Source organism: Mesoplodon bidens (assembly GCF_964165515.1).
Source record: "Mesoplodon bidens genome assembly, chromosome: 11".
NCBI classification, from domain to species: domain Eukaryota; kingdom Metazoa; phylum Chordata; class Mammalia; order Artiodactyla; family Ziphiidae; genus Mesoplodon; species Mesoplodon bidens.
The window spans coordinates 5,808,423-6,038,999 of NC_138167.1; the positions used below are offsets into that span (position 1 = coordinate 5,808,423).

Genomic DNA, 230,577 nt, shown 5'->3' on the forward strand with positions numbered 1-230,577 from the left:
GAAATCCTGAGCAATCATGCACCTGTGGTAAAGTACCTGACAACAGTGGCCCAGGTGACCTTCCAACCCGGCAGCCAGAATTGCTTTTGACTTTCCATGTACAGAACACTGGGGATGGAGACAAGAAACGAGAGAGAAAAAGAAAAGGTAGTTTAGGGCCAATGTCTGAAGTGGTGCTGCCCAGTATGGTAGCCACTAGGGCTATTTAAATTGAATTAAAATTGGGAATTCCCTGGCAGTCCAGCGGTTAGGACTCAGCATTCTCACTGCTGTGGCCTGTTCAATCCCTGGTCAGGGAACTGAGATCCCACAGGCCGTGCAACGTGACGGAAAAAATAAATAAATAAATAAAATAAAAAAGAGTGAGGTAGACTTCTATTTAAAATAAATAAATAAGGGATTCCCTGGTGGCACAGAATCCACTTGCCAATGCAGGGGACACGGGTTCGATCCCTGGTCCTGGAAGATCCCACATGCCGCGAGCTACTGAGCCCATGCACCACAACTACTGAAGCCCGCGTGCCTAGAGCCCATACTCTACAACAAGAGAAGCCACCGCAATAAGAAGCCCACGCACCGTAAGGAAGAGTAGCCTGCGCCCAGCAACGAAGACCCAACGCAGCCAAAAAATAAATAAATAAATAAATTTAATTAAAATTAAAGTAAAACATGCAGTTCCTCAGTTGCACTAGCCGCATTTCAAGTATTCAGTAACTACACGTGGCTTGTGGCCACTGTATTGGAAACTGCACATATAGAACATTCCCGTCATCACAGAAAATTTTATTGGACAGAGTCCAGCCTAACTAAATCTAGGAATCCATCTCCTCTCAACTCTCTACTGTCTTGAGTTTTGAAAGGATTTTTCTTTTAAAGCAAAGGAAAAATGAGGAATAGCAAACGAGGTCATTGGGAGTGGAATGGGATGAAGAGTATAGTGAGGAGTGGAGAGGCCCAACTTTCAGGTTTCTGTCCTCCCATCCTTGAATGATAGCTAACAACGCCTTCCTTAGCACTTAACCTATCAGATAAAGAGGCAAACTGAAAAAAACCCAGGAAGCTGAAGAGGGGGAAGAATTCACTTAAGAATGAGATGGAAATAGTTATAGAGTTGAACACCTTCTACAGAGTAGTGAGGGAACTGCTGGGATGTCAGAAGTCATAGTTTCCAGGGGGCTCAGGCCTCCCCTATTCTCACCTGGCCTTCCTTTTCCCACCTCCAGAAAATGTGTAAGAAGGCACAGGTTTCCCCATTCAACCAGTGGAAAATTCTCCGTTGAATTGTGGACTAAAAGAACTCTAGGAATAGGCAAGCTTCCACAAGGCCTCAGAAATCATTCTTTGGAAAGCAGTAAACACAGGCTGGCATCATTTAACACTCTTGGCCCCAGAGGCCCAGAGACCAACCCCAAGGAATAGGGGGTGGGCTTTCAGCATCCCACCCATTCCAAATTCATCCTAAGTGTGTAGCTTTCTTCTTAGGAAGCCAAGACTTCAGGAGACATGTGTTGTCCAACCAGAGAGCGAGGGCTAAGGGGTGCTTCTCCCATGCAGGAAGGAATTAGATCCAGGCCTCCTGCTTCCTACTTTTTCCTTTGGTCCCTGCGGACCCTAGTGTCCAAACTCTTAGATTCTCAAGGCTCTCCCTTGGGCCTTGGGGCAGGATTCCCATTCTCTGCCTCTCCATCTCCCTGGAATTTTCCACTGCAGCTGCCTCCGCTCCCAGACACCCCTCCCTGGGCAAAATTCCCGGCTCCCTCCGCCTCCCCTTCCCTAATCACACCTCATTCCCACCCCCGGCCCTCAGGCCCAGCCCACAGTCCAACCCACAGCCCACACTAACCCCGGTGGTCCCAGTTAGGGAAATAGGAAGCCAGACCCTTATAAAAGGGTGAGAGGGAGGGTCCTAGGCTCTCTTCAGGGCGGGGATAAAGGACAGTGGAGGGGCTGGTCCCCTGTGGGGCTGGAGTGGGGGGAGTGGCCCTCCTCAAATCCCCATATAAGGCAGGGCAAGCAGTTAGGCTCCTGGATTGGCTGATTCAAATGAGCATTCCACCTGGCAACAGAGTTTCTATTGGCTCTCAGGAAAAATAGGAGGAAGGTGGATGGAGGTTGTTGGTGGCGGTGATTGGAGTGGGGGAGGGGAGTGGAGATGACCGGAGTGGGGGGCGGTTACCAGGGCAACAGGGTAAGAGCCCAGCAGGGTGTCCGAGACACCAGGCGGGGCTGCTAGGTGGAGAAGGGGGGAAGAGGAAAGGAGGGTGGGAGGGAGAGGAAAGAGACTGACGGGGAGGGAGCGAGACAGGGAGACTGGGCGCGGGGGGGGGGAGGGGGGAGAGGGAGATAAATGAAGCAAGAGAGTACAGAGATGCAGAGGGTCAGAGATCGCTAAAGACATCAGCGAGTATGTCAGGAAGAACAGAGACAGAGATGGAGAGATCTCAGAGAAAGATGGACAGAAGTCGGCAAGGAGAAACCTGGGTGGGGCTCCAAGATTTCTGAGGAGACAGAGACCGAGAAACTGATAGAAGAGTCGAAAGAGAAATTAGGAGATGTGGACACCAAGGGACCAAAAGATGGGGTATTTAAGCACTCAAAGACTAAATGGTGATGATTGGTCCGTTATGTCTTTTTTTATTAAGAAAATGAAAATGATAAAAAGATGAAGACTAATGATAGACAAATACAGGAGTGCACATACACCAAAGATATCTTTTTCCAAACCCTAGCCCTCCATTCCATCCACCTTCCTGACCTTTGCTACACACCCCAGGTCTCCTGTCCCCTCCTGAAACCCCAAGCTTCTCAAAATAACCCAAAGATACTGAGACTGAGGGAGAGGAGCTGAGGGTGTGTGGAACAGTGTGGGCTGGAACCCCCTGCAAAGGAAGCAGATATCATCCAGAAAGGCTGGGGAAGATGGCAGCAGAGGAAAGAGAAAGACCAAGAGAGGGAAAATGTGGGAAATGAGGACATGAAGAGGAGTTGAGGAAAATCAGCTAAGGATATAGGGCCGGGTGACAGACTCAGGTGAGACAAGAACAGTGCTGTCTGGAGAGAGAGGGAAGGCAGAAGTGGAAGGTAGAAGAGGGCAAGTGAGAAGTGGAGAAGGGGTGACAGAAGAAGAGAGATGTGAGACAGAAATGGATGAGGAGGGATGAAGATAGAAGGACCAGGCAAAGAAAAGTGAGGTGGGATGGGCAAAGAAGAAAGGTCGAAGATGGAAAAGGGGAAAGGAGATTGGAGGGCCTCTGACTCCCCGCAGATCACAAGCGAGAGCCCGGAAGGGAGGAACCCAGCAGGGGTCACAAAAGTCAGCCTAGGGCAGGACGGAGGGTGGCCGGCCCTTTCTGTTCTCTCAACCCCTCCCAAGGCCACCCAGGGAACGTAGATGCCGCAGGAGAGGGGAAATCCAGCGAGAATGTGGAAGTAGCTTCCGCCCTCTTCCTTCTCTTTAAGCTTTTGGTTTCTCAAATACCTGCCCGGCCTTTCCATCTGCTTCCCCCCCACCCCACCCCTTGGCAAAAATCTCGAGGCTATTGGTGGGGTGTCTGTAGGATCCAGGCCATCCCTCCTCCAGCCCGCCCCCAAAAGACACACTCCACATTCGCCGGCAGTAGGTCGGGATTCGGAGAGGTCCCTCCCCACAGGAACCCCACCCCTTCCCACCTCCTCGCCCCACTCCTTTCGCCGCGACCGTAGTCTCTCCATTTCCCCCTCCTGGTGTAGTCCTCCCTCCCGCCTCTCGCGCGCTCCCTCCCCTCGCTTTCATCCTCCTATCCCCACCTCTCCAACCTCCGCTTTCATCCTCCTCCCCTCTCCTCTCCTCCCCGCTCCCGCCTGCCCCACCCCTGGGAAGCCCCTCCCGTCGGGCAGCGCCGCTTTATAAGCGGGTTCCCTGGCCGGGGGCGGCAGCGGCTGGTCGGCGGCAGCTCTGCGGGTGCGGGGGCGGCGAGCCGAGGACCGAGCGACCGCGGCCGGAGCGCGCCGGCCACCGCCTGCACCGCCCTTCCGCCCGCCCTCCGGACGGCCGCAGCCCTGCGGGTCTCCGCTCCAGACTCACCCCCGCCCCACCCCGCGCGCCTCTGCCGCCTCTTCCTGAGCCCCAGCTTGCCGAGCGGCCGCCGCTGCCGCTGTCGCCGCCGCCGCCGCCACCGCGCCAGGTTCCGGCCGCGGCCACCCTCCGCCGTCCAGGGCCCTTCCGTCCCGGCCCCGGGACCCCGACTCCCCGCCAGCCCCGGCCCCGGCCCCGGCACCATGTCGGAGAAGAGCGTGGAGGCAGCGGCCGAGTTGAGCGCCAAGGTACGGGCGGGGCCGGCGGTGGCCCGGCCCCCGCACGCCCCCCGGGCTCCGCGCAGTCGTGCGCCCCAGGCCGCCCCCGACGGCCCCAAGCTGCTACCCGGGTGCGGGGTCCCGGCGGACCCCGCTCCGCCCTCCCCCCGCGCCCCAGCCTGGCGCTGCCTGCCCCGCTCCGCGCGGCTCGCGCCAGCGCCCTCTAGCTTCCCGAGCGCCGTGCGCCCGGCTCCCGGCCTGGCCGCTCCGGCCCCGCGCCGTCCCCACCCCTCTCCGGGCCCGGCTCGCGCGCCTCCACCCCGGCCGGTGACCGTCGGAGCTCTGCGCGTCTCATCTACCCTGCCCCCTCCCCCGAGCCCCTCTCCGGCGCCCCGTCCCCTGTCTTCCCTTCCAGTCTGACCTCACCTTTCCTCCGCTAAGCGGTTTGAGAGCCTCCGGTGTAAACAGGACTCTCCAGGGAGGCTGCTCCTCTCGGCCCCTCCCCTCGAGGCCCAACCGACTCCTGCTTCTCTCTCCTCCGACAGCTACTGCCTCTGTCTATTTTCTCCTTCCCTCCTTTCCTTCCATCTGAATCCACTCCTTCGTCCACTGGCCTTCAGCTCTCTTAGTCTGCATAGCCCTCCTCCAGCGTCTCCCCCCACGCTTAAAGAATCTTGAATTCCTAAAAACCAGAAGGGGGCCGGGAACAGCCTTCGAAAAAGCTGGGGCCCGGCATTGCATGGCATTGCATCGCGCCGCCCTTGCTCCCGTCAGCTCTCTCCCTGGCCCCATCCCTTCGGCCTTGCCTCTCTTCCAGCCTTTCTCTAATTTCCCTAGGGAACCTGCTGAGTGTCGCTTGGGGAAATTAATTCGGCCAGGGTTTGGGGGCTGGGAGCCCGACCTTGGGTGGGGGGTGATTGCTGAGGAGGTCACAGAGGTCTCCTGCAGGCCGGTGAAGTGAAAGGGGGAACCAATGGGATTCGAGGCAGTGGGAGACGGGGGCTCCGTGTGAGATCTGACAAGGTGTGCTGAACGGCCCTCCGGTGGGCTGTGCGGTGGCATGTGACTTCACTGAGTAGGTGTCTTTGTATGTCTGAAATCCAGCGAGTGTGTGGGACTGCCCGTGTCAGTTACATGTGTGCGTGTGGAGACGTAGCTGTTCTGGAACCGTGTTGCTGCTTTGTGAGTGCCGAGTGGCTCCACTGTGCTCTTGTGCCGTCTCAAGAGTGTGTGCCAGAATGCCCAAACACCGGGCCATGTGTCTCCGGATCGCGGGGGTGCCCCTCTGTAGCTGTGTGTGTGAATCAGTGTCAGCCTGTGTCAGTGTGTGTGCCCGTGTTGAGTAAATGAGGCCAGAGAGCTGCCTAGCACAAGACCTAGGTCACATACCCTCCTGGAAAAGGGATCATGGAAGGACAGTGACCAGAAGGACAGGACCAGACAGGGGAGGAGAGGGCCCAGCCCCTTGGACTTCGGCCTCTGGTAGACTCCCTCCCTCCCTGGCACTCACTCTCCTTCCCTCCATCAGCCCCGATGAGAAACTCAGGCCAGGGCCGTGCAGACCTGGTGCTGGGGCCCCCAGAGAGAAGCTGACGATCCCCTGGCTCTCCAGGCCCAGGATGTAGGGGAAAGCCCGCCAGGTAGTAGAAATGCCATACCGACCATGTGGCGGAGAAATGAGGACAGCAGTGGCATGAAGAAACCTAGCTGGAGTGAGAGGGGCAAGCGTTTGGCGCTCCCCATAAAGGGAGAAGGGAATTGAGCGTCCCTCCAGGCCAACCACCCAGCACCAAACCTCTCTCCTGTCCCAACCCTGTTCCAGAAAGGACACACCCTCCCCGGGCGATCTACTCACCCAGAAAACTTCCATCCCCGTGGAATCGGATACACAGTTGCACACCAACACCAGATCCGATCCGATCACAGAGACACCACAGTGCCTGCCAAGGGGTGGGGTAGAGAGAGGACTGGAGTCTCAGTTGGAAGGGCCGGTGTGGTGTCCCGAGAGAGGGGACTCTTGTGAGCCCCTCCCCGGGCCACATCATATCAGGACAAGACATCAAAGGTGTGCCTGCTGGGGTCTTGGGAAGGAGAGAGGGGCCGTGTGGAGGGAGGGGACTCTACGCAGGGACCTTCCCCTCTACTTTCCCATCCCGCCCACACAGACCTTGTCAGTCTACTAGGTCCCAGAGTCTTTCCCTTCCACGTTTCCCTTATCCCACTTCCCCTACATCCCCCCCGCCCCCCGCAACGGTGACTCCTACCCTTCTGCCACACCAGTGCACACACCACACCAGGGCCCACACCGTGCTGGTGCACGCACCATGGGTGGTCGGGAGGAGGAAGCCAGCTGCACTGCCTGGGGGGCAGGAGTGGGCGGAAGTGAGAGGGGGCACCCGGAGTCGTGCTAAGGGGCGCTTCCTATTCCTGTAGCGTTGGGCCAGGTACGAGCCTGAGGATTAGGGGGGCACAAAGGCAGAAACAAAGGCTTTCGCAGCTGAGAGGGAAGCTGGGAGGGATGCCCAGGAGAGAGTACTCAGGAAAAGGCCCCAGAGGTAGACAAAAGGCCGAGCTGGGCCGGCAGAGGGAGGGGGCAGGCGAAGGAGGGACCTCCAGAGGGGGTGGGGCGTCAGGGCTGCGAGCAGATGGAGGGGATTGGCTTTGCTGAGCTGAACTCTTCAGCCGGTGAGGTTGGCGGTGATGAGCTTACCTTGGCTGCCTGTTCCCGGGCTTCATCACTTTGCTCCTCCCTCGAGTCTTGGGGAAGGTGTCTGGTCTCAGCCCCTCTGTGGCTGTGAGGGCCCTGGGACCTCTGTTCAGTCTCCAAGCCGCACTGCCCACTTTCTCCCTCTCCCACTCCTCTAAAGTCACTGCAGAGGGAGAACCGGGCCTGGAGGGACTTAAGGGCTGCGGATCGTTTGTGGTGAGAGGAAGGTGACCTCTCTCTCTCTTGCAGGACCTAAAGGAGAAGAAAGAGAAGGTGGAGGAGAAGGCAAGCCGGAAAGAGCGGAAGAAAGAAGTGGTGGAGGTGAGGAGGGGTCACCTGCCCACGTGCCCCCAGCCCCCTTCCTGGGGGCCTGCCTTGCCCTGACCCCTCCCATCCTCGCCGCCCCGCCCTCAGGCCCCTTACCCTTGGCGCTGACGGTGGGTGGAGGCACAGGGCCATCCTGACGCCTCCCTCTCCCTCTCCCCTCCGCAGGAGGAGGAGAACGGGGCTGAGGAGGAAGAAGAGACCGCCGAGGACGGCGAGGAGGAGGATGAAGGAGACGAGGAAGGTGGGGAGGGGCAGGGAAGGCTGGGCTCAGGCACCGTCAGGGCGGGTCTGAAAAGCTGGAGCAGGGCTGAGGGCCGCCACAGGGGGTCTCTGCTGGAGCTTCCAGCCCTTCCCCAATGACCCATTTCTGGCTCCTCAGATGAGGAAGAAGAAGAAGATGAGGACGAAGGGCCCGCGCTGAAGAGAGCTGCTGAAGAGGAGGTTTGGGCTGGGTTGTGGGCTGAGGGGCTGTCAGGGATGCAGCAGGGCCGGGAGCCCTTTGGATTTGGACCTAGATCCCGGTGGTGCAGGGCGGGGGCTGGAGCAGCACAGAGGGCGGTCCCTCTCCAGGTGACAGCTACCGCAGCTCTCTCCCTCTCCACAGGATGAAGCGGATCCCAAGCGGCAGAAGACAGAAAATGGGGCGTCGGCATGAGCCCCCTGCCAGTGGGCTGGGGGTGGGAGGCCCCTCGGGGGGCCTGGAGGTGAGGGTAGGGACAGCCGAGCACAGCCGCTCTTCACCTGGCTCCCTGCTCTGGGCCCCGCGCCAGAGCTGCCGCCCTCTCTCTCCCCAGCCTTCTCATGCCGCCCCTCCACACACTGCCCCCTCCATCCGCACTGCCATCTTCCACCTCCTGACCTGCTCCATCTGAGCTCCCCAGCTGGTCCCCAGTGGCCCCTCCCTCCCCCTCCTCTCTTCCTCCATCCCCGCAGCCAACCCCCCCCTCCTCCGGGAGCCTCTCCCTCCTAACCTCTGCATCCCAGCCTCACGTCCTGCCCATCCCTACTCTGCCTGATCCCTGGGTCTCCCTCAGATCCCCTTCTCTCAGACAGCGCCAGGCCGGGGTGGGAACAGGGTTGGGGCCGAGCCCCACAGCTGCCCCCCTCCCCTCCCCTTTTTGTATAATTTAATAAAGAAACGGTCGCGCTTCTGTTTTTAACCTGTCTCCTGCTTGCCCGCGCAGAGCGAGGAGGAGGGTGGCCGATGGCACATTCTATCAGGACCCCTCCCCTCTATAAAAAATCAGCGGCACCCTCCTACCACCCACCCCGCGAGAAGACGAGCAGCAGCGCTCCGGGTGGATGGGGGGTGGGGCGGGGGTGGGGCGGTGTCTCTGAGAGCTGACTCGCGCGTCCTGGTTTTGGATTCTTGGGGATGTTCCTCCCAGCCATACACACACCCTTCCCTGCTAACCCACACCAGGCTAGACAGTGCTGAGCCCAGTGGAAAGCTACCAGCCCTATTGTGCTGAACCAGGCAAAGAAACAGCCTCAGAGACAGGAAGTCCCGCCCCTGAAGTGGGAGAGGGCAGGAGACCTGGGTCTCAGCCTCTTTGGATGGAGTGAGAGTTGCCTGGCCCTGAGCAGTGAGCTCCTTCCTGGTCAAGCAGGGAGAACTCCAGGACCTCTTGCGGTTCCAGGCCTGCTGCAAGCTCTGGCTCCGCAGGCTGGGTGGCGTGGGGAGGAGTTCCCCTCCGGCCTTCTCAGGCTTCCTTCCCCAGTTCTGCCTCAGGTTTTCCCGAGGCAGGATCCCTGCTGCAAGATTTCTGCGTTTTTCCGTATCACCCTTGCCCTCTTAGTTCAGAGCCTCTGGATTGGGAGAGCCTGCTGATTACACAGAGGTCTGAGCTGTAGAGGGGTGTGTGTGATTCATTGATACCATTCATCCCCAAAGATGAGAAGACACCTGTAACTCACCCGGGGTCAGGGTCTCACACACACACAGCTTTTGTCTTCACACTCCCTACCTCACCTTTAATCTCTGAGCCTGCCTCAGTTTCCTCATGTGTACAATGGGGGATAATATTAGATTTCATGAGTTATTGTACACAAAGTGCCCACTACAATGCCCAGCACATAATGAAGGCACAGTACAGTGTAGCTATTCTTTTCCCTGTGTGTGGGGTGCCCCTCTTCAGACCTACCATCTCTTAGGGTACAGTAGAGCTTCTAGGAGTCATTGGATGGGTAGGGAGACAGGTAGACGAGGGTAATGAAGTTCTGGGAAGGTAAGGGAATAAGGGAGGGGATGAGTACCAAGGAAAGGACTTGCCAAGAAAGCGTGACTGGGGCCTGGGGAGGCAGCTCAGAGATGGGCAAGTGAGTAGTTCAAGGCAGAAGATAGGGGCAGAAGTTCCTCGGGGAAAGAGAACAGTCGGGAGGGTGGGGGAGGAGGGGAGAGGGCGGTGGGGACACCCAGGACTGAGGAAATAAACAAGGGGAGCGCCACCACAGGGGTGGAGGTAATGCTGCTGGGAATCAGCCCCCTCAGACTTTCCACTGCGAAGCGAAACCGTGAGCCCTGGGGTGCTGGGGTGGGGGGGGCAACGGGGAGGGGAAGTGCGGAAGGTGGAGGGAAGACGGACAGGGGCCAGGGCCCTGGGAGCAGCAGAAGGGCCTCTAGCTCAAGACAGCCACCTTACCTCCACTCTGCTCTCTGCCAGCGCCCTGCCCCGTCCTCCGGGACCCCCACCCCATCCCTGACTGCACCCTCCAGCTGCCGGATCTGCCAGGCTTTCCTCTGAGATTCCAGCCCCTGGTCGTTGGTTCCTCCCTCTCTCTCCAGGCCTCCATTCCTTTTTCTAGACTCTCTTTCTCCAACACCCTCTTTGCAGAACCTCTCTTTTGAACATCAGTCCTTCCCCGCTTTCTGACCTCTTCCCTTTGGAGGGCTGCGTGGCCCAGGGCTCAGAGGAGATGTGGGAGGCTCGGTTCTCGGTCTGGCTGCTTCTGCAACTGCTGTGGGCAGCTGCAGGTAAGGTGGGGACCATCCTCTGGGAGGGTTGACCTCCAGACCCACAGCAGGGGGTGAGGAGGGATTTCTCGTTGACCACACAGATGCCAAGGTCCTTAGATTGGGTGGATTCTTCTAACGCCTTTCTTGGGGCGGTCCTTCAGCCCCCAAAGCCTCTCTTAGGTCTTCCCCTTGGCAGGGAACGGGCAGAAACCCAAGGTCTCCCTCAGCCCTGTTTCTCCCTCAGAAAACACTGAGGCTCCTTCTCTGCTTTGAAGTCTCTTGGCTCATGGCCCCTCCCCTTGGCCTCTCTTTTCCTCCCCAGTGGAGGCTCCAGACCCTGGGGCAGAGGTCCCAGAGGTGTGGGCCCAGGACGGGGCTCCTGCCCAGCTCCCCTGCAGCCCCACAATCCCCCTCCAGGATCTCAGCCTTCTGCGAACAAGACAAGTCACTTGGCAGCATCTACCAGACAGGTATGCACCCCAAACTGCAGCAACAAGACCCCCAGATCCAGCAGTAAAGGCATGCAGACTTCCAGTCCCAGGCCCAAGCCAGCCCTCTGTTCTCCCCAGAGCTGTCAGTCCCTCTGAAGCCAGTGGCTCAGCCTCCCCTGCCGCCCACCGGCCCCCTCCCCGCCCTTCCTCCGCAGCCTGCCCCGCTCACACCTGCATCCCCCAGCACGCCTGCCTCTCTCCGGTAGTGGATGGTGCTGGCCAACTGGAGCGGGGGACGGGGCGGTTAGCAGTCCAGAGATCTTCCCTTTGGGTGGGCTTCCTCATCCTCGGAGTGTGGTTGGACGGCCTCTTCCCCGGGGTTTCTTCCCCTCGGATTTCTCAGTCCCATCTCTCTCCCGCCCAGTGAGCCCGCGGCGCTCTCCCCCCAGGGCCCGGGGCCCCGCCGCTACACGGTGCTTAGGCTGGCTCCCGGGGGCCTGCGCGTCGGGAGGCCGCCCCTGCAGCCCCGCGTGCAGCTGGATGAGCGCGGCCTCCAGCGCGGGGACTTCTCGCTGTGGCTGCGCCCGGCCCGACGCGCCGACGCCGGCGAGTACCATGCCGCTGTGCGCCTCGGAGACCGCGCTCTCGCCTGCCGCCTCCGTCTGCGCGTGGGCCAGGCGGCGGGTAGGTGTCGGGGCGGGGGATGGAGGGGGGGAACGGGGCTAGGAGGAGGGCGCCCCATATCCCGCCGCCCCGGAGGCAGGAAGGGCTGGGCAGAGGCTGGCTGTGCTTCTAAGGATGCGCCCCAGGCCCTGCCGGAGAGCCCCGAGCAGAGGGGCGGAAGGGGCCGGCGAGCCTGCCTGCGGGGTGGAAGGTGACCCCGGAGAAGCACGTGTGTCGGGGGAGGGCCCGGTGGAGAGATCGTATCACCCCTTGAGCTCCGCTTCCCCGACCCACAGCGGGAGTGCCAGGGTGGAGGAGGGGAGGCACCCCTTTGAGGGGAGAGTGCGGGGCTGGAGTGACTCCGTTGAGACATCTGTAGTCTTGTAGCTCAGGGTGGGCTTAGTGCGGATCCTCAAGCAAGGCCTGGAGAAGGGGAAGCATAGACCAAGCCCAGTGAACTGGAGGCAGGGGGCAGGGGAAGTAGGCAGGGGACCCCTGGGCATGCATCTTAAGCACCTCCAGGGGCCAGGCCCTGGGCTGGGTGGGTGGGAGGAGGGTTGGGAGAGAGAAGACAAAGAGATCTACAGCCGGCTGCCTGTTTCCAGGAGCTTCCAGCTTAGTTGGCCTGATGTGTCGGGAAAGTGGGCCTGATCAACCTTCTCTGTCCTTGCGCAGTGACTGCCAGCCCCCTCGGGTCTCTGTGGACCTCCAGTTCCGTCATTCTGAACTGTTCCTTCAGCCGCCCTGATCTCCCAGCCTCTGTGCACTGGTTCCAGGACCCAGGCAGAGTCCCCGTTCAGGAGTCCCCCCATCACCTCTTAGCGGGAAACTTCCTCTTCCTGCCCCATGTCAGCCCCTTGGACTCTGGGACCTGGGGCTGCACCCTCACCTACAGAGATGGCTTCAATGTCTCCACCACGTACAGTCTCACTGTTCTGGGTAACTCCTCCAGTCTGCCTTCACACCTGACCGCAACCCCTTCCTGCCCCCCTGCCCCCCGTCACCTCCCCCGGACTAATGAGCCCCCAAACCAAGCTGATGGCACCTGTGATTGCTCTGGGCCTCACTGTCCCACTCCTTTCTCTTTCTCTTTGCAGCCTTTCAGCGGCTTCTCCCTTGTAGCTTTTCCCTTGGTCATCCAGCCCCTCTTGCCAGTCTTTGGTCTCCTGCTGGCCCCTGCACATTGGGGGTTCTGAGCTTCCGCAGTTCACCCACCTTATTCAGCTCCTTAGCACTCTCCAGAGCCGGACCACCTCCTTCACCCTTCCTCCTCCCTTCCCTGCAGACCTAGCGCTCCAGCTCCTTTGTAACTTGGGGTTCCCTTTTCTTTGCAGGCCTGGAGCCCCCAGTCCCTCTGACAGTATACGCTGGAGCGGGTTCCAGGGTGGAGCTGCCCTGCCACCTGCCTCCGGGTGTGGACACCCAGTCTTCCCTCACTGCCACATGGGCCCCTCCTGGGGGAGGCCCCGACCTCCTGGTGGCTGGAGACCATGGCAACTTTACCCTTCTACTAGAGGCTGTGGGCCAGGCCCAGGCTGGGACCTACACCTGCGGCGTCCACCTGCAGGGGCAGCAGCTCAGTGCCACTGTTACTTTGGCAGTCATCACAGGTCAGCCCCAGGTGGGGAAGCTCAGGAAGGGAAGGCTAGCTGGGCAAAGACTGGGCAAGTCCGCCTCATGATGCCAGGCCACTGGGCACAAGTTGCAGGGGGATGCCCCTTGTGGCCTCCTCTTTTCTCGCCCCCATATAAAGAAAAGAAACTGAAAATCTCCCCTGAGTCACTGGATGAGTGTTCCACTCTTCCGTAAGGGACTCCCCTGCTCTGAATTGGGGGGAGGGTCAGAGAAGTTAGAAGGAGAGGTGGCAAAAGTTTGAATGGTTCAAGAGAAGTGGAATATAGTTCAAGAATCCGTGCCCACTTTGGAGCCAGGGCCTGGGTTAAAGTTGCAGGAAGTGGCCTGGATTGGGGAGGAATTAATAAATCCATCCCTTAGTCAGCAAATATTTACTGAGCGAGGGCTTTTTCAAGACAGTATAAAACAAACAGAGAAGAAAAAACCAAACAAACTCAGAAAGTATGTGTTGATTGATCGGTAACTATCACCGCTTGGTTGTGTCTGCCGTACTCAGCTATGCCACTAAATAGTAGCACCACAAAGTAGGCACTTAATAATGTATATTGGTTGAATGAATAAATGAATCTGCCAACAACACATCTCCTGAAGACCAGAGCTGGATTTCCACTTGCTTCCCACGTATCTCTACATAGATATGGTACCCACACCTCAGCCTCTCTCTGAGCCTCATCTTTTCCTCGCACCCAATCCTCTTGCTAAGTCACCTTCCCGTCAGCCACTCGTGTCCTACTCATCCTCAACTTCCCCCTTCCCAGTCAGTTACCACAGCCTACCAATTCTTTCTGTCCAAGGTCTTCTTGAGGGTCAACTGTCTTGAGTCAGTTTTCCAAGCTATCTGCATGACAGCTCAATGGGAGAGAGATTGTTGTCCCTGTTTTACAGAGAAGGAACTTTTCCAAAGTCACAGAGCTGGGAAGTGCCAGACTTGGGGCTAAACTCAGGTGTCTGTGGCAGCAAACCTTCAGGGGCCTGTACACCATGCTCAGCTCCAGGCCATTCATCAATTTTCTCCTCCTGCCCATCCCCACCGCACAGCTTCGAGATGCTCTGTCCTTAGATCGGTTGATCTGTTCTCTAGACATTCAGAAATAGGGATAGAATTTATTTGGGGGACACAGATGTGAGCCACAGCATGGAAGCAGGAAAAGTGCAAGGTCTCCGGGAGGCCAACTCACCGGAACGATGGGGGTTCTGAGCGTTTGAGTAGAAAGTCGTGGAAACGAACCTGAAATATTTGTCATGTGATCCTTCGGGCCAGTTTGAGTTTGAACAGTCCCCCGAAGGCAGTAGGGAGCCTGGAAAGTTTGGGGGCAGCAGAGTGATCTGACCAGAGCTTTGTCTTGATAAGATTAATTTGGCCATGACCCTGATCTCCTCCCCTCAACCTCACCCAGTCAGAGCCCAGGTGAGTCAAGTCAATTGAGACTTGGGAGTTGAGCCTATGCTTTCATGTAAGGGGGTCGGGGCCCCAAAAGATCTCTTCCCTCTAATTTTTTCAGTGACTCCCAAATCCCATGGATTACCTGGCAACCTGAGAAAACTGCTTTGTGAGGTGACTCCGGCATCTGGACAAGAACACTTTGTGTGGAGCCCCCTGGACGAGCGGTCTCGCAGGACCTCTGCAGGCCCCTGGCTGCTGATGCCAGAGGCCAGGCTCCTGTCTCAGCCCTGGCAGTGCCGTCTGTACCAGGGGCAGAGGCTTCTCGGGACTGCGGTGTATCTCACCGAGCTGTCCCGCCCAGGTCCGAGACCCCACAGCGCCATAGCCCCGACTCCAGACCAGTCACCTCCATCCCACTTCCAGACCTCCTCCCCACACCACGGCCCGTCCCCGCTCTTTCTCTCCAGCCAGGGAGCTGACCTCCAGCCCTTGTCTAGGCCTGACCCACTTCTGCCAATAATTAGCTGAGTGACCCTGGACAAGTCCCTTAAACTCTCTGGGTCTCATTGGTGGTAACATGTGGGGGTATGGCAAGGTGTCCTTCCAGCCACGACCCTAGGGCTGTTGCAATCCTGACCTCTCTCCGTAGGTGCCCAATATTCCGGGAGAGCCCTGGGGGCCCAGAAGACAGGCCACCTCCCGCTCCTCATCCTTGGGATCCTCTTCCTCCTCGTGTTGGTGACTGGAGCCTTTAGCTTTCACCTTTGGAGAAGATGGGTGAACCGGGAGCCCCCTCCCCAGTCCTCGGTGTGCTGTCTGGCACCCCTTCCTCAGGTAGATGAGCAAGGTTGACCCCTGAACTTGCCCTCCGAGCCCCCTCTCCATGAACCTCTGCGCTCCAGGGACCCCTTGTGCCTGAAGGAACCAAAGGAGGCTCGGAGGGGTTGAGAGGAGGCCTGGGACCATATGGGCAGAGAGGGGCCTGGGAAGGAATAGCTTATTCCCTTTCCCTTCCCCCTCCTCTTCCTCCTACCCTCCGTGTCTGTCTTCCCACAGTGGCGACCAAGAAGATTCTCTGCCTTAGAGCATGGGACTCACCCACCTCAGCCTCAGAGCAAGATAGAGGATCCGGAGCCGCAGCCGCAGCTGAAGCAGCCCTGAGCTGGAGCCGGGCAGCCCCTGCATCTCCGCACTTCAGTGCAAATAAACTCCCCGTCAGCAGCAAGCCTGAGTCTGGCCCCTTCTTGCCCAGGGAAGGTTCTGTCTCTCCCCAGCCTCTGGGGCTCCCTTCTCACACCCTGGCCTTCTGACCTACTTTCCCCAGACAGTCTTGCATCTTCCCCTTTTCCGTTCCTGGTTTCTTCGTGATTCTTTCTTCCTGGTCTCCGTCTTGCTCTTTCCTTCTCCTGGGGAGTCGTTTTCCTGAAGGTCCGAGCAGCCCTCACCCCTCCAGCCCTCTCCTCCGTCCTTCTGCTCACGTTGCTTTGGCTGCCCGGTTTCCTTTATATTTTGCCCCTCAGGCCCACCCCACGCACGCCATACCTCAGCACTGTCCTTGGCCCTCTGGCGGCAGCGCGCGCGCACACACACACACACACACACACACACACACACTCAGCCCTGCCGGGTCGAGTCCTCCCGGAGATGGGGTCTCGCAACCTTTCTGGGTGGCAGCCTCTGCCTCACCCCTACATTCCGCAGCCCTAGGCGACCTGTCTGGTCCCAGGCACGAGAGCACACTGCCACCCAGTGGTCTCTGTTTGTCACACACCACTGGAGGTCCCAGGGCAGGCTGAGGCAGATTAGCAGCGTGGGGACCGGGGACCAGGCAGCTCCCATGCCCCGTGGGCTGGCTCTACCTTTGTGACTGCGCTCTCCGTGGTCCGCGCACGAGCGCGCACCCAGCAACTGTCTCCCACCCTGTACACCCTCAGGACAGATCACCCTGGCCCTGGCACAAAGTTATGATCCAAATCTGACACAGGGGAGTCCTGGGGACAAAGTCCCCCACGTGGGGAAGAGAACAGACAACCAGACTCTGGCTGCTGCTAAAGCCTCAGGAGTCCGGAACCCTGGCTTCTGATCCTGGCTGTGCTGATGTGACCAGAGCTAGTCTCCTTCAGCCTCAGTTTCCTCATCTATTAAATGGGACAAGGGTGATAATGTACCCAAAGGGGTTGTGCAGATATTGGATAATACAAGGGCTTTGAAAACTGTGATTGCGCTTGGCATCCATTCGCGAAGGAGGAGAAGACCCATGAGCCTGACTGCCTCCTTGCTCTGTCTGTCTGTCTCTCTAGGAGGGAACATTTCTCTGGGCGGGGCAGATGGTGCTTTAGCAGAGCGCACACACACACACACACACACTCACACGCGCGCACACACACACACACACACACACACACACGAGGGACCCAGCCCTCCGCCTGCAGTGTTTGCAGGGCTCTGGACTTGGGCTGAGGGAGCTGTCACCCTGGACTGGAGGGAGAACACACTGCAAGCGGGTGGGAGCTGGTCTACAGGCACCAAGGGAGGGTGCACAGACACAGGATGTGGCAAAGGCCCTGCCACTGTCCCCCGAGCCTGTGTGCTGTGTGCAGTGACACAGACACGAACCATGGAGCTGAAAACCTGCCCCGTGGAGACACAATGGCCACAGACTTGGGGACACAATGAGGAGAGGGGCACCTTCGTTCCGTGCAGAGCCCCGGTGGGGAGGGGCCTGAATAAAGACCCATGTGAGGCCATCTGAGGTTCCCAGCCTTAGGATGGTGGTGACCCTTGTCTCATCACAGGCAGGGACACAGGGGCGCAGAAAGGAGGCTCTGGGGCTCGCCAGGGACGGTCGTACTGTAAGGTCGTACTGTAAGGTCGTACTCTAGCACCATCAGTGTGGGCTAGGGGCGCTGCCAAGGAGACTCCTTAGCTCTGCCCACGGCCCTGGTGAAAGCCACCAGGCTTTAATGGAGCAGGGGTTTCCTGGAAAGTTCTGTGGGTGACATTCTTCCTCTCTACGAGGTGACACCCTCTGCCCTTTGGGCTTCTGAGAGGAGTCACTGAGGATTCACAGGCTCTGTGCAGGGACGTCCCCGCGCTCCTGCACAAAGGGGACAGGGAGGGGACAGAGGCCACCTGTTCCTCCACCCACTGAGGAAGAGAGGAGCAGAGAGCGGAAGGAAGTGGGGGCAGGGGGCTTGTGTACACAGTGCTCCTTTGATTAATTCTCGGCCCATCTCTGTGGGATCTCTCCTGGGGGCAGGGTCACTTTCCTGCTCCTGCCCCTCTGGCCCTGAGCCCCACTCCCCATCCAGCAAGACAACCTCCAGCCCTTTCCATGTCCTCTTAGGGTCCAGGGAGTGAGGTTAATCCATCCTGTTTCACCAAGTTTATCTGCAAACTGACATTCCAGGTTGGAGTTCTGGAGGGGAAAGGGCGGTAAGGCGGCAGGGAGCTCATGGGGGGTGTGGGGAGGGGGAATCGCCTTAGGTCCTCGTTAAAAAGGAAGGGAGAGGAGCTCCCTGGTGGCCTAGTGGTTAGGATTCTGGGTTTTCCCCTCTGTAGCCTGGGTTCAAGTCCTGGTTGGGGAACTCAGATCCCGTAAGCCGCGCGGTACAGCCAAAAAAAAGGGAAGGGGGTGTGTTAGTTGTTTACTGCCACATAACAAATCACCCCCAAACTCAGTAATTTAAGACAGTAAAGATATTATCTCACAAGTTCAGGAATCCGGAAGCAGCCTGGCTGAGTAGTTCTGGTGCGGGTCTATTACGGGGGTTTCTGCCACGATTTGGGCCAGGGCTGTAGGCATCTGAAGGCTGGGCTGGGCTGGAGGATCTGGAGGTGAAAAGGTTCCCTCAGGTGGCTGCCGGCCAGGGGTGTTGGTCTCTCCCCACGTGGGCCTCTTCACAGGGCTGCTCATGACCTAGCAAGACAAACGCTACCATGTCTTTACAACCTAATCTGGAGAGTGACATGCCATCCCTTCTGCTGTTTTCTGTTGGCCACAGAGCCCATGCTCGTACAGTGTCGGGGACAGCATGAGGGTGTGAGATGAAGGAAGCAGGAATCGCGGGGTCCGTGTTGCACCCCGCTATCATGGTGGGGAACAGTGCCCGAAAGAGACATAAGCCAAGAGAGGGAAGAGGCCTCTCTGAGGACCTCCACCCCCAGCCCTGCCAGGGACCTGACGGCCTCCTCCAGAAGTTCTGGAGGCCAAACGGGGTCCAGAGCTTTGCCCAGTCCAGCGTGTCAGGCAAGAGGCCATACTGTGCGCCTTCAGGCCTGTGGTCACCGTTGCCGGTGTGTCCCCCATCCCTGATCTGATCTTCTCATCTCCACAGGGCAGCCCCGCAAAGGTCCCTGACTCACCTCCCCCAGCAGCCAGATGTACTAGGCCTGGGCCCCTGCTGTTACCCCTCCCCCAAAGGAGGTGAGCTTTGCTTTCCCTGCTCGGGCCCACCCCAAGGTGGGGTTCACCCTTTGAAGGGAATGAGATTCGGGTGGGGATGGGTTCTATCTGCTCCACTCTGTGGCTGACAGTTTCCCCAGGGCCTGCAGGTGCCAGCTGGCTGAGCCCAGGCTGGGCTCTGAAATTTGCCTGCTCATACCTCCCATGGGGCGGGAGGCCTTGGAACCACCCTCTGAGAGTTGTAGAAAGTGGTCGTGGAACGGGGGCGGGGGGGTGGTGTGGAATGTGGCCTGGGTGGAGGTGACTCAGCCCTGCAGAACTCTGCTTCCCAGAGGACAGCCTCTGTGCCCCCCTCCCCCTCTCCCCCGTCCCCAAGCCCCGCCCGCACCCTCTTTGCCAGGCTGTGGAGGGTGCCACTGCAGCTGTTCTGGTGAGGAGGCCACCACAGGACTGCACCTGGGGCTTCCAACCTCCCTGCTCCACAGGCGGCCCCCCCCTCCTCCCACAGCCTGGTCCCCAACATTCTGTCAGCAGCCTGGGTGCTGGCTACCCTCTGCCTCCATCTCTTGCTCCCCCCTTGGTCTACCCCCGCACCTCCAGCCTGGAGACAAAATACACGCGGCAAAAATAGCTTTGTTTCAGGAACCAGGAGACTTCTGGAAACCCCCATGCTCCGTGCCTACCGTCACAGAATGGGGTAGAGAGCTTAACTTCAGTTTCTTCTGTAAAATGAGGATCGTAATCCTTGCTGAAAAGGTCTGGCACGTGCTAATGTATGTGACAGTGCCTTGAAACTGGAAAATCTCTCTATAGATGTGAGGGATGCTGCTGATGCCCAGCCTCAGAAGCCCCAGATGAGGTCACGGGCCTCCTACCCCCTCCACTGCTGTGGGAGAAGACTTCCCGCCACCTCAGCCTCATCCTGGCCTTTCTTTTTTTTTCTTTAAATTGAAGTATAGGGGCTTCCCTGGTGGCGCAGTGGTTGAAAGTCCGCCTGCCGATGCAGGGGACACGGGTTCGTGCCCCGGTCCGGGAAGATCCCACATGCCACGGAGCGGCTGGGCCCGTGAGCCACGGCCGCTGAGCCTGCGCGTCTGGAGCCTGTGCTCCGCAACGGGAGAGGCCGCAGCAGTGAGAGGCCCGCGAACCGCTAAAATAAATAAATAAATAGAATAAAATAAAATAAAATAAAGTTGAAGTATAAGTTGATTTACAATATTATATTAGTCTCAGGTGTACAGCATAGTGATTCAATATTTTTATAGATTATACTCCATTTAAAGTTATTACTAAATGATGGCTATATTTCCCTGTGCTGTACAATAGGTTCCTGCTGCTTATTTATTTTATACATAGTAGTTTGTATCTCTTAACCACCTACCCCTATCTTGCCCTTCCCCCTTCATCCTGGCCTTTCTTTTTTTTTTTTTTAATTTAATTAATTAATTTATTTTTGGCTGAGTTGGGTCTTCATTGCTGCGTGCCGGCTTTCTCTAATGGCTGTGAGCGGGGGCTACTCTTTGTTGCGGTGTGCGGGCTTCTCACTGTGGTGGCTTCTCTTGTTGTGGAGCACGGGCTCTAGGCACACAGCTTCAGTAGTTGTGGCACACGGGCTCAGTAGTTGTGTCTCTTGGGCTCTAGAGCACAGGCTCAGTCGTTGTGGCACACGGGCTTAGTTGCTCTGCGGCATGTGGGATCTTCCCGGACCAGGGCTCCAACTCGTGTCCCCTGCCTTGGCAGGCGGATTCTTAACCACTGTGCCACCAGGGAAGCCCTCCTGGCCTTTCTTAATGAAGAGGAGAGGTAGTAGAGTGAGGGGGACCATCCAGGGATTAGGGGCCAAGCAGGTAAGTTCAAATCTTAGTGCCATCAGGTGTAGTTACTAGCTTTGTGACTGTTAGTGATTCTCTTAAACCTTTTGAGCCTCAGTTTCCTCATCCGTATGGTCTGGAAAATAATACTTATGCCCGATCATTGCTGTAAGGATTAAATAAAATACACAGCCATATAAAGCACAGCGCAGTTCTAAATGTCCAGTATAAACTTGCCGTCTCTTCCCCTTTTCTTTTCCTGCTTGAAAACCCCAGAGGGAGGCATTGGTTCCTGGGAACACATCTTCACAGGCCACAGACCCAAGAGTTGGGTGGCACCACACCGTCCATCTGGTACATCGGTTGCAAACTGGTGGGCCCTGAGCTAGATCCAGCCCTTGGAATGCTTTGTGTGATTTATTCAGTGTTAGAACAAAACACCAAATTAGTTGCCAACATTAAAATTAGGAGATATTACATAAATGTCTGGTTTTCCACCTTCTGCTGAAATTTTGGCAGAGCTGGCGACTCTGGGTTCACGTTCTGGTACAACCTGTACTGTTAGCTCAGCTGGAGCTGTGTGGTTAGTAGCTGCCCTCATGAGCGGAGGCAGTGCCTCTGTTTACCTCAGTCCTCACCCCTCCCTATTGTTTACTACCAGCTTTTCTCAGTTATGGTGACTAGCAGGCTCCTATAGGCATTTAAGTCTGTGAGCCTTTCTATAGCCCCTCTGCATTCATTCATTCATTCAGAAAGTATTCAACAGCCAGGGGCTGGGGGGAGGGGGAACAGAGAGTTTGCATTTCAGAGGGACAGAGCTTCAGTGGGGGAAGATGACAAAGTTCTGGAGATGGATGGTGGTGAAGGTTGTACAATAACATGAACGTGCTTAATGGCATAGAACTGAACACTTAAAAATGGTTAAAATGGTAAATTTTACCACCATATATTTAAAATCAATCAATATCAATACAACTTAATATTTGAAAAAGTATTCGACAAGGCTTCCCTGGTGGTGCAGTGGTTGAGAGTCCGCCTGCCAATGCAGGGGACATGGGTTCGTGCCCCGGTCCGGAAGGGTCCCACATGCCGCGGAGCGGCTGGGCCCGTGAGCCATGGCCGCTGAGCCTGTGCGTCCGGAGCCTGTGCTCCGCAATGGGAGAGGCCACAACAGTGAGAGGCCTGCGTACCGCAAAAAATATATATATATTCGACAAGTATTAAGAGTCTACCAGGCCCCAGGCTCTCTGCTGGGTGCTAAGTAAGACAGACGTGGTCACCACTGTAGCCCGTGAGACAGACACTAAACAATAATTTCATAATTGTTTCACTTGGATAAGTGCTTCCAAGGGAGAAGCCGCACAGGGTACTGGGAGGTCTTACCACAAGGGAACCTTCATTCAACTTGGGGCGCCTGAGCAGCCTTCTCAGACTAGGAGGAGAGGTCATGCGCAGGATGAGGGTGTGGAGCAAGATACAAAGAGCCAGTCTTGCCACTGGGGTAGGTGTGCTGTTCCTCACCCCACAACCCTCACCTCTGGACCACCCGCCTCCAGGCTTCTTTCAGGGGAGAAATCAACCTCAGTCTCATTCCAGCCTCTGTTATGTTGAATTTTCTTTCACTGAGAGCAGAGCCCAGGGGTTACTGATCTACGCTTCCTGTGGAGGCCCTTCTCAACCTCCCAGTTGCAATAAGGTTCCCTATGATAAGCTGTCCCAAAATTCTGTGCTTCTCCCTTTGTAGCACTTATCCAGTTGTGATGGAATTATTAAATGTTTAGTGTCCGTGTCACCATGTCTAGCTTACTTAACATCACACCCCCGGGTCCCAGCAGAGTGCCTTGGGCTGGTAAACACTGCACACTTGTTGAATATACCAGTGAATGGAGAGAACTGGGCCGGGTCAGGGGTTATAATCTTAAATGCCTACAGGAGCCTGCTCAGTCATGTAAATGAGAAAAGCTGGCAGGCGGTACACAGGAAGGATGTTTGCATTCCTGCCTGAAGGAGGACACACCCTCTCCCTTGAAGGACATGCCTTAGAGGTTGCACCTAACACTTGCTTTTATTTCCATTAACCAAACCCGAGTCATTTAGCCATACCCAGCTGCAAGGGAGACTGGGAAATATAACTTAAATCTGGGCAACAATGAGCTCAGCTCAAATTCGAGGGTTCTATTACTAAGGAAGAAGGAGAAAACAGATTTGGGGGACAACTAAAGGTCTGTGCAGAGAGAGAGCTAAGATCTGAAGAGTGGATACAAGTTTTCCAGTTTGGTTATTCTCAACGTGTGGCCCATGGGAGTCCCTGAGACCCTTTTGGGGAGGGGGGGGGTTGCCAGGTCAAACCATTTTCATAAAAATAATAGGACATTATTTACCATTGTCACTATGTTGACATTACAGTGATGTTGCAAAATCTGGGTTAGACTGCTGCCTTAGCACAAATCAAGGTCACGGTGTCAAACCATGCTATGGTCATCGTGCTCTCCACCGCCAGGCACTTGCAGTAAAAAAAGAAGAAAAAATTAATGCCAGTTTCACTTTAGAATGCACTTGATGAAGCAGTAAATAAATATTAATTGTATTAACTCAACCCTTGGGTACACTGTGTTATGAAATGAGAAGGAGCAGAAAATGCTTTGGCTGCAAATAAAGCACAATGGTTGTATCAATAGAAACACTTGTATTAATAGCTGGAGTTGCAAGCTGAACTAGCCACTTTTGTTCATAGTAAGGGAAGGCCGTGATGACACGCGCATACTGGAAGGACCACTCAGGCTGCTGTGCAGAGGATGGCCTGGAGGAAGGTAGAATGGAGAGGCCAGGAGCCCAGTGAGGAGGCAGGGGCTGTGGTCCAGGTGAAGGATGCTGATGGCACCGTGGACTGGAGTGGTGGTGGTGGGCAGAGTGACCTGGACAGACTTCAGAGCTGCTTAGAAGGTAATGTCCAGGGGAATTGGTAAATAAATACATGGGAGGGGGCGGGTGAGGAAGGAGTCAGAGATTACACCCAGTTCCTTGGGCTTGAGCAGCTTGGTGGATGGTGGAGCCCTCACTGAGTGGGAAACTTGAACAAGAAGTAGGTTTGGGGGCTTCCCTGGTGGTGCAGTGGTTGAGAGTCCGCCTGCCGATGCAGGGGACACGGGTTCGTGCCCCGGTCCGGGAAGATCCCACATGCCGCGGAGCGGCTGGGCCCGTGAGCCATGGCCGCTGAGCCTGCATGTCCGGAGCCTGTGCTCCGCAACGGCAGAGGCCACAACAGTGAGAGGCCCGCGTACCGCAAAAAAAAAAAAAGGAGGTTTGGAGGGTAGTAGTATTCAGGGGATGAATTTGGTTTGGGATGCGTTGAGTTTGCTATGTCTGATGAGCATCCAAACAGAGAAACCCAATGGGCAGACGGATACCCCCATTTGGTGCTCATGAGAGATCTGGGCCAGAGAGAAACATTTGAGGGTTGGCCAGAGACGAAGGCCCAGAGGAAAGGAGCCTGGTCCATGGTCACTCTGGGTGTCTGAAATGCCTCAGCCCAGGCCCTTTCTGCTACATGGGCCCAACTATAATGCCCCTGGGGAGGGAGCCCCAGAAGCGCCCCCCTGAACAAATGTCCTCAGGGCCCTGGAGCCAGGGGCTGCGTGGGGCTGACCACAACGGCTATCGTAGACCCTCTGTCTCCCTCCCTCCCACGTCTGCTTTCCCTGAAGCCCAGGCCAGACTGTAATATCACTGATACAATGTTTTTCTTGTCATCCAACGAAAAGCACAGTGACCCTTTTTCTCGCCACTCAGTGAGAAGTGCGGTGACACTCTGGGCTCCGGCCAGGTTCTGCTGATGTTTTTCGCTTGACTTTGCCATTTTCATTTTGACAACTTCCCCAAGAGGCAGGGGGTGGGGACCCCAGCCCCAGGTGGTGACGCTGGGGGCTGGCCCAGGCCTGGGGCGTGGAGGAGCCTCACTACCAGGCTTCCTGTCTCTCCGTTTGAGCACATCTCTGCAGAAGCAACAGGCGCTCTCTCCCGTGGGCTCTTGCTCCAACGCTCACATAGACACACCTGTGCAAGAAGCAGAGGGGAAGAGAGATCCAGGCCCAGAGGTAAGAGGGACAGACAGGGCTTTGTTCCTGCCCGAGGGTCCGGGAAGGGGAGAGGAATGTCGCAGAAGATGTGTTGGATTTCCAGGTCTCTGCCCACAGCTCTGACCACCTTCTCTTGTATTTCATGAGCATTGATCTCCTCTTGGAAATGGGAGCTTGCAGAGGCCGGGGATTAGGCCACACTTCTCTCTGCAGTCCCGCGGCGCACAGCTCAGTTCCCGGAGCGGAAGGGTGTTGACTCGGAAGGGTGACTCCGAGAGCAGAGAAGGAATGGGTGCTCAAGTGCCCCGGGCTGAGAAAGGCCACTAGTCATGGGGAGTGGAGGAGATAAAGACAGGGAGAGGGGAAAAGAAGAAGACAAGAGGGAAGGAGGGACGGGAAAGACATAAAAATAATCAACAAATGTGAAGGAGGGAGGAGGCCTAGAAAAAAGAAAGGAAAAGAGAAAACAAAATAAAAGCAAGAAAAAGAGAAAGAGAAGTAGAATCTGGTCTAGAGACAGCTCTCCCCCCAGATTAATTTTCCCAATGACCCAATCACCAAAAACTCACACCAGAACTCATACTTGCAGCATTTCGTAAGCTGTGGGATTGATGTAGCCTCCATCGACTCCCTGTTTATGTGTTTCTATGCTTTTGTTTACTTTTGGTGCATTTTTAGGATTTTTGAACAATATGTCTAAAGGCACTTCCACTTTAATTAGCTTTAAAATGATGAATGAAGCAGTTGAAAGGTAAAATTCCCAGAAAGGGTTGAAACCGAGCTCTTCGGTATGACACGCTGTAAAAGTGACAGATATGTATTTTTAGGCCACGACATCGTTAGAAAAATTGGTTCTAAGGAATTGGTTTTAGGTGTCTCAGCTGCTCTGGAAAAGGAGGCTAGTGGGGATTAGAAAAGGATTTGCAGACCCTCCCCGGGCTTGGGGGGCGTGTGTGTGTGTGGGGGGGCATGCAGGAGGTGATACCCCTCAAGTGGGATGCCCTGAGGACCCCAGCCTTCCGCTTCCATGTCCTGCGTCCTTTCCTCTTTCCTGAGGCCTCCCTGGCCTCCAGCCCTGTTCCCTGGGTGTCCGCTGTCCTCCCTTCCTGGCTGGATTCTGGGCGAACGGCCTCCCTCCCCACGGTCAGATCCCTCAAAATAGAAAGGCCGCATTCTCGCTAAGTCAAAGATTGCACTCTGGGTGGGATAGCTCTTCCTGAACGTCCTGCTCTTGTGGCGCGACTTTTTCGGGGTGCGAGGCTGAGGGTAGAACCTGATGGGGGAGGTCACCGCACCTCATGTTCTGACAAACAATTTCTTGCGCTGTGTAGGCTCTGGGCTCGAACAAAATGGCCGCCCTCCTCATCTCAGATGAAAGGGCTCCCAGAGGACCGGGTCGGAGAGAACCCCGGGCTGTTTCCCTTAGGGAGAAGAGGCCCCCCTGGGATAAAAACTCCCCCCACCGACCGGTTTGGGGCAGAAGCCCCTCAGCCCTTGGGCCCTGATCGTGGCCACGGTGATGTCCGCCACGCCGTTGGCGACCCACAGGTCCCGGCGTGCTGTCTGTAGACCCTCAGTGAGCGCTGGTTGAATGAACTACCTCTGATGAGGGTGGGTGTCAGCGAGGGGCAGGCGGGGGCCTGGGTCTGTGGGCTCCGAGGCCGAGGACCCGTCTGCACCTTTCGGGGGATTGTGGTAGGAGGGGGGCTCCGCTCTCCCCACGTGGGCGGCAGAGGCAAAGGAGAGGATGGCGGAGGTTGCCGCCAGGGAACCACAAGGGTCCCTTAGAGGGACCACGTCTCTAGGAAGTTAGTTCCCGTGAAGCCGGGGAGCAGCAGCCGGGCGCGCGCGCTGGAGGCCGCATCCTGCGGCGGCGCTGGAGGGGGCTGATGGGGGCCGTGGGGGGCCTTGGGGGCCGTGGGGAGGAGATGAAAGCGCCTGCGGGACCACAGGCTGTGGCTGCGGTGGGGATGCGCCCTCCTCCTCCCCCCCAGCCTCGCTCCTCAGCCCAGCGCGGGGCGGGGAGGCTCGGGGCGCCAAGGGTGTGCGGTGCCTTGCCACTTGGGCCTCTCCTCGCCTCTCTCTGGGTGTCCTGCTCCCGGCGTGGGTCTGGCCTCTCAGAATTTCCTTCGCTTTCCCTCTGCCTCTACCTTGTTTGCACGACCCTGGGCTTTGGGTGTGATCGTGGACTGGGTGAAGTGCAGCTGCTGCTTTAATGAGCTGCTCTGGGTCTCTCCCTGCCGCCCACTTTCCTAACCATCCTCCCGTCATCCCCCCTTGGGGCTTCTGTGTGTTTCTCTGAATCTGTCCTTTCCCTTTTCTTAATATTTATTAATTAACTTAATTTATTTATTTTGGCTGCACTGGATCTTCGTTGTGGCATGCGCGTGGGATCTAGTCCCTGACCAGGGATCGAACCCAGACCCCCTGCGTTGGGAATGCGGAGTCTTACCCACTGGACCGCCAGGGAAGTCCCTGTCCTTTTCCCTTTGTCCAGGCTGCAGCCATCTCCCTGACATCCGCCCCTGGGCTCCAGGCTGTGTTCTTCAGGCTCCCTTCACATGGAGGCTTGTGGAAGCCTGCATCCCTGCCAGAGGTCTGGATGCCGGTTTCCAGGCCAGAAGGGCCTAGAGAGTAGTGACAGCTGGAGAGAGGAGGGATGCCAAAGGAGAAGAGGCAAAGGGCTCTCAAGGTGAGCCCAGGAGAGCCAGACACGCCTCCTGGTGTCTGAGGCACAGAGGAAGGGGGACACAGATGCAGGGAGTTGAAGGTGGAGGCATCAGCGTGGGGAAGCATGGTGCAGGAATGCACAGATGTGAGCAGAGAAACGGGGGGAGAGAGGAGCCAGGGCCTCGGGGACCAGCGGGCCCTCCCAGCCGCTCTCAGGGGCTGTGGTGTACAGGATGCTACTGTACCGGGGCAGAGTGCCTCTGGGGAGGCTGAGGATGTGGAAATCAAAGGCCAGCTCTCTGAGGCAGCAACGGAGGCCCCAGGCACCAAAGCAGCAGCTGGAAACCCAGAACCTCCCCCAACAAGCTGAGCCCTGCGGTGGTTTGGGGCAGCGCAGGGAGCTGGTGGCGAGAGGTGGCCCTTGCGCAGACCCCGGGATCACCGAGTGGGGAAGAAAGAATGACCACCACTTGGGGAGAGGCAAGAATGTCCCCAACCTTGCTCAGGCATCTAGGCTGGCTTTGGACCCCAGGGAAGGGCTATCCCACGTGCAGGCTCCTTCACTCTCCGCTCACCAAGGACACGGTAAGTCTGGGGTGGCGGCAGTGGGACCCGCTCTCAGATGTCAGCGTGCCCTGGCCTACGCTTTCACCCCAGCCTTCCCCTCTGTGCCTCCACCGCCTAGGCCAACTTGCAAAACAACTTCGCCCGTGATGAGCCTCCCTCTTCCTTTCCCGGAAACCTTCCTGCTGACCTCTTCTCTTCCTATTTCCCTGGTTTAAAAGAATTCTGTCAAGTTCCCACCATGAGTTAGGCCCTGGATAGTTCCTCTTTCAGGCAGATGGAGCAACAGGAGGGGGCTTTCCCCCTGCCCCCCAAACCTCATGAGGAGGACCAAGCCCTCAGCACCCATCTGAGTGCTACATCCTTATCATGGATCAGTGCCCAACAGGAAACAGAATGCATCTCAGATGGGTCAAGACCATCTGCAGAAAGAGGTGTGGACAGGGGCCCAACCAGCATGGTGAGGAACCAGATGCCAGTAGGAAGAGGCGGAGTCTTGAAGGAGAAAGGGCCAACCTGTTGTTTCTAGAACCCAGTGAGGGTTCTAGGGGGCCACCTGACAGGAGCTGCAGTCGCCAGGGGAGGGAGCGGGGAGAGAGGGAATCCAGCCATTGCCAGAAAATATGCCCAGAGCTGGGAGAGAGTAAGGATAAAATACCCCAACCTCTCTCCTCAGCCCTCCCATCTCTTGTGGGTGCTTCCCAGTGGCCAACCCCAACCAGGAGTTGGAGCGTAAGGGAGCCGGGGTGACACGCTGTGTAGGGTGTGTAGCAGTCAGCCTCCTTGTGGAAAGCAGGGCAGAGAGGATGGAGCATGCCTGGGGGGATGCTCACAGAATAGGCAGCGTGGATGTGGATGATTGGGCTTCATCCAGGCCAGGCTTGGGTGGGTACAGACCCTTCAGTGACCCATTTTAGTAACAGAATTAACATGTTGGGTACAGAAAAAAATAATCAGCGATTTCCCCTCTTCTGTTCAATTCAATTTGGTTTAAGTTACCCAAACACATCCCGAGACCTTACTCTGTGCTCCAGCTGGTGTCAGTGGCAGTATTGCTGGCTGGACCATCACCTCTAACCCAGAGATCAAGGTGGTGGAGGAGAGGTGGGAACCCAAGTCATTGTACCCGGAGGTAGAAGGTGGGACGTGCCCAAGGGGGTGTCAAGTTCAGAGTGGGAGGCTGTGGGAGTTCAGAGGGGGCAGATCATTGCAAAGGTGGTCTCGGGGGAGAGAAAGACCAGGCAGGGGGGAGAGAAAAGTAGGTCTGGATGCACAAACTCTGGGCCAGGTGCATGCTGACACTGCCCCCAAGGCCGGCTATGCTCTGAGGCCCGCTTACAGCCTGGGCCTGGAGTTCAAAGACACTTTTCTTTAAACTGCAGTATAGTTGATTTACAACGTTGTGTTAGCTTCTGCTGTACAGCAAAGTGATTCAGATACATGTATATATATATACATATACATTCTTTTTCATATTCTTTTCCATCATGGTTAATTACAGGAGATTGAATATAGTTCCCTGTGTTACACTATAGGACCTTGTTGTTTATCCATTCTGTATATAATAGTTTGCATATGCTAATCCAAACTCCCAGTCCAACCCTCCTCCACCCTGCTCTCTCGAAGACACTCGAGCCTGCCCCTGCCTGTCTTCGAGGCACTGTCTGGTGGCCTTCCTTTAGTCTCTACTTCCTCCATGTCATCTATCTGGTCCCGTTACCACATCAAGCTTCCTAAAGCTCTACAAAGACCACTCACACCTCTGCTCAAAAAAACAGCAGCGACTCCCAGTGGCCTGCAGAGCCCAGCCCTAATTCTCTAGCCTGCCTCTGAAGATTCAAGGTCAGGTTCCATGCGCCTTCCCATGTCACCCCCCCACTACTTCCCTCCACAGCCCCCTGACCTTGCACATGGCAGTGGGATGCCCCTCCCCTTTCTTTTCCAGCTAGCTCAGGGTTTTCAGACTTGAGCAGCATCCATCAGTCGCCCAGAGGTTTGGGAAAACACAGATGGCTGGACACACCCCCAGCTTCTGATTCAGCAGGTCTGGGGTGGACCTGAGAGTTTGCCTTTCTCACATGTTCTCAGGTATCAGCCGCTGCTGATGACCTGTGACCACACGCTGAGAGTCACTGCTCCAACCCAGTGCCGCCCATTCCTTGAGGCCTGTTCAGAGCCTCTCTGCGACCCCCTCCTCCACAGCCTTGTCTGTCTTCCAAGCCCACAGAAACTCAAACATCATCTTTCTCCTTGTCCCACTCAGAGGCCTCATAGGGTCGTTCTGACAGTGAGCAGGAATTGCCCTCTGCTCTTTCTCTGACCGCATCATTCACACTGAATCAGGCCCCAAGTCCTGGCAGTTTTATTTTATTTTTTAAATATTTATTTATTTATTTATTTTGGCTGTGCCTGGTCTTTCTTAGTTGCGGCATGCGGGATCTTTAGTTGCGGCATGCAGACTTCTTAGTTATGGCATGCATGCGGGATCTAGTTACCAGACCAGGGATCAAACCTGGGCCCCCTGCATTGGGAGCGTGGAGTCTTACCCACTGGACCACGAGGGAAGTCCCAGTCCTGGGAGTTTTAATTCAGAACTCCTCCTTCAAGTCCGTCTCTCTGAGTTCAGACCTCATCTTCTCTCACCAGGATTCTTTTTTTTTTTTAACATCTTTATTGGAGTATAATTGCTTTACAATGATGTGTTAGTTTCTGTTTTATAACAAAGTGAATCAGCTATACATATACATATGTTCCCATATCTCCTCCCTCTTTCGTCTCCCTCCCTCCCACCCTCCCTATCCCACCCCTCTAGGTGGTCACAAAGCACCGAGCTGATCTCCCTGTGCTATGTGGCTGCTTCCCACTAGCTAACTATTTTATGTTTGGTAGTGTATATATGTCCATGCCAGTCTCTCACTTTGTCACAGCTTACCCTTCCCCCTCCCCATATCCTCAAGTCCATTCTCTAGTAGGTCTGTGTCTTTATTCCCATCTTACCCCTAAGTTCTTCATGACCTTTTTTTTTTCTTAGATTCCATATATATGTGTTAGCATATGGTATTTGTCTTTCTCTTTCTGACTTACTTCACTCTGTATGAAAGACTCTAGGTCCATCCACCTCACTACAAGTAACTCATTTCGTCCCTTTTTATGGCCGAGTAATATTCCATTGTATATATGTGCCACATCTTCTTTATCCATTCATCCGATGATGGACACTTAGGTTGCTTCCATCTCCTGGCTATTGTAAATAGAACTGCAATGAACATTTTGGTACATGACTCTTTTTGGTTTATGGTTTTCTCAGGGTATATGCCAGTAGTGGGATTGCTGGGTCGTATCATAGTTCTATTTGTAGTTTGGAGGTTTCTCACCAGGATTCTTGAAATCCTGCCTCTGGCGCTTGACCTCCTCCAGCTCATTGTTTGCTCAGCAGCTGAAGACATCTATCTTGTAAATCTACTCCTGTCCTTCTCTAGGTAAAGCTCCCTAGCGCCCAGGGTCAAGTCCCAGCCTCCCAGTATGGCACTCAAGGACCTTCATGACCTGGCTTGGTTCCCTGGTCCTAGTCCCAATTTACCACCTTCTCCGAGAATCCGTTTCTGGTCCCACCTGGCAGAGAACCCACCCCTGGCCTGGGCACAGCATGTATGGCGCGTCCAGTGGGTGTCTTGTTTAGAGATCTGCACGTCTAGGTCCTGGCCTGGCTGTCCAGGTCCTGAAGGGGTCCCAGGACAGGTGAATGCCTGCTGACTGATGACTGGTGTCTCCCCCAGGCCCTGCCTTTTCTTTGGGGGAAGGCCCAGGTCCCTGCCTGCCTCAGCAAAGCCACAATGGACCCCGGAACCTCTCTTAGGCACCTGTTCCTAGTGCTGCAACTGGGTGAGTGCTCAGACTTGGAGCCTGGGTGCAGGTGGCCTGGGAGGAGGGGCTGATTGGGAAATGCAATGGTGGGGGGGGGATAAGGCGGAGGCAGCGCAGCCACACCCTTGAGGCCTGACCCCCTGTTTTTCCACCTAGTGATGCTCCCAGCCGGCACTCAGGGGAAAAAAGTGGTGCTGGGTAAGGCAGGAGACCTCGCAGAGCTGCCCTGCAAAGCTTCCCAGAATAAGAGGCTGGTCTTCAGCTGGAAAAATTCTTACCAGACCAAGATTCTGGGGAATCATGGCTACTTCTGGCACAAAGGTAGGCTGGCCCCACTCCCTGTTCAGAGAGGAAAACCCCAGGGATTGAACACCCCTGGTGTCAGAGCCCAGCTCCTAGGAAACTCTGGGATCCTGGAGGTTCCAGCTGAGAGTCTCAGGGACTCTCCAAGTCCAGAGCCTCCCTCTGTCAGCTGCTGGTGGGCTGGGGAATGGCTTCTGGTGGTCTATTATAATTTCATTATATTAATGGATATTAGAAAAATAACTATCATATAAAACCCATGATTTCATGAATATTGTTGCTACAGATCCATGACCATACTTTGTTTACTTCCATTAAAAGCAGTAGAATGGGGGCTTCCCTGGTGGCGCAGTGTTTGAGAGTCCGCCTGCCGATGCAGGGGACACGGGTTCGTGCCCCGGTCCAGGAAGATTCCACATGCTGTGGAGCGGCTGGGCCGGTGAGCCATGGCCACTGGGCCTGCACATCCGGAGCCTGTGCTCCGCAACGGGAGAGGCCACAACAGTGAGAGGCCCGCGTACCGCAAAAAAAAAAAAAAAAAAAAAAAAAAAAAGCAATAGAATGATTTATTTCTAGCTTTTAAAGTGGAAAGAATTAAGATTTCAATACTTCTTAGGAACGTTATTTTGCAGTAAAGGAGGTTATTTTCTCACATAAATTTTACCCTCATGCTTCTCTTTTTTTGAATTTTGGGGGAACACAATTCAGTCCCTAGTAACATACTTTTCACACTTCCTCTCATGAAATACAAATGAAAACCTAGACATTGCATATAGAACTAACATAAGAAGATTCTGAAAGGCGTTGAGAAGAGAGCAGACTGGTAGGGACCTCAGGGCCTGAAGAACAACAGGTTGGCGAGTTTTCTTTTTGCCTCGAATACCCCAGTCTTGGAGCTGAAGAAGCCAGCAACCTGGAAGCTCTGACGGGCACAGACGAAAATAAGCCTCACAGAAGCCTGTTCTCTTTAGTCAAAGGACCAGGAAAGGAGCAACCCAGCAAGACAAAAAACTTCAATATAACGACCGCTCTACTTCAGCCAAACACCAGAGGAAAACCGTGACCCCACACCCTCCCATGCCAACAAAGGCTGAATGGGAGCTTAAACTTCCACACACCCCCACCCAGGCTGTATAAGGCACCCAACACCTCCACTGAGATGGGATCAGAGAATGCAAAGTAGAGAATGGCGCTGTGCATCCCCACCAGCCAGTGAGAAGGCTCCTCCACCCCCTGTAAAGTCAGTGGAGATCATCGGAAGATCCTGGACTTCCACCCCACCCAGCAGTCAGAAGGCACCCCCCCCGACTGGGGTGGTGTCAGAAGAGGTCTAGTGGAGAGTCAAGACCTTTACCATCACCCTGCAGTAACCAGGATCTATGGAGGCCACATGGGGAACTGGAACTTCCCCACGTGGGGAACTGGAACTTCCATCCCTGACCAGTTATGAGGAGCATCCCCCTCTAGCACAGTGGAGGGTGAGAGGAGAACCTAGATTTCTTCCTCTACCTGGCAGTAATAAGAACAGTATAAAAGAAAGCCAGTTAAAAAAGAAGGTTTAAATAAGATCCAGAATCTCATAACATAACACTCAAATGTTCAGGTTCCAAGTGAAAATCACTCTTGATACTAAGAACCAGAAACATCTCAAACTGGCTGAAAAAAAGAACCAACAGATGCCCACATGGAGATGAAAGAGAGGTTAGAATTATCTGACAAATACTTTAAAGCAGCCATGATAAAATGTCCTTCAGCAAACAGTTACAAACATGCTTGAAACAAATGAAAACCAGAAAGCCTCAGCAAAGAAACAGAGGATGTTGGAAATTTCCTGGTGGTCCAGTGGTTAGGACTTGGTGCTTTCACTGCTGGGGCCCAGGTTTGATCCCTAGTTGGGGAACTAAAATTCCACAAGCTGCACAGCCTGGCCAAAAAAAAAAAAAAAACTCTATTAAGAAGAGGAAAATTGTCTTAACTTATAAAATGTGAGAAAATATATTCAAACTACATATCCAACAAAGGACTAGTATCTAGAATGTGTAAACAACTCTCAAAATTCCATACAAAAAAACCCAAAAAAAATTCAATTGGAAAATAGGCAAAAGACATGAACAGACATTTCACCAAAGAAGACATAGAGATGGCAAATAAGCACATGAAAATGTGTTCAGCATCATTAGTCATCAGGGAAATGAAAATTAAAACCACAATGAGATATCACCACACACCTATCAGAATGGCCAAAATAAAAAATAGTGACAACACCAAGTGCTAGTGAGGATGCAAAGGCACTGGTTTACTCTTACATTGTTGGTGGGAGTATAAAACGGTGCAGGTGCTCTGGAAAGCAGTTTGGCAATTTCTTTAAAAAACTAAACATGCAACAACCCAGCAATTGTACTCGGAGACATTTACCCCAGAGAAATAAAGATTTATGATGACATGGAAATCTGTATAAAATTGTTGACAGCAGCCTTATTAGTCATAGCCAACAACTAGAAACGACCCAGATGTCCTTTAATGGGTAAATGGTTATATCCATGCTATGGACTATTTTTCAGCAGTAAAAAGAATGAACTATAGATTCAGACAACAACCAAGATGAATTTCCAGAGAATTATGCTGTGTGGAAAAAAAAAAAAAAGCCAATCCCAAAAGGTAACATACTGTATAATTTCATTTATATAACATTCTTAAAATGACAAATTATAGAAATGGAGAACAGATTAGTAATTGCCAGGAGTGGGGGCAGGGGTCTGGAAGGGAAAGGGGTTTGGCTAAAACAGGGAAAAGGGTAACATCTTTATGCTGCTGGAAATGTTCTGCATCTTGATTTGTATCAATGCCAATATCCTGGCTGCGATATCGTGCTATAGTCTTGCAAGCTGTTACCTTTGGGGTTACCTGGATCAAGGGTACTCCAGATCTCTCTGCATTATTTCTTACAATTGCATGGGAATCTACGGTTTTCTCAGAATAAAAAGTTTAATTTAAAAAATCAGGGACTTCCCTGGTGGTGCGGTGGTTAAGAATCCCCCTGCTAATGCAGGCAACATGAGTTAGATCCCTGGTCTGAGAAGATCCCACATGCCGCGGAGCAACTAAGCCCACCTACTAAGCCTGCGCTCTAGAGCCTGCAAGCCACAACTACTGGAGCCCGCGCACCTACAGCCTGTGCTCCGCAACAAGGGAAGCCACCGCAATGAGAAGGCCATGCACCGCAACGAAGAGTAACCCCTGCTAGCTGCAACTAGAGAAAGCCCGCGCAACAACAAAGACCCAACACAGCCAAAAAAATTAAAATATAAAAATAAAAAATCATCAGAGTAAAAAGATTAGCTTTCATAGTTTCAAAACAAACAGAATGAAGAAGCTCCACATACACATGCTTAGAAGGATGTCAAGCACATTTTGTTAAGTGGAAAGTAAGCTATGGGCTTCCCTGGTGGCGCAGTGGTTAAGAATCCGCCTGCCAATGCAGGGGACATGGGTTCAAGCCCTAGTCGGGGAAGATCCCACATGCCATAGAGCAACTAAGCCCGTGCGCCACAACTACTGAGCCTGTGCTCTAGAGCCCGTGCTCTGCAACAAGAGAAGCCACCGCAATGAGAAGCCCGCGCACCACAATGAAGAGTAGCCCCTGCTCGCCGCAGCTAGAGAAAGCCTGTGCGCAGCAACGAAGACCCAACGCAGCCAAAAGTAAAATAAATAAATCTTTAAGAAAAGACAGTAAGCTATGTATGTATCAATAATATACTCCCATTTTAATTAAAAAATTCAATATGTGTGAATATATGTCTGCATGAGCAAAGAAAAAATCATGGAGGAATCCACACCAAGTTGTAGTATTAAGAGGGTGGGCATGGGCGAAGTGTTGAGTCTGTATAATTTTTGTAGTTCAAATAACTAACGGGAAAAGTAAAGATGATCTTAACACAACTTTAAATATGTATATTATGAATATTTCCATTTCATTAAATATTATTTATAAATATCATTTTTGGTGCCAACCTAATAGTCCATCGAGTTTATATGCTCTAGTGTTCAGCCATTACCCTTTCATCTGATCTTGTACCCTATTAACAACACTGTAATTATTGTTTTTGTACCTACGTTTTGGCTTGCATTTAAAAAAAATTTATTGGGATATAGTTGCTTTACAATATTGTGTTAGTTTCTACTGTACAGCAAAGTGAATCAGCTATATGTATACATATATCCCCTCTTTTTTGGAATTCTTTCTCGTTTAGGTCACCACGGCTTGCATTTTAAAATTATCATTTTAAGGATAAAGTTCTAGAAATGAAACTAAGGGTATGAGCTTTTAAAAATAGTTGGTAGGGGCTTCCCTGGTGGCGCAGTGGTTGAGAGTCTGCCTGCCGATGCAGGGGACATGGGTTTGTGCCCCGGTCCGGGAAGATCCCACATGCCGCGGAGCGGCTGGGCCCGTGAGCCATGGCCGCTGAGCCTGCGCATCCGGAGCCTGTGCTCTGCAACGGGAGAGGCCACAGCAGTGAGAGGCCCGTGTACCGCAAAAAAAAAAAAAAAAAAAAAAAAAGTTGGTATATACTGCAAGATCATTTCCAGAAAGGTTCTAGCCATTTACAGTAAGTCTAGATAATAATGTCACTGTGTGCTTATCTCACCAGCACCCTTGCTGACTCTGAATAGTAATACTTAAAACTTTTTTTTTTTTTGCTAATTTGATAGTGGAAAAATATATCATTGTTGGTTTAATTTGCATTTCTATGATCGCCTGTGAGATTGAAACATATGTGCTCCCTTCTAAACATTCTTACCTCTTTTGTGTCGACGTTTTTGTACTGTTCCCATGATTTGAATTTCCTTCAGAACAGCTCCCCTTCCCGGCTTCCTGATCTCTGACCATGGCAGTATCACTCTCCTGACTCCCCCAGTTTCTGAACCATAGAGCCAATTTTTTTTTTTCCCTACTTCAGTCCCGATTTGCCATCAGTCACTGCTTATGGCCATTCCTTCCCGTGGAAATGTTTTTCTGTTTCATCTTCTTTGTTCTCATGGGAACTCCACCCTCATTAGCCAAGGCCACATACCCCTCCCCTGGATTACAGTGGAAGCTTCCTGGCAAGTCTCTCTGCTACCAGTCTCTCCTACTTCAATTCTCTTCCTCCTGCAGCAGTACCGGCTCCCAAAGCAATGCTTTGCGTGTGTCACTCCCTAGTCCATTAGGCTAAGCCTGGAAGCCTCTGCCTGACATTCTCCCCCTCAGTATCGCTTGCTGCAGCTCCCCAGCCAGAAACCTCACACCCAGGTGTTTTCCTCACTGCTTTGAGGTGGTTGCCTGTGCAGCTTTCCTGGAGCTTTTCCCCCTTCCTAGATGTCCTTGCTGCAACCCTTTCCTCTAGCTCACCGCCTGTACTTCTTTTAAGGCTTGGTTCAGTACTGGTTTCCTCCATGAATTGATCCCAGACGCATTGATAATCTTTGACCTTTCACAAAGTAGAATCACTTTTACAAAGTATGGAACAGTCTGGACAAGGGGGTCATGATGAGGCTCGGAAGACGTTTTAAAAGGGAAGCAAGGAGGAAGTTATTTTAGGGAAAGGGTGTTACATTTCATTTGGAACCAATTGAGTTTTGGGTGATGGCAGGACATCCAGCTAAAGTCATCCCTTGGGCCACTGGAAATGTGGGCCCAGGATGTAGGCGAGAGGCTGGGGCTGGGGGTCATCTGCAGAGTCGACAGGGGATGCAGTGGAATTGAGAATGTCTACAGAAATGGGGAAGAGGATCCAGGAGAGAGTCCGGAGTAGCACCTAAATGTAGATAGCAGAATCGGAGTCCAAGATGAAGCAAAGGGAAGGGTGCTGAGATGTGGAGGAGAGAATTGAAAGAAGTGACACGGGGGCAGAACCAGAGGAGGCTACGCCTTCAAGAAGTTTGGTAGACTGTAAAAGGAATGTAGTAGGATTTCAGAAAAACTGGGGAGCTAACCAGCACACGGATCCAGGGGAGAGAGCAGGTAGGGTAGGGACTCCTGCAGGACAAATGAAAGGGGAGGTGGGCAGAGCTGGAGGAAAATCTGGGGTGGGTATGAGCCCAGGGCTACAGGTTATCTGGAAAGGCCTCCTGGAGAGGGTGGCCCTGAGCAGCGGGAAGGGGCTGTGAGGTCTGGAAGAGGCAAGAAGGGAGAATGACAGCCGACTTGACAGTAAGTCTCGCGCACCAAGGCCAAAATGGGGAGAGGGCCAGGGGGTTGAGGGTGGGAGCTTTATCTCAGCCGCCTTCACCCCCTCCCTCCAAATATGCGTTCTAAATAAAAGCCTGTGTGTTCACTGTGCAAATTTAGCTTCTAAAGCCCTTCATTGTAATGAAGTTCTGGGGCTGCTGCTACACCCAGAAAATGGTTAGCTAAAGAGAAGAGCTCCCTCTGGGTGCTGGTTGTTAGTTCTGATGAGGAGACTGGAGGAGGCCGCATGTCCGTGCTTGCAGAACTTTCCAGAGACAGTATTGCATGACGTACCCAACAGCCTGAATCTTAATCCTGGCTCCACCACTTACTGATGTCAAAATTCAAAAGGTAGAAAAGGAAATAAAGTGAAAAGCCCTCCCACACCTGTCTCATGGGGATGCACTTCCTCTCCCTAGGGACTACCAAGGCGACCATTTCCTTACGTTCACCTCTAGAAATATTTGTTCATATACCAGGCAGGATAGATAGAGAGACAGATAGATAGATGGATAGATAGATAGATAGATGATAGATAGATAGATATAGATAGATAGATGTTAACTAACTTTCCCCCTCCTTTTCAAGCAATGGTAACCTGCTTAATATCTTGCTTTATTCAGTTGATGATGTTTCTTAGATATTATTCCATCTCAGAATAGAAAGAGCCTTCTCATTCTTCTCTTAATGCATTCCACTGAATGGGTGAACTCTAATTTATTTAATCTCTCCTTTCTTGGTGAACATTGAGTTCTGCATGTGCATTTGTAATTCTGGTAGATATTACAAATTACCTTCCAGGGGAAGGGATAAATTGGGAGATTAAGACTAACATACACATACTACTATATATAAAATAGCTAACTAATAAGGACCTACTGTATAGCACAGGGAACTCTGCTCAATACTCTGTAATGACCTATATGGAATAAGAATTTTAAAAGAGTGGATGTATGTATATTTAGAACTGATTCACGTTGCTGTACTGCAGAAACTATCACGACATTTAAAATCAACTATACTCCAGTAAAAATTTTAAAAATGAAAACGAAAACAAATTACCTTCCAAAGAAAGTGTACTGGTTTATGTTTCTGCCGATAATGTGTAAGCAAGAGTTTGGGCAACTATTTAATTTCTCTGAGCCTCACTTTCCTTATTTGCAAGATAAGCAAAACAGTACCTATGTCTCAGAACTGTTGTGAAGATTACTTGAGATGATGCATGTAAAGTGTTTGGCATGTAGGAGTTGGTGCTCTCTAAATGAGGGTAAGATTTTATATTTTGGGTTAGTGAGATGTTGTCCTGGCCTGGTAAAAGAATGTGTTGGGACCTCCTCACCAGTCTGGGGTTCTCGGATTAGGACCTGAGGCAGATTCTGCTGGAAATGAGCAACTCAGATCAGCAGAGTTGTGGGCACCGCCCTCGCCAGGGGGTGCCGTGCCTCCAGGGTACCCCAACCTCCTCAATACGGTGGCATTCTACTCCCAGGTGCCTCCAAGCTGAACTCTCGAGTCGAATCAAAAACAAACCTGTGGGACCGAGGATCCTTTCCTCTGGTCATCAAGGATCTTGAAGTATCTGACTCGGGGACTTACATCTGCGAAGTGGAGGACAAGAGGATCGAGGTGGAACTGCAGGTGTTCAGATGTGAGTGGGGCGGCCTGGGATGAGGACACCTCCAGCCAATCTCCCTTCCTCCTTGACTTCCATCCCCATATACCCAAACCAGGGCCTGAGCTGGTGGCATTTCAACAGTCCAGAGACTGATCAGAGAGGCCGCCGCGGCTCCTCAGCCCCTCCTCAGGCCTTGGGTCAGGCAGGGGGGAGTCGAAGAGACCTAGGGGTGGGGGTGAGGGGGATGGAAAGGCAGGAGACAGAGGGAGGACTGAGACAGATGAGGAGAGGGGGAGGGGAGAGGGAAACGCTGCCTTGGGCGGGGGATAGGCAGAAGGGAGATGCTGGGATGGGGGTAACGAGAGACATGCCTGGTCTCCTGGCTCCTTCCCCTCTCCTTGGAGATGGTGCGTGTGTGTGTGACACAACTGACCTGCTGCCCCCACAGTGACTGCCAGCTCGGACACCCACTTGCTGCTGGGACAGAGCCTGACCCTGACCTTGGAAGGCCCCTCTGGTAGTAACCCTTCAGTGCAATGGAGAGGTCCAGGCAATAAAAGGAAGGATGAGGCCAGGAGTCTGTCACTGCCCCAGGTGGGGTTGAAGGACAGTGGTACCTGGACATGCACCGTCTCCCAGGACCAGCAGACGCTGGTGCTCAGCAAGCACATCCTGGTGCTGGGTGAGAGGCGCTCCCCTCCTCCACAGGCCCCCCGGCCTGACGGACGGTCCCTCTTCTCTCTCTGCTGCTCCACTTCCGGGTCTGGTGTGGGGTGGGGGTGGACGGAGACCAGCGTCAGGGCCCCCTGGAGTGGAAGTCTGCCCTGGGGGACATACTGGGCCCTCTCTTCCTCAAGATGCTGATTTACAGCCACGCCTCAGGGTAGTGGACATGGAGGAAGGAAGGGACAGGGGATATGAGGATGTGAGGGACCCCAGAGACCCAGGAGGAAGCCCCGAAGGAGGGCTGTCAAGGGCGTCTATGTTCTTCGTTGCCTCAGCTCCCCCCTCCCACCAAGTTGGCAAAGCCACTAATTCAGGGACACTCACAGCAGCAAGCCAGCATCGGGAGGGAAAAAAAGAGCCCAGAAGGCAGGCACTACCTCAGATCCTGTGCTCCAGGTGCTTATGGGACACACGGTAGGGTAGTGTGGTGGTGAAGTGTGTGGACTCTGGTTGAAATCCTGGCTCTGACTTAACCGTGTGGCCTTGGGCAAGTTACTGAACCTCTCTGTGCCTTGGTTTCTGCATCTGTAAAACAGGGATGGTCTAGCCTACCTTGTCGTGTTATGGGCAGAAGTAACGTACGGAATGCACTTAGAACAGCACCTGGCACGTAGTCAGCCAGTATCCGCTCTTATCTTGTGAAGGGTGATATAACTTGTGTACCCAAGTGGTGCAGGCCAAATGGCCTCTGTGCTCCAGGATCCTGAGGGAGAGGCCCCTTGTGTCTGGGCTGTTCTAGGAGGGCTTCTAGGGGGAGGGGGTGTTGCCGTGGGACCCCCCTGGGGTGCAGAGCTGAGAGAGGAGAGGAGAGGTAGATGGGAATTTAAGCGCCCGAATGGCAGCCTAGGTGTTTGGACTCAGCTGGTCTCCTCCCGTCTCCCCCACCACGTGCCTACCCACCGCGTGCCTGCGTATGGACCCGGGTTCTCTCCCGTCCCCCTCCAGCCTTCCAGGAGGTCTCCAGCACAGTCTATGCAAAGGAGGGGGAGCAGGTGAACTTCTCCTTCCCACTCACATTCAGAGATGAAGATCTGAGCGGGGAGCTGAGTTGGCTGCAGGCAAAGGGGAATTCCTCCCCCCAGTCCTGGATCACCTTCACCTTGAAGAACGGAAAGGTGACTGTGGGAAAGGCTCGCAAGGACCTCAAGCTCCACATGAGGAAGGCGCTCCCCCTCCACCTGACTCTGCCCCAGGCTTTGCCTCAGTACGCAGGTTCTGGAAACCTGACCCTGGATCTCACCAAGGGGAAGTTGTATCAGGAAGTGAACCTCGTGGTGATGAGAGGTGAGAAGCTAGGCTGAGAAGGTGAGGGCGGGGCGGGGCTGGAGGGACCTGGCCCTGGGACCCTCCAAGGCAGGACAGGCCCCCAGAGGGATGCCTAGGCCCTGGCTGCCTGATGGAGCCAATCGAGAGCTGGTTTTGAACTGAGGTTGCAATCCTCTGTTCTTCCCTGACATCCAAGAGCCGGCCTAGGGTGGCCCCCACTAGAATCTCCAAGGGGCCTCCCTGAGAACCAGGCTCTAGTGCTGCCTCTGCCCGACCCTCTGTGACTCCGGCTAAGCCCCTCCCCTCTGTGGTCGGGGTTTCTCCTCAGGAGGATAACGGTATGACAGTGATGGTGACAGTGTCAGGCGCCACACTGAGTTCTCCCCATCCTTATCTCCTTAACCATCATAACAAGTTCATAAATAATAACGGCTAATATTTGATGCTTTGTACCTGCCAGGCCCCATTCAAGCGCTCTACATGTATTTATCCATTTAATTTTTGTCTGGGGCTCAGGTGGGTAAGTAACTTGCTCAGGGACTCACAGAGAGTAAGCAGTGGGGCTGGGCTTCAAATCTAAGACTGTTGGGCCTCAAAAACCCTGTTTCCGGGGCTTCCCTGGTGGCACAGTGGTTGAGAGTCCGCCTGCCGATGCAGGAGACATGGGTTCGTGCCCCGGTCCGGGAAGATCCCACAGGCCACGGAGCGGCTGGGCCCGTGAGCCATGGCCGCTGAGCCTGCGCGTCCGGAGCCTGTGCTCCGCAACGGCAGAGGCCACAACAGTGAGAGGCCCGTGTACCGCCAAAAAAAAAAAAAAAAAAAAAAGCCCTGTTTCCTCCATTATAACTGCAGGAAAATGTGCTCTGAGAGGCTAAAAGAGGGATGCCAATGTAAAGTATCATTTTCATTGTCCTATGAATCCCCTTAGAGCACGGAGGTGCTGGGAACCCAGAGGTCCAGGCTCCCAGTCTCAGGCTCTTGTCCCTCTGCAGTGACTAAGTCCCCAAACAGTTTGACCTGTGAGGTGCTGGGACCCACCTCCCCCAGGCTGACACTGAGCTTGAAGATGGAGAACCAGAGTATGAGGGTCTCAGGTCAGCAGGAGCTGGTGACGGTGCTGGGCCCTGAAGCAGGGATGTGGCGGTGTCTGCTGAGCGACAAGGGCAAAGTCCTGCTGGAATCCAAGGTCAAGAGTGAGTGAGAGTCCAGATTCCGTGGCCCAACCCCGAGCCCCGACCTCCTCCACTGCGGGACCCTCCCAAGGCTGGTGGAGACCACACAGCCTCCCAGTTGCTCTGAGATGGGTGGGTTATAGGTATGGTGCCTGGACACAGGGGTGATGAGGTGAGGTGGGGTGTGGTCCTGGGTTCTTGTAGTCCTACAAGTTCCCATCTCCCTAAGGTCTACAGCCCAGAAATGGGGTCCACCTGAGCAAGAGCCCCCCTCCCTGGCTCCTCTTCAAACCCAGACAGACAGACAGACACACACATACACACATTCATGCGCACGGCACATGGCGGGGACCGCCGCTTCTAGCTCCCCAGGGTACAGTGCAGTGTCTAAACCTTAAAACCCCTTCCCCAGCCTTTCCCTGACAGCCCTGGGGGCCCCTGAGGGCCCCGTGCACCCTGCCCCGCTCTCCCAGACCAAGGACCAGACCCAAGTGTGGCTGGGCAATGGGGCCCTCCCTCCTCAGGCCCCCCGCTGCGTGCCCTGTGCCTGACTGCAGCGGGCAGGGAGCTGAGCACAGCTCTCTCTCTTGCAGTTTTGCCCCCAGTGCTCACCCACGCCTGGCCGAAGCTTCTGGCTGTGGTGCTGGGGGGGATCACCATTCTTCTGCTTCTCACTGGATTTTGCATCTTCTCTGCTAAATGCTGGCACCGCAGGGTGAGTGAGCCTCCCCAGACGCCCTCGTTCCCCCGCAGGGCACTCGAGCACCTGAGGCCTGTACGGCAACACGGATACCCTGTGTCGGTGACCTGCTTCTGCTCTGGCTCCCTCGGCCCACTGCTCAGCAGCCTCACTGCCAGCTGGGCCCCGTCCCAGATCCCACGCGGAGGGAGAGACAGGAAGGCACAGAGTTAATTCTGGGACAGATGGCCTCAGCCACAGTCACCGTCTCTCCCCTCCCACGCCCCCCTCCAAGGGGCAGCTCCCTTTCAGAGGCCTGGGACCCTCACGACTCCTCTCTTTCTCCCTGGACAGCGCCAGGCAGAGCGGACGTCTCAGATCAAGAGACTCCTCAGTGAGAAGAAGACCTGCCAGTGCTCGCAGTAACTAGGGGACAGAGAGGGAAGGGGGGAGAAGAGAGGGAAGGGAGGGGAGGAAGAGAGGAGGAGATGGGGGCTAGAGGGAGGTGGTGGAGAGGAGAGAAGCGGGCAGGGATGGCCCAGGAGGTAGGTAGCTGGCGGGGGGTGGAGGACGGCGAGGTGAGGGGCAGGGGGCCTGCGATGTGTCCAGAGGCCATCACTGAGCTGGAAGAGAAAAGCAGGGTCTGGGAGCCAGGGAGGGCCTGGAAAGCAAGGAGTTGGGGAGGAACAGACGTGCTCCTCTTATTCTTTGTCCCTCCAGCCGGCTCCAGAAGACGTGTAATCTCACCTGAGGCCCCAGCCAGGAGGAGCTTCCCACCTGCAGCCTCCCCAGCTGGCTACCCCTGCATTTCCTGTTGGTCTCCTGGGCCTGCGGACCAGATGAATGTAGCCGGAATAGCGCCTCTGTCCGCCTCCTGCCCTCCCCGTCCAGTGGGCCTTGGGTCCGCTCTTCCAGAGGCTCACTCACACCCCCTCTTCCCACTTCCTTTTCACTCAAACCCTAGCCCTTCTTTGATGATTTCTTCTCGACCCTCTCCCTCACTGCTCACTTGCATCTCAGGGGAGCACGTGGGACCAGCCCTGCCTGGCCTGGAGGGTGAGGCTGGGTGTCTGAAGCACGAAGCACAGGGCTGTCACTGTACGGGAGAGGACCCTGGGACCAGAGAAGGCAGGGACTAGCCCAAGGTCACACAGCCAGTCAAGGATGGATCCAGATCCAAAGGCTCCTGACTGCCAGCCTGTGCTGCTCCATTCTCCCTGCGTCTTACCCTGTGTTAGCAGAACCACAGACTTACAGCGTGGCGCTGTCTACAAATCAGTTTCACATCCTTAGTCTATTTGAACCTCATGAAAATCCTACAAGACTGGTAGTGACAGGACCAAGATTATCATCTCCAGTTTATAGACCAGAAATGGAATGCAGAGAGGTCAGATGGTGGCCTAGGTTCACACGGCTAGTACGTGGACTAGCCCAGGTCTCTTGACCTCTAGGTCCACTGCTATCTCTTGAACACAGGGACAAATACCACACAGATTTCTGCAGTTGGCTGGTCATAGATGCCCGGTACGTACCTTGGATTCCCTTCACCGCAGGGAGGTTGCCTCAGAGAGTTCAGGGCCTCCCTGCCTAGGGTCCCTCCTTCATCACCTGCTGGCAGAGGACAAAACCTGCCGTTCTCCTAATCAGGGCACAGGCTTCGAGCACAGGCCCTGTGGGAGGGTGTCCAGTGACCCGCCACTCACCCTATCAGAACCTTCTAGAAGGTGAGCTTTGCCAGGGTGACAGGGTGGGGAGCTGGCTAGAGAGTGAACCCTCTGAGGGTACCTCTGGGCCTCAGAGATACCCCCTGGGCCTCAGTCTCCCTGCCCCATACCCCCCTCCATCCCTCCCCCAAATGACTCAGGAGACAAGAAAATTGGGTTTACAAGTTTTCTTCTTCCTCCTCTTCTTGATCCATTTCTCTCAGGATCCCCAGCCTCCTCTGCCTCTCTCTCCTCCCTTCCCTTTCTCACCACCTCCTGCAGTCCCTACCTTTTTCCCCTTTTCCTTTCCTTCCAGCTTGCCTCTTCCAGGAAGAACACCCGGTTGTCTCCAGGGCTCCCCATGGCTTGCTTTGTATTCCTGCCCACTCCCCACCCCTGCCTCCCTGAGCTGACAGAAAAATCCAAGAGACTGACTTTAAGGAAGATGCTCTTCTTCATTTGTGTGTGTGTGTGTGTGTGTGTGTGTGTGTGTGAGAGAGAGAGAGAGAGAGAGAGAGAGAGAGAGGGAGAGAGAGAGAGAGAGAAATGGCTCTTTTCTGGGGACCTGGAATCTTCTGATCTGTGGGGTCAGACCCAGAGGAGAGGTTGCCAGGCTTGCCCCAGGAAGGAGACGAAGTTTCCCTGGGGAGGGAAAAATCCTCTGGACGCCGATTACCCACCTCCCCACCCCAGAGGGCCCTGAGTGTGCGGGTGTGTGATACACTGAAGGGGAGAGACTGCAGGGGCTGTGTGTGACTGTGATGTGTGCAGAATTGTGTGTGTCGCCCACACAAGTGTGAATTTGTGCTCCAGGAGGGGGAAGCGGTGTGTATTGGTGGGGTGCTTTCTTTCAGCCTGTGTACCCCGCATCCCGCAAGCAGCCCCAGCGTCCTCACCAGCGCCCCTCACTCGGCAGCCTCCAGCACATGCCCGCGTGAGCTACACCCGGGCACAGCCCTTACAGATACACACAGTGACACTCGGTGACACACGTGTCCAACTCCCCGAGCAACGCCAGCTGCCTCATCGAGCTTGAGTTCGTGTTGAAAACCGGGTGGGGTGGGGGCAGGACACGATCCAGTTCTCCAATGAAGCCGGTTCCCCGCCGCCCTCCTCGCTCCCTCCCTCCTGGCGCCTTCTTCGCCCCTCCCCCTCCAAGTCCCCACCGGCCGGTCCCCCGCCCCGCGCTCGCCCCCGCCCCTCAAGCCTCGCCTCCGTCCCGACCCGGGGCTGCGGCGGCAGGACCCCGGGAGAGAGGGGCTCGGAGGGACGTAGGGGGCCGAACGGAGAGGCTGGGACGGGCGGGAGGAGGGAGGCCCGGAGGGAGGAGGGAGGAGGGAGGAGGGCGGCGAGCTGGAGCCGGCAGGCGGCGGGAGCCGGGGAGAGCCGCGTCGGGAGTGCTGTCTCCATGGCAGTGCTGGGCGCAGCCCGAGGTAAGGCGACCCCGGCCCTGTCCCCCGTGGTCCCCTCCCCCCCCCACCGCCGCCTCCTCTCCCCTCGGGCCGGCCCCTCCTCCCCAGCCACCTGCTGTTTCTGCCCTGGAGACCGCGGTGGGTGGCCCGCAGGAGGGAGGAGCCGCCTGACCTTTTACCCCTTTACCCCGAAGGGCGAGGGACCCCCTCCCGCCCTGGGGTCCCTCGGACCCCCTCCTGCCTTCCTCTGATCGCTCTCCGTCCTTCACCTCCTCCCTCTGTCCTTCACATCCCTCCTGCCGCCCTCCCTCTCCGAGTCCCCAGCTCTTTCCTCCTGAGCCCACCCTCTGGGCCTGGGTGGGTGTGGATGGGAAGGGGTCCAAGGCTGGAGGGGAGGTGGGGGGCGCTCCTGACCGATTCCCTCCATCTCCCTCTAGCTGGCCATTGCCATGGCAACTAGGGTGTACTGGGCTCCGAGGGAAGACAAAGGTGGGGGATGGACCAGGACCTCTGGGGAGGGCAAGGATCTAAGGGTCTGCTACAGGAAACAGACGCTACCACCGATGCGTCCCATTTTTACCTCGCTTACCCCAAAGCCTTTACGCCCATCCTTCCTGCCTCCACTCTCTTCAGGCTTTCAGCCGAGTTCCTCTGAACCCCCTCGCCAGGGCTCGATGAAGCTCAGAGTCACCAAATTCAGAACATCCTCCTTCCCATCAGAGGGAAACTGAGGCTCAGGGCAGGGGAGGAGAGAGCGGGGCTCTATGAGCTGGAGGGAGTCCGAACCTTATTGAGCACCGGGCTTTTCTTCTCAGCCTCCCTGCTCCCCGCTCCCTCCCTCCATCCCCCCCTCACCTCCCCCCAAAGCCTCCTCTCCAGGGGTCTCTTGGCTTTTCCTTCTATTTTCAAATACTATCACTTTGCCCCCTCTTTCCTTCTCTTCTGTTCAAACTCTCCTCCTTCCCCCTAGTTCCCCCTCTTTCCTTTTCTGGATGCTTCTGATGTCAGTGGTTCCCCTGCCTTCGGGTTCCCTGCCACCCCCCCACCCCACCCCACCCCCGCCTCGGTCCCAGCCTCCTTTCTCCCATCTTCCCAGATACCCGGTGAGTGGGCGGGTGATCATGCAGGCTTGGGGAGATGGAACTGAGCACCTGGACCCCTGGACCCAGGAGCCTGGAAGGTTGGGGAATGGCTGTAATACCATATCCCAGTTTCCAGTGAGCCCTCAAGAAGAAACAAGCCTTGCCTCTGCCATGGTAGCTCTGAGGAGAGATTCAGGGATGTGAAGATAGCGGTTGGGGAGTGCTGAGCAGGGGACAGAAAGAGGGACCCGGGAGCGCCAGAAGCAGGAAAAATGGCTGACGAAGGATGGGAGACAGGAGGTCAGAATACCTTCTTTCCTGGAGGTCTGGAAAGCAGGGCTCTCATCCGTGGGGGGTGTTAGAGTGACCATCTGCTTTAAGGCAGCAGAATGTTCTGAATGACCCCATGACCCCTAGTAACCAGTCATTTCTATCATTTCAAGAGAAGGGAGCCTTGGGTGCCAGCTGGAGACCAGCCTGGACCCCACCTTTGCTCCGCCCCTTCCACACCTCATCTCTCCCTTGCAGTGTGTCCAGGCGGCTGAGCCCCGCCCCCATGCCCCTTGAGGCATCCAGAAGACCCCTGACTGGCCAAGCACCAGAGGCAGAAGACAGCTGGAAGTCCTGACATGGGGACCAGGGCTTCCCAGCCAGCCTCCTAGTTGGGAAAGCGGTCAGCTTGCCTCCGCCATCAACTACAGGGATACTTCTGGAAGGGCCCCACCCAGCATGGAGGCGGAGGACCACCTCCGCTGACCCGCAGTCTCCTCCCCTGCCCTCCACGCCTGACCTTAGCGGGGTCAGTCGTGCAATGCTGAGCACTAGGGTAGGCCTAGGGGCGGCCTTCCTCACTCCAGGGCAAGGACTGTGGGCATCATGGGGGTGTGTGTGAGTGGGGCTCCTGGGTGAGACCTAGCCCCCACCCCCAAGAGTTCAAGGGGGGTGGGGGGACCGACGAAGGATGGCTCGGGGTGGGGCGGGGGCAGAGGAGGCCTCCCTCCGCTCAAACGCGTTGTCCTGGCTGGCCTGCGGGCTCCTGGCACTGCTGGCCAACGCCTGGATCATCCTCAGCATCTCGGCCAAGCAGCAGAAGCACAAGCCGCTGGAGCTGCTGCTCTGCTTCCTGGCAGGCACGCACATCCTCATGGCGGCCGTGCCCCTCACCACCTTCGCTGTGGTGCAGCTCCGGCGCCAGGCCTCCTCCGACTATGACTGGAACGAGAGCATCTGCAAGGTCTTCGTGTCCACCTACTACACGCTGGCCCTGGCCACCTGCTTCACCGTCGCCTCGCTCTCCTACCACCGCATGTGGATGGTGCGTTGGCCCGTCAACTACCGCCTCAGCAACGCCAAGAAGCAGGCACTGCACGCCGTCGTGGGCATCTGGATGGTCAGCTTCATCCTCTCCACACTGCCCTCCATTGGCTGGCACAACAACGGCGAGCGCTACTACGCCCGCGGCTGCCAATTCATAGTCTCCAAGATTGGCCTCGGCTTTGGCGTCTGCTTCAGCCTCTTGCTACTTGGGGGCATTGTCATGGGGCTGGTCTGTGTGGCCATCACCTTCTACCAGACGCTGTGGGCCCGGCCCCGGAGGGCTCAACAAGCCCGGAGAGCAGGGGCTGGGGGCGGGGCCAAGGGGGGTGGGCCAGGGGGGTTGGGCACCCGGCCAGCCTTTGAGGTGCCGGCCATTGTGGTGGAGGATGCCCGAGGGAAGCGGCGGTCCTCGCTGGATGGGTCCGAGTCGGCCAAGACATCCCTGCAGGTCACCAACTTGGTCAGCGCCATCGTCTTTCTCTATGACTCACTCACAGGGGTGCCCATCTTGGTGAGATTGGGGCTCCCCCCCGACCTGCTCTCTTCAATATCCAGACCCCAGCATGATCACCTGACCTCTAACTCCATCATCCATCTTCCTCTCTCCTCTACCCAGCCCCACTTGTGAACCCCCATCTCCATCATCCATCTCCTAGCTCCCACTAGCCCAGCTCCGTAGCCTGTTCGCCAGTGACCAGTACTCAACTCCATCATCCATCCTCCTGTCCCACTCCCTGTCCTCTGGCTCCATCATCTTTCCTGCAGCTCCACGATTCAGCCCCCCAGACCTATCACCCAGCTGCTAAGCTCCACACTCCACTCCCGAACTCCCTCTGGATACAACAGGGTCTTGAGCACCCCTGGGTGGCAACCCCAGAGAGCTCACCCCCCCCCCCCGCCCCCAGCTTTCTGCATCCCCATCTAGTCCCTCTGTCTGAATTTCAGTCTGTCTTCAAGTTTACTGTACCGCGTCTGCTCCTCTCCCTCTGGACCTCTGGGCTCTCTCTCCAGTATTCTCTCTCCTGATCTTCCTCTGAGTCAATCCCTTCCCCTCTGTTCAACCTTCTTCACCTCCAACTTTGCCTCTGTCCTGATCCTATGTGATCCGGACCATCCGCTCCTGACTTCTTGCCCCGCCCCCGTCTGCACTAGGATGTCGGATCTGGGGTCGAGTGGGCCCCCTCGGCTCTGGGCCCTGACCCGGGGCCACTCTCCATCCTCCTGCCAGGTGGTGAGCTTCTTCTCCCTGAAGTCGGACTCGGCTCCCCCCTGGATGGTGCTGGCTGTGCTGTGGTGCTCCATGGCACAGACGCTGCTGTTGCCTTCCTTCATCTGGTCCTGCGAGCGCTACCGCGCCGACGTGCGCACCGTGTGGGAGCAGTGCGTGGCTCTCATGTCCGAGGAGGACGGCGACGACGGTCAGAGGAGGGACTGGGCTTTCGCTTTCCTAGGCGTCGGCTCCCTTTCCTGCCCTCTTCTACCAGCCCTTTTCCTTGTGGGGACGGGCTGCCCTGGAGTGCCCCCTGCTGGACAGAACCTGCAGCGCCCCTGGGTTGACTCGTGGCTCCCCTCTCCCCAGTCATCACCCCGATGCACACCCACTGCTTCCTCCTCTCGGTGTCCCTCGAAGGCCACACTAGCCAGCTCTGCCTCCGCCGAGCCTACGAAACAGTCCAGAGAACTCCCACAACCATAAAGGAAGGCTGTGGAACCAAGGGAAAGCTAAGCTTCCTGAGAGAGACTCCCCAGCTACAGGGACAGCTCCTGGCGTGGGATTGGGGGGCCAGGGGTAACTGTTTCAGACGAGTGTGTCTGTATGTATGAATCGCTAGGGATTCAGCACCGAATGCAACAGACGCTGGCCACTCTTGTTTTCCTCTTGGAGCTTACAGACTAATGGAAACAGGATTCTCTGGGGAGCTTATAAGGGGGTGGGAGCTTTTAAAGGGGGTGGGGAGGTGGGTATTCCCTGCCTGTAACCACTCTGCCCCTTTTTTCTCCTAGATGGGGGCTGTGATGATTATGCAGATGGCCGAGTGTGCAAAGTTCGCTTTGATGCCAACGGGGCCACAGGACCAGGGGGCAGGGACCCTACCCAAGTGAAGCTGCTGCCTGGAAGGCACATGCTCTTTCCCCCTCTTGAGACGGTCCACTACTTACAGGTATGGGACTAGGCAGTACACCTCCTATTCTGGGTATCCCCTCACTACTTTTCTCCAGTCTCTGTTATCCATCCTGACCCCCGATTCCCTAGCCCCAGCCTGCAGGGCACATGAGGAGTAGGTGAAAGGAAGGCACGGCAAGGGAGGCTCCCCTTCAGACCGCTCAGAACCAGGTTTGCCCATCAGAGGATGTTTTGCAGAAGTGTAAGGGGTGGAGCCACCTTGCAGAGTCCCCGCTTTGGTTCCTGCCTCTACCCCCTTTGTCCCGGCAGCACCCCTGGGTCTACTTGCTCCTCTCCCCAGGTCCCTCTGTCCCGCCGTCTGTCCCACGATGAGACCAACATCTTCTCTACTCCTCGGGCACCTGGCTCCTTCCTGCACAAGTGGCCGTCCTCTGATGATATCCGGGTCCTCCCAGCCCAGAGCCGGGCCCTAGGGGGCCCTCCTGAGTACCTGGGACAAAGACAAGGGCTGGAGGAGGAGGAGGCTGAAGGTGGGGGGCTGGCCAGTCTTCGCCAATTCCTGGAGGGCGGAGTTCTGGGGTCAGGTGGGGGACCCCCACGGGGTCCAGGCTTCTTCCGAGAGGAGATCACCACCTTCATTGACGAGACACCTTTGCCTTCTCCGACGGCCTCGCCAGGGCCCTCTCCTCGCCGGCCCAGGCCGCTGGGAGTCTCACCCCGCCGACTCTCCCTTGGGTCCCCTGATAGCAGAGTCGTTGGACTTCCTTTGGGGCTAAGTGCAGGGCGACGCGGCTCCCTGACAGGAGGTGAGGGGAGTGCAAGAGCTTGGGGAGGACCTTGGGACCCAGGTAACCCCATCTTCCCCCAGCTGACCCTGTGAGCCCAAGTGGGCCTGCTGGACTGGGGGTGGGGGGGCCTGGGTGCGTAACACCTCGTTCTGTCTCTGAGCCTGAGTCAGCTGCCCCCAGACTCTGGGGAGATGGAACCTCTGCTGTCTCCCATCCAAGTGACCAGATGCCTGACTCACCTTCCATCATCCCTAGCAAAATGTATTAAAGTCTGAAGTGTCACCATGGAAACCACTGTGTCCAGTGTGCTGTGGTGGCAAAGGGGATGGTCAGAGGCTTGGGGGGTGGAATGGCTCATAGAGGACAAACTAGAGCAGGCACACTGGACAGAGGCACAGAAATATACACGGAGAACGACAAACATGGAGACATTCACAGAGACGGCCTTATGAGAGCACCTCGGGCTGGGCTGGGCTGGGCTGGGCGGGAGGGGGGTGTGGAGGGGGGAGGACATAGGGAGACACCTGAGTTAGCTGGCTTGGGGTTTGAAGGATCTTCGTTGAGATCTGTGGAGGTGGTTTTAGAGGATGTCTCTATCTCCCATGCCTCAGCGCTCCTCCTTTTCCCAAATCTGTATGCGCGCACTTTCTGGGCAGGAAAGGGTTTGAGCAGACTTGGTGTCACAGACCTGGAGTTTACCCCCCTCCCTGCTGCATTCGAAAGTTCCTTTGTCCAAAAGCGCGTGTGTGCGGGTTTGTGGGAGGCATCCACGCTCCTTTTCCTGGACCCCAAGAGTGGAGGAGAACGCAGCCGCAGTAGCTCTTCCCACCCGCTGGGCCTCGGCGCCTGGAGTCCGGGGTCCTACGAGGCTCCTCAGGCTGTCTTCAGAGCACCAGGCCTGCTCCACCGTCGGCCGCCTGCCCTGCTCTCCCCGCGGTCTGTTTCTTGGTCCACACCACCCCGCTGGTCCTAAAGCCCGCGTTCTCCCCCTTCTGCCAGGCGTCCTCTCCCAGGGCTGGGGCTCGGCCCCATCAGCTCCCGTCGGCGCCGCTCATTCCTCCCCTCTTCCTCTCCTCCCTCCTCTCTCTCTCGCCTTCCTTTCCCCTCCCTCTTCCTTCCCCGTTTCCTCCCTCTTCCTCGCGGCTCCCGCAGTTCCCTCCTGCAGCCGGCCGGCGGCTCAAGCACGATGTTCCGCCTCCTCCGGTGGCTGCCGCTCTTGCTGCTGCTGCCTCCCCCGGGGTCCCCCGAGCCCCCCGGCCTGGCCCCGCTGTCCGCGGGGGCGCCCCCCCAGGCCCCCGACTTGCTCTACGCCGACGGGCTGCGCGCCTACGCGGCGGGGGCCTGGGCGCCGGCGGTGGCCCTGCTGCGGGAGGCGCTGCGGAGCCGGGCGGCGCTGGGCCGCGCGCGGCGGGACTGCGCGGCGCGCTGCGCGGCCGAGCCGGGGGCCGCGTTCCCCGCCCTGCTCCCCGCCTCTCCGGGGCCCGACTCCGGGCCGGGAGCGGCGCGGGGCGCTTGGGAACCGCTGCTCCTCCGCGCCGCGCTCCGGCGCGCCGAGTGCCTGACCCAGTGCGGGGCGCGGAGGCTGGGTCCGGGGGGCGCGGCGCGGCTCCGAGTGGGGAGCGCTCTCCAGGACGCCTTCCGCCGCCGGGAGCCCTACAACTACCTGCAGAGGGCCTACTACCAGGTGCGCGGCGGCCCGGGCCCCGGGGGTCCTCCGGGGCCCCGCCGCCGTCCTCCTCCAGCTCCTGGGAGGGGCGGCGGGCCAGCGCCCGGACCCGGGTGGGGCTGTGTGGATAGGACCGCGTCTTTGGAGTCCGTCCTATCAAACCGCGACAAACACCCATCGAGGCCGCCGAGGGACAGCCTTGGGAGAGTGGGAGCGAAGTTGGAATGGGTGTCATGCGGCGGGGTGGAAGTAGGTCGGAGATGGAGGGCAGGGGCCTGGAGTTTTAGAAAGTCTTACTGAGACCTACGTGGAGTGACAGCCGCCTCTTCCCAGGAATGAAGGGGGAGGATTAGGGTTGAGATCCGCCGCTGGAGAGAGAGCATGGGGGCGGGTAACGGGGTGAGAGTGAGCCTTCGCTTGGGGCTGGAGGGAGCTTCGGGAAAGAAAGAGGAGGAGGCGCGGGCCAGGGCTGAGGGGCCCGGTGTCCCGGGGCAGGGGCAATGGACACTGCGCTCTACTGGTGCGGTCGCTGTTGCCTAATAATGCCTACGTGGCCGGGGAAGGGGGGCGCTGGTCACACACACCTCAGCTCAGGGTCCTAGAGCCCAGCGGCTTTTGCTGGTCGCTCGGGTCACCTCTACTTCCGCACCTCACTTAGCCATCACTTCCACTTCGTCTCTCCAACGAGGTCCCTCTGCCCATATCCCACCCACTCCAGTCTTCAGACCCCGCTTCCGCTTCCGTAGCTACCAGACTCCTGAGAGCCCCAACATACGGGGGGTCTGGAGGTTGGGTGGTGGGCAGTTCTCACCTACCGGTCTTCCAGAAGGCTCTGGGCCAGTGCCAGGTGTGTCTGGGGTGGGGAGGCTGGGGAGGAGGCGGAGTCTGACACCCCTACCCCAGGGCTGACTCCCTCATCCTCCCCGCTTCTCAGCTGAAGAAGTTGGACCTGGCAGCAGCCGCAGCGCACACCTTCTTTGTGGCCAACCCAACGCACCTTCAGATGCGAGAGGACATGGCTAAGTACAGACGGATGTCCGGGGTTCGGCCCCAGAGCTTCCGGGACCTGGAGACGCCCCCATACTGGGTGAGACCCTCAGCACGACCCCTATCCCGCCCCCAGTCTTTGACTGGCTGGATACACAGACCTCGCCGGACTGTGCATTGTCCGCTGGGCATCTGGAAATCTGGGTACCGTCCTCTGTGGCCCTGATGGGAAGCCCCTCTCTGGGACTTAGTTTTCTTCCTGAGATTCACAAAGTCCCACGTTCTAACATTTGGATTCCGAGGCCCACCCTGTATTCCCCAAGGTGACCTGGGACCTGGAGTCCAGGCCCCAAATGAGACCCACACCCCTCCCCTTCTTTCTCCCTCCCGATCTAGTCTGGCAACCCTTGCCCCAGGATTTCAGGTGACTGACCACTCCCCTCCCCAGCAGGCAGCCTATGACACCGGCCTGGAGCTGCTGGGGCACCAGGAAGCAGCACTGGCACTGCCCTGGCTGGAGGAGGCCCTGCAGGAGAGCCTGGCCCAGGTGGAGAGCTGCCGGGCTGGCTGCGAGGGGCCTGAGGAGCAGCAGAGGGCGGAAGAGGAGGCGGAGGGGACCGGGAGCCAGGGAGGCCTGTATGAGGCCATCGCGGGTAAGGAGCTGGGTCGCGGGGCCTCACGGTGCCCGGGGAGGTGCAGCGCAAGCTGAGTGGCGCACGTGTGTCCCCCGCAGGGCACTGGATAGGGGTCCTGCAGTGCCGGCAGCGCTGTGTGGGGGACACGGCCACACGTCCTGGTCGCAGCTTCCCTGTCCCAGACTTCCTTCCCAGCCAGCTGAGGCGGCTGCACGAGGCCCATGCTCAGGGTCAGTGGGGCAAGGGTGAGCCCTGGGGTGACTGAGGTTGGAAACGGGGAGAGTGAAGGTTTGTCTCTGATGGTGTCCTGAGCCCCATCCCTCCCTCCCTCCGTCTGTCTCTGCATCGGTAGTTGGTCAGGGCTCCATGGGGACCACCACCTCAGGAGGACGCTCGCTCTCCTTTGGTGCCGTTGTGGAAAGCTCGGAGATGGGTCACAGGGCTCCTGTCCTTGCTGTTTCTCAGCTTCCTTTACTCTCTCCTCTCTTCCTCCCCTCTGAACTCTGCCCACACAGCTCAGGTATGTTCCAGTAAGCTTTGGAAAGCAGCACGGGATGAGCCTGTCTGCTGGGTGGGACGGGGCCCTGGGGGGCCACCTTCTCCGGCTCTGCCTCTGCCCCCCCTGGCTTCTTGCCTCTGCCCAGGGATCACAGCGGTGCCCGGTCTCTGGGTCCCACCCCCCCGCTATTCTCTGTCTCCAGTAGGGAATCTGTCCCAGGCTGTGGAAAATGTGCTGAGCGTCCTCCTCTTCTACCCGGAGGATGAGGCTGCCAGGAAGGCTCTGGACCAGTACCAGGCCCGGCTAGGAGACCCAAGACGTGGCCTCGGGCCAAGAGAGGTAGCCCCTCCACACTCACCCTGTGAGGTAGCCCGAAATCAAACAGGTATACTGGAGAAGTCACCTGGATCCCGCCCCCCATTCTGGCCAAAGGCGACCCCAAGTCCAGCATCTGCTCGCTCTCCACTCCCTGCCCCCCACTGCAGGCTCTACTTCTGAGTCCAAGCACCAGCCCAGCCCTCTCCCGTTAACCTCACCCCTGCCTGCCCCCACCTAGCACAAGTGCACATGTGCACAACACACACACACACACACACACACACACACACACACACACACTACCCCCAGTCTGAGCCCCGACACCCTGAAGCTGCTGAAGGAGGCGGCTTGAGCCGAGGGGCACAGCCAAGGTTAGGGAGCCTGCGGGCTCCCCTGCCCTTCTCCAGCCTTAACTTCCCTGACCCCCACTCCCCCCCGCTGTCCCCCTTCTCCAGGACATCCAGCGCTTCGTCCTTCGGTCCCTGGGGGAGAAGAGACAGCTCTACTATGCCATGGAGCACTTGGGGGCCAGCTTCAAGGACCCCGTGAGTGACCCCACTGCTCCCCACCCGCCCCCAGGAGAGGGACAGCAGTAGTGCCCTATGTGGATGTGCCACATCCGTTCCCAACAGCGTTTCCCATTTCTCCATAACCCTTCGAGGGTTGGAGAGGACTCTGTGTCCCAGCATCACAGGGACAGAGGCAGGCACCTGTAGTTAAGGGCGGCTTTGGGGTCATGCAGGCCTAAATGTTGGTCTCTCTGCCACGAACAAGCTCTGGACCTTCACTTGCCTCGGCCTCAATTTCCTTACCTGTAAAATGGGAACATCACACTCATCTCATAGCCCTGTTGAAGCCACGTCGCTTGCTCCGAAGTACAGAAAGCTCTGTCGCGGCTGCTATTCTTACTCTTTGTTGTAGTTGTGAAAGGGAACCAAAGGGCAGAGGTTATTCTCGCTGGTGCTACAGCGTAAGGCAGCTTCCTCAACCTGTTTGCCACTATTGCCATTTTGGACCAGATACTTCCTAACTGGGAGAAGGGGGCTGTCCAGGCAACGTAGGACCGTGTAGGCCAGCTTACCCGGCCTCTGCCCAGTAGGTGTCGCTAGCACTCCCTGAGTCATGACAATCAAAACTGTTTGCAGACGTTGCGACGTCCCCTAACGGGCAAATCTCCCTGTTTGGAAACCGTTGGTTAAATCCCAGCTCTGTCCCTCATCAGCTGTGTGATCTTGGGCATGTTACTTTACGTCTCTGTGTCTCAGAGTCCTCTCAACTGCAAAATGGGCACATTACTACGACCTGTTTGATAAGACTATTGTGAACTTTAAATGATAAGTTCCACATCCGTGTATAAAGCTCTTAGAATAGCACCTGGCAAACAGTGCTACGTCAGTTGTTGTTGTTATTATTATCATTATTATTGCAGACTTTGGCCCAGTGCCCAGTGCCCGGGGCTCCCGACAATGAGTCCAGGGCTTTCTCCACCTCCACCTTCCCCTCTGGAAGCAGGAGGACCTTAATGTGGTAGCTCAGGGTCTACCGTCAGGGATTCAGGGGCGGACTTGATGGGTGATGGCGCTTTTCCTGACTGTCCCAGGATCCCTGGACCCCAGCAGCTTTCATCCCTGAGGCCCTTAGAGAAAAACTCAGGTAGGAGGTGCCTTGTGGTGGGAGGGGCGTGGCCTGAGCTGGAAGGGGAGGGATGGGTCCTGGGGAAGATGGGTCTGGCCTGTGCGTCCGCTGAGCATGTCTCTCACCCCTGAGAGAGGATCTGGAGAAGAGGCCGTGGGACCATGAGCCTCCACAGCCGAAGCCCTTGACTCACTGGAAGGGTGAGTTCCTGGGACAGCAGGAGACAGGATTCTGGAGGGTCTGGGGGCTGCCAGCTACTGCTGGGCCTGCTCTCAGGGGACCCTCAGCCCCGGTCCTCTCCCTCCCCGGCAGATGTCCTCCTCCTGGAGGGGGTAACCCTGACCCAGGACGCGAGGCAGCTGAATGGGTCGGAGCGAGCGGTGCTAGACGGGCTGCTCACCCCAGCTGAGTGCGGGGTGCTCCTGCAGCTGGCCAAGGTGAGAAGACCTGTGGGGGGGGCACTGCCGCTATTTGGGGACCCGCTGGTACAGCTGCCTGCCCCCTTGCTCTTGGCCTGCGCCCTGTCCTGCCCTCCCTGACTCTCCAGCGGGGACTGTGGTCGCCACTGCCTCCCCGCTGGGGACAAGTTCCTTTTCCTCTTAACTTAGCTGACGTGGGCTGGTCATTTTACAGAAGGATATTGCGAGAACCTGATAGGAAGAACAAAATACAAAGCATAAATGCATCAGAAAGGGTGAGTGCACAGGTGAAGATTCCTTGGTTGGCCGAGAGCTCAGTTATTGGCTCGGCAGACATGCAGGCTGTTTCTCCATCATCGCATCCCCTCCTAGGTTGGGGGGGATGATCTGTATTCACCAGGTTGAGTCTGCCATTTTATGAAGCTTCAGTCTCACTCTGGGCTAGCGTTTCTTTGACGCACGCTCTTTGAGACCCTGCTGTACACTGGAAATGCCTGGGTTCCAGGGGGAGGTAGATGAACACAGACCGTGCATTTGGGAGCTCAGTGTATAGAGAAGGAATCAGGCATGGAGACATAATCAGAGTGGGTGGTGAGTTTGATGAAAGAAGTCTGTACAGGGTACTCACCCAGGGACTTCCCTGGCTATCCAGTGGTTAAGACTCCAAACTTCCACTGCAGGGGGCTTGGGTTCGATCCCTGGTCGGGGAACTAGGATCCCGCGCGGAGATGCAAAGTCACGGAAGGCTTACCGGAGGGGCTGGCATTTGAGCTCAGTCTTAAGGATGAGTTAACCAAACAGAGCGGGAAGGAAAGTCAGGCTGCAAGGGAGAAGAGCAAGGGGGGTTCTGGGAACCGCAGTGGAGCACAGGAGTTAAGAACATGGGCCAGTCCCAGCAGGGATTACCTGTGTGACCTTGGGCAATGTATTTTAACATCTGTGAGCCTAGTTTCCTCTCTATGAAATGGGGCTAAATGCAGCGGTTATGTTGTAGGGTTGCTGTGGTTGCTGTGAGGATTAAATGAGTTAGAACATGGTAAAGCTTTTGGAAGAATGTGGAAATAGTATGATCTATCGCTATTAACATCAGGCCGTATATTGTCCAGAGGCAGTTTAGGGTGGAGGCCCAGGAGAGATGGGGAAGGGCCTCTGTACCCTACCAAGGAGTTTGGACTTTATTTGTGGACGGCTTTCTGAAGGATTTAAGGAGGGGTGGACTTTTGTCTTCCTGCAGAACCTCCAAGGGCAGGGTCTGGAGCCCTCATCCTGTAGGACTGGGAGCTCCCTCCAGTGGCAGTGTGGAGAATGCAGCGGGAGAGGGAAGTGAGGGGGAGTTTCTGGGATGATTGCAAGAGGGCCGCTGCCCTAGGTTAGGTTCTCATTTCAAGGGAATGAAGATGGGGACAGATGAGAAATACTTAGAAAGTCAAAGAGAAATTGAGGACTAAATCTATTTGGAAGATGAAGAAAGAATGGAGTCAAGGATAACTCCCAAGTATCAGACCTTTCTGTTCCTTGATTACACTAAACTCATTCTGGCCCCAGGACCTTTGCATTTGCTATTTCTGCTGCCTGGAACATTTTTTCTCTCAGCTATTCCTTCATATCATTTGGTTTCAATGTAGATGTCACCTCATCACTTAGCTGTCCCCTGACCCCTGCTGGGGCACTCTCGGGGTTGTAACCCTGCTTTAATTTTCCATGTAACACTTATCACCGTCTGAATTGATCTGGTTTGTTTGTTTGTTTATTATCTCAAAATATAAACCCTGCTGGAACTTTTCATGTTCACAGTTGAGTCCACAGTGCCTGGCACATAGTAGATGCTCAGTGCCTACTGAATGAATGAATGAATAAAAGAATAGAGGGTTAGATGGCTTGAGTGGCCAGGTAGCCTCTATGTGAACCTCTCAGAGATGAGGCTTAAATACGGGGTAATTAGACAGTGGTACCTTGAGTTTCAAAAAGCAGACAGAATAGAAAAAAGAAAGAAAAAGCAGACAGTAGGTGTCAGGAAAGGGACCCTCAGATACTAGGAGACCCCCAGTAGATAAGAGTCATGTAGGCAGTTGGGTAACTGGGACTTAGCATCAAGGGCCTTAAATTCTCCAAGAGCATGTAAGGTGAGAAGGGATGGAGGAGAGACACCTTGGCTGATGCCTTGTCCCTACCTTGAGTCAGCCAGGACCTGTCCCGACTGTCGAACCTCCTGCCAGCGTCCTTTTTCAGAGAAACTCCCCTATTCTCGGCCCATCGGGATGAGTGATCAAGCCCCTCCTGCCCCCTTCCCCAGCTGTCCTCAGCTCTCAGGGCCCCTTCCCCACTGTAGGAAGCTCTCCAGAGTTCTGTGCACAGTCCCTTCCGCAAGTGGGGTTCCAGATCTTTACCAGGAGTGACAACACAGACGCGGAGATAGTCGTTCTCTGGGAATGGGCAGCAGCTCAGAGAACTCCGGGAGCTTCTAGCCTCTTCCAGGGAGTTGGGAGGGTTGGAGGGAAGGCCATGTGGCCCTGTGGGCAGTGAGGTGGGCGATAGCCCAGGGCCGGGGAGGGTGACTCCCCAGCCAACCCCCTCCCTGCTTAGGACGCGGCTGAGTCTGGAGCCAGGTCCGGCTATCAGGGCCGCCGCTCCCCACACACTCCCCACGAACGCTTCGAGGGGCTCACGGTGCTCAAGGCCGCCCAGGTGAGAGGAGGCCCCCGGGCCCTGGCCTGATGCCAGAACTGGAGAAGAGGGCCGGGCATCTCCTGGGGAGGGCTCTCCCGGGACCGAGGGTAGCCAAGTCCTCGGCCCAGGGTTGAGGAGGGGCTTCCAGACCGAGGGGCCCGTGTTGCCATCATGGAGCAGTTGGGTGGATGGGCGCCCCCAAACCGTGGGTGGAGGGCAGTGGAAGTGGGGCGGGGGCAGGGGCCACCCTTCCAGTGCCTCCCCCTTCCCGGCCCTTCCTTCTCTGCTGGCAGCTGGCCCGGGCTGGGACTGTGGGCAGTCAGGGTGCCCAGCTGCTTCTGGAGGCGAGCGAGCGCGTGCGGAGCCTGACACAGGCCTACTTCTCCCCGGACCGGACCCTGCACCTCTCCTTCACCCACCTGGTGTGCCGTAGTGCCATAGAAGGTAACCGCCAGGGACCCTGCTGCTCCGCCCCAGCCTCGGGGCCCCTCGAGGCCGATGCACCGCACACCTTCTGCAGCCCCAGCCGTGTGCGTCCCAGTCTTCACTGCACGAGGACTGACTCCCCTGCCCAGGCCGGGGCCCGGCTGTGACCCCGGAGCTGCAGGGTGGGTGTCGGTGGGCAGGCACCGGGGCACCCACCAGGCCCCTTCACTTCCCAGGAGAGCAGGCGCAGCGCATGGACCTGAGCCACCCGGTGCACGCAGACAACTGTGTCCTGGACCCTGACACGGGGGAGTGCTGGCGGGAGCCCCCAGCCTACACCTACCGAGACTACAGGTGGGCGGCCCTCCAGGGGTCAGGCAGGGGGGCCTGGGCGGGGGTCTCACCGCCTCCTGTCTTCCTCCCTCCCCAGCGGACTCCTCTACCTCAACGATGACTTCCAGGGCGGCGACCTGTTCTTCACAGAGCCCAACGCCCTCACCGTCACGGTAAATGGGGGTTGGGTGGGGGGTGGACAGGGAGCCCAGCTGTGGGCTCAGGATTCCCAGAGGCAAATGCACGGAAGTGGCTGGGGCCGCCTTAGCCCTCGCCTTCCCTGACCTCCCCAGCGCCTCCCACCACTTGTGTGTTCAGGGGCTCTCCTAGCCCCTCCCAGGAGACCTCCAAGGGGCCCCTCCAGGCCCTCCTAAAGGAGGGCGGGTGAAGCACAGGACCCCAAGCCCCTATTCCAGGTACAAGCTTGGGGCTAGGATCGGTAGAAGAGCGGAGCAGTGCTTTTTCACTGTGCATTGCTCTGCCTTATCCAATAACTTCCTTCTCTGCTCACCACCTGTAATCCAAGCTCTCTTTGGGGTGGAAAAGTGTCCTCAAGATCCTTATGCCCAGAACCCAGAGTCTGGTACTGGGCTCGTGCCTTCAGGTGGCTTCACACCTGGTACAAAGAGTTGGCCAGGAAAAGTCAGGGCACGGGGGTGGATGGAGGTCCCTTCTCCCTTTGGCTCCAACTCCTCTAGCCTCAGTCCGGCACTTGTGCTCCCCAAGTGGAGGCCCATTTCCCATTTGCCCCCAGACAGCCCCTGAATTACGGAGGGGAAGTGGTGGGCAAGAGAGGTGCCTTCTCTGGGCCCCCTACCCCCGTCCTACTCCAGGGACTCAGGGCCAGGTTTTCCGAGGGCCCCTCCCTGGAGCTGAATCCGCCGTGGCCCGCCAGGCGCAGGTCCGTCCTCGCTGTGGGCGCCTCGTGGCCTTCAGCTCCGGCGTGGAGAATCCCCATGGTGTGTGGGCCGTGACGCGGGGGCGGCGCTGCAGCCTGGCGCTGTGGCACACGTGGGCCCCTGAGCACGGGGAACAGGTGAGGAGGAGCGAGCGGGGTAGCCGTGTGAGGGGTGGGCAGGCTGACGGGTAAGGCGCAGGGGCTGAGTTGAGCCAGGGAGGGGCCTTGGGGCAGGGTGGATGCAGGAAATCAGGCCAGACCCTCCTCTCCACGCCCCACCCCAGGAGTGGACCGAAGCCAAAGAGCTACTGCAGGAGCCAGAGAAGGAGGAGGGAGAAGGGATGCCCAGCAGAGACCCCGCCCCAGAACCCCCCAGCCACAGGCTTCAGCGGGTCCAGGACAAGTCTGGGAAGCCGCCTCGGGTCCGAGAGGAGCTGTGAGGGGCTGAGCCAGCTCCTTGGGGATGTGGCCTCTTGACTTGTGGGGGGTCTGCCTTGATGCCAAGACCCCCAAGAAGTCCCCACGTAACGGGAGCAGAACAGCGAGCTCTCCGTCCCTGCACGCCCGCCAGCCTGGGGATCACAAGGGCCGTGCAGCCCTGGACTCGGAGGACACTGCACAGACTAGCCTGGGGAGCCAGGCCTGGGCCCAGCTGATGGACCTCCAGCCCTAGGACAGACAGAAGACGCGATGCTGCCGCCGTGGAGAGAGACGGCCGGGGGTAGGGCCCGACTGCTTTAAATGAGGCGGATGAGAGGGAGGGTCACCCCACTGCCCGCTCCCCGCCCGTCAATAAAGATCCTGAAGACCCCTCAGCCGGGGCCCAGTCAAGTGTGTCGCAGCAGTTTCCCTTGCGGCTGGAGGGTGGAGAGGCTGTGACCAGCCAGGGAGGACAGGTATCGTGGGCCTCCCAGAGGCAGGGCCTCTCCAGCCTGTGATTTGTCAGGGAACTCTCGGCCACCTGCTCCCCTCGTGCAGATGAGCCCTCACCCTGACAGCTGCTCCTTGGGCCTCCTGCTCTAAGCCCTGTCTTCCCTCTCCGAGCTTGCCTGGGGTTCCGGGCAGCCTCGTCCCTCTGGTGCTTGCCTTCTCAGCCCCAGCAGGACCCTGTGAGTCCTGGGGGCCAGCAGTGGGCCCAGCCCCGGATGGGAGCAGGGGACGGGGTTGCCCTCCACTTGCCATTCTTTTCTCCACCCAGAGCTGGGCCAGGCCTGTCCATCCTCCTCTCTGGAGCCCCCGGACCTTCCCCCTCTACCCAGGGATCAGATCCTGGGGGCAGCTGGTTGGGGCTTGTCCAGAAGAAGGATTATCCAGATCAGTCCCTTCTAATCTCAGCTCCGGCCTACGCCCTCCCCGTACTCACCGTACCCCTCTCCGCGCCCCACCCGGAGCTAAGGCACACAGTTTTGGGTATTGACAGTGGGCTGTCTCTCACCCTCATTCTCTGGCTCCTGGACTGGTTGCTAGCCAGGCCCTGACTGCCAAGATCATCGCCACTGATGGGGGCCAGGGCCTGGGCGCCCCCCCCCTGGAGCTGTGGTCGTGCTGCTCCTTTGCGCCCCTCCCAAACCCAGCCCTTAATCCTCACAGCTTTGCTCTAATCCCATGGGGCCTGATGCTCTGCCCTCTGCCTGGAGACTGGCCGGGGAAGCACCCACACCCCTTCCTCCCTCTGGGGCTCGTCACGGGGGCTGCTTCTCCATGGAGTCCTGCACTCCTGCTGCCCCCACCCGCCCCCCAACCTGGGCTGGGCCCAAGCCTCTCGGAAGCCACACGCCTCCCGCCCTGTCCTCTCCCCCCACCCCGGCCAGCTGACTTCATTTGCCTGACGTCGTTGGCCCTACCCTTCCCTGTCAGTGCCCCCCCGCCCCCCGCCCCCAGCCGGGGCCAGGCCAGGCCAGCTCCCCTGGCAGCAGAGCTGGGGCAGGTGACGGGCGGGCGTCGCAGCTGAGGGAGCGAGGAGACGCCTGGGAACCGGAGCTGGAAGCCTAAAGAGATCCAGTCAGAGCCCAAGTAAGAGGGAGCTAGGCTGGCTGTGCCCTCTGGGGCTGGGGGCTGCAGGCAGGGCTGGGCCAGCGCCGGGCTGGCTGCACTGGACTCCACATGGGGAGGGCGGGCGGGGTGAGGGGTGCAGACCACCGAGTCAGTTCCGTCTGGGGAGTGGGCTCCAGCCTTCGTGAGGGGTCCGGTGTGGGGTGTGAGGGACAGAGACATGGGGATCCCCCTACACCCACCCCGTGTTCCTGGCAGGAGCCGGAGCCACCCCTCAAGCTGCCCGCCATGGGGGAGATGGAGCAGCTGCGGCAGGAAGCAGAGCAGCTCAAGAAGCAGATTGCAGTAACCCCAGACCCTCCCACCAGGGAGCCCCAGAAAACAGGGAACCGGGCTCGTGCGGGAGTGGGGCCTGGGGGGGAAGAGGGCTGGGGTCACCCTTGAGTGACGCCCAAGAGACCCCTGACCTGGAAGTCGCCAGATACCTCCTGAATTTGGATCTCATATTTGAGAGGTGGCTCCAAACCCTAGAGCCCCAAACCCACCCGCATCAGACACCCACGCACCCCCACCCCCACCGACACCCTGCCCTTACCATCCCCTGATGTCTGCTTTCCCCCCAGGATGCCAGGAAAGCCTGTGCTGACATTACTCTGGCAGAGGTGAGAGCTCCTGTCCCCCTGACAGGGCCGGAGGGGAGGAGTGGGGAGGGGAAGGGATGGGGCGGGAGCCCCCTGACCAGCCACAGCCTGGTGCCCAAGCTCTAGTACAGCGTGTCCTTGGAGTGAGGAATGACATGAATTCATTCATTCAACAAACATTTTGCGAGGTCAGTCTGCTCTGGGCCAGGCACCGAGTCGGAGACTACGGAGGCGGACTCTGTCCTGTCCTTGTCCTTAAAACGAGAGTGATTATCCCCCCTCGCGGGGTGGCAAGGATGAAGAGGGGTAGGGCGTTGTCATTCAGGAGCCCTTCGCGACGCTAGGTACTAGCTGTCTAATACTGAAGTCGTCAGTTCTAAGATGCATTTTTTCATATTTTGACGTCTCGGAAATTGAGATGCATCCAACAATCGATGCCTTACAATTATAATTCGCAGCATTTTTTCCTTCTTAGTGATCCATGTGAGAATCGTGCTTCTTAGAGTTGGTGGCATCTTAGATTGGATTAAATGTTAGTAATAAGAGTAAACAGTTACTGAACATGAGCCAGGCACTGGGCTAAGTTGCTTAAATACATAATTTCATTTCATGTTCACGACAACCCCATAAGGTAGGTGCTATAAACCTCATTTTACAGGCTCAGAGGAAAACAGGCTCAGAGAGGTTAAGTAACTTGCCTGAGATAACAAAGCAAGTAAATGGCAAGTCAAGTCTTTTGACCCTGGAGCCCCAGCCTAAGTCTAGAAGGTCGAAGGAGTTTCAGGGCCATGGAGCTGCTCTGGGTACCAGGGAGAGCTGGCCATGCAGCAGTGGTGGGCGAGGGCAGTCTCCTAGCAGCTGGGTTCATCCAGATGTGTGCATCTCTTCCCAAGTCCGTGTGTGGTGGTCTCACATGGCAGCTTGAATTGGTCAAGGCGGTACTATTTATACGATGGAAATCCCCCTCCCCCTTCCCCTCCTCCCCCAGCCCACGCAGGAGAGGTGGCGGTTAAACCCTTAGCAACATGCCTGTGTCTGTCTCCGCATCAGTCTAAGCCATTGCCGGGCAGGGCCTGATAACTCTGAGGCTGGGGCCCTGACCCCGAGCCTGGCATGTAACAGAAACTTGTACAGATCAGTGGCTCTGACACTTGACACGTGGGCACGTACCCTGCTCACCCCCTGATTTCTTTTTCTTTTTTTTTTTTTTTGCGGGATCTTGGTTCCCCGACCACCACGGATCGAACCCGTACCCCCTGTATTGGGAGCATGGAGTCTTAACCACTGGACTGCCAGGGAAGTCCTCACCCTGATTTTTTTTTTTTTTTTGTATGCGGGCCTCTCACTTTTGTGGCCTCTCCCGTTGCGGAGCACAGGCTCAGCGGCCATGGCTCACGGGCCCAGCCGCTCCACGGCATGTGGGATCCTCCCGGACCGGGGCACGAACCCGTGTCCCCTGCATCGGCAGGCGGACTCCCAACCACTGCGCCACCAGGGAAGCCCCTCACCCTGATATTTAATGCTCCCTTTCCTGCAGCTGGTGTCTGGCCTAGAGGTCGTGGGACGAGTGCAGATGCGGACGCGGCGGACGCTAAGGGGACACCTGGCCAAGATCTACGCCATGCACTGGGCCACCGACTCCAAGTGAGGCTTAAGAGGCGTGGGCGGCCTGGGGTGGGTGTTAGGGGGACACAGGAAGGAGAGTTGGGTGGCACGAGTGTTCTGTCCCCAGGCTGCTGGTAAGTGCCTCGCAAGACGGGAAGCTGATTGTGTGGGACACCTACACCACCAACAAGGTATCAGCCCTGTCTCCCGGCCCCTCTGCCGCCCTCCTTCCTGGGGGCGTCCTGCTCCCCTTCTCTGCTCTCCACCTGGGAGCTCAGCGCAGGCCCCCGCTGCCCCGCCCCCCGCAGGTGCACGCCATCCCGCTGCGCTCCTCCTGGGTCATGACCTGTGCCTACGCCCCGTCGGGGAACTTCGTGGCATGTGGGGGGCTGGACAATATGTGCTCCATCTACAGCCTCAAATCCCGGGAGGGCAATGTCAAGGTCAGCCGGGAGCTCTCTGCTCACACAGGTGAGTGAGAGACTGAGGGTCCCTGGAAGCCCCGGCCCTGCGGGGGGCGGCGGGCAGCCAGGGCACTGTCCTAACTACCCCCAGGTTATCTCTCCTGCTGCCGCTTCCTGGACGACAACAACATTGTGACCAGCTCCGGGGACACCACGTGGTGAGGACCGAGCGCTGTGGGTGCTGGGGCTTGGGAGGCACCCCTCTGTGCTGGCCTTTCTCTGTGACCCCCTCCCCTCCCCTCCCCCCACCCCGCAGTGCTCTGTGGGACATCGAGACCGGGCAGCAGAAGACTGTGTTTGTGGGACACACGGGGGACTGCATGAGCCTGGCCGTGTCCCCTGACTTCAAACTCTTCATTTCGGGGGCCTGTGATGCCAACGCCAAGCTCTGGGACGTGCGGGAGGGGACCTGCCGGCAGACGTTCACGGGCCACGAGTCGGACATCAATGCTATCTGCGTGAGCAGCCCCCTCACCCCCGCCCCCTCTGTTCTCTGACTCCCGGGAACACCTCTCCACCTCCAACACACACAGCCTTCATCCCCTCCTGCAGCCCCCTGACCCTTTCCTTTTTTTTTTTTCTTTTTTTAAAATTTATTAATTTTTGGCTGCGTTGGGTCTTCGTTGCTGCATGCAGGCTTTCCTCTAGTTGTGGCTCGCGGGCTGTAGAGCGCAGGTGCAGTAGTTGTGGCTCACGGGCCTAGTTGCTCCACGGCATGTGGGATCCTCCCGGACCAGGGCTCGAACCCGTGTCCCCTGCATTGGCAGGCGGATTCTGATCTACTGTGCCACCAGGGAAGCCCCCGCCCCCTTTCAACTTTCCACTTTGAAATAATTTTCCCTCACAGAAAAGTTGCAAGAGTAACAAAAAGAGCTCCCATCTACCCTTCACCCATATTCAGTTACCTTTCTGCCACATTTGCTTCATCATTCCTTCTCTGTAGAGTGAGGGAGGGATAGACGGACAGACGGACACAGACACACACACACCTAGATGTAGGTATAGACACGCTTTGTCATTAGCTTTTTTTTTTTTTTTTTTTTTTGCTGTACGTGGGCCTCTTACTGCCGTGGCCTCTCCCGCTGCGGAGCACAGGCTCCGGAAGCGCAGGCTCAGCGGCCATGGCTCACAGGCCCAGACACTCCGCGGCATGTGGGATCTTCCCGGACCGGGGCACGAACCCGTGTCCCCTGCATCGGTAGGCGGACTCTCAACCACTGCGCCACAAGGGAAGCCCTGTCATTAGCTTTTTCCCTGGGTTCTCTGAAAGGAAGTTGCAGACCTCATGCCTCTTTACCCATTAAATACTTCAGTACTTCCTAAAATCAAGGCCGTTCTCTTTCGTAGTCACAGTCTAATTCTTAAAATCAGGAAATTTAAATCAACGCAGTACTACAGTCTATAGTCTATATTCAAATGTCACCAATTATCTGAAAAATAGCAATGTTTTTTTTCTGTCCAGGAACAGGTATCGCATTCCCTTGCCTTGTCTTTTCAGTTTCTTTTAAACTGGAACCGTTTGCGCCCTTTCTCTGTCTTCCGTGACATTGACATTCTTGAAGAGTACAAGCCAGTTTTCTGTAGACTTTCCCTCCATCGGGTTATGTGACATGTCCTCACGATGAGATTCAGGATATGCCTTGGTACTTGGCCCTGTGCTTACACGCTGATCCAGCCGACTGTAGTCGTTGGCGTCTGGGACAGCCTCCACCCTTCTGACCATGTGGCCCTGGGCACGCTGCCCACCCTCCCTCAGCCCCGTGCTCTCCCCTGCAACGTGGAAATACTGTGGAGCAGGGAAGGGGGTAGGGAGCCCGGCTGCAGCTGGCATGTGACACACGTCAGCGGTGAAGAGTGACCGTGCTGGCGGTGGAAGGGTTGGGGGCGGGGGCCAGAGAGGCTGAGGGAAACAGCTGGGCCTGGAGCCACCAGGGCAGGAGCAGGGAGAGGGCAGGAAAGGCAGCGGGCTGCCCAGGTCTGAGTCCTGACCCCTGGCCACCTGTACCCGCAGTTCTTCCCCAACGGAGAGGCCATCTGCACGGGCTCGGACGATGCCTCCTGCCGCCTGTTTGACCTGCGGGCAGACCAGGAGCTGACCACCTACTCCCACGAGAGCATCGTCTGCGGCATCACATCCGTGGCCTTCTCCCTCAGTGGCCGCCTGCTCTTTGCAGGCTACGACGACTTCAACTGCAATGTCTGGGACTCCATGAAGTGCGAGCGAGTGGGTAAGAGCCTGCCCACCAAGGCCACCTCGCACCCCTTGTGGGGACCCTCTTACCACTGCTCCCTAAGTATTGGGTAACTGAGCTCTACCCCTAGAAGCCAGTCCCCCTTGTTTCCCAATCTAGGAACACCTTCTCTCAAAGCGAAGTTGCTCTAACGGGCCCTTCTCCACTGCGCCTGCCATGGCTGCTTCCCACTGGAAGAGCTCCTCCCGGCCACCCCCAGACCTGTGGGCCTTGAATGTCCAGTCAGTGCTGGGTTTCAGGGGCATCCACCAAAGGGAAGGGCCATCTCAGGGACTATGCAGTGACAGAATTAGGTGGATGGAGAGTGACCTGATGGCCCTGACCCCGACCTGGGTGCTTCTCTAGGACTGGCCTGGTCTGAAGTTGAATCAGATAGTGTGGCTTCTTCTCTTGGGAGAGGCCAGGTGCCCAGTGAAGATAACACTGGGCCAGAGTCAGGATCCAGATCTTAATTCCACTGCTTACATTCTGAGTGGCCTTGGGCAAGTCACTTCTCTCAGGGCCTAAGTCTCCATTTGGAAGCCCTCCCCATTTTCTAGTGCCCTTGCTTTTCTCCCAGCACATTGACATGTCCAACCCTCCCAGGTCCCTCCCCTCCCCTCACCCACCCCAGGTTCTACATAGAGAGACTGGCTTCAATAGAAGGCCCGCCCCTTAGGGCTAATCCTCTTTCCTCTTCTAGTTGGATGTCTCGCCTAGCTAACCTAGGGGCCCTGTGTGCAGGGCCAGGCTGACTCCTCTCCCTTTTCTTCAGGCATCCTCTCTGGCCATGACAACAGGGTCAGCTGCCTGGGGGTCACAGCTGATGGGATGGCTGTGGCCACTGGTTCCTGGGACAGCTTCCTCAAAATCTGGAACTGAGGAGGCTGGAGGAGGGGAGGTAAAAGGCCATGAAGACACTCGGCTGCCCTCTCTCCTGCCCGATTTCTTTAAGATTTTCTCTTCTGCCGTGCAGCCACCCTTCCCGCCCAGCTTTCCCCTTTGAGGGCATGGGGAGTATGGGGAGCGTGCCTCTGGGAGGCAACACCAGGGACATGGGTGGGGAACTGCCCCATCTCCTCCCACGGCCTCCCCTCTCCATGGTCCTGACAGCTTCTCCCTTAATGAGCAAGGACAACGGACCCCGGGACCTCCACCCTTGGCAGGCCTAGCAGGCTTCCCATCTGAGGCCACAGGCCCTAGGATTCCCCCCCACCCCAGAGACACCACCTTTGTCTAGACCTGAGTGGCGCAGGGCCCTCAGCCCCGTGACTATGGCTCTGGCACCACTAGGGTCCTGGCCCCCTTCTCCTTCGTACTTTCTCCTTTGTCTACCTTCTTGCCTCTCCTAAAGCACTGGCAATAAAGTAGTGCCCTGGTATGTCTGTGATGTTTGCCTCCCACCCCACTTCTGTTCCAAACAGACGCAGGACCCACTTAAGTAATAAAGTATTACATGTGCAATGATAAAGGCTGGGTACCAGAGAGCTGTGGGCAGAAAGGAGGGTGGAGGCGGGAGCCCAAGCCTCATGGGCAAGGCCTGAGCTGGGGCAGGAGGAGAAGGAGGCTGGGAGGGGGGCTGTGCACAACGGTTCCCCACCGCCTGCCTTTGGTGCATATGTGTGTGTCTGTACAGGAGGGCTGTGTTGAGAAGGAATCAGATTGTAAGAGGCCTAAAAAAGCGAAAAAGTCTAGACTTTACCCTACGGGCAATGCGGGACGACTGAAGAGTTTTGAGTGGAGTAGTAACGTGATCAGTGATGCTCCTCGGGAAGATGGCCCTGGCGGCCATGTCGGTTGATGAAATGGAGGAAGGGAAGCCTGGAGGAAATGGAGGGAAACAAGGTAGGAGGCAGGTGGCAAGAAATGCAAGAGCGATAGGACAGAGGGGGATGGGAAGGGGTGGGGAAGGGATTAAAGATGCAGAATCTCCAGGAGGAAGTGACCAATGCCTAGGCTATGGGATATTCAAAGGGAAGGATTCGAGGTAATGGCCAAGGTTAGGGTCTGGCAACTGGGTGGACAGCGCTGTCATTCACTTGGAGAGAGAATAGGGGAGGACGAATAACTGGGGGGGGAAGATCACAAATCCAACTTTAGACAAGCTCTGAAGTTCCTCTGGGGCAGCTGGATGAAGATCAGGGTTAGGGAGAGAGACCTGGATGTCACCAGAATACAGAGGAGTAACATGAAGGCCTAGAAGTGAACACCCAGGGACAGCAAGAGGAAAGGGCCAAGGACAGTGCCCTGGGGAACACCAGGATTTAAGGGAGGTGCGTAAATGAGGCTTGGAGGTGTCAGTGCGGGGACACTCAGGCCGTGGCACACAAGCACACCCCGCCCCCACCCCAGGCTGCCTTTCTGCATACAGAAGACCCAGTGCAAGGTTTAGGTATAACACTTAAAAACATCATTTAAGTGGGAATGTAAATTGATACAGTGGCTATGGAGAACAGTATGGAGGTTCCTTAAAAAACTACAAATAGAACTACCAAACGACCCAGCAATCCCACTACTGGGCATATACCCTGAGAAAACCATAATTCAAAAAGAGTCATGTACCACAATGTTCATTGCAGCTCTATTTACAATAGCCAGGACGTGGAAGCAACCTAAGTGTCCATTGACAGAGGAATGGATAAAGAAGATGTGGTACATATACACAGTGGAATATTACTCAGACATAAAAAGGAATGAAACTGGGTCACTTGTAGAGACGTGGATGGACCTAGACTGTCATACAGAGTGAAGTAAGTCAGAAAGAGAAAAACAAATACCATATATTAACGCATATATGTGGAATCTAGAAAAATGGTACAAATGAGCCTATTTGCAAAGCAGAAACAGAGACACAGACATAGAGAACAAATATATGGACACAAAGCGGGGCTGGGATGAATTGGGAGATTGGGATTGACATATATACACTACTATGCATAAAATAGACAACTGAGAACCTACTGTATAGCACAGGGAACTCTACTCAGTGCTCTGTGGTGACTTAAATGGGAAGGAAATCCAAAAAAGAGGGGATATATGTATACGTATAGCTGATTCACTTTGCTGTACAGCAGAAACTAACACAACATTGTAAAGCAACTATACTCCGATAAAAAAAAATCATTTAAAATCACTTGCTTTAATATACAGAAACACATAAGACACAAAGAAAGCCAAGGAAGCTCAGTCCCAGAGTTGGTAGTGTAGGGGGAGTTGAAGAAAATGAGCCTTTCCAGTCTCCCAGGGAAAGAAGGGGTGAGAGGACACAGAATACCACGAGGCCCCTGGTGAGTCCCAGTGCTGGGGCCGTGCACGCCCTAGTTCTCTACCAAAGGAAAGTGCTGATTTTCCTTGTCGTGGCCCCGGCCTTGCTCCCATGCTCGTCCTCCAGTTTTCAGATGTCGTCCAGTTCCCAGAACGGCCCCTTCCTTTAGTTCCCTAACATTTTCACTCAGGGGAGAAGGCCGCTTTCCCTGCGAAAGGCAGTGGGCAAGGTGAGGGAGGGCGGGAGGTTGTTCAGGGGAGAGAAGATCGGGGAAAAGGGCTCCCATCTTTACGTTGGATTTCCTAGTAATAGCTTTCACCCTCTCTCCCTTTACCTGTCGTGGTGTCAGAGTCCCGGGGGAGTTGTCATCCTGCAGGATGGTGAGAGGAGATCTCCCTAGCACCTTGCTGTTTGGTTTCCATCTGCTGCACTTAGAACCTAGGGTTGGTAAGGAGTTAAAACAAGGAGCCAAGATTAGGGGTTTACAGTTTATTTCTCCTCCATCCATTCATGGACATTATTCCAGAGTGTTCTCCCAATTTCTCTACCCCATACCTTGCCTATAGATTCTGTACCTGAAGACCGAGGAGTCTCGGGGTCTCTTAAGGGCTTGTCTGAGTCCTGGCTGGCCATAGTGGTTTCCGAGGCATGTCCTATTTCCTCTTTGGAAAACACCTGCCTGGAGGGGAACTCAGTCTGGCTCCAAGGTGGCATCTGATCCTCAAGGGAAAACCGGGTGCCCAGAGGCGAGTCCAGTGGAGAAGATGAAGGTGTCTCTAGGGGCAGAACAGGCTCTGGGGGAAGACTTAATGTGGGGTCTTCGGTCTCAAATACGTCACTCAGCTGTTTCACCAGTGGGCTTGGGGGCTCTATGCGGGGGAGAAGTGAAGTGAGATAGTGACTCTCTGTTACAAAGCATTCAGCAAGGAGGATAAGATACATGAGCCTTGGGCTTGGCTTCCCTGGTGGCGCAGTGGTTGAGAGTCTGCCTGCCGATGCAGGGGACATGGGTTCGTGCCCCGGTCCGGGAGGATCCCACATGCCGCGGAACGGCTGGGCCCGTGAGCCGTGGCCGCTGAGCCTGCGCATCCGGAGCCTGTGCTCCGCAACGGGAGAGGCCACAACAGTGAGAGGCCCGCGTACCGCAAAAAAAAAAAAAAAAAAAAAAAAAAAAAAGAGTGACATGGGTTCAAAGCAGGAGGATGGAGGCCCCTTCTGATAATGCTGTTACCCAAGGATGCCAGGTGACAGCATTACCAGAATTCCCTGGGCCCAGTACTTACCCCCGCTGGTCTTCATAGGTGTCCGTGCAATGCCAAGGGTAGGAGATCGGGGATCTGAGTCCTGGGACTGCTTAGGGCCCTCCAGCTGCTCCCCTGATGGCAGGTTTGGTTGAGGAGAGCTCTCTACCTGTCAGGACCAAAGGCTAGAACAAGTCTGGGCCCTCACTCTTCCCCGCCAGGTCTCTAGCCTCAGGTCCACACCCAGACGAGAATTGCCAAGGCCCTCAGACACTCAGCCTACTTCACCGGGATTGAGAATGTGGAAAATAAGGCGGGGGGTGGTGGCGGGGAGTGAGCTCTCTCAGAATCAGGTTAGGCAGAGGCCCCCAAATTCAGACAGTTTCGCTGCCTCCCCCACCCCGATCCTGAGTACCTGGATGGGTGTGCGCAGGATGCCGGCGCTGGGTGAACGGGGGTCCGCCACTCGAGCCAGAAGCTTGTTGTGAGGCGGAGGCCGCGCTGGAGTGACTGGGACGCTCTTGGCTGAGCCCATCTCAACCAGGAGAAATAGGATGGGGCAGGGCCCGGCCCGGGCGAGGAAGGGATGCCTGTGAGAAGTGACTCGGGTCTCAGTCTTTACCGCGACCACGTTCGCCCTCTGACTCCAGACCACCCGAACTTCCCCAGTTCCCCGCTGAGGAAGCGCCTGGCCGCCGGGCCAGAGGTCTCAGAGGGGATAATGACTGATACAGATGACAGGGCAGCTCCTTCGGGGCCTCCTGGGCCCTCTAACTTATTCACTAATTTATTCAAATCACTTACCGGGCCCCAGTTCCAGCTTTGGATGCAAAACAGCTCGATCCTCAACTCCCGAAGCTAAGTTTCAAACTTCCCGCCACGCCCCTGCCCTGACCCTATTGGCTGAGTCGACCCTGGTTCCTATAGGTCCGCTGTGTGAGACCCGCCTCCAGTGCAGGAAGCCATTGGGCTGGGAGGACGTCTATCATGGGGACCGTGGGGCCAATGGACGACGGCTTGACTTGCCAGGGGTGACGCCTCCTCGATAGGGGGACTTTTGTTCAGTATAGGGCTGCGAGCTGTCTGTCGTAAGACTTTGCAGAATGCCAGTTTTCGCTCTTGAGACCTTCAGTTTCGAAATCAAATGATTTTATTAAAAAATAGAATCATGAATTATTACGCTATTATGTACATATCCAGCTGGAGACGGAGTTATGAAGATTTTTCTGAGTCCAAAGAGATCGTAATCCTTATTGGTCGACGGAGTTAGCAATCACTCGACACTAACTCTCAAACCCCGCCTCATTGGACAGCCCCTTTTCAAATATCAATACTACAACTGTCCTTCTATTTTCCCATTGGACAGGTCCCCAGGAAAGTTTCTGGGATTGACTGGTTTAAAACACCGTCAGTTTCTGCTCTTCAATAGACAGCACGCTAATGGATTGTAGGGTCCCGGAGTCCCAGCAGCCAAAACTCCGGGACCCACCTCACTGCTCTACGTGCGCTCTACCCTGGAGGAGTGGGATTGGCTCTTCCGAGCATCGATTGCATTAGAAGCGCTTTTCATTGGCGGTAGTCAAGAGCCGGGCAGAGGGCGGAGCACTAGCGGGCAGGCTCCGTCCGACTGCCATTCTCGCGCGTCTTTCCTTCAGCGCATGCGCCTAACGAGTGGCGCTCATTGGACTAAAGGGTAGGGGGTGGGGAACTAGAAGCGGTGGGAGCCGCTGTGTGTGGAGGAGCTGCTGCCGGTGTCATGGCGGAGCTGAGTGAGGAGGCGCTGCTGTCAGTATTACCGACTATCCGGGTCCCCAAGGCTGGAGACCGGGTCCACAAAGACGAATGCGCCTTCTCCTTCGACACACCGGTAAGCCCATTCCCCACGGCCGCAGCGAGCACGACTTCCTTCCATCGCCCTGGTCATTCCGCCGGGGCCTGCAAGTCTTGGGCCACCGCCTCCCTGCGGTGCACCATGGGACTTGTAGTCTCCCACGCTACCCCTGCCGTTGCTTCGAATTCGCGGGAGCTGTCGTGTGACTACCGCCCCCGGAAGCCACCGCGCCCGCCTCACCCGCACCCGGTCTCGTGGAGCACTGTGGGGATTGTAGTCGCTCACTCCCTTCGTTACCGTTCTAAGCCAGAGGCGCAACCGGGTTGCCGGACTACATCTCCCATGTGGACCCCTGCGAAAGCCTGGGAGTTGGCCTTGCCTATCGCGCATGGCTCTCCGGGTTTTGTAGTCTCGTGTGGGAGGGATGGTGCGACTCCCCCCCACCCCACCCCCACAGTTCTGGGCCCGGGTTGGGGTAGGAGGGTGGGGACTGCAGTTCCCAGGCGCCTAGTAGTCTGGAAGTGGCCTTGAAGAAACCCGGTTCTGAAAAAGGCAGAGTTAGAGAGCCTCCACCCATGGTTAATATGGACAGGGGCCGGGGAGGTGGGTCATTGGTGGTAGGGAGGGGAGGAAAGAGGAGAGGAAAGCTCTAGTCGCTTCTCATTTGAGGTGAATTATGGCCGCAGCCCTCTCTCTTTCTCCCGCCTATCACAGAGAGCAGAGGGAACCCTTTTGAAAGTATTCCCAGAGAGGTGGTTTCTTTCATGGCGGGTACTAAGGCCCCTTTCCCATCCCGCTCCCACTCTTGACTAGTTAGGCAAAGCCGCCACCCACACCGTGCTTCACATTTTGCAGGCTCCACCCGGTACCTCCCTCCCTTCCTGCAGTTCTGCCTTCCTGTGGCACCCTCAGGCAGACACAAGCCTCCAGCTAGGCCAGAGCCTGAACTGAGAGGGCAGCAGCCTGGCTGGGATCCGCCCCCCTCACCACCCCTCCCTCAGGCCGCTGCTGGGCCCTGCCCAGGGTGTTCAGCCGGACCAGCTCATGGCTGGGAAAACTGCAAGTCAGAGTGGAAAGGCTTCATTAATGCATCGCTAGTGCTGAGGATAGCAGCGTGATCTGAGGCCCAGTTCAGGATCATCCCTGTGATTTGTAGGTTGCTTGGTTTGCTAGGCTTTGATCTGGGCCGCAGACAATGTGCCGCTTCTCTGAAGTCTGGCTTTGGCAGAGCTAAAAGAGGACGGCTGCTCAGAGCAGAGCTCCAGGGTTCCCAATCTTTGGTGGAATCAGCGTCTTCTCTTTGCAACATAGGAGTTTAATCACTGCAGAGCTCCCACAGGCCTCCCAGTTTTATCAAGTGCATGCATTGGTGAAGCACTGTCTTTCTCAGGAGGGAAAGGTTTTTTTCCTTAACTATCAACAGATGGTAGAAGTCTCCCTTCTTTCAATTACCTATAGTGGTTCCTTCTCTACACTCCTGTCCCTCTCCTTAGTAATGGTTTGAATAATCCAAAAGGGGTTTTTGTAATCTCATTACACTTTCCTTCTCTCACCCCAAGTCAGGAGATCTCCATTGGTTGGCTTTGCTAACCAACTTCTGGCATATTTGATTGTCTTCAAATTGGGTTCATGGTAGAAAGAGCTTATTTGACCTCCGTGATGAGAAATGCTCTATTTGTTCATGAACGTTATAAGCCACACTGTCCTAGGGAGGGGTACGGAGCAATCTATGGGACTGAGAACTGCGGTGCGGTGCCCTATTTTTTTTTTTTTTGCGGTATGTGGACCTCTCACTGTTGTGGCCTCTCCCGTTGCGGAGCACAGGCTCCGGACGCGCAGGCTCAGTGGCCATGGCTCACGGGCCCAGCCGCTCCGCGGCAAGTGGGATCTTCCCGGACCGGGGCACGAACCCGTGTCCCCTGCATCGGCAGGCGGACTCCCAACCACTGCGCCACCAGGGGAGCCCCCGGTGCCCTATTTTTAACTCACAGCAGAGAGTTTTTCAAGGCCACTGAGGCTTTAATTCCAGGAAGAAGATGCCTGTCGTTGCTTGGATCTGAGGGAAGACTCTGTTGTCCAGTTTCCTCCTTCTCCATCAGTCTCTTCACAAGGGCACGAGTGGACTTGCTCAGTTTGGGGAAAACCCATCTTCCCTCCTCAGCTGTGATTTACAGTGGACACTTGTCTTTCCCTGTTTTCTTCCTGGGTTATATGTGTTCTTGTCTCAGAAGGTGTTGATAGATGGTTCTAGAAAGAGGATGGCTTTGAGGTTGGAGGTTGATGGGACTTCAGTGGGGATTTGGTTATTGGTCGGGGGCGGGAGGGGCGAAGCATCAGGGCGGTGACTGGAGAATGCTGGACTTCATGTCCTTGCCAGACTGGGTCCCAGTTCAGCTGTGAGCCCCAAGCAAGGCATTGTTCCCCTGGAGCCAGGCCTCAGCAGGCAAGGAAGGAGGAGACCAGTGTGGACCAGGGGTCGACTGCCTAGTAGAGTGAGGGAAGGGAAAGGTCTGGCCTTGCTGGCAAGCTCGGGCTTAGGTGTCTTGTTCAGGTGCTGGCATCTGTGCTCCTCCGGTCTGGAAGGTTTGCTGAATCTTGGAGGTCGGGTGGGGTTGGTCATGGTGTCCCTAGATTAGGTTCCGTGTCTGACATGGAGGTCTCTCCAAGCCTATGGTAGTTGATCCCCATTCACTCTCCGGATCTCTAGGCTCCAGGAAAGAGGTAAAGGGAGTTCTCTGCAGTATACCAAAGGGCTCCAGAAAAGGAGCAGGAAGGAAGAGGAATGGTGACTGATAGGTGTTGCTCAGCCCCGGTGTCCTTGTGGGTTGTTAGCAAAGTCCCAGGACGATGGGGAGACTTAGCCAGGTGCCGGGTCCTAAAAGGCTAAGTGACTCGCCAAAAGCCACACGGTGTTTGAGGACAGATCTTTCTTCCGGAAACCCGCAGTTTCTGACTCCAGGTCTTAGTTTTCCATTGCCAGGCCTCATCCTGCCTGTGTTCCCTCCCCTGCCTCTTGTCCTGCAGGAGTCTGAGGGTGGCCTCTACATCTGCATGAACACATTCCTGGGTTTTGGGAAACAGTATGTGGAGAGACATTTCAACAAGACCGGCCAGCGAGTCTACCTGCACCTCCGGCGGACCCGGCGCCCGGTAGGCAAGGCCTGAGGACATTCGGGCCCATCCCACTGGGCCCCCGTATTGAATCTGTCTGTTCCATCCTGACCTCCCACAGGCCTCAGTTTCCCCCTCACCTATTTCTGTTGGTGTCATTAAAACCCAGCACGTGTGTGTTTTAGCTCCTTTCTCTTCCGAGATTAGCCCACTCCATCCCGTCCACCCTCCTCATTGGTACCTTCCTTGGTGCGCGTGGCTGATGCTGCCCTGCGTGCCTCGTTGCAGAAAGAGGAAGACACGACTGCAAGCACTGGAGACCCCCCCCGCAAGAAGCCCACCCGTCTGGCTATTGGTGAGCATCACTGCCGTCCTGTTCTCCTCCTTGAGCTGGCCATTCCTGCTCTCAGAGGTGCTAGGAAAGCCCCCGAAGGACGGGCCTGATCCGTGGCCCTGAAGCTCTGGAGGGGACAAGGTGAAGTGCTGTATCAGAGGAGGGCTGTCGACCTGTGGTGGTGGTCCTACTCCCCCTCTTCTTCCCTGTCTTACCAGGTGTCGAAGGTGGGTTTGACCTCAACGACGAGAAGTTTGAATACGATGAGGATGTGAAGATCGTCATTTTGCCGGATTACCTGGAGATAGCCCGGGATGGGCTGGGGGGACTCCCTGACATTGTCAGAGATCGGGTATGCACACCTTCCTGCCCTACCGAGGAGTCTAGGGCAGGCGGGGCCAGAGCAGTGATGTCGTGGGCAAGGCCCGAGAAAGCTGAAGACCACGGGGCTAGAGGGGCATGTGGGGCTGCGGGCTGGGTCCTGTGTCTCACCCTCTGCTTCCTCCAGGTGACCAGTGCGGTGGAGGCCCTACTGTCGGCCGACTCAGCCTCCCGCAAGCAGGAGGTGCAGGCCTGGGACGGGGAGGTACGGCAGGTGTCTAAGCATGCCTTCAACCTCAAGCAGCTGGACAGCCCTGCTCGAATCCCTCCCTGGTGAGGCCTGGCCCCGCCACCTCGGGGTGCAACCCCCAGAGCTGGGGCAAAGAGGCCACCCTCCTGTGGGGTCTGGTGGGAGAGAGGGTCGGGAGCAGGCTGAGGAGGGAGGCCTGGGGGAGCTGAGCTAAGTGAGGGCACCTCCAGAGGAGAGGAGAAGGGAGAGGTCTTGGACCAGCGGGGGACCCACCTCTCCCATAAAGCCCTGACCCATATTTCGGCTAATTTTCTTCTCCCGGGGTCAGTGGCTGGAAGTGCTCCAAGTGCGACATGAGGGAGAACCTGTGGCTCAACCTGACCGACGGCTCCATCCTCTGTGGCCGGCGCTACTTCGACGGCAGCGGGGGCAACAACCACGCCGTGGAGCGCTACAGGGAGACGGGCTACCCGCTGGCCGTCAAGCTGGGCACCATCACACCCGACGGAGCTGGTACTACATCCCTCCCACCGCCGACCACCTCCACGCGGAACTCGCGGGGTCTTAACCCTTAACTCATTTCACATGACACGAACAAGATGCCCGTTTGTTCTCGTGATAAACGATGAAAATATTGCAGTAAAACTGAATTTGCAGTTAACCCCCCAAATCCCAGTCCCCTTCCTAGGGGTCACCGTCATTGTCTTTTAGTGAGTGTTCTTTCAAACCCATCTCACTCTAGAACCTTCCCTGTAGGGTGGAGACACAATGAATTCCAACCCTTACCCTGTTTCACCCCATCTTCCCGGACAGCCAGTCCCAGAAGGGCTTACGGCCTCACTGATGCTCGAGGGAGCTAAGAGCGTTACCCTCACGGCTCGTCCTTCCATCCCACCGAGGCCTCTCGGGGCAGGGGCTGGGGTTGGTGGTCAGGCTGGGCCTGAGCCGCCCCCTCTGACTCTGCTACTGCCTCCTGTGCTAGATGTGTACTCCTATGACGAGGATGACATGGTCCTGGACCCCAACCTGGCCGAGCACCTGTCCCACTTTGGTATCGACATGCTGAAGATGCAGAAGGTGAGACCCCTTCAGCTTCTAGAATCATTTCGTCGTTCACTGACTACTCCTGAGCTCCTACTATGTGCTGGTCACTGCAAGTGAGACGGGGTGGTCCTCGCTCTCATAGGCTTCTATTCCACATAAGAGGCAGGCATGGATCAGATGCTCACACAGATACGGGAGTAACTGCAGACTGTGGAGGGTGTGCAGGAGTTTCCAGGGGGCCACCTAGTCCAGGGGATGGAGGAAATGGCCCTGAGGAAGTGATGCTCGGGCGATCTGAGGGCGAGAAGGGGTGGCTTCAGCATGGATGAACGCTTCAGCTCGGGGGAGTTGAGTTCGTTTCATCCCCTCATTTGGGCAGAGGCCTGCTGCCTAACGGGCCCCTGGGACAGTTGCCTGTGGCCTTCCGGAACTTGCACTGGAGGATACCCAGTGGGCCTCCCGTGTCAGAGCCCATAATTCAGTACAGTCCGGGCTCCAGCTGGCTCTCGTCCTAGACCAAGTGAGAGAACGGAAAAGACGCAGGGCTGCGTTCCTTAGCCTGTCTGCGGTGCCCCTTCCCGTGCAGACGGACAAGACGATGACGGAGTTGGAGATAGACATGAACCAGCGCATCGGCGAGTGGGAGCTGATCCAGGAGTCGGGGGTGTCGCTCAAGCCCCTGTTCGGGCCCGGCTACACAGGCATCCGCAACCTGGGCAACAGCTGCTACCTCAACTCGGTGGTCCAGGTGCTCTTCAGCATCCCCGACTTCCAGAGGAAGTGAGTGCTGCTCTCTCCCCGAGGCCGGCCCCTGGGCTGTGCGCCCCTGATACCCGCTCCTCCCCTGGCGGCCAGCCTCCAGGCACCCTCCTTTGGCTGCCCTCAGGACCTCTGTTCTAGCTCAGTCTTAGTTCCTGGTACACTGCGAGGGGAGCAGGTTCTAGGGCTGCGTCACCATCAACCTGGCCACACACAAACCCACTGGTGGGGCCAGACGCCCAACCCCAGGGCCCCCCGAGGCCTCCTGACTGACTCAAGGGCGAGCAGGTGGTCTTTATTTTAGGCCAGTGACATCAGGTGAGCACCTAACAGGTACATGGAGCATTTGGGGATAGGGGAGGGCTAGGGACGTGACGATGGAAGAAAGGCAGGTTCTCAGCATAAGTGAGTTTACTGTCTAATTGGGAAGGCCTGGTGCACACGTGAAAACTTAGAACATATTGACACGTTCTGTTCAAAGAATATGAACCGTATTTATCCTTCTCCTGGGCTGTCTTCTCTCTTCCCCCGACTCTCTCAGGGAGGGGGCTGGAGTGCCCTGCATGCTGACCGAGTTGGAAATGGGAGGGAGGGCAGGTTGCTGGAAAGAAGTGGACCCCAAGGGTCAACTGCGTGCCTACCTGCTCTGGAGGGAACCTGTTCGCTGAGCTCGTAGATAATTGCTCCCTTCCCTTTTCCTCTGGGCCTGGGCCAAAGCCCCTCCAATGGTCCTTCCCTTTGCTCTCAGATATGTGGATAAGCTGGAGAAGATCTTCCAGAATGCCCCGACGGACCCTACCCAGGATTTCAGCACCCAGGTGTACGTAGCCCGTCCTTTGTGCCTTCTTGCTCCTCCATGACCCCCTGGAGTGAACAGCAGTTTAGCCCCTGGCCAGCTAGAGGCTTTCAGATGACTGCCTTCTGGGCATTGCTGTCTGCCTTGAGTTGGGTTCCCATGGAATCTAAGGATTTTCACATTTTAGAGAGCTGTCTAAGGGGGCTTTGAGCAGGGCTTGAGCTGGGGAGGATGAGGTGTAGGTTGGTGTCACACGGAAGCTGAGTGGTTCTCTTGGATGTTAACGCAGGGCCAAGCTGGGCCATGGCCTTCTCTCGGGAGAGTATTCCAAGCCAGCAGCAGAGTCGGGAGACGCGGAGCAGGTGCCAGAACAGAAGGTGAGTCTGGGCCTCCATCCCTTTCAGGCTCTGGAATTGTGGGGAAACTGAGATCCGGGAGGTGTCTAAAGAAGGCCACTTGGTGGCCTCTTGGGCCCCAGCTGAATCGCCGCCCTGACTCTGCCTAGGAAGTCCAAGACGGCATCGCCCCTCGGATGTTCAAGGCCCTCATCGGCAAGGGTCACCCCGAGTTCTCCACCAACCGGCAGCAGGATGCCCAAGAGTTCTTCCTTCACCTTATCAACATGGTGGAGGTGAGGGCGCTCTTCACACACCTTCTGTCTGCCTGCGATTCAGTTCCCTCCCTTCTCCTTGCTGCCCATTCTTTCCCGTCAGCCCTGACCCACTCCCAGCCCTGGGACCCCACGGCCTTCGCGCCCTGAGCTTTCCCTGCGAGGAGCAGTTGTACCTGAGGAGAGCAGCCAAGGAGTGACCCTTACAGTCGCTGGGCTTGCAGCCTAGTGAAGGACGCAGCCAAAGAAAACGATAGGCGGTTGCTGAGCACTTAGAAAGTACAGGCACTTGCCCACGCAGTCCCACCGTGCCCGGATGGGCCAGGACGGGCGGGTTGATTAGGGAAGGCTTCTGCTCTGGTCTGGCAGCCCTGCACCGCTTCGTGGTCGTCTCTCTTCCACTCCCCTCTCTCCCTGACCCCCCAGTGACTCTTCTAGGCTCCCATCCCAGTGCCTGGCTGCCCAGACCTCCCCACCCTGCCTCTTCCCCATAGAGGAATTGCCGGAGCTCTGAAAATCCTAATGAAGTGTTCCGCTTCCTGGTGGAAGAAAAGATCAAGTGCCTGGCAACAGAGAAGGTGAAGTACACCCAGCGAGTGGACTACATCATGCAGCTGCCGGTGCCCATGGACGCGGCCCTCAACAAAGGTGGGCACCCTGCTCTCCCAGCGGGGCCTGGAGGCGGAGGCGGAGGCCTGGGAGCGGAGCTTGGGTGCCTTACAGAAGCAGAGCCCGCGGTCCGCCCTGCTCCCCAGCCAGAGGGCCGAGGCGGGGCTGTTGGGGGCAGGTGGGATTAACCTTGCCTGCAGCTGGTCAGCAGAGCTGTGTTGAGAAAGAGGCCAGATCACAGACGGACGTGTGTCCGGTAGGTTTGGAGAGGTGGAGGAGCTGAGGTGGTCGTGGACGCAGCGCCAGTAGGGAGAGGCTAAGGGGGGAAAGAGGCAGCCCCCTCTGAAGGACCCACCCACTGATTCTGTCACCAGAGGAGCTCCTGGAGTACGAGGAGAAGAAGCGGCAAGCCGAAGAGGAGAAGCTGCCACTGCCGGAGCTGGTTCGGGCCCAGGTGCCCTTCAGTTCCTGCCTGGAGGCCTATGGGGCCCCCGAGCAGGTGGATGACTTCTGGAGCACGGCCCTGCAGGCCAAATCCGTAGCCGTCAAGTAAGTCCTGTGGGTCCAGGCCCGTGTCAGGGTAAACCCAAAGATGCTGTCAGCCTTTGTTTGCATTCTCGAGTCCCTCTGTGGTCAGAATCTCAGACTTGTATCAGTTGAGGCTGGTACCCCGGTCCAGGAGGCCCCAGCAGGAGTGGACTCGGATAATTGTGACACGTTACCTTGACCTGCCCCTACCAGTCCCTCGTCTCTCTTGGGATGGGATCAGTTTCCAGGGCAGCCTCTCTCGGTTCACTTCCCCAGTCCTGGCAAAGCACAGGCACTTAGTAACAGTCGTGGACAGAATTGAAACTTCCAGTATATGATCTTACTCTTTGCTGACCCATCCTTGGGCGTGAGCTTGAGACGTGAAAGAGTCTCTGGTCTCCGGGATTTCAGCCATCTGCCCCTTTGCTGCTCCTGCCCGTGAGACGCCCCCGCCCCTCCCCCGCCACTTCCCCGGCTTCTGCTTCTCCTTGTCCACAGATGCTCTTGATGCCTGGCCAGGGCAAGAAAAGAATATGGAGCGTCTTCTGGGCTGTTAGGTCTTCTATCCATGACAGGCTGAACCCAGGGTGGGGCTTTCAGGAGAGGTTCTCTGGGTACCAGAACATTCTCTCTTCCCTAGGACCACACGATTTGCCTCATTCCCTGACTACCTGGTCATCCAGATCAAGAAGTTCACGTTCGGCTTAGACTGGGTGCCCAAGAAACTGGGTATGGTGGCTGGGACGAGCGAGGGAGGTTAAGCAGAAAGTGCTAGAAAAAGAAGGGGCCTTAACACATAAACTAGTGCTTCTCCAACTTCCCTCTGAAAGGGGAAACATTACTTTAGATGTTTCAAAATGTGTCTAGTTTGAAAAGCGCTGACTAAAAATATTGACTTCTTTAATTTTTTACTTTTTTCACTACTTTTTTTTTTTTTTTTTTTTTTCATTTTTGCGGTACACGGGCCTCTCACTGTTGTGGCCTCTCCCGTTGCAGAGCACAGGCTCCGGACGCGCAGGCTCAGTGGCCATGGCTCACGGGCCCAGTCGCTCCGCGGCATGTGGGATCTTCCCAGACCGGGGCATGAACCCGTGTCCCCTGCATCGGCAGGCGGACTCTTTTTTTTTTTTTTTTTTTTTTTTTTTTTTTGTGGTACGCGGGCCTCTCACTGCTGTGGCCTTCCCCCGCTGCAGAGCACAGGCTCCGGACGCGCAGGCCCAGCGGCCATGGCTCACGGGCCCAGCAGCTCCGCGGCATGTGGGATCCTCCCAGACCGGGGCACGAACCCGTATCCCCTGCATCGGCAGGCGGACTCTCAACCACTGCGCCACCAGGGAGGCCCGGCAGGCGGACTCTTAACCACTGCGCCACCAGGGAAGCCCTTCACTACATTTTTTTTTTTTTTTTTTTTTTTCCGGTACGCGGGCCTCTCACTGTTGTGGCCTCTCCCGTTGCGGAGCACAGGCTCCGGACGCGCAGGCTCAGCGGCCATGGCTCACGGGCCCAGCCGCTCCGCGGCATATGGGATCCTCCCAGACTGGGGCACGAACCCGTATCCCCTGCATCGGCAGGCGGACTCTCAACCACCGCGCCACCAGGGAGGCCCTCCACTACATTTTTTAATTGAAGTATAGTTGATTTACAACGTTGTGTTAATTACCGCTGTACAGCAAAGTGATTCAGTTATATATACACATTCCTTTTTTTTTAGTATTCTTTTCCATTATGGTTTATCATAAGATATTGAATACAGTTTGCTGTGCTGTGCAGTAGGATCTTGTTGTTTAACACTTCTTCGATTTTATAGTTATGACTTAAAACCAAAAGTTATCTTCATAGTTTTATATAATTGGTAAGATGCTTTCATTTTGACAATCTTGAAACAGTTTTTTACGGGCCCTACAGGCCCCTGATGACTTTGCGAACTGCAGAATTAACTTCATTTCCTAGATAAGTCGAGCCCCACGGAAGTATAGAATCATTCTGCGGCGCAGTCGGAGGCCCTTTCCTGGCTCGTGGCTCATTGGTGGTAGATCCAGGACTGGAATCCTGGTCTCCTGAACCCCGGCCCGGCCCGTGATGATTTTTATTACACTGAGACCCCTACAATGGGTCCTGCTCTGAGCAGCATCTTACTACAGAGCAGGATGGGGGGAGGGGCTTGAGATTCCTGGAGTGCTTATCCCCAGAGGGCCTCGGGGAGCTGCTGAGGTGACCTCTGTCCTGCTGTTCCACTTGCAGATGTATCCATTGAGATGCCAGAGGAGCTAGACATCTCCCAGCTGAGGGGCACAGGGCTGCAGCCTGGAGAGGAGGAGCTGCCCGACATTGCCCCACCCCTGGTCACTCCGGATGAGCCCAAAGGTAGCCTTGGTTTCTATGGCAACGAAGACGAAGACTCCTTCTGCTCCCCTCACTTCTCCTCTCCGACATGTTAGTGACTCTTCTTCCTGCCTGTCTCTTTCCCTTGCTGATGGGGGTCTTCTCTGCCTGCCTCCCCTTGTCCCTGTCCATTGTGTTTCTCCTGTCCTCCCTTTCAAATTTCCTCTGCCCTCCTGATGGACGTGAGGACCAATAGAGCACCCCCAGCCACATCCTCTGTGTGGCTGGCTAATTGCCTCTGCCCTCGTTCACCTTGAGTTGGGTAGGGGGTGGGGGGCAGGTTATCATACTCCAGAAACGGCCTGTTCTGAGACAATGGGCAAGGAAGGGGCTCCCTGGGGGACCTCTAGCCTCAATTCTGTACCTTGAGGATACTGCTGGCACACGTGATGTTGTGTTGTCATTTTAGTTCTGGAATAAGGTGCCAGGCCATGGAGGAAAAACACATGGAACGGGTGGCTGGAAGAGGGCTTGGGGTGGACTGTGGGAACGAGGAGGGGCAGGGAGTGGCCCAAGGAGTCAGGCCCCTGTGCCCGCGCTTCTCCGCCAGCAGCGCCCATGTTGGATGAATCGGTCATCATCCAGCTGGTGGAGATGGGCTTCCCGATGGACGCCTGCCGCAAAGCCGTCTACTACACGGGCAACAGCGGGGCCGAGGCCGCCATGAACTGGGTCATGTCGCACATGGATGATCCAGGTAAGCAGAGCTGGGGAGCTGGGGGGTGGTGAGCAGGCAGGGCCAGCACCCTCCCGCAAACACTTCCACCCCCTCACATCCGCAGATTTTGCAAACCCCCTCATCCTGCCTGGCTCCAGTGGGCCCGGCTCCACAAGCGCGTTAGCTGACCCCCCGCCAGAGGACTGTGTGACCACCATCGTCTCCATGGGCTTCTCCCGGGACCAGGCCCTGAAAGCCCTGCGGGCCACGGTATGAACGCCCCCAGATGAGGACGGGACCTGTGGGAAGAAGCGGGTGGGAGCGAGGTTCCATCCCTCGTGAGCAAGACCGAGGATGACCTGTGTGGTACGGCCAGTCTGGGGCTCTGCCCTTTAGGGGCTGTGATGAGGGAGCAGGGGGCTTCACTGGGGGCTTTCTGACCCTGACTTTGCTAAAAAATAAAAAGTAACGCTTCCCTCCTCTCCCAGAGTAATAGTTTAGAACGGGCTGTGGACTGGATCTTCAGTCACATAGACGACCTGGACGCGGAAGCTGCCATGGACATCTCCGAGGGCCGCTCAGCTGCCGACTCCATCTCCGAGTCCATACCGGTGGGACCTAAAGTCCGGGACGGTCCTGGAAGTGAGTGTCCCGGGGAAACAGGGCGGGCCTGGTAGAATCTAGCCAGTCGGCTTCCAGGTCCTCATCCCAGGGCAGCTTGCTTCCCTCGGGGGGCACAGAGGTCAGAAGCTTCCTTCCACCGACGTGACTCCTGAAGGTGGGATTCTTGGGGGCTGATCCACAGCCCCTGAAGCCCCGTCCTGGGTGTGAGCTGCTGGATGCATCCGCCCTCACTGTCTCCTCCCCTCCCCCTCCGTCCCTTAGAGTATCAGCTCTTCGCCTTCATTAGTCACATGGGCACCTCAACCATGTGTGGTCACTACGTCTGCCACGTCAAGAAGGAAGGCAGGTGAGGGGACGGCACGTGCCTTTTGAATGGGGCAGTGTTTCTGGGGATGGGGAGGGGCATCCTGGAAGTCCTAGAATATTTGTGAGGGACAATAAAGCATTGCCTCATGGTGGCGCAAATTCACCAGAAATAGACAGAAAGCCTGACGGCAGAGGTGGGCAAACCTAGGGCCCAGGGGCTGAACCCCGCCATTTGCTTTTATAAATAAAGTTTTTACAAGCACGGCCACACTTACTCGTTTATGTATCGCCTGTGGCTCTTTTCACGCTGCAACAGGCAGGCTGAGTAGTTGTGACAGACCGGATGGCCTGCAAAACCTGAAACATTTCCTGTCTGGCCCTTGACAGACAAAGGTTGCTGATCCCTACCTAAAAGGAATGGGTGCAGGTGGCTCTAAAGATACCACAGGGTCTGAAGACACCGAGTAGAGTAGGAATGACCCTGTGAGATCAGGACGTTCCCTTGCGACAGGTGGCAGCTGGACTGTAGGTTTGGGGATCCAGGCAGAGAATGTTGGGAGCCTTTGCCCCAGAGTCACCAGGGTCAACTCCAGGCGCCACGTCAGAGAGACTGAGTTGAGAATGCCTGGGTTGTTCATCCTTTTCCCACACCCCCTTCCCCAGATGGGTGATCTACAACGACCAGAAAGTGTGTGCCTCTGAGAAGCCGCCCAAGGACCTGGGCTACATCTACTTCTACCAGAGAGTGGCCAGCTAAGAGCCTGCCCTGAGCCCTTACCACTGAGGGCGGGGGCAGACCACCCAGCATGAGGGATGGGCGCCCCCCTGCTCTGTACCCTTTTTCTTTTCGTCCCCAGCAGCAGGGAAGAAGCTAGTGGCCATGGGAGAATGGCCAAGCAAAGCGGGGGGCGCTCGGGAGACTTTGGGGATAGAGCAGGAAGGGGACAGGAGGGCCGGCTGCCTGTCTTGTGAGGAGACGGTTGCTTTCCTGCCCTTGACCCCATAGTGCCCTGCTTCTCTGTGATCCTGCCGGCCTGGCGTGGAGCGGGCTTGTTTGTGTGTGTGGTGTGGGTGTAGCTTTGTGCAGCCTCTTCCACAGGAGGGGGCTTCTGTGCCTCCCCTCCCCACTTTGTGTTTGCTCCCCGTGTGGTCGGGCAAGGAGGGACATAAGGGAAATGGGGACCCCCCTCACCCTCTTGCCTCAGTCTTTTCCCCACCCTGTCTCTCCCCTGTCCTTCTCTGGAAAATGCCAAAATACAGGATGTGAATAAAAGTACAATGGCTCAATCGTGTCCTGTTTGATAACTTGGGGGAGACTGTTAACCCCCTGGGGTTAGCAGGAGGGCCAGTTTCGGAAAACCTCCGGCCCCAGCCCTTTGACCCTCGTGCCCCCTCGTAGGCAGTTCTGTGCTTTTTACTGTTCTAGCGCTCTTGGGAGATTGGGGGCTGAGTGAGGTGAGCACTGGGGGAGTATAGGAAAGCTGAGGGGTGCGGGCTGTCAGAGGACGAGAAGTGGAGTGGGGTGACAGCACAGATGGGGTGAAGAGTCCTTCCTTCCAGCCATCACAGGACAGGGGGCCCAAGTGGGTACCCCCCAAATGTCCCCAGTGGCTAGGGAGCCCTGGGCCCCAGGCCCTGCAGTCCCTTGTCAGGCCTTGGCCCGCTGGAGTAAAAAGCGGGGTACCCCATGGACTTCCCTGGTGGCGCAGTGGTTAAGAATCCGCCTGCCAATGCAGGGAACACGGGTTCGAGCCCTGGTCCGGGAAGATCCCACATGCCGCGGAGCAACTAAGCCCGCGAGCCACAACTACTGAACCCCGTGCTCCGCAACAAGAGAAGCCACTGCAATGAGAAGCCCGCGCACTGCAACGAAGAGTAGCCCCCGCTCATCGCAGCTAGAGAAAGCCCGCGCGCAGTAACAAAGACCCAACCCAGCCATAAATAAATAAATAAATAAATAAATAATAAAATATTTTTTTTAAAAAAGTGGGGTATTCCTGGGGTCAGGGCAGACTTCTGAACTGGCTCTTAGCTGCACCGTCTCCACCCAACTGTGGGCCGTCCCTCCGCCTCTGAACCCTGTTACTTGCCCAGTTTCTGTTGGGCTGGGCTCGCCCTGGTAGGTCGAAGGTGCCTGCTCAGCAGTCAGGGATGTGGCCGCTCCGATGGGGGAAGGGGGTTCATTTTCCCAGAGTTGGGAGAGATGCCCCTCAGGGCTCTGAGGCCAAGCCTGGGAGTGGAGTGGCCGGGCCTGCAGCCAGCGCCCCCCTCGGGATCCCTCTGGCCCTCTGGAGGGCTGCAGCCGTGAAGCGGGGTCTCCCCTGAGTGCCTGCCGGGCGCACAGTTCTCGCTTTCTCCCCAAAGTCTGGCAATTGCGGCTGAAGCGACTGTGAGCCCCAGTCAGCCCTGGAACGTTCCTACAAGAAGGGTGATAACGTCAGAACCTCGCAACGCGGGCGGCGGGCGGGGCCGGCGGCAGGGCCTCCGCGGCGGTGGGCGGGGCCGGGGGCAGGGCTTCCTCGGGCCGGGCCAGCCATGGCAGAGGACGCGGGGGGGCGGAGTTTTGCCTCTCCGCGCTCTATATAAGCGGCCAGTGGAAGCGGCTGCGCGCTGCTCGTGACCTTCAGTGTGCCAGATTCAGCACGATGGCGCCCTCCAGGAAGTTCTTCGTTGGGGGGAACTGGAAGATGAACGGGCGGAAGAACAATCTGGGGGAGCTCATCAACACTCTGAACGCGGCCAAGGTGCCGGCCGACACCGGTGAGCCTTGGCCAGGGAGGGCCGGGATGGGAGGGCCGGCGTGGCGGCACCCTCTCCCGAGCTCTCTTAGCCGGTGTCCGCGTGGCCCTGCGTGCACGGCTGGGGACCAGGGCTATCGGGGTCCGGGCCTTGGCCCCGCGGCCGCAGGACCCGGGGTGTGTCGACGCGGAAAGGCGGGGCCGCATCTCACGGTGCCCTCGGCTGTGGGTCGTCGGGAGGATGGTTGCCCCGGGGAGCGGACGGGGGCTGCACCCGCCGAGAGCCGGGGATGGAAGCGGAGTCCAGCCCCTGCGGGCGATCGGGAGAGGCCGGCGGCAGCCCGGTGTGTGTGGGAGGAGGCTGAGTACGGGCTTAAGCTGCCCTCTAGGCGCGGGCTTCGTGCGCCGCCGCACGTAGCCCGAGACTCCTCCCCGCGCCTTTCCTGGGCGGCCGAGTGGCTTTGGCCTCCTGAGCTACCGCTCTGACCCTTTCCCCTCGGCGGCCTGCATGACTCCTGCCTTCCGCGGAAGGGGCTGAGCCATTTGGGAGTGAAGAGCGATCCTACCGCTTTCTCCAGCCTGGAAACGGGAAAGCGCAAGGCCTCTATGAGCCAGGCGACTCGCTGCCACCCTCGGCAGAGTGCAGTCCTCAGCCCTTCCCCCCTCCCACGCACCTAAGTCACAGAACCCCGGGTCTGATCAAGAGGCATCCCCTTCTGGTTTATTACTCCCAAAGACGCCAGTACAAACCGCAGGAGTTGGCCCCTTCTGCTTTTGCTAAAAACCCTTGCCTGGCCCGCTTCCGAAGGTGGGGATGGGCCATTTTAGAAGGGAGGCGGGGTCGGACCCCAGAGAATGCTGAGTCTAGGAGGTGCCCAGGCCCAGAATAGCCTGGGGAAATCGGAGCCACAGCTGTTAAAAGAGCAGAGGGCAGGGCAAGGGCCATCGCCTCTCAGGGGTACCTGGAAGGCTCAAAGAGTTGGGTCCAGGCCCAGCCTGAGCTGCAGAGTGGCCAGAGGTTATCGTGCTGGTGTGAAAAAGGGCAAAAGCAGAAATAAGAAAGTGGTTAAGGCTAGGGGGCTCCCGAGCACTGGATGGGGTCTGGGGAATGAAGGCTTCCTGTGACCTCATCCCCTCTGTCACCGTCTCATCCTCAGAGGTGGTTTGCGCACCCCCCACCGTCTACATTGACTTCGCCCGGCAGAAGCTAGATCCCAAGATTGCAGTGGCTGCGCAGAACTGCTACAAAGTGGCTAACGGGGCCTTTACGGGGGAGATCAGGTGACATGTGGGTGGGTGGTGGACGCAGCCCTCATTATTCTCATGAAGGGGAAAGCGACAGGGTGGGCTCCCTGCTCAACCGTGGCTTGTTCTCTTCCTTTAGCCCTGGCATGATCAAAGACTGTGGAGCCACGTGGGTGGTCCTGGGGCACTCGGAGAGAAGGCACGTCTTTGGGGAGTCAGATGAGGTTAGTAACCAGGAGAGGAGATAAGAGATGGCTTATCCCAGGACAGGTGTCTGACCAAGTCTGTTCCTCAACAGCTGATTGGGCAGAAGGTGGCTCACGCCCTGGCAGAGGGACTTGGAGTAATCGCCTGCATTGGGGAGAAGCTAGATGAGAGGGAAGCTGGCATCACTGAGAAGGTCGTTTTCGAGCAAACCAAGGTCATCGCAGGTATCTCTGGAGAAAGGGACCTTTGAGCCTAGCCAGGGCTACGGAGGCACAGAGGGTGGGGTCAGATGCCCTGCAGCCTGACTTGGTCCCCACGCCGATGCAGGAAAGGGGAGGGTGAGAACCCTGTATCCTTATCACTTCCGCTCCTGCCCCGATGGTATAGATGCCACTTGGAGTTCCTCTAACGGCCGCCAGGGGGCAGTAGGCCACCGTCACTCATTCCCTGGGGAAACAGCTGGCTATATCTCCTTCCTGTTCACCCTTTCACCTGTGATCTCTGTCCCACAGATAATGTGAAGGACTGGGGCAAGGTTGTCCTGGCCTATGAGCCTGTGTGGGCCATTGGTACTGGCAAGACTGCGACACCCCAACAGGTAACCAAGCCCAGGAGCCCTACCCTCATCTCCCCTGCCTTGGCAGAACTGGACAGTCACAGAGACCACCTGGGCCAACCCCTCATTTAAAAGACAGGAGAGGGGAGGGGGAAGGGTAAGCTGGGACGAAGTGAGAGAGTGGCATGGACTTATATACACTACCACATGTAAAATAGATAGCTAGTGGGAAGCAGCCGCATAGCACAGGGAGGTCAGCTCAGTGCTCTGTGACCACCTAGAGGGGCGGGAGGGAGGGAGACGCAAGAGGGAAGAGATATGGGGATATATGTATATGTATAGCTGATTCACTTTGTTATAAAGCAGAAACTAACACACCATTGTAAAGCAATTATACTCCAATAAAGGTGTTAATAAAAAAATAAAAACTAAAAATAAGTAAAAATAAAAGACAGGAGAAAAGAGAGTGACATGCCAAAGGACATCCATTCCAGGACCTGGGTGGGATCGAAGCCCCGATGTTCTATCTCAGATCCTAGGGTTCTTGTCCCAAAACCACACTGCCTGTCTACACTGGTGCACAGGGTTTTTGCCCCTTTGAGTGAAAGTCTTAGTCTAGCTTCTTGTTCTAGGCCCAGGAAGTACACGAAAAGCTCCGGGGATGGCTTAAGTCCAACATCTCTGATGCAGTGGCTCACAGCACCCGCATCATTTATGGGGGTAAGTGAGTTTGGTTCCAGCCGGAGGTGGAGTGGGCTGAGAACCCGATTGAGTCCTTCTTCGACATGGAGTACCCCCTCCCATCCCTGACCTCTCCCCCTCTCTTCTCCCTTCCCAGGTTCTGTGACTGGGGCAACCTGCAAGGAGCTGGCAAGCCAGCCTGACGTGGATGGCTTCCTTGTGGGGGGCGCTTCCCTCAAGCCTGAATTCGTGGACATCATCAATGCCAAACATTAAGCCCTGCCCGTCTCTGCTACCCTTCCTGCTGAGACAGGGACTAGGTAGCTCAGAAGCCCAGTAACTGTACTGCCCCCCGACCTTCACACGTGCTTCTGATGGTGTCACCTGCTGCCTCTTGTGGCCTAATCCAAAGTGTACCTCTTCCTTTACCGTTTACACCCTACCCTGTAATGGTTGGGACCAGGCCACTCCCGCTTCCACTTACTGTATCAGTTGGAACTCAACCTGTCACCAAGGTGGCTTTAGCTTGGCTGAGCGGTGGGAGGGGTGTTTGCTTATGGGTCCCCTCAGTCCCCAGTGAAGGCAGGAGCAAGAACCCGTCCTGTCCCATCTCACGCCATGAGATCGGGCTGAGAGAAAGCCCTGTCCTCTGCTGAGGCCGGGGTGCTGCTCCCTCCCACGGTGCCGATGCCTGTGTGTGTTGTGTCTGTGAGCAGTCCTGCGTGTGTGGGAAATAAACACCTGGCACTAAGCCTTGGGGTGTGTCCTTCTTCACTGAACTTGTCCAGATCATCTTTTTCCCTTCTGAGGCAGCCATGGGACCCTTGTGCAAAAAAAAACAAAACAAAACAAAAAAAACCACAGGTTTCTACAGCAGCACATCTCTTCCAACTTTTACTTGCAGAAATGTCTTGTGTACCAGGCTGCCGCAGCCTTGAGTAACAGCTCCCTCCCTTCCACCCTCTGGGTGGCCCTGGGGCTGTGGTGCTCCCCAGAGCTTGGGGTGGGGTGGGACCCAGCCTCACCGGCTTCAGGCAGCTGGTCTAGGCCAGCAGTGCTGTCTCCCCCAGCGCAATCTGTGGTATCACGGGGGTCACCGGTAGAGCAGGTAGCGCTTCATGGCAGGGGGCAAGGGCAGAGCAGAAACGTGGCCTGGCCGCGTAGCCCCCAGGGCGTGGCGCACACACAGGCGGCTCAGGTGCAGAAGGGAGTGTGGCTCGGCTGGGAGAGAGAATGAGGGAAGGTAAGTACGGGTGCGGCCACCAGCCAGACATCATCAAACCACGGGCTCCTGCCCAGAGTCCCTTCCGTTTTCCTGCTGCAAGTCTGCTCCCACCTCGGTTCAGGGGAGGTCTAAGGTGCCCCGAAGTTCTGCATCTGCTCTTGTGGCGGACGCATCATGGGTCTCACACATCCCCGGTTGGAGTTAGGGTGAAGTTCTAAGTAAGGCCCTCTAAGCAACAGGCTGAGGCGGCTGTGACTGTGGAGCTGGCCCAGGCTTGGAATCCAGAGAGGCCCCAGAGCTGGGGCTGAGGAGATGAAAGGAAGGGTGGCCCTCCTCCACTCTACAATAGCTCCCATGGGCTACGGGGGAGAGGCAGCCACCCTCTGCTGCAGACTCAGCAACTGCAGAACAGTTAAGTCCGCTCAGTCCCAAGGCCCTGCCTCCTTCACTGCTCTTCCAGGTGCCTGGACCTCAACGGCTCCTTCCTGGGGTTCGACTGAGGAAGCAGGTATGTGTCAGAGTCAGAGCCCAGTGAGCCGGGTACACACCCCGGGCGCCTGGCACCGCCAGTCCTCTTCCTCTGGGACTTGTACACCGAGCCCAGGACAAATCTAACCCTTTGCACCTCTGGCTCCAGGGGCTGATCCCCTGTGAAGCTCTAATTCCCACAGTGCTCCACTGCATTCCGAGGGTTCACCTCTCACTAGCAAGTTACTTTCCCAAGCCTTACTTTTACCTCTATGGCTGTTAGGAAGATTGAGTTAGGTAACAGCTGTGAAGACTCTTAGCCATTCCTGGCACTGAACAGGGGTAGGAGATGGGTCAGATGAAGGCCAGTTCCCTCTGCTCTTGTAAGGCGTTGAGCTTCCATCCCAAAACCACAGACCCCAGTGGCAGAATTTACTCTCCCCACACCTGCCCCAGGCCTCACCTCTCCTTTCGCCCAGGTAGCTGATGCGGACCTGGCACTGGCCCCAGACAGCGCTTACTGCTGGATAGAGGGTCCTGCCCTTCAGTCCGCGGAAGGCCGGCCCCAAGTAGGTGCCCCTAATAGCGTAGCCCAGAGTTCCCTCCTCCATATCCAGAACCACCGGCAGCCTCTCCGGCACCTCCAGCTGCTCACCCTGAGGTCCGGCTGGATACCGGGGGGCCTCGGGCCCCTTGCTCTGATGGTACAGCTTCCCGCGCCCAAGGTCCCAGCCCCACGAATCGCTGTTGCTGCCCAGCAGCGCCGCATAGTGGTCAGCCTGCAGCGGCGCGAGGGCCGTGGCCACGCCCACAACAGCGTGGGTGCCCCTCTGCTCCCGGGGCCAGCTGATCTCCCAGGCGTGCAAGCCCCTCGAGTAGCCCCTCTTACCCCGGGCCCCATCAGTGCTCTGGGCCACGGGCCGCCGTTCAAAGCACAACCCCCCTTCCTTGACCTCGATGTTCTCTGAGCAGTCCTTGGGGTTCCAGCCGTGGCGCCGTTGGGCCCCCAGGTCAGGAGGGGGAGCCGAGAGCAGCTCCTCCAAGCCCTCGGGACAAGACAGGTCAGGGTACAGGGCCTGCGGGCTGTGGGTGCTGCTGCCGCCGCCCCCTGCCGAGGCTGTCTGGCCCATGGAGATGAGGATCTGGAGAACTCCCCTAAAGAGGCTTGCTGGGGCGTCTCTCTTCTGAAAGTCGAGCTCCCGGTAGGGATCGACCCAGAGAGGAGTTGGGAGAGAAGAGTGTGTGAAGCGAGGGATCCTGGAGGGGACTCCTCACCCAGGTGCCCCATCCTTTCCCCAGGTTTGCTCACCGCCCCGCTCCTCCCTCTTTGCTCCCCCAAAGCTCCCAGGCCCATCACTACCTTGCCCTCACCCACCTGTCCCGGTCTCTCGGGACTCGCGAGGTCGCCGCCTTTCGGCCTGTCGAGGGACCTTCCCCCTCGCGCGCCCCGCACCCCTGTCACCGCCCTCGAACCTCGCAGGGCTTCCCGTGCCGGGAGGTCGCAGGCCCTCCGGAGCAGCCCAGCCTAAAGTGCCCGCCGCGCCGGGCGAAGACCGCCGGCCTCTTCCGCCGCCAGCACCTCCCCCAGGCCTCGCCCCGCCCCGAGGCCCCGCCCCCACGGCCCCGCCGGGCGGTTAACTCTCTCGTCGTCGTCTCGGGTCGCGCCCCGCCCCGAGACCGCGCCCCCGCGGGGCCCCTCGGGGGACTGTTAACACTCGGCTCCGGCCTGGGCCGCTGGGGGCACGTAGCGTGTAGAGCCCATTCCCGGGCGGTAGACCTCTGGTCACAGCCCCAGGCCGCTCCTCGCCCCGAGGCCCCGCCCCCGCGAGGAGGCGGGCCGGGCGCTTAAATCTTACCAGGCTTCCTTGGAGTCCGCTCCTGGCCGCCCAAGCTGGGGGTTAACCCTTTCGTGGTATCATCGCTTTGGAGGTCTGTTCTCCACCGTCAAGAACTTTGAGCCTCCTGGGCCAGCAGTTCCTGAGCCCCTAGGGATATGGGACAGGAGGTCAAGGAAGGGCTTCCATTGTGGTGACATCTATTTCCGAGTCCTGGTGATTCTGGGTCACTGTCACTGCGCTGATCTTTTTCTGACCCGGGTTGTGAGTCAGTCTGCTCTGTGCCTGAGGTTCTGAACTCGAGTTTCTGGCTCTGAACGGTAGGCGTCATGGGTCTGCGTGCTGTTCTAGCCTTCATCCTACCCGTCAATCCATTCCTGAGCTGTCAGCCTCATCTGGTAGAGTGTGTGGATAAGACCTTGGTTGTGAGTGAAGCTATACCACTATAATTAGTTCTCTGACCTTGGAGAGGTTGCCAGACTTCTCTAAACCTGTTTTCTCTTACGTAAAATGGGAATAATGATGGTACTTACCTCACAGGGTTGTTGTGGAGTTGAGATAATCCAGGTGAAGCACTTAGCACAGAGTCTGCTAGATAGTTTGTACTCACTAAGCATAGCTATTCCTGTTTCCTTAACATTTACTAAGTGCCCACTTTATAGAGAGGCAATATAATATTAGTAGTAAATGATGCCAGCTGTGGAGCCAGGCTGACTGGGTGTGAACACCTGAAGGCCCGTATGCGGGGGAACTTGGGCACATTTATTAACCTCCTCATGCCTGCTTCTCCCTCTGTAAAATGGAGATACTATTGGTATCTACTGCATAGGTTCTAGTGAGGATTCAGTGAGGTTCTATATATACATAAAGCACTTAGTTTCTGGTTCAAATTTAATCATTTGTGCTGAGCTCTGAGGATTAAGCAGGGAATCTTCAAGGAAGTTACAAGGACATTTATGAAACAGCTTATCGTGCGGTAGATAAAATTCTGGATATCCAGAAAGTACTATAGGAGTTAAAAGGATGGGACTCCTAACCAGAGATCAAGCAGTTCAGAAAGGAAAGTGTCCTGGAGGAGATGACACTGGGCTGAATCTTTTTTTTCTTTAGTATTTATTTATTTATTTTTTATTTAGGCTGCCTGGGGTCGTAGTTGTGGCACACTGGCTCTTAGCTGCAGCATGTGGACTTCTTAGTTGCGGCATGCATGCGGGACCTAGTTCTCCCACCAGGGATCGAACCTAGGCCCCCTGTGGGAGCGTGAAGTCTTACCCACTGGACCACCAGGAAAGTCCCTGGGCTGAATCTTTAAGAATGACAAGAAATTTGCCTGAGAGGTAGTTCTGCAGGACTGGAGGTTGGATTAGAGTTGCTGCATGAATAAGACATCAGACTGAGAGGTCAACATGAAAATAAAACAGAAGCGGTAGCTGGGTTTGGGGAACTTGGAAGATTTCAGGGTTGCTGCAGCGTGAGACGCAAGCCTAGGGGAGTCGGTGTGAGATCAGGAGGGCTTGCAGGCCAAGTTAAGAATGCAAATGTTACCCTGTAGGACAGATGGGTAATGGGGGAGCCACGTAGGAGAGAGGCGGGAGAGGAACATGGTCAGAAACTTCTTTTAGAAAAAGCATCCCGGCAGCAGTGGAGCGGCCCAGGTGACAAGTGTTGAGAGCCTGGAATAGGGCAGTCAAAATAAGGATGAAAAGGGCTTTCCTGGTGGCGCAGTGGTTGAGAGTCCGCCTGCCGATGCAGGGGACACGGGTTCGTGCCCCGCTCCGGGAGGATCCCACATGCTGCAGAGCGGCTGGGCCCGTGAGCCATGGCCGTTGAGCCTGCGCATCTGGAGCCTGTGTTCCGCAGCGGGAGAGGCCACAACAGTGAGCGGCCCGCGTACCGCAAAAAAAAAAAAAAAAAAAAGGATGAAAAGAATTCAAGAAACACTGATGAAACTGCAAGAGCTGGTGACTGATTAGATGCTGAGGCCAGGGAAAAGAGAGAGAGAAAGGGAAGTTTTCTAGCCTGGAAGACTTTTTTGGAAGGTGATGCCACGAGAAGACGGAGATGACAGAAAGAGGAGCCGATGGGAGCAGGGGCAGGAGGGTGGGAGAGAGAGATGGTGAGTTCACTTTAGGACGTGTTTTTGAGGTGCCTGAGCAACAACCCAATAGAACCATCCAGAACACGCTTGACAGTGGCAGGTCTGGAAAAGAAAAAAGAAAATGGCAGGGCTGGAGGGGGCAGTGAGAGGCCTGGACTGGAGATATAAATTTGGGAGGTGTATCAGCCTTCAGCCAGGAGTTGAACTATGAGAACAAGAGGAGCCCTGGAGGAAATGTGTAGAGTGAGGAGAGGGTCAAGGAGGACACAGCACAGCAGACAATTCAGGTTTGATTACATACATGATTTTTTGGGTCATCGGCAATTTTAGTGAGAGAGTGCGTGTGGATTGTGGAAAGTGGGTGTCCAGGCTGAAGGCGCTGAACTGGCACCTCCTGTGTGTCAGGCACTGTGCTACACGCTTCACATTTTTAGGGGATAGAGAGTCGGCAGAGGTAAGGTGACAGGTTTGTCTCAGAGTTAAAATTACCCTTGAAAATACCTTACCCCATCTATTAGGTACAGCATATGTTAGTTTCAGGTAAAATACAATACATGGCAGTACACATATAATGATGTACAGAATAACATTTTACATTGTTTTAATTAAAGGGAAAGAAGAAAGCATATTAAAAAGAAGGATGTGGGGACTTCCCTGGCAGTCCAGCGGTTAAGACTCCGTGCTTCCACTGCAGGGGGCACGGGTTCAATCCCTGATCCAGGAACTAAGGTTCCACATGCTGCAAGGCGTGGCAAAAAAAAAAAAAAAAAGTGGGGGCGGCGGGAGCACTGGGATTTTTACCTCTGTAGAACTTTCTGGCTTTATTAAACAGACTGCTACACTGCCACCAGGAGAGAAGAAGAGAGAGGTGGTCACAAGGTCATTAGTTGCTATCAAACCAGGGCCTTGTGTTTCTAGTTTGGAACTTTAATGGCAATTGGGCATTTCCCCATCAGAAGATACCAGCCTCATTATATTCTGGAAGCTAGCCCTTTGCCCAATACTTCTTTTTAGTAGCTCTGGGTGGCTTTTGCTTCCTGTTCCTCCACTGATACAGCCTCATCAACAGTTTGAACGTTTTTGGTTTCTAAAACTGTTATGCCATCCTTGGCTGGTTTCGAAATCCTTCCATCCCAAGGCTGTCTTCTCTGGCAGGAGGTGTGAACTGTGACTTGAGACCAAGAGCTTTTCTTTTTCCTTTTCTGCCATGTATGGCCATTGTGAGGCACATACTTCTGCTTCATTTCTTCCAGGAATAAGTTTAGTGCTTTTAAAGATTTATCACATGTACTTTGCTGTCACTTTAACAGTTACAGAACTTGATGACCTGGCTTCACGAAATCTGTTGAATCTTGATTGCACATGTGGTTTTTTAAAAAATAAATTTTATTTATTTATTTATGGCTGCTGCACGCCAGCTTTCTCTAGTAGCGGCGAGGGGTCTACTCTTCGTTGTGGTGCGCGGTTATCTAACTGCAGTGGCTTCTCTTGTTCCGGAGCACGGGCTCTAGGCACACGGGCTTCAGTAGTTGTGGCTCGTCGGCTCAGTAGTTGTGGCTTACAGGCTCTAGAGGGCAGGCTCAGTAGTTGTGGCGCACAGGCTTAGTTGCTCCGCCCAGGAAGATGTAGGATCTACCTGGGCCAGGGCTTGAACCCGTGTCCCCTGCATTGGCAGGTGGATTCTTAACCACTGCGCCACCAGGGAAGACCCACATGTGATTTCTTGAGATCATACTCATGTGCCACGTTGGAGATGGACACACTGCCCCTCCTTAAGTAAGCTCATTTTTCTTCCAGCATGGGAAGGGATATCTGTTTCTTTGGTTGGGCGCCAGATGAAATGGTTAGACTGCCTTCAAGTGGGTCGTGTTATGCGGAAAAGAGGCATCTTAAAACACTGGAATCTAGCTTAAAAAGCAAAACACTAGAACCCAGCCTCCCAAAAAACACACAATGAGAGGCTGAGAACCAGCTAAAAGCACAAAGTCCAGTCTCCCGCCTCCTCCCGCTCGCATGGAACGGTGGCTGGAGACCTTCCGCCCTATTTAATCTGAGAATCGTTGGGCTCACGTTAAGGGTGACTAGGATGAAACCCCACCACATCTCATTTAATCCCCACAACGAAGACGGCCCAATGTTTACAGATTCACAGAGCGAGGCTCCGAAAGGTTAAACGACTTCTCTGTGACTAGATCTGGTAAACGGAAGCAACGGGGCTCAAGAAATGAGAAGCCACTGCGCCAAATCCCCGGGCGGGGACGAAATGGCGACTGCAGGAAACGCGCCCTGAAGCAGACGTGACACCCGCGCTACCGCCCAGGCGCCGGCTACGTAACCGCGGCGCTGCGGGAGGCGGGACATGCTGACTCCCCGGAGTGGCGGTCACGTGAGCGGTTACGTGCGCAGGCGCGGCAGACGGGCCGCCCGAGTGGCTCGCGCGCCTCCCAGCGGCCGCAGCGGTGACGCGGTCTCCGCCCCGCCCCGTCCGCCGCAGAGGGCCGCCGTGGGCCTGCCAGCTCCCGCCCCCGCTCACCTCCTTCCGGCGCCGGCGTTTGCGTCTGGAACATTCTGCGCCGGAACAAAGGCCCCAGGGCGGAAGTGAGGGCCGCTGAGGGGCGGCTGTAGCTCCGGGTTCCACTGGAGAGTGGAAGGAACAGTGCTTCAGCAGATCTGGTGATGGAGTTTATCTGCGTTTGAAGGGCTTCCTTCCTCCATCACTCAAAAAAGCGTCCTTACTTCCCCATCTCTCTCCTCTTCCCACGGTCAACGTAGTTCTGTCTAGGGACCCTCCACAGGAGACAGTATTTGTGTTCACCTGGGAGGAGAGCGAGGCCGGAAGTAGGAGACACCCAGGTTATTCTAGAAACTGCAGGGGAAAGGAGCACGCCTACAAAACCCACTCCCTCTTAAACTCTGCCAGCCTAGATCAGCCAGTCATCAAAAGTCTTACTTGCCAAATCGAATGCCCCTTTGTTTATCATTGCTAATTTTTAAAAGGCTGACTTAACTTTTTCTAGTTTTTCTCTACCTTTATATCCTTCGGGGCCTTCACTTCCTTCTAGTGAATCCTAAGTGGGGCTAGCTCCCTGGCTTGTCCTTTGTTCACTCATTAGTGATTCACAAAGTGGAGGGAGGAGCTAAAGGCATTTCATCTATACAGCAAATCCAAATTGAGGGCAGGAAGTTCTTAATTACTTTGAAAAATCACATTTAGGGCTTCCCTGGTGGCGCAGTGGTTGAGAATCCACCTGCTGATGCAGGGGACACGGGTACGTGCCCTGGTCCGGGAAGATCCCACATGCCGCGGAGTGTCTGGGCCCGTGAGCCATGGCCGCTGAGCCTGCGCGTCCAGAGCCTGTGCTCCGCAGCGGGAGAGGCCACAACAGTGAGAGGCCCGCGTACTGAAAAAAAAAAAAAATCACATTTAATACTCATTCTGCAAGTATTTATTGAGCACTTACTATGTGGCATGCACTGGGCCTGGGCGGTAGGGATGCAGAGCAAAACTGAAGGTCTGTTGGAGATAGAAGATCAGAATCTGACATAGAAGTACTTGATGACATTTGGAAAGGAACAAACTCGATCCACAAATGCAGGTATAAAGACAAATGGTGTTTGCTGCCATCAAGGAAAAGCAGGGCCCGGTAAGAGGGAATCCTAATTTAGATTATGGTTAAGAATGGCATTTCTGGACTTCTCTGGTGGCGCAGTGGTTAAGAATCCGCCTTCCAATGCAGGGGATACGGGTTCGAGCCCTGGTCCAGGAAGATCCCACATACCGTGGAGCAACTAAGCCTGTGTGCCACAACTACTGAGCCTGCGCTCTAGAGCCCTCGAGCCACAACTGTTGAGTCTGCAAGCCACAACTACTGAAGCCCGCGCGCCTAGAACCCGTGCTCTGCAACAAGAGAAGCCATCGCAATGAGAAGCCCATGCACCGCAACAAAGAGTAGCGCCCGCTCGCCGCAACTAGAGAAAGCCCACATGCAGCAATGAAGACCCAAGGCAGCCAAACATAAATAAATAAAATAAATTAATTAATTAAAGAAAAAGAAAAGGAGAATGGCCTTTCTGAGAAGGCCTAGAAGACCTCAGGGTGTAACTGAGCAAGACCCTGTGGGCCTCCCTGGGACAGACCCCTCCCACATAGCCTCTGTTTTATAGCTTCTCTCCAAAGTACCTAGATGATAGTATCTGATGCACATTTCCTGAGTTGTTTCATAGATGCTAGAACCACCACCAAGTGGAAAAAATTAACCGCTTGATGGCCATGAGCACATAGCCTACTGGTGCCTAAGGACTGATAATGTTAACCCCTGTGACACGGGCCTGTTACCCCAACATTCAGAAAATTGTGCACGAGCTGATCACATACACTGGGACTCCCCCTCCCTCACCTGGCCTTTAAAATTGCTTTGCTGAAACCCATGGGAAGTTTGAGTGTCTTAAGCGTCTTAAGCACCAGCTGCCCTGGGCTGCTCTCTGGCAGCCCTGCAATAAACACTGCATTTTCCTTCACCACAACCTGGTGTCATTACATTGGCTTTACTGTGCGTGGGCAAGCAGATCCAAGTTTGGTTCAGTATCAAGGTGTTAGTTAAGAGTTCCACACAAAAGAAAAGAATATAAGTGAAAGCCACAAGAAGAAGGGAGTTAGGTGGGAGAAGGAACTGAAACAGAGGGAAGGGGGCAGGGCACAACCTTTAAAAGAATGATGTAGCCATAGGACATGACAAAAACTGGTTAGAACCAACCAGGTCCAAGATGGCAGAAGTTTCGACTTCCAGTGGACCTTGAGCCTAATTATATGCTCATTGTAATATATTAGCATGCTAAATGACACACCCAACAGCACCATGACAGTTCTGAGGCTGTAAAGGCCAAAGAGTGGGCAGTGGCCCAGTTCCTGGAAATCCCCACCCCTTCCCCGAAATAGTTGGAATAATCCTCCCATTCATTAGCCTATGAAATTACCCAGTCCATAAAAACTAACCACCCCCATATTTCAGGGCCTCTCGCCTTCCACACTTTGTCTCTGGAGTGTGTTTCTCTCTAAATAAGCCCACTTCTTACCTATCACTTTGTCTCTCACTGAATTCTTTTTGCCATGAGACATCAAGAACCTGAGTTCATTTAGTCCTGAGGCCAGGTGTGTGATCTCAATTAAAAAACCGTGGGTACGGGGCTTCCCTGGTGGCGCAGTGGTTGAGAGTCCGCCTGCCGATGCAGGGGACAGGGGTTCGTGCCCCGGTCCGGGAAGATCCCACATGCCGCGGAGCGGCTGGGCCCGTGAGCCATGGCCGCTGAGCCTGCGCGTCCGGAGCCTGTGCTCCGCAACGGGAGAGGCCACAACAGAAAGAGGCCCGCGTACCGCAAAAAAACAAAAAACAAAAACCGTGGGTTCAAGTCCCAATCTGGGTTGCACGGTTTCAGAACTGGCCCTATGACCCAAGTGTGACTGGAGCTCAATAGCAAAGGTCAGACCTTGCTGGGCTTGCTACAGAACACAAGTTCACGTACCCAATGCATGATGAGGCCAAACAAACCAAAATGCTGGAGTTTGGAGCAAAGAAAGGTTTATTGCAGGGCCAAGCAAGGAGAACAGGTGGCCAGGGCTCAAAAACCCAGGACTTCTTGATGGTTTGGGGGGAGAAATTTTTATAGGCAAAATTTGGAGTGAGGGCTACAGGGTGTGACTTTCTTCTGATTGGTTGGTGGTGAGGTAACAGGGCGGTGCCATCCTCCACCTGGGTGGGGGCCTTAATTCCTGCAGAAGAGCTCAAAGGTATTATTATTATTTTAAATTGTATTTATTTATTTATTGCTGCATTTGGGTCTTCGTTGCTGTGCACGGGCTTTCTCTAGTTGTGGCGAGCGGGGGCTACTCTTCGTTGCGGTGCGTGGGCTTCTCATTGCGGTGGCTTCTCTTGTTGTGGAGCACGGACTCTAGGACTGCGGGCTTCAGTAGTTGTGGCTTGTGGGCTCTAGAGCGCAGGCTCAGTAGTTGTGGCACACGGGCTTACTTGCTCCACGGCAAGTGGGATCTTCCCGGACCAGGGATCGAACCCGGGTCCGTGTCCCCTGCATTGGCAGGCGGATTCTTAACCACTGCGCCATCAGGGAAGCCTCAAAGGTATTACTATGTATATTTCTTGGGGAGGAACCAGGGCCCTGCCCCAAGGTTGCACTATTGTTTCTTCACTGCTCCCCCTTTTTTCTGCATTCCCTCCCTTCCGTGATTAGCAACTGTTTGAACCTGCCCTTTGGAACTCAGGGAAGTTTGTGAATGAAGCCTATTTTCTACAGATAAGAAACAGGGGACACAGAAAGGATTTGTACCAGGGAGGGCCCCACAGGGTCCTGCTCGGTTTCAGGCTTTGCTTCTAGGCTAGGGTGATGAGTAACCATTTTATCCTAAGAGCAGTAGGAAAAGCCAGAGGCTTCTCTTTACATTTGAAAAAGCTTACTATGGCTGCTCTTGAAAGATGGTTGGATGAGAGAGTGTGGAATCAGGAAGATGATTTAGGAGGCTACTGTACTAGTTCCAGAGAGTGATGATAATAGTTTGGGCCAGAGAGGTGTCACAGAAGATGGAAGGAAGTAGATGGAATCAAGACTGAGAAATAAAACATTGCCTGCCTTATCCGTAAACAAAGGATGTCACAGTCATCAGCAACTGCAGCCCTCCAGTGGTGAGCTGGTGAGCCCTGAGGAACTCACGAAGGAAACAAAGAATACCTGCCATCTAGCAGCCCTCAGACTGCAGCCACTCTCCACGGTGAACCTGAGGAGACTCAGGATGAGAAAACACAGGATACTGGCCCCAGAGAGCTGAGGTGCAGATCAAAGGAATGATTGCACTGAGCCCAGACTCTTGCATCTCCCCAGACACAGAAAAGCGCTCAATTCCTTAACTTGAGATGTATAGTTTTCTTTTATTAACAGTAATCTTTTTTTTCCTGCTGAAACCGTGCACCTCAGATTTGGACTTGAACCCCCGTACCGGGACTCGAACCTAGTCTGAACCCAGATTAGGACTTGAACCCACGTGGCCGGGGCTCAAAAGCAGCCAGAACCCTGATTGGGACTTGAACCCCCGGTCTTTTAATTAGAATCACTCACCTGGTGTCTGGACTTACTGAGGCTCAGGTTCTTTGTGTCTCAGCGCAGAAGGAATTCAGCGAGAGACGAAGTGATAGGCAAGAAGTAGATTTATTAATATAGGACGCTTGTAAGAGATGCAAGCAGGCAGGCGAGGGAACTCTCTGCCCTGAGGATTAAGTGGGCTACAATTTTATAGTCAAAGGAAAGAGGGAGGGGAAAAGACCACCTTCTTCGAGTAGACAGGAGGCTTACATCACTAGTTCCTCCTTTGTATCAGGCAAGAGAGTGTCTGACCCTATGAGGTCAAACTAGGATTATCGTAGCGTTTATTTAAATCAGTAGAAAGGTGGTGACACTTTTCTTCCACCTAATGGCCTGGGGCATATCTCGTGCTTTTGTTTATGGCTTTATAGTTAAGCAAGCCTGCTTCGTTCCACGATGTTCCAATAGCTTTCTTGAGCGATCATTAACTTACAGTGGTCTTGCAAAGTTTCCTAGGTTTCCCTATCTATAGTCCCCTACTGGGACTTCTACAGCTACCTGTATAACTATCCTATTCTATCCCTGTCACTACTGTTTGCCCTTTGTTGCAAAACTCCTCTACGTCCTAGTTCCCACCCTGCCTCCTCAGACCCGTTTTCTCAGGGTTACTTGAGATGCTACCTCCCGGAATTGAAGTCCTTAGTAGGTCCACTGAATAAAACATAGCTCTCAGCGTTTAGGCTGTGAATATGTTTCTTAGTCGCCAAGATATATTTGGAGGTGGGATGGATCACGTTGGTGACAGATTCATGGGAGCCCCTGGGGAAAAATGTCATTGAGGGAGAAAAAAACAGCAAGGATGACGCAAGGTTTCTGGTTTGAACATCTGAATGGTGTCTGAATGGTGACATGGGGAGCACTGAAGAAAAGCAGAGTTAGAGGAAAAGATATGGAATTTGTTTGCATATTTTAATTTTGAGATCTCAGTTATATAAACTGAGAAGGAGGAGGTTAACTATAGAAGCCTTGGACTGAGAAAAGTGTTCTTGGTTAGAAATAGAAATTTGAGACTCATTGAAATAGGCAATGAACTGGAGCTGGCTTGAACGGGCTTGTGAGAGCTGTTTGTTAATTTTTCATGAATTCTGTGAGCCGGTTATTAAATGCAGCCATTAAAAAAAATAAAATCGGGGACTTCTCTGGTGGCAGAGTGGTTAAGAATCCACCTGCTAATGCAGGGGACATGGGTTCCATCCCTGGTCTGGGAAGATCCCACATGCAGCGGAGCAACTAAGCCCATGCCTCACAATGACTGAGCCCTCGTGCCACAACTACTGAAGCCCGTGCGCCTAGAGCCTGTGCTCCGCAACAAGAGAAGCCACCGCAATGAGAAGCCCTCGCACCGCAATGAAGAGTAGCCCCTGCTCGTCGCAACTAGAGAAAGCCCACGCGCAGCAACGAAGACCCAACGCAGCCAAAAATAAATAAATTAATTTAAAAAAAAATAAAAAAAATTTAAAAATAAAATTGTATAAATATAATTTAAATAAATTATATTAAAAACAAAAGTTAAAAAGTACTCAAAACTCATCACTTTCTAATTATCTTACTACCTTTTTGTATTAGTTTGCTAGGACTGCCGTAACAAAAATGCTAAAATAGTTTAAGCAGCAGAAATTTATTTCTCACGGTCCTGGAGGCAATCCAAGAGCAAGGTGTCAACAGGTTTGGTTTTGACAGAGGCCTCTGTCTTTCGCTTGAAGGTGACTGCCTTCTTCTGTGCCCTCACACCATATTTTTATCTGTGTGCGTGCACCTCTGTGTCCAAATTTCCTCTTTTTTTTTTTTTTTGACCACGCCTCTCGGCCCGCAGGATCTTAGCTCCTCGACCAGGGACTGAACCCGGGCCCTTAGCAGTGAAAGCATGGAGTTCCAACCACTGGACCTCCAGGGAATTCCTAAATTTCCTCTTCTTATACTGACACAAGTCAGATTGTATTTGAGCCCACAGTAGTGGCCTCATTTTAACTTAATTATTTCTTTTAAGGCCCTATCCCCAATACAGGTACACTCTGAGGTACTGGGGGTTAGGGCTTCAACTTATGAACTTGGGGGGTACACAATTCAGCCCTTAACAAAACTGAAATTATTAGGTTGGCCAAAAATTCATTCGGGTTTTTCTGGCCAACCCAATATTTATCTCTATTGTATCTGTATGGTGGAAACATGACATTGTGAGTTGCCAGCTTGCAATCAGCCATGGTGGGAATTTACACCAGAAAAATCAGTATATGCTAAAAAGGAGGGCCTTTTGTTCTCTCTGGAGAGCCTGCCGTTAAACATTTACCTGCATATCACTGCTATAGATGTTATTTAGTTTGTAGAGTATAATTTGAATGTGAAAAATGCACGCACACACATACTCACACACACCCCTTTTGTCGAAGTGCTGCAAATTATGGCTGATAGAGATACAAAGAAAGTCTTCCTAGGGAATTCCCTGGCAGTCCAGTGGTTAGGACTCGGTGGTTTTACTGCCAAGGGCCCAGGTTCGATCCCTGGTCTGGGAACTAACATCCCACAAGCTGCACGGCGAAGCCAAAAAAAAAAAAAAATCTTCTGAGTATCTATCACTGATTTTACAAGGACAGGTTTATCGAGATGCTTTCCACTGAGTCACAGAAACTCTGACCAAATAGTATTAAAGGACATCTCATAAGGATCATCTCATTTATCATCTCACATTAAACTGTATCCAAGGGTAGTGGGGTATGCTGGAAAAGAAGGTTCTTTGCTCTGCCTGAGGTAGGAGATAGATGAGCCTCTGGGCTGGACAGCTGGAGCTTGTCTAGTGGAGTAAAACTGAAGATTTGTTCTCACCCAGACACTCCAAGGACAAAGCTAGTGGCAGAAGCTCAGCTCTGCTAAAGTAAAGAGATAAGGCGCGGGGCTTCCCTGGTGGTGCAGTGGTTGAGAGTCCGCCTGCCGATGCAGGGGACACGGGTTCATGCCCCGGTCCGGGGAGATCCCACATGCCATGGAGCGGCTGGGCCCGTGAGCCATGGCCGCTGAGCCTGCGCGTCCACCAATTCTTTGATACTCCTCTCTTCAAGAGGTGGAGCCTATTTCCCCTCTACTTAAGTGTGGGCTGCACTTAGTGACTAGCTGCTAAAAATAGAATAAAGTAGAAGTGATCTGTGTGACTTTGGAGACTAAGTCATAAAAGGCACAGTGGCTTCCACCTTGGTCTCCTTCTCTCTTGGGGGAAGCCAGCTGCCTAATTGTGAGGACACTCAGGCAGTCCTGTGGAGAAGCCCATATGGCAAGGAACAGTCCTGCTAACAGCCATGTCACTGAACCATCTCCAGGCCCAGTCAATCCATCAGATAACTGTAGCCCAAGCTAAGATACTTTTAGATTCCTGATTCACAGAAACTGAGATGATAAATGTTTTAAGCTACTAAGTTTTGAGATAATTTGTTATAATCAACTAAGAATTGCATTTGCCTACAACATAGATTCCCCCAAACCCAGAGGCTTAACCAGCTTTTCTCTTTACATAAAATAAGTCTGGAGACAGGCAGTTCAGTGGTGGTACGATAGCTTCATGATATCTTCTGTATCGTAGGCTGCTTTCTACTTTTGTTCTGGCATCTTAGCATGTGGCTCATATTCTCTGGGTCATCTCACAGCCCCATGTGGTTGCTGGAACTCCTGCCATCACATTTCTACTTTACAGAGGAAGTAAGAGAAAGGGGAGGAGGAAAAAGGGACATTCTAGAAGTTTCACTAACCGACCTATCAGCAGTGAATGGAGGTTGAGAAACATATATATATTTTTTAAGCTGGGCACAGTGTGGCCCCAGTAATATAAAAGTTCTGTTAGCTCAAGAATGAGAAGACAAAAAAATTCAATTAAAAAATAAGCAAAGAGTTTAAGCAGACAGTTCCTCAAAGAAGATATACGAAGGGCCAATGAAAACAAAAAAGATGCTTAACAACTTTAGCCATCAGGGAAATGCAAATCAAAACCACAATGAAATACCACTTCATATCCACTAGGACAGCTATAATCAAAAACAGGTAATAGCAAATGTTGGCCAGGATACGGAGAAATTAGAACCCTCAAACACTGCTGGTAGAAATGTAATGTGGGGCAGCCACTTTGGAAAACAGTTTGGCAGTTTCTCAAAGGATAAATATAGAGTTACCATATGATCCACTTACAATTCCACTTGTAAGGAAAAAATGGCCAATAAACTAGTTGAAATATATGAGGTCTGGTTCTATTTGTAACATTTTATTTCAGGCTTCTAGCAAAATGCCTGGTACCTAGTAAGCACTCAATATTCATAGTTGAATAAATGAACATGTTGAAACTGTAAATATTTTAGAATGAAATCTCCACATGGCAAAGAATCATGTCCTCCTTTGGAATCCATTCATTACTGTATAGAACTCAATATCTTGATACTAAAAGTATTTTTTATTGATGCTATTTGGGTGTATAACCAAGGGAAATGGAAATATTTGGCCACACAAAAATTTGTACATGAACGTTCATAGTAGCATTATTCATAATAGCCAAAAAATGGAAAGAACCAAATGTCTCTCAACTGATGAATGAAGAAATAAAATAAAATGTGGTATAAACCATACAATGGAATATTGTTCAGCAATTAAGAGGGGATGAAGTACTGATACATGCTACAACACAGATGAACTTTGAAAACATAATGCTAAGTGAAAGAAACCAGACGCAAAGGACCACATGTTGTATAACTTCATTTATATAAGCTGTTTAAAAACAGTTCTGTTAGTGAGATAGATGGCAAGAATGAATATCAGGTAAGAAACTGGCCGTTTCCACCACAGTTAATATTCAGATCATCTAAAGCTCCTACAAATCAATTTTAAAAATTAATGACTTAGCAGGAACATGAAAAAGGACATGAAAAGGCATTTTGTAAAATAAATACAAATACATAGACAAATTAAAAAAACCTCACCAACAATCAAAAATGCAAATTACAATAATTCTGTGGTTATTTGATAATGGTTATTATTAAAAAGACAAGAAAAACAAATGTTGGCGAGGATGTGGAGAAAAGGGAATCCTCACACACTGTTGGTGGGAATGTAAATTGGTGCAGCCACTATGGAAAACAGTATGGAGGTTCCTCAAAAAATTAAAAATAGAACTACTATATGATTCAGCAATTCCACTTCTAGGTATTTATCTGAAGAAAACGAAAGTACTAATTCAAACGATATGTGCACCCCTGTGTTCATTGCAGCAGTATTTACAGTAGCTAGATATGGAAGTAACCTAAGTGTCCATCCATAGATGAATGGATAAAGAAGGTGTGTGTGTGTGTGTGTGTGTGTGTGTGTGGTAGTGGAATATTACTTGGCCATAAAAAAGGAATGAAATCTTCCATTTGCAGCAACATGGATAGACTTAGAGGATATTACGCTAAGTAAAGTAAGTCAGAGAGAGGATATTACACTAACTAAAATAAGTCAAACAGAGAAAAACAATACCGCATGATTTCACTTTTATGTGGAATCTAAAAACCAAAACAAATGAACAAACAAAACAGAAGCTGACTCATAGATACAGAGAAAAAACTGGTGGTTGCCAGAGGGCCAGGGGATGGAGGGATGGATAAAACAGATGAAGGGGATTGAGAGGTACAAACTTCCAGCTATAAAATAAATCATGAGGATATAGTGTACACATAGGGAATATAGTCAATACTGTACAACTTTGTGTGGTGACAGATGGTAACTCATCTTATTGGGGTGATCATTTCACAATGTATAAAAACATCAAATCACTATGTTGTATACCTGAAACTAATATAATATTGCATGTTAATTATAACTTAAAAATGCCATAATAAACGAACCTCCCTGAAAAAAATAATATCGACATATCTATTTTTCAATCTATTAGGACTGGTAAAGATAAGTACATACACTTTGAACCAGAAACTGCACCTCCTAAGAATGTATTCCACAGAGCCATGTTACTCAAAATGCGGTCCATGGACCAGCAGCATTGGTATCACTTTAAGGGGTCGGAATCTACATTTTAATGAGCTCCTCAGGCAATTCCTATGCACACTAAAATTTGAGAAGTACTGTTACAGAGTACTCACACCGAAGAGCAAAGATATATCTATGAGGATTTCTATTGCAGGATTGTTTATAATGTTGATAATTTTCTTTGAAGTTAATACACCTCAACAGAAAACAGTTAAAAAATTACCATATAGCTATATAATGGAAGACTTAGAAAACTATAAACAAAGAGGTAGATAAATGTTTAGTAATATGAAAGATGTCTAAGACATATTGTTAAATGAAAATAATCCAGATGTATGTATGATTGATACCATTTTTGTCTTTTAAAAATCTATATATTAATGAGAGTGGTGCTGAGGGAGATCATGGACTTTTATGTTCCTCTATATACACATCTCTATTATTTGCTTTATTATTATTTTTTTTTTGCAGTACGCGGGCCTCTCACTGTTGTGGCCTCTCCCGTTGTGCAGAACAGGCTCCGGACGCGCAGGCTCAGAGGCCATGGCTCACGGGCCCAGCCGCTCTGCGGCATGTGGGATCTTCCCGGACCGGGGCATGAACCCGTGTCCCCTGCATCGGCAGGCGGACTCCCAACCACTGCGCCACCAGGGAAGCCCTATTTGCATTTTTATTTTAATTAAATAGTACTTTTGTAATCGAAGGAGATGTTCTCTGGACCAGGCACTGGGGGAAGGATGTCACTGAGAAGGACGTGGAGTTTCTAGCTCTCATTCCACGGCATCAATTCAGTCCTTGCCAACAAAACAAAATCAAACCTCCAGCGGCTCCTTACAGCTTTGGGGATAAAGTCCAGCCGTCTGTTGCCCCTCCCTCATGCCCCTGAGTGCACCTCCACTCCAGCCAGCAGAACCCCTGCCTTCCTTCCACTGACACTGAGCTCTTTGTCCTCCAGGACTTAATACCGGCGCCTCCTCTGTCTAGAATCTCTGCCCTGCATATGTGATATTATGTGTGCATGTGTATTATAAAATTATCCCCTGGCACTTCATAAAAGCCCTGTAAGTGCTGGGTTTCATTATTATAACATATTTCTCATTATATTGAATTACTTGTCCACTAACCCTATCCCTGGACTGTAAGCCCCCTGAAGACAGGGCCTGTGTTTTATTGTCCTTGAGTGCCCAGCCAGTCCAGCCTGGCAGAGAGTATGTGCTTAACAAAAGCATGCTAAATGATACCTCCCTTTCCTCTGCGCCAAGGAAGAAAATCACATCCTTTCTCTCCGACTACATCAAACCACCTGGATGTTCCCCTTCTCCACACTCCAGCAATGTGATAACTCTTTTGCAAAGCACTTCTAGCCCTTCAGAGAGCTTTCCTATCTACTCTTTTTTTTCCCATTAATTAATTAATTTATTTATTTTTGGCTGCATTGGGTCTTCATTGCTGCGCACAGGCTTTCTCTAGTTGCGGCGAGCAAGGGCTACTCTTTGTTGCGGTGCGCGGGCTTCTCATTGTGGTGGCTTCTCTTGTTGCAGAGCACAGGCTCTAGGCACATGGAATTCAGTAGTTGTAGCACGCAGGCTCAGTAGTTGTGGTGCATGGGCTTAGTTGCTCCATGGCATGTGGGATCTTCCTGAACCAGGGCTCGAACCCGTGTCCCTGCATTGGCAGGCGGATTCTTAACCACTGCGCCACCAGGGAAGTCCCCTATTTACTCTTTTTTATTCCTCACAACACCCCCAGGACCGAGGAAACAGGCAAGGGGTGGGTGGGAGATGTTTACGAGGGACAACTAAGTGAAGGCGGTAACTGACACTCTTTTAACTGTCCAGCAGTCTTTTGAGGTGGACATGTTTATCCCCATTTCAAAAATGTGAGAATGAAACCTCAGTAAAATGATATAACCTGCTGAGGAACATGCAGCTATTAAGTGGTGGAGTGGGTTTGGAACCTGCTCTCTCTGACTTTAAAACCCCAGCTAGTTCCATGATACCAAGTGAACAGATTTGTCTGTGAACTATATTAGCCAAGCCGGACAAGGCAGGAGGTAGTATTTCCCGATTTTCAACTCAACACATCTGCCATCAGACCACTTTTCCTGTTGTATAGTCTGTAACGCACACGTTAACAATTAATCACACGACATGTTACCTTGAGACCTAATTGTTTTATTTACATTAGATTCTACAGGATTGGTAATATCTCCCTTCCCCCATGCGGGAATATTAGCTTCGCTAAGCCTTAATTTCCTCTTCTCCCAAATATCTATCCCACAGGACTGATGTGGAGATTCAATAGCACTTGCAAAGGCATCCCACACATGTCTGGCAGAAATATCTGGCACAACGTCCCTCCAGAAATATCTGTTGCATCTCAACCTCTCTTTTCCATCTCCTTCAACAAGTCACACAGGCTTGAGTGCCTGGGTGTGGCTGTACCAATTCTTCTTGATTGTTTATATGACAGTGCCGGATGAGGATTATTTTAGTGGCTCCTGCTGGATTTTCTCCCTTTATATCCCACAGAAGGTTTGCATCAAAAGATGAGGATGGATGGAAATGGTCCCAAGCTGGGTTTAGCAATCGATACAGTGCTTCAGCATACATCACACTCTTACTCCATCCCTGTCAGTTGGTATAGTTAAACTTATTTTATAGATGAGAAAGTGGGGTCTTAGGTAACTTGCTAGTGAATTACAGATCTGTCAGGACTCCAAAACAGGCTTTCTTTTCTTTTCTTTTTTTTTTCGGCCTTGCTGCGCAGCTTGTGGGATCTTATTTCCCTGACCAGGGATCGAACCCAGGCCATGGCAGTGAAAGCACTGAGTCCTAACCACTGGACTGCCAGGGGATTCCCAACAATCCAGGTCTTAAGATACATCGGGCCTGGGCTCCTTCCACTCCAGGAAGCCACCTGCCAGAGGTCTACCTGAAAATAATTATTGGTGGGGGAACCAGACCAAATACTTCATAAGTTTATTTATTTACTTATTTTGGCTGCATTGGGTCTTCATTGCTGCGCATGGGCTTTCTCTAGTTGTGGTGAGAGGGGGCTACTCTTGTTGTGGTGCGTGGGCTTCTCATTGCGGTGGCTTCTCTTGTTGGGAGCACAGGCTCTGGGCGCGCAGGCTTCAGTAGTTGTGGTACTTGGGCTTCAGTAGTTGTGGCTCGCGGGCTTTAGAGCGCAGGCTCAGTAGTTGTGGCGCACGGACTTAGTGGCTCCGTGGCACGTAGGATTTTCCTGGACCAGGGCTCGAACCCCTGCCCCCTGCATTGGCAGGTGGATTCTTAACCACTGCGCCACCCACCACTTGGTATTTCTTGCCCTTCTTCCCCACCTTTTACTTCAGGGAATGAGTTTCTTTTGAATTCACAGTACTTCTGCATTGAGGTTGTCCTTTAAGGTCTCGCATGGTGCAATGGCTAGCCCCGCCCCTCAGCTCTACTAAGCCACGCCCACTGGCCTTTTTAGCGGGCCAATTACCGCCCCTCATCCGGGTTCCTAGGACTGGGAAATTGGGCTCGTAACCAGGCAACTACCGGTCTGCTTGCTTCGCGGCGGATTTTCAGTTCGGTTATTCGCAGCTCTTCTCTCAACGGCTGCCAGCTGCGGAAGGCCAGTGCCCGGCCTCCCCGTTGCCATAACAGCAGGACACAACTCCTCCTCCCTTGCCCTCTACCAAACAGTCCTTCCCTCTCGGGGCCAAGCCTTCTCCAGTAGAGCTTCTAGTTGAGCAGAACCAGGGTCTGCGCCCCTTTGCAGAGGAAGATTGATTGAGTGGGAGGGTTGGAGGCTGCGTGTCAGGCTGGTGTCCCAGAGGGGACAGGGAAATGGGTCTACGCGGCGTGGGAGAGTTAGAAGAAAGGAGTAGAACAGGGGTTATAGAGATGGGAGGGGATGGGAGGGGGCGGCAGGGAGGTTTGGAGGAGACCGTGGCTTAAGGCAGAAGTGGGAAGAACTAAGGAGAGGGAAGTCCAGGAAGCTGGACACCGAGCTGCTGGAGGAGTGGGAGCCCCTGAGAAGGGCAGGAAATGCCTTGGGGGTCTGGGAAGGCATCCAAGTGAGAGGGGTCCTTGGTGGGAAGTATGAAGTGGAGGTTGGGAGTCCAAATGAGATGTTCACAGGGATGAGGAAAGACGCATCGCTGGCGGGAGGTCTGGGGTGATAGGGTGATGAGAGGGGTACCCGTTCATGGAGGTGAGGGAGGGAGCCTTGGCAGACGCTGAGGAGACCTTCTTCCTCAGGGCCGGGACCTAACTGGATTTGACTCCAGAGCCTTCAGCAGGGAAGAAAAATGTCAGATGAAGATGATCTGGAAGACTTTGAGCCAGACCTGGATGGTCTGGAAAGGGAAGACGACGAGAAGGAGACAGAGGAGTGGGAGGACCACAGGAAAGAGGGAGAAGACCCTGAGGAAGTGAGAGCTTGGAAGCAGAGGGGGCCGGGCTTAAGGGCTGGGGTGGAAGGGATGCCTGAGTCCGCTTCCTCCTGCAGTGGATGTCCACGCCCCTCACAGAGGACATGATGAAGGAAGGGCTTTCTGCGCTCTGCAAGACGGGTAATGGACTGGCCCATGCTTACGTCAAGCTGGAGGTTAAAGACAGGTGTGTTCATGGGGGACCAGAAGAGGTCTGAGGATGTGGGACCCAGTGTCCTTTCTCAGCCTCCCCCCTGGGTGTTTCGGCTGAGGTTGGATCTCTGGCATCCTGGACCAGTGAGGAGGGAAGGATAGAGTCTACTTTTCAGGATGCTGTGACTCCCTGTGTCAGAGCTGGCCTGGGCAATTGGAGGCTGTGAGGGTATGGGCTGGAGGTGGGGATTCCCGTTGGACTCCCTCCCTTGTCTTTCAGAGTGTCGCTTCTCAGCCCTTCACAGACACAAGGTCCCTGCCCACCGTTGAGAACCCACCTACCTTCTCTTCCCCCTCCCCAGCCCTCCCTTCTGTCAGCCACTCTCCTCTCCACTCTAAGCCATCTTCAAACTGCCCTCTGCTCTAGTACTTCTGACAGTCCTTGCTGGATTCTTAACCCTGACCCTGGCCTCTACCGTCTCCTAGGGTTCTGACAGACATCTACTTGCTGCGTTCCTACATCCATCTGCGCTATGTGGATGTTTCCGAAAACCACTTGACAGACTTGTCCCCACTCAGTCACCTCACCCACCTGCTCTGGCTCAGGGCTGACGGCAACCGGCTGCGGAGTGCCCGCTTGAACGAACTGCCCTACCTGCAGATCGCCAGCTTTGCCTATAACCAGATCACCGACACTGAGGGCATCTCTCATCCTCGTCTGGCCAGCCTGGATCTCAAAGGTGGGGCCTTAGGCTGGGCCTCACAACATTCCTTCCTCGTCTGGGGCCAACAGAGGTGGGCAGTATGGTCCTTGGCTGTGCCACACAGCAATCTGCACTCGTTCATTCACTCATTCAGACACTCACGATGGTTCACGATGACAGTTCTTTGTGCTGGAGATGTAGCAGTGAACAAAACAAAGAAAACCCCTATTCTCCTGTAGCTTACACTGTAGTCAAGGGAGGCAGGCAATCATCAGTGATCAGTATTTTATTTTTAATCTTTGGCTGCACTGTGTGTCATGCGGTATCTTAGTTCCCCAAGCAGGGATCGAACCCGTATCCCCTGCAGTGGAAGCATGGCGTCTTAGCCACTGGGCCACCAGGGAAGTCCCAATGATCACAGTAAATAAGTACATTTAGAGACTTCCCTGGTGGCGCAGTGGTTAAGAATCTGCCTGCCAATGCAGGGAACACAGGTTTGAGCCCTGGTCCAGGAAGATCCCACGTGCTGCGGAGCAACTTAGCCCACGAGCCACAACTACTGAGCCCGTGCGCCGCAACTACTGATGCCCGCGCACCTAGAGCCTGTACTCCGCAACAAGAGAAGCCACCACAGTGAGAAGCCCGTGCACTGCAACTAGAGAAAGCCCATGCACAGTAACAAAAGACCCAACACGGCCAAAAATAAATAAAAAATTTAAAAAATAAGTAAATTTATAAAGCATGTTAAAAGGAGATAAGTGCTATGGAAAAAATCAGGGTAAAGGAAAGGTGGGGGAGCAGGGGTGGCGATTTCAAACAGGTTGGTTAGGACAAGTGTCATTGGGAAGTTGACATTTGAGCAAAGACTTGAAGGAGGAGAGGGAGTTAGCCATACACATTGCTGGGCACCCCTCATTCACTCCTCAAAGACTTAGGTGGGCACATCCATAGGCCCTTGGACTGCCAGACCACTGTCCAGGGCTCCGCAGCTCTTAAGTCTGGAGCTGTGCCTCCTCGTATCACCTGGCATTAGAGAAGATGACACAGAGGCTCCCCAGATTCAGGCTCTACTGCTGAACATTTGAAGTGGCCCTTTGAACTCTTGACACCCTCCTTCTCAGGGAACCACATCCACATGGTGACAGGTCTGGACCCCCAAAAGCTGATCAGCCTGCACACACTGGAGCTTCGGGGGAACCAGCTGAACAGCACCCTGGGAATCAACCTTCCTAAGCTGAAGAACCTCTTCCTGGTAGCTCACTGGGTCAGAGGGTGGTTGGTGCTGGGAAGGGGGCACTGTCCTGGGGGCCAGGATGCCTGGTTCTAGTAGACTTACCTACTAACTTCATCATCATCATCATAGGTATCATTTTCTGAGTGCTTACTTGGTGCCAGATGCTGTGTGGATTCAGAGTCAAAACAGACAAGGTGCTCACCACCTAGCAGGGCTGATAATACACAGTGTGTGGATAATATAGAGACAGTTTACTTTGATACAGGTAGCAGCACCATGTGCATAACTGAGGTTCAGGTCAGGCTAAGGAGGCCCCTTACGTGCCTAGGCTTTTAGATTCTTGAGTTGCCTCATTCCAGGATGGAGCTGAAGCCATTTCTCCTCAGTGGAGCAGTGAGGCTCTTGGCCTGGGCGGTGGGTTGAAGAATCTCCTCCTTAATCAGAGGTGGCTGTGCTGGGATGGGCAGTGAGAGTTACTGCTGAGCTTTCTCTGGGTTGGCAGCTTCTTCTGGATTCTTTACTCGCTACACGGGTCTCTACCCACCTCCACTCCCCTCCTGTACCCTCTCTACCTCTTAGATTTGCTCTTTCGCTGCATCTCTTTCTGATTTCCTTCCCTCTTCCTGCTCCCCTCTCCCAATCTATCTACTGTATCCTGGGGTCTAGGCCCAGAACCTGTTGAAGAAGGTGGAAGGCTTGGAAAACCTATGCAATCTCACTACCTTGCATCTTCGAGACAACCAGATTGAAACTCTGAGTGGCTTCTCCAAGGAAATGAAATCACTGCAGTACCTCAACCTAAGGTATGAACCCCCTCCAGGCCCACCTTGCCTCTACCCCTGACCAGGAGCCACCTTTGACCCTATGTTTCTCCCTGGTCCCAATCCCCCAGTTCTAGACCACCCCCAGATTCTCACCTCATCCTCTGTCCTGATCCTCACCCCTCCTGTCCTTACTTTCTTCTGCCTCCGTCCTAATTACAGCACTGAGACCTTTGTAGCCTGAGACCCCTGAATCCTATTCATTCAACCCACATATGGAGAACGTACTATGTGCCAGGCCTTGTGCTGTGTTTTGGGAACCATCTGAAGGAATCAGAGATGGTCCCTGTTCTCAGGGACTCACAGTCTGGCTCCATCCCGTATAAGTTTCCACTGCCCTTCTCCATCTCCTGGGCCCCAATTCCCCTTCCAGTTTCCTGCCTCTCTTCTTCTGAGCCCCACCTGTAAGGGATGGCCCCATACTGCTATAAAACACAAGACATGCTCAGATTTGTTTCTGTTTTTTTTCCCATAAATTTATTTATTGATTTATTTATTTTTGGCTGCGTTGGGTCTTCGTTGCTGCGCGTGGGCTTTCTCTAGTTGCGGCGAGCGGGGGCTACTCTTCATTGCGGTGCACGGGTTTCTCATTGCGGTGGCTTCTCTTGTTGCGGAGCACAGGCTCTAGGCACGCTGGCTTCAGTAGTTGTGGCACATGGGCTCAGTAGTTGTGGCTCGCGGGCTCTAGGACGCAGGCTCAGTAGTTGTGGCGCACGGGCTTAGTTGCTCCGCGGCACGTGGGATCTTCCCGGACCAGGGCTCGAACCCGTGTCCCCTGAATTGGCAGACAGATTCTTAACCAGTGTGCCACCAGGGAAGTCCCCGTGTTCAGATTTGAGGTGAGAAGAGTATTTAAAAGAAAATCTCTAGATGGAAAGGCGCTGAGGATCAGGGGCGATTTTCTTGCAGCAGCTCTTGTCGGATGGAGGATTTTATTGTGTATCTTTAAGCAAAGACGTAAGGAAATTGCCTCCTTCGTCAACAAAGACAAATCCTCGAGGCTGGCAGTGGAAAAAGAGTCTCCAAGTAGGGAGTGGTGGTTGTACGTTGAGGCCCGAAGTCCTGCTTTGACTGCTGGAGCGTCTCTTGCTAATTAGCTCTGCCCCCTGGGTCTGGTAGGGTGCAGGGGGTATTGTGTTCCTGTTAATGGTCTAGACAGGGATAATGGACCTTCCTCAGTGGCTATATACCAGGAATGTTTGGAAGTAAGTGTGGGGCGGAGGGGTTGTCTCAGTGACTGGGAGGTGCCCCTGGGGCCAAAGACCTGCAAGCAAGGACAGTCCAGCCCCTAAGAAACACCAGCGTGGTTCAGTGCCTCTCTTGAGATAAGGCTGAAACATTTAAGCCTGATGTCACAAAGGTGTGAGGCAAGAGCATGAAACCAATACACAGTATCCTACAATGAGGTACTTGAGGGGAGGAAGCTTATTCTTCAGGCTGGGAGGCCCTGACCCATCCCCAGCTCCAGGCTCCTTCCTGTGGGAGCACCAAGACAGCACCGTCTCCATGACCCTAGAGCCCATTTCCTTCTCCACTGGCTCGGGTCCTACCTTCTAACCTTTGATTAGGTGTGATGACACAGAAATCTGTCCCTACAAAGGAGACTCCCCCCTACTCCCCAACTACAAGACAGGGCTGAGACCTAGCTCTGCTGCTCCGAAAAGATAAATATGACACATTACAGAATAGACTGTGGCACCTAGGGATTCCCTGAAGGGCAGAACAGGACAGGAGTAGGGTTACACAGCGTCTCTGCAGCACATCTGGCAGTGCGTGGCAGGCCAATCCACAGAGGCCATGTTTCTAGAGAAACCGGAGCCTGGTGGGAGACTCCCCCTGAGGTCCCAAACCTGGTAGCTGGCCTCCGAAGCCCATTGTTCTCTCGTGAACACCTCCCCACCACACCGGCAGGGGCAACATGGTGGCTGACCTGGGGGAGCTCGCCAAGCTGCGGGACCTGCCCAAGCTGCGAGCCTTGGTGCTGCTGGACAACCCGTGTACGGAGGAGAACAACTACCGCCAGGAGGCCCTGGTGCAGATGGCGCATCTCGAGCGCCTGGACAAGGACTTCTACGAGGAGGAGGAGCGGGCTGAGGCTGATGAGATCCGGCAGAGGGTGAAGGAGGAGGCTGAGCCTGAGCCCGAATTGGAACTGGACCAGTCATCGATCTAGCAGTTCCCCTAGCCTCCAAGGACAGTAAGGAAGGGGGGGCAGCGAGGCCAGAAGAGGAGGCCAAGGGCCTGGCAGATGGGAAGGGAAGTTGCTGTAGGAGGAGGTGGGTGAGGAAGGCAGAGGCAAGGAAACCCCTTGGGGAGACCTGGGTTAGGAGTCACAGGTGGGGAGAAAGAACCAGAAGAGCCTGGGAGGAGCTGAGAGGCTTAGGAGATACATCAGGAGGCCTGAGGAGTAAGCAGTATGAATGGGGTGGCAGGCAGAGATGTGGCTGTGGGCTGGGCAGCCACACCTGATGGGAAATGCTGGGTCTGGGGCATGGTGGGGGGCGGGGTTGGGGGCCGTGGTGTATGAGGATGGCAGCTGGGCCTAGAGAAGACGGCAGGAGAGGAAGATCCTGCACTAAAGAGCCAAAGCTAAAAATAACAGGACACTGGCAGGAGGAAGAAAGGAGGGCAGGATGATGCAGAAAGAGACTGAGGCTGAGACCAGGGAAGCGTGGCAGCTGGCACTTCAGGTGGGGCAGAGGCGGCCGTGGGAGTGCAGTGGGGCCCGGAGGACTGGCTTCTGTCCTCTTCCTCCAGGAGACCAAAGATGCTGGCCCCAAGACTGAGGAGACTCCCAGCTGGGGGGGCCCACGCCCCCTCTTCCGGAGACAGAGGACACCTTTCTCTTGCCCCAGGCCTAGGAATTCATCACAGCCTGCCTCCCAGACTCTGTGACGGGCACCTGGGCAGCGGTGACTGGGCGGGAGCAGCCCTCAGGCAGGCCTGGTGGGAACCAGGCCTGGGTGGGCCAGGGGATGCTTGAAGAATTGGCTGCGGAGGAGCTGCGGAGGCGGCGGCCTGGAGTGTTTGGAACAGTTGTTCGTTTTTCCAATAAAGAGACATTTTGATACTCTTGTGTCTGACCGGGTTTGTGAGACACTGAGGCTGTCACGGGCTTCACTGGCGTGAGGCTGAGATTGTTACTTTCCACGGGGTCGGGGTGTGGGTATGAGCGCGCGTGGGCGGCGGGGGGCTAGGTCCTGGGTGGCCCCCGGCCCCTCTCACATCGCTCTCCTCCTGCCCTCCCTGCCCCATCCCATCGGTCCCCCCCACCCCCCGCGCTCCTACGTGCGCCTCCGCTGGCGGCTCCTGAATCATCGGGGGCTCCGGGTCACATGCGCCCGCCCGGCCCTATCCGCGCCTCCCCCGCCCGCCGCCCGGGCTCCGCAGCCGCCGCCACCGCCACTCCCGCTCTCTCTGCGCCGCCACCGCCACCACTGCCAGCGCCACCGACAGCGCCACCGCCACAGGCTGGGTCTGCAGCCCCGAGGTGAAGCCCCGGCCGAGCCCCGCGCCCCTCCGGCCCCCTCCCCTCGCCGCCGCGCCCCCGCCCCTCTCCCCGGGCCTCGCGCATCCCTCGCCGCGCGGCGCTGCGCACCTGCTCCGCCACCCGCGCCCCCCAGGCACCTCCTTCCCCAGCCTTCCCGGACCGCTCGTCTCGGCTTCAGGCTGTCGCCCCCTCCTCGTTCGCGCGCCAGGCCTCTCCGCACCTGTGTGTAACTGCGCCTTTCTCCACCCTTGTCTGCCCCCTCCCCATGCCCCTTTTCGCCTCCGGTTCTGTCGACGATAAGGTTTCGCGGTCTCCCCGGGCTGTGCATTTTTCCCCTGGCACGTCCTTTGGCTTTGCATCGGGGAAATGTCTTTCTCACCCTCCCTCGGCATCCGCAGACTTCCTCTAGACGCCCCTCTCCCACTCCTCTCCCGCATCGCCCACTCCGGTTACAGTGTTTCCACTGCACCGGGGAGGGATGGGAAGAAGGGAGAATTTGTCTAGGGGACGGCGGAGGACCGGCCCAGCTGTGCCTCTCCCCACGGGTCTCTCCTCCTCCCTCCCCACGGCAACCCCCAGAGACTGAGGACCCTCTCGCAGACTTCTCTACTGTACATCTCTCGGGAAGAGGAGGGACATACATTTGGAGGGAGATTGGGACCTTGGAGTGGGGGTTGGAGCGTTAGATTGGGGGGGATGGGGGCTCGGGAGGAGAGGCCTCCCGCTGCCCATACGACCCATGCTCTTCTGGGCTCCAAGGAGAAATGCAAACCTAGCAGTCGGACCGCCCTGAGGAGATCTGGGGGAACCCCACCAGCCGGCTGCTGAGGGGATGAGGGAACCACTGCCGTGCCCCTCCCCTCCTCACTGCGGAGTCCTCCCATCTCGGTTTTGATCCTACCCCGCCCCCCACTGCAGTGACCTCCCCTTCCTCACTGCATTGACCTTCTCCTCTCCCCACGGGCGGGGGGATCCCTTCTACAGCCGACGACTGCAGCCAGCTCCTCGTCACCCCCCCACCCAGTGCAGTAACCTCTTTCCCATCCCTCCCAGCCTCCCAGCCTTTGGCCCCTCCCACTGGTCTCAGGCTCCACCCCTCTAAGCCTCTTACCTTTCTCCTTCCTTCCCTTCCACCCAAGCAGATCTCAGCCATCATGTCCATTGAGAAGATCTGGGCCCGGGAGATCCTGGACTCCCGTGGGAATCCCACGGTGGAGGTGGATGTCTACACTGCCAAAGGTAATGGGCAGGGCCTTCCCACAGCCCCCATGCTGGCTTTGCCCTCGCCTGGCATGGGCGGCTCCCCTGGAATTCCCAGTGGGGATGGGGTGCTGGGCCAGGCTCAGGAGCCTGGAGCGGGGCGGGGTGGATCCTCCTTGTCCAGGGGAGCCAGGATAGGCTGGTCTCTGTGTGCTAGTTTAGTGTGTGATACACAGCCTGCCTCTGCCTTCTGTGTTCACCGTGTGTGCATGTGTGTACCGTGTGTGCGTGCTCCATGTGTGCTGCCTGCGTAGCTTCGTTCCTGTGGGTTCCCACTTGCGCACGTGGGACCTCAGTTGGGTGGATGAGGAGGCCACTGCTTGTGCATCCGCCTCCGTGCGTGTGTCCGGGTCGCGGGGCGGGGTGGTTTGTTAAGGAGCGCTGTTGGAAGAAGGCTGGATGCGGCTGCAGGGGCGTAGAGCTGGAAGGTGAAGAATCCCTGGTCCCTGTGGTGTCCTCTCTCTCCATCCTCATTCCACGTTCCCCTCCCAGGGCTTTTCCGGGCTGCGGTGCCCAGTGGAGCCTCCACTGGTATCTATGAGGCCCTGGAGCTAAGGGATGGGGACAAACAGCGTTACTTAGGCAAAGGTGAGGCCCTTTGTCTTTTCCCGGCTCTCCCGTCCCTCCACTGGGGACCTCACACCAGTCCCCAGCCCTCTTCCTGCATGCCTTCCCCCGACCTTTTCTCTTCTGGCCCCTCCTGGCCTGAGCCGGCCTGACCTCTCCACCTCTCCCTAGGTGTCCTGAAGGCAGTGGACCACATCAACACCACCATCGCCCCGGCCCTCATCAGCTCAGTGAGGCCCGCTCTTTGCTGGGGGTGGGGACCAGGGTCCTGGAAGGAACCCTGGATTAGGGGAGGATGAAGAAGAGGGAGAAAGGCCCACCTCCTGGGAACCATGGTTACCGGGGAAGGATGCCCCCTGCTCCCATGGAGCTTCAGGTCCCCTAATCCAGACAGGCCGCTGTTGCAGGAACCTGGTTGGACCCTGGCTAGATGTGAGCCTGTGTGTGGATGTAGGGGGCCCTCTGGCTTAGGGTCCAGCCTTCATCCTGGCTTTGGGTGACGGAGGCTCTGCTCACAGGGTCTTTCTGTGGTGGAACAAGAGAAGCTGGACAGCCTGATGTTGGACTTGGATGGGACTGAGAACAAGTGTAAGCAGGGGCTGGGAGAGAGTGGGGGTGGGGAGGGAACTCACGGAGCAGATGGAGAACTGAGGGGCCAGCGCTGTGGGGGGCTTCTTAGGAAGGATGACCTGGGACTTCCCCGGAGGTCCAGTGGTTAGGACTCCACGCATGAGCTTCCACTGCAGGGGGCACGGGTAGGATCCCTGGTTAGATCCTGCATGCCACGAGGTGTGGCCAAAAAAAAAAAAAAAAAAAAAATGAGAAGGATGACCCGAGGAGGACTAGCCCTTCAAGAAACCATGAGTTTAACGCCAGTGGGAGGGGAATGACATTAGACAGAAGGGAGAACTTTGCAGCATAAGGAGGGGGGAGTTGGTGGCAGATAGTCTGTGGTCTCGGGGATGTTTAGCAATAGTGCCGCTCTCTGCCCTTTCCAGTCATCTCCCGTTGCTGCCCCCCCCCACTATTTTCAGGAGAGGATGGATGAGGTGTTGCAGGAGTGGAGAGGGAGGAGGGGGGTCCCCTTTACTGGCTCCTTTTGGGGAGTATAGGTGGAGGCGAGGCCTGGAAAGGGAAGGGGACGTGTTTGCTCAGTGCCTTCCTCTGTAATCTCCCAGCCAAGTTTGGGGCCAATGCCATCCTGGGTGTGTCCCTGGCCGTGTGTAAGGCAGGGGCAGCCGAGCAGGAATTGCCCCTCTACCGCCACATTGCTCAGCTGGCCGGGAACTCAGACCTCATCCTGCCTGTGCCGGTGAGACTATGACCTGCCCCTCCCAGGGGTGGGTGGGGAGGGAGTATGAAGCCTTGTGAGGACCGATGGGAGGAAAGTGATGGGGCGCAGCTAAAGAGAAAGGATGGGGACGGGGGACTCCGAGTCCAGGAAGCTGGAGGAAGTTTGGGATTTGGGGTTGACGCTCCCAGGGGCGGAGAGGGAAGTGCTCTATGACCTTTCTGTCCTCCTGTGGCTCCCAGGCCTTCAACGTGATCAATGGGGGCTCCCATGCTGGGAACAAGCTGGCCATGCAGGAGTTTATGATCCTCCCAGTGGGCGCTGAGAGCTTTCGGGATGCCATGCGGCTTGGGGCGGAGGTCTATCACACACTCAAGGGCGTCATCAAGGACAAGTATGGCAAGGATGCCACCAACGTGGGAGATGAAGGTGGCTTTGCCCCCAATATCCTGGAGAACAGGGAAGGTGAGGCCAGGATCCCCACTCCTAGCTCTAAGTCTCACTCCATCCCAGGACATCAGGAAGGGCCACACATTTCACCAAGTCCCGAGGAGGCTGCGTGAGGGTCCCTGAGCTAATTCCAAGAGGTTCCATTCCTCGGAGTGGGTGCCAGAGGGCCTAACAAATTCACATGCAGGCCTAAGAGGATATTCTTTATCCACCCAGCCAGATCTGTTAGCATCTGCAAGTTCCCACTGGAGCCCCTGGGGATGCTGGGAGATGGTCTAGGTGACCTGTGGGATCCATCCCCACCTTTAACTCCGATGGATCCTCAGTGTGATGAGATACACCATACTCCAGGGAATCCACTCCAAATCTATCCCATTCCCACCCCAACCTCTTAGACTTCTAGGATTTCTAGTCTTCCTTTGCCCTGGGAGAAACCTTATAGTGAAGAGAAACTATACAGACAGGTAGTGGCTAAGAGTTAACTTTCTGGGGCCAAATTGCCTGGATTTGAACCTTGACTTGAAGAGTTAACTGGCTGGTGATCTTGCTCACTTAACTTCTCTGTGCTTGTCTTTCTCATCTGTAAAATGGGAATGACAACAGTCTCTACCTGTTAGCATAATTGTGACAATTAAATGAGATCATATGTGTAAGTGCTTAGGTGACATAGCCCTCAATCAATTATAGCTATTTAAAACAAAACAAACAAACAAAAAGACAAAACTATGGGACTTCCCTGGTGGTCCAGTGGTTAAGAGCCCACGCTTCCAATGCCGGGGCTGTGGTTCAATCCCTGGTCGGGGAACCAAGATCCCACACACCGTGTGGCGTGGCCAAAACAAAAACAAAAACAAAAAAACTATTATTAACACAGTTCCATTCCTCTGCCTTCCTAAAAGGTGGCCTGCTCGTCGCAGACCTGGGAATAACCCCAAAACAACCTTAACCAGACCCAGACCTCTCCCTAGCAACAACCCTCCACTTCTGTTCTGAATTTCTTTCTTTCTCTCATTCCTCCTTGCCCATTGTATTCCATCCCCAGCCTTGGAGCTGGTGAAGGAAGCCATTGACAAGGCTGGCTACACAGAAAAGATCGTCATTGGCATGGATGTCGCCGCCTCGGAGTTTTATCGTGATGGCAAATACGACTTGGACTTCAAGTCTCCCGCTAATCCTTCCCGATACATCACTGGGGACCAGCTGGGGGCCCTCTACCAGGACTTTGTCAGGGACTATCCTGGTGAGAGCAAGGGCTGTGGCAGGGGGAGGGCAGGGGGCAGGCAGGGATGTGTTGGGGACAACTCTGGACCTTACGGGGGTGCTGACCCTGGTGCCAGGGAGAGATGTCCTGAGAAGAGCCTGAGAACCAGGGGTGGGGTGAAGGAGCCTCCTGCAGAGGTTGGGCTTTGGATGTCGTGTAATCGTGCAGGTGCCTGTGGTAAATCTGTTCCATCTGCTTTGGATCCTGATTAAAATCCTGAACTCTGAAGCTGCTGGGATCAGCGGGCGGGTTTGGGAGGAACCAGGCATGGTGAGAGGGTGACTGGAACTAGCACAGTTCAGGATCTTGGGTTGATAAAACTGGATGCTGGGGAATTCCCTGGTGGTCCAGTAGTTAGGACTCCACACTTTCACTGCCGAGGGCACGGGTTCAATCCCTGGTCAGGGAACTAAGATCCCATAAGCCACCAGTGTGGTGGCTGGATGCTGGATGCTGAATGGAGCTGGACGTCACGTGGATGAGGAGGTGCTGAATCACCCTCTCTAGGTCCCCCAATGGCTTTTACCCCTGGATGGAGGCAATTGGTTTCCAGTTCCTGAGACAGAGTGAGAGAAAAGAGACCTAAATTGCAGAATGACGTTTTTAGAACAGCAACGAGGAAGGGCTTCCTGATAGAAAATGGGAAAATACAAAGATAGGTTGTGAGGGCTTCCCTGGTGGCGCAGTGGTTGAGAGTCCGCCTGCCGATGCAGGGGACACGGGTTCGTGCCCCGCTCCGGGAGGATCCCACATGTCGTGGAGCAGCTGGGCCCGTGAGCCATGGCCGCTGAGCCTGCACGTCCGGAGCCTGCGCTCTGCAACGGGAGAGGCCACGATAGCAAGAGGCCTGCGTACCGCAAAAAAAAAAAAAAAAAAGATAGGTTGTGAGAAAGTTTCTAAACTCTTGTTTTTTGAAAGGTTTTATGAAAGAATCAAGAAGCAATCAGGGCAGGCTTGTTTCTGGGGAAGGAGGGGTGAGGAGGCTGAATTGGCCATGGGGTCTGACCTGTCCGTTCAGGGAACCTCAGCGGGGTGTTCCTGCCTGACTCAGAGCCTCCGCATCGCTCTCCCAACAGTGGTCTCCATTGAGGACCCCTTTGACCAGGACGACTGGGCTGCCTGGTCCAAGTTCACAGCCAACGTGGGGATCCAGATTGTGGGTGATGACCTGACAGTGACCAACCCAAAGCGAATCGAGCGGGCTGTGGAGGAGAAGGCCTGCAACTGTCTGCTGCTGAAGGTCAACCAGATCGGTTCGGTCACCGAAGCCATCCAAGCGTGAGTGCCTGCCGTCCCTGACTCAGCCCGTTTCTGCAGGATCCCTCTCACCAGTGCTCCCAGCCCAGTCTTGCCCACAAGTGCTGAAGGGGGCAGGGAACCTGGAGTCACTGTCACGGCTCTCCTGGTTCTGCTCCCCCCACCCAGGTTCCCTGCTCCCCTCCCCGACAGCTTCCCTCCAGATGTTTCTTGACCAACACAGGGGATGAGAAGAGGGTGCGGGCGTGAGGGGCTGGGGCTCAGTGCTGCTGTACTGATGCAGGTGCAAGCTGGCCCAGGAGAATGGCTGGGGCGTCATGGTGAGTCACCGCTCGGGAGAGACTGAGGACACGTTCATTGCGGACCTGGTGGTAGGGCTGTGCACAGGCCAGGTGAGCGCCAGGGAGCCCTTTGTGCAATTGGTGGGTTCTGCTCAGGTGGCTCTCTCCCAGGGGTTTGCGGGTGTTGGGGGAATTTCAAGGGAGTATAAGTTTTCTTTCACGGGGAAAAGGGCGGCCACTGACCTGCTTATGTTTTGTGGTGTTTTAGATCAAGACTGGTGCCCCATGCCGTTCTGAGCGTCTGGCTAAGTACAACCAGCTCATGAGGTGAGGGAACCCGGGGAATAGAAGCCCAGGGCCCAGGGGGTTATAAGCTGTGTTTCTCCACCATTTCATCTCCAGTGCCTGGGGCCTGGAGAACAAACAGTAGGCATCCAGAAAATACTTGTTTTTGATGGATGGGTTTACAGATGGCCTGATTGACAGCCCATGGAAAGCCAGGGAATGCCCTCAGCTCAGGCCAGGACCTGGGAGCAGGTGGTGCGAGGGGCTTGGAGGATGGCAGCCCCATGGGAAGTGGGGGCGGTCCTCCTGCTTCCCTGACTGTTTCCTTTCTGACTCCCCTCTCTCAGAATCGAAGAGGAGCTGGGGGACGAAGCTCGCTTCGCCGGACATAATTTCCGCAATCCCAGCGTGCTGTGATCCCTCTACCTGCCTGGAGACTTGGAGCCCATCGCCGTCTGCCTGGAACCTCTTCTTTCCGGTCCTGCTCGAAATTTCACCCCAGACACCCCGGCTGACCTGCTGCGCTGCTCCTTGGCTGGTCCAGCCCCTGCTGTCTCCGCTCTCGCCCACTCTGGGTTCCACTCTCCACTCCTTCCTTTCTCTTCTCCCTCCTCAAAAACTGGCCACGGACTGAGGATGTCAGGGCATCCACGGAAGACCGATCAGGGTCTGTGCTGGAGCGTCAGGGTTGGTTGTTGCGGTGTGTAGAGGGGCCATGTGTCATGTGTGCTTTGCGCTGGGTCTGTTCGTTTCCAGATTGCATATGAGGCAGGAACTGCGCACTGCTGAGTGGAGGGCAGTGCTGGCTGCGTGCTCAGGCCTGGCCTAAGGCACTGATGTATTATTTATTCATTTATTTATTTTTCATTCATCCTGTTAATGATTCACTTCCTCATAACTCCAGGGCCAGAAACTGGCCTGACTGGACGGGACCATGTGTCTGTATTTCACGTGACTGTAGATTCTGAGATGGCCTGGGGTGGGGGTCTTGCTGGAATGGGAAGGGTCACAGAAAGGGGCCTCGATGAGGGTTCCTGTGTGTGTGCCAAGCCTTAACCGCAGCCTGGCTTGGTCCAGAGGTGGGGCTGTGTGCCCGGGGCTCCTCCCCTGTCCCTCTCTCCCCAGCCCGCCTCCCCCTCGTTCGTTCGTTCTTCCTGCAGCTGCACCTGAGCACCGTCTCACTCCCCCGTGCCGTGTTCCACAGCTGCCAGCACCTCTGTGGCGTTGAAATGAGCACCACCATTAAAGTCTGAGTCACCGTGCATTACTGTGTCTGAGGAGTCTTACTCTCATCCACACGAGGGGAGAGAAGATGGAGCTCCTGGAAGCCGGTGAAACTGGATAGCAGAGCTGGGGAGGGCACAGAAAGAGGAAGAAACCCAGCAAATAGGCCAGGAGGATGGCATTGCCTACCTCACCCTGGCCAGGTAGGGAGCACATTGCCCTGCCTTGTCAGCAGCAAGCCTGGCCCCAGGACCCAGGTGAATTAGGGCTTCTTAACCTGGGGTCCCAGAATTCCTAAAAGTATCAAAAATTGTGTGTGTATATCCATTTTTGGAGAAAGGGATCCCAAGGGTTTGCAGATTCACCAAAGGCCTTGACCAGAGAAGGGATAAAGCTGTGGGCTAGAGCAGCTCCGGTACTGGGCCTCTCCCAGACCAAGTCCTGGCTGCTTCTGGGATGGACCAGCACTGCCTGGGCAGCACCCCTTGCAAGGTGGGGCCCCGGGGAGGAAAGGATGGTACTTGGGAAGAAAGGTACCATGGAGCGAGGGAAGAATGGTACTGGGGGTACAGAAGCCTGAAGAAACAGCCTTCCTGGAGATTCAGGACCTGGGGTGCTCAACGGGCCCCTCCCTGGGTCAGCCTGCGAGAAGGGTGCCGGTGTGTGGCTGGGGAGACGCACTATCACTCTTCAGCTCCAGCGGAGCCCCAGCATTGAGATGGGAACCCAGGAACCACCGGGGAGGAGGGGGAGGGGGGAGGGGGGAGGGGGCCGGAGGAAGGGGGCGGGGGAGCCACCTCCAGGGCTCGGATACCCGGGCGGAGCCGGCAGGGGCTGTGGAAAGCTGTGGCCACTAGAGCGAATTGCAAGGCTGCTCCCTCTGTGGGCCTCCCACTCTGTTTCTTCTCTGAGTTCTGGTCCTGGGCCCCCTCTGCCATTCCGCCCAGCTCCAGGACTGGAAGAGGATTCCCGTTCTGTATGGGCAGGACCCGTTTCTCTGCTTTTCTCCTCCTGTGTCGCTGACAACTCAGCCCTTTTCAGTCGAAGAGTTTCTCGCCCCGTCCTCTGTGCCTCTTCATTACAGCGCGGGCATCTCAGCTTTCCCTTCTCTGCTGTCTCCTGGTGCCCCTTTCTGTTTCCCTTGGGGGCCAACCGTACTTTTCTCTAGGGTCCATTATATCCATCTTTCTTCAGTAACTCCTGGTCGGAGCCATATTTCCTAACCTCTGCCCTTTCCTCCTTGCTAGGTCGCCTTCTCATGCCCCCCACACCCCAACCCCTCAGGTACTGGCTTGGATTGGGTTACAGCTAGCTCTGCCTGGGCCTCCCAGGCCCCTCTCTCCACTTTCCTTTTGTGCCGTTGCCTGGAGACGGGTGGGTCGTGGGGGACTGGGGCCAGAGAGGGAGCTGGGGTGAGGGATGGTGGTGGGGTGTGTGTGATGCTCCCTGAAGCTGAATTGTGAGCCCTGCCCTCAGGTAGGGGAGGAATTGGAGGGGGTAGGCCCTGGCTTCTCTTCTCACTCTCCTCATCCCGTTTCTACCACTGCCTAAGTTTTTCTTTCAGGCTCAGCTACCATCCTAGCCCATCCCTTAGTGGTTAAAAAAGGAGGGAGAAGAGCTCGGCCTGGAAAGGAGCTGGGAAGAACCTGGGCCAGGGCCCAGTGGGGGACTGAACTGAACAGTGCAGACAGGGAGGAAATGCAATGGAGGGGGGACCATGGGGAGAGGAGGAGTCTTGGAACAAAGTTGGGGGGTGGGGAGAGGAGCTGGGGTTCTCCTAGGACACAGATGAAGGGAGTGGGCGGTGGGGGGGCGGGCGGGCAGGGTGGAGCTGTCTGGAAAGCCCTGAGGGATAAGGAAGGTGGGACTGGGGTAATAAAGTGAGTGCCAACCAGTTCAAGAGTCTGAAGAGTGGTGATTCATTCCTAGGCCAGGGAAGCCTTCCTGCTCAGGTTCCCCGGTGCCATAGAATCCATTTAGAGCTTCTGGGTATTCCTAGAACTTGGCTGAGCCTGGCCCAGGGAAATATGAGGCAAAATCTACTAGTTGCTACAGAGCCAAGCTCCTTCCCTCTCAGAAGGCTGGTGGGATCCCACCCTCAGGGCCCGCCCTCGGCCTCTAGCTGGTGGGCTCACACACAAACACCACCCCCAGCCCCAGCCCCAATCTGGAGCGCTACTGAGGGCTCCCAATCCAGACTCCGGCTCCAGATCTTCTTGTTTCCCAGCCTGCCTCCCTCCCTCCCATTCTCTGGCCTTCCCAATCTCAGCTGCCAAAAATCACCCAGCGTCTTGGTGTCCTTTGTCCTGAGAGATGTTGCTGCTTGGTGTGGGGCAGGGAGAGAGCCCAGGAGACTCTGGGGGGTGGGAACCGGGGGTGCTGGCCTCCTGGCTGAAGACTGGCAGTGGCTGGGGACTGTCAGGGGCAGAGGCTGCCTGGAGAGGGGTCTGCGGTGGAACTGTGTCCACATTAGAATGATGGCGATGGGGGAACCTGGGCACCAGGGGTTGTCTCCACGTGGAGCCTAATCCCCACCCGACCCCTTCCCTGTAGCCCAAAGTACTGTGAGTGATGACTTCGAACAGATTTGAGAAGGAAAATGGAGCTGCTACCAGCCAGAGGGCCTGAGGATGGTGTCCCACTCCCATAAATGAACGCTCATGCGCCCCCATTCCTACCATTTCCTTCTACTGCTTTCCCTTTCCATGTCCCCAGCTTGTCCTCCGTATCACTGAATTTCCCTCCTCCTCCACATGGCCACCAAAGGCCTTGTCTATCTTACATTTCTTTCTCATCTTCATTACCACTCCCTTCCACCCGCACCCCATTCTATCTACCTTGTCTTGCCAAACGAAACCCTCCTCAGCTCTTTTGCAAACCACCCCCCGCCCCCACCCTGGAATCCAGCCATTCCCCCCACCCCCGCCCCATCTTCCACCTTCCTCTCCCACCCAGAACCCAGTCCCCTAGAATCTGCATCTGGTCCCACCGTCTCCATCCTTTCTTAAGGTTCCTCTTGCTTTCCCTTCTCTCTCCACATGACATCTCTAGACTTGTCATTCCCCCAAATTCTTATATTTGCTGTTCTTTCCCCAACACCAATCACCCCCAAACTCTTCACTCTCTTCCAGAAACACCATCTTCCTGGGTATGTCTCCTCCATCTTTTCAATTTCTTCCCCTCCTTATGACCCCAAACTTCCATCCCATTCTCTCTCACAAATGCCCTCCCAAACCTCTTCTGCTACATGTTTGCCAAAGACGCTGTCACCCCAAGGTTCTTTCCCCTCCCCTTGTCACACACCTCACTGCCCCCGTGGCCCCCAAGAAGCTCCATCTCTCCAACCTAACTCCATTACCCCATCTCTGCCACAAACCCACAGGCTCGCCCCCTCACCTCTACCGCACACCCCGTGGCCCCCAAACTTCTCCAGCCTCCCTCATAACTGCCCATACAACCCACGGCCCCTCCTACCTAGCCCTCTCCCGCGCCAGGCCCGCGGGCTCCCCGCATTCCGCCTGAGCGAACCCCTCCCCGCGCCCAGGCCCCCTCGGCCTCGGTCTCTGACAACTCGCCCGGCGCCTCCCCCTCTCCGGATCCCCCTCCCCCCCTCGCCTCGCCGCTCGCCTCGCGCTCCCTCCCTCCCTAGCGGCTCCCTCCCGGCCCCTCTCTCCTCCGTTCCTCCGCGCTCCCTCCTTCTCCCTCTTCCTCCCTTCTCCCATCCCCCTCTCCCAAGCGCCCTCCCTTCGCCGTCCGCTTTCCTGTGCGAGTCGCCGGACGCGCAGCCCAGCCCGCCCGCCCGCAGCCCCGCGTCGGGCCGGGGCCTGGGGCCGGGACCCGTTTCGGGGGGACCGCCGGCCTCCGGGAGGGGCCAGGAGGGGGCGAGGGAGACGACCGCCCGGGAAGGGGCGGGGGCCGCGGGCGGAGGCCGCCTAGGGGGCCGGGGATCGCGCGATTGCGGGCTGCGCGGGGCGGGCGCGGGCGGCGGGTCGGAGCTGAGCGGAGCGCCAGCCGGGCCGCGGGGGCGGGCGGCGGCGCAGCGGGGGCGGGCTGCGCGGCCCGGGCGTTCCGGGTGGCCTGGGGAGGCGGCGGGCCTGGGGAGGGGCCGAGCGAGAGCGGGGATCGGGATTTGCTCCGGAGGCGGGCGGGCGATCCGGGCCAGGTGGGGTAGAAGGGGGGATGGGGGCCGCCCTCCGGGGGGGTCGGGGCCGCCGCCGCCGCGACGGCGGCGGCGACTGAAGCCGGGAAGAGGAGAGGGGGGCGGGGGAGCGGCGACCGCCGCCGCCCCCCGGAGGCGCCGAAGCCCCGAATCCCGCTCGGAGCCAGCCAGCCGTCCCGAGCTACAACCAGGTAAGATCTGCCGCGGCCCGGGCCTCGGGCCCGCCCGGGTTCTGGCCCGCGGCTCCCCACCCCCACCCCTCGTAGTTCCCCCTCCCGCCGCCGCCGCCTCCATTTGTTATTTTCCCGATCCGGTCCCCCACTGCGGGCACTGCCTGGCCTGAGGTTGGGGGCTCAGGGGGTGGGGCCGGCCCCCGAGGAGGGATGGGGGCCGGGGCACCCGGAGGATCGGGAAGGTGGGGGGAGGGGGGAGGATCTCAGGAGGAGGGCAGATGGGGCAGGAGGGTAGCCAGGACCCTGGGACCCAAAGAGGAACCCCGAGGTGGAGGGTCGGCGGAGGAAAAATGGGATGCCCGTGAGGGGGCTTCGGGGCGAAGGCAAAAAGGAATGGAGAGATGGCAGCGAGGTGGGGCATGAGGACTCCAGGAAAAGCCCCAAAGGCCCAGAACCCGGGTTTCAGAGCCCGGGGTTCGGGGTGCTAGGTGTAGAAGGGAGTTGGGAAATGGGGAAGGGGTGTGGTAGGTGGGAAGAGAGGGATTGTAGCTGATGAGGGAGGAGAATGGAACCTGGGGAAACGGGGGCTCTGAGAGGGCCACCTTTGAGAAGAAGAACCCGGCGCGTTCCCGGGTGGAAGTGGGAAAGTGATGCCTTTGTGACTCAATCTTTCTCTCCCCTACCCCGGGTCACCTCTGACCTTGTTTTTCCAATCTCAGACACAGGTACTTCTTGGAGAGGGGCACACTGGGGCCCAGTAGTGTGGGTCCTCCTGCAACTGATGAGGAGGAAGACTGGAACCCCGAAGGGAGAGTTAGGGAGCAAGGGTTTCTGGGAGTGTGGAAACAGAGGAGAGAATTGGGCAGTCTTATAGGCACTCCAAACAAGTTGTGACCCCCATCCTCAAATCCCCGGAGCACCCACTGCCCCTCTAGCTGTGGTTTCCTTAAGAGGGGGTGGGTCTTCATTACTGTTTTGTGCTCAGAGATTTCCCTTTGTACATGGACTTATTTCTACTAGGGTAGGTACTCTTAAGCTCCCTTCCCTGAGGGTGCTATAGGAGGACAGGAGTTGCTTTGGCAACTGTAGGGGGCGTTGCTGGCAGATGGACCCCTGGGATGAACTGTTGGGCAGGTTCTGCCATTTTGTTGCCATGGCAATGATCCAGTGGAATGTCTAATAGTTGGGGGTTCAGAATCTTGATTGGGCCTTTGGCTATGCCCTTGGAACTCTTGGCTGGGTTCTGGAGGATGTTTCTGGTGCTGCTCATGGAGAGGAGGTTCCCCAAGGGGTCCACCCCCTTCCATCCAGCTTTCTTTGGGAAAAGGTAGACATATTACTTGCAGGTCATAGTTGTTTCTCTAAGACCCTCCCTTTAGGCATGGTGGGAGGATAGAAATGCTCCTGTTCCAAGTTATACCACCTTTTGGCAGTTCATTATTAGGGACTTTTTGTATAGTCTTTTTGCTTCTTTGCACAGGTATTCTTCCATTTTCTTAAACTTGAGTCTTCCTTCCCAAGTATCCCTTTTCGGCTTTCCCAGACTATCCCCACAGTGACACCTTCCCTCAGCTAACCTTGGACCTTCTGTTTCTCTGACCTTGTAGGAATGGCTGGGCTCTCCATGCCCATCCCAGGTGAGGGTGGCCCAGGGGAGAGGGCTGTGGAACAGCCCGGTGTAGTGGAAATACTCCAGAACAGGAGCCAGGAGACCTGGGTCTAGTCCTGGCTGTACCTCTAACTAACTGTGACCTTGGGCAAGTCACTTCTCTTTCTTTGAGCCTCAGCTTCATTGTCAGATGAAGGGATTATAGATAAGATGATATCTGAGGCCCCTCTGACAACTGTAGACTCTAAGGCTTAGGCCAGTGCCTTGTTATCTGCTGGTCTGGGCTGCACTGTTATCTAGGATTGGTTTGTGAGTCTGGCAGGTCTGGAATGATGGTGGAGGCTGGGCCAAAGATCCTGGAATTCACCCTGCAAGCCCATCCTAGAAAGCCTTGTGCCTCAAGTGTATTTCTTCAGACAGCCTCCTCAGATTTCTCCCTTAATTTCTTTTCTTGTTCTTACTTAGAGACTCTTTCCCTATTCTTCATGTTTTCATCTCCACAATCCGGCCTTTGTCCTTTTGCTTTTGCAGTAAGGTGCTGAAGGTGAAGGTGCTTAGTGTTTTGCAGACACATAGGTGCTTGTAGATAGATCGGAGTTACAGTGACCGGCTACTAGGACAGGAAGGCGGGTAACTCAGCTTGTTGGTGCTAAAACATGCTCCAGGTTCAGGAATGTATATATAACCCAACCCTGCCTCCTTCTCTCTCCTGCCACTCCTTCTCCCCAGGGTCACCTACCCTTTTATGACTGCTTTTCTCCTTCAGAGCTACTCATTGCTAATTTTATCAGATTTTAACTGATTAAAGAAAGTTGAGGTGGGGGAGGGCCACGCGAGTCTTGCTCTGTTCTTCAGGTACATCCCTGCCTTTCTCTGACCTTTTGGATCCCCTGACTCTCACCAACCATGAACAGGTTCTGTGATAGGAAGGAGAGATGAGCACCCTCCTTTAAGGCGCTGGCAAAGACACACCAGTCACAGTCATCTCTCTTGTGCTTTTGTTAGGGTTGTTTTCCCCTTTGTTATGTTGGCTTTTGTTCTTTGGGTTTTTGGGGGATTGACAGTATTTGAAAACCAATTCACACAACAACTCAAAAATGTGGTAATAGTTGTAATGGAAGAGAAATGGCTGGTGTACTGGGCAGAGCGTCAGCTGTAAGTTCAGAAGACAGGGGGCTCCGTCCCAGCTATTTCGGGACTCTAAGTTAAGTAAATTGTTACTAAGTTTCCTGGAAAGGTTAGGCTCACCCCTCGCTGCATGCCTCAGGAGGGTTCAGTGGAGGTGAGTGAGAGGTATTTACTCTGTATTCCTTGGGAAAAATATGCTACAGAGTGTAGAAAGGCTATTTCCCTAGCCAGGCCTCCTAACTAACTCAGAATAGGTGGCTAAGCCTACTCCATTTCCACTGAGGCCAGCAGCACTTCATTCGAGAAGACCTACTGAAGTTAGTGGGTTTAAAGGTCAGTAGCAAGAACAGACCAGAACATCCATATATACATGACATCTGTGGGGAATACAGAAAGGAAGAAAACAGTAAGAAGATATCATTTTTGTTCTCAAAAGATCTTACGGTTAGTAATATGGAGAGATGTGACACTTAGCAAGAAATACAAACAAGTGCAAATGGAAATTACTGGCTATGTAGATAGAGATATGTAGATAGGGCGTGAGGAGGTATGAGTCCCTGTCTAAGCCAGGTGGGAGGATAGGCTTACAAATGTGTACATTTGTCTTGTTTACCCACTGTTATTCACTGATTTGGTTGGTAGAGTGAGAGCCCTGACTTTTCCTCTAGCCGTAGGGAACGCAAGCACTGGAGCAGGGGTCTTATGAGACTCTCAGAATTGAAGTTCTGCACTTTGGGGATACCTAGGTTTGGTCTTGGCCTTGGTCGGGCTGTGTGCCTTTGCACTGTAGAATGGGACATTGTTCTCCCACCTACTCTGATGTGAAAAAAGATTCTTTTCATATCTCTGAGACTGATCTAGGCCTTCTGAGAATTCTCCCCACCAACTTCTGATGAGAGTACAGCTAAGTGCTGAAGAGCGAGCATGGGCTTTGAAGTCAGGGAGATGGGGCTTGATTCTGGTGCTGTCACTGGTTCCTCACTGTGTATTTATCACACGAAGTTGGGCAAGTCACAGTCACAATCTTTGAGCCTCGGTTTCTTCACCTATATAATGGGCATAATAAGAATACCTCCTTTTCAGGGTTGGTTGTAAATATTAAATGAAATTGTACATGTAAGGGCTTGACGTAAATAAGGTACTCCATAAATTAGCTAATACTTCAGCTACATTTCTTTATGCTCCTTTTAAAGGCTCTGGAATTCGTGTGCGTGCATCTATTTCCTAGGGATCATGAAGGGTGAAACGGTGTGATCTCCTGAACTGGGGTACATAGGCACCTCGGCGTTTTCTGCCTCCCCACGAGATGAAAGGGATGCTATTGCTGGCAGAGTTGCCCTCACAGGTGGCTGGGATGACCCATGGGCACGCCAGCAGTGTCTCATGGCTGGGCTGCTTACTCAGCCCCTTGACAGGCACGGTAGTGTCCCCTTCAGACTAGTGTTCCCCAATTTGGAGACTCTATCTTTTTCCAACAGGCTTCACTGAAAACAGACCGTGTGAGTTCCAGGTGCCTGTACTGGAAACTTGGAGATCCTGCTTTCTAGGCCACAGCTGTGGGGAACTTAGGGTGAAGCAGATAAGTTTCTGTATTCAGCTGCCCAGGCGGAGGAGAATGGGGTCTCCACAGCCTGAAGAATGAAGACACGACAGAATAAAGACTCAGTGAGTAGGAGCTAAAATGAGAAACACGAAAGATCAAGGGCAGGGAAGCTTCTGGCCTGTCCCAGGGCCCAGCCCGCCCCTGCCATCCAGCTCCACTCCTTCCTCCCTCTCTTCCACCGCCAGGCAGCACCTCCACCTGCCAGCAGACGAGCCTGGCTTTGAACCCCATCCTTCTGGGACACCCGCTGGAGGGGAAGAATAGAAATAAGGCACATGATAAAGTGAGGTACAGTGTAGAAAACGACCTTATCTGCTTGCTTCCTTCTCCCTCAGATGTCAATGAGGAGTGGACGGAAGAAAGAGGCCCCTGGGCCCCGGGAAGAACTGAGATCGAGGGGCCGGGCCTCCCCTGGAGGGGTCAGCACGTCCAGCAGCGATGGCAAAGCCGAGAAGTCTAGGCAGACGGCCAAGGTATTCTGTCCCCATGTCCTGCAACAGGATGCCCAGGCACCAGGGCTGATGGTGTGTATGTGTGTTGGGGGGAACTTCCTGTCTGGCTGAGGGTACTGGTGGAGCTCGGGAGGTATAGGACAGGAATTTTCTTTCTCTCTAACAGAAGGCCCGAGTAGAGGAAGCCTCCACCCCAAAGGTCAGCAAGCAGGGCCGGAGTGAGGAGATCTCGGAGAGTGAAAGTGAGGAGACCAACGCGCCAAAAAAGACCAAAACTGAGGTGGGAGACCCTTGCGGCCATCCTGGCCCATTTCTGACCCTTCTTTCACCCAAACTTCCTTTTGCTCACAGTTCTTATTTTAGTTTTGCCTGGAATATGAGAGAAAAGTCTTATCCTAGTGCTTCTTAAAGTAGCCTGGCTATGTGTCAGTCAGACCTTTGGGGCTTTGGCCAGACTGTCAGATGATCAGGCAGGGCCAGAAGGGGACGGGAAGTGTGGGGATTCTAGCCTCTCCTTTTCTAGGTGCTGGCTTTCATGCAGGGGCTGGGGAGGAGATCCAGGCTGAGGAGTCTCAGTGGAAGGAACAAATAAATCATAAGGAGCATGCAGAAGGGGTCTTTTTAAGAACCAGTAGTTTCTGGGATGTTTAGTTAAAGGGGTAGGTGAGATGAGAGGATGGCAGATGGGCTGGTGGAAGACAGGGGTTTGGGTTCAGCTGTGGATTGGGAGAAGGTGCTAGAGATGGACACTTGAAGAGGGAACTCAGACGGCTGCTGGGGAGCAGCAGAGGCTGGGGGGAGAGTTGGGGGGGATCCCCGGACGGCAGGGAGGTGGGCTCGAGCAGGAGTACTCATGGCATCGTGGTACAGGGGTGTGCTGTGAGCGGGTGGTTACTTTGTGCGATGGAGGCCCCAAATCCAGAAGCGAGGAAGGAAAAGGAAAGGGAAAAATGGCCCTCCCTCTTCTACAGCAGGAGCTCCCCCGGCCACAGTCTCCCTCGGATCTGGATAGTTTGGATGGGCGGAGCCTCAATGATGATGGCAGCAGCGACCCTAGGGATATCGACCAGGATAACCGAAGCACGTCCCCCAGCATCTACAGCCCTGGAAGCGTGGAGAATGACTCCGACTCGTCTTCTGGCCTGTCCCAGGGCCCAGCCCGCCCCTACCATCCACCGCCACTCTTTCCTCCCTCCCCTCCCCCTCCAGATAGCACCCCCCGACAGCCAGAGCCTGGCTTTGAATCCCATCCTTCTGGGACACCCACTGGGTATCATGCTCCCATGGAGCCTCCCACATCTCGAATGTTCCAGGCTCCTCCAGGGGCCCCTCCCCCTCATCCACAGCTCTATCCTGGGGGCGCTGGTGGAGGAGTTCTGTCTGGACCCCCCGTGGGCCCCAAGGGAGGAGGGGCTGCCACTTCAGTGGGGGCCCCTAGTGGGGGTAAGCAGCACCCCCAGCCCCCCACCCCCATTTCAATATCAGGCTCTGGGGCTGGTGGTGTTCCCCCAACAAAGCCGCCCAACACTGCAGCTGGTGGTGGAAACCTACCGTCTGCTCCACCACCAGCCACCTTCCCCCATGTGACTCCAAACCTGCCTCCCCCGCCTGCCCTGAGACCCCTTAACAATGCCTCCGCCTCTCCTCCTGGCCTGGGGGCCCAGCCGCTAGCTGGGCATCTGCCCTCTCCCCATGCCATGGGGCAGGGTATGGGTGGACTTCCTCCCGGCCCGGAGAAGGGCCCCACTCTTGCTCCCTCACCCCACCCTTTGCCCCCTGCGTCCACCTCTTCTGCTCCCGCCCCGCCAATGAGGTATCCTTATTCGTCCTCTAGCAGCAGCTCTGCAGCAGCCTCCTCTTCCAGTTCTTCGGCCTCGGCCTCGGCCTCCCAGTACCCAGCTTCCCAGGCACTGCCCAGTTATCCCCACTCCTTCCCTCCCCCCACCAGCCTCTCTGTCTCCAATCAGCCACCCAAGTATACTCAGCCTTCTCTCCCATCCCAAGCTGTGTGGAGCCAGGGTCCCCCCCCACCTCCTCCCTATGGCCGCCTCTTGGCCAACAGCAATGCCCACCCAGGCCCCCTCCCTCCTTCAGCTGGAGGCCAATCCACTGCCCACCCACCAGTCCCGACACATCACCACCACCACCAGCAACAGCAGCAGCAGCAGCAACATCATGGGGGCTCTGGGCCCCCTCCACCTGGGGCATATCCTCACTCTCTGGAGAGCGGTAGCTCCCACCACGCACACCCCTATGCCATGTCTCCCTCACTGGGGTCTCTGAGGCCCTACCCACCAGGGCCCGCACACCTGCCTCCACCTCACAGCCAGGTGGCCTACAGCCAAGCAGGTCCCAGCGGCCCCCCAGCCTCTTCCTCTTCCAATGCCTCTTCCTCCTCTCAAGGGTCCTACCCGTGTTCACACCCCTCTCCTTCCCAGGGCCCCCAAGGGCCGCCCTACCCCTTCCCACCGGTGCCTCCGGTCACCACCTCCTCGTCTACGCTTTCCACGGTCATTGCCACAGTGGCTTCCTCGCCAGCAGGCTACAAGACAGCCTCTCCACCTGGGCCCCCACCGTATGGCAAGCGAGCCCCGTCCCCAGGGGCCTACAAGACAGCCACCCCGCCCGGATACAAGCCGGGGTCCCCGCCCTCCTTCCGAACGGGGACCCCGCCGGGCTACCGAGGCGCCTCGCCGCCCGCAGGCCCAGGGACCTTCAAGCCGGGCTCGCCCACGGTGGGGCCCGGGCCGCTGCCACCTGCAGGGCCCTCGGGCCTGCCATCCCTGCCACCACCGCCGGCGGCCCCCGCCTCAGGGCCGCCCCTGAGCGCCACGCAGATCAAACAGGAGCCGGCTGAGGAATATGAGACCCCCGAGAGCCCGGCGCCCCCGGCCCGCAGCCCCTCGCCCCCTCCCAAGGTGGTAGACGTGCCCAGCCACGCCAGCCAGTCGGCCAGGTGAGAGGCGGGGGTGGGGTGGGGTGGGGTGGGGTGGGGTGGCGGGCGCGGGACGGGCCTTGCGTTCGTTCGTGTGGTGCTTTTCAAAGTACTCCAGACCCTGGACTCGGCCGCTGGTGCGGGGCCGCTCGCAGGGGCTGAGCACGCGCTGCCTCCGCGCCGGGCAGGTTCAACAAACACCTGGACCGAGGCTTTAACTCGTGCGCGCGCAGCGATCTGTACTTCGTGCCGCTGGAGGGCTCCAAGCTGGCCAAGAAGCGAGCCGACCTGGTGGAGAAGGTGCGGCGCGAGGCCGAGCAGCGCGCGCGCGAAGAAAAGGAGCGCGAGCGCGAGCGGGAACGCGAGAAGGAGCGCGAGCGCGAAAAGGAGCGCGAGCTGGAACGCAGCGTGGTGAGTTCACCGCGCGCCGCCTCCCGCCTCTGCCCCGCCCTCTACGCGACTCGGGGAGGCTCGAGGGGTGGGGATGGGGGTCATGCGCCACCTGTCGGAGAGGAGGAGCCACTGCAGCCCAGGAAATGGAGACCAAAGGATTCCAGCGGGAGGAATTGCATCTCTGGGCTGGAGGAAGGCAAGCTCAGGTCAGAGTACCTGTGGATCCCAGGAAGAGCCACTAACCTACGTAGGAAGAGAAGGGGCAGGGAAGTCCCTGGCGGGCTGAGTTCCAATAAGTTGAAGCTTTAGGTATTCAATGCTGAGACGTGAGCAGCTGAGGACCAGGACCAGCCACCTCTTTCCAACCTGCCTTTTTGACCCCGCTTCTCCGTGTATCCCACAGAAGTTGGCTCAGGAGGGCCGTGCTCCAGTGGAGTGCCCACCTCTCGGCCCAGTGCCCCATCGCCCTCCATTTGAGCCGGGCAGTGCTGTGGCTACAGTGCCCCCCTACCTGGGTCCCGACACTCCAGCCCTGCGCACCCTCAGTGAATACGCCCGGCCCCACGTCATGTCTCCTGGAAATCGCAACCATCCATTCTACGTGCCCCTGGGGGCAGTGGACCCGGGGCTCCTGGGTTACAATGTCCCGGCCCTGTACAGCAGTGACCCAGCAGCCCGGGAGAGGGAGCGGGAAGCCCGTGAACGAGACCTGCGTGACCGCCTCAAGCCTGGCTTCGAGGTGAAGCCTAGTGAGCTGGAACCCCTACACGGGGTCCCTGGGCCAGGCCTGGATCCCTTCCCCCGACACGGGGGCCTGGCTCTGCAGCCTGGCCCACCTGGCTTGCACCCTTTCCCCTTTCATCCGAGCCTGGGGCCCCTGGAGAGAGAACGTCTAGCGCTGGCAGCTGGGCCAGCCCTGCGGCCCGACATGTCCTATGCGGAGCGTCTGGCAGCTGAGAGGCAGCATGCAGAAAGGGTGGCTGCCCTGGGCAACGACCCGCTGGCCCGGCTGCAGATGCTCAACGTGACCCCCCATCACCACCAGCACTCCCACATCCACTCTCACCTGCACCTCCACCAGCAGGATGCCATCCATGCAGGTGAGACTCCTGCCTCCTTGCCCAGGCCCTTTGAGGCCACCTTGCCCCCCTGGCAAGTGATGGGGTGCTTCTGTTCCTCGGGCCAGGACTTCCCTCCCCAGGTCTGGCCTGAGCCTCTCTCCTGAGGTTGCTGCCCTGGTCTTTGCCTTCGCAGCCTGTCTCCTCCTGCCCCAACCTTGCCACGGAGACCCTTCCCCACACCCCAGCCCTCTTCAGGTCTGGTGCCCACCCACGATAGAGGCCCAAGGTGGAAACCTGTGAAGGAGCACGGTCTTCCTCCCCTCACAGCCCCTGTCTCTGAGCCTTCACGTAACTATTTTCTTCTTCCTCTGGATTCAACTCTTGTTTCTTGCCATCTTCTCCCCTTCCTGGCGGAGGTGTTTCATGTTCCTCTCTGCCTCTAGATCTGTGACCTTCTGGAAAGAGCCTTGTGGCTCTGGTTGTGGGATCACAGTTGACAACGAGCTTTACTCACTGTCTTTCCACCGCATTTCTTTTTTCTTTCTTTTTTATTTTTTTTGCGGTACGCGGGCCTCTCACTGTCGTGGCCTCTCCCGTTGCGGAGCACACGCTCCAGACGTGCAGGCTCAGCGGCCATGGCTCACGGGCCCAGCCGCTCTGCGGCATGTGGGATCTTTCCGGACCGGGGCACGAACCCGCGTCCCCTGCATCGGCAGGCGGACTCTCAACCACTGCGCCACCAGGGAAGCCCTTCACCGCATTTCTTATTGTCAGAACACTGCCCCATCTCGCCTCACAGTCACGTTCATTGCAGGCTCCTTGTACTTTCTCTCTTTTAAGCTTCTCCCCGTCTCATTTCCTAAACTTCCTATCCTCTTCCGTCTCCTCTCAGCAGTCCACTCCTCCCTCCCTATTCCTCAACTGTAATCTCCTGTCCTCTGCCAACTCTAATCTCCTGTCCTCTGCCATCTGTACATCCCTACTGCAGGAGGGTCTTGCCCTGTCCATCTCCCAGGCCCCTAGTTCCTCCATTGTGCCTCCTTGATCCACTGGATCTCCCAGTGTGTGATTGTCCACCTTTCATCCCAGGCATGGATGCCTTCACCCAAATGCATGGCTTTCCCCAAACCTCCCTCTGGTGACACCTTCCTCTTCTCTACCCTCCAGCCTCTGCCTCGGTGCACCCTCTCATTGACCCCCTGGCCTCAGGGTCTCACCTTACCCGGATCCCCTACCCAGCTGGGACCCTCCCCAACCCCCTTCTTCCTCACCCTCTGCACGAGAACGAAGTTCTTCGTCACCAGCTCTTTGGTAAGGATGGAGGTCTCGGGGTTGGGGAAGGTCTGAAAGGAGGAAGTTAGGTGGTGGGGTTGGCCTGGTTGGGCTTCGGGAGAGACGAGGAGGTGCCCAGAGGAGCTGGGAATGGGAGTAGGAGGGGCTGAGGCCCTGCCCAAGAGAGGCACAGGTTTTAGGGCCAGGCTAAGAGGCCTGAATCCTAACCACCCCTGGCAACTTGCGGGACTGGCTGTCACCCAAGTTGACTAGTGGCAGCTCCTCTGTATGTAAAGCGGCCGGCTGCCTCCGTTGCCATCGGTCACGTGGCCCCTGCCCTTCCCGCCCACAGCTGCTCCTTACCGGGACCTGCCAGCCTCCCTCTCTGCCCCGATGTCAGCAGCTCACCAGCTGCAGGCCATGCACGCGCAGTCCGCTGAGCTGCAGCGCTTGGCGCTGGAGCAGCAGCAGTGGCTGCACGCCCATCACCCGCTGCACAGCGTGCCGCTCCCTGCCCAGGAGGACTACTACAGGTACCGCAGGGCGCCCTAGGCCAGCCGGAGGGGACGCAGCTCAGCCCGCCTGGGATGGGGTGTGGCTCCCGTGGGAGGGGAACCCCTTCCCCACCATCCTCTGTGAGAGGGGCCGGGTCAGGATGGACCTCAGTCTCTCAGTCCCTGCTCCGCCCCCCCTCCTCCCCCAGTCACCTGAAGAAGGAAAGCGACAAGCCGCTGTAGAACCTGCGATCAAGAGAGCACCCGTGGCCCCTGCATCTGGACCCAGGAGGCCTCCCTCCCCGCCTGCCACTCAGAGCGGAGGGGGTGCCGCGCAGTCCCAGGGCCTGGGCCTCTGGGCAGAAGGAAGGAGGAAGGGACAGGTGGAAGGCCAAGGCTCCTGTGGCGTGCGGAGGTGGGGAGGGGCGGGGGTGAGGGCGGAAAGCGCACAGCATCTTGGACCAGGTCCCTCTCCCTTGGCCCCCGCCTTTTTCCCTCCCCCGCGCCCCACCCCCGTGGCCACCGCCTCTCCCCCACCCCTTGGTGTGATTATTTCATCTGTTAGATGTGGCTGTTTTGCGTAGCATCGTGTGCTGCCCCTGCCCCTCCCCAGCCCCTGTGTGCGCGCCCCCCACTGCGATGTATGCCCCTTGCCCTTCCCCCACATTAATAATTTATATATATAAATATCTATATGACGCTCTTTAAAAAACATCCCAAACAAAACCAACCAAACAAAAACATCCTCACGACTCCCCAGGAAGATGTCTGTGGCTGTTTCTTTGTGGGCTACCGGGCGTGGGTTGGGGGCGTGGGTCTCTGCGCGGCGACGCTTCGAGAGAAAGCTGTGGGATCACCGGAGGGAGACTAGCCCGGAGGTGGGTGGGGCCCCTGGAGAGTTGGAGAGGGGACCTCGAAGAGCCCGGGGTCCTGGAGCCCTGGCTCTGCCCTAACGGGGTCCGTTATGATAGAGTCTTGGCCTTCCTCCCAAGGCCGGCAAGTCAGGATGCTGGCGGCCTGGGACAGCTCTAGGGAACTACGCAGAGTTGGGAGGCACTTCTGCCACTGGCCCCACAGCTAGGGGCCACCAGAGACTTGCATCCTTTCCGTAGGATAGTTAGAAATGGTGTTGAAGCGGAGGTGCAGGGGGCGTGGCTGCAATAAGTTAAAGCGTTCAGAACCCAGGAGTCTTAACCACCCTATAGTTTGAGGAGGGAGTGGGTGACAATTTCAAACGCCCAGAAGGGAAAGGAAATTAGAGGGCGTTAGCTTTCCCCCACCCCGCCCCGACACAAGGCCATTTTCGGAAGGCGCGGAAGCTGCTTTAACGCCAAGCTTTTACTGCTGCGAATCCTTGTCTACGTTCTTGAAAACTAAAGGGGAGTGACTGGCTTCTTCCTGAGCCAATCGGCATAGAGTTATTTGCATACGCCTGTACCAAACGTTCACAAACTCTAGAAACGAATGATTTAAGAGAGTTCTTTTGAATACTGTATTCCCTTCTGAAAGTTCCAGTGTGCCCTGTTGCTTGTATAGCAGTAAAGATTAGGAAATGCCATGGGAGCTCACCCTCACCAATAGTGGAGTTGGTGGACATGCCACCTTCTCTCCAGGGTGTGTTCCGGCAGTGTTACAGCTCTTTTAGAATTTGTCTAGTAGGTTTTCTGGTTTTCACCGGAAAACCCCCACCTTACAGGTTGTTTTTAACGGCAGAATGGTTTCGAGTGGGCTACGAGAAATTTAGATTGTAGGTTAGCTTTCTGTTCTCGTGACGAACGCGTTAGCGGTTGCTAAAATTGGAGAAATGGGAGCTGTACCGGGAGGTTTCCGGCTTAAGCTGATGCAATTTCCCTACCACCCCACCCGCGGGGAGAGCCGCTCTAGGATATTGCTTGTTTCTCCTGGGCGTTTCTCGAGCGCCGTTGCACGTGCATCTTTTGTTCTATGGCGTCCGCTTCTGCTCAAACTGCAGCGTTGAGCGCCGAGCAGGCCAAGGGTGAGAAACCTTTCAGTTGTCGGGTGGGCTTCTTGCTAAAGAGTAGTGCGGGAGGAAGATCCGGGGCGAGAGAAATGACTGCGTTCGCTGGGAAATGCAGGTTCCCGGTACCATACTCTGTCACTTATGAAGGGTTCTTGTTTCTAAAGCGAGAGATTCGGAGGCCGAGTTTCTCGGGTTACTATGGTTTCAGTCCGTTAAATAATTCCCTGCCCTCTTTCTTGTGTTCTCGGCTGGGCCCGCCGGCCGTGTGCCGATGCGTACCCGGCACTCCTTCCGGGGATGCGTTTGTTGCACAGTGGTCTTGGCCGAGGTGATCCAGGCGTTCTCGGCGCCGGAGAACGCCGTGCGCATGGACGAGGCTCGGGACAACGCGTGTAACGACATGGGCAAGATGTTGCAATTCGTGCTGCCCGTGGCCACGCAGATTCAGCAGGAGGTTATCAAAGCTTATGGCTTCAGCTGCGACGGGGAAGGTGGGTCGGACGGGGATGGAGAAGAGAGCGATGGATCCCTTGGGTCTGTGAGCTGTAGTCCCTTTTCTCGCCACACGGCGGCAGCCACACTCTAACAGTATTGGTACTCTGAGACCAGGGTCTATTCGTGAACTTGAGCCAAGCGAAGTCTGAAGTGTGTTTTCTAGTTACCATTAATTATACTGCTATCCCATTTTAAGATGAGGAAACAGACTCTAGAAATAAAAGAAGTGCCGGAGGTCACAGCCGAGTTGGACCTGAAACCCGTTCTGATGGTTTGTAGTGAGGTGTCCGCATGACGACACAGTTCTGCAGCCCCTTCAAGGTGTTTCAGCTCCTCTCTGTTTGAGGGTTGGCAGTTCAGTTTCTTTGGTGAGATCAGGGTCTTTCCCCAAGCGTGTTTATTGATTCAGCCCAGCTGCCCCATGGCCCTTCTGTGTCCTGGTTCTAGACTGGTGATCTTGTGGGTGTGCATCCTTTGGGGTCTTGTGACTAAAGTGCCAAAATAGTTCACCTGATGGTGGGAAGCACACTGCTTCGCGCTATTTTCATTCACTGCCTCACATCCACTTGTGCCCCAGTGTAGACCAGGAAGTGGTTGATCCAAACCACACAGGGCAGAGGCCTACATATGTCTTGTTTTGCAGACAGCTACCTGGGGCCAGGGCCAGAGTAGCCAGCGACTCGGGCTCAAGCTGCCCCCTCCTGCCATCTTGGGCACATCCGTCCGCTGGGGGTGTGGATTGATGCTCCTGTTTCCCTTTGCAGGTGTCCTTAAGTTTGCCCGCTTGGTCAAGTCTTACGAAGCCCAGGATCCCGAGATTGCCAGCCTGTCGGGCAAGCTGAAGGCGCTGTTCCTGCCACCCATGACCCTGCCGCCCCACGGGCCTGCTTCCGGTGGCAGTGTGGCCGCCTCCTGAGGCTTGGCCCTCCCGTGGCACTGCTGGGGAAGGGAAGACCTTGGTGTTCCGGAGGATATAAATGTGCCTATGACTTAGCCTTGCCGTCTGTCTTTTGTGACCCTGACAACCTCTCGGTCCTGGCCTGATGCGCTCTGCCTTTCAGGCTGCTCCATCTTCCTGTCCAGATCCTCCCTGTGCTCCTGCTGGGCCCAACCAGCTCCAGGGCAGAGTGGGAGGGGCCGGCTCCTCAACACCCTGGGTTGGGGGGCCTGCACAGGCAGCCCCGCCTCTGAGGAGTGGGGCTTCCTGGGCTTTTCCTGAGGCCCCTTGGCTTCTGTGTGCTGGGAGGCTCCCCCATTGGTTGGTGCTCCCTTGGCCAGGGTTACTTCCTGGTCTCTGCCCGCAGCACCCATCCTCCCTCAGCTCCGTTGGCCGGAGCACCAGGTGGAGCTCCAGGTGGCTCCTCCCTTCCCCAGGGAAGGAGGCGGGGGACAGGCAGGCGGCGCTGGACTGCGGCGTGGGGCTAGAGAGAGAAGCCAGCTGCTGTGGGCGGTCTAAGGCCAGCCCCTCCCCACCTGTCCCTTTTCCGGGTTTATTAAGTCCAGGGGCTTGTCCCTGTGGCATCTTGGCCTGGCGGGCAGCATCGAGAGGAAAGTGGCTTGAGTTCTCAGTGTTCTTCCTCACCTTGGGCCACCGCACAGCTGCGCCTCGGGCTCAGCCCCGCCCCCTGTGGCCATCTGCCTGTGACTCCCTACCCCTCTCGGGAAATGCTGTCCCATGGGTAAGTCCCCTGCTCCGCTTGCGTATCATGGTCTCCTGTTCATTTGGGAGGGAGGAGCAGTGTTCCTGCTCACTCCTGACAGGTGTGTCACCACGAGTGCGACCTGCCCCTGCCCCCTGCCCTGGGTCTGCTTCCCCGAAAGATGTCAGGAACTCCGGGCCCATTCGTAGCCCTCCGCAACCCCCCCCGCCCCCCGCTTCTCTAGCACTTCCTCCCTGATAGATGCATATTTCTTCTCACCATTGCATTTCTCCCTTCACCCTCTGGTCCCCTGCTTCTGCCATCTGCTTAGGATCTGTCCCCCTGGGGAGCCCATGTCACCTGAAACATTGCACGTCTGAAAGGCAAATGTGAGAAGGCTCCCCTGTTCCCACTCAACTTCCCAGTATCCTTCATTCAGATTTCCTTCAGTTTCCCTTCACTCCTCCGCGTCAGTTCATTCAACAGATACCTGTTGAGCGTCTATTATACGCCAGGTGCTTTTTAAAGTGCTGCCAATACTGTAGCAAACGAGAGACACGGTCCCTGCCCTCACGGAGCTTCACTCACTCCAGTGGAAGGTGACAGACTGCCCAAGGAACCCACTAAATAGGATAATTGCAGGTTCTCAGAAGTGTTACCCAGAAAATGAGACAGCTTCACGTGCTAGTAAGTGACTGGGGTGCCAGTGGTGTCACTGGCTGGAGGGCTTTCCTGAGGAGGTGACACAGGAGCTGTGACCTGGAGGGGGAGCCAGGCTCCAGTGCCCCTGGGCGGAGGGAACGGCCAGTGCAAAGGCCCTGCTGTGAGAACAAACTAAATGACAGTGCCTGCAGCAGAGTAGGCCAGTGGGGAGGGCCGGGACAGACCGGGCCTTGCTGGAGTTTGGATGCTACAGTGAGGACCTGCTCTGTGTGTGTTGGTGAGTTGATGGGTTGGTCACCCCCGAGTCCTGCAGGCTCTTGCTTCTCACACTGACATCTGCCCTGGGGTGTGCCTTGCCACCCCCAGTGCACACCTTGTCTCCTTCAGCCCTGATGTCAAGGTTCTGATTGAGTTGTCTGGTCCCTGACCCCTTCCGCACTCCCGCCTCGGTCGTTTTCCTACCAGGTGGTTGGCAAGGCCTCTCCTGGGACAGAATCCTTCCTTGGGTCCCCAGCCTGGCCCTGTGAGGCCCTCTGCCATGGGTCCCAGCCTCTGAGAGCAGCTCAGCTCAGCCACAGTGCCCTGCTCACACCCAGCGCTGCTCCAGTGGGCCCTGTGCCTGCCATCTGGGGGGCCTTTCCAGATCCTGCCATGCAGGAGCGCCGGCCCCTGTGGCCTCACCATGGGCTGTGCCAGTGCCCTGCCTCCTCCAGCAGTGGTTGGTGTGGTGGGATGGGCAGTGGCCTCACGTCAGTCAGCCTTGGTTTGTTGCCTTCCCCTTACTAGCTTGTGACCTTGGGCAAGTTACTTCTCTGAGGCTTAGTTTTTGTTTCTAAAATTGGGCTAACAAGACCTACTAAATAACGTTGGCATGTGGATTAATAATGTCACATAAAAGCTGTTTGTGCCAAAAACTTACTTCATATTGGTCTTTTGTATCAGTATTTGGGAAATATTGTTAAGCTCATTTATCAGGTAGGGATACTGAGGCTCAGGGAACTTCAAGAACTTTCTAGATATTATTTCACCTTCTTTGCTCTTCCAGACTGCCTGTCTTTCTGCATCCCCCTTGATCTTCATCTCTACCTTTATTTCCTTGCTTTCCAAGTGAAGAATTTTCTCTTTGGAATTAGTAGGCCCTTACTTTTGTAACTCTCAGCTTTCTGGAGCCTGTTTTCCTCCCTTAAAAAAAAATTCAGAAAAATAATTCCTACATCACGGGGATGTCTGAGGCCCAAATGGGATTGTGTGTGTGTGCAAGTGCTCTGTGAACTCCAGAGCACTTATGTCAAGGGAAGGGAGGTGCTGCTTATTTATTTTCCTGCCAGAGGACAGCAGAGACAGTACATCTCATCCTGGTGTCTGTCTGTCTTCTGGCTTGACCCCCTTCAAAGAAATTCCTGCTTCTTCCATGGTCAGGAGTTTCTGGGTTCCTAGTTAGTTTCTCTCCACCAAGTGGTGTAAGCTCCAGAAGGAGAGTGGCTTGTGGCCAGGGTGCAGGGAGTGTTTAGTGTCGAGCATAGACCTGCAGCTTCGTGTGTGGTCAGGATGCGGTGTCCACAGGTGGGTGTTTGCACCCAACCAGGTACGTGCGTAGGTGGACGTGGATGGTGAGGTGCATGTAGTGGGACTCTGTGTGCATAAGTGGATGCTTATGTGCGTGTGTGTGTATACTCATCTGTATATGACAAGCAGGGTGTGCATGTGTAGGACCGGACCTGGGCTTGTGACCATGTATGTGCACGGGTCCGGATGAGCTTGGTTATCGGACACATACTCTGTGCGAGGCATGGTGCTAAGTTTTGACCACTTGGAGGTGAGCCAGACTGGCAGAGGACCCTCTGTGGTGGAGAAGCCGATGTCCACCTCCTTCCTGCCCCCTGCTGTGGGGGTGAGTTCATGGTCTTTCAGGGCGGCTGTCCAAGGCTGGAGGTAGTTAGTGTTAGACCATGCAATAAACAGACCAAGCAAGGCTCCCAGGGCCCCAGAAAGAGGCGGAAAAAAGAAGCCCTTTTTGGGGTGGGGGGAAATTGATGTTCAAAAAATGATAAAGTAGCCAACATAAGAAAATAGACTTTTGTTGGGCTTGAGCACTTTGTTATTTATTTTCCTTATTTTTTGAGGCACAGCATACATCATGTGCATGAATATTAAATATCACATTTATTCCGTCCGTGTGTACACCACTCAGATCGCGATGTAGAGCATTCCCAGTACCCCAGAAGTGTCCCAGGAATTGCCATCTCCCAGTCAGTTTACTTATTTTTATAAAGGTGATACATGCCCATGATATAACCTTCAAAAAGGTGGAAGGGAGAAGGAGAGGTCCCTCCCAGCCCTCTCCTCCAGCCACCTGGTCCCCCTCCCTAGGGAAGCCACCAACAAGAGTTTCTTGCGTCTGTTTCGTTGGGCTTCTTTCCTCTTGCTTTGGTTTGGGGATGTTTGTGTTTGTGTTTGGAATTACAGGGAGCATGACAAGCGTTTAGTGTTTAGGGCCTCTCCGGGTCAACCGGCCCTGAGAATAAGCCCTGGCAGGCCCTGCGCCCCCAGCCCCAGTCCCAGGAGACAGGCCTCTGGTCAGAGTCCCGAACTCCAGCGGACTCAGATCAGACCCCCTTGTCAAGAACCTACGGCTCAGGCATAGGGTGGACGCACCCATGAGGGCTGGTGGCTCCGCCCACACCTGCTTCCCTAGGTGTGCTCCTTACCTGAATGCAGGGTTGGGGCCAGATGGATGGGCCAAAGCCTGAGGACAAGAAGCAGAGAAAGTGCAAGTTGGACAGGGCATAGGGGTCATTCTGTCTATCCCTTTGCCCCAGGGCACCTCTTCAGCTATGTGTGTCAAGGGAGGGGAGGGCATCCCTCTGTAGGCATCTTCCCGGCCTTGGCAATTATGGAGTCTCCCCCTCCCACTGCGACCTTAATGGAAGAGTCTCCCAACCTCTGCTCTTTTTTTTTTAGCTTTTTATTTTTATTTTACTTTTTAAAATATTTATTTATTTTTTGGCTGCGTCAGGATTTAGTTGGGGCGTGCGGGCTCTTCGCTTAAGTTGTGGTGCGTGTGTGGGCTTCTGTCTAGTTGTGGCAGGCATGGCACGTGGGATCTTAGTTCCCCAACCAGGGATCGAACTGGCGTCCCCTGCATTGCAAGATGGAGTCTTTTTTTTTTAAATTTATTTTTAATTATGTTATTTTATTTATTTGTTTTTGGCTGCATTGGGTCTTCATTGCTGCACGCGGGCTTTCTCTAGTCGCGGGGAGCGGGGCTACTCTTTGTTGTGGTGCGCGGGGTTCTCACAGCGGTGTCTTCTCTTGTTGCAGAGCACGGGCTCTAGGTGCGTGGGCTCAGTAGTTGTGGCTCGTGGGCTCAGCAGTTGTGGCTCGCAGGCTCTAGAGAGCAGGCTCAGTAGTTGTGGCACACGGGCTTAGTTGCTCCGCAGCATGCGGGATCTTCCCGGACCAGGGCTCGAACCCGTGTCCCCTGCATTGGCAGGCGGATTCTTAACCACTGCGCCACCAGGGAAGCCCCAGCTCTTTTTTTTATTTTTATTTTTTTTTTTATTTTTTTGCAGTACGCGGGCCTCTCACTGTTGTGGCCTCTCCCATTGCGGAGCACAGGCTCCGGACGCACAGGCTCAGCGGCCATGGCTCACGGGCCCAGCCGCTCCGCGGCACGTGGGATCCTCCTGGACCGGGGCACGAACCCGTGCCCCCCGCATTGGCAGGCAGACTCTGAACAACTGCACCACCAGGGAAGCCCCATCTTTATTTTTTAATTGGAGTACAATTCCAACCTCTGTTCAAACTTTGAAGCCCTGAGGCCTGGCATACAGTAGCTAAAATCACCGGCTTTGGAACCAGGCCGTCTGGTTTGCATCCTGGCACCGCCACTTACTGACTGTGTGACCCTGGGTGAGCTCCCTACACTCCCCGAGCCCCAGGTTCCTTGTCTGGAAAATGGGGATAACGAAGGTACCTGCTTCATGGGGCTATGGTGATGACACATCCGATAAGGCATGTAAATATCATACAGTACAGTGCCTGGCATACAGACTCCACTAGTGACAGTTGCCACCGTCACCATCATCAGTGGCGTGGACCAGGGAAGGCTGCGTGGAAGTGGCTGGCGGAGCAGGAGTAGACGGCGCGTGACTGGGCGGCTTCCCACATGCCGAGCGTGATCTGCGCCCGGAGTGCGCCAGGCGCACGTGTGTCCTTACTCGGGTGTCCCCCCATGTGTGGAGGGCCACGCTCCCGAGGCCTTTGATGGCAGGCGTGTGGGAAGTGGGCCCCCCCGCGCCCACTGCCACCCTGCGCAGCTTCTCCCCACTCTGCTCTAAAACGAGAAGTAGAGTGAGTTCCCCCAAGGGGTCGGCCGCGCCCCTTCCTGTCCCCGCCCTGCCGGCTGCCCCAGGCCAGTGGAGTGGCAGCCCCAGAACCAGGACCGCGGTGGTGAGGTGACCTGGGCGCTGAGAGCCTCGGGAGGTTTAGCCCCAGCGTTCTCCGCCTGCCCGGACTCAGCAGCTCCACCCTGTTGCCTGCACCCCCTTCCCCCCGGGCACCCCCAGGATGGTGAGGTAAGGGCCGGGGACCCTGAGTAGGCAGGAGGTGGGGTGCCCCAGGGCCCTCTCCTCACTACCCTCCCGGCCTCCCAGGTGGTTTCACCGAGACCTCAGTGGGCTGGATGCCGAGACCCTGCTCAAGGGCCGAGGGGTCAACGGGAGCTTCCTGGCTCGGCCCAGTCGCAAGAACCAGGGCGACTTCTCCCTCTCCGTCAGGTGGGTGGCCCGAGGCTCTAGCGGGGGCCAGGACTTGGCCTCTCACTCTGGTTGCCCAGGCCCCAGCACGCCCCGGCCCTGTGTGTGTCCACCCCGCCCCCGTGTGCGCTCCCTGCCCAGGACCCCCGCCCATCCCCCACGCCATCCCCACCTCCACTCTCGCATCCACCGGCCTCACCGCTGCCCCGGTGCCCTGCAGGGTGGGGGATCAGGTGACCCACATTCGGATCCAGAACTCGGGGGATTTCTACGACCTGTATGGAGGGGAGAAGTTCGCGACGCTGACAGAGCTGGTGGAATACTACACGCAGCAGCAGGGCGTCCTGCAGGACCGCGATGGCACCGTCATCCACCTCAAGTACCCGCTGAACTGCTCAGACCCCACCAGTGAGAGGTGAGGGGCTTCGCGCCCTGGCCCAGCCCACGGAGAGGTGGGCTGGCCTCCACCCCAAGTGCCCCTCCACCCCCGCCCCCCGCTCCTTCTCAGGGCTCTGTGGGCCTCTTCCCTCCATGTGATCCTGGGGTCCCTTTCCATCAACCCCTGAGGAAGCCAGAGAAGGTCACCTCGCCCTTCTCTAGGGTCGCTGTCTGCCAGCAGTCCAGACTCTACTAGTTCCCGAGAGGCCACTCGTCGTGGCTGTGTTCCCAGCAGTCTGGCTCTGTTGTTAGAAAGAACTTCTTACGTGGAACAGAATCTGCCCTCCTGTTCCTTCCCCAGCGGGGGTTACTACAGGGACAGGCTGATGTTGAGGAAGAGCATAGGGACCAGCGTTTCTGAGGATACTTGGTGCCTCATCCCAGCAACCCCGTGAGGACGGGTCTGCCCTCTTGGGCTGGGTGGAGCTGGACGAGTCCCTTGACCAGAACCCAGATCATTGAAAACTGTGTGATGGGTGTGTAAGGGGCCTAGTACCTGGGCACAGGGTAATACTCCAGGCATCTTTTTGGCTCCAAAGATGTGGTCCCCCAAACTGGGCTGGCTGCTTCCCATGCAGTCTCCGAGTGCATGGGTGGAGGGTGGTGGGACCCTAACGCTCAGCAGGACGTGGTGGCTCATTTTATAGCTTCATCTCCATGACAGCCCCTATTAAGGGGAAGGCAGCTGAACAGCTCTGGATTTTTTTTTTTCACACTCCTGGGGCCAAGTCAACTTGCCCTTGTCCTGTATTTGTGTATCAATTGTTGAAATGATTCTGCACTTTGATTCTGTCTGCTTTCAGTCTCTCTGACATGCATGCGTCCCAATGTGCATTCATATTTTTTTCAAGTCAGTGATTGAAACTTAGCCCTGGATGAGGCTGAGATAAAGGCCCTGGGGCCCAGCCCTGGAGACCTCTTTCCCGTGAACATGGAGCCACTGATCCCCTTCCTGTGAAGTTACCTCTTCTAGGAGGGAAGCCACAGTGATGACCTTGCTGGTGGCTGCCCTACCTTGGTGTCTGCCTCCTCTTGCCCTTTTCCTGCACCCCACCTGCAACATTTCATGGGGATTTTCCACCCAGACTCTCTTGAGCTCTTCATGTCCTGGCTTCCTCCTCATCCTGGCCAGGATCTGCCCTGCTGGCTGCTGCAGGAAGAGGGTGGAGCTGGAAGAGGGATGGAGCTGAGCAGACCCCCTGGGAGGGGCCCGAGGCCTGGGTTCCAACTGGGGCTGGGAGAAGTGGAGGACCGAGGACCGAGGGAATCAGGACCAGGGCAGCTGACTCGAAGAGGCCCCTTTGGTTACCCGGGCCAGGAGGCCTCGGCTCACCCTTGACCCTGGGAGTGTGCGGAGGAGGCTCTTTCTCCAAAGCTCCACTTGTGTTCTCGCAGCTGCCGCACCCCCTCTGCGGGAATTTGCATTTGTCCTTTCACTGGCTAGCTCTCCCCTGTGGTCAGCCTGACATTTGCATGGAAACTTCCTCATCCTGGGGCCTGGGGGAAGCGGGTTAGCCCCCTCTCCATAGCCCTGGGGACCTGGCCTATCCCCGAGTGATGGGATGGGGTGGCCCAGGGGGTCCTGGACAGGGCAGGAGACTCTGGAAGTCTCTGAGCTGCAGTCTCCTTGGGGCAGGAGTGAGATGGGGCGGGACAGATGGCCCCCTCCCTCCTTCTCCCCATTCCTGCGGTTGGAAAATGCCCCCCCTCCCCTGGTCCCTGGGCTGAGGAAACCTCACAACCTCACTTCTCACTCTCTCCCCAGAAGGAGTTTTGTGTTTTTTCCATCACGTGGTTTCCTGTGGGGCTGGGCATTGTGGGGCTACAGTTTCCTCCTGGGAAGGGGGTGTGCTGTGGGGAAAGGTCCTAGTTCTGCTTTCTGCCCCTCTGAGCCCCTCTGAGCCCCTCTAACAGCTCGTTCAGTGACATCATCCCAGGCACCCCAGAGCCCCCAAACCACTCTTATGCAGCGGGGTTGTCTGCCTTCCCGGCCCCCCTGGGGGACTTCTCCCCATCATGCCTCCCTTGTGACTTCCGTCTCTCCCATCCCCAGCACTCTCTGTGGTTTGGCCTCTGCATTTGTTCCCCTAGCCCAGCCCTGTCTTTCATGGAGACCCTTCCTGGGTTTCTCCCCTCCAAATATTCTGGATATGGCCTGCCTGTCTGCCTTTGTCTTGAACTTTCAGAGGTGGGCCTGCTTAGAAGTCCTGAGGCTCGCCTCTTATCAGCAAGGGCCTTGGGCCAGTGTGCAATCACCCAGCCTCAGTTTCTTCATCTGCAGAATGGGTAGTATCTACCTCTCAGCATTTTTGTGATGGTGGTGGATTTGAAAGCATATAGCAGAGTGCCTGCACATGGCAGGTGCCTGGTTTCCCTGCCCGCTCCGTGAATGTCTGCCCAGCACCTGCCCCTGGCCTTGGTCTCACCTCCCCGGATGCTGTCTTCTCTAGGTGGTACCATGGCCACATGTCTGGAGGGCAGGCAGAGACACTGCTGCAGGCCAAGGGTGAGCCCTGGACTTTTCTCGTGCGTGAAAGTCTCAGCCAGCCTGGAGATTTTGTGTTGTCCGTGCTCAGCGACCAGCCCAAGGCTGGGCCGGGCTCCCCGCTCAGAGTCACCCATATCAAGGTCATGTGTGAGGTAAGGCATCTGGGTAGTGGGGCGGCATCCTGCTTGGGGTCCATCTGTGCTCCAGCGTTGCCCGTGGGGAGGGTCAGCCCAGGCTTCGGTCTGAGGCTGGGGGTCCAGGGAGGGAGACTCGGGTCCTGAGAGGTGGCCTGACTCGGCCCCCCTCAGGGCGGACGCTACACAGTGGGCGGTTCGGAGACCTTCGACAGCCTCACGGACCTGGTGGAGCATTTCAAGAGGACGGGGATCGAGGAGGCCTCGGGCGCCTTCGTCTACCTGCGGCAGGTGAGGGGTGGGCCTGGCTGCCTCCTTCCTTCCCCTGAGCTTCTGAGCTCTAGAAGCGGCTGACTTCTCGCCCTCCCTCACCCCAGCCATACTACGCCACGAGGGTGAACGCAGCTGACATTGAGAACCGGGTCTTGGAACTGAACAAGAAGAAGGAGTCGGAGGACACAGCCAAGGCTGGCTTCTGGGAGGAGTTTGAGGTGCGTGATGGGACCAGCAGGGCAAAGGGCCTGGGGTCCCAGGCAGACCCCGTCCCCTCTCTCCCCGCCCCTTACACTGATCTGCCCCACGTCCTCGCCACCCGTGGACGGCCCTTCTCCAGGGCCTGGGGCTCCATTTCCCCCTCTTGCCCCACAGAGTCTGCAGAAGCAGGAGGTGAAGAACTTGCACCAGCGGCTGGAAGGGCAGCGGCCAGAAAACAAGAGCAAGAACCGCTACAAGAACATCCTTCCGTGTGAGTGCCCTGTCCCTGGGCAGCCTCCAGCCCTCCCCCATCCATTCACCCAGGAGGCTCCCCTTCCGCCCGTCGACCTCGCCCCATCTCAGGGGGTCTCTTCCCCCAGCTCAAGGGGGGACCCCTCTCCACCCGCAGTAGAGCCTCCCCTCCTCCAAAAAGCCTCCGCTCCTCCCAGAGGGGCCTCCGGCACCCCCACCCCCACCCCCTTCCTCCTCTGAAACCTCCAGCCCCACCCCACACAGATCCCTCCCCCCATACAGATCCCCCATCCCCGCCTGCCCGCAGGGCTCTGAGAGCTTGTGGCTTCTGGGCAAGAAAGGCCTGGAAACTCAGGAAGGGTCTGACCCACGCCTTTCTTGCTTCCTCTCTGCCCGCTCCCAGTCGACCACAGCCGAGTGGTCCTGCAGGGACGCGACATTCATGTCCCTGGGTCTGACTACATTAACGCCAACTACGTCAAGGTGGGTGTGCCCGCCGGTCATGGGGGAGGGGGGACTGGGCCCTGGGGACCCCCATTCATGGGGGGGCTATGTCCAAAGATGCACAGGCGAAGCCAGAGCTGTGGCCTTGGGTGGCTGAGGGTGGCAGGGGTGCGAGGGGCTCATAGCCCTGCGTGTCTCTGCACCCGCGTCCAGAACCAGCTGCTAGGCCCTGATGAGAATGCTAAGACCTACATCGCCAGCCAGGGCTGCCTGGAGGCCACGGTCAACGACTTCTGGCAGATGGTGTGGCAGGAGAACACCCGTGTCGTCGTCATGACCACCCGGGAGGTGGAGAAGGGCCGGGTAAGCCGAGCCCCCCAGTAGTCGTCCACCACCATTAAGCCAAAGAGATTTGGGGCACCTCGGAGGGCAAGGGTCCTACCTTGTTGGGAAACTGAGGCACGAGGTCTGGGTACACGCTGACTCCCGGATCCCTGCGTCCCACCCTGGGCTCCCCTGACCACCAGACCCAGATTTCCAGTGGCCTCTTTCCTTAAAGTGTCCCTCCGTCCCGCTCTGGGCAGCAGCCCTTCCTGTCGTCTTGGCCTCATAATACTCTCTGGAGTCAGCCCCCAACCCTCACGCCACGGGCAAGCTACCTCCCTGCCTGCAGGCTGCCCCCTTCCCACGGCACCGTCTGCAGTGGAGTGGCCGTGATCCGTGCAGAGCACACACTGCACCAGGCTGCTCCCTCTGAGAACCCTGCCACGGCTCCCAGCTGCCTTCAGAGCAGTCGCACTGCCGGACCTGGCGCTCAGGCTTGGTGGCTGCCCTCCAGCCCTCGCCGCCTCTGACCGGCCAGGGTCCCTAAGGTTTCCATGCCTCTGCACGAGCTCATTTCCACTAGGGACCGACTTCCTGGCTCTGGGCTCTCTCTGCCTCACTGACTCCTCACATTTTTTTCTTTTCTTTCTTTCTTCCTTTCTTCCTTCCTTCCTTTCTTTTTGGCTGTGTTGGGTCTTCGTTGCTGCGTGTGGGCTTTCTCTAGTTGCAGTGAGCAGGGGCTACCCTTCGTTGCTGTGCGTGGGCTTCTCATTGCGGTGGCTTCTCTTTGTTGCGGAGCACAGGCTCTAGGCACGCGGGCTGCAGTAGTTGTGGCATGTGGACTCAGTAGTTGTGGTTCGCGGGCTCTAGAGCGCAGGCTCAGTAGTTGTGGCGCACAGGCTTAGTTGCTCCGAGGCATGTGGGATCTTCCCGGACCAGGGCTCGAACCCGTGTTCCCTGCATTGGCAGGCGGATTCTTAACCACTGCGCCACCAGGGAAGCCCGACTCCTCGTTTTTTGAAGACCCAGCTCAAATGCTCCCTCCTCTGTGAAGCCGTCCCTGCTTTCCCCTGTTCCCGAGAGGGAGGATTAGTCTCTCCCTCCCCCTTGCTCCTCAGCCGCTCTGGTTCCCCGCTCACCTATCTCTCTGTGAGCTCCTGCAGGCACAGGGGCATAGGCTGCGTCTTACTTGTGTCTGTAACTCCAGCCCGGTTTGCACAGCTTCAGGTTCAGTGCGTGTGCCAGCCAACGTGCACTGAATGACTTGTCAAGTGACTGGCGAGGTCTCACCACCTGTAAGAGGCCGAGCCAGGCCCTATGTCTCTGACTCTCGGCCATTTCATCTGTTCATCCACTGGATGCTGACGGGGCCATCACCAGGGACTCAGGCCCTGCTCGAGGTGGGCACAGGCCTCAGTCCCCACCTTCACCCTCCCTTTTCAGAACAAATGTGTCCCATACTGGCCAGAGATGGGCACTCAGTGCGTTTATGGACTCTACGCTGTAACCAACTGTGGGGAACACGACACAGCTGAGTACAAACTCCGCACCTTACAGGTCTCCCCGCTGGACAATGTGAGTGGCCCCTGCCCCTGCCCCATGCCCGGGGCCCTCCTCACACCTGTCCTCTTTGGTTGGGTTGGATGAGGCCATGCGCGGGAGCAGGGGTCACTGACTATGTCCTTGACCCAGGGGGACCTGGTTCGGGAGATCTGGCACTACCAGTACCTGAGCTGGCCTGACCACGGGGTCCCCAGCGAGCCTGGGGGTGTCCTCAGCTTCCTGGACCAGATCAACCAGCGGCAGGAAAGTCTGCCTCACGCAGGGCCCATCATCGTGCACTGCAGGTGAGAAGAAGAATAACGATGGTGTTAGTAATAATAATCAAAGTAGTAGCTGGCAAGTGAGTACTGCTAAGTGCCATGCGCTCTTGTAAGCAATTTATATATTAACTAATTTAACGCCTCCCCTGGCCTCCACCTCTTCTGGGTTCCCTGATACTGTTTTTTGTTTTGTTTTGTTTTGGCCATGCCATGTGGCGTGTGGGGTCTCAGTTCCCCCACCAGGGATGGAACCCGCGCCCCCTGCATTGGGAGTGAGGAGTCTTAACCTCTGGACCTCCAGGGAAGTCTCTGGGTTCCCTGATGACTCCAGACCCATGGGTGGAACTTAAGCTTCAACCAAGCCCATTGTTTGATCCTGTGCCTGGTGGGGTGGGCTTCCTCAGAGACTTCCCTGGATGTAGCATCTAGTCCAACCCTGCCACATACAGATGAGGAAACAGGCCCAGCCTCTTGCCAGGTCACTGCTGGTCAAGGGGGGAGCCTGGAGCAGGGCTCACGGTAGACCCAGGTCCTGGTCACTCCTGTTTTCTCAGACGCGCCTACCCAGCCGGTGTTTCTCCTTGGGGTTGGTGTAGCTCCCCATCCCTTCTCTTTTCCATCTGCAGCCCTGGCGGCAGGCTGAGGCTTCTTCATGGCTGCAACCTATCTCTCCCTTCCCGCCAGTGCCCCCAACTCAGCCCTTGGGCTCATGCACCACACTGGCTCCACTGGAGACCCTCATGTTCATGATCAGGAGACCCCGTTCCTGCTAAGGTGGGAAGCTGAGGGGTCAGCAAGGAGGAGCAGGTGTCCCATCAGGCCTGAGAGGCAACGTCCCGCAGACGGGCCTGCTCAGCCGGCCTGGCCTGGGGGGATGGGATGGAGGCCCAGGGTCCTGGACAGACGCTGCTGCTCAAAATTCCAGCTCCTGCACTCCCTGGCTGTGCGATCTTGGGCAAAGGACTTCCCTTCTCTGACCCCCGGGTTCCTTGTCCGTAAAATCAGGGTCTTACAGGGTTGTTGTGAGCGTGAGACCCTCTCACTGTGTCTGGAATACAGTAAATGCCCAAGAATGGGAGCTGTTAATGCTTTACTAACTCACGTCAGGCAGGGAACAGGGACATGGGAATCTGCTCTGCCCTCTTGCCTCCCAGCTCCCTCCACGTGACCCCGGGGCCGTGAGGGCTGGGGCTCCCTCCGTCTGCCCCACCAGCAATTGTGCGTCCTGGGGCGGGGCCGGGGGGCTGCGTCTGGAGGTGCCCCCCACGTGCTGCCTCAGGGACTGTGCCTCCAGGCCGTGCCCCCCCACCCCTTCTTGAAATCCCCATGGCCTTAATTTAGACGTTACAGGAAGGAAGTGGGTGAGGGGGTGTTATTTTTGACAATCTGGGTTTGAAATTAGACAGTGCAACTCGGGGCATTGGCCCGACTGGCCTAGCCGAGGGGGTGGGACTGGGGTCTGTGTGCCGTCCTGAGGCTCCTGGGGTCTGTTTGCCCAGGGGTGGCGGCAGAGGGTGGGGAGAAGGCAGACTTCCTGCTGCGATGCTCCCCCACGTTTCCTGAGCCCGGTGGCTCCCGAGGCCTGCTGTCGTGGACGCTGCCCTTGCCCTGCCATCATCAGGATCTGAAGAAAAAGGGAGACGGAGCCTTGCCGAAAGATGCTCCCGAGGCGAGGAGGGCAGCCTCGCTGGGGCCAAGGCTGTGGGAGAGGGCCGGGGAGGCCCGGAGTACCAGGGGAGCAGGCGGGCTGTGGTCGGGGAACGGGGTCCCAGATCTCCTGGGGTGGGGGGCAGAGTGAAGCGTGGAAGCAGGCGGTGGAGCGCGGTGCTGGGAAGAAGGAAAGTGATGGGTGTCCGGGGAGCAGCGTCTTAGCGCCCGAGAGCCAGGTTCTGTCCCCAGACCCCTTGGCTGCAGTGATGAGCACGGGTGCAGAGTTGGACAGACTTCTACCCTGCCTGGTGCCTGCGTCTCCCATCTCGGCCTGTTCCCTAAGCCCCGCCCCTGCCGGTGCTGTGCGGACACCCCGCCCCCGCTGCCCTGCCGCCGCTTCCCGGCTCGTGCAGGCTGGGCCTCTGATGGTGCCCCTTCTCTCCCCAGCGCCGGCATTGGCCGCACCGGCACCATCATTGTCATCGACATGCTTATGGAGAGCATCTCCACCAAGGGTGAGGGTGACCTGTGGGAGACGCGGGGCGGCGGGGGGGGAGCGGCCCCCGTGTCCACCACCTCTGTCCAGGGCCTGACGTCCAGCTGCCCTCCCTGCTAGGCCTAGACTGTGACATCGACATCCAGAAGACGATCCAGATGGTACGGGCCCAGCGCTCGGGCATGGTGCAGACGGAGGCGCAATACAAGTTCATCTACGTGGCCATCGCCCAGTTCATCGAAACCACCAAGAAGAAGCTGGAGGTCATGCAGGTGCGGGCAGAGCATGGCCTGGAGGGGCCGAGGGGGGGCAGTGGGCATTGTCCGGTGCTGCTGGAACCACCGGCCTCCCACCACACTTCTTCCCACAGTCCCAGAAGGGCTGGGAGTCGGAGTACGGGAACATTACCTACCCCCCAGCCATGAAGAATGCCCATGCCAAGGCCGCCCGCACCTCCTCCAAGTGAGTGGCCCCACCTCCCACCTCCCAGCGTCTGCCCCTTTCTCTTCTCCAGCCCGACCCGTCCTTTCCAGGGAGGTTCGGGTTAAAGTTCAAGCTTGGTTCTTACAACCTGTGTTCACGAGTGACTCCTGAGTGCCCTCCACGTGGGGCCTGTGCTAGGCACTGATGTGTGAGGTGGAGCCTCTGCCCTCAAAGGAGCTTCTAGTCTAGTGTAAGGACACTGTCAGGACTGGTCTCCTCGCTCTCCTGGCCTCAGTTTGCTCACCTGCGAGATGGGGGTGGCCCCGAAGGGCTGCTGGTGCTGGAGGCCCCCGCCCTGTCTCCTGACTGCCCGCACCTGCCTGCCCCGCCTGCAGACACAAGGAGGACGTGTATGAGAACGTGCACAGTAAGAACAAGAAGGACGAGAAGGTGAAGAAGCAGCGGTCGGCGGACAAGGAGAAGAGCAAGGGTTCCCTGAAGAGGAAGTGAGCTGGGCCTGTCCTGGGGCGGCCATGGTACGGCCCCTCCCTGGCCTGCCCTCAGGGGCCCCCAGGCTCGGTGCTCTCCCTGGGATGGACGGGGTGGCTGTGGCCTCACCCTGTCTTCCCAACCCAACCAGACCTGTGTCTTGTCCCCCCTCCAGGTCCAACCCCCTCTGATCCCTTCCTTCCCTGTCTCTGCAGCCTCAGCCCCGTCCCTGCAGAGGCCTCCAGTGGAAGACCCAGAGCCTGAACCTCGGAGCCTGGCCCCCCATTCCATTGTAATTTAAATGGCCATGTCCCCAGCTCCCTCTCCCAGCCCCTGTATATAGCCCAGCAAGGCCCCTGGCAGGGCCAGGCCCTTCTCTTGTAAATAAAGCCTCTAGGTCACTGTGTGTGGGTCTCTAACTCCGTGTGCCTGGGCGGGAGGGGGAGGCGGGCAGGGAGTGCTACATGTGGACACAGAAAGCTGGGCCTTCACAGTCTGACACACGAGTGTGAGTGTGGGTCACGTTCCGCCGTCTCATCCCTTTAAAGTGGAGGATGATCCTGCCAGGGTGGTTGTGAAGATCACGGAGATCAGGGATGATGAAATTCGTTACACTCTTGCTATGTGTCAGGCGCTGTTGAAAAGACTAAAAGTGGTTATGGAACCGAGGTACCTGTATCATTCCTATTTTACAGTGGGAGAAACTGACACACAGAGAGATTAAATAACTTGCTCAAGGCCACAGGACTGTTGAGCAGTGAAGCTAAGATTTTATTTTAACTCAGGCCTTCTGGCCCTAGAGCCTGCATTCCTGGAGACGCAGCCAGGGTCACCCCGAGGGGGACATAACCACATTCTCCGGCCTGACTTCGACATCGGGGAGCTAAGGAGATCGATAACAACAACGGCCAGTTCACACAGGCCCAGGGCCAACCTCCCTCCCCCGGGCACCTGGTGTGCAAAGGAGTGCCACGCTCCTCCCTTTCTGGGGCTACTGAGAGCCCGTAGGCTCTTGGTCAGAGTTTCAGGGTTTTTTTGTTCGCTCTTCCTTCCCCTGGGTCCAGAGTGGACAACAGCGATGATTCCTTCTTTGCGTTAAGGCTTTATGTGGATTGATAATGCTAGTCTCCTGGGGAGCTAGCTGAGCCTTGAGAGAGTCTGACCTGGGAAGGCCCGGTTCCCTGCTGCTGGGCCGGCTGAGGCTGGGTGGTCATTCACTCAGCATACACTTTGCTTATTGAGCGTCCCTGTGTCCCAGGCACTGGAGCAGTGCTGGGGCGTGATGGTGAGCCCGACATTTCCTGTCCTGGTGGGAAGGCAGACCCAGAAACAGTCCACAAACATTGAATAAGTACAGACAAGAATTAAGAAGGACGCAAACAAAGGTGTGTGGGGGGGTGGTTAGGGAGCGAGAGGGCAGAGCTGGGATTGGACGACACAGCGCAGCTCCCAGGAGCTATCGCCCTCCAGGGGGTGCGTGGGTGGAGCGTCACCTGTGGGCCTCAGGGCCCCTCTCCCAGCAACGCCCTTTCTATCCCAGCTTGAGCCACACAAAAGAAAGGCTGGTCCCATCCCCTCTCACCGCCCAGCCCGGAGGCTGGGGCTTGGACTCTCCAGGGCTGTGAGGTGGGTCCAAGGGCAGCTCTGCCCGGCGGGGTGCCCTGGCCACTCTGGAGAGCAGAGCCAGGGCTGCAGGAGGGCAGCTCAGAACTTGAATCGGCCGGGTCGGTGCCGACACTCCTGGCCAGCTTGGGACTCTTGGCAGGGGTGGGCACCCCAGTACTAAGGGTGAGGACAGGGAGGCGTCCCTGGGGGACCCGCCTGCCCTCCACAGGCCGGGATGTCCGGCACAGGTGGGCACAGGCAGGGGCACAACCCAATCCCTGCTGAGCGGAGCCCTCTCTGCCCTCAGGCTCTCTGGCAGGGGCCTGGGGGAAGGGGCTAGCCGGGGGTGGGAGTGGCCGTGGGGCGAGGCCAAGGAGGGGCCCCGGGGCAGAGGAGGCAGGTAGGAGAGGAGAGACCACGGCCGAGGGTCCGAGGGTCGGGGCCTGCCGGGGTGACCAGGCCTCAGAGGAGGCGCCTGGGGCTGGCGCTGGGAGGGAAGGGGTTAAGGCAGCGGGGGGTGCAGCCTATGGCTGGAGGACACACCTGTGCGCAGGGGCGGCGGGCGGGGCCCAGGTAGGAGCCTGCGCTGCCCGGCAGGCGAGAAGGAAGGAGGAAGAGTGGAGGCCAGGGCGGCTTCTAGGCCTTGAATCCCGAGCCTCGATTCCTCCTCCTCTCCGCGGCCCTCAATCGCTGGGGGGCAGGCGGCCTGGTGACAGGTAAAGGCCGGTGGGAGAGGGGTCCTGGGGCTGAGCGAGGGACTGCCGGGGTGGGGGTGGGGTGCTGAGGGCGGTGAGCTGGTGCCTGGGGGGCAGGGAGAGGCTGGTGGGGCGGGGAGGGGGCTCAGGGCGGGGAAGAGATGGGCGGGGGGCTTCCGAAGACTTGACCCGGCCTCAGTGGATCAGCAACCCGGGGTGGGCCTGGTGGCGGCTGCCGGGCTCACCCGGAAGTGTCCCCGGGGACACGGGCGGTGGGGGAGGGGAGCCAGGGCTTCGCAGCTCCACCGGGCGACTGGGCGAGGACTGACGGCCCGGCCGGGCGGTGGGGTGGGGGCCCCCGTCTTACCCAGTAGTGTTTGGGTGCTGGTTGAGAGTCTCTAATACTGCCGGGTAATGATGGAGGCCCCTGCCCCGTGCCAGCGACGCCCACCGCCCCGGGCCCCCAGCACCCAGGCTGGCCGTGACGCCCACTCCCGAGCCTCCCGCAGCCCTGGAGGCCCCTTCCTCTTGAGCAGAAGGTGCTGAGAAAGAGGTGGCCCTCGGTTGGCTGTTGGCTGGTTGCCCACGGAAGGGACACAATGGCCCCAGCCCCTCCCCCAACCCGTGTGATTTGTCATCTGGAGGATCCAGAACCCACAGCTTGACCCTGAGCTGGGGATTGGCTCGCAGACTTTCAATAGCCCTCAGCTGGCCTGCGGCCAGGGTCCCTGGAGCGACCGGCCAGCTTCAGCCCGGACGCCTGTGGCCGGCTCTGGGTCCATCTTCCAGCACAGTGTTGGATGGTCTAATGGTGAAGCTCCTAACACTGTCTGGTAAAGATGGCCCCCGGCCGGTGCCCTCGGCAGTGACCTTCAGGGAGCCCTGAAGACCACGGAGGCCTCCAGACCAGCAACCTCTGACCTTTACCCCTGGGGAGGGGGGGGGTAAGTCTCTAGGAAAGGGAAACAATGGGTGGAGACAAAATGGCTGCCTCGGAGACACAGCGGGACTTGGAAACACGCTGGTTCTCTGGGCACCTCCATCCTCTTCCTGCCTCGGGAATGCGAAGGAAATAAAATGTGGATGGGACTTGGGCGGACTCGTTCTGCTCGTTCACCTCTCACCTCGGGCTTCCAGTTCCTCAGGGCTGGGGCGGCCACATCTGCTTGGTCTCCCCGTCCCTTTCATGACAGTCAACCTGCAGAGCAGGGGACAGTTAACCTACTTTCTTCAAAAACCGAAGCAGCTGAAGGTGAACCCAGGCCCTCTGCCCTCTAACCCCGCCACTAAGAATTCCAGGATTCCCGCCTACACTGTCGCCCCAGCACGGCTGGGGTGGCACGTGGGCACAGCCAGCGGCCTCGCTGGGAAGGGAGGAGGCGCCTGTCCTGTTGGGGGCCCAAGGCTGTGGGAGTGAAGAGCCCACCTCCAGAGTTCGAGCCCTGATTGAGACTGAAGTGTGGGCAGCCTGCAGCGGGCGACACGGTCCGCTAGCCGTCTGAACACGTAAAGCCCCTGATGAGCACAAGTGGTCTCCCCACAGCTGCATGGAGCCCTGTTACCAAGGAAGCAGCTCCTGTTGGGGTCATCAGATTTTTGGTCTAGCTCAGCAAAGCCACAGCTGCTCCAGCCTTTAAAAAAGGAGATGTTGGTAAGCAAAGGGGTGGTGCGGTTTAGGAGGGTGGGGTGGGGAGTGCAGCTGGCCTCGGACTCCAGGACTCGCAGTTCCCACCCTGGGTCCTGTTCTGGATCTGGCTCTGCGGGCTTCCAGGGTGAGAGCAGCAGGCCCCGGCTCTCCCTACCTGCCCTGGCCGGTGTCCTCGCGCCCCCTGCTGGAAGAGAGGAAGAAGGGCCCAGGAGTGCGCCGTGTGAGCGTGCGCATGCGTGCCTCCCCAGCCCAGTTCAGACACCAGAGGCTTTGACTTCAGCTTAAGTAATAAACATTTATTGAGAATCTCTGGGGTGGTCGTTGTTGCTTCTGACCACGAGGGAAGAACCAACCCTGCAGGAAATCACACACTGTCCCAACGGCCCTGGCCGACACAGGGAGGAAAGTCACTCCCCTGAAAATGGTCAGTCTTTGTTCATCCGAGAAGGGCTGGGAGGACAGATGCAGAGGGACCATCACTTGACAGTGGGGGCGGGGTAGGGCCCCAAGCTGGCCCCTCAAAAACCGGGGAAGAAAAAGATCCACTTCCTCCCTGGGGGTGGAGTTCTTGTTCAGCGGTTCATTTCTTACTCTTGATGAGGCTGTCACTGTGGAAATGAGACAGACGGTGACATTATTAGGGGACGTACCTGTGACAGGCAGGGCACCTCGGGCCACTCCCTCCTCAACTGCCCTCCTCCCTGAATGTGTGGGTAGGGAGGTGAGAAAGGTGATGTGGTGGGGAAAAGGCAGGACCCCACAGAAACAAGGATGCGCCATCAACTTACCTTCCCCTGTGGACACCAGGTCACCAGATGAACAGGGAACATAGAACGACAAGAGAGAGGTACATGTGATTTCACAGTTTCATGCCCCACCCAACTCCAAACCCTCCTTCGCTCCCAAGAGAAAAAGGCAAGCATGTTGGAAGCCGGGAATCTCAGGCTCTGGGAAGAAGACTTGCTCCCTGGCCACCGCCATTTCTCACCCCTGCTTTCCTAGCATCCTTCCGTGCCCCAGAGCGGCCCCCGAGGAAGACCAGCCAATATCATCTTTCACCACTTTTCACTTAAAACTTTACAATTAAAGTGCTTTTTACACGAATAATCCCATCGGATCGCATAAAATCAATCCTGTCAGATTCAAGTTAGGAACTGTCAACCCCCCACTTTTCTAACTGGTTCAGAGACGTGGTGTTTTCCAGGGTCACACGAGTGAGCTGGTAACAGGCTCCAGAGCCCAAGCGGCCAGACTCCGGCCCTTGTTCTGTGTCACCACCCCACCTGAAGGCCATGTCTCTCACCGGGTGAAACTTTCGTCCTGTAGGTTCAGCACGAGGTTGTCAGCAGTGAGATAGATACGATTCTGTGATGTGGCGATCTACAGGGCAGAGAGTCAGACGGATGTTGGCACCAAGCAAAAAAGACCTTGATTCCTACCCTTGCAATTCAGTAACCACTGGTGGAACACGTGTGGGTTACGAACATGGATGTGGCAATGTGAGGGCCGCGGTTTCTGCGCTTACACAAGGACCCAGAGCAGCGAGCAACTGTGGCGTGTTAGGTCCACAAGAGTCACGAACAAAAGGTCAGGGGCGCCCAGGGGACATCATTTTTGAGGGGAGGAGGAGTGTCAGAGAAGCCAGTTTGAATAGAACTCCGAACAAGCAAGATCCTAATTCCCTCATTTCAACGTGTAGAAACCTTCCCCCCCCCCCCCAGGCGGCCTTGAGCTCACACTCACCGTCTTGGAGATGTTCTGGGCTGCCCGGATCTTGCGCAGCTTGATGTAGCCTGGGTTCTTGCCCAGAGCCTCTCCCAGGTGAGCAGGGTGGGGTTAAGGGTTCACAAAAGGGCAGATCTCAGCTGGGGCGGCGCCCTGTGACTCCACTTACTCAGCCGTCCTCCGGGATGTCAGATCCAGGGTTGCGCTCAGGTGGCTCGTGCCCAGCCCTAGTCCCCCCCCCCCCCTGTAGGCCTCCCCGCAGGCAGCTGCCAGGAACTGGAGGCAACAGCTCAAATGCAGGCAAGGCCGTCAGTGCTACTGATCTGCCTTAGAGTGAGGAGCCAGGCCTCAGGGGCCCCACTAAGACTTCAGACCCCACCCGGCACCCCAACCCCCAGGGGTCAGAGAGCACGGTTCGCATTCGCCTTAGTCTCATCAGCCAGCCCACAGGGCCGGATGGGAAGCAGAGTGTTCCAGGGGCTGGGCTGAGAGCTCTGCGGCAGAAGGATATCATCTTGGCGGCCTCAGCCTCACCCTCGGCCTGCACGATCTTCTGCCGCTGTTCCTGCTTCGCTTTTTCCACCAAGAACTGGGCCCGCTGGGCCTCCTGCTGGGCTGTGGCGGGAGAGGGCCGGGCTCACAGATGTAAGGTGTCAGGAACCCCATGCCTCCCCCTGCTTCCTCAGAAGCCCCTGCCTGACTCCTCTTCTGACTCACCCACTTGTTTAGCTTCTACAGCAGCCGTGTATTCTCGGCTAAAGCTCAGCTCAGTGATGGCTACGTCATCCAGTATGAGGCTGAAGTCCTTGGCCCTCTCTGTCAGCTCCCGTCGGATCAACAAGGACACCTGGGGGGCCAGGGGGAGGAGAGAGGGGCGTTGAGGGGACTGGAGAACGGAAAGGAAGGCGTGCTGCTGTGATCATCAGAATCCCAGATCTCCGGAGAACCGCAGAAAGCGCGCTCTCCCTTTCTTAGTTCCTCACTAGGCCAGCTGAGCTGGGAAGGGCTGGGATCACGCTGACCCCTCCATGCCGTACCGACCCCACACGCACGCCTGGACCACTTTTCTCCCACGCCGCCCGACGCTAACTGCTATCGAGCTCCCATCTTGGCTCTCCTTGTTTCCCACGGTGGCCATCTGCACAGCTTTTGGGGGGCAACGGACCTCGGGTCACTACCCTTTCCTAACACCCAGTGTGCTGGGCCTAGGAGGGAAATGCTGATGCTACGCAGGTGGTGATGGGAGCCAGAGTCAGACCTGGGCCCGCTGGGTGATCAGCTGGGAGGCGTTGAACTTGGCCACCACGCTCTTGAGCACCTCGTTGACGATGGACGGCAACACGCGCTCCTCGTAATCCAGCCCCAGGCGCTGGTACATGCTGGGAAGCTCCGCGGCGTTGGGTCTGGACAGCACCCGCAGGGAGATGTTCACCATCTGCAGGTCTAAGCGTGAGGTCAGCAGTGGCTGGGCAAGGCCACGGGGGCCTCACCTGGCTTCCGATCAAACCCTCCCTCCCCAAGCATTTTCTCCTCTGGCTTCTCTCTTTACCCAGGGCAATGCCCTGTGGTCTGGGACTGCCCCGCGGGGAGGAGAGTGACTCGGCACAGACCAGATGCGTCCTTGTCCACTGTCAAGCCTTCTCTACCCACAACCCTCCTCCAGTAAAGCTGACCTTTCTTCTCACTACTCTACTTTAGGCTCTGTTACACTGTACCATAATCCTGAACTAGACTGTAAGGACTCGAGAACAAAGATGGTGTTTTGTGAATCCTTGATTTCCTAGAGCCTAGGGTTTCGGGAATATTAAGCAACCTGCCCTAAACATCGTGCAAAACAGTACGTTACAGGTGAGCTACCTGCCTCATTGTGTACCTGTGTGTGTGTGTGTGTGTGTGTGTGTATGTGTGTAAGGGTTGGTCTGGGGAAGCTCAAAGGCACTGCTTCTGTGAACAGTCTAGGAGGGAACAGGTGCACCAGTGAAGAGTGCGGCCAAGTTTCCCCAGGACAGAGCGTACCAGTAGATTAATGAGTCAAAGAATTAAAAGAAAGGTTTTAAAACAAGGCTTTGATCTAGGCAGCGACTAAGACAAAGGACAAACAATGCTCTCACCGAGTTTACATTGGGGGTGGGAGGAACAGTTGAAAAATACACAAATGAACAGCGTGTCCAGAACTTACTGCTTGAACTCCAGAAGCAGGTACCTTTATTTTAGCTTGTTTGCAAAGGTGGAAACCAAGGCCCAAGAGATCTGACACTCCCATCTTGCCTAGTCTCTGGCCAGGCTCCCTTGTTTACTGCCAGTGACACCCCAGTGCCCAGACCTACCTTTGGAGCCTGTGGGGGAGGAAATTTTTCGGGGTCTGGCGCGAATGTCATAGATGATGGGGTACTGGAACCAGGGGATCCTGGAGGGGAGGGAACAGGGACAGGGATTAGGAGACTACCGCTTCCCTAGTTTTGTCCGCTTTTCCTTCACCACGTGTTTCTTGGCCTGCTCCTCCTCTTAATGACCACGGTCAAAAAGAAATTCTCTTCGCCCTCCGGAGAACAACAATATGTGCTCCTGAAGATGTGGCCAGCACGCACTGTTCTGGGAGATGGGGTGAGGAGGGTAAAGAGCGGCGCGGAATCCCGCCGCTCCTCCCACAGCCATAGGTGGGTCGGCGTTCAAGGTTGAAGAAGGGTCAGGGTCAGGGTCAGTCCGTTCTGCCCGCCATTACCTGAAGTGAAGGCCCTCGGCCAGAATGGTGTCCTGCTGCACGCCTCCGATCCGATTAAAGAAAATGGCTCTGTGCCCTCCTTCCACTGCAGGGAGAGGGGTAGGGGTCAGCCCAGGCCGGGCTCAGAGTACGTGCCAGCCTCTGGTGGGGCGGGGTGAGGGGCTGGGTGAGCGCGGGGACCTGGCGGGGCTGGGCAGGGGTCCGGGAAGGGTCGGGCGGAATCCGGAGGGCAGGCTGAGGTTGCTCACCCGTGAACACCGACTCGCGGACGCCGTACGCCACGGCGCCGGCCCCCAGCAGCAGCTTCAGCGCCGTGCCCATGCCCCGGGGCCCGGAGGGCAGCCGTCCCGCCAAGTCCTTCAAGTTCTGGGCCATGTTCGGTCCTGAGGCCGGCGGCACCAGTGGTCCGAAGGGGCTGCCGGCCCGCCTCTACAGCTCTCCAGTTTACGGACCGCACCCTCCAACACGAGGGTCCGGAGCCCAGGTGCTCGCGGGAGAAAGGGCACCGGAAGTGCGCTCCCTTCTAAACTCTCCCCCCAGCCTACGGCGGACCCGAGCTTGCGGCACAGGAAGCACGCCTCTGGAAGTTCCCTCCCCTTTCTGGAGCCCTGCCCTCCCAGAGCGGCTTCGGGAGCGCCTGCAGCCAAGCCGTCGCCATTTCCGAGCGCCCACTTTCAAAATGGCAGACGGAAGGAAGCTTGCATTTGGGGCGAGAGCGAGGCCCTAGTTTAAGGACGTTACACAATTTCCGGTCCGGTTGCAAGATGGCAGCGCCCGGTGGTGGATTCCAGCCTCGTGAGCGGCGCGCCGCGGAGCAGGAAGAGGACTGGGATGCTGTGACGCCCAAGCGGCCCCGACTCGGAGGGGGGAGCAAGATCGGAGGCCGTAGGCTCATTGTGGTGCTGGAAGGGGCCAGTCTGGAGACAGTCAAGGTAGTTTCGGACTAGGGGGTGAAGAGCTAGTAGATGGATAGGATGGGACCAGGTTGGGTGAGGGTGGTGGGCTCAAAGTGGATGGAGAAAGCGGAGACAGGTGAAACATGCTTTGGAGAAAGAGTGGCCTAGTCGACTGTCTCTTCCTTTAACATGGGTCGGCAGTGCTCGTTTTCTTTGCCCTTGAATCCCATTGCAGCCGTCACATGCTTGCTTCCGATTGATTTACTAGGATTCTGTGGTAACCCTAACCCCATCCCCAACCCCAAAGTCGTCTAAGGGGAAGGGGTTTCGTCCATCGCGTCGTCCCGCTTCATCCCAAGACAAGCTTACTAGCTAGAGGGGAAAGGTAGTTACTGCAGCTCAGTCTTCCCACCCTTTTATTTGTAAGGACTTAATGTTTTAATACGCTGAAAGGTGTCTGTCGCTCTCCTTTATATTACTGTACACTTCAAAACACTGCCTGGACCAGATTATTATTAAAACTCTCACATCTTTATTTTTACTTAGCATTTGGCTCTTCTTCCGAACAAATCCGGCACTTGCCTGTCTTAAAAATGTGTGCCGTGTTCTCATTCTTTCTGATATTGTTTCTCATACTGTTTAGAACTAAACTTGTTCAGTGAGTAGGGCCAGAAGAAATAGCACTGGTTTAGAAGCCAGACCCGGATTTTAATCTTGGTTCTTACACTTATTTCAAGCGTGTGATTTTGAGAAAACAAGTTTGTCCTTAGTTTGTAAAGTGGGGGTTAATACTTTGCAGGGGGATTGTAATGAAAGTGCTTTAAAAGTAGTACATTGCCGTCGTCATCAGAGTGCAATTCATTTCCATCTTTTCTTCCTCAACCACTATGGCACTTTATTAAGCTTGCAGTTTAGAAAACTTTTTTCTTTTTTTAAATGACCAGCTAATCAGGTTTTCTTTCATTTTCTTCTGTAATTGATATTTATTTCTAACCTAATTATAGGTTCACATATTCATCTCTCACTTCACTGCCGCCGTCTTCCCAGGCTGTTAATTCTGAGTGTCACTTAACCACTTCATTTCTTCATATCTGTGGGGATGAAAGTAGTACCTATTTTACTGGGTTGTTGGAAGGATTAAAGGAGTTAATGTGTGGAAAGGGTTTAGAATAATTTCTGTCACTTGGAAATAGTTGTTATTATTCTCGATTCAGGTTACTTCTTAGGAAGTTGAAAAGGTTGTGAGCAAATTAAAGTTCCTAGAGCATGCTCTGGAATAAAGTAGGCCAGTTGTCATTAATGGTACTCCAACGGTGATGGACTCCATAGCTGGTTGAACTCTTCCACACTGTTAGCTTTTGTCTTCCTTGTGCTGATACCTCTTGCTTCTGCAAGCCTCACCTGGGCCTGCACTACTCTCCATTTATTCGTTTTCAATTTAAAAAAAAAATTTTTTTTATTAGAGTGTAATTGCTTTACAGTGTTGTTAGTTTCTGCTGTACAATGAAGTGAATCAGCTATATGTATACGTATATCCCACCCTTTAAAAAAATTAATTAATTTGGTTGTGCTGGGTCTTAGTTGGGGCAGGCGGGCTCCTTAGTTGTGGCTCCAGGGCTCCTTAGTTGTGGCATGCGAACTCTTAGTTGCGGCACGCATGTGGGATCTAGTTCCCTGACCAGGGATCGAACCCGGGCCCCCTGTGTTGGGAGCACAGGGTCTTATCCACTGCACCACCAGGGAGGTCCCTCCATTTATTCTTTGTACTCCAGCCTCACTGGCCTTCTTTAAGCTCTTTGAAAGCACTACGTTCTCTTATACCTTAAGGTCATTGCAGATAATGTTGTTTAACTGCAAGCACCCTTTACTCAACTCTTTGCTTTATTAATTCCTACTTAATGTTTATTCATTTAACAATTATTGAGTCTATTAGGCTACTCATTCTTCAGTTATTAGGTTAAATGTTACTTTCCCATAGAAATGACTCCCTTCCTGGTATAAATCAGGTCCTCATAATCCTTTAGTGAACCGTTTAGTTTTCCTTCGTAATGTTTATCACAATTCGAATTAAATACTCATGTGCTTGTTTAGTTTGTCTCTTCCACTAGAAGGCTATAATGAGGACAGAGAATAAGGTTTTAGAAGTTCTTGTATCTCCGGTGCCTATTACAGAATACACGTGGTATTCATTCTCTGATCATTCTAGTTAGTGGTTTTCAAGCTTATTAATAACCACAGCCCACAATAAAAAAATTACATCGTGAGCCAGTACGCGCACTCAGCTATATGAAGCCGGAAGTTCCATAAGCCTTTACTTACCATGACTACATTTGAAATACTCTGATGTTGTCTATTCTGTTCCATTAAGAGAAGGAAACCCTGGTTGTAACTTACGAATGGGTCAAAACTAGATTCTTCTATTCAAGGGGTTCTTTTTCTTCTATAACTAAGAGTGTCCCATGGACTTAGTTCTTGGTCCTTTGTTTTACTCTCTGTGACATTCTTGTTATTTCAGTTACTCAGTTAATTTCAAAATCTATATGCCTCTTCCCCCGAACTTTTTGGAGTCATATCTCAAGATGTTGCCAGCCATACAAATGTTGTGTTGATACATAAAAACTTGGCCTTTTCAAAACCTGTGTTTGTACTTACTGGTATGTTTTTAAACTTTTTATTGACCACCCTATAATGCTCCTCAGGGCTCTGATTTGCAATTGTTTCTTCTGGCGGTTGCTCACATGCCTTAAAACTGGAACCACCCCTCTTTGTTTTACTTATGAGAACGTTCCTTGATTAAACTACCTCTTGCCTCATTGGAATTTTCACATTTCTTCCTGCTCAGATTTGCAGCTCTTTGTGCATGTTTGTTATAAGCAAACTGAGGGTAGTGACCGTGTATGTTTTGCCCACTGTATACATAATGCTTTTGTGATAAACAAGCATTCAGTCTTGCTCATTAACCTCACTTCTGCCTGGTTCCAGAATCCCTCACTGGCTTTGCCTAATACCCATAGGTTTTAAAATTAAATCCAGTTTAGGGACTTCCCTGGTGGCACAGTGGTTAAGAATCCGCCTGCCAATGCAGGGGACACGGGTTCCAGCCCTGGTCCGGGAAGATCCCATGTGCCACGGAGCAACTAAGCCCATGCACCACAACTACTGAGCCTGCGCTCCAGAGCCTGCGAGCCACAACTACTGAAGCCCACGCGCCTAGAGCCCGTGCTCCGCAACAAGAGAAGCCACCGCAATGAGAAGCCGGCACACCGCAATGAAGAGCAGCCCCCGCTCGCCACAAGTAGAGAACACCTGTGCGCAGCAACGAAGACCCAGCGCAGCCAAAAATAAACAAATAAATTTAAAAAATTTCAATCCCGTTTAGATCGTGTGGAATCACAGGCTGCACTCTTCCTCCCTTTTCCAAGACCAGTTATGGGATGGGGGTGAGGGGGGGAGGACGTGGCCACCCAGTAATCCCCTGGAGGGTTTTCAGGGCCGCATACTGTGTGTCTGATTTAGTAGATCTGGAGTGGACCTGAGGATGTGACTGTCTACCAAGTTTCCAGATGTTGCTGGTTTGGGGACCACCTTTGAGAACCACTGTTCCAGGTAAAAGCAGCTTATGTTGCTCTTGATCTCGTTCCCTGTTCTTCAGGCGGGGAAGACGTATGAGCTGCTCAACTGTGACAAGCACAAGTCCATGCTGTTGAAGAACGGACGGGACCCTGGGGAAGTGAGACCAGACATAGCTCACCAGGTAACTCCAGGGACAGAGCTCAGGCCCCCGTGCCTCTGTACGGAAGGTAAGGCGGCTGCGTGCGACTTCTCTTCAGTCTTAACCGTTCCTTGGTCTCTGCCTCCCTCAGAGTTTACTGATGCTGATGGACAGTCCCCTGAACCGGGCTGGCCTGCTGCAGGTTTATATCCACACGCAGAAGAATGTGCTGATTGAAGTGAACCCCCAGACTCGAATTCCCAGAACCTTTGACCGCTTTTGTGGCCTCATGGGTGAGAGAGAAGCCTTAGAACCTAAACTTGGTAGTGATGAAGGAAGAGGCAAAGGGATAAATTAAGTGTGGAATTTTTAAGTGGGGGAGGGGCACATGTGGCTGATTCCAGGACAGGGGGTCTGCGCTTTCTTCCCACGCACAGTGGGTACAGCCTGCGTGGGTTCCTGGCGGAGGAGCAGGGAGGGGGCCTGTCACCACACAACCAGTGGTGTGCCGGACAGCTGCTCGTTCGTGACATTTCAGTCGTGTAGACACGCAGGGCGCGTGGAGCTCAGCCCACCTGAGGTTTTCCTGGTTAAATGACTGGGCATAGAGGCAGGCGCTCTGGCCACAGCTCTGAACTGTCTTTTCTGCCCTAGTTCAGCTTTTACACAAACTCAGCGTTCGAGCAGCTGATGGCCCCCAGAAGCTCTTGAAGGTGAGGTGTTGACAGCTACTGGTTGGAGGTAGTGCTCTGGGAGTGTGTCTGGGGCTGACTTCTCTGCGTTTCTTTAGGTGATTAAGAATCCAGTGTCACATCACTTCCCAGTTGGGTGTATGAAAATCGGCACTTCTTTTTCCGCCCCGGTCATCGGCGATGTGCGTGAGCTGGTGCCCAGCGGCGACCCCGTTGTCTTCGTGGTGGGGGCCTTTGCCCACGGCAGGGTAAGGCCTGGGCTCAGCTCTTAGATTCTTCCCGGAGGTGAAGCTCAGGACAGAATCCCAGGAGCATTTAGCGTTTTGACGATCCTCGTCCTTATAAGTTGGGGACAGATGAAGCTTCCATTTCCTGCCCCCAGGGCGCATCCTTTGAGGAACGCTGGCATGTGTGTCGTGGTCAACGCCAGGGCCGTCTCTGTCCTTTGCCCACACTGGTATTAAACAGCACCGGGAAATGGTAGTTTGCCTGCCCTAGACAAGGGCTGAACCTGTGACGGAATGACAGAGCCGGCTGACAGACTGCTCTCTCCCCAGGTGGATGTGGAGTACACGGAGAAGATGGTGTCCATCAGCAACTACCCCCTCTCTGCTGCCCTCACCTGTGCAAAGCTCACCACAGCCTTTGAAGAAGCGTGGGGGGTCATTTGACAGAAGCGCCCTGCCCTGACACAGAGACTGTGGACATTGCCTCCCCGCCCCGGTGCTCAGCTGACGGCCGCAAGACCCCCTTCCTGCACCGAGACCGGGGTTTGCGCGGGTCCAGGCTATACACCTGCTATTTGTTTATCGTATAAACATTGTTCTTGCAAACCCGGTTGTCCTTCGGGGATTCCTAAGCTCAGCAGCCTCTGATGGTGTGACCTGGCGTAACCCCTCAGACCTCAGGAGGACACATGAGGTTACAGTGTTTGCAGTGTGGCCCTGGGCTTCGCAGGTGGGCTTTGTGCCCTGAAGGAGGGAGCCCTGACTATTGCAGCCATGGCAGGTGTGGAGGGCTGTGTCTGAAAGAAAGCAGCCGGGAGCGCTAGCAGTGAAAAACAACACGCTGAGGTGACTTTATCTGGTACAATCCTAGGTAGAAAAGTGGAGCAGGTGGGGCCGTGCCCCTCCCCCCCCCCCATGGGGGGGGGCGGAGGTAGCGGCACATATACAATCAGTAAATTGGCAGAAGAAAACCACAACAGATTCCTGGCTGAAGGGGGAGAGATAAGGCAACGCGCATGGGGGAGCCCAGAGGGGGGACCGTGGGCCCCTCTCCTCCTCCCACGAGAGTCTCCCCTTTGGCCCCAGATGGAGACGTGGCCGGCAGCAGAGGCACAGCTGCGGGAGCCCCGTCTTCCCGCACCCCGGCTTCTGGTTCTCTGTGCTCTGGGACGAAGGAGTGCTGTGGAAAGGGAGGCGAGTCGTTTCTGCACCAGTCCTGCTCTGGGCCACCTGCAAGGGGAGAAGGCGGGCGGGCAGGTCGGTCTCGCCCTCCTCGTCCCGGGTCTGCAGCCCTTCCAGCTCCCTCCGGGCGCGCCTCAGGGTAGTCGGTGCCCCATGCTGTGCTTCCTGGAAGCCAGGCCCCGTGAGGTTCCCCCCGCATCTCCAGTACTACCCCCCGCCCCGGTCTGTTGCTGTCTTCTGTAACCCGGTAGTTGCAGCTCAGCTGGAGGGATCTTACCAGGGAAACAGATTATTCCATTTTCTTTAACTTCTCTTTCCTCGGCACCATTGCTTTGCGAACATAAGGCAATGTGAATAGTAGACTCAAGAAGAAGACGTGGCCAAGGAAATAGACGGATTTATACACCTGTGGAGAGATACAGGCCACCGCGGTCGACAGAGGGCCTGGATTCAGCCCCACTGCCTGAGCTTTCGGTGGCTCCCTGCCCTCCTGGCAGGCAGGCCCCCCGTGTACCTTCAGCCATTTGTCCCACGTGAAGAGGCAGAAGGCAGTCATCGAGTAACCCATGAAGAGCCAGTGGATGGTCTGCTGCACCAGATAGCAGAGCGGCTGCAGGACCCTGACGGAGGCCAGGCTGCTCAGGGCTGGGCTGTCTTGAATCAGGCTCGCAGCCTGTGGAGGAACGGGAGAGGGCTCAGCGTCTTACCCCTCCTCAGGCCCCTTTCATCCACCACCCTTAAGGCTCACCTGTCTTTCCACAATAACAATGAGGAATTCCATCTGAAAGCAGACCAGGTACCCTGAGTGGAGGCCGTGCCAGAGGGACAGGAATAGCAATGAGAGGCCCTGGGATAGCTGTTTATTTCCAAGGAACTTGAGTCGTTTGAAGAAGTAACTAGAGAGAAGGGTGAGAAGGGATGAGACTCAGATCCATCCTGCCTCTGGGTTCTTGGAGCCCTTAGGGGTGCAGGGGTGGCGGCTGCTCCCACCCGGCCCCCTTAGGGAGGGGAGGCAGTGCCCTCTGATCACTTTATTTATGGCTGCAGTGGGCCTTCGTTGCTGCGCACGAGCTTTCTCTAGTTGCGGCGAGCGGGGGCTACTCTGTTGCGGTGCGCGGGCTTCTCATTGCGGTGGCTTCTCTGGCTGCGGAGCACGGGCTCTAGGTGCGCGGGCTTCAGAGTTGTGGCTCGCGGGCTCTAGAGTGCAGGCTCAGTAGTTGTGGCGCACGGGCTTAGTTGCTCCGCGGCATGTGGGATCTTCCCGGACCAGGGCTGGAACCCGTGTCCCCTGCATTGGCAGGCGGATTCTTAACTACTGCGCCACCAGGGAAGCCCCTCCGATCACTTTAGAATGAAAGGCAGTGAAGCTGACGAGTCATGGTTTAGACAGAAAATAGACGTAAGGCTCAGCTGGGGCCCTGCCTGCTACAACGGGTAATGACGGAGGGCCTGCCAGGCGCCTGGTGCTGAGGCTGCAGCTGTGAGCGGGGCAGGCCCTGCACCCACGCTGCTGACAGTGCCCCCACTCGTGGGACTGAGGAAGTGTTTGTGAACATAAGGCCAGCAGCAGAAGTGGGGTGAAAACCCAGCACTTAAGGCCACGTATGCCTTGTTTCTGTCTTTCAAAAATGACAGGGATGGGACTTCCCTGTGGTACAGTGGTTAAGGATCCGCCTACCAATGCAGGCGACGCGGGTTCCAGCCCTGGTCCGGGAAGATCCCACATGCCGTGGAGCAACTAAGCCCATGCGCCACAACTACTGAGCCTGAGCTCTAGAGCCCGCGAGCCACAAATACTGAGCCCACGTGTCACAGCTACCAAAGCCTGCATGCCTAGAGCCCGTGCTCTGCAACAGGAGAAGCCACCGCAGTGAGAAGCCCGCGCACTGCAATGAAGAGTAGCCCCTGCTCGCCGCAACTGGAGAAAGCCCGTGCGCAGCAACGAAGACCCAACGCAGCCAAATAAAAAAAAAAAAGGGACGGTTTGGGGGGGTTGGGTTGGGGACAAACGTGGGTGTGGCTGGGGGGTGTGAGAGTGACTGACGGGGGCCCCTCGAAGTGGGGAAAGCTGGAGGAAGTGACGTGCGACCTCCCCGGCTGGGTGCTTACCGGGCCACCCAGGCATTGGTGTTGATGTTGAAAGAGGCGATGGTGCCCGTGAAGCGGGGGTCTGTCTCAAAGAGCCACACCTTCATGTTGGCGCAGGTGTCCCACTTGGCCCTCCCGAGCTCGTCCAGGCCGTGGAAGCCCAGCCCCGTCAGGATGCACACGCCTTCCTGAGGGAGCCACGGCGTAAGCGACCCAGCCACTCTGCGCCGCACCCAGCCTGTAGCTCTCGACTCGCTGCGGCCCCGGGCCCTCTCTCCTTACCGTGACCAGCCAACAGGCGACGTATTTGTACAGCACAACCTTGCCCCAGACCAGCATGTACATGCAGCGGAACCAGAAGCTGCGGTTCTTGACAGGAGAGAAGGCATGAGCATTAGGGACCCCGCCGGGCCAGGAAGGGCCCCCCCCGTGCTCCCCGTCCTCACACGTGTGGCTGACTACTACTATGCCCCCCCGACGGTCTGCCTGACTACTTTGCAACAGGCCAAGGGGACCCAGCAGGGAGCCCCCTCGGAGAGGCCCTCAAACAGTGCTGTCCTCAACACCTCTCCCAAAGAGCCGGGCACCTGGGACACTGGTGCTGGGGGACTTTTACATCCACGTTCGACGTCAGCTGAAGGAGACCAACCTCCCCAGAGCTGGGACGGAGCCCGAGCCAGCACTCCCCCTCCCTGGGTCCTGCGCTCTTCCTAGAGCCCTGGTCTGCCTGGGCCGGAGGGGGCTCGAGCCGCCTGGCTGTAAGAGGGCGAGCTCGAGCCGCTGGGGGAAGGTCAGGGGTGCTGAAGTGCACCTGGCACAGCCCTGTGCCCGCGAAGGTCGTTCAGTGCTGGCTGATGAACGGGTCCCGGCCCGGCTGGCACTGACACCAACTCTCAGATCTAGAGCAAAACCAACACGCGTTTGTAGGTGGTGTTACCCACTTCTCGGCTATCTACGGGCTCCTGGCCTGGCCACTGTCTATCTCTGGCGCAGTCGCACTGCTGCTGTTCAGGAAGCACTCACTTTGTAGTCGTCCGTGAGGAGATAGTCTTCTGTGATGTACTGGCTGAGCAGGGTGTAGCCCACTAGGTAGACAAGGCCGAGACTCAGGCGCCTGAGAGCAGGTACGGTGCTGGAAAGGAACGAGCGGGGTCACCACGGGCGGAGGCCCCTCCCTTCGCCCTCCGACCTTCACGAGGGAGCAGCTTCCCAGAGTGAGCGCAGCCTTAGGGCCGGACATGAGGATGGAGTGTGCAGACCCTGCGAGTTCTGGGGTGGGGGTGGGCCGGGGGATCTGGGGGGCTCGCCCTCAGGGGTCCCATGGACCTCGAGGGCTCCCCCATGTGCTCGGGCCACATCGGAACTGAAAGCCCGACGCAGAGACGGGGAGGGACTGGTTTCCGATCTGTTCCTCCTCTCCTGGCTGGCTGGATGCTCAAACGCAGGCTGGACACGTTCTCCGCAAAGGGATTTTCCCGGTAACTTATCAATCTTCTACTGTAAGATATATTTTTATAAATATAGATTTTGATATATTTAACAGTATTTTTTAAACTGGGAAAGTGAGTGTTAAAGGCAGGGACTGGTTCAGGCAGAATCCTATGGCATAAAAGTGAATTTTTAATGTTCGTACTACAGGGTCGGGAGGGATGGCGGGAAGTGACCCGAGCAGAAAAGGGCCCCCTTCCTGCAGTGAGCAAGCACGGGGCGCCCATCACAGGCTGTGAGCCAGGGCCAGGCCAGAGAAGGCAGCTGGCCGGCCTTCAGGAAGTTACTTCAGAAGTGGCTTTGGGTCGGGTGAGACGCCTACGCAGATGTCCTGACTGAAGGGGGCCGTTACCTGTTAGGTATCTTGCCTGGTACGTCAGTCAGCTGTCCCTGCACCAGCTTCATGTAGTGGTTCATTGAGAACTGGGGCCCCACCAAGAAGGCCCCATAGAAGTAGGAGAAGCCAGCAACCTCCAGCAGGGAAGGGACACCCCGTATGGCGTATTTCTGTTGCTCAGAGGACAGGGATTTCTATGCCGGGAAGAGAACGAATGGTTCAGGACCCCAAGAGCCAGTCTGAGGGCTCCCCACCCTTGTCCCCACTGATCCAGGTTCTTCCAATAGAGCCTCTCTGAGGGGATGACAGTGCGAGGAGAGTCGGGGCTTCAGGGGGTAAGGGGCATGCGCAGGCGTAGCTCGGCCTAGGCCGGCCACTGCTGCTCGTCCCACTGCCTTGCTGGCCCTGATCTCCGGACCCTGAGCTAGAGCTGGACCCGGGCAATTAGACTTGTCGGTCCTTGATCAGTGCGTCCAGGCATGAGGGCGGGCGGGCGTGAGGGCGTGGGGATAACAGCAGCCGTCCTCCTTCCCTCTGGTTAAACTCCTCCCCGTCTCTGCGGAGGGAGGGGGACTTACTTGATCTTTCCCTCCGTCATAGTAGTCGATGGCGAGACCTGAGCAGAGAGAGAAGGTGTGGGTGGAGAGGAGGGAGGGGACACGGGACGTGGCCAGGAGCGCACGGGGCAGGGCCTGGGGTGAGCCTAGGGTCTGATGAGAGGAGCCTGGGTGTCAACGGGGAAGGCAGGGCCCCACCACTCACCGATGAGCTTCAAGGTCAGGACACAATGTGGCATTGTCCACTTGATATCGTAGTTGCCAGTGGCTGTGTAATAGTATCCGGCAAGAAGGTAGGCCTAGGAGAGGGGCAAATATTTATTCTACCATTGCTATGATTTATTTTCTCCCTGCTCTGAAATCCAATGTATTCTTTTCACTTTTCCTTTCTCCTGGTCTAGAAACTGAACCTGTAAAGGGGAAGAGACGTCCTCAATGCTTTTACACTCTGTGGCTCATTCTACGTGGATTTTCTGCCTTGCCTTTAAGTGACTCCCCTCAGGGACGGCTGGGCTAATCTGGTCAGACTCAAGAACCCCAATGGCACAGTCCTATGCACAAAGGACTGCCGGCACCCCGTCCTTGAGGCGGGTGAAGCATCATCACTGCAGCCTGCAGATGAAACACCTGGGGCTTCTGCAAAGTGACCCAGAGCCACACTGCCAAGTGTCGTGGGGAGAAAGGATTAGAAACTGGATCTCCCAGTCCACGGCTTCCTCTACACCACAGTCCCCATCCTCCCCGCCCGCAACTGCTGTAAGCTGTGACCTGAGCTGCCCAGGGAAAGACGTTTACCATCTGGAAGCAAAAGGTAGTGAGGACGGCAGTGATGGTGCGGCCCATCAGCCGGAGGATGAGGAACTGAAGCATGACGCATAGCAGGGAGTGGTAGAGCTGGATTCCTGGATGCGGAGGAGAGAGCAAAGTTTTGCCTGTTTTTTCTGCATTCCCACCCTTCCTGAGTCTTCTAAACACAAAGAGAATATATACATATAAAAAAAACTTTGGTACTAGGAGTTTTCTTCTTTTTTAATAGCCTCATGTTTTGGAGGAAGGGAAGGAAATTAACTGTATAAATATAAAGGACTGCCAGGGAGTTGCTGTATTTCTGAACTTTGGGCCTACGGGATGCTCCTGAGGGGACTGCTTGGGTCTGTCGGCCAGTTCCAGCCACAGCAGAGACAAACTGGTGCTTCTCTGTTGATGGTGTCTGGTAAGGGCAACCATTCTCAACATGCTTTTACCGGGGAGAGGAATGTATGTGAAGGGAGAAGTTAAGCTTGTGTCCCTGCCCATACAAACCCTCTGCTACCAGAGCATCACAACTTCCCTCTCCATCAAATTCTCTCCAGGAAATTTTGTTCAGGTCTGTTCCTTCCGAGGTTCCCTGTGATCACAGTGCTCAGTTCACTCACCAAAGTTATAATAAGCAATTGAGAGGCCTGTAAAGGTGTGGAAGAGATGGATGAGGTAGCTGTCCTTGTAGAAAAGGTAATGCCGATAAAACGAAGCCAAGGGGTAACCTGGAGGGGGAGGAAGAGCAGGAGAGGGTTAGTCATGCCTGGAGTCCTCCCAGGTTTGTTTTGCAAGTTGATCTGGCATGAAACTCAGCCCAGAGAGGAAAAAACACGCATTATATGGATGTCTACAAAGACAATAACAGCATCCCCAATTATCAAAAGAAGTCTCTTTGTAAATACAAATTTAAAACGGAAGATATTTTATATTGAGGCAATACAAACTGGGTCTGAAGACTAGGTTTCATTTTTGGCTTATTAAATATTGCTAGGAATTTTCTCTTGCATTTTCCTTAAATGATACAAGGGATTCAGGGTGCCCAGAAACACCATTTTACACCTTTATGATCTATAATAATTTCATCACTAGCAGAGTATTATCAGTCAGATTATTTTTTCTTTCCTTCTTTTTTTTTTTTTTTTTTTGGCCGCCCGGCATGTGGGATCTTAGTCCCCTGACCAGGGATCAAACCCACGCCCCCTGCAGTGGAAGCGTGGAGTCCTAACCACTGGACCCCTGGGGAAGTCCCTCAGTCAGATTGTTAAGAGGATAAATATAAATTATTCCCGGCTACAAACTGAGGTTGCTGACGGCATATACAGTTGCGTAGTAGTTACAGGATACATGTAGATACTCCTTACATAATGGGCATCGGCCAAGTTATAAATCCATCTAGGTATACTGGGAAATGTCTTCTCAAGCTGTGATTTAGAGTATGGTCCCGGGGCTTGACTGAACTACAGGGGATCTCCTGATGGGCCATGAACTGATGATGCACGGCCAAGGGTTGCTTACTGAATTAAAAAGGGCCAACAACATTTGTTATTCCTAAACTAAAATTAGCTTGTTCCCTGGTTTCACTACCGACCCACATTCAGTGTTCCATCAAGAAGTCTGGCTGATGTGCTTGGCAACCTTCCTACTGCAGTAGCGCATGTGCGAAGAGTTGGGACCCCTACTGTTTTTTGGAAGGACAGTTTACCCAGTCTATCATTGCATAATCAGTGTTCTGAGTTGGTCGTGGTTTACAGCTGCTGCAATCCTTACTTTTTTTTTCTTTTTTTGGCCACGTGGCTTGCGGGAATCTTAGTTCCATGACCAGGGATCGAAACTGTGCCCTCGGCAGTGAAAGCCTGGAGTCCTAACCACTGGACCCCCTGGGAATTTCCCTTACTTTTCAATCATAAGTTGCAGTTAGTTTATCATTGGCGATATAGTTGTGAGTTTGGTTAACTCTGCAAGGCTTAGATGAGTGTCATACATAAAGTGCTCATTTAAGTGAATAAGTAAGTGGATAATCATGTTATATATTAGCTCATGTCCTTTTAGTCTTTTTTTCCCATAACTTTTTTTTTTTAACTTATGATCACAACCTGTGTACTCATGTATCCTAGTTTTTTCACACAACAGTGTATCAACCATTTATCTTCTTGGTGCCAGGATTTGCTGGTGTTCTTTTTAAAAAAAATTGATTGATTGATTGATTGATTGATTGATTGATTTATGGCTGCATTGGGTCTTCATTGCTGTGCGCGGGCTTTCTCTAGTTGTGGCGAGTGGGGGCTACTCTTCGTTGCGGTGTGCGGGCTTCTCATTGCGGTGGCTTCTCTTGCTGCAGAGCACGGGCTCTAGGTGCGTGGGCTTCGGTAGTTGTGGCTCGCGGGCTCTAGAGCACAGGCTCAGTAGTTGTGGCACACCAGCATAGTTGCTCCGCGGCATGTGGGATCTTCCTGGACCAGGGCTCGAACCCACGTCCCCTGCATTGGCAGGCAGATACTTAACTACTACACCACTAGGGGAGCCCTGCTGGTGTTCTCTGAAAGCTGTTCTCACAATGGGCTACGCTCTTTACCAAATTTATAGCTTCATGCAAATAGCTGATTTTGTAGATATTCTGTGGATCACTGACTCATTTGCTCACTCATTCATCTGACAGATGTTTATTACGTGCCTATTATATGCCAGGTATTCTGTTAATGTAGCACAGAATGAGGGACAAGGTGGCATGGAATGGTTTATTTTCTAGCAATCTGAGATGAAGTGATATAGGGCTGCTAGCCAAAGAGAGGGAGGAAACTGTGACCCTTTCAGTCAGATGAACGAGTGAAGAAATAGGACAAGTCTCACACATACCACGTGGGCAGACGTTTGGCAGGATTAGCAGCCAGTATTGCTAAGGACCAGAGCCAGGTGATAGAGAGTATACAGAATAACAGCCAAATGTCTTAAATCTTTTGCTTTTTATGTATAATGTTTTAGGAATAGGGGTATAAAGGACCAGAAAGAACAAACAGGGTAGATCTTAATCACCTAGAGTACTCATGAATAAGCTCTGGACAGCTAAGAGTTTACCACTGAAAGGGTTAAAAACCTTTAACCAAGTGAAATCACTAAAACCCTTTATCGTTTGGGATGCTGGAAATGAAAACACACAACACTCTGCCTCCTTACATCGAATATAACTGGACATTTTCTTGGTAATCTGGGTCATAACTACTCTAGAGGCACGAGGGCTGTATGACCTCTTGGGATGTAGAGAACCCTGACAGGGCCCGCACTGTCCTGCATTCTGAGTCCTTGTATCCATTTTTCACACTTTTCCGCCCCTTTCCTTGCTATTCAGGGATCTACAGTCACTTCTTGAGCTTTCAGTGCCAAGAAGAGCCCCTTTCCCTCCTTCTAATTTACTGCAGGCCTTAGAAGCCTTAACTTTGTTTCAAAGGTGTAAAACAAACAAACAAACAAACAAAGATCTAAGACAAGAGCAAGGGCCTTGGTGTCTTGCTTGCAGACTTAGTGCCAGGCTTGGTGACAGCTGTTCTGGCCACTCAAGGCCCTTTTGCTCTCTGCTGTTTTCAGGTGTACTTGGGGGGAGTGGAGGTGGGTGAGTTCCACACGGGTGAAGTCTAGTCGCGCACCAGGAAACGCACGATAAAGAGATGGAGCAACTGGCAGAAAAAGAAGAAGAATGCAGCAAGCCGGGTTACCAAGAACGTTAAGATCATAACAGAGAACAAACAGCAGAGCCTGGAGCGAAGCTGCAAAGGGGAGGAAGGAGCTGTGCTGGGTGAGTTGCTGTGGCAACCCGCAGCTGGTTTCCAGAGTGCCAGCACCGAACCCTGCTCCTGGCTGACGCTCTGCTCGGCAAGCTTCGGAGCCCAGAGGCCCAGTCACCCCTTCAGGGGTGTGCTGTCTGGGGGGAGAGTGTTGGCCTACGAGCTGCTTCTGAGTCTCAGTGCTTCTTCGTGGGAGCCAGTGCTTGATACAGGGGCTACAGTCACCTGAATAATCTCTACAAAAACGACAAGAGCAGCTCCTTACCCGCCCACCCATGCAGCGTCTGATCCAGTAGGTCTGGGTGGTTCTGATGTGCAGCCAGGGCTAAGAAGCTCTGCCTTCCTAAACCCTTGGGCAGGGCAGCAGTATTACTGGTCCTGAAGATAAACCCCTGAGCTCCATGACCGGGGGTTTTTCTTTTAATGGCACCAAACAGGCCATTGGCTTTATAAACCTGGTCTGGAGGTTTTTTTTTTTTTTTTTTTTTTGCGCTACGCGGGCCTCTCACTGTTGTGGCCTCTCCTGTTGCGGAGCACAGGCTCCGGACGCGCAGGCTCAGCGGCCATGGCTCACGGGCCCAGCCGCTCCGCGGCATGTGGGATCTTCCCGGACCGGGGCACGAACCCGCGTCCCCTGCATCGGCAGGCGGACTCTCAACCACTGCGCCACCAGGGAAGCCCTGGTCTGGAGGTTTTTAAGAGCTTGTTTAGCCGCCACACTGTAACTGTTTCTTCTATTTGATTGTTTAAAGGAGGGCCCTGCAGAAACCTATTAGCCGGTGAAGGATGAAGACCCAACCTGCACCCTAAACCCAGGGATCCCTGACTAGAATGGGAACATTCCAAGAACAGAGTGAAGGGCACTCACAACGCTGAGACCCTAAAGCAGATTGCTGGGATGCACTGAACTTGGTCCCTTCAGGGGTTCCGGTAGTCACAACATGGAGCCTATTTATCCAGCTGATTTCCCCAGCCTGTCTCTGCGTGTTTACTGAAGCCCAAGTGCCATCTGAGTCAGAAACTCGGATCTATCGACTGACATTGCTAGTGCAACTGCTCCTTCTCTGCACTGTGATAGTTGTGAAATTGCTCGTTAACCCTAAAGGTTCTGAAGTTCCATTTGAAGAAACATTAATGGGCTGTTTTCACTGAAGTCTGATGAATTTCTTTGCCTCTTATCCCGCATCGCTATTTCTGGGCTCTGCGGGAATACGATACGACCCCGACTGATCAGGCAGCGGTTCGTGGGACCCTGATGAAAAGAAAGCAGAGCATGTTTTGGCAGGTGTGAGGGAGAAGACAGAAGTAGACAGAAGTGCTGCATGTTGGCTTAGCCAGGTATTGATACTGGTTCACACCACGCCAAGACCGGCAGAACACCCTTAGCACACGGTAACGGCTGTCAGACCTTCCGGTCTCAGCACCCCTTTTTTTAAACCATTTTTTAAAAATTGAAATACAGTTAATTTACAATGTGTTGATAGTTTCAGGTATACAGCAAAGTGATTCACTTTTATGTATACACACACACACACGTGTATACATATGTATATAGATTCTTTTCCATGACAGGTGATTACAAGATATTAAATATAGTTCCCTTGTGTATCAGCATCACTTTATATTCTTTTTTTGAAAATTTTTACTTTATTTATTTATTTTTGGCTGCGTTGGGTCTTCGTTGCTGCATGCGGGCTTTCTCTAGTTGAGGTGAGCGGGGGCTACTTTTCATTGCAGCGCACAGGCTTCTCATTGCGGTGGCTTCTCATGTTGCGGAGCTCGGGCTCTAGGCACACGGGCTTCAGTAGTTGTGGCTCGCGGGCTCTAGGGCACAGGCTCAGTAGTTGTGGCTTGCGGGCTCTAGAGCGCAGGCTCAGGAGCTGTGGTGCACAGGCCTAGTTGCTCCGCGGCATGTGGGATCTTCCTGGACCAGGGCTCAAACCTGTGTCCCCTGCATTGGCAGGCAGACTCCTATCCACTGCACCACCAGGGAAGCCCTAGATTCTTAAAAATTATTGAGGACCTCAAACCACTTTTGTTAGTGTGGATACTGTCTATCAACATCTACTGTATAAGGAAATTCTTAAGTGCACCTGCCCTTTTTTGACTGGTGGTGACAAATGCAGGGAGTGCTGGTTCAGCTTGGTGCCCTTGCCTTCATTCGTACTAAGGGAACAACAGAGCTTTACCCATCGCTGCTTTTGCACCATCAGTGCAAATGTCAACACTGTGACAAATAACATCTTAATTTTATTCTGAAAATGAGTTCAAGGTTCTCAGGGACCCCTAGGAGTTCATGGACTACATACACTTTGAGAACTGCTGACATGGAATAACGTTTCGGCTTAATCTTCCTGGTTAAAATGCCCCAAATCCAACTGCCTTTTCTTCCTCCCTACTTTCCTCAACTGCTCCTTCTGTATTTTTCTTTTTTTTGAAAGCTTCTCTGGTGTTGGTTTTGAGATATCAGTTTCCCTGCTTTTTTTCTTATTCGATTGAGATGTATTTCACATACCATCAAATTCATCAAACTCAAAGTGTAGAATGGGGACTTCCCTGGTGGCGCAGTGGTTAAGAATCCGCCTGCCAATGCAGGGAACACGGGTTCGAGCCCTGGTCCGGGAAGATCCCACATGCTGCGGAGCAACTAAGCCCGTGTGCCACAACTACTGAGCCTGCGCTCTAGAGTCCGTGAGCCACAACTACTGAGCCTGCGCTCTAGAGCCCATGAGCCACAACTACTGAAGCCCGTGTACCTAGAGCCCATGGTTCGCAACAGGAGAAGCCACTGCAGTGAGAAGCCCGAGCACTGCAACGAAGAGTAGCCCCCGCTCGCCACAACTACAGAAAGCCCACACGCAGCAACGAAGACCCAATGCAGCCATAAATAAATAAAAAGTAAAATAAAATAAAATAAAAATTAAAAAGAAAGTGTAGAACAGAGTGGTTTTTAGTACATTCACAAGGTTGTGCAACGTCCCCACCAACTAATTCCAGCCACATTTTCGCCCCCCAGAAGAAACCCCATCCCTGCTAGCATTCACTTTCCAGGCCCTGGTGACCACCCAGTCACTTACTGTCTACAAATTTGCCTATTCTGGGTATTTCATATAAATGGAGTCATATTATATGTGGCCTTTTGTGTCCGGCTTCTTTTATTCAGCATAATGTTTTCAAGGTGCATTTATGTTGTAGCATGTATCAGTAATTCATTATTTTTTTAATATAAATTTATTTATTAAAAAAATTTTTTTGGCTGTGTTGCGTCTTCATTGCTGTGCGCGTGCTTTCTCTCTAGTTGTGGTGAGCAGGGGCTACTCTTTGTTGCGGTGCGCGGGCTTCAGTAGTTGTGGTGCGCAGGCTCAGTAGTTGTGGCTCACGGGCTCTAGAGCACAGGCCCAGTAGTTGTGGCGCATGGGCTTAGTTGCTCCGTGGCATGTGGGATCTTCCAGGACCAGGGCTTGAACCCGCATTCCCTGCATTGGTAGGCGATTCTTAACCACTGCGCCACCGGGGAAGCCCTAGTACATCGTTATTTTTTATGGCTGAATAATATCCTTTTGTCTGGACAGACCATACTTCATTTATCCAATCATCAGTTGATGGACATTTGGGTTGTTTCCACTTTTGGGGTATTACGAATAAGGCTGCTATGAACATTCCTGTGTGACTTTTGGTGTGGTGTATGTTTTCAGTTCTCTCGGGTATATACTTAGGCGTGGGCCTCTTGGCTCTTTTATCCTCTGACTAGCCCTTCTCGGTCAGTGGTATAGACCAGTTTTCAAAATTTCCCATGCGTTGCGGACCAATACTTTTGTAAAAAAAGCCCACCGTCCATGGGCTTGGATGATGTGGCACTATGGAATGGCTACAAAAGTTGCTAAATGTTTACTTTTCACTCATTGTGCTTGCTTTGAGCTTTGCCTTGGCCAAGGGTGGTGACGCAATTCAAGTAGACCGTGCCAACCTCTCTTTCTTTGTCTCTTTCACCCAAGGCTTTTCTCTGGCTTCTAAATACAGCTGACCTCCAGGAGTCAGCCCTGGTCCTCTGCTATTCCTGCTATACTGTCCTCTGGAAACTCCATCCACTGTCAGGTAACTTATTGTGATCTTTACGCCAAAGACAGGTCCACATCTTTAATCCTGACTTCTCAAGTTTCAGTTCCACGTTTCCTACTTCCTGGCTGGGCATTTTCAGTTTGATATCACATACCATCTCAAACTCTGTGTGACTACAACATGGACTTTCCCCCGAATCCGTCTTCTCTTGGCTTCTTCTGTTTGTTAATGGTTCTCCAGGCCACACGAGGACATTCAAAGGCTTGAAGTTGTCTTTGCCTCTTCCCTCTCCTTGGTTCCCTGTACCTAGCCACCAAATCCTGTCGATTCCTCCTTCCCCGTGTTTCTCACCACCGTCACATCCCCTTCCTTTCCTGTGCTACATCTGCAGTGAAGGCCCTCCAGCACTCCCCCCCCTTCGACCCTTGCCGTGACCTCATCTCTGGCTGCAGCCGCATCCTCCAGCAATCCTCCAGCAGAGGGCTCTTCCTGTAGCCCCTGCTCAGAAAACATCAACGACTCCAGCTGACGGCTCAACACAGTACCAGCTCCCAAGCCGAAGATTCAAGGTCTATCTGCTAAACTACATTTCCGGTGAAAGCCTCTATCTCCCTGCTCCAGCTGACTAATATGCTAGCTTTTGCTCAAATATATCTTGTGTCTTTCATCTCTAGACCTTCGCTTGTGCCAATGCCTTTGGGTGGGACACCTTCTCCAACCACTCCTCTACCCAACAGCGTCCTACCCATTCTCGGAAACCCAGTTCAAGTGTCTCCTCCTTGAAGGCTACCGCAGACCATGATGAACTCATGGCCCTGTGCGTTATGGGCTCATGCCTTAAATGCATGGCACTTAGGGCAAAGACTCTCACTTGGCAAATCATTGTATACAACAAATTGCCATTCCTTACATTCTTGTTTTATCTTAAAATAAACACATGTTCACAATCTCTTTTCCTGAAGTCCTCCTATACCTTTGGATCTCCCATAGCATACTATCCTGTGTACTTCATTCTTTGATTGGTTGACCTACAGTAATTGACACTTAATAGCCATTTGATGTTGAGCGTCAGTTTCCTCATCTGTAAAATGGGGACAGTACCTGCCTCAATGAGTTGTCGTAAGGACTAAAGGGGATAATGCATATAAAGTAGTTAGCACAGCCTAAAATATTGTAAGTGGTCACAAAAATTATACACACACACACATACACATATTCACTTAAAGTTACAGGGAGTCTGTAAAGCAGGCCTTAACTGAGAAATTCTGGTGAAAGTGGGTATCAGGGCTTCTGAATCTAATCTCCATTCCATGTGACAAATGACTAAGGGATTTCCTTCCCATCTTCATTTCAAAAGAAGAGTCATAGCATACTTATCTTATAAGGATACTGATTATGGTTTGCCAAGAGCATTTTTTTCTAAAATACAACATACTATTAAATTAAGGCACTGTATGGTTATAAGAACACGAACTCTGGAGCTGAGACAGATCTCAGTTTGAATCCCGGTTCTGCTACTTACTAGCTGCTCCCTCAGGCTGGTGGATGAGTTAATTTTTTTTGGTCCTCAGTTTCATCAGTAAAATGAGTATCTAGGTTTGGGTTCATGTATTAAGCCTAGTACGTATTAGATACTCAGTAACTGTGAGACTGCTTCAACCTCTGCTTTAACAGCGAAGTGCCCGGCGATCTCATCCAGCCACATGGCTTTAAATACCATGTTTGCTGATGGCTCCCAAATTTGTTCTTCACACTCGTGTACGTGGACTGAGTGCGCGCCTAACGGATATCTCAAGTTTAACAGGCGTCACACTGAACGGCCAACACATCTCCCTCACAAAGCCTGCTCTTCCCCTGGCTTCCTCACGTCCGCAAATGCCAGCTCACCTTTCTGCTCCCTCGAGGCTGACGCTCTGCAGCCTTCTCATCCTTCCTGAGCCCCCCACTCCCCCTGCAACCAGTCGGTCAGCAAACTCTGTCTGTTCTACCTTCACAGTGAACCCGGAATTTGACCACTTCTTGCCCTGGTCCAGGTCAACGCCATCTCTGGCCTGTACCATTTAAAAATTTTTTTATAGTATTTTCTGAAAATTTTATTTATTTATTTATTTATGGCTGCGTTGGGTCTTTGTTGCTGCACGCGGGCTTTCTCTAGTTGCGGCGAGCGGGGGGCTGCTCTTCGTTGTGGTGCGCGGGCTTCTCCTTGCAGTGGCTTCTCTTGTTGCGGAGCACGGGCTCTAGGTGCTCGGGCTGCAGGAGTTGTGGCACGTGGGCTCTAGAGTGCAGGCTCAGTAGTTGTGGCTCGCGGGCTCTAGAGCACAGGCTCAGTAGTTGTGGTGCACAGGCTTCATTGCTCCGCAGTACGTGGGATCTTCCTGGACCGGGGCTCGAACCCGTGTCCCCTGCACTGGCAGACAGATTCTTAACCACTGCGCCACCAGGGAAGCCCCACTGGCCTGTACTGTTACAGTTGCCTCCTGACTAATCTCCCCATAGGCCTTCAGTCTCACTCAGCAGAAGCCGCAAGTCCAACCAGAACCTACCAGACCGATCTGTTCATCCCTCCCCCACCTTTCTCTGACCCATCTCTTACTCTTGGCTGCCCTTCCTGGAATGCCAGGCAGGTGTAGCCTCAGAGCCTTCACATTAATAGGTTCCTTGCCTGGGATGCTCTTTCACAGATAAGCTCAAGTCCCTCCAGCCCTTCGGATTTTTACTAAAATGTCACCTTATCAGTGAGGCCTTCATCATATCTAAAATTGCACACACTCACCCCACCCGCTATGCCACCAACACACACTTCCTGTTCTTCTTTCTTACTTCATTTTTCTATTTCCCCTCAACACTTACTACTCTTTCACATACAATGTATTCTACTTATTTATCCGTCTTTGAGGGCAAGGATTTTTGTCTCTTTTTTCCCCCTGCTGTACCACAAGTGCCTTGTACAAAAAAGGTCTTTTCCTGGTACAGAAACGGTCTTTTCCTGGTACAAAAAAGGTCTCAAAAATATTTGTTGAATGGAGAAAAGAATAAAAGAATGAATGAACAAATACTATATTCTAGGCAGTCAATAAAATATTTATAGAGCATCCATTATGTGGTCAGCAATGCATTAGGCAAAAGGAGAATATGGTAGAGTGTAAGAGATGCTTTTAGACTCTTAAGGAGCTTTTTAGAGAGAAAAGAAAATCAAGCAACGATGTTCTATAAATGCTAATTGCATGGAATAGCCAATGTTGTAGAGGTTAGAGGAGAGGTCAATAATGAACACAGCAGTTAGGATGAAAAGAGAAGAAATAAGGAACGGGCAGGAGAATTATGTACTAAAGACACGGAGGTAGGAAACAGCATGGAACAGTCACTTCACAAGACCAGGTTGACCACAAGAAGGGATAGGAAGGTTTGGAAAACCAGGCAGAGTCTGAAATTGATATAATAGGAAAAAAATCAAGAGGAATGACTGGAATGGGGGGTATGATGGAAAGGGATAAATTAAAGGTGGCTAAGCCCCTATAATGGTCTTCAAACTTTTTTTTTTTTTTTTTTTGCGGTACACGGGCCTCTCACTGTTGTGGCCTCTCCCGTTGCAGAGCACAGGCTCCGGACGCGCAGGCTCAGTGGCCATGGCTCACGGGCCCAGCCTCTCTGCGGCATGTGGGATCTTCCCGGACCGGGCACGAACCCGTGTCCCCTGCATCGGCAGGTGGACTCTCAACCACTGCGCCACCAGGGAAGCCCCTTCAAACTTTTTTGATGGAATAGCCCCTGAAAGAATTCTGAAAAATTACAGATGCCTTCTCACATTTGTAAGTTGCCATCTAACATTTGTAAGTTTTTTTTTTTTTTTTTGTGGTATGTGGGCCTCTCACTGTTGTGGCCTCTCCCGTTGCGGAGCACAGGCTCCGGACGCACAGGCCCAGCGGCCATGGCTCACGGGCCCAGCCGCTCCGCGGCATGTGGGATCTTCCCAGACCGGGGCACGAACCCGTATCCCCTGCATCGGCAGGCGGACTCCCAACCACTGCGCCACCAGGGAAGCCCTGTAAGTTTTTTTTTTTGCTTTTAATTAATTTTTATTGGAGTACAGTTGCTTTACAATGTTGTGTTAGTTTCTACTGTACAGCAAAGTGAATCAGCAGTACATATACATATACCCCCTCTTATTTGGATTTCCCTCCCATTTAGGTCACCACAGAGCATTGAGTACAGTTCCCTGTGCTATACAGTAAGTTCTCATTAGTTGTCTATTTTATACATGGTATCAATAGTGTATACGTGTCAATCCCAATCTCCCAATTCCTCCCACCCCCCAACCTTCCCCCTTGGTATCTGTACGTTCGTTCTCTGCATCTGTGTCTGTAAGTTTAAACAACAGCAAATGATGTGTTTTTAAAAATGTATATTGAAGATGTGCTTTAAGTACACATGGAAAACGTCTGCCTTGTAATCTAAATGGCAATCAGCTTGATCACTTTCTGTCAAAAGAGGTCTAACCTCATTTTTTAATTCAAATAAACAAGTTAATACTTCTCCCTCATGACAACCACCTTGTTTCTGAATTCTCCTTCTAAGATGGAACGATAAGGCAGAGGGTTGTCATGAGTTTGTCGCCTGGATAAAATAAGGGGCTGCTCCTCTTTGCTTCACTTTCTCCTGTGAAATGTTTCCCTGGGGCACCCCTTACCCCCGGGCCTTTCTCCTTTTTTTTTTTTTTTTTTTTTTGCCACGGCGTGCGGCATGCAGAACTTCCCCGACCAGGGATCGAACCCGCATCCCCTGCAGTGGAAGCACAGGGTCTAAACCACTGGACCACTGGGGAAGTCTCCTTTCTAAAGGCTGGTGAAGAGTGACTGTAAGAGAACTTTCAGAGCAGACACTGTCTCAAGCACGTCAATTTTAGAAAAGAATACATATGGAAGCTGAAAATCTGAAAGTGGATTCCCTCATCTGTGCCCACGTATTCCCTGCAAAGTCTTCATGTACCCCTAGGGTACATGGACCCCAATGGGAAGACCACTGGCCTCAAGGTTCCATGTCAGAAGGTGGTGCCACTGACAGAGACACACAGATCGGAGGAGACAGCTGGCTCTGCTGGCAACAACTGAAGCCAGATAAAACTCTCACAGGGAGAGGCCGCAAAGGGAGGGCTGAGTCCTGGAAAATGCCTGCACGTAAGGGAGCTCAAGCAAAAGAAATGGAGATAAAACAGAGAACAAGAGGTAAACGAGGACAGTACCCATGTGAGAAAGGAAGATGATTTCTGCAGTAGGAAAGGAGTTTAAAAACATCGAATGTGCCGGAAGTCTAAGGAGGGTGAGGAAGACGTTCGCAATGAGGTCGTTAGTCACCGGGAAACAGAGCAGCACAAGGAACCCGGGGGCCGGGACCTGGGGGCCAGCTAAGAAGCGGGGGCTGGACCAAGAGGAAATGCAGGCTGGACGTGGAGGCCAGGCAGTAGGCAGTAAAAGACTCTGGCCAGAGAGCGTGGCCACTGAGTGAAGGCAAGCATTTCTAAGACAGAGAAGTTCTATCTATATGTGGTTTTTTTTTTTGGTGGGGGAGGGATGTCTCTGGATTCTTTCTGCTTGTGTATTCTTAGGAGATGGCATGCTGCTTTGTTTTTTTTAAAAATAAATTTATTTATTTATTTTTGGCGACGTTGGGTCTTCGTTGCTGCGCGCGGGCTTTCTCTAGTTGCAGCGAGCGGGGGCTACTCTTCGTTGCGGTGCACGGGCTTCTCACTGCGGTGGCTTCTTTTGTTGCGGAGCACGGGCTCTAGGCGCACGGGCTTCAGTAGTTGTGGCATGCGGGCTCAGTAGTTGTGGCTCGCGGGCTCTAGAGCGCAGGCTCAGTAGTTGTGGCGCACGGGCTTAGTTGCTCCGAGGCATGTGGGATCTTCCCGGACCAGAGTTCGAACCCATGTCCCCTGCATTGGCAGGCGGATTCTTAACCACTGTGCCACCAGGGACATTCCCATATGTATTTTAAGGAAGAAGAAAAGCAGTATAGTGGGTGAGGACAGTATCTGTGGGAGAGCAACCAGCGTTTACCGCAGAAAGACGGAAAAAGCCCTGGCCCTTCCCCTGAGAGTGGAGGGCGAGGCAAGGAGACTGGCAGAGAAACCTGGGAGGCGGGTGAGCAAGTTCAGGAAAAGAACCTTCCTCTCCTCAGTGAGATGGGGGGTGAGGGCTGTCCCTCGGGAAGAATGGCCGTGTAGGAGCAGCTGGATGAGACTGAAGGCTGCAGGGACCCCAGCCCACGCCCAGGGAATCAGTCAACCCGACTGATTCTCTTTGGAAAGGTTATAGAAAACAGGAGTGGGCAATTGCTCAGCTGTGGAACACGCTTCTTTCTTCAGAAGCTGGGACTGCGTAGGAGCATGGCAGAGAGCTCCCAAGTTCTGACTTAGAACATCGCCGCCCATGTCCGTGTCTCATTGTCTAAACCTAAGCAACTGAGGGGAGCTGGGAGACAGGTGTGGCATGCCCACTTTACTAGAAGTTCTGCAGGAAAAATTCTCAAGTAATTTAACTGGTAAAACAAATCCATTGTACAAAATGGAATGCCAAGTTGCCCTATATTTTAAAGATACAACAGGAGCCTTCAGTGACGCTTCTGTCTTTCAACAGCTGCTTTAGGCTGAGTCCCTGAGCACTGGAGAGGATACCTTTGTTTAGTTTTCCACCCTGGCCTTCAGGGAGCTGTCCGCGGGAAAACTGAAGAAGCTCTGCTTGAAATCCAAGCTTTTCTCCTTCTCTCCAGACTCAGAGGAAGATGTCCCTCCCTTCTCTTCAAACACCCTCCCCTCCTTCCCTTTGGTCCCAATCCTCTGAATTCTATCTACCCCAACCACTCTTAGGTGGGAACTTCGTCTGTGATCTTTCTCGCCAGCTTCCTCAGTCTCTTCTTCCCAATAATAACAAGTATTATCATCAATACTGGCAACTAACCTTTATCAAGCACTTACCATGTGTCATGTATTGAGTTTTACACGAAATTTAGGCACATTACCCCAGTTAGTCCTCACAACAACTATATGAGGTAAGTAATCATTTATGGTCTGCGTTTTACGAATACAGTGACATCAAACACATCAAAGCAGTTATCTAACCTGAACTGACTGCTTGTGACTGATGAAGCTGGATCCACGCATGACTGGGTCGCTCCGCACATTCCCTCCGCCCCCTTCCAAAGGCACAGCCCCACCCCTCTAGCCCCCGCCCCTTGGCCCTGTGCTGCTCCTTCCAGCTACTGCCCTTTGGCAGTCAACCTCCTAGAGTTGTGGTCTAGCTCACCGCCTCTGTTTCCTGTCTACCCATTTCTTCCTTGGCCTGCAGGAACGTGGTAACATACCCCCAGCCCGGGGCAACTTGCCCTCACCTCCTGTGAGAAGATCTGGTTCAGAGTGTCAATGGGCTCCTTAGAGTCAAGTGACGAAAAGTCATCTCAAACTCAAAATTCATGCTTATGGTCAGAGATAAAGGGATGGGGGAGAGAGGATCTCAAAAGAAGGCTGTGTCTGTCCATCACTGCTCTTAGGGATCGTTTACTGACAAGGTTATGGTGACCCTGGAAGTTCTAGTTAAAGGAGATGGTTGGAAAAACCTGTTTCAGCCTTGCATCATCTGGATGTTGAAATTTTTCTAGACTATGTAATGTTCCCATAGATAATGGGTATTTTGCTTTGGGCAACTGGAAGGCCACTTTCAGGATCAAATTTCAGTTCAATTTTCCCAAGAATCACAGACTAGAATATAAAACAGGACTGCTTCTGAATATGGCTTATTTGTAGATTATTTTTACCAAATATTTTCACATGATAATTTTATCATTCTTATTTCTACTGGGAAGATCTGCCACTCAAATTTCTTTTCTTTTCTTTCACCACAGTGCAAATTCCTTGTGCTGAAGAACTATACAGAGAAAAGGAAGACAAGTAGAAACAGGAAAGAGAGTGACGCCCTGCGTGACACTGTCTCTTCTCGGTGATAGGTAACTGACTAGGCGCTTAATGCTTCGAGCTTAGTTACTGATCACTCTGCCAGCTGGAAGAACACTGGGAGGTTATGGACATTGAGGTGGGGATGAAGCTCGCCTTTGGAAGTTGTTCACGATGGCCCTGTTTCTGTTCTGCAGATTAGCCCTTGTTGATAGTACGGCCAAGGTGCCAACACACCTTCCCCACTCTGACAGTCTGTATGGCTCGGGCTGAATCATATGCTGAATGGTTATTCATGAGATCCAGATTCTTCGAACCCACGAAACCTTAGCAATCACTGACTCCAAACCCTGCATTAGATAAGAAATTAAGGCCCAAAGGGGATAACTGGCATGCCTCAGGTTAACAGAGCAGAGCTCCAATTAGAACCCACATCACTTGATTTCCATGTTGAAACCCTGCCGCGTGCCTTGACACCTGGCAGTGGCCTGCGAGTGCATCTCTAACAACCAGCTGTGTGCTTTTAAAGCTACAGCTGTATTATTCTCTGATTCTCTGTTCACGGACACATACAGGCCCATGTTTACGTCTGCTTATCTTCCTATCTAAAACCACTCAAAAGCTTCATTTCAGTGATAAATTTAGGTGATCTTCCCTACTTTCTTTTTTTTTTGCGGTACGCGGGCCTCTCACTGTTGTGGCCTCTCTCGTTGCGGAGCACAGGCTCCGGACGCACAGGCTCAGTGGCCATGGCTCACAGGCCCAGCCGCTCCGCGGCATGTGGGATCCTCCCGGACCGGGGCGCGAACCTGTGTCCCCCGCATCAGCAGGTGGATTCTCAACCACTGCGCCACCAGGGAAGCCCCCCTACTTTCTTTCTTCATCAATTCTTGGGGACTCCCTGTCCCTACCCTCGTACTATGCAGTTTATTTCTTTTTTTTCCTCCAATTTTTTTTTTTTTTTTTTTTTTTTGGCCATGCCACGTGGCTTGCAGAATCTTAGTTCCCCGACCAGGGACTGAACCCAGGCCCACAGTGGTGCAGGCGCCAGGTCCTAACCCCTGGACCACCAGGGAATTCCCTGTGCAGTTCATTTCTGAAAGTGACCTCCAGCTGAGTATCTCAAACGTTTTGACAACTGTAGTACAGGATTCAGGGAAACTGGGAGAAATGATCAAAATGTCCTGGGAATAAGTGAAGAACAGAGGGGACATTTTAAGGGTAAACTAGTAAACGGCTGTTACTTGTGAGAAAGAAAGGAAAAGTGTTCTTATGAAGATTAAGAAATATTAGTTATTTTAGTCACTGAGCCCAAATAAACCACCTAAACCTGAACTGCCCCGAAGTCCCACCAAAATTCAGTCTTTAATTGCTCCACTCAAACCACGTGCTCTTGGTAATTAATAAGCAAGGACTTCTTTTTTTTTTTTTGCCGTACGCGAGCCTCTCACTGTTGTGGCCTCTCCCGTTGCGGAGCACAGGCTCCGGATGCGCAGCCTCAGCGGCCATGGCTCACGGGCCCAGCCGCTCCGCGGCATGTGGGATCTTCCCGGACCGGGGCACGAACCCGCGTCCCCTGCATTGGCAGGCGGACTCTCAACCACTGCACCACCAGGGAAGCCCCTAAGCAAGGACTTCTTAAGCTTAGTGTCAATGACACATGCCGGCGGGCTGGTGGAACCTGCTGCCAAAGCTGAAAAGTTATAATACTACAACAGACCAGCCCTGAAGCCGCCAATCCCCTCTGGGTGACCCTACGGGGAGCAGACGCTCACAGGCGCTCACTGGCTTCTGAGCCCAGGAAAAGTCAGTCACCCGGCAGTGGCCAGGCCTCAGGAGTATCTCAAGCCTGATCAGATGGCAAAAGGGACGCTCGGAACACCGTCCTCATCTGTGAACATCTGGATTACAGCCTTTTCTGTACTACTACAGATTGTTCAGATGGTCACGTAGTTATTTGTTACGACAAAAATTTATAGACCGAAAGAATGTTAAGGCTGTTGACTAAGCAGTTCTTCCTTTTAGTGGAAACGGGGACAACAGATGTTGACTGACTCTGACGCACTTGAAGACACTGAAATGCCTGTTCTAGCAAAGATAAAGGGCACTCCTGTTGCTTATATTCAGTGCATTTTATCACATTTTAATTCTTTGCAAGTTAGCGAACCACATGGTGGCAACTTCTAGCCAGATTATCTGATTCTAGCTAGAATCTCCCCGGACTCAGGAATCAGAGTAAACTGGTTTAGAAATTCAGCTCGGCCACTTGGGCGAATCACTTAGATTCTTTGCACCTTAATTGCTTCATCTCTGAAACAGGGATGTAAAGAAAAGAATGTTGCCCCCCATTCCAGTTCTACAGGGACCAAGCCATCAGGCACTGCAGTCACCCACTGACAATGCACACAGAGGGGAATTCAGGACGGAGAAAAACTGGAAGGATTCTGGGCTTTGGATACGGGCCCTAGATAGTTAAGATGTATATCTAAGGAATAGTTTCAATCAGCCCAGATTCTTGCATCTTCTCATACACAGAAAAGCACTAAAATCATTAATTTGAGATGTCTGTTCTTTGTGATTAGTAGTAATCTTTTGGTGCTTGACTACATGTTTTTCCCAGCAAAAAATTCCTATATATCCTGGCTCCTCCCTTGCCTCTTCGGGGCAGTTCCTCAAAGCTATCTGAGAGGCTGACTCCCGGGCTATAGTCCTCAGTAAGGTCCCCGAATAAAACTTAACTTGCAGCTTTTAGGTTGTGCGTTTTTCTTTCAGCCGACAGGGAAAATATTAGCCATCTTGCAGGCTGCTGTGCAGATTAAAAGAGAAAATATCTGTAAAAGCATTATACATGTACTTCCTTGAGGCCACTTAAAAAATATTTATGGGTCTTCCCTGGTGGCGCAGTGGTTGAGAGTCCGCCTGCTGATGCAGGGGACGCGGGTTCGTGCCCCGGTCTGGGAAAGTCCCACATGCCGCGGAGCGGCTGGGCCCGTGAGCCATGGCCGCTGAGCCTGTGCGTCCGGAGCCTGTGCTCTGCAACGGGAGAGGCCACAGCAGTGAGGGGCCCGTGTACCGCAAAAAAAAAAAAAAAAAAAAAGTACGTATGGACAAATATTAAAAAAAAAGTTTTTTATCACAGTGTTGTTCTTTTTTTATATAAATTTACTTTATTTATTTACTTTTGGCTGTGTTGGGTCTTCCTTGCTGCGTGTGGGCCTTTCTCTAGCTGAGGCGAGTGGAGCTACTCTTCGTCGCAGTGCGTGGGCTTCTCATTGTGGTGGCTTCTCTTGTTGTGGAGCACGGGCTCTAGGCGCACAGGCTTCAGTAGTTGTGGCACGTGGGCTTCTGTAGTTGTGGCAGGCAGGCTCAGTAGTTGTGGCGCACAGGCACAGATGCTCCGTGGCATGTGTGATCTTCCCGGACCAGGGCTCGAACCCGTGTCCCCTGCATTGGCAGGCGGATTCTTAACTACTGTGCCACCAGGAAAGACCCCTGGACAAATATTTTATATAAGCATATCTATAGCTAATTTCATAAAATTTGAGTATTCATTTAACCAGTTTTAAGATATAAAATCTCAGGCTCAAGCCTCTAACCTAGAGGCGGGAAATTTTGGCCTATGCCCACCTCAATCTGATTTAAAGTAAGCCTATAGCAAATTTCAAAAATAAAGGTCTCAGCTGCACCCAGTACTCCCAGAAGAAGCCGCTTTGCCAGGAAGTTTAATCAGGCTTCAGGCTGAGGCCCTTCATCTGCACGGGCCCCTTTAAGACTGGGGTTGGGGGGTTGGGGGGGGTGGACGTAGGAGCTAGCGATGTGTTCCCAAGGTCCTGTGTTTTTATAAAAACATGCAAGATATTTTTGTATTCTTTTTCTTAAAGAAGTTCACCAGGATTATAGAAGCTTCAGGTCCCACAAACACTGGATTATTTATATATATATATAAAAAGTCAACCACCACAACAAAACTAGGCATACACCAGAAACTTCTGCCACTCCCAAAATTCCGTGGACACAGGGCTTCATCCAAGGTCCTCCAAATAATAGGCATATTCCCCAAAGAAGTTCTGGTGGGCACTTGAGGTGGGGGCTGGGGGCAGGAGTGTTGGTGGCAGCAGGATCCTGGCTCTCAGGCCTGGGAGGGGTGAGGCTGAGAAGGCTTGGGCAGGATTGTGGCTGGTAGCAGGCAGGGTGGGCCAGCTGGGATGCAAGGGCTGGGAAGCAAATTGTGAAGAGAAGGGCCGGTAAGGCTGTCAGTCTGGACTCTGGGGTACCTCGTCGCCCCTAGCTCAGTACGTGGAGTAAGGTACCACCACGTAGCATGGAACTCCTCTTCCGGGTTTGTTCACCTTTTTACATACAGCGGCGGAAACGGGTAACTCAAGGAGAGTAACTAACTTCCGGGACGGGAATTCAGGCAGACGGGAAGGGAAGGGAGTTGGGCCCTGAGGGTGGGAAGGGAGTAGAAGGATCCTGTGATTATCCGCTAAGGCTAAGTATTTCAGACCCGGGGCACCTATTTAAGTCCAGGAGTGGGAAGGGGTGCACAAGTCAACTGGCAGAGATGCTTCTCACCTGGGAGCACAGGCTCATCAGAGGTAAGGGGGGGTGAGGCGGAGGGCTGGCCAGGCCTGCAGAGCCCCCAGCCTCATCTTCTCTGCTCTCTGACCTGTCTGCCCTTCCTCTCGCTTCTTATCTTGAAAACACAATACTTTTTCTCAGCAAGTGAAACAATAAACTCTTTCTGAACCAGCTAAGATTCTAAGATTCTAACAGGAGGAAAGATAACAGCATCACACCCTCCAATTGTCCGAATGAATCTGAATTATTTGTTGGGTTCTCTTTCTCTACCTTTGTGCTCATACATAGTCATTCTTTATTCTTCAAGTGTGCAATTCGGTGAATTTTCGTATATTCACAGTTTTGTGCAACCATCCCCGCTACCTCATGTGCGAATACTTCCATTCCCCTAACAAGAAACCCCACACCTCTCAGCAGTCACCCCCAATTCAACCCTCCTCTCACCCGCTGGCAACCACTGATCAATACTTTCTGTCTTTATGGATTTGCTTATTCTGGGCATCTCACATAAGCGGAATGGGACACTATGTGGTCATCTGTGTATGGCTTCTTTCACTTAGCACCATGTTTTCCAAGTCCAGCCATGCTGTAGGAGGTTTCAGCACTTCATTCCTTTTTATGGTTGAATATCCCATTTTATGGGTGTAACATTTTGTTTATCCGGTCATCAGTTGGGTCATTTCCCCTTTTGGTTATTATACTAATGCTATGAACACGTGTGCACAAGTGTTTGTGTGAACATATGCTTTTAATTCTTTCGAGTACATAACTAGCAGTGGAACTTCTGGGTCATACTGTACCCGTTTAACTTTGAGAAACTGCCAAACTGCTTTCCACAGTGCCTGAGCTGTTGGACAGTCCCACCAGCAATGCATGAGGATTCCAGTTTCTCCACATCTTCACCAACACTTGTTTATTCTTTTTTTTTTTTTTTTTTGATTATAGCCATGCTGGTGGGTGTGAAGTGGTATGTCATTATGACCTTGACCTGCATTTCCCTAATGACTAATGATGTTGAGCATCTTTCCATGTGCTCATTGGCCATTTGTATGTCTTCTTTAGACAAATGTCTATTCGTATACTTTGCCCATTTTTTAATTGGGTTATTTGTCTTTTTATTGTTGAGTTATAAGCATTCTTTATATATTCTGGATACGGGACCCTGATCAGACATATGACTTACAAATATTTTCTCATTCTCCTTTTTTTTTTTTTTCCTGTTTCTCATTCTTTTCACTTTCTTTATGGTATCCTTTGATGCACAAAAGTTTTTCTGTTTGTTTCTTTGCTTTTTTTGGCCACACCACAAGGCATGTGGGATCTTAGTTCTCCAACCAGGGATTGAACCTATGCCCCCTGCATTGGGAGCACGGAGTCTTAACCACTAGGACCGCGAGGGAAGTCCCAATGCACAAAAGTCTTTAAGTTTGATGAAGTTCACTTTATCCCTGACCGTCCATACTGGAAATAATTTTCTTTCTATATCAGCACCTCAACATTACTTGAAGGTTTGGGAAGAATTTTCAAAAATATTGAAAAATTATGTATTTTAGAATGTAATAAAAACATACATACCTTAAAAATATAAAACAAGGGGTTAAGACTTGATGAAGTTTGGAGCTTCTGGTGAGATGATGACCAGGTCCCCCTAATTACTCTGTTAGGCTCAGTATAAATAATACAAATGCATGCTATATAGGAGTTCATATGTTTTGCTTTTGTTTCCTACTCTTTCAGAAGAACTAAAGAAGTATTAAAGAGTGGAATCAAATTATCCTTTAGCTAAAGAATGAGGATTTCTAGGGCTTCCCTGGTGGCGCAGTGGTTGAGAGTGCGCCTGCCGATGCAGGAGACACGGGTTCATGCCCCGGTTCGGGAAGACCCCACATGCCGCGGAGCGGCTGGGCCCGTGAGCCAAGGCCGCTGAGCCTGCGCGTCCGGAGCCTGTGTTCCGCAACGGGAGAGGCCACAACAGTGAGAGGCCCGTGTACCGCAAAAAAAAAAAAGAATGAGGATTTCTAGTAGCCCTTATGGGTCAATATTTTTAACCAGGGCCCTGTATGCTGTCCTCCAACTGTAATCAGTCTGTTCTACTTTTGTCTGAGGTATGAGCTATAGGAGCCTTAAAGGGCACCATTCCAGTTGGCTTCTGCTTGCTGGCTTGCAAACAGAAGGTTTATATTTATGGACAGTAACCCAGAGTGGTGTCCATCTGAGTTTAGAATTGCTATCACAGCAGAAACTGGAAACCTCAAGAGCTATAAGCCACTTAGCACGTCTACATGGAAGCCACTTCTCATTAGAGCACATACAAAGATACAGTGACCACAACTTAGCCTCCTGGGCTCTCATATCCTCCTCAGATTTGCATACAACATATGCACACGAGTCCTCTATTTTTTGTTTATAGTGAATTCTTAATTGCCCGCAAAATTACTATCTCACCACTGATAATTTCATGTAGCAGGTATGACTATGTATACTTTTTTTTAACATCTTTATTGGAGTATAATTGCTTTACAATGGTGTGTTAGTTTCTGCTGTATAACAAAGTGAATCAGCTGTATGCATACGTATATCCCCATATCCCCTCCCTCTTGTGTCTCCCTCCCACCCTCCCTATCCCACCCCTCCAGGCGGTCACAAAGCACCGAGCTGATCTCCCTGTGATATGCAGCTGCTTCCCACTAGCTATCTGTTTTACGTTTGGTAGTGTATATAAGTCCATGCCACTCTCTCACTTCGTCCCAGCTTACCCTTCCCCCTCCCCGTGTCCTCAAGTCCATTCTCTACATCTGTGTCTTTATTCATGTCTGACTATGTATACTTTTCTTATCAAAATGCCGTAGCAACATGATAGCTACTTGATACTGAAAAGTATCTTTAATTGACAAAGATTTTTAATTTAAACTTAGCCTATGGTTAGCGTGAGGCATTTAAACCATCTACTTGACTTCATGTGAATCAAGAACAAAACCTGAGTCTGATCATTTCTGGCTTGACCCGCTTTCTGGCCAACTGTCTCTAAAATTCGAACGCAATAACATTTCCATCAGAAGCCTCTGATGTTACTAACAATTATAGTACACATGGTTCTCAGACAGAATCCTTCATTCAGGGTGTCCAGAGTTTCATGAATCTCACTTATCTTCAAAGCCACCGATTGAATAGGGAGGAACTTAGATTTAAAAAGCAGTCCATTTTAAACCAAAAGGAAATTCTTATCCAGAAATTACTTATCCTTATTTTTAGTGTCTTACTCGCCCCCTGCTTCCCCTTCTTGTTTTGAAAATAGAGGTAAATAAAGATGCATACAACATCTTTTGGGCTACACAAATCTTAGGCTTTAAGGTCTCTAGGAAGCTATTATTGCTTCATCAAGAGAACTCCAATTGCGCCCTAAATCTCCTTACCCTTGACTTCAGCAACTGCTGGGAAAATGTCAACACACACACCCCTACCTTAAAAACTCTCTGCTTGGGCTTCCCTGGTGGCACAGTGGTTGAGAGTCTGCCTGCCGATGCAGGGGACAAGGGTTCATGCCCCGGTCCGGGAAGATCCCACATGCCGCGGAGCGGCTGGGCCCGTGAGCCATGGCCGCTGAGCCTGTGCGTCCGGAGCCTGTGCTCCGCAATGGGAGAGGCCACAGCAGTGAGAGGCCCGTGTACCGCAAAAAAAAACCCCAAAAAACAAAAAACAACTCTCTGATTGAGAAGGACAGTTCACTTAGAACATCTTTCCCCGGCAGCTGCAATGAGGGCACCTAATTTTTGTTAAAGCTCCAAGTCACAACAGACGGTGTGGGTAATGATGATAGTTCTGATAATAAAGATAATGATATAATAACGTCATTGTTATAATGACATTAATCATATGATTCAAGAATGATAATAAGATTTGGAGAATAACAAGAGATGTTAGCAAACGGGGAAAACTAAGCCATAAAGAACCTGAGAGCATTCTGTTTATCCCAAAGATCATAGGATACAATGACATTTCAAAAAGTTTAAGGTACTATCAGGACATCAAGTATTACAAAACAGATACTTGAAGCCACACACTAAACCCGTGATCCTCAAACATCAGGGGAACCGGTATAACCTGGAGGGCTTGTTAAACCACAGATCACTGGGCCCCATCCTCAGCTTCTCATTTAGTCGGGTGGGGGTGGACCTGAGAATCTGCGTGTCTAACGAGTTTCTAGGAGAGCTGAGGCTGCTGGTCCCAAGACCACACTTGGAGTCTCCTGGGAAAGGAAGGAGATGAAGATCTATTGAGGGAAGGGAGAGAACGGTTACTTAAAACTATCCTGGGTCAGGCTTGCTCAGGTGTTTATACAGTTCATCTCACTTAGTCCTCAGAGCTTCCCAAGGAGCAATGCTTCTCACGCTTTGCCAGAGCAGAATGAGAGTGAACACACATATGCGAAGGATCCGCTTAGGTAGTTCTCTAGAAATAAAAAAGCTCTTTGGGGGCTTCCCTGGTGGCGCAGTGGTTGAGAATCTGCCTGCCGATGCAGGGGACACGGGTTCGAGTCCTGGTCTGGGAGGATCCCACATGCCGCGGAGCAACTAGGCCGGTGAGCCACAACTACTGAGCCTGCGCGTCTGGAGCCTGTGCTCCGCAACAAGAGAGGCCGCGACAGTGAGAGGCCCGCGCACCGCGATGAAGAGTGGCCCCTGCTTGCCACAACTAGAGAAAGCCCTCGCACAGAAATGAAGACCCAACACAGCAAAAATAAATTAAAAAAAAAAAAAAAAAGCTATTTGATGACTATATTATCTTTGAAAATGCAGGTCAATTTTGCATTCTGTTTCAAAGTATTGCTGCTTGTTATGAATTAAACATAATTAAAAAGTTATTTATCAGATACACTGCTTAACTCTTAACCTCAATTTCTTTAGTAAAATTGGCCTTGGGAACATGAGGAAAAGGATGGCTGAAGTTTAGTAACTGGTCGATGGTGAAAGAGCTGGTACATATTTAATCTTTTTTTTTTTTTTGGCCATGCCACGCAGCATGCGGGATCCTAGTCCCCCCGACCAGGAATCAAACCCGTGCCCCCTGCAGGGCAGGCACGGAGCCTTAAGCACTGGACCGCCAGGGAAGTCCCAGTACATATTTAATCTTAATTAGTTTTAGAGACGTGCACCTAGGCCCGCAGGTCTCTGAAGTTGATGTAAGCTGCATCCTGCCAGCTTACTCAACCTACTCAGCCACCTGCACCTCCCACACACCTGAACGCTCCATCAGGCTCTTCTCTGCTCCTCCCTTATGGAACCTCTGTTGTTCCGGCCAAACTGGATTACTTGCTGTTCCTCAGAATTTTCTCACTTTTCCTGCTCTCTACATACCTGCTCATTATTCTTTGCCACTGGAAAGCTCCCCTTTTTATTTCCACCTGACTAGAATCTTCCACACCTTTTAAGGTCCAGCTGAAATGCCATTTCCTTTTTGAAGACCAAATCCCATTTTTATTTTTTTATTTTTTTTTTAATTTATTTATTTTTTTCCTTTGCTGTACGCGGGCCTCTCACTGCTGTGGCCTCTCCCGTTGCGGAGCACAGGCTCCGGACACACAGGCTCCGCGGCCATGGCTCGCGGGCCCAGCCGCTGCGCGGCATGTGGGATCTTCCGGGATAGGGGCACGAACCCGTGTCCCCTGCATCGGCAGGCGGACTCTCAACCACTGCGCCACCAGGGAAGCCCCAAATCCCATTTTTAAAAGGCTGCTGGACGGAACTCCTTCAGTGAGTTCCCATGGCTGCCCAGACAGATTTATGTCAGTGGGCATGTAATGGCTTTTGTTAAATTACTCTGTGTGTATAATCTCATGGGCCCTGATTTACACATGCCTCTGCAAAGAAATGGTTCTGTTTGACATTAAAGTTATGCTGGCATTCAAACATGAAGTTCTGTGCAATGTAAGATATTGCAGTGTAGATAAAAAGTAGTTGGAAAGAGGGAAGAGATATGGGGATATATGTATATGTATAACTGATTCACTTTGTTATAAAGCAGAAACTAACACACCATTGTAAAGCAATTATACTCCAATAAAGATGTTAAAAAAAAGAAAATGAGTAAAATTCTAATTAATTGCTTTAAAGTCATGAATGTGTCAAACTGGTTTGTTGGAGCATTTATTTTCAAAAAAAAAAAAAAAGTAGTTGGAGAAATATATTTAAAAGAAATCCCCAACAGGAAGCTTTAGGTTATGATGAAATTTGTGGCTATGAATTAGAATAAAGTCTAAAATGTAGAATGTACCTAGCCTTTTAGGATATCAGAAGAGGCTTTGAAAGTCATTTGGGACAACTCCCTTATTTCACAATCATAGAATTTTTGGAACCCGCTTTGTATTATGGTCCGAAGTCCCATTTGTCTAGTTAATGCAGTGCAATTTCCATCTTGCTTACCTTTGGTTTTCTTCATATTGCTACCCGAAGAAAGCTTTTTGCCCTGAATGATGATTTAGTTCTGAAGGGCCAGACCTGACTTTGGTCCAAAGGGAGTTTAACTGCAGGACCTCCTTTGATTTTAAAGGTTGCTAACCGTAGTGGTGCTAATTTGGAACCTCCGAGGAATGAGCCCTTAACCCCAAGTGCCATTTTTGATGAGTCCACCAGCCAAGCCACAGCTGCGGCCAAGCTTGGGGAGGAAGCTTGCGCTGGGCGGGGTGGCCATCGGCTTCATTTGGCTGGCGCCAGCTTTGGCCTCAGAGAGGTATCTCACATGCTGATTACTTCTTGGCTCAATCCCGTAGAATGAAAAGAGTGAAGGCCACCGAGGGCCTTTGCCTTTCCCACCTCTGCGTGCTCCTCCCAACCCCAAGGTGGTGGAGCAGGGATTTCAGAGGTGGGCAGAAACAGGTGTGACCTTAGGAAAGCTATTCAACCTTTGGAGGCCCCAGTTCCCTATCTACACAAAGGAGGTGATAAGAGTACTGTAAATATCTTAGGGGTAATTGGCAAGCTTAGGTGGGGTATTGTTGAGCACTTTATAAATGTCAGCGACTGTCATTATCAGCGAAGGGCAGCAACGTCAACACACTCTAGATTCTCTTCTGTGTAAGCTTCAGTCCCTCCCTGACTCAATTATGATATCACTATTGACTCCTAAAACTATATATTTATTTATTTGTTTGTTTGTTTATTTATTTATTTTTGGCTGCATTGGGTCTTCGTTGCTTGCTCTAGTTGCGGCGAGCAGGCTTCTCATTGCGGTGGCTTCTCTTGTTGCGGAGTACAGGCTCTAGGCATGTGGGCTTCAGTAGTGGTGGCTCGCGGGCTCAGTAGTTGTGGCTTGAGGGCTCTAGAGCGCAGGCTCAGTAGTTGTGGCACATGGGCTTCGCTGCTCTGCAGCATGTGGGATCTTCCCGGACCAGGGCTCGAACCCGTGTCCCCTGCATTGGTAGGCGGATTCTTAACCACTGCGCCACAGGGAAGTCCCTAAAACTATATCTTTAGTCCAACTTTTTTCCTGAACTGAACACTAGGCTTCACAAGACAACCTGGAGGTGCCCTTGGAACCTAAAGCAAATCCAAAACATTCCCTGGCACTGAGCACCATCTCCTCTTGACCTCTCATTTGTGAAAGACACTGTCACCTTTCCAGCTACGCTGGCAGAAGGACTGAGTTTGGTTTTTTTTTTCAACTACTTCTTTATCCTCCATGTAATCAGTTGCCAAGTCATTCATTCACACATTCACTTATTCAACAAATATTTATTGGGCCTTTTCCATAAGCTAGGTGCTGTACTAAACTCTGGGTACACAGTGACGAACAAAACTTACATGATTTCTGCCCTCATCTGCAAATATATAATTACACATTGGCATATATACCTAGAAAGAGATTTCAGTCAGTAGGAGAAAGTACAGCAGGGGACTTAATTTAAAATGAGAGGCAGGAAAGAACTCTTGGAGGAAGTGAAAATTTGAACTGAGGCCTGCAAGACGAAAAGGCTCTGTCAGGTGGGTAATGAGTGCAGCGTGTTGCTGGCAATGGGATCAGCAGGTACAAAGGCTCGAGGTTGGAAAGGACCTGATGCATTTTCTGAGGAACTGGGGGAAGGCCACGCGGCTACAAGGCTGTGAACTTGCTTGAGTCAAGGCTGGAGCAGGAGACTCCCAGGGGTGTATGGGAGCCCCTGAAGGGGTCTGAGCAGGAGAGGCGCAGGGTCGGACCACCCTGGCTGCTCTCAGAGAACGGACTGGGTGGGCAGGAAGAAATCAGAGACCCATCGGGGGCTGCTCCGGTGTTTCTGGTGACAGATGGTCAGTGGCCGTGGTGACGGAGGAAAGTGGTGTATCTAACGCACAATTTGGAGGTGGTATTGATCGGACTTGGTGATGGGGGTAAGGGGAGAGAGAGAGAAAGAAAGGGAGGTGGCAAGGCCGCTTCTTAGGCTTCTGGCTTGAGCAGCTGTGCAGGTGAAAGTGGCCATGGAACCTACCTTCCAAAAGAGCCTCTACTGCTGTATCAGCTCCCAGTACAGTGCCAGCCACATTGCTCCCCTTTCAGGTATCTGGGATGGCTCCCTATCACCTGCTTAAGCACACACTCCTTGCCTTGGCTTTCAAGGCCCCACGACCCACGTTTCCAGTCTTATTTCCCACCACTTGTCTACTTAGGTTCTGCTTCGGTCCAACTGGACCACTTCCTATTCCTTGAATGTGTAACCACACGTCCCTGCCTCGGTGCCCCTGGCTCATCCTATTCCTCCGTCTCACCATCTCCGTCTGCTGAAAGCTTATTCAACGACTTTCAAAGTTCATTAAAGGTCCAGTGTTTAAATCTCACAAAGCCCTGTAAGTCTCTGATGGCACTTAGACTTCTGCCTGTTACTGTGGTTATGACAGTACTTATCTTGTGCCCATTCCCTGCCCCCAACAGACGGTATGTCATACCTTTGGGTGCCCGGCCCTATTACTCATCCTGCACCACCGCCCTTGCCCTTGCAAGGGTCAAGTACAGGGCTTCACCCACAGTAGGTACATTTTACTGAATTCGTTTGGGACAATTCATGTTATTAATTATGCTAAGGAACGATGAGACCCAAGTTTTTGAGGCCGAGATGTTTTCCAGCAGCATCTGCCAGCACCAGAGTTCACAGCAGAATTTATCTTCCACCAAAACTCCTGGCAAATCATATGCAACACAAACCATGCCTCCCACAACAGTCCTCTGCCTGTTCAAAATACTCCAGTGCAGCAGTGCTCGTAAGCTTACCCTTTCCTCGAAGTATGGAATATTAAAAACTACAGGCTCTAACTCAGGATTTTTCAAACTGCTTGTTGTAACCCACTAATGGGTCATGAAATCAATTTAGCAGGTCATCAACAATACTAAAAAATAAAATAGAAAATAGCCAAACACACTGCCTTTACTCAGGATGAGTAATGTTTCCTGAAACTTTTACTTCCAATGCAAGTATTCACCTATGTGTATAATGGGTCATGATGTATTTCTTATCATGGGTCTCAGTTAAAAAGGTTTAAAGGCTAATGCTGGGTGGCCCACCTCAAGATCAGCACACTAGAACTCAAGTAGGGAGAGTAAGATGCTAAGGAAAAAGTAATGAGACTATCTAATTAAAATAGTAATGAAGGGGTAATCATATGATTCAGTAATGATGATAATATTTGGAGAATAACAAGAGATGTTAGCAAATGGGGCAAACTAAGCCATAAAGAACCTGAGAGCATTTTGTTTATTCCAAAGATCAGAGGATACAATGATGTTTCAAAAAGCTTAGGTATTGGGGCTTCCTTGGTGGCGCAGTGGTTGAGAGTCCGCATGCCGATACAGGGAACACGGGTTTGTGCCCCGGTCCAGGAAGATCCCACACGCTGCGGAGCGGCTGGGCCCGTGAGCCATGGCCGCTGAGCCTGCGCGTCTGGAGCCTGTGCTCCGCAACGGGAGAGGCCACAACGGTGAGAGGCCTGCGTACCACAAAAAAAGAAAAGAAAAAAAAAAAAAGTTTAGGTATTGGGACTTCCCTGGTGGTGCAGTGGTTAAGAATCCACCTGCCAATGCACGGGACATGGGTTCGAGCCCTGGTCCGGGAAGATCCCACATGCTGCGGAGCAACTAAGCCCGTGTGCCACAACCACTCAGCCTTTGCTCCAGAGCCCGCGAGCCACAACGACTGAGCCCGTGTGCTGCAACTACTAAAGCCTGAGCACCTAGAGCCCGCGCTCCGCACCAGGAGAAGCCACCGCAAGGACAAGCCTGAGCACTGCAACAAAGAGTAGCCCCCGCTCGCCGCAACTAGAGAAAGCCTGGGCGCAGCAATGAAGACCCAACGCAGCCAAAAATAAGTAAATAAATAAAATTTAAATAAATAAAGTTCCCTTAAAAAAAGAAAAGTCGAGTACAATTTAAAAAAAAGTAATGAGACTATCCCTTTAAAATGTGAATGTCTGATATCAATATATAATACCTAACCCTTCCCTCAGGGTACCTGCATTTAGGTGCTTTTAACCCAAATTAACCTCATTAGTAGAAAGTGAAGAAAGTGAGTCAGAAATCATTTCAGACTACAGGCCTTCTTGGTACCTCAAGCAAGGATTTCCTCCAGTATCCCAGCTCCCCAAGAGAGCTGGTTCAGGAACTCCATTGCTGAAAAGCTACTGGTTTCTAGGTTGCAATACACAGAAGTGATGATACCTTTGTAAGAGAAACATATTTACAACCAGAATGCACCCTTTCTTCCACACACTTGTCAACAAGCTTATCAATTTATGTTTCTATGTATATATTTAACATAAACCTAGAAAATACAGTCCTATACATCCATGTACAAGACCTATGCCTGATCTGAGGTAACGTGAACCCCAAGTTGATCTAAACGTGAGATATACTGTGAGGTACTGAAGGCGATAGCACATGTGGGATAGGAAGGGGGGATGTGGGAAATGGTACAATGGACAAGGGGGTTCAGGAGTGTGGTAGATGTATTATGCCAAGTGTTTATTACTTTGATGCTTGGTGGTAATGAGAGGATGAGGTTAGAGGGGTGGGATACGGAGAAAACAATTTTCTAGACAGCTGTATGCACCATGATAGTATATAGTAGTCCACCAGGAGTGCACAGGCTGTATTTGATTATGTCAGCACTAAAAGGACAGATTCCAAGTCCTAATTCCAGCCCCAGCTCCATTTAACAGGTTGCCCCTTATAATTTGTTGCTTCTTGTGTTACATTCTCAATTTATAGTTGAGACATCAAAAGTGAGCTTCCTAAGGAATGAAATGTAAACACTCTTAATTGCCAATTAGAATCCCAACAAATAACTGGGCCAGAGACAAGGATGAAGAAGTAGGAAGTTCAAAGTTGGTGTGGTGCAGACGACCTTAGATTGAGGTACTGATAAACTTGGGTTAGATCTGGGTGACATGACATGAAGCAAGTCACACAACCAAACGTTCCGTCCGCCTCTAAAATTTTACAGTTCTACAAGGGAGGGAAAAGGTGACCTTCATCTGGAAGAGAATCTTGGTTTGGTGTGTAATAGGCAAGTGACAATGACATTACCCAGGGTTGTTTAAATATGAATTAATGCCTCTCCCATTATCTAGATCGGGTTAGGTGATATATGTCAGTGTCTCTACTGACTACTGGATAACTTCCAAATTTCTTTCCCGGCATTTAAGGCTTTCCACATCTGCCCAATTTATCTCAAATTTCTTGTGGTTCAGACCCGCTCTTGCCCCCCAGTCATGTGTGCTTAGTTCTCCCCTGCCACCACCCTCCTAGCTAATGTCCCATAACCTTCCTAAAACCTTCCAGCTACTCAAATATTTATGTTATCAGCTCTTCACCTTTGAATTCCTACAAGACTTTACAGCAGTCCTATCAGATAGGCATTATCATCCTCATTTCATAAATAAGAAAATTGAGGCTCAGAGAGGTTAAGTAGTTTGCCCAGGGTCCCACAGTTTGTAAGCAGCAGCAGGGCTGGGTCTGATTTGTTTGCCTTCCAAGTCCACACACTTTTTTTTTTCTCTCATTGTGTCATGCTGCTTCCGTGTATTAAAAAACCACGGAAGAAGGATGCAGTAAAAAAAGCCTATAAACCAGTTATAATACAGTTTGTTGTGACATAAATGCAGACACAAAACATCCTTTGAACCACTTGTGCAATAAACGCTTGGGGTAGCATGGATAGTTTTTAAGAAGTTGCCACTCTTGTTTCCCAAGCCCAGTATTAAAGCGATATTCCAGGGCAAATGACAGGTGTATGGCTAAGTAAGAGAAAAGGCAATATGGTATAGGAAGAAAATATTAGAAGCGGGACAAAAAGATGAAGGTGTAATGCAAGCTGGGAATGCACAAGAGACACTCAGAATATGCAAGCATGGAGTATGGGGCTGAGGGGGCCCATAGGACTAAAATATCTAAGTTAGGGGGCCTATACCTGCCAATAAGAAGCGCACGTGTGTGACGGTTGATATTAATAACAGCAGTACACATGGACAGAGAGTAGAACTCCAGAGAGAGACAAATAAGGACGGGTCGCCGGGACACAGGGTAGAGCATGGCAGGATGAGAGAGAGGGTGGTGGCGCCTAATGAGGGGCCAGAAGGGTACAGCAGGGGTCAAAGGGAAAGGTGAAGAGGTTCAGAGGGCACGGCGCCCCCAGACTCGGGACTAGACTTGTCTTCCTCTCCACAGCTGGTTGGTGTGTTCTAGGATTCGCATCTGCACCCCACAAAGCCCTCCCGGTGGCTCCGGGAAGAGGGGGCGGTCACTTCCCCGTTCCTTGGGGACTCCACGAGGGGTCCTTACCTAGGAAGATGGAGATGATGAGCCGCAGCGCCTGTTCTGACGCGCCCAGGGACGTCGCCAACTTGTTAAGGCTCAGGTTCTGGAAACCCCACCGCAGCACCGTCGCCAGCTCCGCCACCGCTCCCACGTCCCCTTCGGCTGCGGACGCCATCTTAGCTCCGGGCGCCCCCCGGGCACCCCTCAGCTCCGCGCGCCCCGAATGTGAGCACAACGCTGGAGCTTCACCCCCAATTCCGGCCCGGAGCCCGCCCACGGCGTGCGCATTGGTTGCAGGACCGCCCAGCGGCTCCGGGATCAGCCGATCATTGGTCGGCCCGGGAAGGGGCGGGGCCTCACGCCGCAAGGTAGGCAGGGGGCGGGGCCGAACGTTTGTAAGGCAAAGGTGACTCGGGCCGACAATGAACGCGGGGCCGGCAGGGGGCGGGGCTCGGAATCGGGAACTAGACCCGTGATTGGAAAAGTCAGAAGCCGGCGGCGCGGCGGCGGTACAACTCAGTTCTAACATCTCGGGGGAGGAGTCGGGGCGGGCGAGAGTCCGGCCGGCTCGAGCGCTGCCTCCCCATTGGCTGAGACGGAGCAGGCGAGAGTCAGGACGGGGGGGCCGTCACCCGACCGCGAGGTTACTCTCGGTCGCCGGCGCGCCGGGGTTACTGGGGCATGTAACGGGAGGGCGGGAATTCCTGCCTCGGCCTCGCGAGCGCCTCCTAACGGCGCCTCGGCCGTTTCTGAACCGTTAGACATGCCGCCTTCCCTCCCCGAGGGTGGGGAGAGCCCGGCGTCCCCAGCACTCTTTGCCTGCTCCTTTGATTTCATGTAACTGCCTGTATTAAAACTTTACTTCCCCCCGAGAGGCGATGAAGTTAAGATATGCTGATTTAGTCCTTATGATTTTCATTAAAAATTAAACTAGTTTGTCACTATTCAGGTAATACAGGTTCAAGATCAAAGTGCAAAGAGGATAGAGACTGAAGACAAAATAAAAGTCCTTTCTTCCCACCTTGCTTCCCATTCTTACTTCCACTGTTCAGATTAGGCTAACGAAAATGTGCCAGGGCCTGTGCTGGGCTCTGAGTCCAAAGCTGTAGAGTGGGGATGGTGCACGGTCATATAAAGCGTGTAAGTGCAAGAGAAAGGAACAAGCTTCCGTGAGAATACTTAACAAAGGAACACTAAGAGTTTCCGGTAACCACTGGAATTCGTGGAGCATTCTTGTACAATTACAGCTAATACTTCTATAGCACTTCGCGCTTTATGCAGCTCTGATATCCATATTATTTCACTTAATTGATTATGAAACAGGATATTTATTATTATGATGTCCTCTTACTGACACAGAGGCTTGGAGAAATTAAGGAACTCGCTAAGTTCCTTCCTTAGTAAGTGGCAGAGACAGAATTGAAACCTTAAATTTCACCTCCCTCCTCTTTTTGGGGGGGACAAAATTTTAAAAAAATCAGAGAAGTCAAGAATAATATAACATCCCCCAGATTAAGAAACAAACATCACATGTACAGCTGAAGAGCCTGGTGTATCCCTTCCACAGGGCATTTCCCTCCTTGCCTTCTCAGAGGTCACCTCCTTTCTGACTTTGGTACTTATCAACTCCATGCCTATTTTTATACTTTACACTCTGTATATATCCAGAAACAATTATAATATAATTTTGCATGCTTTTTTTTTTTTTTTGCGGTATGTGGGCCTCTCACTGTTGTGGTCTCTCCCGTTGCGGAGCACAGGCTCTGGACGCGCAGGCTCAGCGGCCATGGCTCACAGACCCAGCCACTCCACGGCATGTGGGATCTTCCCGGACCAGGGCACGAACCCACGTCCCCTGCATCGGCAGGCGGACTCTCAACCCCTGCACCACCAGGGAAGCCCTTGCATGCTTTTAAAGTTTATATTTATGGTTACAGTGAATGTATCATTTTGCAACTTGTTTTTATGCTTAACATCTTTATTGAGACATTCATGTTTCTACATGTAGCTGTAATAGAGTCGTTTTAACTGTGAAGTAATGTCACACTGTATGATTATACCACAATTATTTTTCATGATTATGTTGAGGAATACTTGGATCACTTCCTATTCATGTATTTCTTTTATTACAAACATGGCTGCTGTGGACATTCTCCTTTAAGCAAGAGTGAAAGTTTCTCTAGGGCTGTAACTCCATACGGTTTTTTTTCTTTTTAAATTAACTGGGGCCTATTGTAGGAAACACATTGCTATCCACTATACACACATGCTCATACACTATGCAACTAATACATACACGCATGCGTGCAGCATGTGTATGTGATGTGTTCTCATATTTTCTATTCTATTTTAGTTCATTAAAAAAATTGCTCATCAGGATCCACTAACTTGATATCACTACTTGCTCAGTGTAGAAAACACCCCTCTAGGGTTTATAACAAGGAGGGGAATCATGAGTTGTAAGGTTTGCACACCTTCAATTGAAGCATTTGGCTAAATGTTATTTAAGACCCTTAAAATCTTTGATTTGCTGAATAAGTAAAATATATTTATTAAAGCATCTAGTTAGTTAGACCCTATTTAAAAATAGAGGAAGTCGGTTTCTTTTCGTTTTGTGCAATTAGGTAATATGTCTGCCCCTTCTTACACCTCTGGTTTTCCAAGACAAGGGTCTGTGTGGCAAGAGGCTGTGTCTCCGTTGACACAACAGGTTCCTGTTTGCCTTTCCCCTCAGGTGTTTGATCAGCTACATTCCCTTCATTCTTCCTACTGTTCCGACGCAGCACCTGTTTCTCCAGTTACACTAGCTGCTGAGCTGGTGAGTGGGAGAAGATTAAGATTATATGGCCTCTTACTTTATAATGAAGCACATTCATGGAGGGCTTAGTAAGTCAGGTTCTGTGCTGGTCCCTCGGTGCAAAGATCGATAAGAGACAGTCCCTGCCCACAGGAAGCTCTGTGTACCGGGGAAGAGAGACATGAAAAGATAATTATAAACCAAAGTGGATGTGTCTGTATAGAAGTAAGCATAAGGTATTAGTGAAATCCCTCCTCTCTCATTACTGCTTTTCCCTGCCCTGACCTTCCTTCTTTAGCAAGTTCAGTATTTCCTTCTACTCCCTTTCCTCTGGCTCATTGACCTCTACTATCTGTTACTATCTGCAGGGCTTCCCACCTTAAAACGTCTTCCCTTTCTCTGAGGTTACTGCCCTCTTTTCCCTCCCTACCGTACTTGTGGAGAAACAGTCTGGTCAGAGTTCACTCAATATCCAGGTATGGGTTTACAACTTCTCAACCCCCTTGCAGTAAGCTTGAGAGCACATGACTAGTTATGGCCGATGGACTGTAAGCAGAAATGAAGTGTCATTTCCTGGCCCAGGAGGTGCACAGCTAGTGTGACTCCCAAATTTCTAGATAGTAACACATACAGAGGCCATGCGTCCTGTCTGGTATAGTATGAGATGGAGGAAGCCGCCCAACTGGCATTTTGCTCAACACTTAGCTTAAGCTAAAAATAAACATTTGTGGTATTAAACCCCAAGATTTAAGGTTACTGCTTTAACTTACCCTAAGACACTTACCCACCAGTCTTTATACCCATTAGAACTTGGTACTCATTTTCACCACTTATGAAACTATTCACACAAAGGCCACCAACTATTCCTTAATAGTTACATGTACTCTTCCTTCTCCATCTCATTTTTAATAACCTTTTTTTTTTTGCCTGTGCTGCCCAGCTTGCAGAATCTTAGTTCCCCCACTAGGGATCGAATCCACACCCCTGCAGTGGAAATGCAGAGTCCTAACCACGGACCTCCAGGGAATTAATTCCCTCCATCTCATATTCTTTTTTTTTTTTTGCGGTACACGGGCCTCTCACTGTAGTGGCCTCTCCCGTTGCGGAGCCCAGGCTCCAGACGCGCAGGCTCAGCGGCCATGGCTCACGGGCCCAGCCGCTCCGCGGCATGTGGGATCTTCCCGGACCGGGGCACGAACCTGTGTCCCCTGCATCGGCAGGTGGACTCTCAACCACTGCGCCACCAGGGAAGCCCCATCTCATATTCTTAATTTTCAAGAACTCTTTATGCTGAGATAGCATCTTTTTTTTCCCCACAGCATTCTCGTATTATGGATGAACTTTGCTATACTAGCCTTCTGAGAAGATTAATTAGGGATTTTGGGGGATTTTTTATTTGTTTATTTATATTTCTTCTTTATTCCCTGCATTTTTCCTTTTCCCTCAGGATTTCTGCTTTCCTTTTGTTTCTTTTATCTCTTTTAAGATGCCGAATGTCCTTTCTAATACAAACAAGGCATTACAGAGTTGATTGGATATATGGGCCCTGAGTAGGGCTTGTTGACTAGTGAATTTCCCTGAAGGGGATTGGGCTGGGGGCTCCCCTTTTGACCTAGAAACTTCCAAATGTCTGTATGTGGAGGGTTTATTTATTTTTTATTTATTAAAAAATTTTTAATTCTATTTTAGGGCTGCATTGGGTTTTCGTTGCTGCACTCTTTGTTGCAGTGGGCAGGCTCAGTAGTTGCGGCACCCAGGCCGTGGAGTGCACAGGCTTCAGCAGTTGTGGCTCACGGGCTCTAGAACGCAGGCTCGGTAGTTGTGGCACACGGGCTTAGTTGCTCCGCGGCATGTGGGATCTTCCCCGACCAGGGATCGAACCTGTGTCCCCTGCATTGGCAGGCAGATTCTCAACGATTGTGCCACCAGGTAAGTCTGGCATGTGGGATCTTAGTTCCCCGACCCTGTGCCCTGTGCAGTGGAAGCGCAGAGTCTTAACCACTGGACCGCCAGGGAAGTCCCTAAAAGTATTTTTCTAATAGTCTGCTTAAAAAAGTACTTTTAGGGAATGCCCAGGCGGTCCAGTGGTTAGGACTCTGTGCTCTCACTGCCGAGGGCCCGGATTCAATCCCTGGTTGGGGAACTAAGATACCACATCTCACAAGCCACCTGACACCGCCAAGAAAAAAAAACACACAAAACTCTTAGATAATCTATATTTTGAATAGTTTTATGTCTTTAAAGAACATGCTTAAGCTTCTGTATTAGTCTGGATTCTGCAGAGAAACAGAGCCAGTAGGATAAATGTATATAGTTGACCATTGAACAACAGAGGCTTGAACTGTGTGGGTCCACTTATACGCAGATTTTGTTTTACTATATGCATATTGTAGTGCCACATGATCCACAGTTGGTTGAACCAGCAGATGCAGAATCACTGATACGGAGGGTCGACTGTATGGTTATACGCAGATTTTCAACCGTGTAACCGTGCATCCCTGACCCCCATGTTGTTCAAGGGTCAACTACATATATATAGGTATATATATATAAAATAAGGAATTGGCCCATGTGAATATGGAGGCTGAGAAGTCCCAAGATTCACAGTCAGCAAACTAGAGATGCAGGAGAGACAATGGTCCAGTTCCAGTCCAATTCTGAAGGCCTGACAACTAGGAGAGCCGAAGGTGTTATTTTCAGGCCGAGTCTGAGTCTGAAGGCAGGAGGAGACCAATATTCTAGCTCAAAGGCAGGCAGAGAGAGCAAATTCTCCTTTGCTCAGCCTTTTATTCTATCAGGCCTTCAAAGGACTGGATTAGGCCCACTCACGTTGGGGAGGATGATCTGCTTTACTCAGATGTATTGCGTATTCAAATGTTTATCTCATCCAGGAACACTCTTACAGACACACCCAGAATAATGTTTAACCAAATATCTGGGCACCTCATGGCCCAGTCAATTGACGCATAAAATTAATCATCACGAGTCTACCCCCTGTCAATTTGGCACTCATATGCGTGTCCTTAAGCCATACTTATTCTCCAAATAAAGACAACAAGGTCATCATTCCACCTAACGTGATACAACCATCCTGTGTGCAACTGAAAATGCACCAACTCCTTCCCCAGAAGGTGAGATAAAGTCCTTGAGTGATGTTTACTCTTCTCCTTGATCTCTTATAACTTCAATACTATGATGTAAAATTAAAAACACTTAAATTCGGGACTTCCCTGGTGGTCCAATGGTTAAGGATCCACCTTCCAATGCAGAGGATGTGGGTTCGATCCCTGGTCGGGGAACTAAGATCCCACATGCTGCAGTGCAACTAAGCCCGCAATCTCTAGAGCCCGTGTGCCACAACTACTGAGCCCACATGCAGCCACGACTACTGAGCTTGCACGCAGCAACAAAAACTCCCACATGCTGCAACTAAGACCCGACGCAGCCAAAGAAAGAAAGAAAGAAAGAATGCAAGGGGTGGTATAAATAACATGGTGTATGGATGTCATGAGGCTAGTGAGGAGCAGGGGATTCATTCTAATGAGGGGAAATCCCTGAGCCTAAGTTTAAAAAACCACAATTCTATGAAAGAAAGTCAATATATATTATGGTACATGATAAGGGAATAAGAGGGAAAAAACCATAATATGTATATATATATATAAATTCATAACAAAGTAAGGAGGAATACTTTTTTTTTGATAGGCAAGAAGTAGATTTATTTTTTTTTTTTTTTTTTTTTTTTTTTTTTTTTGCGGTATGTGGGCCTCTCACTGTTGTGGCCTCTCCTGTTGTGGAGCACAGGCTCCGGACGCGCAGGCTCAGCGGCCACGGCTCATGGGCTCAGCCGCTCCGCGGGATGTGGGATCCTCCCAGACCGGGGCACGAACCCGTGTCCCCTGCATCGGCAGGCAGACTCTCAACCACTGCGCCACCAGGGAAGCCCATGAGAAGTAGATTTATTAATATAGGACGCTTGTAAGAGATGCAAGCGGGCAGGCGAGGACACTCTGCCCTGTGGATTAAGTGGGCTACAGTTTTTGTTTTTTTTTTTTGCGGTACACGGGCCTCTCACTGCTGTGGCCTCTCCCGTTGTGGAGCACAGGCTCCGGACGCGCAGGCTCAGCAGCCATGGCTCACGGGCCCAGCTGCTCCGTGGCACATGGGATCTTCCCGGACCAGGACACAAACCCGTGTCCCCTGCATCGGCAGGCAGACTCTCAACCACTGTGCCACCAGGGAAGCCCAGGCTACAGTTTTATAGTCAAAGGAAAGGGGGAAGGGAAAAGACCGCCTTCTTCGAGTAGACATGAGGCTTACATCACTAGTTCCAAGGAGGAATACTTTTGATAATTACAGTCTTTATGTAACTGGTCACATGGCCATAGGTGGTATTTATAACTACCTTCTTTTACTACCCATTCTATAATTCCTTTGCCTTCAGCAAGCACCTCAGTTGGTTGTGGTTCTTTACTTGGTGGACTGACTCGCACCTTAATTCCCGAGAAGTCTGGGTCATTAATAGTCCTGCCTGGAGTGGATTGTCAGTTTTCCATTGACCTTCATCACAGGGCATGGTTGGGAAGAGAAGCCCTAAGGGATCTCTTGTATGGCAGACTTATTCTCCCTTATGCCCATTGTGGAGAAGTAGTCCAGTTTCCCCTTGGACGTCAGGGTCAGTCAGCCCAGCCAGCACAGTAACTCCCATCTTTGAGTTCCTCATGCCTCTAAATCAACAGGCAAAGTGGTTGGGCAGCAGTCTTCACTTTCAGTTCAACGGAATCATTGTTGTGTCTCCTAGTGGAAGCATTCCTTCCTCTGAACCAAGACCTCCAGGCCAGCAGAGCATAAGGACACAGGGACAGGAAGCAAAAATTTTGCTAGTGGGTTCCTAGGATTAGTAGCGATCACTGCCACTCCCATTTCCACCCCTTGATTCCTGGACCCATGAATCTTGGCTGTGGGTGAAATATTTTAGATGCTGATTCAGAGCATATACAGCCTTCTGGAGGACCTTGCCCCAGCCTTGCCAGGTATGACCACTGTAGGGGAGCAAAATGTGTCATCCCAAAATGTCTCTTTGGCATGTAGATTATTTTGAGCTGAAAATAATCAAGACCTCATAGACTCAGGAAGAACATTTGACCTTCTCCCTAACTGCCTGAAACAATTCAGATAGAGGGTTTGTTCCTAGAATAGACCTATCATCAGAGATATTTGCAAAGAATATGGGCTGAATGTGGTGGGGGAAACTCGGCAGGGCCTGAGATCAGAGTCCACTCTGCGTCCAGTAACTGCGCAGCCCAGAAAACATTTGTTTACCAAACATTTTCTTTTTCGCCTCCATATGAATTTCTTTCCTCCCCTTGGACGTCCCATCCATTGTCCCCACCATTTTCTTTTGTCTTTCACTGAAGATGGTATTTAAGGTGAGGATTTTGGCCATTTTGTTGCTCAGTTTTCCTGGGTCTCTCCCATGTAAACATGTTATTAAACTTTTGTTTGATTTTCTCCTGTAACTGTGTCTCACGTCAGTTTGATTCTTAGACCAACCAGAAGAACCTAGAAGGGTAGAGGACAATTTTTTCTTCCCCAAAACCACAGCGGGGGAAGGGAATTTCCTCCTCTTTCCCCTCTTAGTTCTTTTTGGCTGTCAATTGAAATGACATAAGGCAGATTAACAGGAGAAAGTCAAATTTATTACATGCTCATGGCGAATCCACATAAGCATGAAGAAGTCCAAAGACAGCAAGGCAAGATGAAGGATATATATTATTCTAGACGAAGGACAAGGAGTCTGACATTTCAAAGGGACGTAAGGTAATTCACAGGAAGATAAAAAGAGTTAATATTTGGCAAACAGATTCAAAGACAATGGCACACAGAGAGGACTTTGATCAAATGGGCCTTGCTAGGTTTCTCCCTGTCTACCAACCTAATTTATACTTTACTATAGTTATCTATAATTCCTTCCTGGCACAGCCCTCCTATCTTAAACTCTTCTGGGCAATAAGAGTGGGGAGTTGTTCAAAGGTTCTTCCTGAGTCTTTTAGGTCTTGCTGTTTTCAGCTCAAAATAATCTGCATGTCAGCCTGACACATCTTGGGGTGACCTGTCCTGAGCCCCATCATCACCTAGCTGGCACTGTAACTGAGTCTTCAAAAGTCTACAAAAGCTATCAAGCCAGCTGCTTCAGGATGGTGAGGAACAAGATAAAACCAGTGAATTCCATGAACATGGACCTGTTGCTGCCTTTCTTTTGCTATGAAGTGAGTTCTTTGATAAGAAGCAATGCTATCCATCCATGATGGTGGATAAGGCTTTCTGTAGGTCCACAGATGGTAGGTTTGGCAGAAGCATTGCACGCGGGAAGGCGAATCCATATCCGAAGTGTGTAATTGCAGTAAGAACAAAATGCTGGCCTTCCATGATGGAAGTGAAACAGGAGGGAAGAGGGCAGAGCATAACCTTTAAAAGAAGGACGTAGCCACTGAGGACAGGACAAAAACTGGTCAGAACCAGCTAGGTCCATGATGGCAGAAGATTCGACTTCCAGTAGACCTTGAGCCTCATTATACGCTCATTGTAATGCATTAGCATATGCTAAATGACACACCCACCAGCACCATGACTGTTCGGAGGCTGACAATAAAAGGCTGAAAAGTAGGCAGTGGCCCAATTCCTGGAAATCTCCACCCCTTCTCCAAAATAGTTGGAATAATCCTCCCACTCATTAGCCTTTGAAATTACCCAACCCATAAATACAAAATACCCCATATTTTAGGGCCTCTCACCTTCTGAGATAGCCCACACTCTGTCTATGGAATATGTATCTCTTTAAATAAATCCACTTCTTACCTATCACTTTGTTTCTCACTGAATTCTTTCTGCGATGAGACATAAAGACTCTGAGTTTCATCAAGTCCTGAGACCACATGTGTGGTGTGATCTCAATTAAAAGACAGTGGGTTCATGTCCCAGTTTGGGTTTTAGCTGGGTTTGAGTCCTGGCCCGTGGGTTCAATTCCCAATCTGAGTTGTGTGGTTTCAGAAGTAATTCAGTGTAATCAACTTGCCACCATGTTGATCACCCCTGGGGAATGTTGCCATATTGGAGACTTAGTGCTTGTTTCCACTGTTGGCAGATTGGGCATTGAGCAGTGACCATAGCCAAGTTGGCCTCGGTGAATGGAAGTTCATGTTGCTGAGGCCATGCATAATCTCCATCCCAGCCACCATGACCACTTTGTTCATAAACTCATTAAGCAATGATATGTGGCTGGGAAGAGGCTGACTGGTATCCACAGACTGGGTCATCTTTTCCATGTGATTCTCTTTTTTTTTTTTTTTTTTTTTTTGCGGTATGCGGGCCTCTCACTGCTGTGGCCTCTCCCGTTGCGGAGCACAGGCTCCGGACGCGCAGCCTCATCGGCCATGGCTCACGGGCCTAGCCACTCCATGGCATGTGGGATCTTCCCAGACCGGGGCACGAACCCGTGTCCCCTGCATTGGCAGGCGGACTCTCAACCACTGCGCCACCAGGGAAGCCCCCATGTGATTCTTAAAATCCTCCTCTGCTGGGGTCACCCTTTGGTGAACATTCACATGGGACAAAAATATATTCATGCTCTTTGCCCATTCAGAGAGGCCTACTATATACCTTTTCCCCAAATTTCCTTGTCATCTATTTTCCAACTGTGTTCCTCCCAAGTGTTCGACTATCCAACTAAACCACTGGCTACAGCCCATGAATTGATATGTACTTGCACATCTGACCATTTCTCCTCCAAGCAAACTAAACAGCCAGTTGCACTAATCTATGTTTTGCCCACTGGGGTTTCCCTTCATCGCTTCTCTTCAGAGATGTCCCAGAAAGGGACATCTGTCCACATTCAAATGCTACCTGTGTATCCTTCAACGCCATCTGTAAACCAGTCCTTCGCTTTCTCTTCCTCTGTCAACTGATTGTAAGGACTCCCCATGAGGCCATAGGTACAGGCTTGGAGAGAGGAGGCAGTGTAGCAGGAGTGTGGGCCATGGACATTTGAGCCACTTCTTCATGTAACTTTTTTTGTGCATTCACAGCCTGCTTGGACCACTTCCATTTGGTGATGGAATGCTGCTGTGCACACCCAACTTTATGGGTGGGTCATGTGACACCTAGTTCATGATGGGCAGCTCAGGTTGCATGGTAATTGGGTGGCCCAGTGTTAAGCGTTCAGTCTCTACTAAGGCCCAGTAGCCGGCCAAGAGCTGTTTCTCAAAAGAAGAGTAGTTACCTGCAGAGGATGGCAGGGCTTTGCTTCAAAATCCTAAGAGCCTGCCCTGCGATTCACCTATAGGGGCCTGCTGAAGGCTCCAAATGAAACCGAACAAAGGGATCATGTGCCCACAGCACAAAAAGCCAAATTCTGAGAGTGGGTATTTTTTTTTTTTTTGCGGTACGCAGGCCTCTCACTGTTGTGGCCTCTCCCGTTGCAGAGCACAGGCTCCGGACGCACAGGCTCAGCGGCCATGGCTCACGGGCCCAGCCGCTCGGCAGCATGTGGGATCTTCCTGGACCAGGGCACGAACCCTTGTCCCCTGCATCGGCAGGCGGACGCTCAACCACTGCGCCACCAGGGAAGCCCTGAACTGCAGGTTTATGCGTGGATATCATTTAGATGTGTGAAGATGTGGAGGGGATTTTAGGAAGAGGAAAAAGCATCATCCCCCAGCATCTGGGATCTAGGTATAAGTCGTTATCCAACCATTACGTTTGCTTTAAAGGCAGAGATGACCTGCATTTCTGATAACTCCTCTCCCTTAATTCATGATTCATATGCAGTTGGAGGGCTGGACTTTCTGGGTTTGGTTTTTCCCTACAGTATTAATGCCCTCCTTTTCCCACAAA

The 230,577-nt window shown here is 54.1% G+C and overlaps 18 protein-coding genes and 1 long non-coding RNA gene across 33 annotated transcripts; 15 read left to right on the forward strand and 4 right to left on the reverse strand.

Moving 5' to 3' along the window:
* Window positions 1–3,769: 3,769 nt before the first annotated feature.
* Window positions 3,770–8,466, forward strand: PTMS (parathymosin). The gene is made up of 5 exons (XM_081248505.1): window positions 3,770–4,302; window positions 7,229–7,300; window positions 7,472–7,547; window positions 7,686–7,747; window positions 7,911–8,466. The coding sequence occupies exons 1-5, from the start codon at window positions 4,258–4,260 to the stop codon at window positions 7,959–7,961; spliced, it is 306 nt and encodes a 101-aa protein (XP_081104631.1). The 5' UTR covers window positions 3,770–4,257; the 3' UTR covers window positions 7,962–8,466.
* Window positions 8,467–9,835: 1,369 nt separating this feature from the next.
* LAG3 (lymphocyte activating 3) lies at window positions 9,836–15,584 on the forward strand. 2 transcript variants are annotated; one of them, XM_081248479.1, is made up of 8 exons: window positions 9,836–10,280; window positions 10,585–10,835; window positions 11,122–11,377; window positions 12,032–12,295; window positions 12,691–12,966; window positions 14,494–14,736; window positions 15,025–15,152; window positions 15,432–15,584. In XM_081248479.1, exons 1-8 carry the CDS (start codon window positions 10,223–10,225, stop codon window positions 15,534–15,536), a joined length of 1,581 nt encoding a protein of 526 aa, XP_081104605.1. In that variant the 5' UTR covers window positions 9,836–10,222; the 3' UTR covers window positions 15,537–15,584. The 2 variants fall into 2 exon arrangements, with proteins under 2 accessions (XP_081104605.1, XP_081104604.1); XM_081248478.1 differs by having other exon boundaries at window positions 10,585–10,732; window positions 11,118–11,377.
* Window positions 15,585–24,652: 9,068 nt separating this feature from the next.
* Window positions 24,653–44,160, forward strand: CD4 (CD4 molecule; the record flags this gene model as incomplete). The annotated part of the gene is made up of 9 exons (XM_081249111.1): window positions 24,653–24,685; window positions 31,678–31,783; window positions 31,922–32,086; window positions 39,766–39,924; window positions 40,340–40,573; window positions 41,563–41,901; window positions 42,876–43,076; window positions 43,649–43,770; window positions 44,089–44,160. Exons 2-9 carry the CDS (start codon window positions 31,735–31,737, stop codon window positions 44,158–44,160), a joined length of 1,341 nt encoding a protein of 446 aa, XP_081105237.1. The 5' UTR covers window positions 24,653–24,685; window positions 31,678–31,734.
* A 4,732-nt stretch (window positions 44,161–48,892) lies between these two features.
* On the forward strand, window positions 48,893–52,564 carry GPR162 (G protein-coupled receptor 162; the record flags this gene model as incomplete). Its single annotated transcript, XM_081248468.1, has 4 exons — window positions 48,893–49,759; window positions 50,477–50,666; window positions 51,253–51,410; window positions 51,714–52,564. 4 exons carry the CDS (start codon window positions 48,893–48,895, stop codon window positions 52,251–52,253), a joined length of 1,755 nt encoding a protein of 584 aa, XP_081104594.1. The 3' UTR covers window positions 52,254–52,564.
* Window positions 52,565–52,999: 435 nt separating this feature from the next.
* Window positions 53,000–63,475, forward strand: P3H3 (prolyl 3-hydroxylase 3). 4 transcript variants are annotated; one of them, XR_014017001.1, is made up of 15 exons: window positions 53,000–53,845; window positions 54,762–54,914; window positions 55,266–55,467; window positions 55,548–55,694; window positions 56,151–56,287; window positions 56,722–56,811; window positions 57,867–57,919; window positions 58,034–58,101; window positions 58,214–58,338; window positions 60,904–61,005; window positions 61,281–61,431; window positions 61,650–61,767; window positions 61,844–61,919; window positions 62,580–62,782; window positions 62,929–63,062. XR_014017001.1 is itself a non-coding variant. In XM_081248436.1 (15 exons), the coding sequence occupies exons 1-15, from the start codon at window positions 53,348–53,350 to the stop codon at window positions 63,082–63,084; spliced, it is 2,217 nt and encodes a 738-aa protein (XP_081104562.1). In that variant the 5' UTR covers window positions 53,009–53,347; the 3' UTR covers window positions 63,085–63,475. The 4 variants fall into 4 exon arrangements, 3 of the variants coding, with proteins under 3 accessions (XP_081104564.1, XP_081104562.1, XP_081104563.1); XM_081248436.1 differs by having other exon boundaries at window positions 53,009–53,845; window positions 62,642–62,782; window positions 62,929–63,475; XM_081248437.1 differs by having other exon boundaries at window positions 53,012–53,845; window positions 55,548–55,679; window positions 62,642–62,782; window positions 62,929–63,475.
* A 143-nt stretch (window positions 63,476–63,618) lies between these two features.
* On the forward strand, window positions 63,619–70,572 carry GNB3 (G protein subunit beta 3). The gene is made up of 10 exons (XM_081248486.1): window positions 63,619–64,657; window positions 64,895–64,981; window positions 65,260–65,298; window positions 66,815–66,921; window positions 67,010–67,073; window positions 67,191–67,353; window positions 67,438–67,504; window positions 67,603–67,804; window positions 69,358–69,574; window positions 70,353–70,572. Exons 2-10 carry the CDS (start codon window positions 64,925–64,927, stop codon window positions 70,457–70,459), a joined length of 1,023 nt encoding a protein of 340 aa, XP_081104612.1. The 5' UTR covers window positions 63,619–64,657; window positions 64,895–64,924; the 3' UTR covers window positions 70,460–70,572.
* A 2,125-nt stretch (window positions 70,573–72,697) lies between these two features.
* On the reverse strand, window positions 72,698–74,974 carry CDCA3 (cell division cycle associated 3). Its single transcript, XM_081248496.1, has 6 exons — window positions 74,888–74,974; window positions 74,499–74,673; window positions 74,126–74,252; window positions 73,418–73,711; window positions 73,177–73,280; window positions 72,698–73,050 (listed from the first exon to the last, which is right to left on the reverse strand). Exons 2-6 carry the CDS (start codon window positions 74,616–74,618, stop codon window positions 72,895–72,897), a joined length of 801 nt encoding a protein of 266 aa, XP_081104622.1. The 5' UTR covers window positions 74,619–74,673; window positions 74,888–74,974; the 3' UTR covers window positions 72,698–72,894.
* A 790-nt stretch (window positions 74,975–75,764) lies between these two features.
* On the forward strand, window positions 75,765–89,533 carry USP5 (ubiquitin specific peptidase 5). 3 transcript variants are annotated; one of them, XM_081248434.1, is made up of 20 exons: window positions 75,765–75,950; window positions 78,939–79,064; window positions 79,314–79,380; window positions 79,578–79,711; window positions 79,868–80,013; window positions 80,259–80,443; window positions 80,913–81,007; window positions 81,561–81,754; window positions 82,482–82,553; window positions 82,819–82,906; window positions 83,035–83,160; window positions 83,634–83,787; window positions 84,123–84,297; window positions 84,917–85,005; window positions 86,518–86,709; window positions 87,212–87,355; window positions 87,441–87,586; window positions 87,805–87,958; window positions 88,202–88,282; window positions 88,910–88,996. In XM_081248434.1, exons 1-20 carry the CDS (start codon window positions 75,840–75,842, stop codon window positions 88,915–88,917), a joined length of 2,487 nt encoding a protein of 828 aa, XP_081104560.1. In that variant the 5' UTR covers window positions 75,765–75,839; the 3' UTR covers window positions 88,918–88,996. The 3 variants fall into 3 exon arrangements, with proteins under 3 accessions (XP_081104560.1, XP_081104558.1, XP_081104559.1); XM_081248432.1 differs by having other exon boundaries at window positions 75,766–75,950; window positions 88,202–88,286; window positions 88,910–89,533; XM_081248433.1 differs by having other exon boundaries at window positions 75,766–75,950; window positions 86,518–86,640; window positions 88,202–88,286; window positions 88,910–89,533.
* Window positions 89,534–90,845: 1,312 nt separating this feature from the next.
* TPI1 (triosephosphate isomerase 1) lies at window positions 90,846–94,424 on the forward strand. Its single transcript, XM_081248498.1, has 7 exons — window positions 90,846–91,006; window positions 92,142–92,265; window positions 92,369–92,453; window positions 92,528–92,660; window positions 92,949–93,034; window positions 93,625–93,712; window positions 93,831–94,424. The coding sequence occupies exons 1-7, from the start codon at window positions 90,892–90,894 to the stop codon at window positions 93,947–93,949; spliced, it is 750 nt and encodes a 249-aa protein (XP_081104624.1). The 5' UTR covers window positions 90,846–90,891; the 3' UTR covers window positions 93,950–94,424.
* Window positions 94,419–96,640, reverse strand: SPSB2 (splA/ryanodine receptor domain and SOCS box containing 2). 3 transcript variants are annotated; one of them, XR_014017002.1, is made up of 3 exons: window positions 95,830–96,640; window positions 94,699–94,894; window positions 94,419–94,496 (listed from the first exon to the last, which is right to left on the reverse strand). XR_014017002.1 is itself a non-coding variant. In XM_081248490.1 (2 exons), the coding sequence occupies exons 1-2, from the start codon at window positions 96,494–96,496 to the stop codon at window positions 94,767–94,769; spliced, it is 795 nt and encodes a 264-aa protein (XP_081104616.1). In that variant the 5' UTR covers window positions 96,497–96,640; the 3' UTR covers window positions 94,551–94,766. The 3 variants fall into 3 exon arrangements, 2 of the variants coding, with proteins under 2 accessions (XP_081104616.1, XP_081104617.1); XM_081248490.1 differs by lacking the exon at window positions 94,419–94,496 and having other exon boundaries at window positions 94,551–94,894; XM_081248491.1 differs by lacking the exon at window positions 94,419–94,496 and having other exon boundaries at window positions 94,774–95,394.
* A 19,503-nt stretch (window positions 96,641–116,143) lies between these two features.
* On the forward strand, window positions 116,144–122,715 carry LRRC23 (leucine rich repeat containing 23). Of its 2 annotated transcripts, XM_081248487.1 has the most exons (8): window positions 116,144–116,186; window positions 116,687–116,859; window positions 116,937–117,046; window positions 117,499–117,752; window positions 118,838–118,968; window positions 119,617–119,753; window positions 121,683–121,968; window positions 122,529–122,715. In XM_081248487.1, exons 2-7 carry the CDS (start codon window positions 116,737–116,739, stop codon window positions 121,942–121,944), a joined length of 1,017 nt encoding a protein of 338 aa, XP_081104613.1. In that variant the 5' UTR covers window positions 116,144–116,186; window positions 116,687–116,736; the 3' UTR covers window positions 121,945–121,968; window positions 122,529–122,715. The 2 variants fall into 2 exon arrangements, with proteins under 2 accessions (XP_081104613.1, XP_081104614.1); XM_081248488.1 differs by lacking the exon at window positions 116,144–116,186 and having other exon boundaries at window positions 116,570–116,859; window positions 122,627–122,715.
* Window positions 122,716–123,158: 443 nt separating this feature from the next.
* On the forward strand, window positions 123,159–131,167 carry ENO2 (enolase 2). Its single transcript, XM_081248481.1, has 12 exons — window positions 123,159–123,261; window positions 124,404–124,500; window positions 125,014–125,109; window positions 125,260–125,318; window positions 125,607–125,676; window positions 126,267–126,400; window positions 126,622–126,844; window positions 127,872–128,069; window positions 129,167–129,368; window positions 129,631–129,739; window positions 129,897–129,955; window positions 130,261–131,167. The coding sequence occupies exons 2-12, from the start codon at window positions 124,416–124,418 to the stop codon at window positions 130,328–130,330; spliced, it is 1,305 nt and encodes a 434-aa protein (XP_081104607.1). The 5' UTR covers window positions 123,159–123,261; window positions 124,404–124,415; the 3' UTR covers window positions 130,331–131,167.
* Window positions 131,168–135,323: 4,156 nt separating this feature from the next.
* On the forward strand, window positions 135,324–147,175 carry ATN1 (atrophin 1). Of its 4 annotated transcripts, none has more exons than XM_081248412.1 (10): window positions 135,324–135,487; window positions 139,685–139,871; window positions 140,145–140,333; window positions 140,428–140,541; window positions 141,233–143,217; window positions 143,385–143,607; window positions 143,993–144,689; window positions 145,818–145,961; window positions 146,275–146,455; window positions 146,626–147,175. In XM_081248412.1, the coding sequence occupies exons 2-10, from the start codon at window positions 139,845–139,847 to the stop codon at window positions 146,657–146,659; spliced, it is 3,594 nt and encodes a 1,197-aa protein (XP_081104538.1). In that variant the 5' UTR covers window positions 135,324–135,487; window positions 139,685–139,844; the 3' UTR covers window positions 146,660–147,175. The 4 variants fall into 4 exon arrangements, with proteins under 4 accessions (XP_081104538.1, XP_081104539.1, XP_081104540.1 ...); XM_081248413.1 differs by having other exon boundaries at window positions 141,236–143,217; XM_081248414.1 differs by having other exon boundaries at window positions 135,325–135,487; window positions 140,145–140,282.
* An 805-nt stretch (window positions 147,176–147,980) lies between these two features.
* LOC308624805 (protein C10) lies at window positions 147,981–149,885 on the forward strand. The gene is made up of 3 exons (XM_081248503.1): window positions 147,981–148,412; window positions 148,712–148,888; window positions 149,657–149,885. Exons 1-3 carry the CDS (start codon window positions 148,361–148,363, stop codon window positions 149,806–149,808), a joined length of 381 nt encoding a protein of 126 aa, XP_081104629.1. The 5' UTR covers window positions 147,981–148,360; the 3' UTR covers window positions 149,809–149,885.
* Window positions 149,886–150,280: 395 nt separating this feature from the next.
* Window positions 150,281–165,786, forward strand: PTPN6 (protein tyrosine phosphatase non-receptor type 6). 3 transcript variants are annotated; one of them, XM_081248466.1, is made up of 16 exons: window positions 150,281–150,571; window positions 155,851–155,973; window positions 156,173–156,367; window positions 158,841–159,030; window positions 159,187–159,303; window positions 159,390–159,503; window positions 159,661–159,757; window positions 160,142–160,221; window positions 160,396–160,545; window positions 161,950–162,081; window positions 162,199–162,353; window positions 164,427–164,494; window positions 164,596–164,747; window positions 164,846–164,937; window positions 165,294–165,434; window positions 165,563–165,786. In XM_081248466.1, exons 1-15 carry the CDS (start codon window positions 150,558–150,560, stop codon window positions 165,406–165,408), a joined length of 1,794 nt encoding a protein of 597 aa, XP_081104592.1. In that variant the 5' UTR covers window positions 150,281–150,557; the 3' UTR covers window positions 165,409–165,434; window positions 165,563–165,786. The 3 variants fall into 3 exon arrangements, with proteins under 3 accessions (XP_081104592.1, XP_081104591.1, XP_081104593.1); XM_081248465.1 differs by having other exon boundaries at window positions 165,603–165,786; XM_081248467.1 differs by lacking the exon at window positions 150,281–150,571 and adding an exon at window positions 155,431–155,772 and having other exon boundaries at window positions 165,603–165,786.
* A 1,797-nt stretch (window positions 165,787–167,583) lies between these two features.
* Window positions 167,584–169,641, forward strand: LOC308624811. The gene is made up of 2 exons (XR_014017005.1): window positions 167,584–167,708; window positions 169,231–169,641. It is a non-coding gene; the product is annotated as an uncharacterized lncRNA (long non-coding RNA).
* PHB2 (prohibitin 2) lies at window positions 169,611–174,311 on the reverse strand. The gene is made up of 8 exons (XM_081248489.1): window positions 174,031–174,311; window positions 173,783–173,867; window positions 173,388–173,467; window positions 172,319–172,503; window positions 171,778–171,907; window positions 171,572–171,675; window positions 171,079–171,156; window positions 169,611–170,715 (listed from the first exon to the last, which is right to left on the reverse strand). Exons 1-8 carry the CDS (start codon window positions 174,155–174,157, stop codon window positions 170,635–170,637), a joined length of 870 nt encoding a protein of 289 aa, XP_081104615.1. The 5' UTR covers window positions 174,158–174,311; the 3' UTR covers window positions 169,611–170,634.
* Window positions 174,312–174,439: 128 nt separating this feature from the next.
* On the forward strand, window positions 174,440–179,915 carry EMG1 (EMG1 N1-specific pseudouridine methyltransferase). Its single transcript, XM_081248504.1, has 6 exons — window positions 174,440–174,714; window positions 178,331–178,432; window positions 178,542–178,683; window positions 179,045–179,103; window positions 179,181–179,330; window positions 179,640–179,915. Exons 1-6 carry the CDS (start codon window positions 174,547–174,549, stop codon window positions 179,751–179,753), a joined length of 735 nt encoding a protein of 244 aa, XP_081104630.1. The 5' UTR covers window positions 174,440–174,546; the 3' UTR covers window positions 179,754–179,915.
* A 221-nt stretch (window positions 179,916–180,136) lies between these two features.
* LPCAT3 (lysophosphatidylcholine acyltransferase 3) lies at window positions 180,137–219,170 on the reverse strand. Its single transcript, XM_081248480.1, has 13 exons — window positions 218,913–219,170; window positions 186,377–186,484; window positions 185,757–185,863; window positions 185,167–185,260; window positions 184,983–185,020; window positions 184,420–184,598; window positions 183,603–183,711; window positions 182,862–182,948; window positions 182,601–182,767; window positions 181,240–181,387; window positions 181,006–181,164; window positions 180,769–180,897; window positions 180,137–180,539 (listed from the first exon to the last, which is right to left on the reverse strand). Exons 1-12 carry the CDS (start codon window positions 219,061–219,063, stop codon window positions 180,781–180,783), a joined length of 1,464 nt encoding a protein of 487 aa, XP_081104606.1. The 5' UTR covers window positions 219,064–219,170; the 3' UTR covers window positions 180,137–180,539; window positions 180,769–180,780.
* Between the last annotated feature and the right edge of the window lie 11,407 nt (window positions 219,171–230,577).

Bases quoted from the DNA above. Each gene is read 5' to 3' on its own strand.
- GNB3 (XM_081248486.1), top strand. From the start codon at position 64,925: ATGGGGGAGATGGAGCAGCTGCGGCAGGAAGCAGAGCAGCTCAAGAAG. The intron at 66,922-67,009 runs GTGAGGCTTAAG...TTCTGTCCCCAG, and splicing joins CACTGGGCCACCGACTCCAA to GCTGCTGGTAAGTGCCTCGC. The intron at 67,505-67,602 runs GTGAGGACCGAG...CCCACCCCGCAG, and splicing joins AGCTCCGGGGACACCACGTG to TGCTCTGTGGGACATCGAGA.
- P3H3 (XM_081248436.1), top strand. From the start codon at position 53,348: ATGTTCCGCCTCCTCCGGTGGCTGCCGCTCTTGCTGCTGCTGCCTCCC. The intron at 54,915-55,265 runs GTGAGACCCTCA...CCTCCCCAGCAG, and splicing joins TGGAGACGCCCCCATACTGG to GCAGCCTATGACACCGGCCT. The intron at 62,783-62,928 runs GTGAGGAGGAGC...GCCCCACCCCAG, and splicing joins CCCCTGAGCACGGGGAACAG to GAGTGGACCGAAGCCAAAGA.
- PTMS (XM_081248505.1), top strand. From the start codon at position 4,258: ATGTCGGAGAAGAGCGTGGAGGCAGCGGCCGAGTTGAGCGCCAAG. The intron at 7,548-7,685 runs GTGGGGAGGGGC...CTGGCTCCTCAG, and splicing joins GGATGAAGGAGACGAGGAAG to ATGAGGAAGAAGAAGAAGAT. The intron at 7,748-7,910 runs GTTTGGGCTGGG...CCCTCTCCACAG, and splicing joins AGAGAGCTGCTGAAGAGGAG to GATGAAGCGGATCCCAAGCG.
- LOC308624805 (XM_081248503.1), top strand. From the start codon at position 148,361: ATGGCGTCCGCTTCTGCTCAAACTGCAGCGTTGAGCGCCGAGCAGGCC. The intron at 148,413-148,711 runs GTGAGAAACCTT...TTTGTTGCACAG, and splicing joins GAGCGCCGAGCAGGCCAAGG to TGGTCTTGGCCGAGGTGATC. The intron at 148,889-149,656 runs GTGGGTCGGACG...TTCCCTTTGCAG, and splicing joins CTTCAGCTGCGACGGGGAAG to GTGTCCTTAAGTTTGCCCGC.
- LAG3 (XM_081248479.1), top strand. From the start codon at position 10,223: ATGTGGGAGGCTCGGTTCTCGGTCTGGCTGCTTCTGCAACTGCTGTGG. The intron at 10,836-11,121 runs GTCAGTCCCTCT...CCGCCCAGTGAG, and splicing joins CCTCTGTTCTCCCCAGAGCT to CCCGCGGCGCTCTCCCCCCA. The intron at 12,967-14,493 runs GTCAGCCCCAGG...TAATTTTTTCAG, and splicing joins TACTTTGGCAGTCATCACAG to TGACTCCCAAATCCCATGGA.
- EMG1 (XM_081248504.1), top strand. From the start codon at position 174,547: ATGGCAGCGCCCGGTGGTGGATTCCAGCCTCGTGAGCGGCGCGCCGCG. The intron at 174,715-178,330 runs GTAGTTTCGGAC...CCTGTTCTTCAG, and splicing joins CCAGTCTGGAGACAGTCAAG to GCGGGGAAGACGTATGAGCT. The intron at 179,104-179,180 runs GTGAGGTGTTGA...GCGTTTCTTTAG, and splicing joins GCCCCCAGAAGCTCTTGAAG to GTGATTAAGAATCCAGTGTC.
- SPSB2 (XM_081248490.1), bottom strand. From the start codon at position 96,496: ATGGGCCAGACAGCCTCGGCAGGGGGCGGCGGCAGCAGCACCCACAGC. The intron at 94,895-95,829 runs GTGAGGCCTGGG...TCTCTCTCCCAG, and splicing joins CTACCTGGGCGAAAGGAGAG to CCGAGCCACACTCCCTTCTG.
- LRRC23 (XM_081248487.1), top strand. From the start codon at position 116,737: ATGTCAGATGAAGATGATCTGGAAGACTTTGAGCCAGACCTGGATGGT. The intron at 118,969-119,616 runs GTAGCTCACTGG...CCTGGGGTCTAG, and splicing joins AGCTGAAGAACCTCTTCCTG to GCCCAGAACCTGTTGAAGAA. The intron at 119,754-121,682 runs GTATGAACCCCC...CCACACCGGCAG, and splicing joins CTGCAGTACCTCAACCTAAG to GGGCAACATGGTGGCTGACC.
- PTPN6 (XM_081248466.1), top strand. The intron at 159,304-159,389 runs GTGAGGGGTGGG...CCCTCACCCCAG, and splicing joins CCTTCGTCTACCTGCGGCAG to CCATACTACGCCACGAGGGT. The intron at 160,546-161,949 runs GTAAGCCGAGCC...CTCCCTTTTCAG, and splicing joins GGGAGGTGGAGAAGGGCCGG to AACAAATGTGTCCCATACTG.
- ATN1 (XM_081248412.1), top strand. From the start codon at position 139,845: ATGAAGACACGACAGAATAAAGACTCA. The intron at 143,218-143,384 runs GTGAGAGGCGGG...CGCGCCGGGCAG, and splicing joins CACGCCAGCCAGTCGGCCAG to GTTCAACAAACACCTGGACC. The intron at 145,962-146,274 runs GTAAGGATGGAG...TCCCGCCCACAG, and splicing joins TCTTCGTCACCAGCTCTTTG to CTGCTCCTTACCGGGACCTG.
- TPI1 (XM_081248498.1), top strand. From the start codon at position 90,892: ATGGCGCCCTCCAGGAAGTTCTTCGTTGGGGGGAACTGGAAGATGAAC. The intron at 92,266-92,368 runs GTGACATGTGGG...CTCTTCCTTTAG, and splicing joins GCCTTTACGGGGGAGATCAG to CCCTGGCATGATCAAAGACT. The intron at 92,661-92,948 runs GTATCTCTGGAG...TCTGTCCCACAG, and splicing joins GCAAACCAAGGTCATCGCAG to ATAATGTGAAGGACTGGGGC.
- PHB2 (XM_081248489.1), bottom strand. From the start codon at position 174,157: ATGGCCCAGAACTTGAAGGACTTGGCGGGACGGCTGCCCTCCGGGCCC. The intron at 171,157-171,571 runs ATATCCTTCTGC...CACCCTGCTCAC, and splicing joins AGGCTGAGGCCGCCAAGATG to CTGGGAGAGGCTCTGGGCAA. The intron at 170,716-171,078 runs GTGAGTGTGAGC...TCTGCCCTGTAG, and splicing joins CCCAGAACATCTCCAAGACG to ATCGCCACATCACAGAATCG.
- CDCA3 (XM_081248496.1), bottom strand. From the start codon at position 74,618: ATGGGCTCAGCCAAGAGCGTCCCAGTCACTCCAGCGCGGCCTCCGCCT. The intron at 74,253-74,498 runs GTACTCAGGATC...TGGTCCTGACAG, and splicing joins TCCTGCGCACACCCATCCAG to GTAGAGAGCTCTCCTCAACC. The intron at 73,051-73,176 runs GTAAAGGGAGAG...TGCCTTTCGCAG, and splicing joins GGACTCTGACACCACGACAG to GGAAAGCGGCCTTCTCCCCT.
- LPCAT3 (XM_081248480.1), bottom strand. From the start codon at position 219,063: ATGGCGTCCGCAGCCGAAGGGGACGTGGGAGCGGTGGCGGAGCTGGCG. The intron at 182,949-183,602 runs GTGAGTGCTTCC...TCTCCTGTCAAG, and splicing joins TCCTCACGGACGACTACAAA to AACCGCAGCTTCTGGTTCCG. The intron at 180,898-181,005 runs GTACACGGGGGG...ATCTCTCCACAG, and splicing joins CGTGGGACAAATGGCTGAAG to GTGTATAAATCCGTCTATTT.
- ENO2 (XM_081248481.1), top strand. From the start codon at position 124,416: ATGTCCATTGAGAAGATCTGGGCCCGGGAGATCCTGGACTCCCGTGGG. The intron at 126,845-127,871 runs GTGAGGCCAGGA...TTCCATCCCCAG, and splicing joins TATCCTGGAGAACAGGGAAG to CCTTGGAGCTGGTGAAGGAA. The intron at 128,070-129,166 runs GTGAGAGCAAGG...CTCTCCCAACAG, and splicing joins CTTTGTCAGGGACTATCCTG to TGGTCTCCATTGAGGACCCC.
- USP5 (XM_081248432.1), top strand. From the start codon at position 75,840: ATGGCGGAGCTGAGTGAGGAGGCGCTGCTGTCAGTATTACCGACTATC. The intron at 80,014-80,258 runs GTGAGGCCTGGC...TCCCGGGGTCAG, and splicing joins CCTGCTCGAATCCCTCCCTG to TGGCTGGAAGTGCTCCAAGT. The intron at 85,006-86,517 runs GTATGGTGGCTG...TTCCACTTGCAG, and splicing joins CTGGGTGCCCAAGAAACTGG to ATGTATCCATTGAGATGCCA.